Genomic DNA, 285,249 nt, shown 5'->3' with positions numbered 1-285,249 from the left:
ACCTTTTGATACTTGATGAACCTAAATCCATAGCAGGTCTTTTTCTTTTTCTTTTTTAATGTTTGTTGATACAGGCAGCATAGATAAGAAGTAATCTTTCAGATGAATGAAGCAGTAGGTTTGTGGATTTGATAGTATGATAGAACTATGCTCTGTTAGATCATTAGTATTTGTTTTACTATCCTGTTGAAATCCTCATTTGTTGCGGTCACCTTTATCAGTAATGAACTTAATTTCACTTGTGTGAAGAGAGGGGAGGGGGGTTGGGTTTGCATTGGTTTAAATTTGATGCCTTGTACAGGTTAGGAGTCTTGGCTGAAGGTTTTTGGTTCATCATTGGGTGAAACATCATGATTTCAACAGTCAAAATGTTGGGATAATGATGGCCAGTTGAAAATTGCTAAGAAGTGTTCCTACTACTTAAGTTTTGGGACTCTGTAATGCTGCTATTTGCCAATAACAAAGGTTTTCATAGCTTTCATGTTGTAGGAGATTGAGATATAATTCTGAGTGATTAAAGTAGTGTTCAAATATTGTTTAGAGATAGAAAATATCCTTACTTTTTTTAAGAATTTGATGAACCAAACAGGACCAAGACATATGGTTTCTTATACATTTTGGAGAGGGTAATCAGGCTGAAGATTGGTTACAAACAGAGGTTCTTTCATTAAGTGAACCCAGATACAGGTTCAGAACCTCGCAAGAGAATTGCTGGAGATAATTAGAGATGGTATAAGCAGTATGACTACCTTAGGAAGGTGGGACCAATCTCATAATGAACCTATTAGATCAATACTAGACGACCTCTACAAGTGCTCTCAGCTTCTCTCATGCAAATTGACCATAATTCAGTACATATCAGACCAACTGAGAGCAATACGGAGATGGAAGGGCAGCAAGAGAAAACACTGACCATAATAAAGACAAAAGTTTGCAGCTGATAAGGTAAGCATCATCAACTGAACATAGGTCTAAAATTACCCCTTGATCATACGTGTATCAAAGAAAAAATTCTGAATGCTATATTGAAAAGAACTGGAAAATTGAATTTGAGAAGATTGCTGTGATCATACCTTCGGGAGATGAAAGGAACCACTCCAAATGTAAGACCACATGCAGCTTGGACGAACAATGAGAACACAATCATCACTATGATGGATGCATTCAAAGATCCTACTCGTCCCAGGATAATGCAGAGTACACCTCCCAAGGTCTGCACCACCCATAAGGTCCACAGCCTGCCCCTCATCCCAAACCTCTTTGCCATTGCATCTGAGATAAACCCTCCTGCTGGTCGAGAAATCAAATTTGCTAATCCAAAACTTGCAGCAATAATTCCTGCAGTGTGGAGTTTGAGATTAAATCTGTCATAAAAATACTCTGCAATTATGTTGTCCACTGTCAGCTCTACTCCAAAACAATATCCATAAGTCAATGCCAATATCCATGCCCTGTAATTTGTAACCCCATGGTAGAAAACCTGTGAAAATTTATCTTTTGGTCTGTCACCAGATTTATTCAGTCTCTTGAAGTTACCATCTGGTGTGTCTTGACCAAATAACAAAACAGCAAAAGCTGATAAGGTTTGGAATAGAGCTGGAATGAAGAATGCTATTCTCCAGGCTGAGAATTTGACCGCACCCATGTTACGGATGAGGGAAAAAACAAGTGGCATGATCAGCTGTGTTGCCCCACCTCCGAGGTTGCCCCATCCACCTGCAAAACCATTTGCAGCCCCAACCACTGGAGCAGAAAACATTGAACTCATCCAGAATTGAGTTGAAACGAAAGTGGCAAGGGAGAAGCCTGTGAAAAAGCGTACAAGAAGGAAGGAGATAGGCGATGAGATATAGGAAGTAAAGTAAACAGCTGGTGCAGTGAGGAGGATGAGTGAGGCGGAGGCAAGACGGGGTCCAAATAGGTCACAGGCACTCCCCATGGCAATCCTGGCAAAGACTGCACCAGAAACTGATGCAATCCCTGCATTGCCAATATCTGTTGCTGTAAGATTGAGGTTGTCCCGTATGACAGGGATGAGAGGAGGAGCTGCAAAGCTGGAGACAAAACAAGCAAAGAAGGAGATCCAAGACAAGTGAAATGCCCTCATGTGTGGTGCCGCCACTGAGAATAAGCGAAATTCAGTGGCCTTGTGTTCAGAGTCCACCGGAAGAGCGAATTTTGGATGCTGAGGTTCTGGTTCAGAAATTTCCATGTTCATGTTTCTGAATTGAATCGAAGAAGAAGAATCTTGGAGATGCTAAGAGTCGTCTCTAAGCACCAAAGGAAGGCAGGCTTTCTTCTTTTCTAGGAAAAGGGAATGGAACCTAAAAGCTATCTTTAGCTAACCTTATATAAGGCAAAAGTCTCTCACCATAGCTTCTCGTGAATGATAATTTTGTATCTTTCTTTTTCTAGCAAACTGAAATTATTGTCAAGAAGTGGCAGAATACCAAGGTTTGGGCCATTTTTGTGTAACGGATTATAAATATACTGGAGATAAAAACTAGCAACCTTTGGGAGGATTTGACCTTCATTTAGCTTTTGTTTCAAAGCTGAGAATTTTAGGGTCGTGCGGGCAGCGGCTCTTGGTGGATGAGAAGGGGAAAAGTTGGAAAACAACTCTACATTTTCGCCGAGTCACATTGCTTGGCAGTGAATTCTGATGGAAAAAGAATAGAAGGATATGATTTCAAAGGTATCTAAGCGAGTAGTTGGGAGGTGAGTATCCCTGAAGTTGAATTTTAAATTTTGGGAGGAGACTTATTTGATGTACAGAAAGAAAGAAATGTGGAGAAGTTGCATTAACATTGACTTCGGAATTTGGAGAGCACACCCAGAATCCAAGGGAGGTACATCTGGACTTGGTAAAAGATTCTTTTTTGAATTTTCTGTCAGATATCAAGTAAAATACAAATCTGTCCATATCATTTCACAATTGTATAATGTTCTGAACAAAAATGGGGAAATAATGAGCAGTACATTACAAAGCGTACTGTCATTGATGAGGAACCTATTGTTTTATGATATGGTTAAACAGGATCCATTATTTTGTCATAATGCATCATCAAATGTTTTTAATGTGGACGCTTTCAATTGTAAAATCACACCTCCTAGAAGCACTGTTAGCACATTTGATGTAGACAATTTCGGTAGTATATTCAATCCACCGAGATTTTTTAATAGATGCTTTTTGTAATAAAATCAGTCCTCTGTGAAGCATGTTTTTAATGGCAGGATTGCTCATCTAAATTTCGAGGTATTGTTATGAATTTTTTAAACTTTGTTTAAGGTAAGAGTAGCATGAAAAAGGAGAAAAATAGATATTTAGTTTTACATTTTCTTGTTTTTTAAATACAGAATTTAAGATTGCAATTCTTTGGATAAAATAGAAATCATTTTATAATTTCGCCTTTATTTGGATGTGGGAAAGCCGTCGAGCAGAAAGCCACAAGGGAAAGGTGAAATTGAGCAAATGAAAAAAAAAGTCTCGGGTGAGAAAAAAGGACGGAATAAGAAAAGGGCACTCTGGTCATTTGAACCTTCATCCATTTTCTACGGGCTGGTGACACGTTGAATATTGATTATAAAAATAATTTCCATGATTCTGACAGGTAATGAATCTTCTCTCTCTACATGCACACCCATTTTCGTCTTCCTGTAGTGTGGATAAACCTAACTTCTCGCTGCGATCTTGCTAATAGACCGAAGATCTCGAAGATGGGTCTCACACAATTTAAATTATGAAATAGAAAATTGTTTAGTATTTTCAAAAATATTTCCTAGAATATTTGATGAAGTATTAAAAAAAATTATTTTCATCATGAAATAAACAAACTTTACTGTCGTTTTACTTTCGTTTGTTTAGTGGATCTTCCCAGCTGGATTCAATCCCTCATAACTTCAAAAACATGTGCCAAGGTCAAGACCTTCAAATTGGACTTTTGGGGCTTTAAGAAATGACAAAGCTTCAATTATTGACTTAGTCTTGAAAAGTAGCCCACCTCATTGGAAACTTTATGTTATTCGTCAATTCAAGCCAAAACCCAATAGAGAAATGTCACTCTTTTGGAAAATTCAGACTAGGGAGTACCAAAAATCTGGCCCTTGGGTATCACTAACAGACCTTACGGCTTGCGGTAAAAATTAAAAAATAAAATAAAATAAATCTATATTCATTCTTGTCCGCAAATTCGTGAATTTAACGCAAAATTCCGAGGCTGGATTGAAGTCGCACGCTTTCAGCTTTCCTTCGTAAACCACACAAACTCTGAAAGGCTATCTATGTAACAGACTGAGACTTGAAAGCAACTTGTGAAGCCTGAGAGGTCGGAATGAATGCTAGTTTGGAAGTATGCTAAAAGGCCATTTAACTTGCCTTTGTCACCTACTTCTCTGAGTCTCAAAGTCAATGGTTTCTAATTAATGGATTATCTGTCATAAAAGCCACCCTGTTAATGCCTTCCTCACAAGGTTTCCGTCAAAGCTACTCCTCATTTGCATAGCCAACATTCTTGGGTTGCATTTTAATATTCTCCTCAAGGGTCATGCTATAAAGACGGGACCCTGCTCTCTATATAAGAGAGGAAATTATTAAATAAACATTCACCACCACTCAAGTATATTCTACTGAATTTTTTAATTTTAGCTTAAATGCAAATATTTGTATTCACGTAATATAAATATAATACTTGATGATGGTGTCTAAGAATATGTAATACAGCCATCAATGCATAACATCAATGTTGATGAGATATGCCGCGACCAAAAGTAAACCTACGACTTCGGGATTACGATGGAATGATTGAACTCTGGATAAGCTTCCAATGCTCATTTCATTCACAATCGTGGAAAACTTCAGCGTTGTACTTCATTTTTTAAGTCCGGGGTCATCGTCCGCCCATTTCTACGAGAGGAGCTCCAAAAATATGGATCTGATTGCTCATTCAATTCAACTTCATATCTGGAGGTCACGTCAGGCAAAGAGGATAACCCTTTTTTATAAATCGAGTTTGGGGCCGTTGTAGGTCTTTAAAAAAATATTATCAGTATGATTTTGAATTTTTTAAAAAATGCCCATTCTAATCTGTCTTGCACGTCAGTTGAGGTAAAGTTTTATTATTAAAATAAGGGAAAGTTATGTTTATATGCTTCCATATGAAAAATATATGGTTTTTGAAACTCATATAACTCAAATATGGGTTTTGTCTAGTAATAAAAAAATTATTATAGATTTCATGCATTATTTACTGTTCACATTTTAATTTCCGAAATTACCCTCGAAATATTATTATTATTATTTTTTGCTTTTTTTTTTTTTTTTTTCCTCCCTGAGTTTTAGTATCTGCCGCCGCCGCCGCTCCCCCGTTCATTTTCCGGGAACCATGCAAACCAAAAAAATTGCTTTTTTTTTTTGGCTCCCGTGTTTTCTGGATCTCCCCCCGCATTCTTTTTCACCCTCGTTTGATTTCCGAGAAAATCCATACAAAAACCCCCAAGGAAAACCAAAAAAATTGCATTTTTTTTCTCCATGAGTTCTCTGGATTTGTCGTCGCCGCCTGCTCCCGTGTTTTCAACTGTCGCCGCCGCCGCCGCCGCCGCCGCCCCCCCCCCCCCCCCCCCCCGCATTCGTTTTCCGGGAACCATGCAAACAAAAAAAATTGCTTTTTTTTTTTGCTCCCGTGTTTTCAACTGCCGCCGCCCCCACCCTCCGCCCCCTGGCATTCGTTTTCCGGGATGGTTGCAAACCAAAAAAATTGCTTTTTTTTTTGCTCCCGTGTTTTCTGGATCTGCCGCCGCCGTCCCCCACCCCCCCTGCAATCGTTTTCTGCCGCCGCCCCGCCCCACCCCCCGTTCGTTCTCCGGGAAAATTCATCCTCGTTTGCTTTCCGAGAAAATTCATGCAAAACCCCCAGGGAAAACCAAAAAAATTGTTTTTTTTTGCTCCCCGTGTTTTTTGGATCTGCTGTGCGCCCCCAAGAGAAAAAAAAAAAAATTTCCGGTAGAGAGACCCTTAACCCCTAAGAGAAAGAAAAAAAAATTTCCGGCAGGAGACTTTAAGGGTAATTTCGGAAATTAAAATATAAACAGTAAATAATGCATGAATCCAATAATATTTTTCTTATTACCAACCAAAACCCATATTTCAGTTATATGGGTTTCCAAAACCATATATTTTTCGTATGGAAGACTGTAAACACAACTTTCCCTTAAAATAATATAAGAATAACTCACATTTATGGTTTATTGACATAACTTGAGAAAATCCCAGTCATGGACTGTTGTTTTTGAAATAACTCCGTTGCTCAGCGGGTTTATAAAATGAAGTATAAACTTTATCCACATAATCATCTTTGAACCTGAAGGACATTAGATACGAAATTATTTGAGGGTATGGGATAAGTTAAAATTCTTTAAAGAAAATATTGAAGATTTTGTTCCATCATTTTTTGGGTACGGAGATGCATTTTCTATATTTTTTGTAGTTTTTTTTAGAGGTCTAGAGAGAGTCTCTTGAGAAGAAAAAGACTCCTCTTTTATAGTCACTTTTCTTTATGAAAGAACATGAAGGGGTGATTTTTGTAATAGGTCAGCAGGTTTTGTTGACTTTTGGGCATACGAGGACAAGGGTAATTAGACTCCGTCTTTCTAAGCACATATTAGTGGTTCAAGTATATTAGAAGTTGTCTTCTTTTTATGATACTAGTTTTGGGATAATGTGATTTTGTGTATTTTCAAGTTCCTCGTTTGAGAGGTGGTGTATTAAAGATACGACGATTTTTTGTACCTCCAAGTTCAATAAGAAAAAAATGTTATTTTGATCAAAAACTCTATAAATCAAAAAATCATCTAGACATGAAATGTTTCAAATCAAATTAAAAGCCAATTGAAATCTAACTTCACTTTGAGCTTGAGCAGAGTCCTTAAGCAAAATCAAGGACTTCAACGGCAAGTCTACTTCTAAAATAACTCAAAACAGTAAAATCAGGGGATCTCCATCAAGCACCAAAATAGGGAAAAAAAAATAAAAAATTGAAACCACAGAACTCCAGCAATTGAGAAGATACTGCAACTTCAATACAAGCTATGCCAGGTTTACCACTCTCTGTATTTCTATTAAGTTCACTAAGATGGGATCCATCTCATGTAACCCGTAGGAAAGTATTTTGGGATATTGATTAAAAGAGTTGAGATATGATCCCATTTTACAAAAATGGTTGTCGCATTTTTCAGAATAAGAATAATTGTTTTGAACAAAAATATCTTTCATCGAACTTTTACTCATTTCATATCAAAATATTCTTTATCACACAAGTATTTTGATCCAATTAAGGTTATATTTACAACTTCAAACACCTATGGTGAGAGTTAAAGAGCAAATAGCCATTAAGTAAGAGGTTTCTTTTTTAGGGAGATCAAATTTGAATTTGAGCTAAGTTCAGGGCTACTTCCTAAGAGGTCTTTTTATTTTTATTTTTTCACAAGTCATGTATGGTTTTAAAGCTTGAGAGGTCAAGAATATGAAGCTTCAAATGAGGCATGAACTGAAGCTAAAACAAGAGAGATTGACTATTTGAAAACTTCTATGCAATATGGATGAAGTTGAGTTTGAAATTTAGAACTCTAGATTTCGAACTCAACTTCCCCCGAATGTGAAACAAGTCTTTCCAAGCTTTGAAACCTCACTCTATAGGCCTTCTAGGTACTAACCAAGCCTAAGAAGAATAAACCCAAGATTCAAGAATTTTATCATTGTTATATCAAGAAATCTTCCAGCTAATTTTATAAGATCCAAATATGCTAACACAAAGGTAGAGAATTGAGAGTAGTAAGAAAATGTAATATATTGATTTAGTTTAATTATGTTTTCATGTTTGAATTAGTAGGAATGAATCTCCTGAGTTAATACCCTTATATAAAGTATAGATAATTCTTACAAATACACTAATAATTTTTTGAAAGATCTTCGTCACTTGCTAACTTAATCTAATCTTATTATTAAGGAATCTAAGGGTTGTACGATAAATATGAGATTTCAATTAGATAGAATTAAAAATCAAATTAATTATCATATTTAATTGATTAAAGAGATCTCGATATCAAGTAGACTTTGATCTTAAATCCTAAATTATATAATACTCTCTCTCATAATGGATTCGACATTGGATTAATGTCGATTATAAAATTCAAAATTCTTTAGAACCTTTTCTTTTCTTTTGTTTATTTTATTAAATATTTTAAAAAATATTTATTTACTTCTCTATCCTATGTATTTCATATTAGAGTTTCATCGATATAAGCAAATAATTAATCTTTCTAACTTAAAACAACTTAACACATTAGTATGTAGGGTATGGGGTATTTAGACTTGAACATTTTAATTTATAGCCATTTGACAACTTCCATATTCAAGAAGCCTTCAGTTTGGGGCCAGTTCTTAGCCTCATATTAGCATACCCCTCATCAGGTATCCCTTGAACTGAGCAAAGTCTAGAAACATAAAGCAAACTAAATATAAACAAATTACAATTAATAACATAACAATAGACACAAGCTTTTTTTAAAACTTAATACAAAAATAACACACAATACATCAAAAGTTAAAAAGAAGCCAAATAAAAACCATGAAAAAAAAAACTTATACCAACTAACAAATCCATAAAATAATAGGGGAAAATGTAGAAAATTAAAATAAAAATATTACATAATTTATAATAAAAATATATGTAAAAGAAAAAGAAAGTGAAAGTTAAAATATATTAGTGCAATTGGATGGTTTATTTATAATAATTTAATCGAAACATCCTTTATGTATAATATAATCAATAAAGTTTGAAGGAAAAGTGAAAACATAAAAATAAAAATAAATAAATAAATAAAAATTAAGAAAATGGAAAGGAAAAAGAAAAAGAAAAAGTAAAAAATAATAATAAAAAATTAAAATTAATAAATTATTTTTATATAGTATTTCAAACTCATTTCATTTATTTAATCAATGTAAAAATTAAATAATTTAAAAATATATAAATATTTTATTAATTTTAATTATATTTTATTTTTTTATTTTTTATAATAGAATAAAATATGAAAAAATTATTTTCTTTAATTATTTTTTTCTTTTTTTTTTTAGTAATTTCGAATAACCAGCCTATATATAATTATTGTTGTAAATACATATGAAAGGTATTAAGTTGTTAAAAATTGCGGGTGGACCTCTTGCCCAACCTTAACACATTGAAATTCATTTGCCATTTGACCAAGGTAATCGCCTAAGAATGGATTGGGTCAGTTGAGTAGAAAAATAGTAAACTAAAAATCATGGCCAAGGCCATTGCTACGGCCTAGAATGAAGGCGAACCTCATAGAACAAGTGAACAACCCATGTTCACCAGTAGTTAGAGAGGCGGTTAATTCTTTAACAACATTTGCATAAATCACAAACATCTCTACCGTAAAAGCGAGATCCCCTTCACTGGAGAAACCCAGAGAACCAAAAAGAAAAAAAAAAATCAAAGAAAGAAAAAGAGATTGAAAAGGAAATTCCCAAGTACTGGCCATGGCTTCCAAGCACTACTTCATTTTCTCACTGGTATTTCTGACAACCGCCACCTTCCTCCTAGCCGGAAAATGCAGTGCCCAAGACCCTGTCTCCATGACCAGCGCCGCCTTGTCCAGCCTTTGCTCAGACGCAGATTTCTCACAACTATGCGAGGAAATAACAAAGGGAGCATCGGATCCAAAGAGTGCTACTCAGATGGCCATCCGAGCACTCATCCTCCGGGCATCCAACGCCAAGGCGTTGGCCGTGAAGCTGGGCTCCAGTGCCACGGGCTTGCGAAAGTCAAACTTCGACATCTGCGTGGAGGTTTACGACGACGCGGTCGAGAACCTTCAGACCTCCTTGGCCAACATCCAGAGTGGAGACAAAGGCGCCCTTAAAAGCAACCTCTCGGCAGTTTTGACTGACATTGTCACATGTGACGATGCTTTCGCGGAAAGTGCCGACGATCCACAAGGTCTAGGCCAGACTAACAAGGTCATGAGTAAGCTAGGAAGCAACTGTCTGGCTTTAGCGGATGAGGTCCACTTCTAAGAGGACCCCTCAATACATTTCTCTCGTTTAAAAATGCTACGTTGCTTCCTCCATTGGGATGCATGCTTTTATAAGATTTTCTTTTAACCTTTCTATCTTCTCCTCATTATTTACTACATTTCTCGACGGTTTTTTTTTTTAAAAAAAAAAAACTCTTAAAATTTAAGATAAATAAGATAAAATTTCCTTTGAAACTGATAAATTAAAAAAGAAACAATTTTTTAAATGACTTAAGTCTTAAAGTAACTTAAACTTAAGTCCAAAAAAAAAAAAAGATCTAATTCTATCAAGTACTATTTATACTTGAATTAAATTAACATCCATTTACATTTAAAGCTAAACAAGAATAAAATAAAATAAGCAAACTTTACCTAAATGTTATTTCATAAATTGTCAAATATGGGGATAAATTAATGTTTTCGCTTCGATTATATTTATTTATGAAAGGGTCTTATTTTAATTGTGTTTTCTTTCAATGAAAAAAAAAGGTCCAAACTATTCTAATTTGTTTTAATTTGAGTAATCCTTATTTTTATCACTAGCTTAATTTGATTACTTTTTTTATACATTCTGAAGACGTTTCTGATCATCAAAAGAAAAATGTCAACTTTTTTTGCTAATCTCTTGTCATCTAGAAAATGATTAAACAAACATAAAAAATATTATTTTTGTGTACCCACCTCACCATTAATGGGAAGAATTTGGAATAAAGTTAATAAGTTTAAAAAGTTTTTAAAAACCGAGATAGGTTTAGAAGTTACTTGGTGCCTCCCTGCCTCATTCCAATTATATATAAATTTAAATAAAAATTATTTTAATTGATTTTTTTATTTTTCAACTTTTTTTTTTCACATAAATAAAATATTGTTTTTCATAAAATAAATTACAAATATTTTAATATTTTTTTATTTATAAATCATATTTATTTTTAAACAAATTTAAATTTTAAAAATAAAAAAAAATGAAAAATAAAATTAAATGGGAACAAAGGCTATGCGAGTATGGGAATTTCTTATACTTGACGTGCCGCACACCTAAATATATATATTTTTTTGGATGATGATAAAAATAGATTTAAATAAATGATATGTATTGAGATAGAGGTAACTCATCCCAAATTCACCCGTTATCATCTACGTTGAGAGGTCAAAGATATTTCTTTTACCTCAATTAACAAATTACAAAAATAACTATTCTTCTTTTGTGTTGCAGCCTGAAATTTTGTTTTAATTTCTACCTTTTCCCTCTTAAATCGGCAGTACAATAGATTCATAAACGTAGAAAATCAATTCAGATTTGGGGTTCATTGGATGGATTAACAATGGCTTCGCCCATCGAAGCCGGTGATGAATTGGTGGGCTGGGTTCAGGGGGTGAAAGAGTGGTGGAGCTGAGTTCGGGCGTGGGCTGGTGGATTAGGGGTCAAATACATCTCAACCGGGCCCAACTCTGTGCTCCCTGTGCAGCCCAGTTACAAGTTTCTCGGCTCATTCTTATCATGGTATAAATCCTTACTCTAAATAAAATCAAGAAAATGCGAACCATGCAAATCCGTTGAGGAGGGAGGACCACCTGTCCATGGAATATCTTTTGAATTCCGTGCTAATAATGCATTTGATATTTTTTTTTGGATTTCAATAATAACAATGTAAATATTGTCAGACTTTCCTATGTTACAATAACTAATTTTTTAACAATAATATCAGATTTTTTTCCCAGTGCACTTCTTACTAAGACCAAAAAAAGAAAAGAAAAAAGCTCAAAAATATCTAGATAGGGGACAAACGGAATCACAAACAAAAAAAGGAGAAAGAATGGAGTCAGACTGACTCCATTTTAAATAAATTTTATTTTTTATTTTAAAATAAAAAGCTTTTATATAAAAATAAAAAGTTTTGTACAAAAGGTATAGATTTATGGTATGTCTTAAATATTAAATTTAAAATTTGAATCAATGCCTTAATTTTTTCAAATAGATTTTGAAATATTATTTTTTTATTTACATCTCTGTATTATGTCTTATAAAAAATTATTATTATTTTTAAAATTTAAAAATAGCAAGGTTCTCCGCTCTCCTGGACTGTCTACATGCGGTTAGGCAGATCAGTCCAAATAAAATCAACCTAACACTCTGACGATGGACGGCTCAGATTAATCATGTATCGTCCAGTTAGAAGAATCCAGACCAGATCTCAAACATATAAAATCAATTTAAATCACATCTCCCAGGTTAGTTTTCTAAGGAAAAAGTAAGCAAATCACGAGCCTCCCGTCTTTGGCAAAAGCCGTAAGAGGATTGCTTGGGAAGGTGGGCAAGTGTCTTCCGTCTTCCCCGATTTTGTTGGATTTTTTAGCAGAGTACACGTCAGTTTAAAAAAATAATTCCTAAATTATTGGAAAAAATAATTTCAAATTTATACGTAATTTTGTTCGAGAAAAATATTTTTTTTATTATATAAAAAAGTCATTTTTTTCAAAATACTTCAAAAAAAAAAAAAAAAAAAAAAGTAAAAAATCGTCTTTTAAAAAAATGATTTTATAAAAAAAATTATAAAAAAAGTGAAAAAACCGTCCCTTAAAAGACAACTTAAAAAAAAATGTAACAAAAATAGGGAATTTACTATAAAAAAAAATTAAAAATGAGAAATCGTCTTTTTAAAAAACGACTTTTACAAAAACAAAACCAAAAAGTGATAAATTGTCTCTTGAAGAAAAAATTTTCTAAAAGAAAATTTCAAAAATTCATTTTTTCATTCCCTAAAAATAAAAATAATTATGAAATAATATAATTATTATATATATATATATATATATATATATATATATATATATATATATATATATATATATATATATATATTATAAAATTAATTAATTTTATTTATTAAATTTAATATATAAAAATAATTATAATTATTAAGAGGTTTATCAACAATAATATTTATAAAATATAAATTATGTTTAACATTTCATATTTAAAAATTTTATATTAAATTAAATATTGAATTAAAAAATATTTTTTTCTTAACCTTCAATTTTTTCTTTAAATTAATTCTATTAATTTAATATCATATTGTTTTTTATTTATAAGATAAATAATTATTTATCTATTATTTTTTGTTTCTTTCATTTTAAAATTAAAAAAAATATATATTATTAATTTTATGTGAAAAATGAGTTTATAAAAAAAAACTATTATTAATTTATTAAATAATTATATGATTTTTTTTATTTTTATCTTAGGAGGAAATCGATTTCTCACTTTTTTTTTTTTTTTTTGAGAAAATTTCTTACTTTTTGGACAAGGGGATTTCTCACATTTTTTTTTTTTTTATGATTTCCCATTATACATATTTAAATAGTGATGATTTCCCAATTTTTCACTTTTTTAAGACATATTTCTTTTTTTCTTTTTTTCCTATTTTTTAGAAAATCGTTCTTTCAAAAGATTTATTTTATATTTTTCTTTCAAAAAATGATTTTAAAAAAAATAATTTTTTTTTTCTACTTGTCCAAAACTTCGATAAATTTGAAATTATTTTTCTTATTATGATTTAAAATTATTTTTTCAAACTACCATATTCTTGTAAAAAAAAAATCCTGATTTTGCTTCCAATTTGCAGAACCACAAACCACAAACGACTTTGTATACATCTATTAATCAAGTCATTCCTTGTTTTTTTTTTAAGCTCCCGAGCCTTTTCGTAAGGCTTTTGATTTTGAAAGATGCCTTTCGTCATCAATACCCTTTGTGGAGCAAGCATATCTCATACCGACACTCTAGAATATAATAATGGATGATACATATAAATATGATATCATCTGGAAGTTTCAATTAAAATAATCTATCTTATCTTGGATCCGTCCACACGGTGCCTGAAGCATTTTTCTTGATAGAAATATGAATCAAGTCAAGACTTTTATGTTAGTTTCATTCTAAAGTAATAATTAGTATGAAAATTTTACATCTAAATTTTACTGACAAATTATAGAAAAAATAGATAAAAACAAAAACCTATTTTAGTTATGTTCAAAAATTTCTTGATTATTTTGTTCATTTATTTTCATAAAATTAAGGTACTTCAATTTGTTTGAAGATAAAAATTATCTATATATATATATATTTTAAATGAATTTAATTATATCTTATAAAGGAAATTTGATTTGAACATTGTGATAATATCCCATGTTGAAAAGATTAAAAATATATATAAAGGAGAAATTAACTTTTGCTATAAGGTGAAAAAAAAAAATCATTTTTTTCTTTCATTAAGACAAAATATAAAAATTGGTAGTTCAAAAATCATATGTAAAGATGTTAAGTTTTGAATTTTTTTAGTGGTTCAAACTATGTCAGTATTTTAAATTGATGGTAAATAATTAAAATACCTCCTATGACGAATTATACAATTTTTTAATCATTTTATTAATATATATATTTTGTTCATGATTTTAAAAACCAAACTGAATCGTCCAATTTAATAATTGGATGGTCATTGTTCCAATTTGATTTAGTACTTTGAACTGTCTAGACTTTGGACCAACCTCAAATCATAGAATTGACGATCGAACTAGTGAACCAGCCAATTCTCTTTGAATCGAACAATTCAAAAGCTATTTTTTTTTAATTATTTTTTTCCATCAAAAAATGATGTAATTTTGATTCAATATAAAACCCCTTATTCCCCGTAGCCTTAATCTCTTGCTCTACCACCGCTGCCCCTTGCTGTTGCTGCTTTCCATCTAGCCTCCAGTTGCAGCATTGCCAAAGCTGATGCCACTGACTGAGGGGGGCATCGATGCCGCGGGCTGATGAGGATGTCTACACTTGTTGACAGCTCTCCAGTCTCCCAAAATGAGTTGCATTGTTGTAATTTGCAAAGTTCCAATTCAATATTAAATTTAAATATTTATTATTCATTAGTTATGTTTGGTTCGGAAAATATTAAGGAAAGAAAAAAAATGTAAAGAAAAATGATTTTTTCATGTTTGGTTGTCCTTAAAAAAATATAAAAGAAAATCAAATAAAATTAAAATTAATTAAAAATTTATGTATTTTAAAATTATTAATCTTTATATTAATGAGTTAAAATAAATAAAATGAGTTTGAAGTAAAAAATAAAAATAATTTATCAACTTTTAATCAATTTTTTATTTTCTTTCACTTTTTCTTTTCTTCTATTTTTTCTTTATATTTTCTTTCCCTTGCATTTTTCTTCAAATTTTATGAGAACCAAACATGCCAATGAATCGGATAAATTTTGTTATTTTTATTTTTATTATTTTTATTTTTTTAATAACATATAAAATATATATTTATAATGTTATTGATTTATTTAATAATTTGATTAATGAATCATAAATTAATAATTTTTTTTACTTTAATCAATTATCTGATTTTAAAAATATTAATTTTATTTAATTTACAAAATAATCTTACTTCGACTCAAACACTTGGATGAGTCTTAAACAGGGTTTCACTTTACCTCATTATACTGACTTCTCAACAAAGCAACGAAGAAAGAGTGACCGACCACAGTTACCAACACTATTAGAAGGGTACCGACAACTCAAAATCATAATCGCATCGCGCCCGCCTATTCGTCTCTCGGATCTACCATCACCCTCCCATGAATGTCAAATAATCTTTAAAATAATTTAAAATGTGGGAATGACGGTGGTCACAACTCAGAAGGCTTTGCTTTTCTGTTCGGGAGTGAAATTTCGTTATCAAAGTGAATCACAAGCGAAGTCCTCCACTCTTTTTCACTAACAAATGATTGGTGCCCACACACCCATCCAAAAATAAAATCTCTCATAAATAATAAAATTATAAAAATCGCGGAATTTTGAAAAATCTAAAGAAAAAACATCAAAGGAGAAAAAGAAGAGTCTGGATATTTCTCAACGATGTATGGCATTTAGCCACCACCATTTCAAAAATCAAGGAACCCGGTGTTCACGGACCCCACGTCCCACGCCCTTCCACGCCATTTCGCACGTGACAAGCTCGTCTTTTCTGGCTGCACGAAACGTGGCAATGTCACGGATCAACACGTATTGCGACGATCGGAGATAAAACGACCTCACACGTACGTAGTTAAGTTCCTTATTTCCGCCAAACCAGTGCAGAACATCCGATTACTGCTTCAGTCTCGGAGCTTCTTTTCTTTGCCTCTACACTCACTCAATTCTAAGCTTCCAATCGAAGGTAGTTTCCATTCACTCAATTCTTAGCCTCCAATCGAAGGCAGTTTCTCTTATTTCATTGATTATTTCTCTTCAATTCTGGGATCAGTTCTCGCAACAATTCACCACAGATTCTAACGCTGTTGAGATCCTTGGGATGATTGACCGGAAATTTTGATTATAATCTCAATAGTGCTATTTTCAATTTTGTTTGGTTGCTGAGAAAATCCAGGAAAAGCACAAAAAGGAAAACAAGATTTGTTATTGTTTTTGCTTATTGAAAATGAATATTTATTTTTGGGTTTGGTTCAGATTTTTGAGGAGTGAATTGATCGAGGAACATGAGCAATACGATCGGCCATAACTTACTTCACAAGAGTTTGCTCCGGCACACTCTTCTAGAACATCAAAGCAAAATAAGCTGTTCTGGAGTTTCAGGCAACGCACTGTTTCAAGCTCAGTCCCCGACGCAGATTAAAAAGTCGCCGATATCCACCAAATTCCGAGGGAACCGTTTGAATCTGAGGAAAACGAAGTTACCAATGGGAACACATCACTTGGTTTCAGTTATTCCTCGAGCTGTATTGACCACGGATACTACTTCTGAGGTAATTATAACTTTGGTAGTGTAAAACTTATCAATGATTAATTCTTTGCATTTTAGGTGTTATAGCCGAATAATTATTTCTTGTTTAATTTTTATCTGTGATTAAGAAGAATATCTGACTATCGAAGAAATAAATAATTTTAATTTTACTATTGGTTCGAGTCTTGGAGACGAAACCAGGATAGAATTGAGTTCATCTTTATGATGATAATGTTGGCTAGTTATATATTACTGAAAATTTTCCATATTTTAGGCGTATCGCGTTTATATATTTGACCTATTTCATGGATAGAGCAATCATTTCCCAGGAAATTGAAGAAGCTTACAATTGTCATTGATGGAGTGCCCATATTTTTTAGCTTCAAGAACGACATTCATTTGGATTTTCCACTGGACTTGCACCATCTAATTTTCTGAAGCACCAAGTGGAGTTATAAAATTTGAAAATACTCATAGGTCTAGGAAAGATATTCCATGTGTGTATAGTTTGTATACATGACACAATTTTTATGTTGTCCACCATGTTATCCACTAAGGCTCCAGTTGAATATCCATTTGGACGTCAAGATAACTTCAGCAGTTTCCTTTAATTCCTCCCATTTTTTAAGGGATCTAAATGGAGCCCAGCTACCCAGGCTTATTTCCTGAAAGGCAAAAAAATTACCCCATCTTGAACAGACTCCTAAAGTGCTTTCTTACACAGAAAGTCTTCATGGATGATGCCATCCCATTTGCTGACATTCAGAATTGCTGTATGCAACCTGATTGTCTGCTAAGCTTTTTCTAAGAAGGTGATCTTTATATTACTTGCTTGGGATTTGTGACACCATTAGGTGAGAGTTTAAAGAGTTAACTCTTCACCCCATTACGGGAAATGCTCATTGCTATTGGCTACAATGAGCCCATCACTCTGCCATTAAAGCTTCATCTCACCGGTCAGCTTCTGCTCTCTTCTATACAGGTTTTTCCTGTTCAACTATTTGTTCTCCCACATAGAAACATCACTATCTGGTAATTGAATACTGCATGAGTTGTTGTTCTTTTGAGGAAATTGAGAAAAAAAAAAATATTAATGATTTTAGTTTGTGCATTCTTCTTGCAACATGCTGAAGTTTGTCATTTGCACCTCCATTTTTTGAAATTCATGAACGTGGTAAACAATCATAATGGTTTAAAGGCATTAAAAAATTCATCAGGTGGGAAAACCTAAATCCCTTTCAGGACATAGGTTGTTTTAGTTGAAAGCAGCTGTCATTTGCTACAAACAACTCATATTCTGGATGTTCATGCTGGACTCTTTCACTTGAGCTCTTGGTTATGTTTATTGTACCTCGCTCAATGTTGCCTCCCGTCGCTGAATTCAATTTTGTATTAATGTTGGCCTAGAAGTTTAGTGGTAGCTTTCTTGCTTGAATTTTCTTTTTATATTTCCACTTTTTCAGTGTGCAATAGCGATCCCCTAAAAGCAGTACTTTTAAGCTTTTTGAAATTAAGGCTTCTATTTTGATAACTAATCTTGTCTCTGTATGTTATTACTTTAGGTTTCCTGAATGACCAAATTCTCTTGACAAATAAGTACTGTCTATTTTATCCCTCACTGTTTTCTGTAGTCTCTGGAAGCAAGTTTTACTCCTTGCTTTTTTGTATATCTGCAAACAAGGTTTGCTTCTATGCTGTGAACTAGGCATCAACTGAATAATTATTAATATCCTGCACAAAATGGAACATGAGATCATATCGACATGACTTGATATTTGAACAATTTGTCCAAGTGTATCTGTGCACATAAAATATATATAACTTATTGGTTTGGCTGTGTATTTATTTTCACTGATTTTTTCCTTTGTAGCAGCTTGCAGGAAAATTCTGCCTTGATGAAAATATCGAATTGCAGGTATATATAACTTATGAATTAGGTTTTCATAGCTAACTCTAGCTATTTGATATAGGACTTGTTCTGAGTTTGGCTGACTAGATGTATTTACATCTCATTTTAAATAAAATATTCTAACTAACAGAAGCTATACTTATTAAACTGAGCAGGTTGATGTTAGTGTTCCCACTCCAGGCTCTATGGTACAAGTACATATTCAAGTCACCAATTGTAGTAACTCTCTGCTTCTTCATTGGGGTGCGATTCGTGACACCAAAGGGTAAACTTTTGTGTAGATATAGTGATTCCTATTAATCTCAAGTATATATATTTTTTAAATGTTGAATTTCATTTTTTCGTTGCCCCCCTCCTTCCTTTCTCGGAGTACTAATTTCAAATTTTTCTAAAAAATGCAATGTGATATACCATTTTTCTTTCTGTATACTTCTTTCAGAAAATGGGTGCTTCCTTCTCATAGCCCAGATGGCACCAAAGTATATAAGAACAAAGCTCTTAGAACTCCTTTTGTCAAAGTAAGTTCCCAATAACAATAAAAAGTCATTTTGTAGGTCTCCCATTTGATTGAGTATTTGCAGGACCCTTTTTTGATCAAATCTGATAAATTATCATCTGTTTACTTATTTTATTGTTTTACCTCTAGTCTGGCTCCAAGTCCATCCTGAAAATAGAGGTCGATGATCCTGCAATACAAGCTATAGAGTTTCTGATAGTTGATGAAACCCAGAACAAATGGTGAGTTTCCATTAGCTTCATCATTTCTAGATCTGTTACTTCATTGTAATTTGTTTTATATGAGTCCACTTCGTTTTTTCCTTTCTTTTTAATTTTTTTTTTAATTTTTATATTGATAGGTTTAAAAATAATGGCGAGAACTTTTCTGTTAAGTTACCTGTGAAAGGAAAGATGATTCCAAATGCTTCAGTCCCTGAAGAACTTGTACAGATTCAAGCATATTTGAGGTGGGAAAGAAAGGGCAAGCAGATGTATACCCCAGAGCAAGAGAAGGCAAGTTATTATTTGTCCTTAATTCCACTTATCAACAAACAATGCATGAACATTGTGTCCAATATATTCAATGCTTTCCTCCTTTTTTGTCTTTTCTCCTTTTTTATTTTTGGTCAAGGTTTCTCATTCTCTCCATGCAGTTTCCCTTTGTCCCCATTGCTCACTGCTTACAGACAGGTTTCCCTGGTTTTGGTTTGTGTTTTTTGTCTTAATTTCTATTTCTGCTTAGATAAAAACAAAATATACCATAACAACCAAAAAAACAAACAAACAAAAACATATGCTTAACTTTTTCTAACAACCGAGAGGCATGGTATTCCTCGGCTAGCATCCAGACTGCCTTAGTTAACTACATCCCTCAGGGTTAAACATCCAGAAAGTCACGCAGTTCCATCGAACTATCAACCAAGATATAAGTTTCCTCTCCCAGTGCATGAAGGAAAAGGGGAAGTCATAAAGCTGCTTTCGCTCCTCTATCCTCCTCGTCTAGAAGCCACATTTAATCCTCTAGCCTATCTGTCCTTGCTTCCTCTAACCCTGCCCGCTATCCCAACTACAAAGAGAAAGAAGACGGCTACCCTCTAATTAGTTATTATCTGTCCGGATATAAAGTAGCTACATCCAGCTCATAGAGGATGCAATGACTCTAAAACTATGCCTTTCCTTCCATTGAATGTGCATTTTAATTGTAGGACACTTAATAGTCATCTAAATTATGCATTCTATAAACAAATGCATCTGCAGCTCTAACACCCTGTTTGTATTGGCTTTTGAGAAGCCAAAAATTTGTTTTTTTTTTTTATTAGCTCAATAAGAGCTTCTATACATGTTTGGGTAATTTTAATAAATGAGCTTTTGTCTTTAAAATAGCCTAATATGGAAGTTAGGAAGAGGTTTCTTGTAGAACCACTTTTTCTGGCTTATGGCAGAAATAGCTTCATGTTTAACAAAATTTTACAATACCTATATTGCCTCTTTAGAATTATGGTTTTGGCTTCAGTTTTGGCTTCGAATTAAAGCAAAAAACAAAAAGCAATCCTGAACAAACCCTAAATCTACCATATTACAATAATGCTAGTTGGTTTCCAGATCTTTCTGCTAATGATCCATGAAATGTATCCTCTTGGTTAGATCACCTGTAAAGTAATAGTGTGGAAGAGTGGGATATTATTATTGTGGATCAGAATAGAATTATAGACACTGCTTTTACATTTGTCACAATTTTAAAAAACTGCTCATTCCTTCTTAAGTTCTGGGACTCTTAGGCCTGTCATTGCTTCAGTGGCTTCAATGGGAATCTGTATAAAAACTGAAATGCCAGTGATGTTTCCAGAAAAATGGATTTGACTAACAGGCTTTGTTTGCTAGTATTTTGTGTGTGGAACTGGAATCCAATGATACTTAATCAGTTTACTTTCTGGGTTGTGAACTTTGTCAGGAATGTTCATACTTAATATGTAAATGCTATCACAAGTCTGGCTTATACGATAGAAAGAAAGTGTTGAGCAATCTTTTTTAGTTATTATAATGAAAGAAGTTTGATGGCTTGGTTGTTGAAACTTACAAAGTTTACAATTGGAATGCATTAAAAATGAACAAAATAACAAGATAAAGGTATATGGAATAGAATCTTGAAGTTTTACTTGTTCTTTCTTTAAAAGTGTAAAACTCTTTGTTTATGGGTGGTCCTTATGCTTTATATACAGTTAATAACTAAGCAAGTTCCACAAACACTACATGAGTTCACAAAGGCCATTCAAGAAGAAAGAATCTTCTCTCTTTCATTTTCTTTTATGAAAATAAAGAAAAAATAGGAAAATGTATATATATAAATTTAAGTCTTGAATACTTATCTTCCCTAATTCATTAAATTTTTTAATAATATCACTGTGCTTTTTTTTGGTGAAAATGAGATTATTAGTAGAACTTTCTTTCTGGAAGAAGATCTTCAATATTCCCAGGGAGAAAAATAGTTGGATTTTGATGATATCATGGTGTTAGCCTCATCCTTATTGCTGTACCTGTCCTCTTCCTTATGAAATGATGGAGATAGTAGGTACATGGGTAATTTTGAAATTTGCCTCAACCCAAAATGATGGGGATTTGTAAAATCAAGCTAATATCGTTTGCTGAAAACACTTCTTTAATACATTCGCTGAAATTTTCCTCAAAGGTTGATATAGGATGGTAACTTGCAAATTGCTTGTTTGTAGTTTATAATCTCCAATAATTGTCCTATGATGAAACTTTTAGCACAATGATTTAAGGTTATATTTTGAGTTCAATGGACCAATTATTTGGGTTTTTGTGCTTTTCCTCTACTCAATATTTATTCTTACTTTCAATAGGAGGAATATGAAGCAGCTCGAACTGAGCTAGTGGAGGAAATAGCCAGGGGTACTTCCATAGAGGACATGCGAACAAGGCTAACAAACGAATCTGCTAAAAGTGAAATAAAGGAGCAACCACGTTCTGAAACCAAGAGCAAGATACCTGATGAACTTGTACAGGTACAAGCTTATATACGGTGGGAGAAAGCTGGGAAACCCAACTATACCCCAGATCAACAGTTGGTAAGTTTAAAATCTTCTTTAGGCTTGTGGTAATTTTAAGTCTTTTCAGTATAATTGGACACCAATAATGACTTATTTACTCCTTAATATGATTAAGAAGGTGTTTGCCAATCATTGCTTGTGGTTAATCTTGATTAAAATGATCTTTCCGAACAGGGAGAATTTGAAGAAGCAAGAAAAGACCTGCAAACTGAATTGGAGAAGGGCTTGTCTCTTGATGAGATACGGAAGAAGATGATCAAGGGAGAAATACAAGTTAAGGTTTCAAAACAACAGAAAAGTAGAAGGTATTTCGGTGTTGCAAGGATTCAGCGCAAAAAGAGGGATTTAATGCAGCTTCTCCACAGACATGTGACTGAATGGACAGAGGAAAAAACTCCGATTCCAATTAAAAAAACAGAGCTGACAGCAGTTGAGCAGTTTGCTAAGTTGAAGGAAGAACAAGATAGTGGTTCTGTTCTGAACAAAAAAATCTACAAAATTTCTGACAAGGAACTTCTGGTGAGAAACTGATGTGCTATTTATGTTTTTCTCCTCATTCTCTTCTCCATCAGCAGAAAATTTTACTTGCATTCTAATATATCTATTGGTTTAAAATGTTAAGGTACTTGTAACTAAGCCTGCTGGTAAGACCAAGGTGTATTTTGCTACAGATTCCAAGGAACCCCTTACCCTTCATTGGGCTGTGTCTAAAAAAGCTGGAGAGTGGTTGGTAAGATTCTGAAAATATAGACATGGACTGATGGTGAATGTTTGAATTGATGACATTGTTTGTTTTTCCATACCAGTTATGGTTATTCTTTTTGTGTATCAGTTATGTAAAACGATTGGAAAATTTGCAGGCACCGCCTCCAAGTGTACTGCCTCTGGATTCAATTCCTCTAAATGGAGCAGTGCAAACACAATTTGTGAATAGCTCTTCTGCTGATCCTGCTTATGAGGTATGCCAAGAAATTTCATGTGATCCTGTATGCCTTATGCATTTAACTTAACTTTATCTGAGAATTAATGTGAGATTGGATGTTCTTAGAGTACTTCACATATTCTCAATTCAATTTTCAGGTCCAAACCTTAAAAATAGAGATTGAAGAGGACAGTTTTGTGGGGATGCCATTTGTCCTTTTGTCTCAAGGAAATTGGATAAAGAATGGAGGATCAGACTTTTACATTGAATTCAGAGTTGAACCTAAGCAGGTCAAAAAGGTTGCTCTCTGTTGTAATCCCAATAAACATTTCTTCTTATCAATCTATCTTGGTGTTTCTTTATTTACTTCATCCTACATCAACCTTCTAGAATCAATGACTATATTTTTTTCCCACAAAAGGATGCTGGTGATGGCAAAGGGACAGCCAAGGCTTTGTTGGGTAAAATAGCAGAAAAGGAGAGTGAAGCACAGAAGTCCTTTATGCACCGGTCAGTAATTCCTCAGGATGTTAATGAATTGTCAAGCACTTTACAGAAAGGAAACCTTTTGCTCCATTTTCACCAGTATTTTAATTTAATATTCTGTGCTGGCACACTAATAAGATTGTTTTTAGATGGCTTTGAAGGATCTTAAGAGAACTTATGGTTTTGAGTGATGCCACAGCTTCAAGAAAGTGTGGGTTTTTTGATTGATATAGGTTCACATTCTGACAGCATGTGATATGAAGACTTATCCCTCTGTGTAGAGGATTTCATTCTAAAAGCTAGTTGAATTCTTTATTATAAATGTATAATATTGGTGTTGCCTCTCCATTAGCTGATTATTTATTTCTGAAGCATTGCAGTTCTTGAGTTAGGCTTAATGGTAATCCATATGGCATGTTTCTGTAATGATCAAAAGCACAAAACTGATAGTGTATATGGAAGTGGAAGTGAAGAAAATTGTACTCTAATTGGTTGATTCCTTTTGCTCTAGCTTCTTCATCAATCTATCATAATATACATGTTATCCCATTACCAGAAAACATGCTTTACCTTGTCCTTGTTGGAGATGCAATGGAATTGCAATAATTGTTTACCATTCCACACTAGGACCATTGAATCTCATCACAATATAATTAGGAGTTATCAGATATTTAACTTGAATTATGATAGATTAGAGTAGAGAAATATTCCTCATTAGTAAATTTTCCCAAAGCTGTGATATTAAACGTGCAAGCTTTCTATTAATATAGTGAATAACACCTGCCATATGATGAACGCCTACTCTTTCTTCACTACCAACTGCCATGCAATGAACACCTACTCTTTCATCTAATTGTTGGTTTTATTAGCTATCATGTGAACTTTTGAGATTTTTGGTTAGCTCATTGTCTTAAAAGTACTACAATGTTATCAAAGGCAATCGCTTGGGTTGCCTGGGCCATCAAGCCAGGCGAGGTAGATAAAAGTCACCTCTTGAAGACCCAGGTAAGGTGGCTTCAAAGAGGCAATGCCTAGACAATCGCCTTTGACCATGAGTTAAGATTAAACATACTTAGATTATAATTTCATTCAATCTAACATTGGATTAAACAAAGTATAAGATAAAATATTATGTTATCAATTATAGAGATAATAAGATGGAGGGCTATCAATCTAATCTTGATGGAAGTGATGACAATTTTAATTTCAATGATGACTAATGATGATGATGTCTAAAGCTTCTCTAGAATGTTCAATCTCTTATTTTGTTTTTTATTTTGCTTTTTAGATGATTGAAAAATTAAAATATGCATTTATATAGGATGAATATCTTTAAACAATATGATGTTTCTTATGATATGGGGTGTAATATTTAACAGTTTGAATAATTATTACTATTTTGTTAATTTTATTAGACATCATGAGCGATGAAAAATTAATAGTGTTGATTGTCGAAGACAACACTTATATTGGTTGAGTATCGAATAGGTAAATATATGTATATTTTTTATCGCTTTGTTTTTCACCTTTTGCCTTAGGCTAAAAAGAGTCTTATCGCCTTGACATCACCTTTTGCTTTTGACAACGCTGACTAAGTCATATTTTCTTTTTGCAGATTCAATATTGCAGCAGACTTGATGGATCAAGCCATTAGTACTGGTAAATTGGGTCTTGCTGGCATTGTGGTGTGGATGAGATTTATGGCTACCAGGCAGCTTGTATGGAATAAAAACTACAACGTAAAACCACGGTACAACTCTGATAGAATAATTGACTCTAGCATTTGAAGGGCCAAATTTTCTTTTGGGCTCCTGCCACCAACAGATTTCTAGTACCTCTCACCAAACTGACTCTCATTAAACTGGCCTGTTAATTAGCTTTAGATTTTATTCTAACATTTTTTACATGCAAATCCTATGCTGCAAATGTACATTCAACTAATTTTGTTTTCTTCTTTTTGTGAACAAATTCCAAGCTCATGCATGCGTGTATCATTCTCTAAAAATGCCTATCTGCTGTATTCATGCAGTGAAATCAGTAAAGCTCAGGATAGGCTTACAGACCTGCTCCAGAACAGTTACAAAACCCATCCACAGTATAGGGAACTTCTGCGAATGATAATGTCTACTGTTGGTCGTGGAGGTGAAGGGGATGTTGGACAGCGAATTCGAGATGAAATCCTGGTTCTCCAGGTGGAAATTGAACTTTTTTTTATTATTATTTTTTATTTTTTATTTCCTTTTGCATGCTCTATTTTATCTTTCTGTGCATGTGAATGAATATTGGAATTGTCTATTGTCATTTGTTTATTCCAGCGAAACAATGATTGCAAGGGTGCAATGATGGAGGAATGGCATCAGAAGCTACATAATAACACTAGTCCTGATGATGTTATAATCTGTCAGGTATTGAGGTTGTTAATTTAGATGGTCATTTTTACTAGTTTCTATTATTAGAACTTGTCTCTCACAATTAGTGTTCTTGCAGGCATTAATTGATTATATTAAGTGTGACTTTGACATCAGTGCTTACTGGAAAACCCTGAATGAAAATGGAATAACAAAGGAACGCCTTCTAAGTTATGATCGTGGCATCCATTCTGAACCAAATTTCAGAAAAGATCAGAAGGATGGTCTTTTGCGTGATTTAGGAAAATACATGAGAACTTTGAAGGTTGGCTTCATAAACCTATCTTGCCAGAGCTTCATTTTTATTCAGTTTTGATATGTTTCACATGAAAGCTGCACCATGTAATAATCGAGTCATCCTGGAGTTCTTGAAGTGTTGCACATAACATTTTACATATGCAAGGATTCATGCATTTGATTCTTATAGGACATAAAGGGTAATCATTGAATGTGGTCTTATGACATGATTTGAGTAAGACTTTTGAGTGTGAGAGAGAACCTAAAGATAAATACACTTGTATTCAATCATGATTGAAGCAGAAGACATTTCCCCTTTATGAAAGGGAATTAATCATGATTGAATTGGAAGATATTCTCCTTGTCTATGAGGAGAAGTTAAAAATTTTGGATGTTTAGTTTGTTCTCTTTTCATGCTTGTCATGTTGATTCAAAGCCCCATTGCTCAACTTAAAAATTTTAGTGCCATATATGACAATTCAAGAGAATTATGATTTATATGCAGGCGGTTCATTCAGGTGCAGATCTTGAGTCTGCTATCTCAAATTGCATGGGCTACAGATCTGAGGTAATATCTGGAAGTGGGTGGAGTTGTTTTAACAGCATGTTTCCTTAGCATTTGATATAACTTTCAATTTTCTTCAGGGTCAAGGATTCATGGTTGGGGTGAAAATAAATCCTATACCAGGATTGCCATCTGGATTTCCAGTAATATTCTCAACACCACTCTTTTATCATAGTTACTTGCTTGTACCAGTTTTACAAAAATATGTCTTGACATGTCAAACAGGAATTGCTTCAATTTGTTCTAGAACATGTCGAAGATAAGAATGTAGAACCCCTTCTTGAGGTATGTGAAATTTTGTAGACAATTATTTTTTCGTATGCATTGCCTTTTGTTATTTATTTATTAATTTATTTTTGTGAATGCAGGGTTTACTTGAGGCTCGTCAAGAGCTCCAGCCATTACTTAATAAATCTCATGATCGTATGAAGGATCTTTTATTCTTGGACATTGCTCTTGATTCTACTGTTAGAACAGCCATTGAAAGGGGATACGAGGAACTGAATAATGCTGGAGCAGAGGTATATCTAATTTTCTGCATCTTCATTTTCTTTTATTAATATCTTTCTATTCTCTTTCCTTGACTGACTGGTCTCTGAGTTATCTCTATGTTTATGAGTGGTTTTGGTTCCAAAATTTCCATTACTGTTGATTGATCCCTGGTCTTTTATATTTTGCAGAAAATTATGTACTTCATCACTCTGGTTCTTGAAAATCTTGTGCTCTCATCAGATGATAATGAGGATCTTATCTATTGCCTGAAGGTAAATAGTAGTTCATCAAAATTATTTTAATTGCTTGTTCATTGTTCATAAAATATACTAATTCTTATTTCTTGAGAACCTGGTATGACAAGTTCAATGCATATGGCTTTCAGAACAAGACAAACCCTTGACAACAGTTTAGCATCTGTTTCAAATTATTTCAAGTAACTTTTTGGGTAAAGCAACATTGTTTGGAAGCCTTTGGCAAAAAAGTTGAGGGATTTTTTCCCCATTCATGTTTAATTATTATATGATGGTATTAGATTCCAATGTGCTATTGATTGAAAGTGCCATCCACTGCTATAGACAAATGAAATAAAATGTACCTCAACCACTTTTCGATTTTCTCTACATCTAGAAGATAGATGGTTTGCGGGCCTTTAAACACACCTAATTGTGCTAAATGGGGAGAAGAATGGTAAAAACATGGTTGTATGGAATGTCTGTAAGTCACATTTCTTTCTATACCTTCTCACCATGTTGTAAATCACATTCCTTCTAATACCTTCTCACCACCTTTACCTTATGCACTTACTACTGCAAATGTTCTACCTTTTGCAGTTCCTTGAAGAATGTATCAAGTAATTCAAGTACAATAATTTTGCAGTCCCTTTAATATACTTTCTTCTAGATCACGATGTTGATTCATATGTAAATCAGGGTGATGCAGCTTTTATCTTAAAGAGCAATGAGAAAAATAAAAATAACTGGAGCAATGGCATACAAAAGGAACCCTATATAAAAATTTCAATGTGAAGTGATATGGTGACAACTGTCTCTTTCATTTCATAATCAAAAGATCACCTGTCCAACTCTTCACCTCTCAACTCAATAAAGCCTTAAATCCCAACCATACACAAATTATGGGTGGAAACTATATACTGTTTTGCATCTTAACTGGATTGACATGCTCATATCTCGCTGCTTGCTCCTGAATTAAAGTTGATTTATTAAATCTTTTGAGGTTAAATTTGATCTATAATTATTTTGCTACTGTGCTCTCAGTTGTTTCTGTTAGATGGTTTCTATAATCAGAGTCATTACTTGATTCATCTTTTATGGAAGAAATGGAATAGGGGGAAAATCTGGTCCTTCAGTATTTTTCCATTGTTGTCATATTTTTGTAACTTACCCATATCATGGTTTGATTACCTTTTCTTTCATTGCTTGTGAAGGGATGGAATCATGCCCTGGGCATGTCAAAAAGCAGAGATGGTCACTGGGCATTATATGCAAAATCTGTCCTTGACAGGACACGCCTCGCCCTTACAAGCAAGGCAGAGGAATACCATCAAGTTTTGCAACCATCAGCAGAGTACCTTGGATCACTGCTTGGAGTGGACCAATGGGCTGTAAGTTAATTGGTTTAATCATTTTCTCTTAAAAAACAAGAGTAGCATTATGTATAGAAATAGGAATTTATGAGTACGTTGTAATAATCTTAATATCGTTTAGCATTATATACCATTTTACTTAGGAAATTATAACCACTTCATGCAGGTGAATATATTTACTGAAGAAATTATTCGTGCTGGATCAGCAGCATCTTTATCCTCTCTGCTTAATCGACTTGATCCAGTTCTTAGGAAGACTGCTAACCTGGGAAGGTTGATTTTCAGTGGCCCCAACTTTATCTTGTTGAAATCTCAAAAAAGTTAGAAGTGTTCATTTGAATATTAAAAAACAGATTATGATGCAACTTTGGATACTGACTAGATTTATACAATGAAGCGTGTTATGTGATGAATACCATTCTAATTCGACTTTGGCTGGCCTGGAACAGTTGGCAGGTTATCAGTCCAGTTGAAGCTGTTGGACGTGTCGTTGTTGTAGGAGAGTTGCTTACTGTTCAGAATAAATCTTATGGGCAGCCAACAATTTTGGTGGTAAAAACTGTAAAAGGAGAGGAAGAAATTCCAGATGGTGCTGTTGCTGTGCTGACACCTGACATGCCAGATGTTCTATCTCATGTTTCTGTCCGAGCAAGAAATGGCAAAGTAATAATCTATGGCATTGAGACTATATTGTGCATGTAATTTTTCTTGGTGGTTGTTTGTTGAAAAGAATGACTGGCCATTGGCAGGTTTGCTTTGCCACATGCTTTGATCCCAAGATTCTGGCTGATCTCCAAGCAAATGAAGGGAAGTTACTGCACCTAAAACCTACATCTGCAGATATAGTTTATAGGTAAATCTAACCTTTTAGATAAATGTCATATACCATGTTCCATGATGTGAATAACGAAGTGACATTTCAAGTGTTATTCTTTTTGTGATAAATTCAGTTCTCTCATATTCATTGTTCTTTATGAAATTCATCTATATGGATAAGTTGCATGAACTAAAAGCATTGAAATTCACCTTTTGCTTTCCCTCTTTTTTTTTTTCATATCTAATCTCAGTGCAGTAAAGGAGGGTGAATTAACAGACTCAATTTCAACTAAGTCAAAAGACAATGATTCGTTGCCATCTGTTAGTTTGGTCAGAAAGCAGTTTGGTGGTAGATATGCCATATCCTCTGAGGAATTTACCAGTGAAATGGTTAGACTTGTAAAATTAACAGTTCGTTTATGTATGAGGAGGATTTTTTTTCCTTATATAGCATTGATGGAGGTGATTTTAATTTTCTTAGGTTGGAGCTAAATCCCGAAATATCTCATATCTGAAAGGAAAAGTGCCATTGTGGGTCCAGATTCCTACATCAGTTGCTCTCCCATTTGGAGTCTTTGAGAAAGTTCTTTCAGATGGTTTGAATAAGGTTTTTCCTGCGTTACATCTTCCTTTTGTTTTCAAGCACCCATCTAGAGTATTCAGCTGCATTTGGTTAGAATCTCTTCATTCAAAACCTTATAATGTTTGCATAATTAGTAAAATAAGGATAATTTTTGTTTTATCCAGTCAAACACTAGGTATATTTTACATTGACATCAAATTCTGACAAATTGGTTTCTTAGGGATTTATAGTTGCCAATGGTAATGGATACACGATGGAGAGGCCTTTATAGTTTGAAATATGGAGGTGGGAGAATTCTGTGAGCCCAAATTTTTGCATGTGCTGGTCATGACACCTGTGAGATATATTAGGCTTCAAAAGATTGAACAGAAAAATCAACCAAATAGCCCATGGCCTCTGTGTAAGATGCATCTCCATTAGCTAGTGATAATTAAGAATGTCTTAAGCTCAGCCCAGTGTTTCATAAGCATGTTTCAGTGTATAATATTTTAACATTGCCATAGGAAGCATTATGAAGGAGGAGGTTTCCTGGAAGTGAACTCAGTTATTCTTCAGACAAATTCTGATGGAATATTTCCATGACCAGCATGACCAAAATGCAATTCCATTGTTGAAGTTCATTATTTTCAAAATCTAATTACGATGACTTTTCTGGAGCAACATTTTCTTCTGTGATATTTGCACCAATATCTTGAGAGAAAAAGGAAAAACTTCTATGTACTGGCATAATCTGATTGAGTCCTCTCTCTCTCTCTCTCTCTCTCTCTCTCTCTCTCTTTTTCATTTAATTGCAGGAAGTGTCTGAAAAGTTGCGGAGCTTGAAAGGAGGGTTAGGTAAAGGGAACTTTGCTGTCCTCACTGAGATTCGTAAGACAGTTTTACAGCTTTCAGCACCATCTCAGCTGGTATGTCCTTCAGATGATTGGACTGCAGATTTATTCTGTCATATTAGCTTCAGATAATATATTGTAAAGAGTACATTTTTCTTACCATGCTTTTTCTTACAATTAGACATAAAACAGTTATGATTTAGGCAATATATTCTCCAAAGTTTTCAATCTGTGCTTGTAGCTTTGCTGTTGACCTGACATTCTTTCTCATGTCCCCTAATTTCTATGGACAATCATGCTTTAGGGGTAGATGGGAGTGAAAATTGCTCTAAAGGGGTTGAACTTTGCATAAATAGTGTAAAAGTGTATAGGAAGTTATGAAATTGCTCTAGAGGACTTAAGGTTAATTTATCATCCGTAAATATCCAAAATACCCTTAAGAGCCTTTTTTTTTTAAAAAAAGGTGGCAATAAAGTACTCATAATAATTAATATATTAAGATTTCAAGAAAAATTAAAAAAATAATAAATAAAATCTTTTTTCAAAATCTATTTAATAGTCATATGGTTTGTTTTTTTTTCAATTTACAACTATTATCTTAAGTTTTTTATTAATTTAACATTCAATTATTATTATTTTTTATTTTTTATTTTTAAAATTAATTAAATAGCAATTACATAAGACATGTTTATTTTAATTTATTATATAAGACATGTTTATATTAATTTATTTTTCATTAATTTAACTTGCTTATTGTTTTTATTTTTTATTTTGAAATTTAATTAAATAACAACTCTATAAAACGTATTTATCTTAATTTATTTTTTAGTAATTTAACGTTCGAATTATTATTATTTTTTATTTTGAAAATTTGAATTTCTTTTTTGAAATTTAATTAAATAATAACTGTATAAGACATCTATAAATTTGTAAACTATGGATTTATATATATATATATATATTCATCTTCTTTGTTTGTTTCCATACAAAATTACTAGAAAAATTATTTACACACATACATAAATATCAAATATAATTTTTATTTTTATTCCTTTTTTTTTTTACATATGTTCACACATATACAAAACATTTAATACTAAATGTATAAAACATTTTCACATTTTTATTAACATCCATAGAATCACGCAAATATATTTACAACAGGCAGACTTATACAACCATGTACAACTAATACAAACACCTTATACATTTAGTACAAGTGTCTTGTACATATGTGAAAATATAAAAAAAAAAAAATTATTTGACATTTGTGCATGTTTAAACAATGTTTCCAATGATATAAAAAACAAACAAAGAATATAAAGAAAAATACCTAATATATTCACAATAGGCAGACTTGTACAAGCCTTGTACACCTAGTATGAATGCCTTGTACATTTAGTACAAGTTCCTTGGACATGTGCGAAAATATTAAAAAAAAATATATATATATTTGACATTTACTCGAGTAAATAATATTTGCAATGGTTTGATATCAAAGACAAACTATGAGAATCAAGAAAAACATATAAATAGAGAAGTGTGAATGATAAAGGAGATTTTTTATCCAAAAATTTTCATGGACTGAAACAATTATGCAAACTTCAATCCCTTTAGAGCTATTTTGAGGCCCATCTGCCCTTGAAGTGTAATCGACCCAATTTCTATAGGACCCCTTTGTTTACTATAGAATCAGCTAGATATCCCACCCAAAGCTGATCTCTGGTTCTGAATGTTGTCTTGGCACTATGCTCTTGAGACCTAGCTCAAGTGGCAAGGGGGTGGAGTGAGAATGTGGGGTATTCCCGATTTGACTTCCAACAAGGATAAAAGGGGGAAAAAGGGGGGTTGCCTATCAAAAAAGAAAAAGTTTAATTCAATAGTGTGAACTGGATATTACATGATAGGCATTGCTTTCATCAGATGAGTAACTGCAGGGACCTCTAGGCTGAATCATGAAGTTGATCTTAAGCTCATACCTCACAGGCAAGAGTTCTTTTCAGGTGCAAGAGCTGAAAGATAAGATGAAAAGTTCTGGAATGCCTTGGCCTGGTGATGAAGGTGAACAGCGCTGGGAACAAGCTTGGATGGCTATAAAGAAGGTAAGTTTTATCCTGCATTATGAAACAACAAATGATGGTGTTTGGTAAATAAAGTTGATGACAAGACAACTTAATCTCTTAATTGAAGTCATTAAGCACATCACGTATGTTTGGTAAAATATCCTAATGTTGTAACTTAAAGTTAAAAATGACTTAGTCAAAATAAGTAACTTATTCCTTCCCCTGTTTCTCTCTCAAAGCCTCATTATTGAATATCAGTGAGGGTAAAAATGTGAATTTAATAGTCCCCCTTAATGCATAAAGGAAAAATTAAGTAATAAATTTTAAGTTGATAACTTGAGTAAAATTCAACTTAAAATCAATTTAAGTCATCAAGTATTAGGTTTTAAGTTTTACTAAACACCACCCTAGTGTTTGACGGCTTAGATTGGAAGTAATGTTTTACTTCTAAGAATAGAAGTAATGTCTTGTTTTCTCCCAGATATTTTTTTTCAGGACTCTGTAATCTATATCTCCTCCTCTATGGATGTTGAGAAGAAGTGGATTTGTCCTTGTATATTCTGGAGCCTAAAGAACTGCTTTCTTTATATGCATGCATTTATGCACAATAATTTGCAGATTACTGTATTGGATTTAACTTCTTAGTGGTTTTCAATTAAGTGTCTGTAATATGTTGCTTGCTTGTAACTGCAGCTTACAATCTTTCCTTAAAGCTACCCTGATATTATTTAAATTTCCATCCTCATTACTTACTCCCATCAAACAATTCTGACATTTTGATGTATGCCATTGATCTGTTCTTTTCAGGTCTGGGCTTCAAAGTGGAATGAAAGAGCATACTTTAGCACCAGAAAAGTGAAATTGGATCATGATTATCTGTGCATGGCTGTCCTGGTTCAAGAAATAATAAATGCTGATTATGCATTTGTCATCCACACAACTAATCCATCCTCAGGAGACTCATCAGAGATATATGCTGAGGTACTGCACTAATTTTTTAGTTTTGTTCTATTGGATACCAAGAATATTTAGGCCTCCATTCTGGCATAGGTGGTGAGGGGACTCGGAGAAACTCTAGTTGGAGCTTATCCAGGTCGTGCTTTGAGTTTTATCTGCAAGAAGAATGATCTCAACTCTCCTCAGGTGAGTAGTTCATCTGATGTGATCTCATGAGGGGGTGTTATGTTTGAAATGCTCATGATGGATCTGAATCTAATTTCTGGTTCTGTTGAAAATTACTAGTGGCTGCTTATTTTGGTAACTTTCAAAGCTAATTGGGAAAACAAAGTTTCACTGGTTATCAAAATTATTGTAATCTATGCTGTAATTCCTAAGTAGCATTCAGATAATGTGAATTGATCATTGAAAAATCTAGCATTGTCTGTGCTCACAACTTGGGTTACTTCCAGGTGTTGGGTTACCCAAGCAAGCCCATTGGCCTCTTTATAACACGATCTATTATCTTCCGATCTGACTCTAATGGTGAAGATCTAGAAGGTTATGCTGGTGCAGGCCTTTACGATAGGTAAACTCCTTTATAGCTTTACTGCTATTCTGATGCAATAAAATCGTCATAGATGGATGGAATCTTATTTATCATTGGCTATTCATTGTTTCTTGAAAGGTGGACTACAACTTCCTAGTTATCTGGTCTAGAACCTTTGATGATAATGTGAACTGTCCATTAACCCAATTATTTGCACTGTCCAAACACTGAGGTGCTAAAACCTAGCTGATTCTTGGTCTGGTTGGTTGAAATCTCTATTCATTTTATCTCAATAAAATCACTAGTCAAGATGACTCAGAAATTGGTCAGGTTTTAGTCTTTGATGGCAAGCTTCCGTCCAGTAATCTGTAGGTAGAATGTACTGTATTGCCATCCCTTTGTGTCCATTGCTGCCTCTATGGCATATGCAGTCAACCATTTTCAGTCACATGGAAAATTTGGCTGTGTTTGCATTTCTGTCTCAAATGCTTTAAACTGATAAAATTTTACTTTTTCCTTGGGCAGTGTGCCAATGGATAAAGAGGAAAAAGTCGTGCTTGATTATTCGTCTGATCCATTGATGATTGATGGCAACTTTCGGCAGTCGATCCTCTCTAGCATTGCTCGTGCAGGAAATGCAATTGAAGAGTTGTATGGGTCACCTCAAGATATTGAAGGTGTGGTTAGAGACGGGAAAATTTATGTTGTCCAAACAAGACCGCAGATGTGATCCTGATTCTTTTTTGTATCCTCGTAAAGGGACGAGCTATTTAAATGATAGTAGGAGGGAAAAAAAAAATCGGGGGAAACCTGTAGAGAAATAAAGTGGGTGCAAGAAGCTTCACACGGAAGTTTGTCAATAGGCCATCTTGTACAATACAAACATAAAATTTTATTTCTATCTCATAAGGCATTATACTATTGCCTTTGTTGTGAGAATTTTCACGTCCCTGCCTCGAAATGAATGACCTACTCCGACTTTGTTTATGGCAATGAACACCAAGTCCACCATAAATGCTGGTGAAAGGTTAAATCAACATATGCCCTGCTAGTTTTCTGCCAATTACAGATAGTCCTTTTTATGCAGGAGAGTGAGATTTTGCTAATGATCTTGGGTATATTAAGTCGAGTTTCTACCATTTATCAGGAATTGTGGCAAAATATTCCATCTGGAACAATTGCTGTTGCTCTACAATTCTAGAATAATGCTTCTTTGGAATGCCACAGCCTTGGAATAATGGTTTCCTTGTAACAATTTTGGAACATTGGCTCACTATTCTAGAATAATGTTGTTGCTGCTTTGAAAGGTTATTGCACGAGATCTTTACTGGATATTAGATGTTAATCGAAACAAGGAATTACTCAGGCGTGACTGATAGAAGAATAACCCAATTGTAATATACGTCCCAATGATACCAGAAGAATTCCAACCCATTGCATTGATTGGAATTCTTATGATCGTCTAAATTGGACCAAAGAAGGGTGTTATGATTGACAATAAAAAGATAAAAAAAATACGATTATGTAACTAGTTAGGTTGATGTGTTATAATATTCCCCCTGCCCCCCTCTTTTTTTAAATCCTTGATTTATAATGATGTCAGTGCATCCTTGACTTTTTTTTTTTTTTATCTAATCTAAACCTTAACAAGGTTAAGTTTTTGAAAACCCAAACAACTTGTAAAAATGGATTAAAGTTTGGAAAATTTTAAATCTTTAATTGGATTTTTTTTTTCTTCATAAAACTTTAACATTCATGGATACAACCTTTATCTTATTCTTTCTATGACCAGAACATTTAAAGGCGATGCATCCTTTTCTCTAAGATTATATTATTTGATGTATTTGATTTTAAACGAGAGTCTCTTGTTTCTCTTTGTTTATTGATATATATATATTTTCTCTTTTTTAGGGTCTGATTCACAATTGTTTTTAAAAACAATTTTTTGTTTTCTAGAACAAAAAAAATGGGAAAACACATTTAATTACCAAAAAATTATTTTTTATTTTCTGTTAACAAGGTGTTTTCAAATAATGTTTTTTTTTTTAATTGTTTTCACTTTTCTTTTTTGAGAATTGTTTTAAAAATAAGTATACAAACATATAGAATAATTAAAAATAAAATACTAAATATAAAAATTATTTTTCACACGTTAAAAATATTTTAACTTCTCACATACACTTTTGTTTTACAAAACATCCTAGAACAGTTTTTAAAAACTATTATCAAAAACTGTTTTTAAGAATTATTTTCAAAAATAGTTATCAAACGAAACCTTAAATTTTCTTTAGAACAAACTTTCTAAATTTCTTTACAAACCTAGAGATTTTAATATTAGTAAAAATAAGTTTAATTATATTATTAAATTCTAATTTTTCTTTCATAGAGACTTTCAAGACCGATCTCTTAGGTTTCTTTAAAGGATATTTCAAAGGTTTGAAGGAATATTATCAATTAATCAATTTAAAGAGAGTCGACGTCTTTACTTTTCTTTATGATAGTAAAATTAGGTTTAAATCTCTCATGAAGATATTTCAAAATCTTTCCAAATATTTTGAAGTTAGGAATCATCTCATCTAGTTTGAAATTATGGTTCGTTGTCACTTAGTTCAACATAAAATTCAATTATCCTCATTTATTTTGATGCTTTGAAATACCTAATAACAAACATTTGAATATTATATAACTTCATATTAGAAGTGCTCTCATGTGTAATTAATGATTACCTTAAGTTTCTTTAATGTATTTACATGTTCTATCCAACGAAAATTGTTAGCACTTGCACCATGAGAGGCTTTATGTCTGCTCGTTTACCTTCATTATAAATTTCAAATTACTTTTATTTAGTCTGATTTTCTCAACATACTCCCGAATTGAAATTTCTTTCTTGAAACTAAAAGCTACCTAAAATAGAAGTTCAATAGGTAGATGGGTAGATCCATAAACTTTAGTATGTTCTTTATAATTATTTTATTAATCTTTTTAATTCCAATTTTCCAAGTTGATGAATATATAAATCTAAGCAATTTCATGAATCCACAAAGATAGGGACACTAGATGTATGTGGGACCCACCTATGACAACCTTCATAGGTCTAAAACTATGGGTATATTGGATCAAATAAATAATCCATTAAATTTGAAAAATAAGTATACAAATTTATTTGAATAGACTCACCTTTTACCAAAGGAATTACTTTGACCGCACCTATACTTTACTTTCATGTCTTCAATACAATACCTTTAATAGACCAACTCAACACTAGTTAGTATTCAAGCTTCCTAATCACTTTCCTTGACCCATTTCGAAGACCTAATGCATGTTTAATATGCCAACATTCTACCATATAATATCTAAACTATGTACTTTCCTCAATTCTACATTAAATTAAATTTGCACCATAGTTCCTAAGTCAAATATATAAATATAAATCAAGAGCAGCGTTACGCCAAATATCTAATCTGCTGTGCATATTAAGACTGCGAGCCACATACCAATAGACTCCTATGACCAAGGAAATTCCCCTCTTTCTTGAATTCATACGGGCATGTTTACATTAAATTACATTATTTCTGCTTCGTCATATTCCTTGATATTTCGAAATACCACACAACAGTCAAATTAATCAATATTTCCCTCCATAGGATGGACATCCTTCTGCTGTTAAACCAGAAATATTCAACCAAACTTCATTTACACGGCCAGTGGGATGATATGAAGCATTGTACTGGGCTATTGTGTAGGAATTCTTCTCTTCTAGAACTGCTGATTTTCCAAACAAGTAATCATCCAAACTGGTCTCAAGAGCTTTTATTTCTTTGCTGATGGTGTCGTCCTTGGCGAACCCTGGAAACACTCTGACTGCTACACAGTGGCTTCTCCATTTGTCAAACTGCAAGTTCAGCTCAGGATAGGGCTGTGGAGGAGATTCCTCATACTTTGGAGAAAGAAAGAACCTCACAGTATATTCAGACCCAAGTGCTGATGGGGTGACGCTTGTTAAAACAGGAGCAGTAATGGCAAACTGGGAAGAGTTAAGGTTAGCACCATGAATGTATTTATACAACCTGAGACCAATAACACAGCAAATGATGAGAGAAGAGAGTGATAAAAGCAACACACATATTATCCACATGGTTAAAGGCCAATCACTTAGATTGATTGTTGAAAATTGAGACACCATCCTTGTCATCAACATTACTGTTTTGATGTACCTCCATTTGCTTCTGTGCTTTTGGGTCTTTATAACTATTACTTACGCCCTCTATAATCGGGTCAGTTAAGAATTCGAGAATGACAAATAACAGGGAAAAAAAACAGAGATAATTAGCATGCATGTCCCTGTGCAAGCTCCAAACTTCAAATCAATCTAAGCTTTGCTTATCCTATGCCAGTACAAACGCTAATATCAGCAAATCAATGTTAGCAAAAAAATGCCGACTTTCCAAAAATCAAGATTTTAGTTCCATGTTAAAGATTAGTCTTAAGTTATCCACTGTTATTGTTCCGATGCTTGGCTCAGGACTTATATTGGGTGCTGATGAAGGGGTTTCTGGTTCAACTTCACTTGAAAGAAAGTACCGTCAGGTGGGTATAAGTATAACTTCTCTCCATGGGTCAGTTGTTTCTTCTACAGTTTATCAGGAAACAAATGAAGGCGCAGAAAAGAAAAAATGAAACCTGTGAAAGGCGTCTTTCGTGGACTTGTTGAAAGAGGTGCCATGGACGGTAGCAGACATCCAAGAGGACTGTCTGTAGAGTCTAATCTGGAAATCAGATTGTGAGTGTACAACTGTGTACTGTGGAGAGTCGATGGCGTGACCTGAAACCACCAGAAAGCTTAGGTAAGCTATCAATACCAACAAAACCTTCACCATCTTCACCTTTTGTTCTGCTGTTTTTTTCGTAAAACAGCACGACTGCTTAAATAGTGAGGCTCAGAAGACTGAAGACCATTCCACCATTCAGAAAAGTCACTTTTCTCCCGCTGTTTATCGCCCACATATTTCATTATCAGTGCTTGGCGCACACATGGCTTTCGCTTTCACCGGATACTGATTGTCCAGACCTCATGGCCACCTTTTTCGGTTTAATATTTAAAATAATAGATTTGAGATCCGTCAGATGACGGGATTCTTTTCAACCTTAAACCAATTTCAGGTTTTCAATTAGATAATGTAATTTAAAAGAAAAATAAAATAATAGTATTGATCGAATCAAAATCAGTGAATGGTTTTGAAATAGATATCGTTGTCGCTCACTGTTTTAGGCTGTTGGCTTTGGGCGTCACGTTCAAATTAAGGCGAGGGTTGGCCCAAGAAATGGGGCACCTGAAGAGGCACACTAAAGGTGTTCCAAATGATGATGTATATATGGTAGGAGTAGGTTAGATCGCAAAATAAATTAAATAACTATCAAAATCATGTTTTTGGAGCCAATTAACATTATCGGCTTCATTTGAAGTTAAATAAAGCAAATATTAAAGTATGTTTAATAATAATTTTAAGAAATATTTTTAAAATTAATTTTTTTATCTTTTAAGTATCATAAAAAATAAAAATATTTTTTAAAATAATTATCAAATCGTGCTTTTAGAGTATGTTTAATAATAATTATAAAAAAATGTTTTTAGTTTTTTTTTAATACTTAAATAATAAATAAAAATTTAGTATTAAAAAGTTAAAAACGTTTTTTTAAAATCACTAACAAATGAGTTCTTATTAATTTTATTATTAAAATCATTATTAATGATACTGGTTTTAGAAAAAAATTTAAACTAACTTAAAGCCACCATCAAAAAAGGGTAAAAAACAAGAAATATATATATAATACCCTTAAAACCAAAATTACCACTCTTAAGTTTTTCACATAAAAATAAAATAAAATGATTGTGGTGTTGATTTTAGAGTAGTTTTGATGTTATCTTAAACCCGATGGTTCTAATATTGGTTTTAATTTTTTTTAAATAAATTAATTTCATTCACATCTCTCAAAATTTTGATTAATTATATATAATTTTTATAAATTTGAAATTTTATCATGCACCTCATTTATTTTAAATGTGAGAAATAAATAAATAAATAATTTAATGAAAATTTAAATTTATTGAAGTTATATGTATTTATTCAAAATAAGGAGAGTTAAATGAAATTAATTTTTTTTAAATCAATTTAAATTCAACATCACCAATGTTAGTTTTGTAATATATAAAAAAATAAAAAATAAAACAACTCCTGTCCACATGACAACTTTGACGATTATTGACAATAATTTTGTTATTCAACCTATTCCTATCATATATTTAAAAATAAAAATAAAAATTTGAGCGTTAGAAAACAAATTATCTTGACAAGACATCTCCCCGAAGAAAAAAAAATATAAAAAAGGGAAAATTAAGAGGCCGCTGCCAAATGGTGCACGGTGGACGGGTTCAGTATTAGGTTGACCGAATTCCCCTGTCAAACCATGGGTTGATAAGAGGCAGACAGAGGGATTTGAGTTTTGATTTTCGTGAATTAATCAAATATGTCAGTGGGTTTAGTTCCGTTACTTCTGCCGTCCAACACCAGCCGAAAACATTGTCCTTTGTGTATAAAATTGAACACATCCAGATTCCAGGCAGGTTACTGATTTTTCTTCCGCTGGCCCACCATCGCAGACAATCTGAATGGCAATTCTTTCAGCAACCAAGTAGCAATAAAATACTTGGGAATCCGTTACTTATTTTAAAACTCACTTCTACCATGAAATTTAAAGAAACATAAGATATTTAACAAAAAATTTTAATTTTTTTTTTAAAAAAAAACATTTAATAAATGATTAAAAAATATGTAAAAAAAAAAAAAAAAAACTTCAAATACAAATACTCTTAACCTATTATGAACTGGTCTCTTGCCAGAGACAAATGACTTCTACAGGTTACAGGTTGGAAATCAGGGCATTAACAAAGTTAAAAGCTAAAAAGTTTCTGGTATGCACTAATTTAAATTATCATGGATCAGTGGATGATAATGGCCAGATCAAAAGGTGAAGAGCCAAAACTTCAAAAGCTATCATACCCTTCTTTTGAAGCTTCGAATCGAATCGTTATTTGGCCCACCTGAACCCACATGTCAACATGGCCAGAGTTTGAGTCAACACAGAAACTTCCTCAGTGCCTTTTCAACGACCGGAATATCCTTGCAACTTGTAAGTGAAGCAGCAATATGCACCCTTTTATGAATCAAACAAATACCAAATCATTAAAGTTCCCCGGAAAATATCCGATTGAAATTCAGCAAAGCAACAGAGAAACCCCTCGTGATGGTCAGTAATCCATGCGCAGGCGCGCACTAAAATTGTGATTGCTCAAGTGGCCACTTTCTCTTTAACCTACAGGTTCACAACCTTAAGCTTCTTATCCTTCATGAAAAGTGCCCCACTCAACTGGTGTATGAGCAGCTCCCTCGTACGTGACATACTTGGGTAACTTCTTCCCATATGTGAGAAATTACCCCCAGTAGCCACAGCCTAGCAGACAGAAGTCGCTTGGAATCCATCACAAAAATTCAAACCCACAGAAGGCTTGAGCTCACTCAGTAAGCGTTTCATGTACCTGCTCATCAAACCCACATAACATGTGAGGAGACCAGGAAGGGAAAAAGAAGAAAAGGGTTGTCAAATCCCTTGTGACAGAGCCAACAACAATGTCAGATGCATCAAACATAATGTAATTAATCAGACATCAGCTACATTTCAACTGAAAATGAACCAGTTTCTAAAGAAAATGAGGAACTTCATGACCTGTGAGCAGAGTGTGTCAAAACAAACAATTTGTTCTTTTTTTTAACACCTGAGAACAGAATCAAGAAACATCTCCAAAACTAAACATGCAACATCATAGCAAGATTCATTGGTATAACTTAATCTTATTGGAAGAAGCAGAAAATATTGGTAAGTTATTTTCTCTTCCATTACTTTCTGAGAAAAAAGTTTTATTTTCAACACAATAATGTGGAAAAATCTTCACTCATTATTTGTTTTTCCTACCAATCAGGTGGAGAATCAAAGTCATAGGCACACCAGATGAGAAGCTCATGTATTACAAGTTCCAATGAAACAAGATGACTAAATCAGCCTCTTGGGAAGTTTTCATGTTGCACCCCTCGTAAACTTTTGCTTATAAAAAAAGAACCTTTGGCATCTCGTAACTTTGAAAAAAGAAATAGGCAGTGTAAGGGAAGGAGCATTACACCAAGGAATCAACAACACCAAAACTTTGTTATAAATTAACCCTTGTCCTTATTAGGAGCAGGATGCTCATAAGGTTCAGATTGCAAATCTGCAGGGAATTGAACCACATGCCACAACATGGGTTAAGTCTCTGAGCATTGAAATGCCTCCTAAACAGTCAACATCTTGAACAGGTGGTAACTTTGTAAATTGCATGACCAAAACATAATACAACAAGACCAATCCCATCTTTTGGGAATTTTATCAAGTATGATCCAGCTAGGTTGACATTGATTTACAACATTCACTCAACTATTATTAGCCCTCTTGATGCCAAATGCCCAGAGGCTAGTTGGTTGCTGATTGGTGGATAGGAAAAACTGCCCATAGGTTATGCAGCTTAAACTAAAGCAATCAATGAAAAAATTTAGTCAACTTCGTATCATGGTTCAACCAAACCATATAGCAAAGATGTAATAACTCAAAACACGGAGAAGGCCATTATAGCCATTTAAATTTAAAGAGAACTTGCTTCTACTAATAAATTGTAAATATCTGTCTTTCTGATCATTTAAATTAGTAGTATTGTTCAAGTGAAGAGACTAGTGGGTGTTTTGGTCTTTTGCAGCCAAAACTGCCTTATTTTAAATAAGTCTTGTGAAAATTCTAGATGTAGTTCCCCTTTTTTCTTTACATTCTTCCTTCCCTTTTTTAAAAAAACTAAATAAATAGATATGTGAAATCCCTAATTACCCTCTTCTTCTTTGTTCAACCTACCCACACCTGAAAAAACCCTAATCCTCCTCGTACTTCTTCCCTTTTCTCTCTTCCACCTCCTTGCACACCCTCATTTTCTTTCCATCTTCCTCATCTCACCTTTATCCATATTCCCTCTCCACTTCAAATAATAATAATAATAAAGATGAGCCAGCCATGTGCTCCAGTTTTTTGTTCTTGTGTGTGGGTTTTTTTATTTTTTATTTAGTTTTGTGCAGAGGGCTAGTTTTTTGCAGTGGGTGGATTTGAGGTAGTATATGAATTTCATATACTTATTTAAATAAATAAATATATATATATATATATATATATATATATATATAAGAGTATAAAAAGAAGAAGGGGGGGTGTGCAGACCTCCCCACTCTTAAAAAAATATATATATATAGAACTCCCCTCCCCTCAGTCTTATTAAAGTGAAGGGGTCAGAGGGCATTTTGGTCCTTTGCAGCCAAAATTCCCACTAATAGTTTATTTAGCAAAATTTGATACCATCCTCAACTGTCTGTAAACAGTTGTAGAATGGGAGGAGGATATGAAAGGAAAGGAAAATAATTTGCTTTTGAAAATCAACTTCAAAAGGGAGATTCTTCACACCCTATTCCAAATTGTGCTGGGAGTGTAAGGTAAGCTTGGATTCTATGGTTTTAAAATTCTGAAATCCTCTTCCATGTTTTTGAAAAGTTCAGATATCCAAGTTGGGAGCCTTACTTTAGTTTGGAAGGCCTTAATTATGGCTCCCAAAAGCCCTTTCTCTGAACCCAAAACCCACTCACATAAAAGGGGGTCTGCACAAACCTCCTTGTTGCTGCCTTTCTCACTTCTGAGCTGAGATTGTTGGAGACCTTTCTCAAGTTTGACAAAAACAAGAGTCCTACATCCATCTTTGGCCTGCTCATTAGAGTGCTTTCCAAATCTGGTCTTCAACTTAGCAGCTCTGGGTCGACCCAACAAAAACCCTTTTGCAAGCCCTTTAGAAGGTTGGTCTGTCATGCACGGGCCTCCTTTGACCTGGAGGGCCTCGAGAGCAGATGACCAGACTCTTTAGCGCATGAGCTCCTCACCTTTATCTTCCAAAAATGGCCAAATAACCTCATCTAGGTGCATGAGGGCATAGTTCCCACTGTAGCCTGGTTGATGCTGCAGCCACCATGCCCAGAGAGCACAGTCACCATAGTGCATGTGCAGGGAGGCTTGACTCCTCAAGTGACACCTATAAACCCCCTTCTACATGACTCTCTTCTTCCCTTCCCACTCTCCCACCTGTGCGTGAAATGCCCTCACCATCATCCCAACCTCTGGAATTTTGCATCTGTCCTTGGAGACCACTATCGACAACCATGATGTAAACTCCCACCATAGCTGGATTTCAAAGACATCCACCCCTACCATTAGATGCAACTTTCTTGGAACCTTCTCCCCGTTTGATTTCACAAGAATCCTAGCCCACTGGAGAAGCCGCCTCTGCCTCGTCTCCTCATCTACTGCTATAAAACCTCTGCATGCGTCCCCGAGCCTCATGAAGAACTCTTTTCCCCACAAATACAATGGTAACCATAACAGTCTCACCCAAATCTCATACTTCAAGCTATATTAGCCTAGTCACTAGCCTGTACAACATCATAGCTAAAATATTATCTAGGTGTGTATGTAATGAGTGCTTCATGAAACCATTCATTATTCCCAAGGAGCTTTTGTTGAGTGGAGGCAAATTCTAGATGTTGTCTCGATAGCCAATGCAATGGTAGATGCGAAAAGATGTATAGGAGAGGATGGAGTAGTCTACAAGATTGATTTTGGAAAGGCCTACAATCATGTGGATTAGGGGTTTTTGGATCATGCACTAGAAATGAAGGGTAGCATAAGATGGAGATCTTGGATGAGGGGTTGTTTGTCTTCAACAAATTTTGTGGGTCCTAGTAAATGGAAGTGCCAAAGGATGGTTTAAAGCAACTAGAGGATTAGAACAAAGTGATTCTCTTTCCTCATTCCTTTTCACTATTACAACCGACGTTTTAAGTAGGATGTTGCTGAGAGCGAATAAGAGTAGTTTATTGGAAGGTTTCTTAGTGGGTAGGTGTAGGTCTAAAGTGTCTCATTTGCATTTTGCAAATGACACCATCTTTCTTTCTAGAGCTTGTATGGAGGATTTGTAAAATCTCAAGTTATTCTTGTTGGTTTTGGGGCATATTTCATGTTATAAGATCAATTTACATAAGAGCACTCTCTTAGGTATCAACATGAATCAAAATGAAATCTCTAGTATGGCTTCAATGCTTGAATCCAAAGTCTCTAATTAGTTTTTCTACTTGGGTCCTTCATTAGGGGTGTGGATATGAAAGCATGCGCTTTTTAAGATTCCAGTGATGACAGGATTTTGTGGAGATTAGATGGATGTGAAAATGCTTTTTGGTCATTAGGTGGAAGAATTACTCTAATACAATCCCATTTGTCTCACGATACTTTTATAGAGATTGGGATTATCAAATATGTCATCTTTAAACCGCTTGCCACTAGAGTGGATAAAGACTTCACTTTATCCATTTTAGCTTATTCAAGAAGATCTTTGATATGCTTACTTTATGAAATAATCTTGCCTGGATCTGTATAAATCACTTCTATTCCCCAAAAATAATGGAGTTTACTAAGATCCTTTAGAGCAAAAGATGCATTCAATTACTTGATTACCTCTTAGATCTATGAAAAAGAACTCCCAATAATGATCACATCATCTATATAAACAAGTTCAAAAGTTAAGTCTCCACCCACAAATTTTGTAAACAAAGAAGTGTTTGCTCAAGAGGACTTAAAGCCTAAATTAGTCAACACTTTTCAAACCATGCTCTTGGGGCTTGCTTTAAGCCATACAAAGCTTTACATGGTTTGCAAACTAGATGAGAACTACTTTGACTGATAAATCCTAGGGGTTCCTCCATGAAGATTTCCTCCTTTAACACCATTGAGAAAGGGATTATTAATTTTTTTTTTCTAGGTAAATATTTGTCCCCATTAGGACTTAAACCTAGAATCGCCCATAAACTCTCCTCATCCCTTTACCACTTGAGTCAGGTCTCAAGGGCATCATTAAAATTTAGTTGCCTTATTTCCAATTTTTGAACAACAAGTAATGGAAAGTATAAGTCTTATAATTGTTGGCTTGATTAGAGAACTAAGATACAGTAAAATCAAATCCTGGAACTTGGTGAAAGCCTTTTGCCACCAACCTTGCTTTATATCTCTTAATTGAACCATTTGGATTTCATTTCACCTCAAATACCCATTTGCATCCCAAAATTTTGCAATTTTTTGAAGGTGCAACAAGTGACAAGTGTGATTTGAACACAACGCTTGATATTCCTCATCTATTGCAGTTTTCCACTCTTTCGTGGAAAGAGTGTCTTGTGGAGTGTGAGGTTCTCTGACAGTAATTTTGGATTCCTTTGCTTTTTGTTCACAAATAGACTTTGGAGACCAAGTTTTTCCATAAAAATGGCTAATGCACAAAGTAGAAGAAACTTGTTGACCAAAGAGAGAGTTAATGGTGCTATTTTGATAGAGGATGACGAGATTAAGGACAAGGTGCATAGAGCTTATCATTTTCTTCTTTCTAAGATGGGATATTGGAGACCGAGCATAAAAGGCTTGTGTTTTGAAGTGTTACGGAGTGATTGTTCCAAGAGCTTAGAGGAGCCTTTTTCAGAAGAGGAAGTTTTCAATGCTTTCTCTCAATCTTATTGAGGATAAGGCTTCAAGGCCAACTAATTTTACTATAGCTTTTTAGCAGTTTTGTTTACACTTCATCAAGTTTGGGATCATTGGTTTTAAGGAGTTTTCCACTCAAGACACTTTCTAGAGAAGTTTAAACACCACTTTCTTAGTGTTGATCCCAAAAAAAGGTGGAACAAAAGATTTGAAAGACTTCAGACTTATTAATCTTGTAGGGGGATTGTACAAGTTGCTAGGTAAAGTGTTAGCAAACAGACTTAAGAAAGTAGTGAGAAAGATGGTTTCAAATTATTAACATGCTTTTATAGAAGGCAAATGGATTTTGGATGCAATTTTATTGCTAGTGAAGCCATTGACTCATGATTAAATAGCAACATTTCTCGGCTTATTCTAAAGATGGATATTGCAAAAGCTTATGATCATGTCAATTAGGGCTTCTTAATGACGACCATGACTAAAATAGGGTTTGGACAAAGGTGGATAAGTTCGATAAAATTGTGTATTTTCACGGTAAGCTTTTTTTGTTCTCATTAGTGGAAATCCGTTTGGTTTCTTTCAAAGTTCTAAAGGTTTGAGGCAGAGTAATTGACTACCAATCTTTGTTGTCCTAAATACTAAGTCAAAATTACATAACAACTCTAGTAAAGAAAAACCAAAGATGGGGTTACTACGACTTTTATAATATTCCAGGTATCATCCTCAAGGATTGGCCTATGGAAGTTATCTAACTGGGTTTAAGAGATTGCTTGTTATATGATCCTGTAAATTAAGAATGTATAAAATTGATTCAATCAGATTTGGGTTTGCTAAAATGAACCTAATTAAATTACAGAATAATTATTGATTTCTAAATCAATTAATTTAGGATTAAGGGTTCCAAAATCTAACTTTGGGTATAAGATCCTAGGCGAAACAACAAGATCTATTTTAATTAATCTTTAGGTATTCAAAATGCATAGTCCAATGAGATTAACCTAAGTTCTATCACTAAGAATTACATCTGTATCCTGACTTTTAATATTTTATTCCATTCTGAATTACCTATTAGATGAATGGATATGAAATATGGGTTTAGGCCTAGGATTTAGGCCTTTACCACTTTGTATAGGTTTGTCTTTAGGTAAATAACAATGTCAAAACCTCAGATACCCAAGAATTCCTAGTATCAAGAAATGGAAAATTGTACCATCCTTCAATTCAAACTAACTTTAGAGGGTATTTTAATCTTGATATTATTGCCTTAACCCTTCATTTAATCTAATCTATTGTTTTCCTTGGCTCTAATCCTATGTTTTGATGTTTCACACCCCAATATGGCTTTTTAGCCTCTCATGGGTAGGTTTTCATATACACAAACCATAAAAGAATAAAAAAGAACCATTCTTGAATTCAAAAATTAAAAGCAATATTTTATTTAATAGTATAAAGGAGAAAAGAAAAAAAAAAAAAAAACATTCAACGACTTCCTCTCTCTCAAGAATCATCAAGAATTCCCTTCATTCTTTTTTTTTAAAGAAACCTAAAATTGGAGTTTTTGTAGTCAAAGTAAAAACTAACATGTAGCATACTCCTATTGGCCACTTATCAAGTCTTCTAATTTATTTCATGTCCTTGTTCGTCATCCCAAGAAAGATCATTTCAAGACTCGAAATGATCTAAAAAGACTTTTTATGGGGAGGTGGCGCTCAAGAGAAAATACATCATTTGGTTAATTGGAACTTAGTTCTCTTGGGAAAAAAGGATAGGGTCCTCAAGATTTGCAACCTTTCTGTCTTAAACAAGGCATTGCTGGTAAGTGGAATTAGAGATTTACTATAGGAAAAGAATCCTTATGAAAACAAATCATAATAGGGAAGTTGGAGAGGAGAAAGGGGCATGGTGTTTGAGAAAGGTGAGAAATCGATATGGAGTGGAGTGGAGGTGTGTGGAGAGCCATAAAAATGAAATGGAAGGGTATAAAGAGCAGGTCTCACTTTTTAGTTGGGAATGGGAGAAGGGTTAAATACTAGAAGAACTTGCGATACAAGGATCAAACATTGGTTGGAAGAAGCCTTCTCAAACTTATGTTCCTTTTCTTCTAACAAAGATGGATGGGTGGCAAAGCAAGGAAGCAAGTTAGTGAAAGGGGTGGTTGGAGCTCCCATTTTTTTAAAAGGCAATTTAATGATTGAGAGCTTGATGAAGTGGATTTTCCTTTCCAAAATTAAAATTGTTGGCAACTAAAAGGGAATTGGAAGCAAATTGAGTTGGAATGAAACCAAGAGTAGCAATAGTGAAAGTCAATTTCTTTGCCTGGGAAGCATCTTGGGGTAGAATTCTAACTCTTGATCAGCTCAAAAAGAGGCATTCGACTCTCCCGAATAGGAGTTATTTATGCAAAGGTGTGAAGGAGACAATAGACCACTTGCTTCTATATTATTCCAAAGTGAGAATGGTGTGATACTTGATTTATTCTCTTTTTGGAGTGGAGTGTGTGATGCATTCTTCATTAGAAGGAGCTTATTGGGTTACCCTTGTGCTTGTTGTGGGCTCTTTGGAAAGCAAGGAATAGAAAAGGTTTAGACGATGTTGAGCAATCTTACTAAGCAATCAAATCCAATTTTATGTATACATTTGTGATTTAAGCTAGGGTGTATGTAGATAGGGATGGCAACGAGGCAGGTTTTTTCAAGTACCCGCCCTGCCCCGCCCCTAATGGGACGGGGTTTAAATTTAATAAATAGGTTTGGGACGGGTATGAGATTTTTTTCTAAACCCTGGGCAGGTTCGGGTATTGCCCCATCCCGCCCCGCCCCGCCCCGTTTACAGGAAATTAATTTTAATTCAATGAGCTTAAATTCCACCCAAGAATCCCTCTTCCCAAACCCAGAAACCCCACCATTTTTCCTTCACGAAAGCTCTCAAAACTCCACCCAATCAGATCTGTCCAAGAACAATTTGATCACCAGCCTCTTACTCGGTCAACACCCAGATGGGAAAACATGCTTTCCACTGCAGCAAGCTTGTACCCTCTCTATGTCACTGCTGGAGGGGTTGTTGCATGTGTGAAGCCATCTGTTTTCGCTTGGTTTGTGGCAAGAAACCTAGCTTCTTATAGCTTATCACTTGGGTTAATCATGTTGTCCATGGGTATCACATTGAAGCTCAGGGACTTCTTTAATTTATTGATCCAGAGGCCTTTTTCTGTGAGTTTTTTATGGTTGGAGTTTTTGGGTGTTTTGGTATTTGATTGTTTTTGAGACATGGTGCTTTGGAGTTGCATTACAATCTGGGATTGTTTTGTGGGATTTGAGAAATGGCTATGATTGCATTTTTGGATGTTTGGCAGCCCAATGTTCTCTTTTTTTGTTTTTAATTAAAAAAAAAAAAAAGCTAAATGGGATAGGGATGGGAATTGTTTTTAATAAACGGGGCAGGGTTGGGATGGGGACGACCCGTCCCGAACCCGCCCCGTTGCCATTCCTATATGTAGAGGACCACACAACGTCTATGTTAGATTTTATAAATTGGTTGAGCTTAAAGTAAAAGGTTTTTTTTAAACCTTTTCACCTATATTGGGAGTTTTTTATATACTTCATGTATAATATGCTCCATCTCCACTTGTAATATATGTTCTCTTTTGCATGTAAAAAGAAAAAGACTTTAGGCTTGTATATTCAATGTTTTGACCTTGTAATCATTGGGTGAACATTGGTTCCATTATGAGATTGTAAAGAAACTGAAACAACTAATGGGAGAGATTCTAATGTTTCTTTGTTAGGACTCTACTCAAGTTACATGCTTGCATCATGACTACTGACAATATAATCTGAAGGTTGCGAGTTAGGATTTCTAATGAAAGACTAAGGAGATGAGTAATAATTGATGGTATAATGATAGGCTAGAGGGTCCTTTGACTATGAGTAGCTTTATTTTGTGTTTGAGCCAATATAGTGTTGGGCTTTGTGGACCCTAATTTTGTTTGATCCGGTTTGACGACCCGACCCGAATAATATTGTATGGCTTTTTAATGGGAGATTTATTGAGGCTTGTTGGGCCCGTTTAGCCCATTGTGGAACCACCTTTTGTAATTAGGGTTTTTTAGTGTAGTGTGGTTGTCGTGTTCTATATAGAGAGAAAATATTGTAACCGTTGTGGTTGTACTCTGTATTTTTCCCTGATAATAGTGATATCCCTGCAACTCCGTGCCGAACCACGTAAATACTGTCTTGTGCGTGTGATTGTTTTTCTTTGGCGTGTGTTTTCTCTATTTTTGTTTCTAACAGGTTTGGAATTCGGTTTAATTCCCTACATATAGCATATGGAAAAACAAATTCATCAAAAATAACATTTTGAACTACATAAAGGTGCCCATTAGAGGCAAGACATTTGAAACCTTTATGATGATCAAAGTACCTAAAGAAGTTACCTGGAGTACTTTGTTACTCAAGTTTATGTGTATTATAAGGTCGAGGATGGGAATAAAACCTATAACCAAAAACTCTCAGAGAGTGATAATTAGGTTTTTGTTTAAATAAAACCTTAAAAGGTGAATGTTGATGTGGGTGCCAAGTAGGCATTCTGTTTATAAGGTATATTGTAATAAGGAATGAAAAATCCTAGAATTTTACTAGAAGACTTGCTTGGGCTGGTAAGGTGAGTCCCATTTCCACTATATGCCTATGTTTGCTCTTCACAGCTCCATTTTGCTCATGCATGTGAGGACATGAATTCCAAAGTAAAATACCACTAGATTGAAGAAATGAATTAAAAGTTTTAAACTCTCCCCACAATATATTTGAAGCATTTTAATCGAGTGCCTAAATTATAGTTCAACCTTGATAAAATAGAAAGAGCTTCAAATTTTGTCTTTAGTAGATAAATTCATGTATAATGACTAAAACTATCCACAAAGCTTATGTAATATCTATAGTTTGTGGATGAGAGACAAAGAGCAAGACCCCAAACGCCAGCATGAACAAGTTCCAATGGTTTTGTATATGTAGTTATTCATGATTTGAAAGGAAGCTTGTGGCTTTTGCCTAGTAGAGAAGTTGTACAAACAAATTGTTCTTTATTCTTAGAAAAAGATATATTACAGCTATCAAGGACACTCTTTACAACTTGTAAGGAGGAGGGTTGCCCCAACCATCTATGCCACAAGTTAGTTGTGGAAGGAGATTGAGAATCACTTACTAGAGCAAAAACGATAGGTGCTAAATTATTGTGGTAGTTACTTAGAGTATGCACATTAGTGCTTACAGCTTTAGACACAATGATATTTTTAATCTTCATGGATAAAACTACTTCATAAAATCTTGAATAGAATTCTTTAGGCTTCTTATATCTAGGAGGCTTGATATTGAAAGCATAAAGTCCACCTTCAAGGTTGCCTTGCAACAAAATTGATCTTGTTACTTGATGCCTTACAAAGAAAACACTTGGATGAAACTCAAAAAACACGTTGTTGTCTTTACCAAACTTAGAAGCACTGATTAGATTTCTAATGATATGAGGAATATGCAAAAGATTCTGTGGACCCGCATTTTTCACGTGCATCCCCACTCATCGGCGAGACTCATTTTTATTGGTGAAAAATTAGTTTCGGAAAAGTTGGAGTCGCCACTTATTTTATTTTATTTTAAAAGGGAAAATAAAATAAGAAAGAAAACCCTAAAAAAGTGACTCCATAGTTTTTGAAAAAACATGTCTTTGAAAAACCCGAGTCTAGATCCGGGGATTAGGTTACCTATTGGGAAGGTACCTCTAAAAGGTAGCATCCCTCTAAACCCTACAAAGGTCTCTACTGACTAAGTTGAGGGAAATGAGACAATTAATTGGTTGATTATAGATACCTAGGTAGGCTAAGGTGATTTCAATACTGGCATACAAAAAAAAAAAAAAAAATCAAATCACAATTGCAAAGGAAAGTTTGGATGTGTACCTGGACTACTTCTCAAGCGCTATCATAAAACATTAAAGTTAGTATAGAAATATAGTACACAACATGTATTTTATCCAAGCAAATCTAACATACATCTAAGCACCCAAGGATATAATCAGACATAGATATGGCTCATAACAACATGCATGTTCATAAAATTCCGAAAAGCAAGTGATAGAGAGAGTACTTGGATAACATGCATAATTTATAAGATTCTTCCAAAAATGCTAGAGTGGTTAGGACAAGCATAAATTATATAACATATTCATTATATCTAATATACAGTACCAAAGCCAAAATTGAGACAAGATAAGTCAAATGACCCCAAAAATAAATAACAAATTCAGGCAAAATACAAGATCATCAGCATACAGTTAGTAAAGAGAGCATCAAAAAACAATTTCTAAAAAAATATCTCGGAGTGGAATTGATGGGGGAAAACCTTTTAAAGTTTATTCAAGGAAGAAAGTGAAGACCTAAGTAAACTTTAAGTATGATTAATATTAATTAGAATTGAATTGGGATTGGTATTTGTTGGAGTTTAATTAGGATTAGCTAGTTGAGTTATAATATAATTAGAATTTGAGTCATGATAGGTTATTAGAGTCCTAGTAGACTTTGAATTTCTTAGAGAAACCTATAAATAGGCTAATCAATGTAAATCAAAGGAATGAATTTGATAAATAGTATTATACTTTCTTTCATTGCAAGGTTGCAACCCTCAATGGTGAGACTCCATTGATTTTCTTCTAGGTGAGACTCCTAGAAGGCCTTAGTAAGACTTTAAGGTTTTCCATCTTTTCTTCATTGTTTCTTCTTTCTCTCTATTTCTTATCTTATAATTTTTCTCTACCATAAAATTTATTCCTTGTTCCTCTCCTTACACCCTAAAAATAAAACCTTAGCCCACCACCTACCCTTGAGTGTAGGCAACCATCCTAGGGTTGTCCTACATCAGGAATTTAATCACAAAAAATTTCAAGAAACAACTCCTACACATCTAGAACAAGGTAGCAAAAGCCAAACACTCATTCGAATGACAAATTGTAGCAAAGACACCCAAAAGTTCCAGAAGGTCTAAATTAGGTAAAAAATAGTGACATGCATAAATGAATATTTTTTAAAAATAATAAGTGATCACATAAAATCATACAAAAAATCACACACATAGTTCAAAGTGTATATCACATAACAAATGAATCCAGGGTCGAATAGTATTCCAAAATATTTTTAGAACACTCAAGGCTAATTAGATGTCCAGAATCCAGCATATCTCTCTCAAAAAAGCATATTTTTTAATAGTTTATGTATCTAAGATCAATTTCAAGAAGGCTAGAATTAAGGAAAAATATCAAATCAAATTTAAAACGTCCTCTGTTATTTTATTTTTGCAAAAAGATCTCGTGTCTAGAATTGGATGAAAACAGAGCCCCCTAAAGACTCATTTATATCTTCTATTCCGGAATTGTTTTTTAACTCAAACGAAACTTTAAATTTAAGTTCAAGAAGTGAAGAAAGTCATACAAGTTTTGAAATTTTTTTAAAAATATTCTAAAGTTGCTAAAACGAATTTTGAAACTAAAGGGTCAATGGTTAAGTGAAAACTGGCAGCAAGGAAAAAAAGTTTTGAATTTTTTTTTTTTTTTGTGTGGGGGTTCCATCAATTTTTTGTTCATGCAATGTAATCAAATTCCCTACTGTTATACCCCTCTGAGTATCTAAACTTGGAGAAAGGCAATGTCACTGTAGATGGTGCTGAATCATCTTCGGTTTTTAATCAGTATCAATTCCAATCGAAACCATGCGATCTACTCGTGTAGTGCTTTCAAAATCATTTTCCGGCTCTCCTCTGCAAACTGTTGTTTGACTATGGTATTGCCGCTTATGTCCTAGAACCATCTGCATAGGCAACAATAAAGTTTGATGCAGTTCCAGTGTACAGGTGGCCGATTCGTCTCTAGTTTCTCACACACCGTCGCCAACTTTTAGACAATGAATGAATGACAGCAAATGCATTTCATGATGCTTTGTACATCTGGACTATCAAAGGATGACAAATTGGGGGTTCAGAATTGATAAAACTTGATGGAACCCCCACATAAAAAAAAAAATTTCAAAAACATTTTTCCTTGCTGTCAGTTTTCACTCAACCACTGACCGTTTAGTTTTAAAATTCGTTATAGCAACTTTACAATATTTGTAAAAAATTTCCAAAACTTATATGACTTTCCTCACTTCTTGAACTTAAATTTAAAGTTTCGTTTGAGTTAGAAAGCAATTCTGGAATAGAAGATATGAATGAGTCTTTAGGGGGGCTCTGTTTTCACCCAGTTCTAGACACCTGAAATCCTTTTGCAAAAATAAAATAACAGATGACTTTTTAAATTTGATTTGATATTTTTCCTTAATTCTAGGCTTCTTGAAATTGATCTTAGACACATAAACTATTAAAAAATATGCTTCTTTGAGGGAGATATGATTTTTCAATGCCGTACCTACTGCACATACCAAATTATGGACATCTGATTAGCTTGAGTGTTTTAAAAATATTTTTGAGTACTATCCGGCCTTGGATTCATTTTTTATGTGATATAGACACTTTAAACTATGTGTGTGATTTTTTGTATGATTTCATGTGATCATTTATTATTTTTTTAAAATTCGTTCATGCATGTCACTTTTTCTTATCTAATCTGGACTTTGTAGAACCTTTAGGTGTCTTTGCTGCTATCTGTCCTTTGAATGAGTGTTTGGCTTTCAATATGTTGATCTAGATGCGTAAGAGTTGTTTCCTGAAATTTTTTGTAATTAAATTCCACTCTAAGCTATTTTTTAGAAATTGTTTTTTGATGCTCCCTTTTCTAATTGCATGCTAATGATCTTGTACATTGTTTGAATTGGTTATTTATTTTTTGAGTCATCGACTTACCTTGGCTCAATTTTGGCTTTGGTACTGTATATTAGACATAATGAATATGTTATATAATTTATACTTGTCCTCACCACTCTATCATTTTTGGAAGAATCTTATAAATCATGCATGCTATCCAAGTACGCTCTCTATCACTTATTTTTCGAAATTTTATAAACATGTATGTTGTTGTGAGTCTTATTTATGCTTGATGTGATCTTTAGGTGTTTAGATGTATGCTTGATTTGGTTGGATAAAACACATGTTGTGTGCTATATTTCTATACTAACTTTGATTATTATGATAGCACTTGAGAGGCAGTCCAAGTACGCATCCTAATCTTCCTTTGCGATTGTGATTTGATTTCTCTTTTTTAGGCATGCTAGTTTTGAAATCACCTTAACCTACCTAGGTATCTATAATCAACTAATTAATTGTCACGTTCCCCTCAACTTAGTCAGTAAAGACCTTTGTAGGGCTTAGATGGGTGCTACCTCTTAGAGGTAGCTTCCTAATAGGTAACCTAATCCCCGAAGCTAAACTCGGGTTTTTCAAAGACACATTTTTCCAAAAACTATGGAGTCACTTCTTTAAGGTTTTCTTTCTTGTTTTATTTTCCTTTTTAAAATAAAATAAAATAAGTGGCAACTCCGACTTTTCCAAAACTAATTTTTCACCAATAAAAGTGAGTCTCGCCGATTGAGTGAGGACGCAAGTGAAAAATGCGGGTCCACAGATTCTTTAGATGCAAGACATGTTGCGAAGAAAGAAAGGAAGTTTCTCTTATACGAGATATGTTCAAACCTTTACCATTACCCATGTACATCTTTTTTGAACCATCGTATTCAAATTTGATAGTCAAGTTGTTCAAATCTAGTGTGTAGTGACTTGTTGCTCTAGAGTCTGGAAACTAATGTGGATCTACCATAGTTTTAGGTGTTGCCAACATTGTAGTCATCCGATTATTGCTGAGGTTTTGAAAGCTTTAATCAAATCAATAGTAGCATTGGACAACAATATCTCCTATCGTGTTGCAAAGTTAACACTAAGGCTTAGTGTTGCCATGGAATTTTCAACATTTTTTCCCTTCCTCTTTGAGAATGTGACTGGAAATCTTGTCAATGGCTGACAAAAACATTACTAGCTTGGCTATTATTACTATATTATTTACTATGGTAAAGTCTCCTTCCTTGAGATGGATTCATCATATAATTCAAATTGTTTGTGGCAATATTAACAATCATAGAAGTAGTATCAATTAAAATGTTGTGTTTTCAAGTCTTTTATCGTGTGCCAGCAACAATGCAACAATGTCTTGCGTACAACAAAGCTCAAATCCTAAGCTTATAGAAGCAATAAATGAATCATATTCTGAGCCTAATCCAACAAGGACATGTAAAATTTGATCTTCTAGAGAGATAACATGTCATGCAGAAGCTAATGCATCGGTGATGCTCTTTATTTTGAGGAGGTATTCTATCATTATGGATCCTCCCTTCCTTGTTGTTTGCAGTTGTATCTTGTATTGCATAATACAAGCTTTAGACTATGAAACAAATAACTACTCAAGATTTTTCCAAATTTCAAATGAAGGGTTTGATCAAACCATTTGAGGGAGGAGTGCTTCCCTCATGGAGGATAGAAGCCAGCAAACCAAGAGTTGGTCTTATTGCTGCCAAACAAGATATGCATCATTGATTTTGCCAAATTCTCTATCACTATCCTTGAGAAATTCTGGAGGAGCTAAGTCCTTTTTGAAGATGAATTGTGGCAATCCATGTCCTTTGCATGCAGCTAAGACTTGTTGACGCTATTGCAGAAAGTTGTTTTCATCTAGCTTCACTGCAAGTGGATGACTGAATGTTCCAAAGAATTGGACTCCATGTGCAGAAGGAAGGTTAGAGAAGGAAGAGGAAGAAGAGAATTCAGACATTTTTTTCTAGCTGTGATACCAAGCCAGAAAACTGATAGGGAAAGGAAACTATAAAGAACTGTGAAAATTAAATTAGCTAAAGCTTTGTTTCTTATTCTCTGGATTCATGTTTACATAGAGTTATTTTTATGCCTAACAGAAGGAATAACAAACTAACAAACTCAGTTATTTTACAACTGAATTCATATTAACTAATTGGTAATACACTAAAGCGACTTATATAGTTGTTAACAACTAAAAGCCTACAAAGGCCTAAAACTAATTGAATATTTAAAGGCTTAATCCCCAGGCCCCCAACAGCCTTGAGGATATAGTTTCCAGATTCCAAGCCTCAAAAAGGTGAAGCTTAAGCCTCAATTAAATTGTAGTAAGGCTATAGCCTCAAGGCTAATTTACAGTGCCTCACCTTGAGGCAATGCTCAACACGTAAGCCTCAATAGCATTTATAAACACTGATTATATCAAATAGATAATTTGTAATTTAGGGTCCACTAACACCATTTTTATAAGAAAAAAATAGTACTATGGCACACTAATTTTGAGACATATAAACAGACAGGAAACAATCATGAGAGATAGAAGCAACACCAGATCACACAAACATGAAAAAGAAGTAGGGTCATCTTTAGAAAGACTAACAATGTATCTTCTCACGGGAGTGTCAAGAAAAACAAATGTGCTAACGACAATGCTATGCAAGAAAGTGGAATCATCGCCGTATGCAAATGTACTTCCAAATACAATGTCCAGATAATGTGTCATTGTTGCTAAAATCATGACAATATAAGTGGGTTGCCAAAGAAAGGCAAAGGGAATGGATGTTGCACCATGTCTTTGTATGGCTCTCTAGCACAACTAAGTCACCGCCAAGGGCCTAAGGCACTTCAATGGTGTGCATCAGGATTTCCAGGTTTGTCCTCGAGCATGCTTATTGTCTGTAGCTAACGCTCTTAGGCCAATTGAAAGACAACTTCCCCAATTTCACAATCCCCACAATTTTGCACCAGTGTTCCTCCTATACATCAACACTTTGCCATCCAAATTAAATCAAGCATATAACCAAAAACATATTCCACATTGCTTATAAAAAATTTTGGATGCTGAGAAAATGCAGGAAAATAAAAGAAACCAAAATTCTGAATCTCAGAATTTCCTTTGTTTGTAACCCGAGAAAACATAGATCTCCAGTAAACCGAGCATAAAGCCACAAAACCAGCATTCAATATACGATTTTCAAGTTCTTAATTAGTTTCTTTCCTCATTTTCTAGGAAATTAAAGACGGGAAGGAAGGCAAGACAAGGATGATGTTAAATTACCTTAGAGTTAGGGTTTTGGTATGCACCTGGTTTAATGGAGAGAGAGTCGAGAAGAGAAGCGACATTTTTCCAAAGAGAAGCCGAATCGGAAGTCGAGAAGCTTCTGATTCCAAGGGATCTCTCAAACGATTGCATCTTTTCTATCTTTTGCTTCTCGATCTGCTCAGACTGCTCCCTGCAGCGGGTTCTTAGTCAAGTTTCAAATTTGCCAAGACTGGGGACCGTTGGAAGGTAAAGCCCCATGTTTGGGTTCAAGTGTTTTTCTCGCTTGTCTCGTGTGTAAGAACTAATCCCTATCCGGATTGCAGATAAATCGAATTTGCAGGTCTAGTCCACAATCCAATTTTTTAAAAATTAACCCATAGAATTTCTAAAGGCTAAAGCATAAGACGCATGCAGGCAATAGGGCCATGATTAAAAGCCCAAATGGACTTCTATGAGAAGCAATGCTAATGCTTCAACTCGATTTTAAAACAAAAAGAAAAAATAGCAATTTATTATTCTCTAAAAACATATTATTATTTAATTTTTCTTTTCTAATACAAAAATAACAAATTTGTAGTTATTTTTGGAGTATTGAAACTAAAAAATTAAACTTGATTTAAAAAATGTTTTTAAAAATAATTTTTATTTGTCAAAACATTTGAAAAAAAAAAAACAATTTTGGGAATTTGTTATGAAATTATAATAGTTTTTGTTATAACAAATTTTAAGTGTTTTCTACTCTTTTTTGCATAAGCTTCTCTCTACAAAATTTCGCATTGTATATAGATAAGTAATCATTAATAATTATAAGCCCAAAATCTATTTTTCATATTTGAATCTTCAAGCAGAAATTCATTCCTAAAAATAATTTAACACTATTTTTAACTACTATTTTCAAATATTTGTTGATAATTATTCAAATTGTTGGAAAGTGTTACAAATTTTTAATTAGTATAATTTTTAAAAATATATATATTATATACAAAATTACCTATATTATTATAATATTAAATTTCATTATAGAATGAGAAAGTTATTACAAATATTTTAGATGGAAATAAGTTTATAAATATTATATGAAATATATAGAAATATGTGGAAAAATGGAGAGATTCATCAGGGTTCATAGTTTAAAGTATAGATATAAGAAGTAGGAAACACAGTTTTTTATCTGTGAATATGGATATATTTGATTAAATCATATTAAAAACTTCATATATCATATGTGAATTGTATTTTTGAATTAACATTATTTGGAGTAAAGTTTTATTATTAGTAAAATAAAAGTAAATATGCTCAATTTTTTTTCACTTATATTATTAATATTTTTCTAAGGGAAAGGTCTTTTTAATAAAATTAGTAAAGTTAATACTAAACTTACAAAAAAGTTTTAGGTTTTTTTAGGAAGTCAATCCAAAGAAAAATTATATATTATAAAAAAAAATTAGACTTCATCATTTTTTACTTGAGTTTTTTTTTTTTTTTGAAAATATGAATTTTTTAATTTTCACAACTCCTAAATAAAAAAAGTGAAAAAAAATTTCTTTTAATTTTATACAAATTATTGAAAAAAAAACTTTTTTCTCTTTGTTCTTCCCAAATTCATGCAACTCTTTTTCTTCAAACTTGTCACTTAATAATACTAATTTAAATCAAAATTAATTTAAAATAGTAAATTAAAAGAAATAATTTTTTCTAACTTCAAAATCCTTTGGCGCCATTATAAATCATTTGGTGGGAAAATGGGAAAATGCAGCATGGTGCTGGACTGAAGTTGATAGACAAATTTGGGCCCAGAATGAAAAGAAAAAAAGAAAAAAAAGAGGGACTATGAAAATTATATCGGCCCATAGTGCACTGGACCGCCACATTAGAAGCTTGAAATAAGATCCATAAGGTACCATTGGGATTGTGAGACATGACCACTCATATGGTCATATTGCCCTTTTATAATGTGGTGTGAGACGGTGTCACTTGGCACCATCACAGGCCCCCACTTCTTCTTTTTTAAATGACAAATTTGGTTCTTCGTTTGGAAATCACATGAGACGTGGCTAATGAAAATAAAGATTCCAACTGAATTTTAATTAAGTTTAAATTTGAAAAAGAAGTAAGCATGTTTGTCAACCACTGTAATAGAAATGGATGAGTGGTAGGAGAGCATGGTGGGAATGTTAGTGGGGGAGTGACTAATAACCTACAGAATGGACATAAAAGGGAGATTCGCATGTGGAAGCCACAAGACTTCCAAGATACAAGGCGCCCATTGCAGTTTCAGGGGGGTTGCGAAATTTGATGATGATATGGGTTGACATTGGCCATATGGGTTGTTTCAGTTGTCCAAGTCAATCCCACTTCTCCTCCAAGTCAATCCTAGTGCCTTCTCCACTCATTCTGTTCTTGAGTGTCAATTTAACTCCACATCAATTTTGTTTTCTCTTCTTCTCTTTCTCCTTCATTCCCCCACTTCCACTTTAGCTCTAGCTCTGAAATTATGAAAATGGTATGCCTTTTTGTTCACTGCTACTCCATGCCCTTGCAACCAAACACAACTCCATGAGATCCAATTGAAATACCTAGGATATGAAATTATTCATAATTAATTCTGTAATAAAGTTGTATTTCAGGGGGGATCCATCCAAGAATTAGCAAATTTTGAAATGTATCTTCTTCTCCTCTTATCTTTTTTTTTATTTTAAACGTGGCAAAAGCATATTAGAGAGTTGATGGGTATGATAAGATGGCATGTACGTGCAGGGCTAATGGGTTGATAAACTGCATGATTTACCATCATGTGTCCACCCCAAGGCAAGCAAATTGAAGAGTTGGCTTTCACATTGTGTACTAGTCATGGGGCAACATCATAATGATGCACATGGTGATGCATCGGGGGATGGCCCATATGGGATGATGCCTCAAGCATGCCACACCCCACACACACCAAAAGAAGAAAGTGGGTAGAGAAACATTCTTTTCCTCAACAAGTCCCCTCCCCCCACTCTTGTAAATCATGGGTTTAGGCAAATCTCCCCACTTTGGGACGTGGGGGCTGGTCAAACGACATCTTTCCACGGCCATGTCCCCTTGGAAAACCTTTAGGCATTCACTTCAATTCTCATTTGCCTAACAAAGCTGGCCAGGCCTCTTAGAGACACAATCATTGCTTAACATCACTATTCCATGCTCAGAAGCCTTTAATCTCTTCTTTTCCCCTCTTTTTAAGAGCCTTTTCTATTTTAATATCATACGCACAGATAGAGAGAGAGAGGGTACTATCAAATTAATAAACCATATTTTGTGGACTGGAGAAAGACCGAGAGAGAGAATCTGGCTAGCTATTCCCATTCTCATTCTTATTGGAGTCGTGTACAAATTTGTGAAGGATTCGTTCATTCATTCCTTCCTTCCTGATAACTGGGTAGTCCCAGCACTGGTTGTGAACCCACCATCTCAACTCAAAACTACTACCATTCTTTCTCATGATTCTATTCTCTTCTTTTTATGTGGGGTTTTTTTAAGTGGAATGCTCTTTACTATTATTCTACTTTTTAACTATTATTCCAAAGTGATATGCTTGGATGTCGTTCTCTAACCCATATAATACAATCTAAAGGGTATCTTTGATACAATAGCCTGTTCATTCATTTCCCTTTTTTTTTTACACTTTATTCTGTGTTTGTTTCTGTCTACAAATACTATTCCACTCTCAAGTAAATAGTTGAAAAGATTCCAAAATTTCCATTTTAAATCTTCTTAAATACGAAGCTTCTCTCCATTGATGTTTATGACATTGCTTGTGGACACACTATCTATGTGGGATCAGATAGTTATGCTAAAGTTAATGAAGGGTCCTTTAGGCTTTGAATTTAAGCCCACCAGAAAGGCTGGCCACAGTTAGAATTCAAGTCAATAAATTACAACTATGTCATCATTACGATGAATTGGTGGTCGCTTATTTCCTTAGGAAGGCTTTGAAAATCCATGCCCCCACTAAATATGGTGTTGAACCTCATGCTCTCTTTCACATTCTTTGTTGCTCATTCCTTTCAAAGTTTCCAAGGAAATGATCCTCTGAAAAAGCTTATCTTTGGTTCTTGTTGTGGGGCTTTGGGTCTTAATCAAGTTGTCTAGGATCAAAGAGCTGTAGTCAACTGGTTTTGGAGACCAATGGGAGAAATGGAGAATGGTCAATTGGCTCTCAACTACTTTTCCTTTTGGGGGATTTAGCCAGGACCCATCCGGGCTATGAATGACTGAGTCAGTATGTTATTGGATAGGTCGGTCCGCCGACAAAACCCAAAAAAAAGAAAAAAAAATTAATTTGGGTTATGAAGGAGCCATAATGTGTTGAGTTCACATTGAAGTGATGATCTCAAAGAAAAATCTATTGAAGTGACCATACCATTTTCATTCAACTCATCTTCTAGAGTCAATGCAAAAAAGGGCAACTTTGGCCCTCAGTCTGAATTGTCCATCCATTAACATACACCCAATACTTTAACACTCTTTCTGTTTCCTTTTCCTTTATATGCCTCACTTTCATCTTATTGCCTTAAACTCAGGAAGACTTTTTTTTTTTAAAATACTTGCTAGGAAATAATTTCTTTTAGTCAGAATATGCGGTATAATTTATTATACCCCTTTTAAAAAGATAATACTACATACATCCCCTTTAATATACCAAGGGAAGAATGCATAGCACATCATCCTTTTTTTTTTTTTTAAATAATAATAATTAATTTTTTTAAATAAAAAAAAAAAGGGAAAGGAAGGGAAGTGGGGGGAAGAATACATAGTACATTATTGAATGGATTCTAGAAGTAATCCCGAAAAAGCATTTACTTTAAAGGAAAAAAAAAAGGTGCATATAACAGTGGTCAAAAGCGCACTAGTTGCTCCCATTTTTTGACTTGTGAATTTAAGAGATTAAAATTTAAGATTTAAATTTTCAGTTGTCTTCTGAATTTAATTTTGACATGTATAATAATTTCAGTTTTGATCCTAAAATTAATACTTATTTATAGTAACAATAATATTATTACAAATGGCAATTCCTAACTTATTCATTTATATTGTATTTTTATCTAACCTCTTTATGTCAATTTCATCTTTTTATATATTGTTTTATCTTTTATACTTTAATCCCATTTGTTTTGCATTTTTTTTTTTGCAAAAACAAAGATGTTTTGCAAGTTATTTTTAAAAATAAAAATAAAAATGTTTGGATAGGTATTTTAAAAATAATGTTTCTATTTTGATTTTGTAAAAACAATACAAATTCAATTTATGTTATATTAATTAAATTAATTAAAAATAATTTTTAATTACAAATAAATTAAAGAATAATTAGTAAAACATGAATAGTAATATTATAATAAAATCATAAATTATATTTCTATAAAAAAAATACTATTTGGTATAGATTAAAAATTTATAGATATTAACATCTTAATAAGACAAAATTAATTTTTTAAAAAAAGAATAATAATAATATTTTATTAAAAATGAATAATGAATAAAATTTATTTTTTAATATATAAATAAGGCAAGTTTTTCATTACATGCATACATTTAATACTCAATTATTAACATAGTATTCTAGAATGCTTTAACTTAATCTACAATTTATTAAAAAAAATTAAAATTATTAATCTCTGTCTTCCTTGATTTGGAATCTATATAACTAGTCATTACATGCATACATTTAATACTCAATTATTAACATAGTATTCTAGAGTGCTTTAACTTAATCTACAATTTATTTAAAAATTTAAAATTATTAATCTCGTCCTTGATTTAGAATCTATTTACCTAGTGAAAAAAATTCAAAAAAAATATAATCGTATGTATAGAAGAAATAGTAAAGTCATGACTCATTATATGTAAATTTTAATTTATTATTTTTTGTAGTGATTACATTTATTTTTTATTTTTCAAATTATTTTTAAAAATTATTAAATTTATTAATAAATTCAATATAAATGTGGTGTTTGTTTGTTTTGCTTAATTCTAAATAAAACTTAAAATTAAATAATGTTTAATAATGTTAAGTATTAAATTGATTAGTTTTTTAATATTTTATTTATATTGAGTATTAATAAATAAATAAAAACCAACACATTACTTTTAGTATTAAAAAAAAGTCAAATATTTTGATTTTTTATATTCAATAAAAATTTAAGAAATAAGTAATAAATTAACAAAAAAAAATATTAAATTTGAAAACAAGTTGTTTTCATCAAAAAGTTAAAAAAACAAACAATACCAAAGTGTCACTTGGTTCAAAGTTCATTTATCTAATGATAGAATTTATAAAAATATAATTATGTATAGAAAAGAAATAATATAATTATTATGAACTAATTTTTATCTATAAATTTCTAATATTAATGTGTTCATATTATTGAAGTTTCAAATTATTTTTTGAAAATGATTAAACTCATTAATGAATCTAGTGCATTGAGTCTTACTTGATTTAGAGGTTATTTGCTTAGTGAAATTTTTTTGAAAAAAATGTAATATATAGAAAAAAAGAAACTAGCAAAATTATTCAAAATAAATTTTGGTCTCACTTATTGAATTCCTTGACTTTTTAGAACTAATTAAATGGATTTTTGAGTTTCAAATTATTTATAAAAATTAATAATTTTTTGTATCAAGTATAGTCTGACTTAAATTTTGTTTGCTTAATGAAAATTTTTTCCAGCAATTTAAAAGAAATTCATATTTAAAGATTTTTTTAATGTTAATATTGGGTTGTGGAGAGAAAAAACTAATGATATTATATTTAATTTAATTTTTTTTTAAAAAAATTATTTTTATTTTTTACTTTTTAAAAAACAGATGAAAACAACTTCAACCTACTCCGTAAAAAACTTTTCCATTTCACTTTGTTTTTAAAAACTCTTACACATATGTACAAAATTATTTGCTCTTTTGAAAGGCTAAAAGATGATGAAAATCAAGAAAAAGAAATGACAAAAATATGCATTCCACAGGTATAAGATTAAGAAAATTAAAATCAGAAATAGATGATAATTGAAGGGGCTGGATTAAGAGATCGAAAAGGCAATATGAATTTCAACAGCACACGCATGGGCTGGCCACTCAATGCGCAGGAGTTTTGGTTATAGCTTTTATTTGGAGCTAATCATATGGTCTTCTACTTATAAACCTATAGCTTTTGCTTTTCGAATATTTGCATGTTATGCCTCCCCTTCATAAAGCAAGAATGGCTTGGCTTTAGCAGCCTTTCAACCCCATCAGTTAACAGAGGAATATTAGCATGGTTTACTTGTTTCCACAATAATAAACAAAAGACATTTATTAGCAAGACACTGGTTGTTATTAAACCCTTCTGCACACCCATAATAATCAGTGCGGCCATGCCCTGGTGGTCTCCACCTACCAGGAGACCAAACTCTGAGCATGGCAGCTTGTGTTGATGTGGGGTATCCTGGGCGCTCACTTTACTTACAACTAGACGCTGCAAGGAGCCACTTTCAAGGTCTTAGACTAAGACCAGTTTGTTTCCGTGCATTTAAAGACCTTGCGCTGAAAGGCATACTCTTACCATATTCGTGTTATCTTTCAAAATTGTTCTCCAAACAGATTCTTTTGCAAATATATTTAATTTTATAACCAAAGTAAAAATGATAGAAATAATTCATATATTCATATACTCTTATTCTCATAGGCATGGTGTCTTGAGGCAATTGAATTGGGAGCGACAGCATGTGGGCCAAATTTCCTGGAAGCTTTCCAAATTATTTGCTGCAAGATGTGGGTGGGGGCGAGGGTGAGGGTGAGGGGAAATAGGGGTTGGCCTTTCACAAGTGGCAGAAAACAAGTAAAATATAGACGTAATATTAAAAAAAACAAAAGGGGCTGCCGGGGAAGTAGCTAGCATCATTGCCAGAGCCCTAAAAAGACAGGTAAGGAATACCAGGAAAGGCAGAGGCCCAGACTTAGCGCTCTCGCAGGTCCACGTTATGCATGACTAATTCAATAATTTAAAATTTTAGTACTAAAATACCTAATTCAGATGATGAAATAAAATATTGAAGGCATCGTACCCAAGAATTGGGAAGGGGCCAAAAAATAAATAAATAAATAAAAAGAAGAGTGAAATTCGTGCAAATTCAGTGACATCACTTGCCTTTGAACCTGACATCATGGCTTCAAACCATGGGCTTTTGTTTGGGACAATCTGTAACCATTTGATGTCATTTTGCCTCTGCTATGTAAGGACTCATGCAAAGCCCTGCTTTTGGAATGTTGGTCCATGATAGAATTCAGAGCTGTGACGAGCCACAGTATAGAAGTTACATCTCCAGGCGCACACCACGATTTTTCATTTTTCTATATTTTTTATAAATAACTCATTATAGTGCTTTAATTTCGATCATTTTTTGTGTTTACATAATTATTTTTTAAAAAATAAAACTATTTTTTAAAACAATTTCCAAAAATGATCTTAACAGCTCAATTCTAATTTTGTTTGTTAATTATTAGTTAATCAATCTCACACCTTTTAGCTTGAAAACCGAATTTGCTAAACTCAAATGCACTTTTTGATTAGATTTGTTTGATAGACCCAATGGAAAACACGAGGAGAGGAAGGCATTGAAAATGAAAAGGGGAAGAGCAAATGAAGAAGAAAAAATAAAATAAAACGGGTTGGTGGCCTAAATATAAGTTAGAAACAGAGTGTTAAGAGGGAAAAACATGCATGGGCGTGTGAAGATGCATGCAGTGGAGATAAGCAGGTGCGCGTGACAACTCCAGCAGGCCCAACACAATAAGAAAATAGCTTAATTCCACGAAAACGACAGCTTAAAAAGGTTTGGTACAGGGTTAAAGTTCCAGTTAGTCAGAATGCTTAGGGTGTTTGATAGTCTTGGTTTGCTATTTGTATGTAAGGCTATCAATGGATGTGCCCCACCGGATAGAAAAGCTTCCAGCAATCCACTACCCCACTACTGTAATATCGGAAACAGCCCATCATTTTTTGGATGATATATCCAATTCAAATCCGGAAAATTTAAGTGAGCAAAAGCAATTTTAGAGAAATCTAAGTGGGTTAGCTTTGGTTTGTTAAATAAAATAGAGGTAAAATGAAAGATGAAACAGAAGAGCTGACACAAGGAACATCTAGGGAAGTGAGAAAGGGAACACCCAAAGAAAAGAACTTTGGAAACCCAGAATCGAGTGTAATTCCTATCTGTCCTCAGAACCAAAGTAAAGAATAACAGAAATCAGTACCATTTTGCCCTATAAAATTAGCACAAAAGCTAAAGTTTTCAGTCCATGTATTGGAGACTGGAAACACCCTCTCTCTCCCAAACCTCTCTTTCTCTCTCCCAAACCTTCTTTTATTTTTCCAAGTTTTAAAATTGGGCATGATTTGATCACTACCCAGTATTTATTTCTCCGCACCCACATGGGTAAAACTCTAAAAGAACCAGCCCATTCGCCTGTTTTTTAATCAGCTCGTGCCTGGGAACTCAAGGTGTCAGAAGATAAAACCAAGGTTTTAGAAGCTATCTCTGTGTGTGTGTGAGAGAGAGAGAGGGAGAGAGAGAAAGAGATAGAAAGAAAAATAGAAGGAAGGTGTTTGTTATTTTGAGGCTTTGAAGCTTTGGAAATGGTGAGAGAGTGAATTGGGTTTCTTAGAATGGTTGTTTTGTGTTGGATGGATTTGGTGGGAGATATGGCTCCATGGACAAAGACTAGGAATAAATGGTATTATTTTGATCACAGAAGAAGACAACACCAATGTACACAGCCACAAACAGGTTTAGCAGAAGAAACAACACAAACAATTTCCTCAAACATGGCTTCTAGCTACTGCAAGATCTTCCCAATCATTCCCATTTTTGTATCTTTTCTTCTTGTTGCTTCCTCCGTCTGTCCAGTCCATTCCTCCGAAACCGACCGCCCAGCCAATCAAACATTCCGGCCTGGGGAGGAGTTAGAGAAGTTGAAGATAATAAGAGACCATCTCCTGAAGATCAATAAGCCTGCCGTCAAGACAATTCAGGTACTTTCCTTGCTCTACAATGATGCTTTTCCTTTTCTACAAGCTTTCTGTTTCATCTTCCTCTGTTTTTGCTTTGGGTTTTTTCCGCTGTTCGTTAATGTTTCTTTCTCTTTCTATTGCTTAGAGTCCTGATGGTGATCTGATTGATTGTGTTCTATCTCATCTGCAACCAGCTTTTGATCATCCACAATTAGAAGGACAGAAACCATTGGTAATTCAGTTTTTCTTCCCGACCAATTTTGATTATTTTATTTTTCTTTAGGTTTTGGAATTCTCATTTTAGAGCTGTACATGGGAATTCGAGCAGCAAGTGTTCATTTCTGTCTTGATTGCAGGATCCACCGGAGAGACCGAAAGGCCATAACCCAACAGGTGCAGTATCAGAAGATTTTCAGCTATGGAGTTTTTCTGGTGAGTCGTGTCCAGAAGGGACAATTCCAATCCGAAGAACAACTGAAGAAGATGTTTTAAGAGCGAGCTCTATTGGAAGATTTGGAAGAAAAGTAAGGCGACATGTTAGAAGAGACTCCTCCAGCAATGGCCATGAGGTTAGTGTTTGAAAAAAACTAGAGAAAACATAGGAAAACCCAGAAAATTTTTCCTAGAGAACTCAGAAATTTAACCAAACATCCCAGAAGCAACCGACTAAAGAAAATGGAATATAAGTTTTGATAATTGTCTGTTCTTAAGCATACCAATGAAAGAAGGATTGAGCAAAGAAAGAACTGGTTCTCATCTTTTTTATGCATGTGTTTTGAATTTGAAAATGAATCCAGTTTGATTGCTACTATCCTTGAATTTCTCATTTTCCAAGTCTGATACTCCTATTCAATCAAAATTAACTAAAATTCCCGGTCTTTCATGAACTGTCAAAATCTCATGGGCAACAAACTCTATCTTTCATCATTCAAAACCAATTTCCTTTGCACAAAAATTAAGGAAATATAGAAACTAAAATATCATGGCTCAGAGTATCACCAAGAAAAATTTATGTTCTTGTCCTTCTTGAACAAAATAGGAAATTTTAGTAGCTGGGTGTTCTTTACTTCATTCATTAAATACACATCACAGTCCTGTTTATAGTAATTGCAGACTTTCATGGTTTCTCTGCTTGGAGCAGCTTCACTCATTTCAAAAAAAGAGAGAAGAAGAAAAAAAAAAATCATTAAATTCAGAGGCTTCCCATATGAAACTATATGAGATCGGAAAATAAAAATCACCAGGCATCAGAATTTAATTGTATAGCTGTGTGTTCCTAGATGTCTGAATTATTGTCATGTCACATATTAATTGTCTTCTTTCTTTTTCTTTGAACGTTTGTGTCACAGCATGCAGTTGGGTATGTGACTGGAGATCAGTACTATGGAGCAAAGGCCAGCATAAATGTGTGGGCACCCCGGGTGGCTAATCAATATGAATTCAGCTTATCACAAATGTGGGTCATCTCCGGTTCATTCGGCGATGATCTCAACACCATTGAAGCTGGCTGGCAGGCATGTTCTTGCTCTTCTGATATTGATTTTTCTCCTAGAAAGGAAAGCTTACTCGAGTTATTTCAATTTTGAACTTGAACTGGAGAATACATGAGAAACCCTCCACAAGCCCTACCTCTACGCCAAGCCTTAAGCTTTACCATTGTTAGTATCAGCTGGACAGTGGGTACCATGAGTTCCAATTATACCTCATGATAAAAGAAAAAGAAAAAAGTAGCCATAAAATTTTACCTTTTCCTTCCAAATGGATTCCATGGAATTATTTTAGTAGATGAGCTTTATGCTGAAGCTTGCCAGTTTGCGAAACCAAGTGAAATTCTAGCATCATAATGTCAATACCATGACTTCTCTGGAAAGGCTTTTAATTTAGATTGCTTTGTCAAAACACATCAAGATGGATATTTATTTTTCTCATTAAGAGCAGTTATTACAGCTCAACCACCTCTTGATTTCATTGAATTTTTGTATTGTAGCCATAGATGCCAATTCATTTATTTTTCTGCAGGTTAGTCCAGAACTCTATGGGGACAACTATCCTAGGTTCTTTACTTACTGGACTGTAAGTGGAATCATTTTTTAGCTTCTTTTCTTTCCCTTCCTTTCCCTTCATTTCAGGAAAATAAGATTGATTTTATTAATATATACAGACTGATGCATATCAAGCCACTGGATGCTACAATCTGCTATGCTCAGGCTTTGTTCAGACCAACAATAGGATTGCAATTGGGGCTGCCATCTCTCCAACCTCGTCATACAAAGGTGGACAATTCGATATCAGCCTACTGGTCTGGAAGGTACTTCAAATTTTTTTGCCCTCTTCGTTTTTTATCAGCTTACTGTGTTCGATAGAGCAATTTTATCATGCACTGATTTTTTCTTTCTTTCTTTCTTTTGACCATTGTATGAATTATTACGTAGTAATGGTTTTTATGATATAAAGATTTATGTGAAAAAGAAATGCTTAAGAAATTAAGTTATTTTGTGGACGAATTTTCCGGGAAAGAAAGGAAGAAAGGAGTGAAGTAGAAAATACGGTTTTTGTTGTATTAACATGATGGAAGTATGGACAGTTTTTACCGTTATTTGGTAAAGTTTTGTTGGCACGGCTTGAGAAACAAGAGTGGGGAGTCACACTCATTAGTCATTACTCATACATCACTAAACCCCCTTTACGCATGGATTTTATTGTAATCCAAGCAACACGACCATCAATTTCCGGGTCCCACCTACATCCTAGACGTGGACAAAAAATTTTGACGGTCGCTGGTAACACAGGACCATCCGATGCTTAATACGGTTCATCAAGCAAGTAAAATATTCACCCCAAAGTCATCGAATCGGACGGCCGGGGCGGGCCCTCCACACATATTTAGATGCACCACTAGCACAGTGAAGTTCTAAGTTCTAAAGGGAGGCGATCCATGTTTAGACTAACATGCGCCACCTCGGAACATTACACGCGTGCACTGATACTCTCATAGAATAACCATATCAACCCTCTCATGCTTTCTTTTGTGCTGTGCAAGATTCTCTCTTCCTTTGCAAGCAAAAGCGTTCCTGACTCCCTTTACCTTTTTCCAACCTTTAATTATACGCGAAAATTTCCGATTTCTTTTGTTATAATTTTTGCAAACGTAATCCTAAAATTCAATTTCTGTCGGGTCGTAGGATCCGAAGCATGGGAATTGGTGGCTGGAATTCGGGTCGGGCGTGCTGGTGGGTTACTGGCCGTCGTTCTTGTTCACACACCTGAGAAATCATGCGAGCATGGTGCAATACGGAGGAGAAGTAGTGAATACAAGGCCATCAGGCTTCCACACATCAACGCAAATGGGAAGTGGGCATTTCGCCGGAGAGGGTTTCGGAAAAGCCTCTTATTTCCGGAACTTGCAGGTCGTGGATTGGGATAATAGCTTGATCCCATTATCTAATCTCCGAGTCTTGGCCGACCATCCGAATTGCTACGACATCCAAGGAGGGATTAACAATGTGTGGGGGAATTATTTTTACTACGGAGGTCCCGGAAGAAACGTGAGATGTCCCTAAAGGGATCAAGGATCAAGAATCAAGAATCAAGATTCAAACCAAGGTACATGGGCGGAAAGCTTTCTTTTTGTAAGTTTTTTTTTTTCTTGGGGTGATTTGGGTTTCCTCTCGAGATCGATTCTTCGAGCTTGGGCTATTCTTATATTTATTTTTGTTTCTTAATCAATTTTTTTTTTCCTTTTTAAAATCTAACAGGTGATCCATTAATTATACCACCTTTAGGGAGTTGTGTAAATTTGGGACAAAAAAAAAGAAAAAAAAGAAATAGTGAATATAGTATGGTTTGTGATTTTGAATTGGGCCTTGGTCTCGATGTATGGTTTGGGGGTCAATTTTATTAGCAAGGAAATGGAGAGGGCATTGAATTGGGGGACCACACCCCCTACAATCACAAAAACATATACCTCTAACCACTGTCTTAATTAAAAGTCGCATCAACTCTAAAATTGAATGCCCTGCCTCGAGCACACCCATATATGTCCTGTTCAATACCAAAAGTCTTAGTCTTTCTTTCCAGCTGGAGCTAGCGGGAAAAATGGTGGATACTTGTCTTCATAATTTTATATTCTGCAACACTTTGGGCACTAGTCTACAAATAGACTTGTCTGTCTTAAGTGTTTTTCTGGACTTAATTACTTAAGTATTTTTAGATTGAGTCAGTGGGGCATGGCATGGATACAAAATATATCTACTAAAGTGGGAGTAATCCTATAAGAAATTAAGACGAAATGAATCTGACTTCAAGGTCTGAACCCCAAAAAGTAATCAGGAGTAATATAATAAAGCACTGATGCCACCTTCCATCGTATCTTTTTCTTGGAGTCCACGGTATCCCTTAAATTCAAATATGCAATTTCAAACTAAGATTTAATGTTTTGTATTCCCGAATCCCAACAGCTTAATACAACTAAGACTGATTATAACAAGTCTTTACCCGTCTTATCATTTTCATCTCAAGTCTTTTGAAGCTTCTTCTGGAAAATCAACGGGCATGGTCACCCAAGAGGATTGTTTTTTCCACAAGGCCATTCTGCCACTAAAGTAATCTAATCCATGGTGTAAACTGTGTCATATTCACAAACCTTGATGTTTATGGAAATAAGAGGCATTCTAAGGTTATTTGCTTGTTTGCTTGTTTTTTTAAAATTATTTTTAAGTTAAACAAAAAAAAAAAATTGGAAGGGAAAGAAAGATATTTTATTATTATTATTATTATTATTTAAAAAAAATATTTGGCAAATTATTTCAAAATGACATTTTGAAGAGAGAAAAAAAAAAATTATTTGCATAAATAAATTTTAGTTGTTTTTTCTTTAATTTTATATAAAAAAATCTTAATTCAATTTATATAATATTAATTAAATTTAATTCAAATCTTATTAAAAAGAAAAAACTGTTTTATGATTAAAATAATTTTGAATAAAATAGAAAATAAATTTTTTATTAAAATATAATACTATTTTAATATATATAATATAAAATATGGATATTAACATCTTTGTAAAAATATAATTTGATTTTTTTATTAAAAATGAATGATAATAATTTTAAAATAACAATGACTAATAATATTTTATTTAAAATAAAATTTTAAATTATTTTTAAAAACTACTAGATATATTAATAAATCTAAAACATTAAATACAAGTTAATTTTGAGTTCATTTCTTTAATGAAAAAATTCATAAAATTATAATTATGTATAGAAGATAAACAAGAGTCTAATTATGGATTAGTTTTAGTACCTAAATTTCTAATAGTAATTGAGCTAAATAAAGTAAAAAATAATATCATTCTGAATTAGTTTTAGTATAAAAATATTAAGTGGTAATTGATTTGAGGGTCATATTATTTTTTTAAATTAATAGACTTGTTAACAAAGTGAACATAAGTTTTACTTAATTTTTGAGTAAAAATATTAGCAAAAATATAATTCTATGCATAAGAAAAACAACAACGATATTTTGGATTTTATTGAGTTTGGTGACTTTGTAATATTAATTAAATAAAAAATAATTATTATACATATAAGAGAAATTGATAAAATCATTCTAGACGAATTTTGATCATTACGTTTTAGTAATAATCCAACCAAATAATTGAATCAATTTTTATATATTTAAATTATTTTTAAAAATTAATAAATCTAAGATATTTAAAATCCATCTACTCGATGAGAAGTTTAAAGAAGTTAGAAAAATTTTAGAAAAACGCGTAAGATTCAAAGAGAGATCATATTGGTTGATGGGTAGGACATAAAAATTATATTATCACTTTTTAATTTTTTTTTTTAAATTTCTTCATGCCCTTTTATAGGTAACAACAATTTCTGCTTACTCTTTAAAATTGATTTTACGCTTCATTTTTTTGCTTCAAAAAATTGTTTTACGGTCAAACAGTGCTATGAATTTTTTAAAAACATGTGTTTTTTTTTTTTAAATCAAAATTTATTTTTAATTCACACTGCCAAACTAGATCCTAAATCCTCTCATGGGCATTGTACGTCTCAACATATGAAAACTGGCACTGCGCTAGCATCCAAAAATAACGAAGAAATGTGATCATCATTTTCATACTAATCTTCGCACTAACAAAAGCGATGGAAGCAGTTATCATCCAGTATCATTACCAACAGTAACTGATCTAGAATACCAGCTGAACATGACAAAAAGTAGCCATCACAAAGATCACAATTGGCTTTGCTGATAAACTAGAATATGACATACATGGAAATCTGCCTCCTTTGGAAATAAATGAAACTTAAAGATGAATACTCCAAGGGACCAGCCCCAACCACTACCACAACATCTCAAGAATCATTCGTTGAAATTGGGAAAATGATGACCTGAATTTACATATCATAAACAATGAAGATACCAATACCCCACCAAGAAATTTTGGATGGCAACATGGTATAACAGTTCTCTCATGTCATGAGCCCACAATAATTAGTCCATGACAACCCTGGCCAAGAGTATATCAAGCAATTACCTGTTTCCTATAATAGAAAAAGACTGCTTTTATTCTGCAAGACAAATTTCAAACAGCCGACCGTTGAACACGGTTTCACACTGAGACAATAACTTGGACGGCAAGGTGGTCCTTTAGTCAATGTGGGCAGACAAGCTTGTGCCTCTTTGCTTGAACTGCAAGCGAAAGAATGGCTAGGAAATGGATGAAGAGAGTGTTAGTAACAGTGGGTTGGCAAAAGATTTCTAGTGTCTGATGAAAATATTTGATGGATCCTAGTGGCTGGTCCTGCTTCCTCTTAATTGAATCCAACCACCATAACAAATAGGGACTGACAATGATGCCCATTCCCGACATGTAGCAGGCTGATAAGTTGACACGTGGTTGGGCATTTAACTTACAGCTTGCTGCTACAATCATGGGGGCGTGGGCCTTCCTACATATTTCACTGGATGATGTGTTATTGTCATAGTATCTTATACCATTGGCTGCAAGCATGCAATTGAACTGCAGGAGTACGATTGATCACAGTTTGACATAAGGGAATACTATGACAAGGCAATTCTTAAATTGGATTGCACATGTATGATGTATCCTTCTATTGTTAGGAGGAGGTTGGCAGTCAGGCTAAGCCTATCACCTTGACCACGTGTAGAAAGGAGGTTGGGTTGTCACATTAAAGCCCAAAGAAAATGAATGCATTTTATTGAGGAAGTTTTTTCAAAAATCAACATATGAATCAGAGTTGAAGGAAAGTTAATTAACAATTAACTTTTGAATCGAAGTGGAAGCAGCAAATAGTTAGATTTCAGATGAAAGCATCATTGTATCACTTCCTAACCAAAATCCTAGTGTCTAAACTTCATCTAGACTGAAGAAATTGCTCCTAGTATTCAAATCAAATGATACCAAGAATCAGACACTCGGACCAGATTTTTCACAAATTGTGAAAGAATAAAAAAATAATAGAGTATGCTACATTCTAATTTCCTAAATAATTTGAGAGAAGGAAGAAAATGTAGGCACAAATTTGGAAATATTTCCTCATTTCGTGGTTCTGGAATTTGAAACCATGGGTCTCACATTACTTACATAGCATCAACACAATATCTGCAGAAACCATATCACCAGGTCTCGGCTGCAGGATTAGACAGTCTGTATTCAAGTATAGGGTCCACCTAACGTCTCACTGCATTAACTATTTTGCTCCCCTGCCAGGCAAAGTGGGAGAAATTCCTAAGAATGGATCAGATGATTAAATGTGATAGAACAATAGCCAGTGCCGCCCTTGCAAATTGAGGGAGAAATGCACATTCTTTTGATTCATTGAGAGCATACTTCTAGCTTGTGGATCATAATTTTTTCTCTGTTTGTAGGGTTTCAGGTTCAGCCTTGCACGAATAAGGCTATGATGCCTTTTGATGGTGTGATGGTTTGTAAAAATGAATCACATTTATTTGTGTTTGACAATGTGGAAAGAGAGAAACAAAAGAATTTTCAAGAGAGTGCAAGCAATCAGAGTTGGGATAGTGGCTTAAGAGAAGCAAATTCAACTACCATTTTAGATTTTGTAGATAGTTTTGTTGCAGCTTTTCTTATCTTCTTTGGTGTTGTGCTTTGTATGCTCCCTACGTATTGCGTTGCCCCACTCTTTTATTAGGTGTTTCGTCAATGGTATTTTTTATTTGCCTAGCTAATAATAATAATTTTAGTTTAGGCTTCTCTTGTTTTCTTTGGTGGTGTGCTTTGTATGCTCCTTATATGTATTGTGTTGCACCCACTCATCGATGGTGTGCTTTTGTATGCTCTTGATATATTGTGTTGCCTCCATTCTTTTATTAGGTGTTTTACTTTGTGGTATTTTTTATTTGCCTAAATAATAATAGTGGAAAGGAAAGAACTATCATGTTCTCCTGCCAAGATCATGCTGAAGGTCCTAGCTAGCCCCTAAACCAACTTAGCTCACTCAATGGCCACCAAAGATGTGATCATGTGGTAACTTAGTCCAGTTACTAAACCAACTTAGTTCACTCAGTGGCCGCCAAAGATGTGATAGGTTGGTAAAGGAGTGTAGTAACTTAGCTCAATAACACAGAAATTTCTTTAGGCTCAGAGTGCTCAAGAGTATAGGAAGAGCTAGATTTGGTGGACCAAAGATCAAAACAAACCACTGAAACTACCTTCTGGGAAGAGATACCATACGTTTAGGATTAGGTCACTCAGTTGTGGTTTTGAGATTTTGAGAGCTTTTCCGATAAAATATATCCAAAAAGTGGTAGCTGTAAAAGTAATTTGACATGTATAGCTGTTGAAAAACTATTTCTAAATTTATGACAATTTGTTAAGCACTAAGTAGGAAGTCATCTATTCTAGAAACAACTTCAGTGTAATTTCAACTGTCATATTTTTAAAATTACTATTAGAAAATGTTGTATTTGGTAAAAAAATTAGAGCTGAAAAACTATCTCTAAAAAATTTTAAACCTAATCATCCAATGAACTTCATCTACTCCTTGTTCAATTTCCATTCCAAGAAATCCTCCTTTTTCTGATAGGCCAATTGTCATTCCAAGAAATCAACTTTACTGCTCCTACACCCAACATATCTACATGAACAAATGAGTTATAACTTCAATTGTTTTTTTCCCTGGAAGATTAGAAATGTTAAACCACGCCCCCACCCCACCCCACCCCTTCTCTCCCTTTTAAAACCCTATTCTATCTTAATAGTTTGAACCTTGAACCTCTCATCATGAGGTCAACTGAGAAGCTACGGCAGTTTATCTAATAAAAAACAGGCCACTAAATCAGTGGGACACTTATTTTTTGATAGGAAACAGAGGAGTGAATCAACAGGACACACATATTATGGATCTACTACATTATTGGTCTCATTTTTTTCTTTTTTTATCATAAACAAACATTTATTTATATGAATAAAAATTGCAAATGAAGGATGATGGATCCTGCCCAAAATATACAAACTCTGATCAAAAGAAAAGGAGAAACCTTCTCCAAAATACAGGAAGTATACGTCATTTAATTACCACTTAGGAGTTGACCAAAATGGACCCAATGCAATGTTCCTCCCTTTGCAGTCTTAACCCATACTACATTATCAGTTTTCAAAGATAACTAATAGAAAGAAGGGGCAATTTTATTACCAAAATAGAATATCAAGAAAATAACATTCAAAATTATCTCAGCAGGATCAAAATTCTGAGAATAAATTAACAGATGAACAGAACTTACTCCACAGACACCTCTTCAAGCAACTTCTTACAGGAATCACTAACCTCCACATTCTCCATCTTCAGTCGCCGGCGCAGCACAGGACTTGTCCTTCCAGCTGCAGCATAAATTCTGATCAATGATTCAAACACCTCAACCCCTAGATCCTCCACAGCGCTCTTCAGAATCTCAAGAAAACCTTCTGCACCATCAACATCCTTTTCTTGCTCAAAATGCTGCATAAAAACTCCAATAATCTCAGTTGATGGGACCCACTTTTGGCCATCTCCTCTACCAGTTGAAATCGCATTAGCAACACAATCAACAGCCTGTTTCATTTCCCTGTTCTTCAAATGATAAGCAAGGAATATCTCCCAGGTCTTAGCATTAGGCTTGGCCCCTCTCCTGCGGGCATGCTCTTTGAGCTCTTCAGCTTTCTCTAGCAAACCTTCTTTAGCATAAGCTCCTATTAGGGCATTTGCCACCCTGATATCATAAAACGAACACCCAGAGTCCCATTCCCGGAAACATTTCTCAGCACCTGGTAAATCTTTCAAATTAACCAAGACCTGAATCATATTAAGATAGCTCACATTTGCCGTTTTAGGAAAAGCCAGCCTTAAAGAACGCCATACCCGATAAACTTCAAGCAGATTCCCAATTCTGCCATACAATGTGATTAGAAATTGGAAAGCAGTAAGGTCTCGGCATGCATTTCTCTTCTCCAACTCCTTAAGAGCCTTTTCCGCTTTTTCAAATACACCAGCATCAACATAAATTGAAGCTAAGTTGCTATAAGTTGTCCAATCACTGGCCACTCGACCATCCCTCTTCATCTCCTCAATTACCCTCTCAACACCAGAAATATCATTAACAGCAGCAAGGGCCCTCATCCAAATATTGTATGTGTAAGAATCTGGCATGATATCCAAACTCTTCATTTCTTGAATGATAGTTGGAATCTTTTCAGGCTGGCCAATTTTTGTGTAGAGGGTCATCAGGCTATTATATGGCATAGAGCTTAGGCCCAACTTCAGCTCCTTCATCCTTTCCATGAGAGCTTCTGCTTTTTCAGTCAATAATTCTTTGCAGTAACAATTGAGAAGAGCACCATAAGTAAGATGGTTCTTTGATGTTTCAGGAAGATCAATGAAGTAATTTTCTGCGGCAGCAACTCCTCGAGTTTTGGTAATCAAATCAAGATATATAGCTTGATCACTGATTGTCATGTTCATGCCCCTTTTAGCCATCGTTTCTGAGAGCTGTACATCAACAAAATAAGTAATCTACAACTTGCAGGTATGTATTAGAACAGAACAATAAGTCTGATTGCAAGAAACATCAGAGAAGAGCCAACAAATAGCACTGATCAGCAGCAGAACTTTGTTATTAAACCAGAAGCCAAAAAGTCGTGATAGATAAAGCAAGTGAAAATTCATTCCTGAGTCGGTACTGTCGTTGTTAGATAACTGAATTCCAGGGGGGAAATTATGGAAACTAACTTTAGGGTTAGTTTTTTTTTTTTTTTTTGCTTGGGAGGCATTTTGAGGGAAAATTATGACGTTAGAGTTACCAAAGAGGAGAGGTTGGACTATAGCTAACCAGTGTTGAGGAGTTGGCCAATCATATAATGTGTAGCTTGTAGTCTTTGGTACTTATTACTCTAGCTCTTTAATGTGTTATGGTGTTGCATTGCATGTTGAAAGATGTTTTGTCACGGTGGCACGGGACTTTTTTAGGGAAAAAGCAAAGAAAGGCCCAGAAGTTACTCTGATTATGTTTGATCTAGACTATTTGGCAAAAAGGAAAATGAAGAACTTTTTAAGGCTTAAAGCAATTGATTCAATTGTTAAAAGATTCTTTTATTTGGACATCCTTCCCTCAATGTTCTAGTATATAACACCGGTTGGCCAATGTTCACCCCTTTTCATAAGTTAGTTACTTAGTTCAAATTCAATACAATTTACCAAATAGCCTCCCAAGCCAAAAGGCCCACTTCTGAGAAGGCATTGAAACCACACTTTTTCTTAGCAAGAATGACTCTCCTACGATGATATCAAGGATCAAAAGAAGGATTTAATTGGAAACCTCTAATCCTTAGCACAATTCCATGCCAACTTGTCCTCATAAGGCACAACCTCTATGGCAAGTGGTTCTCTTATCCTTTATATGGTTTTTATTATTGGAGAGGAATGCTAGGATATTTGAGGGTAGATGGAGCTCTATGGACATCATTTGGGATTTGATTTACTTTTTCTCTTCCCTCATTTGCGAAGCCTTTCACAAATATTCCTTTGTATATTTTAATGTAAGATTGAAATAGCACTTACTACTTAAAGAGGTCAAAGAAGAAAGTTATGATTGATTAGTCACCCCTTTCTATAGGTTTGGTGGAGTTAAAACTTTGACAAATGTTCTTTGAATAATCATGGATAGCTAGGTATTAGAGGCTCGATAAGAAATCATTCAAACACAGTATTGAAAGCTTACTCCAAACTAGTAGGAGCGGGATCAATTATTGAGCAAAGATATTAGTGTTATTAGAGGTTTTTCCATAGGCCAAAACTTTGTGTCTGTCCAATCTAACTGTAGAGGAAGATTCTACTATTGTAATATCTTGGATGTCTAATAAGAAGAGAGACTCATGGAAGTTTGATATTTGAATACACAAAATCACAGTGAGCTAGGATGATCCTTCTCTTGGGTTCTTCATTCAACTAATCAAGTTAAAAACAAGTAAGCCAAACAAGGAGCAAAGCAGTTGGTTTCCTTTGTTGGAGATTTTCTTTCCCCTTGAATGTATAAACCTTCCCTACTATGAGGTCATTATTTTATTTTCCTTGTGTTAATGGTCATCTAGTTTTTTTTGTTTTTTTTTTTTTTTTTTTTTTTTTTTTTTGTGGAGTAGGATGCTTGTTTACATCAATCATATTGCTTGTCCTACTTGTATTTATTATTTAATGAAGATAGTTATTTACAATAAATACAAAAAAGTCACAACCCCCTAAGCACCACTAACCCTTAATGAAGATATTTATTTACAATAAATACAAAAAAGTCATAACCCCCTAAGCACCACTAACCCTTAAGTAACCTCAAGGAAAGACTTTTTTTTTTATAAGCAAAAGAGCAATATAGATTAAGGAGCCAAAAAGAGGTTACGCCAAGTACACAAGAAGTATACAAGTGCACTTCAAAGCAAGAAACAAGAAATCCCTCTCCTTAATAACAACCTAACCAATTGATAAAATCAATTATAGAGAAGGACTCTTGCACTAGACCCCTTTTAACTCTTGATTTGAAAGCTTAACATTTTCAAAAGCCCTTCTATTCCTCTCTTTCCAAATAGTCCAAAATAAACAAAGAGGAGCAACATTCCATGCTTCTTTCTCCTCTTTCCTTAAGTAGGCTTAAGGAAAGACTTAAAGCCTATTAACTCTCCATCATGAAAGTTCCTCCAAAAATGAGGTTTCCAATGGTCACCTCCACCAAACTCCTCTCACTTTAAGCAACCAAAGCTTCCTTAGTCTCAAGGATAACAAAATGATAGGGGCAGAGGCACTCAACAAGAAGTCCCCACAACAAAACTTATATGAAAACCAAGTTTGCTAACCATCATCCACAATAATCTAGTTCTTGTATGGAAACTTAACCATGCTCCCCATATTTTTGACAAACCCACTCCACACCTCTCCTTTCCCTCCTAAGAGCATCAAACCTCAACCTCTTCTTTGAACTGTCCAAGAATAACACATTTCTATAATCTATCCCACTTCATTGCAAATTAATACCATTTATTAAGACCTTGATTAAAGACCCTAGTTTTTGTCCTAAGATTTTTCAAATTTTTAATTAAATTCTTTATGTTGTGATTGGTGTGTATATTTATTTTTCGGTCAGGATACATTATTTAATTAATGTAAAAAAAATATATATATATGGAGGATTCTCATTTAAAGGGACAAAAAAATGAAAATTTAAATAGGAAACTTGAAAAACTATAGTTTTAAAAGGCTTAAGGTGCATCAAGGCGCAAAGTCCTCCTGAAGCCTAAGGAGCAAGGCGCACCTAAGGCGCGGGCTTTCATGAAGTGAGGTGCATCCTATTTTACATATATATTTTTATATAATATAATCAAGTGCCTGAAAATTTTCCTCTATTTTTCCCCTTCTTCTCTTCTTCACACTATTCAGGAGGTTAGGGCATTTTTTTTTTGTGTTTCACAAGTCCAAAAAGAGCATATATTAGGTTCTAGAAGAAGAACAGGTGAAAACGACATCGTTTTCTGCCTTTTTAAAATAATAATAATAATAATAAGGCTCCAAAACGACGTCGTTTTGGTCTCAAGAAATTAAAAAAAAAAAAAACAAAACCCTCCTCGTTCTCCCTCTACTACTCTACAACTCATCGCCGAAAGGTGAAAAGATGACTAGAAAAAGAAGAAGAAGAAGAAGAAGACAAAGGATAGAGGCGCACCTATTGGGGGCGTCACACCTAGCCGGAGGCGAGTGCCTTGTGCGCCTAATCAGCACCTCCATGAAGGGGTGGTGCTAGAGGGTGGCATTGCACCTCCTGGAGCCTAGGCGCGTCTTTCATAACTATGTGAAAAAACTACAAATAATTAAAAATGGTGTTATTATCATAGACATGAAGACTTTTTTTATTGGAAAATTATAGAGATGGAGACTTTTAAAGACTGTCTAGTGCATTCAAGCACACGGGATGATTAAATGAGGAAGTAGTAGAAATATGTCTAAGGTAAGTTTGGGTTTCCTAAAATGATAAAGGATAGATTAGTATTTGAAGCCTATCGAGTGGCATAAGAATGAGTTACTCTAAAACATTCCTTTTAGTTGCCACCACTCAATTTAAAAGTGGTTTACAAAGAGAAAGAGGAAGAAAATGAGAGAAAGTTCAAGGAGAGACCATTCAATATTTTGGAACTCCTCCTTAGGTAAGAAATTTCCTCTTTATATCTCTTTCCTTACATCTTTGTCTATTTTGTTGTTGAATTCATGGAACATATGTACTGAAAGTTGAATTACCTTTACATAAATAATTGAATTAAATCTGGTTTATGAAAACCTACTTTTTGTTTCTAGAAGACTTCTCTACTTTCCTACTGGTTTCCAAGTTGTTTGAGTGATGAGAATTTATACGAAAATGTTTTCTAGGTTACATGTGGGAATTTAGCATGAGTTTAATGCCACTAACATTAAAGAGCACAAAAACTAAGCTCTTTAACTTTCAGTAACATAAATGCTAATTTCATGGGTTCGAGATGATGAACCATAGTGGAAATCTCAAATTTAGATTAAATGTGAGAAAGCGGGTTTATAAAAGGGTTTTATGCTATTAAATCATACTTAACAAAAACAAGGGATTTAATCTCAAGATGAAATGCAAAAGAGGTAGCAATTTGTTGTTTGGATTGTTTGGATGCTGGGGAAATTGGGTAAAGACTATTAAGAGAATGGAAAATGATTCCAATTCTCTCAAATGCAAGAAGTACTAAGAATACCTTGTAAAAATCATAGGATTAATTTAGGATAACCGATTCAAACAACAAATTTGCTAAGAAGAGTTTTGAAGGTTTTTTAGAAGGAGAAAAAAAGGGACAAATTTGAGTGTCTTTGGTTGCTGGGCAAACCAACAAACAGCATGTGTTTTCATGGTTTGGAGCTGGCCAGTTCTCCTCTATGGGCAGGAAAATTTGAAGCCAGTCAGTTGGCCCATAAGGGGATCAATCAGTCCTGGGGAATTTAGGTAGATTGATCAGCCAATGCCATTTTTTGCTACTGGGCTTGATTTTTTTTTTTTTTTTTATTTGTTAAAGGTTCATTAAACTAGTAATTGAGTAAAGAATGTTGTCAAACTTAGTTGAAGAAATCTTTCAATTTTATTACAAATAAAGCTTGAGAAATCATATTTTTTAGTATGGTTGAATCCATCTTCGTAAGGCAAAAACCATAGTTTTGTCTTTTAGATGTTCTTTGGAAATGATAATATTGTACACAATTTTCATAGCATTTGGCAAAGCTAAGTCATTGGGTTTTCAATTAAGAAATTTTTCGGTTATGGTAAGGTTCGGCTAGTGATGTGTAGCCTAAATTTTGGGAAGGGTAAAATAACTATTTCATTGTACCTAAGTTATATTACATACCTTTATTCTATTAGGACAGGATTCTAATTAACGGGACTACAATTGTGGAGAATTTTGTTTAGTCATTGATCAAGCAAGAGAGTAACTTTATATTCTTCAAGATTTTTCCACATAATTTATAAACATCCCTTTTTTTGTGTGTTAGGTTCTTAAAGCAAACAAGAGGATTTTATTAGGGTATAGCAATAGTTTTGTGAAAAAAGAAATGCAAAAAGTTGTGGATGCTCATTTCTTCATGCTTATTCAGGTGTGTATGGAAAGAGGTGAAGGGAAGAGCTTTTGAAGGTCTCAAGAAATCAGAGTTCGCCTTCAAAGACAATGTATTTTGGTCAAGGGGATATAAAAGACAGAATACTTTCTCCCTTTTTTGGGAAGCAGGGAGGGAATGCAATGGTTGTTTAATTATAGGGTTCGCTGAGTTCTGGCCTTCTGTAGTTTTGTCCTTCTTTTTGTCTTCTTCTTCTTTTTTTTTCTTTTTCTTATGGATTCTCATAGTTTTTTCTACTGCAACCAAAATCTAGAAATCATGGAAAATATGGAAAGAAAACACAACTTTCTATCACAAAATCATTCATCCAAACAACACTTTATAGGATATTCAACATAATTTGCATTTATTTCTCATGAGACAAGAATTAAATATATATGTATATATATATAGATATATATCAATCAAACAAATTCCTCTTTCCAACATTGCCCCAGCATAAAAATTATCTGCGGAACACAGCCAACAGATATTACTGGTGAATTTCTTCCTACTATTTCAAAAAATTTCATGGTGTTGGGATCTCCATCCTTTCCAGAAATCTCATCAAATTCGAAAGGGTCTGTCAGGCATAGGCAATGCAAGAACCAATGGTCATGTGGCAGAATAAATGAGACTTTAGAAAAATGAAATTTCTTATTTTCAATATAAAAGAAGCTGTACAAGAAGCCCCATGTCCATGACCGTGAGTTTGGGGAGGGCGAGAGGTTCCTGCGCATTCTTATGTATCCCAACTCATAAAGATATCTATCACAGTCAATATATACACCTCTCACTGGGATTATCATTTTCATGTGATCATTGGTGCCACATTTTGGAATTCCATTTCAACGGAAATTGAAAATTCTGATTCTACAGTGGAATCGTTTTTGTGGTTATGGTGCATATCGAATTCAAACTCAATTCCATAAGATCAAAGACTGGCCCTAGTTCTTAAAAATGGCCTTTTCCGAATCAGAACAGAAACGTAAATCTGCTGAAAAACAAACAGAAAATAAACCCGATTTATAAACTCAAACCCTACGGTACTCAAACGGAAATCAGAGCACATATGGATACAGGTTAGCGTAAGAGGCATACCTTAAGTGCAGGATAGAAGCGCTTGCGGTCGCGAAGCTTCTTGACAGTGTCACCGACCTCCCATTTGAAGACTCGCTTGTAGCTCTTGAGGAAATGATTCAACTGTTGTCGTACGCTCACTTCAGAGCTACCATCTTTAAACAGTCTATCGTAAAGGGCTTCTTCCAAGTGCTTCTTCGAGCGCTTCGCAATGTTCTTGGTACGACTCAACTGTGGCATCGCCATTTTGAGCCGCTAGGTTTAGGGTTTCTGTTTCGGAGCTGTTGCTGTGGAGTTCACAGTGTCGAAAATCAAATGATCAAAATGGTAGGAAAAGATTAGCTCCAAGCCTGCAGCTGCAGACCATGGTTCTGGGCTAACTAATTGGACCTTAATTGATTTGGGCTTGGTCAAGGTGAACAAAAAGGGCTTAGGCTTTCCCCCAAATTGGATTGGGTTCGCGTGGGCTTACTAGAAGTAATCGTGTGCTCAAATTGGGCTTGGCCCGCTTGACTGGAAAACTGAGGGCCTCAATGTGATTATTTCTGAACAGAAAGGGCAGGGGCACCATTCGATAGTAAACTTTACAAGGTTTTTTATTAAGACTCGGATTTGTTAGAAAATTACATCAAGATCGTCGGACTAAGAGTACGTTTCATAATATTTCTCTTCCAAGTATTTTTATAGTAAGCATTTATTCTAAAAGCGCTTTTCAAAGAATCACTTATCCAATATTTACTATAAATGATTTTTTAATTTTTAAAATTTTTTTTAATTTTATTAAATATCTAATTTTTAAAAAATAAAAATACTTTTTAAAAACATTGTGAAATGGATTTTTTTCTTTAAAGACAAAAATAATAATAATTTTTATATGAAATACAATAGGTCTTAAAACCGATAATGATTTTCAAAAAATAATTAAAAAATGAAGTTAAAAATTTTAAATTTTAAAAAAAAAATATTTAAAATAACATTATATATATGCTATTTTTAAAAATAAAAAAACAACTCACATCCATAACTTCTACGTTGGCATGAAAGCTGCACAGGTGTCATGCTTATTAATGTAGGAAAAACCAGTTGACGAGGGCAAGATGGTAACATTGATCAATTTAGAAAAAGAAAAATGCTTATTGTGAGAAAAGCACTAAACCGGCTTCTTTAAAACATGAACAGTGTTTTTGAATTATGGTTTTTGATGGGAGATGGCCATGATAATATGGACACCCAACTCCAAGCCCCCAACACCCATCCCTTTCAGCCATCACAACAGAGGCGTTGCCCATCTGCGTTGTGCCAGCTACCAACATTTCTCACCTATCATCCGTATAGTGCTTATGAGCCGCCCGCTGCAATCAATGCTTTCTTTCATTGCGAGTAAGAGAACTATGTAAACGTGTAATACCTAGAAAATGTGGATGAAGGAGGATCTTGAAAAAGTTGCTTTCATGGGAATATATTTGAGGGAAAATAATTCCGTCTCCAAGACTACCCTTTAAGCAGTTGAGCTTAAGGTGGGTTGTCAAGTTGATAAGTACACTTAATTTTAATTTTACCTAATTCAAATATTGTTTCTAAAATTAAATACTTTTCAAGAATGATTTAGTAATTTTTGGAGGATAAACTACGGTCATCCCTGATGTCCTCAAGTAGTAGTCATTAATAGCTCAACTACTAACATAAATGAAAGTCAAATCTACCCAACAACATATCATTAAGAGACGTGTGGATTCTTCTTGCTTTTGTCAATTTGTTTTAATTAACATTTGACACCCACTTTCATTTTTTTCACGCCTGTTTCTTATGATTTACACGATACCGCAAATCATCACATGGATTGTGAACAACTCATGGAAGTGGACTCATATTCTATGCCAAATAATCCTATCGTGGATTCAAAAATAAGGTCGGAGTTTGTCCAGGATGGTTGCCTTCCAGGTTGAGGGTATCATGTCCTCCACTCATTTGTTCAATTCCCACGTTTGCCCTTTTCTTTGGAGGATTCTGGTGAGGCTGTCATTGAAGCTCTTGTCCCCTGGATAAAATAATGGTTATTCCCTTTGTGGCCCCGACAAAACTTACTCTTTTGCCTTCTTAGCAACTTTTGACTTTTTAGCTGTATTTTTTTTTAGAATTATGCAAAGATGCACTCAAAAAAAAAAAAAAATCAAATAACTTGATGATAATTCCAAGATTGTCATCCACTTTTCTCTTTGATAACTTGCCCTTAAACTTCTCAAAAATCAAAACTCGTCGTAATTATTTTGAAAAATATTAAAAATAAAATTTTGATATATAGCAACCACCCGATCATATGATTTTTCTTTTTCTTATTACGATTGTCAATTTTTTTTAAGTTTGACATGTGATCCACGTTATTTTTATTTTCTTTTTTCGTTTTAGTTTTTGACCTTTTTTTAATATGCTACTTACATATTTTATGAAATCTTTTTAATTTCTTTTTTTTTCACTTTCTCATCTTTTTATTTTAATTATTTTGAACATTTAGAATGTAGAATAATAATAATAAATAATTAATGAGAAAATTTTAATATAAAAATAAATACATAATTAACAATTTTTACTTTTTACTTATGGATCTTACTTAACTATGGTTTCTAATTAAAAAAATATTAAAACTTGGTTGTAATTGTAATATTTTTCTTTGTTATAAATTTTAATATAGAAAATAAAATTTATTTTTTATAAAAAATTGTATTTAATAATTTATATTAATTTTATTAAAAATTAAAAATTTTACATGTTAAATTTTTTCATAAATTGACACAACTATTAGAGAAGAAGGTAACACCGAAAAAAGTAATACTAAAATTTAATAAAAATACCATTAAAAGAAAAGTGTTACACATCAATGTTACTTTTTTTAAGGAGTGGTGCCTCTTTTTCAAAGAGTCGTGTCTATTGGTGCGTAAAATTTTTAATTTCTAAATCAAATTAATAAAAAATATTAAATATAATTTTTTTATAAAAAGTATTTTATTTTTTATTTTATATATTAAAATTTTTAACAAAGAAAAATATTAGAACTACAATTAAGTTTTTATTTATTTTTAATTAAAAATTATTAAACATTTTAACTAAAAAAAAAAGTTAAAACTAGGGTGATGTTATAAGCACAAAAAGTTAAAACCATACTCATCTGATTTTTTAAAAAAAATAAAAATTTAAATACAACAATAAAATAATATGATGATAAAATAAGATTATAAGATAAATAAATATTTTTTAATAGGAATATAAAAAATCTTATATCTTAAACTCTAAATTTGTTCATTTTATATATATATATATATATATATATATATATATATATATATATATATATATATATATATATATTATTAAATTTGTTATTCTTATTTATTTATTATATATTATTATTTTATGTTTGAAAATATTTATAAATAAATAAAATCAATACATATGACAAAAAGTTGTGAAAAAAATTGAAATTTTAAAAATTTGATGAACCCAATACAATAAAAAGAAAAGAAAGGTGAAGAGATTATAAAGGAGAAACAAAAAAAAAAAGGGATAATTATGTGTTATGATTGATTGTGTTAATTTTATTTTTCTTTTTAAAGATAACAAAGTTAAAAAAGGAAAAAAAAAATTCACGATGGTTGGCCGTAAAAAGAGAGGAAGCTCAGGAGTAATCTCGACATGTTTATGATTAAAAACGTGATATGTATTTTAGTTAGATTATGTAAAAGAATATTAAATATAAAAAAATTCAAATCTAATCATTACTTGCCACCTAATAATAATAATAAAAAAAGTAAAAATGGTGTGGGCTGGCAATTTGCTATGTGACGAATACAGGCCTCTGGTTACTGACACGTGGAACTCATACATGAAGGTTTAAGTTTCAAGGAAAAAGGCCTTCAAATCGGACCGTGGAAAACGGCCCTTTTGGAATTTGAACGACTAACGTGTCAAAGCTTTGAACAACAATAACGCCCACAAGTTAAATTAATGAAGGATCACAAAAAGACAATAAAGCCAAAAAATACCAAAGATTTGGAGAAATTTTATAATACATTCAAAAAGAAAACGCATGTGCAGCACACTGCCGATCCGCCATAATGCAGTTCGTGAGCCCCACAGCCCTCAGAGGAGGTGAGGAACACGCTCCATGTGTTGTGAAGCATGAAAATACAAAACGTAATTGAACGGTCGGTGGGTGGCCAACGCTGATTGTACAAATTTGAAATTTGTACGCTTGAGGGATTTCATTTGGATTTGGTCACATTCTTTTTAAAGGTGAAGTAGAGTGTTTTTTTACCCTAATTTTAAGAAGTTGTTGTAACATTTGTAATATTTGATTAAAAATATTAGAAATATTTTTTATAATTATTATCAAATACACTCTTAAAAAATTTTATAAGACCATTTTCACCCTTAACCGTTTCTTTTTAAAATTTTCTTAATCCCTAATAGTTGGTATTATGCTAATTGTCCAATGTTAATTAAACCAAAATTCTCTTAGATTTAAAATACATATTGTTGATGTGTTATTTTGTAAATTTTAGGTCGGACATAGATGGCTCGTGACATAGGAGCTGCATTTGGCACAAATGGGTGTAAAGAGTGGCATGCTTTAGAATTTAATATTATATGTTTAAAGCCACTCTCTATTATTATGAAGTTAGGTTCATTTTGTCTTCCATATTTAATGCTTGAAAAGGTACACGATCACTTTCTTATCTTATATCACTTCACTATTGCATTTAGACATGAATGCTAATCCTTTGATGCATCTCCAAATGGACCCAATGTCCATCAAACATCAATGCGAGCTACTTTGTCATACGGATGTTATTGTAGGGTTTTTCTTAATTTACCTTAATAAACATGATATAATATATATACCTAAAAGAGATGATTTTTTTTTTTTTTTATCTCCCTTGTAAGAATTGGTATGTATTTTCTCTTGAAAATATTATCTTTCGACATAATATCTTAATGCTAATATACTAGATTGAATTAAGAGCAAGCTTTGAGAGGTTGAAAATAAACTTGGCACATCTTAGTGATGGAATTGGTGTTCTCATTATCAAGTATTTTGATACTAGTTTGAAGATGTTGTTCCTTAGAGTTAGAGATTCGTTAAAATAAAATTGATATTACCAAGTGCTTCAGTGGCCGAAATTCGAGGTTTGTTGAAGTGAAATTAAGATGTATAAAGCTTATTTTGGCCAAAATGAAAGGGAAGAAACTTTTATGTGTTTGTGATATGTGACATCTTCATGACTTCATCATTTTTTAAAAATTAATGTCGGTGTTACTATTTTAAATTAACTTTATTTAAATTTTATATGTTGATTGACTTAAGTTTTATTTTGATACAGACCTTAATGTAACTTGGACGCTAACATGATTTGGGTTTTAGTATGACTTGTACCTGTAAAAGATGACTAATTATATTAAAGAAATCAAGCAAAGAGAGTGGGGGAGAGGTTGGGTATATTCAATTTTTTTCAAAACAATCAACAATGACAAGAAAACAATAAGAAATGAAGATCAAAACAAATAGAATAAAAGTAATAGAAAGAAAAAAAATGCAAACTCTTTTATAGTGGTTTGACAATTTGACTTTATCCATTCTTCTTAAGTTTCTAATTAAGTGAAAGTTCCACTATTTTCAAAATTTTTGTAGGAAAAGTCTTCAAACTTCTTACAATTGGGGACTACCTTAACAAACTCTTCAAATGTTCAACTTATTGGAAAACTTCTTTCTTACAAAGAGTAGATAATAAAAAAAATTTTAAAAAAACCTAACCTAGTAATAAGTTAAGCTCCCAATACAAGTGAAAGTTATGATGAATTTGAGGGTGTACATAACGATTCGTAAGTAAGAAATCAATGCACTTTAAAAAAGACATGAATGAGAAAAAATGTTTTTTCCAATTCAATGTAGTTGTTTTCTTATTAATAAATGTTCTAAAACACTTCAATTTATAAGTTTCTAATACGAGAATCCCAAAAGTCATAAAAAGCCCTTAGCCAATCAAGCAATCGGTTTGATAGTATTCACTAGACGTTATATATTTAATGCTCTACAGGTAATTGTTGAAGCTCAAAGCCTCAACCATTGAGGCAACTAGGTTGACCGAATCTTGATCTATCGAGCCCAATTGATTCAACTAGTTCTTGACTTTCTATACTAGTTGCACTTAGAAGCGTCTAAATGGTTTGACTTGAGTTTGGAGCCTCCAACAACTTGGGTATATCTTCTTAAAATCTTTTATGATAGTAATTTTTTTTTTAAGATAGGTTTAGAAAGACTTTAGCTCAAGATTGTAATCGTAAACGATAATCTATCAATTTCTTTGATAAAAATGATTGTTTTAAGGTAAAGACATTATGAAAAGTAAATCTTTAAGTGCATAAAAAATAATTTAGACTTAATTACATTGATAAATACCATTTTATAGTATATCCAAAGTTATTTAAAGTCTTCAAGAGTTCCAAATCTTTATGGTAATGATATTTTTTCCATAATTGTTAGAACTTTATTTAAATTTTCATAAATAAATTTTAAAAATTTAACTTGATTTAAACTAATAATACATTGACTTTGTTTTGTAATTGTCCAAATTTGATTAAGAGAACCCTTAAATAGATTGTACCATGATATAACTTAAGCCTTATGTGACTTAAATATGATTTAGTTTTGAGATGACTTAGGTCTTGATGTGACATTGATCTTGATGTAATTTGAGCTCTAATTTGACTTAAACAATGTCCTCGAAGAGGTTGAGTAGCCTGATTAGATTTTGATGTTGATTACGAGCTTGAGTAGCTTGATTAAATTTTGATATTTTAATGTTTGAAAATTGAGATTCTAAATATTAGAAGAAACTTAGAAAATATCCTTTAAAGATTTTATTTATCTTAGGAATCATCTTCTATTTCTCTTCTAACTTCTAACTTGTTTTGCCACCTACCTACTTTGAGAGCATTAAAAATGAATCCTATTTGTAACAATTGAAAATGCCATATTTAGATAGTAGGGTAATTTTCTAATTCTTTGAAAATATTACTCAATTAAAATTAATATTAGGAATATTATATTACATAATCTAGAAGCATTTGCATATTATTCTTTAATTAGAAATAATATTTATTTCTTAACAAAACTTAATAATTACTTTTTAATTTTTAATTTTACCATTTATTTAAAAAATTATATTTTAATATTTTAACATTTATTTATTTTTATTTAAATGAAAAACTTAGTCATCTTTTTTTTTTTTTGGTGAGATCTATCTTATACATGACATTATTTTATTGATAAAAACTTTATATTATGTGATAACTTTTAATTCATGTCAAGTTATCCATCTTTAATTAACTTAAGTTGAGCATATGATAAATTATAAGACATTGCATTTTGCCATTCTAATTTCTAACATGCTCTCTCAAATCCATTTTAACAATGTGTAGAGACTAGAGAGTTTGTGTTTTTACATTTGTTTTTGTTAAGAAAAACCATAACACGGGCAAAGGGCAAGCCACGTCATCACTTATTGGACTTTTTACTTAGAAAAAAGAAATTAAATTAAAAATCATAAACAATTGATCAATCTTTGCGGGTCCATGGAGGTCGCGTTGACACACCCTTGAAGGGCGCGTGAGTGACAGCATTAAACAATATGATTGCGAAAAAACCGATAATATAGATAAGGCGCAAAAGTTGAAGGTAATTGAAGGGGGAACTTTCCAGCGCTGATCCAGCGCAGTGGACCTGGGAAGAACCGCCTAGAATATAATTCTGGGTCAAAAATCTTCATTTTATTGCCATTTTCGTGAATCATCGCCGTTCTGGAGGCGGTTCTGAATTGTCCAGGACGAAAAAAACACACAAACAAAAATAGGTTTGTCCATTGAGTGGGTCCCATGTAAACCATACATGTTGTGGGAATGGCTTTCTTCTGGACACGTGGCACCAACCCCACCAGCGTTTTTCTCTTCTTTTTGGGAAAACAAAGAACGAATGAACGGAACACTGCACCGTTGATTGGTTGTGACTTTGGAGTTATGAGGTGGGAAATGAGAAAATTGTGGGAAACAATTTTGAAAGCTTGAAGCGAAGGCCAGGAAAGAGGAGGAGGAGTAAAGGGTCTCAGAGATCAGCCCAACCCTTCTACTGTTCGTTGATAGAAGGGTTTTGTTGGGGGTTTTGATTTTGGCTGAAGGTTTGTTTCTTTCTCTGTTGCGGAGGAGCCTTCTTTCCCTGTTTTCTTTGAATTTTTTGAGGAGCGAGGAAAAAAGAAGGTTCCCATCTCAAGGGTGTTTCTTTTTCTTTTCTTTTCGCTGGGGGATTTTGAGAGGATGATCAGATTATGGATACTAGCGCTGCAGATGTCGGAGCTGTTTGTGAGCTCTGTGGTGCATTTAGTATATGGGTTTTACATATTCAGCACAGCTGTGGCTTTTGATCTTTCCCAGGCTTTGAATGATTGTTTTAAGCCTAATGTGAATATTGAGGTGAAGGAGGACGAGTCCAGAGGGGGAAGCCCCAGTGTCGATGGTCTTCCTCCCATTGTTCTGGTTCATGGAATCTTTGGATTTGGCAAAGGGGTGCGTTGTTATTTTCCCTTTTTGTGAATAGGGTTTTGAATTGTTATTCATTTAAAACATTCTTTCTGCATTTTGATTGTATTCCTCATTTCTCTAATGGGGTTTTCCTTTTCTATTGGTTGTAGAGATTGGGAGGCTTGTCCTATTTCGCCGGGGCGGAGAAGAAGGATGAGAGGGTTCTCGTTCCTGATTTGGGGTCCTTAACCAGCATATATGATAGGTTAGTGTTGGAGGCCTAAAAGCTATAACTCTGGTTCATGCCTTGCTTCCCATTTGTATTGTTTCCTCTGGTTCTGAATATATTTGGGCAAGTATTAAGGGGTTTAGGTTTCAGGGCACGTGAATTGTTCTATTATTTGAAAGGTGGGCAAGTGGATTATGGCGAAGAACACAGCAAGGCTTGTGGGCACTCCCAGTTTGGTCGTATTTACGAACAAGGTTTAACGAAACGCCCTCCTTTTACTTTGTTCCACCTGCATTTTGTTTCACTTACGTGTTTGATTTGATAACGTTAGTTTTTTTAGAGTAGGTCCTAGTTTACTTGTCTTTGTTTGGTGTAGTGTTTTTTTTTTGAAAAAACTTTCTTTGGTGTAACTGGGATGCAGGGAATTACCCTGAGTGGGACGAGGATCACCCCATTCACTTTGTTGGGCACTCAGCTGGAGCACAGGTTGTCCGTGTGTTGCAGCAAATGCTTGCTGATAAGGTGAGTACATTTCTGTGTATGGAATCAATAAAGAAGTATATCTGTAAATGTTCATAACTATATTTTCATAATAATTTCAGGCATTCAAGGGGTATGAGAACTCTTCTGAGAACTGGGTGTTAAGTATAACATCCTTATCAGGGGCCTTCAATGGGACTACAAGAACCTATTTAGATGGAATGCAGTGAGTTTGCTTTAAACTTAAGTTACATTTTTGCAAGGGATTTTTTATCTTAATCGGTATCAGCCAATTTCATGAAATACTCCAGCTCCGAGATAAGTTCAGACTTGAGTGGCAACATGATAATTAATTAAAGTAGTTTCATGGTAGATGCTTGCTGCCAAGTTTTATGTGAAATTCTTGAAAACTTTGTTGTTATCTTTGTCTTCTCAATCTTGCCCCTTTCTCTTCTTAATTGGGTGTGTTGTTCTTATATCAAATTAATCAGAATCCTAAGTTTTTAACTGTCTTTCCACTTTGCTCCAGGCCAGAAGATGGGAGATGCTTGAAGCCTATATGTCTGCTTCAGCTTTGTCGCTTGGGAGTAATAGTATATGATTGGTTTGACATTCCATGGCTAAAGGCCTATTACAATTTTGGGTTTGATCACTTCAACCTGTCCTGGAAAAAAATTGGTGTTTGGGGTCTTGTTGACTGCCTCTTGGGGAATACCGGTCCATTTGTCTCAGGAGATTGGATCCTCCCAGATCTTACAATACAGGGGTCCATACGACTCAACTACCATCTGAATACCTTCCCTAATACATTCTATTTCAGCTATGCTACCAAGCGAACTCGGAAGATCATGGGTGTGACAGTTCCTTCTAGCATACTTGGAATCCACCCTATGCTTTTTATCAGAGTCTTGCAGATGAGCCAATGGCGTCATCCTCCAGATGTCCCACCTCCTTACAAAGGCTACAGGTCTGTCTTCCTTGGTTGATTATGGTCTTTTCATTTAGTCTTAAAATCTCCTATTAGCTTTTCTCCAATGTACTCGAGATTTAATTTTGATAAGCTCCCGAAAACTTATATCCTGGTTCATTTCCAAAATTTTGGCATCGAGCTTTTGACATTTCCCTGTATGAAGTTTCAAAAAGCTTGGAAACCCACCATTTATAAATCTCTAGTATTTACAAAATTTGACATTTTCCTGTGGATAATATTTGATCAAAGTTTAGGGAATTCATATTAATTTTGACCAGTACTGTTATTGATGTTGAAGCTGGAGTTGGATAATGCAATGGCTCATGCATTGACTGAATGTATGTACAGGGATGAGGATTGGCAGGACAATGACGGAGCACTGAACACCATCTCCATGACACATCCCCGTATCCCAATTGAACACCCAAGCCATTTTGTCGTAAATGATTCAGAGTGCCAACCCTTGCAACCAGGCATCTGGTTTGTTAAACTCCCTAGTTCTTGACTATCATTATTGTTTTCCATGTGAATTAATGTGATTCTTCCAACATAATCAAACAATTCCAAATAGAAGAGCGAAGTAGAAAGTTAAAATAGTCAAATTACAGAATAATAGGCCTTACCACTCATTTAAGCTCTTTGTTTGAGTGCAGGTACTACAAGATTGTGGAAGCTGATCACGTACTTTTCATTGTGAATAGGGAGCGGGCAGGAGTTCAATTTGACTTGATATATGACAGTATTTTCGAGCGCTGCAGAAAGCATGTATTTAGGAAGACTCCCCCAACTCTACCTGACCAATCAGTTCCCAACCAATAGTTTAGTATTACTGACATAAAACCACAGCTAGATGAGCGAACAAAAGAAAAAGAAAGAAAAAAAATGGGAAAAAAAACAGAAAAAAAATATATATATTGCCTCAACACACCTTTTCTTTCTTTCCTTCCTGGCTTTACATAAATGTTAATTTCTCTTTGTTTTCCCCATTTTTTTCCTGTATCAACATGTCTTAGTTTGTAACTTCATTGCAGACAATGCAGGCTCAACTTACACATCTTCTAGTCTTCACATAATTAGATCATATGTCAGAAATCCTCAACATTACTGTTTCTTTTTGAGCCATTTGTATTGAAGTGTTTCCAAGGTTTTCAGCTTTCCTCTCAAAACAAGTTAAACTGGCAGCTAATTCAAAGCAAAGTAGCCATGGAAATGAACCAACAAGGCATGTGTGCCTACGGTGTACACATTGGGGATTGAAATTGAGCATATTCTTGGGTGATCCATGGCCCCAATTAGACTCTAGTGTGGCCTCGATTAGCCACATTCTTTGTGAAGTTATCTGTATTAACACATTGTCATACAACATAAACTTGTTTTTGGAAACTATTTTAAGAAAGCATCTGACCTTCAACTTTATCTCGAAGGAGCTTTTAAATTCAAAGGTTAGATTTCCAGTATGAGATGGTTAGAGGGCCATGTTTATTAGTGCGCTTTGTAACTTGTAAGCAATGAACTAAAGTGGGCCGAGACCGATCTTAAATTTGAAACCAAACCTAAGTTTGGGGTGCGTGTGAGGATTCACTTAGCCACTTAGCCACTTAGCTTGGCCCAACGCTTTTACACCACCATAATTTGAGCCACTCAAGGCCCAACCACAAACTTGTACCTTAAAATGGGCTAGGCTACTAATGATAATCTCACTTCTAAAATTTACTCAATCTTCTCTTCTTAATGTCAAAGCCATCAAGAGATTCAAGACCACAATCTAAATGAAGGCAAAGTCTAGTTTTAAAAATAATGAATTTACGTTCAAAGATCAGGTTAGGATCAGTTGTGAAGCCTCTCTGGGTCATTGTCCAATGATCATTATTAAATACAATGGAATTGTATATTACTTTTTCAATTTCTTTTTTTTTTTAAAATTAGTATGTTTACATAAAATAATTTTTTTTAAGAATAAAAAATATAAAATTAAAAAAATGGGAACTCTTCCCAATTGCTCATTTTCTCTTGAGCATGATGAGTGAGAATATTTGATCTAATTATCAGGCACTAACCTCAAATCTGGGTGCAGTTGTTATGCAATCTTCTTTTAATTGATGGGATTAAATAGGAAATTCAATTTTCTATAAATATTTTCACAAAAATAAAATTTAGTAGATCCTAAAACTTTGACTGATTTTATCAATTGGATATTAATTATTCCAATTTAACAAGGAAGAGGAGGAGAAAAAGTCCAGGTCCATTTTTACCACAATCCTTGGGATGGGGGAGGGTATAAGAATTTTCACCCAATCCCATCCGATTTATTTTTAAATTTTAATTTTTTTTAAATGTTTCTTATATTAAAAATAAATAAATAAATAAATATTATAATATTTATAATTTATTTTAATAAGAAATAGTTTTTAATCTTATACGTATTTAAAAAAATTAAATTAAATTAATTTTTTTTATTAATTCTCAAATTTTAAAATAATTTGTTAAATTTACTTCTACTCTATTTATTATTTTTCCAAACCCGACCCCTCGAACCCGCTCTATTACCATTCCAACTTTCACAACTCTTCACGCGAATATGGGAATGACCAAATATTTTTGTGTTGGGGAATTGACATGTACTTATAATTTATAAGCCTACGCACTTATTTAATTGATTCCTTATCTTAATCAAAATTTCAAGTTCAGTAACAGTGAAGGGCACAATCATCATAAAAAACAGAGGATCCACCGCCGCCGGTGTTGCCGCAATGCATGTTGCATTTATAACATGAACCAAACTTCAAACCATAAATATTGGTAGACCCATGGAAATTGGTACATCCTAATTCCTAAGTGGATATGTGAATGCACATTCCAGAGGAAGCACGGGGTCACGTGTTTTTTCACCTGTTGCCCACATGCATCATCACTGCCAGCACATGGACTTCACGCCTCAACGCTGAACGCTCCCACCATGTCTCTCTCTCTCTTTCTTTCTTTTTCTACAACACAAATCATGTGTTCCCAGCCCAACGGCCAAAATTATTATACCTTTAATTTAAATTCTCATATTTAAATTATTAACTTTTGACATTGCACCAGTTAAAAGGTCCTGGTTTTTCATTTGGGGCTATTATGGACTTTTTCAATTTAAATTTCTAAATTTACCTTTGAAATTCCAATAGATAAAAAAAATGTGAAAATGAAATGGAAATTGAAAAATAATAAGGCCGATATTTAAGAAAAACAACAGCATATGAAAATCTTTAAAATTTAAAACTCAAATACAAGGAAAATTTGTGAGAGAATATAAGAAAAAGAAAATAAGAAGGAAAAGGATAAGGGAAAAAAAAGGAAAAAATAACAAATATATTTAAAGTCAATAAGGGTTTGTTTAGTAACTAGTTTTTTTAAAAAGAATTCTAAAAAATTATTTTTAAAAGTGATGTTTTATAAAATAAAAATCTATTTGAAAATATAAAATATTTTAAACTTATTTTTAATATTTTTAAATATATTTTAAAAATATTTTTTATATCTAATGTTTTATATTTAATCATTCTACATGCTTATATAATTAATTTTTAAAATAGGCCTAAAAAAACAAGTGAAAATAGTAAAAAATAACTAAAATGTATTATTTGAAAATATTATGTTTTTTGTTTTTTAAGAATAAAAAATAGAAAATAATTTTTAGTTATCAAATGTGTTTTTCTAATTTTTTTTGTTCTGGAGAACAGAAAATTGTTCTCGAAAATAGTTGTCAAATATACCCTAAATTGTTTTTATATACTATTTTGAACTCATTTTACTTATTTTAATTGTGCGATATAAAAATTAAATAATTTAAAAATGTATAAGTTTCTAATAATTTTTAATTATATTTGATTTTCTTTAGTATTTTTCATAATATAACAAAATATGATAAAATCATTTTTCTTGATTTTCTTTTCTTTTCTTAGTACTTTTCAAGAACCAAATATAACTTAAATGAAAAATAAAATTGCAAGTAAATTTAGTAGTTATTTAAATTAAAAGGAAATTAAATTAAAAGTGAAAGAGTAAAAAAGAAAATAATTAAAGAATTTAGAACAAAATTCATTAATCACAAGGGTTCATTTTAATTCAGTAGATGTGTTTTAAAATCAATTAAGCTTAGATAGTGAGACTTTGTTTATCGGACCATAAATGATATTTGTCTAGTTCCACAATCTTACGGGATGCGACAAGAATCAGAGTAGATAAATTTGATAAGGGAGTGAGTCAAGTAGTTCTTAAGGGCTATTAGACATCGTACCAACCTACTCTTTTCTACGTAAATATTGTTTATTTTGGACCTAACAAGTTTTCACAGTTTTCAAGTACGTTTACATAATTAAGAAAAATTCATATAAGAAATTTTTTTCATACAAATTGGATTGACAAAGACCTACATTATGATTGAGGGTTAGCTTTAATACCATTTTTATAGCAATTCACTCCTAATTGTGTTAATAAAACAATAAATATGTTTTAAGACAATTTTATGAATGAAATCTAATAATAGTATAGAAGTATACTTTTTTGTATCTATAAAAAATACATCACAAATCAAATGGTGTCACATGCATATTTTTGGGCCTCATTGATTGTATTCTAGTTTCATTTACTTATACTTTTGTGCTTTGGTTTCAGTCACTTGTATCCTTATTCTATAACCTACATCTAACCATACATATGCAATGGTCCAATAGTTACCACAATATTTTGAACATTTTTCTTTGTGGACATGCATTTATGGTTTAGTTATTGTGTTTTAATTTATTTTTTGAGCATTTTCCTTCTTGTGCATTAATATGTTTGATAAAACTTAATACTTATTATTTAATGATTTATGTTGATTTTTAAGTTAAATTGTTCTTAAGTTATCAACTTAAAATTTAGGGAGAATTATATTTTGGGGGTAGATGGACCCCCAAATTAACAAAATGTCCATGTAACTTTTCAAATTGAGCCCAAGACCCAATGAAAGTATGAAAATTGAGTTAAAAGATATCATCCTTCAGTATTTCCAAAAATGCCATTTGTTGATTTTGAAAAAAAAAATTAATATTTTTGAAAAATACTTTTATTTAATTTAATATTTTTGATTTAATTTAATATTTTTAAAAAATACTTTTATGTAATTTAATATTTTTTTTAAATACTTTTATTTAATTTAATATTTTTTAAAAATAAATTTATTTAATTTAATATTTTTAAAAATAAATTTATTAATTTAATATTTAAAAAAATATTTAATTTAATATTTTTTAAATACTTTAATTTACTTTTATATTTTTGAAAAAAAAATTTAATTTAATATTTTTGAAAACTACTTTTATTTAATTTAGTATTTTTGAAAAAAAAATTATTTAACTTAATTTTATAAAATATTTTATATGTGTTCTTAAAGGGTATATTTGTCTGTTACTATTTCATATCCTTCAACTCAATTTGAAGAGTTATATGGACCTTTTGTTAATTTGGGGGCCCATCTACCCCCAAAAGATAATTCTTCCTAAAATTTATTACTTATTTTTTTCCTATAAGTATTAAGATTATTTGATAAAGTTAATTTAATTTTAAATCATCAAATTGATATATTTACCTTTATTAATTTGACTAGTACTCATTCTTATTGATTTTAACTCATATTTATTTTTATTAATTTTAAACAATAAATTTACTTGTAAAATATACATAAAATATTATAAATATATAAAAAAAACTATAAGATATTTTATTATAAAAAATGAGTCATGAATGTGGAATCATAATTTTAAATTATATTCTCACTGGTATGGATAAAAAAGGCAAAAATAATTTAGGATTAACAATTAAATTAGGGGTGTCCGGTAAAACTTAATACTAATTACTTAATGACTTAAAATGACTTTAAGTTAAATTATATTTAAGTTGTTGATTTATAATTTATTACTTAATTCTTATTTTAAGTATTAAAATTGTCTGATAAAATTAACTTATAAATTATTCTAAATTATCAAATTGATATATTTATTCTTATATATTATAACTAGGACAATGGAGATCTTAGAGTAGTAAAGAAGATTGTGGAGGTAACTATGACAAATGAGAGTAAAAAGATAAAATGAAGATGTAGATTTAAGAATAAGTAAATTATTTTTACTTATTACTTAAAGTTGTTTTTTATTTTAAGTCATACCATTAAATTATTTGACCAAACATACTTTATTTACTTAATGACTTAAATTTAATTATTAAGTCACTTTAAGTTATTAAGTTGGTTTATCAAATACCCACTAACTATTTTAAGTTAATATTTAAAGTCATTTTATAATATTAAATTATTTTATCAAATATATCTAATCTATTTAACGACTTAAATTAAATTATTAAGTATTATAAAGCTTGAAGATTATTAAGTATTATAAAGATTGAAGGATGGGTCATCCTTTGCTCATAGTATCTTCAATATTTCATTAATATTTGTTTCTTATAGAAAGTTAGATTGGATAAGGAAAATATTAGCGTACTATTTGATTGGAATCTAGAAGATTTATTAAATACTATTTCAACAACCCCATCATTAATTGTTCTATAGCTATAAAATTAGATGCTAAGATAAAATGCTAGGTTTGCCCATCCTTAGTAATATGATGTGATTGATTTTGAAAAATGTCTGTTAATAATAGAGACTAAGTACCTTCTAAACTTCAACTTTAAATAATTGAATAATTTCGTTAGCAATTGTTTATTAAATCTTGTTATTAGGATTACCACTTGAGTTGGTTGATCAAGTTGATGATTAATTTTAATTCAACTCAAATTAAGAAATAATCAATCCGAACCTAACCCACTTCTAATCTAAAATACTAAAAACAAAATCCAATCTTATTTTTTTAAGTTCAAGTTGAGTTTAGGTTGATTGAGTTAGATTCGGATTAGTCGGGTTGATTGGATTACATAGTCCAAAATTCACCTATAAAATATTTATTTTTTTTCTATTTATTTATATGAAAATTTAAATAATAAATAAGAAAAAATTTTAAGATGATGATAAAAAAGTGAAAATAATTCTATATATCTTAAAAAAAGGAAAAAGTATATCATATAACATGATTTGATATTTTTTTTCTTGAAAGTCTAAAAAAAAAATTATTATTATATTGGATAATATACATTATAAATATTATAAAAATAAATTAAGTCCTATTAGATTCAAGTTATCTGAATTTTGATTTGAGCTTAATCCAAATTGAGTTGGAGTTCAAAAAAACCTAATTTAAGTCAAATTCGAGTATTGAAAATGATTGTTTAAGTCTTTTCAAATGTCGAATTGGGTTCGAATGAAGTCTAACCAACTTGCTCAAATTACACCCCTACCTTTTATTGTATTTTGTTTTATAATAAGATTATACTTCGAAATGACAAAATGTTTAGCTTCTTGTAGTTGTGTGAGAAAAAAGAAAGAAAAATCAAGTGCGGCACTAATGAAAGGAATTTCATGGAAACAATTAACATTTTGCTTGGATAAATAAATAAGAATAAGTAAGTAATTTTATGGAGTGAAACAATTTATTTAGATCTAATAATTTTAGTGAACATAAAAATAAAAATAAATTAAAATGGTAGTTTATATTAGGGTTTAGTTTGGATCTATTTTTTAAAATAATTTTCTATTTTTCAGAACAAAAAAATAAATACAAAAAATACATTTGATAACCAAAAACTATTTTTGGTTTTATGTCATTAAGAGTATAAAATATAGTGTTTTTAAAAAACATCTTTTAATTATTTTTTATTGTTATCTAAGAAATAATTGTACAAACATGTAGAATGATAAAAAAATAAAACACTGCATATAAAAATAAAACATATTTAAAAATATTTAAAATAAGCTAAAAACATTTTAAATTTCTAAATAGAATTTTGTTATTCAAAAATTAGAGAACAAAAACTATTTTTCAAAATTATTTTTGAAAATAATTATCAAATATGTCTTTACTTCCTACCAAGCTATACTAGTCTTACTATATCTATTTTCTTTTTCTTTTTAATAAATTTTACAATTAAGAAATATGACATTTAAAAATATAATTTTAATAAAAACTAAACTCCTAATAAAACTAATCTTTCAAATCAAAAGCAAACGAATAAAATAATTTAAATATACTAAAAAATTATTATCTTAATTTAACAATAACTCCTCTTATATTGTTATTAGTAAAAACTTTATTTTTTAATTTAAGTAAAAAATTAATTTATATTTAATAAAAAATTTATAATACAAATGTTACTCTTTACAAAATACTATAGTTTATTTTAAATGTCCATTAAAAATTATGTTTTATAATTTTATATTTCTCAGTTGAAGGAAATTCTGTTTAAGAGAAAATGAAAAAATATATATTATGATTTAAGATATTTTAAATCATATAACTAATAAAAAAAAAGGGATAATTACGATTTAGGGTTAGTTAAAGCAAAAAATGGATCTAAATCCACATATTTAACATAATTGATGCTAACAATATGAAAAATAAAAGATAAAAATAGCCTCGAAGGAATTGCGGAAAAGTGAACGTGCTTATGGGTCCCATCCATTTTATTTTGACTTTTATATATTTTTTCCACTTTTCTTTATACCTTTTGATCTCCAAGTATCACATTTATTTCACCTTTTTAATTTCTTGTCTAAAAATATTTTAATATTTTTTCATTTCTCTTTTCATTTCTTTTTTTTTTTTTAATACCATGATGAGCTCTTAATACTTGATTTATTAAATTTTCTTAAAAAAAGTTCAAATGAAAAAATGCTCCACCTATTTGACAATTAATATTTTAGGTTTTATATTTTCCTCATATAGATTAAATTTAGATTATATCCATAATGATTTATGTCTGGATATGTCAAAATTTTTACCATGACAGTCCCAATCTCTTTTAAGAAATTTATTTATATGGGATTTTTTTTTTTAATAAAAAAAAGGGAAAAACATCTTTCAATTCTGATGGGTCTTCACTTATCACCATATTTCACCTCTCCAAGAGATGAGTCCATGGAAATCCTGAAACCCATGATTAAGAGTGGGAATGGGAATTAATTAATTAAAAGAAAGAAACAAAATAAAGGATATTATACATTTAATATTGGATTTTATAGTGAATTTGAAATCTAAACATGGTAAAAGAAATCCAACTGAATAGTCAAATGGAATCTGTTGTGATCTAGGAGAGGATTCTCTCTGCCATATAAAGAGGCCAACTGTGGAGGGGGGGAGAGAACTGATAAGAGCGTAGAAGACTTGTACACAGCCCACACTCACACCAAACTCAAAACAGAGAAACAGAGAAGATGGCGACCATGACCGTGAAGATGCCTAGAGAAGAGCCGGCGGTGTCTTACGCTAGCAGATATTCATTGCCAGCTGAGCCTAAAGACAACGACACAAACTCCAATCTCTGCTCCGGTCCTGTTATCCTTCTCTCACAGTAACTTTCTCGTCTCTCTCCCCTCCACATTCTCATCTTTCTCTCTGTTTCTTTCTACAAGATTAAGTTTTGTCTAGATTTATGATTTGAAGCTACCGGAACAGTGTTTGGGTTGAAGTGGTGCAATATTGATGAATGATACAGGATTAAAATATTTACCGTAGTGGGCCTGCTGTTTCAACGGACTAAATTCAATATAGCGTTAATAATTGCCAGAAGTTGTCCTTACAAACAACATTAAAGACTCTACTGCCCAATTTAATATGGTATAACTGACCATTGGATTTGAAACAGTGGAGATCCAACGGGGTTCAAGCCTTTCTGGCGAAGCGTGGGCGACAAATGTAAGGTGACGATCGATAGCTGTGATTTTATGAGCTACCTGACCGATACTGGAACAGTGTGTTGGTTTCTGGAGAAGGAACTGGAGGAGGCAATCAGGCAATTACATCGTACGGTTGGGAATGCAGTAACGGACGATCGGCATATCTTGGTGGGGACAGGTTCGACCCAGCTCTATCACGCCGCGCTCTACGCTCTCACCTCTCCCGGGGGGCCTGAGCCCGTGAATGTGGTGTCTGCGGTTCCATACTATTCGGTGAGAGCCACACCCCTCCACACACCCTATTGTTTTAGTTTGACTTAAAATATGGATCATGAATTCAGCGACCAAATCAACCAAACAATGCAACAACTGTATTAGTATGTACTGTTTAGCGACCTGGTCGTGTCTCTTACCGAGGCCGCCTTGATTTAGCAAGGAAACAAGGAACAAATTCATAACCATGTGTTTGGGCTGCCAAAGTAGCATGGTAACATGGGCATGTATGATTTGATATCTTAAGGTTGGTCAACCTTGGATTTCCCTGCCTCTTTCAACCTTATTTTTGTCTTGAGTAGGCTAATTATAAGTCAACAGGTTTACTATAGAGATATTAAGAATAACTATTTTTTTTAAAAATAAATTATTCAAATATGAAGTGATATTTTGTAAGGATTTTCTTGTGTTCTTTTATCCAAGTAGATAGAATCTTGAGCATATATAAAGATTTGCGAGATTCGTTGCATCTACCTAGCTTATATGTTAAACAAAATAAAATTATGTATTCATCAACTCGATTTTGATGCCAAAGCCTTTGATTAATCCTTTTGGAATCCCAACTAAAAACAGGAGTTTCTTGTCTGGGATGAAGTAAAAGAAATCACATAAGTTGTCTTCCCTTTCGATTCTCTTTACATGGTTAGATTTGGAATATGTGTTGCAGTCATACCCAGAAGAGACGAACTTCTTGTGTTCAGCTCTGTACAAATGGGCTGGTGATGCATACACATTTGATAAGAAAGAACCTTACATAGAGCTGGTCACCATGCCCAACAATCCAGATGGTCAAGTTCGAGGCCCCATGGTGAACCGAAATGACGGCAAGCTCATTCATGATCTTGCCTATTATTGGCCACAATATACACCTATTACTGCTCAGGCCGACTATGATATTATGCTGTTTACATTTTCCAAAAGTATGGGACATGCAGGATCTCGAATTGGGTAAGTATTTCTAATTGAAGGAATTTGTTTTTTTAAATATGTTCCTTAATATGACCATGACCTGCTTTGTTAGCTTACTGTCATCTCCCAACAAACTTGTTTGCTTTTACAGTCAAGATCATGGAAGTGGAAAAGATAAAACTTCATATTTTTGTACCTTGTCCAATGTTCTCTTTCCAGCAAAATTGGAAAAATATCTTTTAGCAAGAAAAAGATGGAAAATGTAAAAGGCCGCCCTTTCAGCACTTCTTTAAGTAACTGTGTTGGTAGGGAGAGTGAATGATCAAGACCTCAAAGAAGAGCAAATGACAACCATTACATCAAACTTTTAACAAGTCTTTTCCATGTTTTTTTTTTCCTTTCCAAGGTGGGCTGTGGTGAAGGATAAGGACGTGGCTATAAAGATGACTAAATACATTGAGCTTAACTCAATTGGTGTATCGAGAGAATCTCAGCATCGTGCTGCTAAAATTCTCGGCGCGGTATCTGATAGCAGCCAATGCATTGGGGCCAACTTCTTCCAATATGGCAAAAGCCTCATGGCTGAAAGATGGACAAAAATCAGAGAGGTTATCAGTCGTAGCAGACTCTTCAGCCTGCCAAAGTATATGGAAGAGTATTGCCAATTCAGCGGTGAAGAAACTGAACCACATCCTGGTAATGCACTTTATAATTTAATAAAATGTACACAACTAGGTATTCCCCAAAAGGCCTACAATAAGCATATTCTAATAACTTGTCTTTTTTCCCCCCTCTGAACAGCCTTTGCATGGTTGAAGTGCAACAATGACATTGAGGACTTGGAGATTTTTCTTAGAAGATATAAGATTATGGGGAGAGGTGGGAGCCTATTTGGTTCTGATCCAAAGCATGTTAGAGTCAGTATGCTGGGCGATGAAGAGACATTCAACCTCTTCTTAGAGAGGTTATCGTCTATTCAGGATACCATTACTAATAGTAATGGTAATGGAATTAAATTTGATGAATTGGAGAGGAAGCAGATAAGATGAATGCACTATTTTTTTTTTGAAAGCTTTTGAAGCCAGAGGTTAAATAAAATTGAGAGTAGCTGCAATATAATATCTAGATCCATCTAGTGGTTTGTATAATTGGTTCGATGAACAGTTTTGTTTCCCTGATGTAAACCCATTTGGATCAGGCCTTACATCATCATAAGACTTCTTTTCCTTCTTCTCCTTCTTATGTTTTTCTTAAAGCTAGTATCATTTAATTATCCAAAGATTATAAAATGTCCTCTTTGATTGCAGTCAGAGATTCCAAAATGGCTACTTTGTCTTACTAAATACCCTTTCTCATCGGCCATAAAGTGAGCCAATCTTGGGAGGAGAGTCACGCAAAATGTAACAAGAAAACAAAGCTCCTGAAATATATGGGATTGGCACAGATAATCTAACAAACTTCTATTGATACATAGTAGACAGTTTAACAAGATTGGCACTTAGATCAATTACAATGAACCAAGCAAAACACATAATATCTTACATAGAACTAAGTACCTAGCATTGCAGTATTGCATATATAACTCAACAAGCCATTGATATAGTATTCTACATAACTACCATTTATATGTTTTTCAAAATCATTACTCTTACTACAGAGCAATTCAATCATAAACTGCCTCTTTGAGCTGATGTATGGGATCGCATTGCCTAAGCCCCTTCTCATTGATGAGTCTGCATAATGTTCAAATGCCACAATAATTTATGTAATTGGATAAGGACCATAGAAACAAATCAAAAAGTGATTATAATATAATCAAATTTGTGGATGTCAGTTTTGTATGGAGTAATTGGATGCTTGGTTAGTTATGGCTAGTTTAATAATCTTCTCTATGGTTTATCTGGTTCTATTATCTGTATAACTAATTTTTATCTGCATAAGATATGATATGGCTCAACAAGCAATCAAGCAATCAATCAATCTAAAACTTAGAAAACATACATAGATACATGTATGTATGTATATATGTATGCTTTTTTCTATGGTAGAGCAGTCCAAGTTGATATATGGAATTGCAGGGCTAGTTCTGGCTAGCTCATCTTGTCCAATATATTGGTCTACTGAGGAAATGTGTATGCTAACCCAGTTGCGAACCTTCAGGAAGTCACTTGTAACTTCAGTTTTGGACACCGGAAACAGAGGTACTTTAAGCTTGGTAAAGCTCCATTTTCAACCTCAGTTCATTCAACTGGGGAGTCACAAGCAAGAGTAAAAGTTTCTAGCTTCTGGAATCCACCTGCTGGACAAAATTCTTCACCAATGTATTTAACATTGTAGGCATGCTATAAATTGAGATGCTTCAATTTGGGAAGAAACTGAAGAACTGGAGTTGGGCTCTCTGATAGATAAGAGATCGATAAATGTAGACTGGTGAGGTTTCCCATTAAGGCAATCCATTTGGGAAATTCAACTAGTCCGCCATGTAAATGAAGCTCGCAAACAAGAGGTGGACGCAAGAATGGTTCTAATGAGGAGAGCAATGCGGTTTTCCTACTATCTTCTTCTCCAAACCACGTTGTCTTCGCTTCAAGAGACTGAGGAAACAAGGTCCACCCTTTTCATGATGGATTCAAAAAGCTCACCACCATGATCATCACAAACCCTCTTAATTCCAAGTATTCGAAGTTGAGTCAAGCTACTCAATTCCCGAGCAATGCCATCCCCAGCATACAGCCCACAGAAAGTGTGGAGGTTCACTAATATCCTTATCCCACTTGGCACTCTGATTTCACCATCATCAAAACTTCTGGACATTTCAATGTGCCTCAACTGTTGCATGTTGAGAACTTCATTCGGTAGTTTCTTTAAGTTTCCGCACATTCTAATATTCAAAGTTTGTAGCTTTTTAAGATTATCAATACTAGCTGGAAGCTCACGTATCTCTGAATTTTCCAATCCCAAATACCGTAGGTGTATCAAATCACCTACTTCATTGGGTAAGTATTCAATCTCACCATTCAAATCCAACACCAGAAAAAATTTCAATCCACCAAACACTGTTCCCAGACTGGCCCAGAAAGGGTTTTTGTGGCCATGAAAAACAGAGATTGGACAATGATGCCATGTAAATCGGTCCTTATCGCCACCAGCGACTGCTAAATGGATAAGTGAATTCACACAAACAGTGGCGAACCCTTGTTCCTCTACCTTACAAATAGAGAATTCCCGATATGGACGGCAGACTTTCACACGACTTGGGTCATCGAAGTCTTGAAGCATTCCCAAGCCATCCAGTTGCTTAATAATATTTTCTGCTGTATCTTCCATGGTATCCTCTGCTTTAGCTTGTATTAGGCCCTTGGCCAACAAAAGCCAAACTACTTGTCGTTTCTTCATTAGATATCTTCCCTTGCCATACACACAAACGCAGTCCAAGCAGCATATGAAGTAATTGGGAAGGTTTCTATAATTTAATTCAGAGGTTGTTAAAGGAGAATCCTCACCTTTCTCAGCGATTGAAGTGAGTTGTCTCTCTTCCTCTCCACCCACTTGTATACACGATGAATTGGGGTTATTGGGTTGAGATTTTCTCCTCAAAATTTAAGCAATGAGCGGGGAACTATCCTTTGATTTGCAAGTGAAAGTTTAAGAATGACATAATTGGATGCGGATAACATCAACCAACTTTGAACAAAGTTTCATTTGTTGCTTCTGGCAGAGCTTAGATGTGAAAAGGAGAATGGCATGCAAAGATCATTTCCTTCCTTCTTAGCGTCACCAAATAATGTTAGAGGGTTGGCCACAGAGCTCGCATTGCGAGTCAACACCATGCTCTTTCCTTTTTATTTTTATTTTATTTTATTTTATTTATTTTTTATTTTTTTTATATGGTGGCATATTTGGGAAGACCAAAAATATTTAATTAATGCAATTCTAAGGGAAAATTTTAATTTCAGATACTTTTTAAATGGTATCAACTTTGTTATTTCTAAAATAGGATTGATTTCACCCGAAAGTTGTTTTAATGAAATTCAAATGGATGAAGATTAAATTTTTAATATTTCACACTTTTAACTATTTAAGTTGACTTTAAATTAAATTGTTTTTAAATTATTAACTTAAAAATTATTACTCACTTTTTTATTTTAAGCATTAAGGATACTTGGTGGAGTAACTTTAAAAATAATAATAATAATTGAAAATTAATAATTTTTTATAATAATCTTTTTAAAAAATCTGAAAAATACGATTCCATAAAAAATAAAAAAATCATTATAAAGTAATTTTTTACCTTAAATTTTTTATATTTATTAGGTCACTATGGGTTTAAAATTATTTTCAAAAATGACTAAAACTGTTAACCAATCTAACACAATAGTTTTTTGCTTACTTTGAAGTCTATTTATGCCTAGTGAAAAAATTCATAAATTCATGATCATATAGACAAAATTAGTAAAGTCACTCAAAATGAATTTAGTTATGTAACTTTCTAGTGTTAATTTGACCATTTTATGAATCAATTTTTTAGTTTCAAATTATTTTTAAAAGTTTATAAATTGTTTCTATCAAGTGTAGCTTGGTATAGAATCTATTTACTTAATAAAAAAATGGAAAAGTTAAAAGAAATTTATAAAAACCCATATAATTCAAAGAAAAATCATATTTTAAGATTTTTTGTAATGGTATTGGTGGGTGGAGAGAGAATGAAACAAGAAAAATATCATGTCTTACTTTATTTGCTTTTTTTTTTTTAATTTTCTTTTTAAATGAAAAAAAAACAATTCTCAAAAGATGGTTTTTTATAAATGAAAATAAAAAATTATTTTAATCTATACGTAGTTGAGAGATTTTTTAAAATGAAAATAAAAAATATATATTCTAAATTATGTATACAAGTCAGATTTATTTATTTTACCATTACTCTTTACTATTAAAATGGAAATAACTAATCGTATACCGACAAATTCATGATTATTTAAGAAGAAATAGGAATGAAACAAGATAGCCATTCACATTCCATAGCAGTGTACCAATCATGGCCTTCCGGAAATGACGGTTACCAGATTGAACGAGATTGGTAGCATAGGTTCCCAGCTGACTTGCATGCTTATGGCTATTCGAAAAATCGCACCTTCGGTATGTGTTTGATTTTGTAGTGCTCTATACCTCTTTCAGGATCTAATCTTCGGGCATGATCCCCATGGAAAGGAAAAAGAATGAGTTTTTGTAGTGTAGTCACATACTGCAATCCTTCCGGAAGAATCATCAACCTAGAGCAGGAGTGGAAGTGCAGGTATTTCAGGCTGGGCAGAGCCCCCTTTTCAATCTCAGTCCACTCTACTAGGTTGTATGAAGCGATGACAAGCACCTCTAACTTTGGAAACCCACCTGCCGGGCAGAATTCTTTCCCAATTTGTTTAGCATTGTAGGCTTTCCATAGAGTAAGATGCTTCAAATTGGGGAGAAACTGAAGCACTGCATTGGGGTTCTCAAATAGATGGGAGAAGCCTAATCTTAGTTTAGTAAGATTTTCGGTTGAACTAAGCCAGTCAGGTAAACTAACTAGACGGCCTTCTAATTGGAGTTTTCTGAGGAATGGTGGTGGTGAAAATGGCTCCGAAGTGTCCAGAAGATCTTCATCAAAAATTAAGCTAACAGTTAAAGTTAAGGACAAAAGGCCGCTCATCTTCATGATAGAGGTAGACAGTTCACCTACGTCATAATCATTCAACACCCCAAGTTCCCTGAGCTGGGTTAAGCAACCTAACTCTCTCGAAATGCTGCCACGAGCATAAACTCCTTTGACACTCTGAAGGTTTTTCAATCTCCCAATACCTATTGGTAAATCGCATCGGCTCATTAAGAGGTGCCTCAACTGTAGACAATTCAATAACCCATCTGACAGTGACGATATCGAACAGGATCTAGTATCCAATGTTTGTAAGCTACAAAGATTACTCAGGAAGCTCCCTGGACTTCTTTAGCTATGTTTGGTTCTCAAAAAATTTAAGAAAAAATAGGAAAAATATAAGGAAAGGAAAAATGAAGGAAAATAAAAAATGGATTAAAAAATGATAAGTTATTTTTATTTTTTACTCCAAACTCATTTTATTTATTTTAACTTATTAATATAAAGATTAAATAATTTTAAAATACATAAATTTTTAATTAGTTTTGATTTTCTTTTATATTTTTCATATGACAACCAAAGAAAAAATTATTTTTCTTTACATTTTTTTTCTTTCCTTAGTATTTTTCGGAACCAAACATAACCTAGGTGTATTGGATCTCCGACTTCACCTGGTAACTTCACCATATTCCTCATCCATTCTAAGTGAAGCACCCTCAAATACTTGAGTCCGTAGAATGTAAATTTCGGGTGTTCCCAGTATCTTATCCCAACAACAAACAGTGAACGAATTGGAAGATCGTTCAAGTTTGGTATTGCATCATTCCAACAGTTGTGGATGGAGACATGACGAGCAGTGGCGGGGATAATAGGTTCTGAATGTGAACAGGCAATGATGAAGTTTTCTTCCATCATTTCATCGACTAAAAATCGGCGAAGTGGATATGGAACTTTGAATTCAATTCTGCAGTCCAGTTCTGTTTCAAGCAAACCAAGGCTAACTAGTTTCTCAATATACTCTTCAGCTACATCCTCCAGAATTTCTCCTGATTTCGCTTGTATGATACCTTCAGCCATCCAGATCCGTGTCAACGTTCCTTTGCTTAGCCCACATTTCGCAGGAAAGACACAACAGTACATCAAGCAGGACCTAAGGTAATACGGTAAACTCATATACTCGGACACCAGTAAGGCTAAAGATTGATCACCTGGATCAACGAAGCTAGAAGAGCTCTCTCCATGGCCCCCTCCTGCTGAAGAAGCGGATGTATCGCACTGCGGCTTTCGATCCAAGATTTGGGTGAGGCGTACTTGGATACTCTCCAAATCACTCCCACAACGGATGATCAAGAGAGCCTTTTCAGACTCATCTGAAACATTTGCCCCAGTAATGAACTGATCCACGAGATCTTCCACATCGTAGATGGTGTCCCTTAGCTCCCGGATCCATTGCCGAACAGACTCATTTCCATATTTGCTTCGATCCAGAGTTTGAATGAAACATCCGCTTTCATCGAGTTTGCTTTTCAGCTGCAGGATTTGTCCACTCAGGCCTGAAAAGTTTTCGGTCTCTTTGGATAACAAGTAATCCAGTCTCTGTGCCAAGAATTTCACTAAAGCTTCTGCCCCCATTTTCTGCCTGAAGATACGGCGTGCTCCCCCTAAAGAGATGTAGAAGATACAGGGGAGACTTGAACCACGGAAAATCTTCCTTTTATTTATTTAGAATTATTGGCCTTACACACAATTTTTTTCCCCTTTAGTCAAGGCATTAAATAAGACGGGTTGACTATGACAAGGAGGAAAGAAAAGTTTTTAAGTCACACAATGTATCCAACCCTCCCTAGAATGAGACAGACTTGCGTCTTTTATATGAATTTAAGGTTTTGGATGGAGCTTATATTTTAGTTAAGAAAGCAAATTATTTTGCTTATGTTTGGTTTTCTCTAAAATTTTACCCAAAAAAAAAAAAAAATAGAAGAGGAAGAAAATAGAGATGAAAAATACAAGAAAATAAAAAATTAAAAAAACATATTAAAGTTAATAAAATGTTTTTATATACTTTTTAAAACTTACTTAACTTATTTTTCTCTTTTACATAAATATTAAATAATTTTAAAATTTATAAGTTTTTAACTCATTTTAATTCTATTTAATTTTTTTTATATTATTTATAATAAATTAAACATTAAGCACATGACAATTGTGGAGCTTGGTGTTTAGTTATGTTGTGGGGTTTAGGAACGACATGGTTTTGACATACGATTGCAATTGCCCAAAACCTCAATTAGTTTTTATTCAATCATGTAATGCAAATTGGCTAGGCTCTCCTTGAGACCATTTGAAGTCAATCTCTGGACTACATGCAACATGAGTAGCAACTATAAATAAAAGATGGCCTACAACATTACCAAGTGTTTGCTATATGGTTTGTAGATGAGCTATTTGTTTTGTAAGCATACTTACACTCCTTACCACTAATGGGCTCATGTAAAGTCTTGGTGTCCATAGTTTAACAAGGTGAAAGCTATCAGCTTTTCAAAACTACCTCTACAATTTTTGAGTTACAGATCCTCCTATTGTGTATTTAACTGATATCAAGTTTCACTTAAAGAACTATTATGGTCATAGTTTACATGAATACATCACCTTAAAATTACCAAAGGGGACACTCTATCTCAATCACATGAGATGTCATGGTGCCTCTATTGAGATATCATAGTGTTTTTATTGATAACACATATTGCTATCGACTTCCATTAACAGTGACTCAATCAATACATGAAAAATATATGATCAACTTATAATATCATATATAGGTCAAATCCATTGCTAACTTTAGTACAAGTTTAATATTCTTTCAAGGTTAAGAGACAACACAATGAAGTAGCTTAATGAAATTATAACTACTTGATAACCTTAAGTCATAACTCACCTTGGATCTTGTCCCATGTATAACCATACATACTAATGCGTTCATCATGAAAAACTTATCTTGATAACCAAAACCAGTCATCCTTTCAATTAGAAGGTTGTATACTACAACCTCTAATAGATCGCCCAAGCTCATGAATCGACTATAAACAAGTCATCTACTTGCAAAGAATTTATAATTTGGATCTTCTGTGTAATAGTTAATGCACTCAAGTCACATTGAATACAAAATATATAAGTCAAAATACTTATAAGATATAATGCATGGAAATAAGATAAGTAAAAGTGAATTGAAACTTTATCAATAAATAATAAAATCCAAAAGTTTATTATATCATATCATACTTTTAAAAGTTTTATTCTAACAAGATATCCATCATCTCAATATCTTAGATACAAGGAAGAGTCATTGGGTGGAAGACTAATGCATTTGTGAGATCTTCTACAACTTTCGGGATTTTTTTACATCAATAAGAATTGATCTAGAAACATTTAGATCTTCAAAAGTACATCTAAACCTTTAGATCTATATCCTATTTTATATATGCTTGTTTACTGACATTGTTAGGATCTAAAATAGCCCTAGGAAGATTTCATGCAGCTAAGATCCAGCGCTAAGGAATGTTTTCAACGTATTAGATTCAAGGAGTCATTAGGTGAAGATTACTCCATTTGTGAGATCTTCCTTGACTTTAGGGTTTTTTACACTATCTCTAGAAATATCTAAATCTAAGAAAGCACATCCAAACCTTCAAATCTAAATCCTATAAAAGTTTTTATATATTTGTTTGCTTTCATTGCAAGGATCTAAAGGGTCCTAGGAGATTGCATGCAATTGAGATTCAAGGTTAAGGAAAAGAGTAATTCCGGATTCCCTATAAAGGACACCTTTGCCAATTGATTGATACTCTTCCGTGAGCTTGCACCAATGTTAGCGGTAGTTGCCTTAACACACCATCTCCAACAATCGAGTTAGCAATAGAAGAATCAATAAGTTAAAAGAGTAGGAAAAGATCCCCACTTTGAATGGCCTCACGAGTGACTGAGTGAGGGCATACATGTGTTTTCTAATTAACCATAGTCATGAGAGGCATAACCATGGTTACGTGTCATACCATGTGCATTTTCTGATTAGCCATGGCAATGGGAGATATAACCATGGTTAAGACTCAAGTGTCATACCATGTGCATTGGCAAACGCTAGGTGCATCAGGTTTGTTGCCATCACTGGGTTTTGCTTGTCTAGATGAGGAACATAGTTAGGAATATTAACTTCGCAACTGATCGACTAGCCACTTTATCCCGTCTTTAGGACACTTGAATCTTCTGGAATCCTTATGTCGGTGCAGGGATTGGATGAGGATAGGCTCCTTCAATATGGTCGTACAAAAAACTAAAAAAAAACATTGCATGTTCAAAAACATGGTAAGCTTTTCAAATTTTTATAATTATCACAACGTAAAATGAACAAGAGTTAAAAACGGGGCTATCGTCTCTAAAAAATCAATAATGCTACCTCTAATCCCTTATACCGGGTATTTTATTCCACGTGTCCTGTTCAAATTGATCAAGAAAACTCAGATTCGAGAGTACATAAGCAAACTCCCCGTGTTTTTTGGAAGACGTAATCGTTTAGAGCTTCGTATCCTTCAGAACACAGAACTATAAGATCTGCACTGAAGTCATGCTACAATGAGGACAAACTATTTGTTACTCCTTCAGGGTCCCACATATGGCTAATACGGTTAAAGACGAAATAAAGGGGGTGAACTGAATGGTGATAGAACATGTTAGTAAAGATGTGCAACAACACATCAGGTAAGGCTCGAGCTATTTTCAATTTTTTATAAAGTTCAAACAAAAGAAAATACAAAGAGAAAAATAGAGGGCAGGATAACAAAACTGTTCACACCAAATGCACATCCCCATTCCTAAAACTAACAAATATCATGGACATAACATTTTCCTATCAATCATAACGTGTTTGCATCACATTGAATTAAAAAGGAGAAAAGAACAGGGGACCAATTACAGATTCAGTTTTCACCATAAACAAGTAAAAAGTACATAGAAGGTCAAATAAAATAGAACTGAAAATTTTCCACTTATCACTAGTGAGCCGTTCTGGAGAAACATAGTGGCTAATCAAAATCTCACAAACATTTGATTCACAATAAAGGATTTGGAATTTTCACAAAAAAAAAAAATAAAAGTCGTTTCTGGGTGTGACCAACTCTTACAAACCTCTGTTAAGATTAAAACAATCATGATGCAGATACAGGTAAGAAAATTTTGGCAAAAGCAAGACAATGCTCTGGACTGATGATAGTGGGATAATTTGACTTCCCATGAGGCTTCCATGTTTACACCTAAAGCGCAAGTCCTAAATGAACAAAGCCTGTTAACAAAACTTGGTGTAACCGCAAAACACCAAGGGATGCAAGTGGCTTTTAAATAAGTCTTAGTTCATACTCGCCAGCCATAGTTATGTATCTCACCCAAGGCAGAGCCTGATAACCACTTTTCTCAATGATCTTCAGGTAGCGAACCTACAAAACCCCAAATTCAGATGGTTAATAATCAGAAAAAGCAAAAACATAAACAGAAAGTCATTGTATCAATTTACTAAGAGTGTGTTTGGTAGCGATTTTAGGAAGTATTTCTAGCATCTTTAATATTTGAAAGATAAAAATTTTCAAATGTTAGAAAGACTAGAAACACTTCATAAAATCATGATTTTAGCAAAAAACCACGGAATTTGTTATGCAATTTCAACTCAGTACCAGGGAACTATCTCTTCACATTTCCCCTAAACCAGGAGAACCAGATGACAACAGCAGAAGGCTCATTCGATAGGGTACTATATTATTTCCTAAATATATGGCAACCTAAAGAGGGAAAAGGTAGTCCTAATAAAATTGATATTATTTGACATTTATGAGGTCACGAAATACAGGACTGCTGAAACAAGAACCTTTAAAATGGATTGAGAATATGTTAATGTGAAGAATTATCAAGCATTCATGATGTGACCTGCATTCACCAGAGTACAGGAAAAGATTTATCCAAGCTCCTTTTGCTCCAACTGATAAGGTTGTCAATCTCATGCATTCAAAGATAGAAAGTTCCTTTGATGCTCCAAGAATTAGAGGCAACAGAACTAGGAAATTACTTTCAGAAATTTTAAATTTTGAGACTGTAAAAGTTTTTTGATACCTCATTTATATATAACAGTTTTTAAATCTATTACTTCAGTATAAGCGTCTAAGAGTATTTGCATTTTATATGAAAGTTACTACCATTTTCTAATTTTAAAAACAAAAAACAAGAAATGTATCCAAACAAGCACTTAGCAAACTGCTCTACAACTCATAATCGATTGGCCCAATAAAATTGCAAGCAAAACTATATTTCATAGCAACTGTACCAAATGAAAATTTAACCGAACAATTAAAAAAATTTAGCAAACAAAATTTTCAAGCATTGACTAGGCAGAGTGTTACTTCTCAGAGAGAGAGAGAGGACACAGAATATGGTATCAGAAGAATATTATCAAAATGCTCAATTTAACAGAGCAATCAATCATGTGTGCAAGCACATACCTGTATTCCAGAAACAGTAAAATATGGTATCTCAAACTTCACACGTATGGGAGCTTTTCTCTCAGGAGCTCCTTCTTCAGCTGTTATACTGGGAAGACTGAACTCTGCCCTCAACATATACTCCTAAAAGATTTGAATTTCCAAAAAATTAAAAACTAAGTCAATTGCACAGAAAACAAGATAATGAATCCTTCAAAATCAATAGCTATCAACAGAAAAATAACATTAGACAATTTATGGGCAGCAGAAGCAATTTAAACACTAACTTATACTCCTTGCCACCAGGAAAAGACTTTATCTTCCAGAGTAATGCATCATTCTCAGGTGCATATGCAGCAGATCCCATTGACGTTCGAATATTTGGATTGGTAGCATCAGATGGTACAGGCAATTCAATTTCAACATTTGTTGCAGTGCTGCAAAATTAAATCAACTCATGGGTCAATTCATGGGTCAACTCAGGTAATGCTAAGCATTACCCTGACCAAGGGTGCTAGACTAGATAGAGATCAGCAGCCAAGACCTAAAGAAATATACCTACGCTCCTTGAACTGGCTCCGTGCTTTGACCATGATCTCGATACGACTTCTTGAATGCCTTTCAACTTGAGCTTCCACCCATATCAGAGGTTTTACCTAAGAGCAAAAATAATAAACCTTAACACATGACATATGATACACAATGGAAAATCATAGCATTAGAAACCGCACAAGCTGAACCTGAGTACTGAGCCTATATGTCATGAGATCAAAAGATCCATCTGGAGGAATAAAGGATATTGTTCGATCATTCTCAAATCGAGCCAAACGAACACATCTAAAACAAAAATAAGCACATTTAGTTTGAGATCTTGCAGTGAGAATAGAAAGTTTGCAATAAATCAGCCCTTGCATTTTTGCACATGATAATTATCAGAAAAAAAATAAAAATTAATTATCAGCAGCAGATTACAACTACACAAAAAAGTTTGACTACATACTGGTGGAACTTGATGTCATCCAGATCAATGGCTTTTCCTTTTGTTGATCGACCTTGTGCCTCCAACAATACTCTGTCGTTTAGCCCAAGCTTACACTCTGGCATACCACTGCAACAGATAAAGTATGAATACTTTCTAGTTTCCAGGTAGCATGCAGGAGCAAGTATAAAACCCTAAAGGTAAAATGCCAAAAAATAAAAAATAAAAAATAAAAAATAAAATGGAATGGAACCTTCATGCTACAGAGATGCAAGTATAGTTTCTGGGCAAGTATGTATGAGGGTTGGGTTCATCCACCATATTATGGGTTACATAGCAAATTAAGCACAAGCCTCACATAGCACATTAATCACAGGCTTCCACAAGCATCACATAGCACATTAAGCACAGGCTTCCACAACCATCACACAACAAATTGAGCACAAGTTTCCACATGCATGAATGAGAAATAGAGCACATATTTTTTTGCACTCTCTTGCACATCACGTCTTCATAGTTAAAATAAAAGGAACTTCTTCATTGTATCCTACATCAAAACAATCCTACAGTTCCAAAGAAAATGAACTCCTGAAACCAGAGTTTGTCGAATAAAATTGAGAGGCCAACAAACATACAAAGAATAGGTGCAAAATATTTTTATTTGAAATACAAGCATCAGCTAGAACATTAAATGCCTTCAACTAATTTATCTTACCAGCATAAGTAAATTGGAATTTAGCAGATTAAAATTTTGCATTTATTTGGGAATAGTTCAGTTTCTAACTTTCAAAACTAAGAGGGTATTTGGTAAAAATGTAATACTTACTACTTAATGATTTAAATTGACTTTAAATTAAATTATTCTGAAGTTGATGACTTAAAATTTATTACTTGATTTTTACTTTAAGTATTAAAATTGTTTAATAAAGTGAACTTAAAATTTATTCTAAATCATCAAATTAACATATTTACCTTATTAGTTTTAACTAATAGTTATCATCACATTAACTAATACCTTATTATAAAAATGAGTCATGGATGTAGAGTCATGACTGTGAAATATACTCTCATTAGATGTGGGTAAATGAGGCAAAAAAAATTTGAGATTAAGAGTATGTTAACTATTTTGACTTCATACTTAAAGTTGCTTTTAATTTTAAGTTATAATATTAAGTCATTTTACCAAATATGTTTAATCTACTTAATGACTTAAATTAAGTTTTTTTTTTTTTTGATAAATGAGCACAAAATATATTAAAAAAAGGCGGAAGGCTTCAAAGCATACAAGGAGTATACAAAGCAGCCAAAAAGCAAAAAACGCATAAGCAGAACAACCTCACTTGCCCTTAAGGAGCCGCTAACCACTCCAAGAAGCCTAAAAGCGAAGAGGACTCCTCTCCCATATACACCCTAGCCCAACTCCACAAACTACATACAAAAGAATTCTTGAGTGTCTAAATAGCTAAAGAACCCCCTCTAAAAGCTAACCTATTTCTTTCCTTCCAAACCGTCCAAAAAACTACATACAAAATAATTCTTGAGTGTCTGAATAGCTAAAGAACCCCCTCTAAAAGCTAACCTATTTTTTTCCTTCCAAACCGTCCAAAAAATACACAACGGGATGGAATTTCAAATCTTTTTCCTTTTTTTACCCACAAAAGGGCTCCTCCAACAAAATAACACGTCTCTGAGAACACCCACTGAGCCCCAAACAAGGCAAGGACGATCTCCCAAAGGACCCTGACCACTGTACAGTGTAAAAGAATGTGATTTACATTTTCCTCTTCACAGCCACACAAATAACAACGATTAGGGAGCTGCCACTCTCATTTTTTAAGCCTATCCAACGTGAGGATTTTTTCCCAAGTGGCCTCCCACGCAAAGAAAGCAACTTTGGTTGGAACCTTATCCACCCAAATGCTCTTTTTCGGAAAGACGAGGGGATTGGGGGCAGCCAGCAAATTATAAGCCTCCCAAATCCGAAAAATATCAAGACCCCCTCCTTTCCATAACACTGAGTCCTCTTCTGAAGAAATCCTGAAGTCCCTTAGCAACAGAAGCATCTCTTCTATTAAATCCAGCTCCCAATCATTAGAATCTCTAGACAATCTGAGATTCCACCCTCCTTGACCAAGGCTTGAATCCCACACTTCATTGACCATTGCGTTTCTAAAGACCGCCATGGCATAAAGCTGGGGAAAATTTTGGGACAGCGTTGCGTTGCCGCACCAATGGTCAGTCTAGAACTTGACCTTAGTCCCCCTCCCCACCTTGAACTCAATGTTATCCCAACACCAACTTGCCTCCTTCAGGATCTCCTTCCAAACCCCCACTCCAAAAGTACCACGAGCTTCATTAGTTCTCCAACCACATCCCTCTTATCCATACTTCACCCCGATCACCTTCTTCCAAAATAAATCTTTTTCATAGGCAAATCTCCAAATCCACTTACCCAACAAAGCCTTGTTCAATAAAACAATCTTCCGAATGCCAAGACCCCCCTTCTCCTTTTGAGTACACACCACCTCCCAATTGATCAAGTGGATTTTCCTTTCCAGGCTTCCCCCTCCCCAAAGAAAATCTCTTTGTAATTTTTCAAGCCTTTTTACCACTAACTTGGGCATTCGGAAAAGGGACAATTGGTAGATGGAAATGCTGGTCAAAGTACTTTTAATGAGGGTAATTCTCCCGCCCTTAGACAAATAATGTCTTTTCCAAAGAGCTAATCTTCTCCTCATTCTTTCCTCCACCCCATCCCACATAGACAATGCCTTGTGATGGGCTCCAAGGGGCAGCCCCAAATACTTAACAGGAAAATCCCCCACTCTGCACCCTAACTCCACAGCCATTTCCTCAATATCTTCAACCTCCCCAACAGGAATTAATTCACTCTTAGCCAGATTAATCCTAAGACCAGAAGCCGCCTCAAACCACGCCAAAATCCAGCCAAGATGAGTTAGATGCTCCTTCCATGCTTCACAGAAGATGATTGTGTCATCAGCAAAGAGCAAGTGGGACACATTCATCTTCATCCCCCCTTTCCCTCAAAGTCTGCAACCAAAAATGAAGCCCCCCTCAACAGCCCTTCTTATGAGTGCACTCAGCACTTCCATACCCAAAACAAAAAGGTAAGGAGAAATGGGATCTCCTTGACGCAGCCCCTTAGAGCTGGAAAAGAAGCCTGTTGGCACCCCGTTGACAAGAACAGAAAATTTTGCAGTTGAGATGCACCACCAAATCCACTTCATCCAACGAGACCCAAAGCCCATCTTATGCAAAGCCTTCATGAGGAAGTTCCAATTAATACTATCATAGGCTTTTTCAATATCTAGTTTGCAAACCAGCCTTTTCTCTTTCCGCTTCTGCTAATAATCAACCACCTCATTAGCTATGAGAGAGGCGTCCAGAATCAATCTTCCCCTCACAAACGCATTTTGATCCACCGAGACCACCTTACCTAACACCTTCTTCAGCCTATTGGCCAACACTTTGGCCAGAAGCTTGTACAGCCACCCTAAAAGGCTGATGGGCCGAAAATCCCCGAGGTCCTCAGCCCCACCTTTTTTTGGGATGAGGACCAAGAAGGTAGTATTTAGGCTTTTGGCAAAAGATTTCTGGTCATAAAATTCCTTAAACATCTCTACAACCTCCTCCTTCACAAAATCCCAACAAGATTGCCAAAAGGCCACAGTAAGCCCATCCGGGCCTGGAGCCTTGTCTCCGTTCATTTCCATCAGAGCTAAGAAAATTTCTTCCTCAGTAAAGGGCATCTCCAGAGCTTCAGCTTCACTGTGGTTTAGACAAGGTGCAACCCCTCAATGCCAGCTCTCCATCCTGGCTCTTCCAAGAGCTGATGCTGAAAAGCATTCACAATCCCCTTCCTCACCTCCTGCTCCTCGGCCAACTCCACCCCATTGATCTTGATTCTATCCAAAGAGTTGTTTCTCCAATGGGTATTGGTCATCCGGTGGAAAAACCCTGTGTTCTTATCCCCTTCCTTTAGCCACAGCTCCCTTGACAATTGTCTCCAATTGGTTTCTTCCAAAAGTACCCACTTTTTAAAAGTTTCCTTAGCTTCATTTTTCAGCTCCGTTTCTCTTTCTGACAGGCCCCTTTCACATTCCACCCTATCCTAAAAATCAACTTGCTGGAGAGCTGAGCTTTTATTAACTTCCAGCCTACCAAACACATCTCTGTTCCAAACTTTGATTTTCTCCTTCAACACCTTCAGCTTAGCAGCCAGTCTAAAGTTGGCCCTCCCTTTCCTCCCCGCTCCTTGCCACCAATCCCGAAGGAGATCCTTAAAACCATCAACCTTAAGCCACATGTTTTCAAACCTGAACAGGGAGGGTCCCCGACTTAGCCTGCCACCCTTCAACAGAATGGGAAAGTGATCTGAAGTGGGCCTGGGAAGCCTACTTTGGACAACCCCCCTAAACAAGTCAAGCCAGCTTTGGGTCACCAGGAAATGATCCAGTCTAGCCCAGGACTGATTGTTCCTACCCCCGCTCCAAGAGAACACACCCCCTTGCAGAGGAAGATCTAGGAGCTCTAGTTCATCAACCACCTGAGCAAACCTTCTCATTGCACCATTTAAACTACCCTGACTACTCCTTTCCCTTTGGGAGAGGGTGACATTAAAGTCGCCCCCTAAACACCAGGGATCATCCCAAATGCCCCTTATTGCCCCTAGCTCCTCCCACATAGACTCATTAAGTCATATTAAATCATTAAGTTGATTTACCAAACACCTCCTAAGTTTTAATACTTGATGTGATAAAACAAAATCAACAAAAATATGTTTCAACATTAATTAAAGTCTGATTTTGTTTTAGATTGAAAATAATGGTGTAAAAGTTCAGCTTGCAGACACTAGCTTTTCTGAATGCACAGGTCAGGATAGCCCCTTTTTTTACTGGAGAACAAACCACACAAGATAAGTTTCCCTTTGATTCTCAATTTGTTTATGCACATTGGTTTTACATGGTAAATATTAGCTTGTAATTTTGATAGTCAAAATTCATCTCTTTACCCTTGCTAGGCATTGAATAACACTACACAATTTCTACAAGCAGTTGGATAACACACCTCAAATATGTTCTCATCTTCAATGCTCCAACAACATCCGATCTAATTATTTGCCCATTGCTGTTTACAAGTATATTAACACTTTCCACCACATCCAAGAATACCTGACCAACAAAAACCAAAGCTTTATTGTACAGTGGTTTAAAACATGAATATATAACTCATATAAAAATTGACCTACTTCATTCTTCTTGTAACGTATCCCTTCACTGCGCCAAGACACCGCATTTGTTACAGCCATGGGAGGCCTCTGGGAAACTTCCATCCTATAAGCATCAGTCTTGATAAATTCACTCAGAATCTTTGCTTCAGTATACTGAGGGTAACCAAAGTCCATCATCTCATCAAGCAACTCATACTAAGAAAAGCACAAAGCATCAGTATGATTTCATGGAATTTTTCATTAAGCTTTCTTTTACACATAAAACGAATTTATTAAAGGCACCAAATGAGAGACAATCCAAGCATCCAAAAAAAGGAGGATCAAATTGTTTATTACTATCATATAGCATTAATAAAATTCACCAATGAATAAAGTTATATAGAGACCAGTAAAAGGGCAGATTGAGACGTCCTCTTACCACTACCACAAAATTATCCCTAAGTGATTCCTCTTCTAACTCTTCAAAATAATGCTTAAAGACCTGCAACCAAAAAATGGATCAATGTAAGGAATTCAAATCCCTTTTTCAAAGAATTCAAAAAGGTTATAAAATAAAAAATATCAAATCACATAGCCACTGGAGAATAGAAAACATCTCATTTTCAAATTTTGTTGGAATTGATTGTATCCAAAACCACAGTAGCTGAGGTATAAAACTATAATTACCAATAGCGCTTACATCAACAACACGGTGTAGAAAGAGGAGGTGGCTGGCAGCATTGCAGTTCTGCCTTGATGCGGTCATTAGGAAAACATTGTTGTGTTGTATAAACATGTATGTAACACCATTATCATACACAACAGGATCTTGAGACTCTGGATCACCCTGAAGAAAATGATAAGACCAAATCAACCATGAATTTGCACACTTCCAAAAGCTATTCGCTGAGTAAGCTAATATTGTTGATATAACAGAAAAGCATATCAAAGCGAAATTTACCAAGCATATAAAAGTGGGATCAAGAAAGAAAATTCATCTGGAACTGAGATTTACAATAATTTTTGTTCAAACCCAAGCTAAATGAACTCAAATTTTGCTATACGGATTGAATTGGGAACTGAATAAGTAAGAATTAGAAAATTTATTTTCGAAAAGTACAAATCAAGAACCATTAAAATCAAAGAATTATGTCAAAATATGACCTAAATAGTTATGGAAATTGGAAAGAGCTCATGGACATAAAGGAAAACAAAGAACATATGACCTAAATAGGTATGGAAATTGAATCTGATGTTTTACGGTGCATTGTTGGTTGCAATAGTTTTTATTAGGGGAGGTCTTTCGGTCCAAGTGTTCCAAATAATGAAAGCCAAAGATTAAAAGTTTTAAATTATTATCTTTTCCTCCATTTTCTCGACAACCACACATAAATCTCAATAAATCATCAAAACCGATCTATAGATTATCAACAGATAGAATAAATAAATAAATAAACAAAAGATCGTATGAAAAGTAGAGGACCGGACCTCTTTCTCCATGAGCTTGGCGAAGAAGCGCTCGGCTTGAACAGCAGAGACATCGCCCCTGTAATCGCGCCACACCAGAACGCGGCCTTTGATGTCGAGAAGGAATAGTGCCGAGGCGGCCCCCGCCATTGATTTAGGGATTTCTTCGAAGAACTCCGAGATCAGATTGACGAGATCTGGTCAATAAACAGGATCGGATGAGTTAAAATTATGAATTCTAGGGTTTGGCGAGCCATTGAATTGATCGTGTTTGAAGTTGGAGCATTGAGAATGCTGATCAAGGATCCGTGTGCACAATTGAATGAAGTTGTTCGATCTGCGTCCCAAAGTATGAAATGGTTGAAGATTAGAAATGGAGTTCAATTGTCAGTGCCTGCTTCTAATGTGCGCAAATTGCGTAATACGCACTACTCACCAATCGACGGGCTTTATGTAAGAAGGGCTCGTATGGCCCAATAAATAGGGGTGAAACTTAGCTCTGTTGGACAAATTTGAAGGCCTATGGCTCGGGAGGATCGCACAGGCCAGTAAACCATGCGAGCAATCGTGAAAACGTGAAAATAACCTTCTTCTTTTTTTCTAATGTTTTCTAAACGTGAAAATTTCATATTTTCGGAAATATTTTCTAAATTTTGTTAAATTCCTAATTTTTTTTAAAAAAAAAAATTGAATTATAAATATTTCTTAAAGTTACTGTCAAACAAACTTTAAGAAGGTGTTTGAAAAAATTAATATTAATTACTCAACCATGTTAAAACTCAACTTTAGTTAAACTTTTAGTCATAATGCCACTTAATCTGTACCATGAAACTCAACGAGGTTAAATTCTCATTTAGAATGAACACATAAACTTAATTAAGATTAAGGGTTGTTTGATAAAACTTAATACTTATTATTGAATGATTTAAGTTGATTTTAAATTAAATTATATTTAAGTTGTTAATTTAAAATTTATTATTTAATTTTTACTTTAAGTATTAAGATTGTTTGATAAAATTAATTTAAAATCATAAAATTGATATATTTTTCCTTATAAATTATAATTAAGGTAAAAGAGGTCAATAATAATTGAGGGCGTGGTACGGTAAAAGAGATCATGAAGGTAACCAAGACAAATATGGGTAAAAAGTTATAATAAATATGTGAATTTAATAATAAATTAATCATTTTTACTTATTACTTAAAATTATTTTTTACTTTAAGTCATACCATTAAGTTATTTTACCAAACATACTTAATTTACTTAATGACTTAAATTAAGTTATTAAGTTTACTTGGTTAAGAGGAGCCTCTACATATATAGCGCTTACCCCCCATGCAAACACAACGTCCTCATTGTGTCCCATGGGATTGCAGGGCCAAACAGACAAACACCCCTTATGGAGCCAAACAAACCCCCACACCGGGGTCGGGGATCGGCTCTGATACCATTTGTAACGACCCGCACCCAACCATGTAGATATTGTCCGCTTTGGGCCCAAGAAGGCCCTCACGGCTTTAAAACGCGTCTACTTGGTTAAGAGGAGCCTCTACATATATAGTGCTAGGAACTTCCTCCCCTATCCGATGTGGGACATCATTAAGTTGGTTTACGCACTAAATTTTATTTACAAAAAAAATTACTAAAATTCTTATTCACGATATTTATCTTGATTTAATTACAATTAAGTTTTATTTATAAAAAAATTAACTAGGAATAAGCTCATAATTAATTTTCATTTATAAAGAATTAAACCCAATAAAATTCTTAATTAGGATGTTTGCTTAGCATATAAGCTCTCATTTGGACTGTTTTAAATGTGCCCACTCTACCGTTGATATCAATAAGTGGAAATTGAAACTTGTGTAACACAAACTACTTAATAACTTAAACAAAACTAGCTCTTTTGCATACAACCAAAATAGTATATACACTTCAAATGGTGATTGAAAGCTAAAGCAAGTTCATTATACAACTGCCAAAATTTCAAAATAAAATAATTTACACCCGAGAATCACGTCAAGGGTTGGATCATATATGAGACATGAAAAATAAAGATGTGGTGCTTAACAGTGATTCTACTAAAGTCGTGTACATGGTTTTTTAGAATTTTTATAAATGATTTTCGGTATTAAGAAAAAAAAAATTAAAAAATGATTTTTTTTTTCATGTCAATCGGTAGAAAAATATTAAATAAAATCTAATATAATTAAAAATAGTTAAAAAAATTTATTCATTTTTAAATTACCCTAACTTTATATAAAAGAATTAAATGACCAATCAAAATAATTTATTTTTTTATTTTTATTTTTTTTCTTTTATTTTTATTTTCTATTTTGTTCTTTATATTTTCCTTTATTTTTTTTTTCCAACAAAAAATATTGGGGCTATTCATCAAATTAACTTGTTGAAATCCACAAACACTTTACCAAATTAATTGTCTATTAAACATCAAAAAATCATCACGGAACCTATGCCCTCAATACTTTCAAAACAAAGAAAAACTTAGGACATATTTGATTCCGTTTTCAAAAATTATTTTCTGTTATTGAGAATAAAAAACACAAAAAACTTGTTTAGGGAAGAGAGTGTGTTTTTGTTTTTTGTGTTTTTCGTGTTATCAAAAACCACTATTTTGAGAACAATAAAAAGATGTTTTCATTATTTTTTCATTGTTCAAAAAATAAATTATTTTTCATGTTTTTTTTTTTTTTTGTTTTCTTATATGCTTTTTGTATTTTCATAAAGTTGAGTTTTACCCAACCAACACACCCCACCCGCAAACTCTTTTTTTTTTCCTTAAATTATTGAAATTAATATATTTACACATAGTTATAAAGTCATCATTTGTTTAAGAAAATTATAATTAGTGTAAAAATTTCAAAATAGAATCATTTTTTAAAAAATTTAAATGAATTATGCATATAAAAATTATTTATATATTTATAATATCAAATTAATGGAAGAAAACACTTTATTAATTAAAAAAATAAATTTCAAACATGTTTTTTTATTTTATTTATTCTAAAAAACTTTTTTTTTATTCTAAAAACATTTTTTATTAACTCAACCAAATATATATATATTTTTAGAACAAAAACTGTTTTCTAGAATTCAGTTCCCAAACACAATTTTTTTTCTAGAAACACAAAAAACTGTTCTTAAAAACTGTTTTTCAAAGTAGTTTTAAAAAATAGTAATCAAATAGAACCTTGACATGTAGCCAAACAAAAAAAATTGCAAAATTATTTTTGTTTTTGACATAATGAACATGAAAGAACATCTAGAAGAAGCTATAGCATTTACAATTTCGGCTCAACGTGATATTTCAACTCGAGAGGCCCTTAGAGTAGAAAATGATGAAACATTAAAAAATGTCAAAAAGAAAAATAATTGCCATTTGACAACTGTTTTTTAAACTCGAAAAGACTTTGATAGATTTTTATATAATTTTTTTTTGAGAATTTATTATGTTTTCTAATAATATAATTTAATTATTTTCAGTTAATTTTAATTAGTTTTTAATAATTATTTAAAAACAATTAGAGAATTTATATTAAATTATGCATCATTTTCAGATATTCATTCTATCAACATATCTACTTAATAATTTTAATATATCTAATTATTTTATTTATTCCACATACACGACGATATTCTTTTCTAAAAAATATAGTAACTCAAATAATTATATAAATATAGGATAGGATTGGAAATAAAATATTAATTTATTTTAAAAAATAAGGTTAATTTTATTTTCTATTCTTGAAATTTTGATTAAATACATTTAACCCACATAAATTTTAAAAAAATTTCAAATTTTTTTTTCTATTATTGTTATTTTTAATTTTCACTTACTTTTTCTTTTTTTTTTTTTATAAAACTTCAAAATTTATCGGGTCAAAATCTATTTAGCCAAAAACTCCAGGAAACTAATGAATTAACCTTTAAAAAACCCAATTCGCAATATCATTTTTACTAATACAACATTTTACATTCTTAAACTACTCTCCCTTATTCCTTTCCCCTCTTTCTTCTCTCCCCTTTCTCCTCTCTAACCTCACGTCCCAATTGCACCCCTTTTTGTTTTCCTAACCCCACCCCACATTTTAACATTCTTTTTATTTTATTCATCACTTCCTTTTCATCTCTACCCACCCCACCCCCCACCTAAACTTTGTTTTTTTTTTTTCTTTTCATTTCTTTTATTTTTTCACACTCAATGTTTTTCATATTCTTCTTATATTTTAAAACAAAATAATTTCTTTAAATAATAAATTATAAAATGATTTTTTTCACCAAAAATATATTATGTAAAATGATTTTATTATATTCAATGTTTTAATGTGAAATTCATAACTCATTTTTTTAAAATAAAAATTATTATTAAAATTTTAAAATAAACAATATTTAATTGGAATGGTTTTTTTAAAAATATATTTTTTATTGTGTTCAATACGATTTTTTTATAACCCAAGCAAAAATTTTACATATAACTAGAAATTGATTAAGAATATGAGCAATGTAATAATTATTTGTGTATGCAAAGTAAAGACTCATAAAATAAAGTATGTAATCAAGAACCTAAAAAGTAATTTAGTAACTATTATAAACAATAAAAAAAATTCGATTTTTATAATTATTATAAGCAAAAAAATTTAGCCCAACCACCGCCGTCGATGGTCGCCAACTTTCGTCTCTGCTCCAAATCTTAATGGTTGCTGCCGTTGCCGCCTCCTAGGACGTCGAAGCCCCACCTAGGTCACCAATTTATTTATTTATTTATAAATATATATATTTCTTTATAAAAAAAATGAAAGTTATAAATTCTACCTAAAAATTGTCATCAGATGATTGAATTTCGTCATTTATTGTATTTCGTATATGATTCACAGTCTTAATTAACTTGAATTTAAGTTTAATACGTTGAGAGAAGATTAAAGAGAGTTTTTTTATTAAAAAATGTATATATGAAAAAACTACGAGAAAAAAGTGTTACGTAAAAAATACTTGAAAACAATGAAATTCCAAGTTCCCAAATGTTGTAAGTTGCAAGTAAAGAGCTGTTCGCCTGAGGAGGAAGGGAAAAATGCTGGTCTGGCCGACGACTTTCACTTTCAACTTTCGGTTCTTTTGAATCCTCAATTTTCACCGCTTCATCTTCATTCATGAAGCCCTAACCCTAGACCGAGATATCAGTACCGACTCAGACGCAATCACGCAGCTAAAGAAAAATACGAACCTATAGATAGCAGTGATTTCAATGGTGGACCGAGGAAGTATTCTGGGTCATTCATCGTGGACGCATGAAGAATCGGGGTTAAACCACAAAGATCCAGAAGATCACTACGTGGAGACGAGTTCCAAGCTCCACCAACTGTGTACAGTCATACTTTAATTGTGAGGTAACAGTGGCAGTGTGCCAATGAACTACCGAAAACAAGTTTCGAAATTTTATCATATTGCATTGGATAACTGCCACAACTCATTGCCGTTTGAAATTATATTGTTCATTTGTTACTACAATTTGAAGTGGCTTTCCCGCTTTGATGCTGCATTCTTTCTAGTTTAATTTTATTTCCCTGATTATTTGGTGTTTAATATCAAATCCACACTATGGGACTTGCAATTTTATCAAATCGGTGTCAATAGCAGAACAACAATGTCCGTTTGAGAATGCCATTTTAGTGGAGAACATCATTATTCATACTAGACTATGCTTCAAATGTGAGGATGATCATCGAATTTCCTTTTGTGAAGCATATAAGTTGTCTTCTTTGCCAAAAAATTTCAAGTTACTATAGCATGAAAAAGAAAAATGAGGGGGTGAGTTCATTTGCCAAATTCATTCTGTTCAACAAAAAATCCATACATTTTTTTCCTTGATCTTTCTTAGACCACTTTTAAGTCTCTGAACATGAAACTCAATAATTAGCATGATAAGATTTGACAAGATGCGATTTTTAAATGAGAATAATCACACTACTACCTTGTGACTAAGGTTTTGTTTTGCTAACGTTTTTTGGCTCTGAAAAGCTAAAATTGCTTTAGGTTTGGCTTTTCAAAAGCAATTTAAGTACATTTTATCTTCCGCTAAATAGCCCACTGAAAACCTGGCTGTTCCCTCCTAGCGAAGCTTCCCATTCTAGTGCGGACGTCATGATCTGAGTTAGTATCACAACAATTTCTCGCATCTTTGGTCTATCAACTGCCTCTTCACTCAAACACTTCTCAGCAATTTCAGCCATCTGCAAGAGTGGAATTTGTAAAAGACTGAGAAATAGCACATGAGTTCTACAATTTTAGGATGGGATAAAGTCTGCTCTCCTCTTGTGCATGTGGCACATGCTTCAGCACTCTGATGCCATATTTACTCTACTGTCTAGAAATTTGTCATTTGTTTACTATTCTCTATTTTGGGTGAGATTTTTTTTTTTTTTCCGAGAAAAAAAGGTTATGCTGATTGTATTGGTTGATCCACCAAGAGTAGGTTCTGCACCCCTTGACATGGGCTTTTGACTACTTGACACAGGCCTTAGAAGTAACAGTCCCAACCTCCCTAAAAAAAATTCTCTTTGATTCTTGATTGTCCACTGATTTCAATAGCTTACTGCCTACTCTTTTTCCTTTTTTGGAGTTATGAAAGTGCATTGAATCTAACTCAGATGCTGCAATACTGAGTATCTCTACTTGACAGTACTAAAATAGGTTGCCGTGGCCCTGTGTTCTGTTTGACATTGATGCTTGATAGGCTCTAAGCAGTGAGGTTTCAGGCTAAATCTCCCCAGTGGTATGTCCTTCACGTGATGCCCAACCTGGCTAAATATGGATTATACTAGATATAAAAGTCCATTCAACTTAGTTCCCTTATAACCCTTACTATTGGTTTCATTTCCTTTGCTATTAACCTCCTATATATGGAAGGTAGCAGAGCTGTAAATTTACATTTAAATAGATATACTTAATTAAAATCAGGCTGACCTTGTACACATCCTCCAGAGTGTAGCTGCCTCTGAGAGTTCTGTCTATCGCATCTTCCAAAGCAATCTCTGGGTCTTCATTATGGAATATTTCATTAACCTGATCATGTAATGGGAGCATAACTTAGCTAGCTTTTCACTAGCAGGATTGAATTAATGAAATGCATACCCACTATCTGAAAATAACCAATTTTTCCATTTTATAACAAAGCATATAAGAGAAACTGATAATCATCTATATGCATATATCTGTAAACCAACCCTGAATAGAGGACATGGTCTCTCTGGATCTGTGGTTGATTGCTTGTACACCCCTAGAATAATTCGTAGCTTTCTATGATATATTGATATAAATATATATATGTATATGTATAATGTTTGAGGTTAAAACTTGCCCAGGTTGCATAGATGAGGCCAGTAATTGAGTGTGGCTTGTTTAGGTCATTCTTACCCCCATGAAAAATTAGTCAACTTACAACTGTGATTAGAGATCTCATCTTGTTGGGCTCATGATTGTCACGTACAAGTGCACGTTGACCTGTTATCAGCTCTGCTAGAACTACTCCGAATGCAAAAACATCAGTTTTAGAGGTTACCTGTAACTCTTTCACAGATCTTCAAAAAAGATATTTGAGGTCAGAGATGCAGTTGACTAACATTAATTTCATGTCAATTTGGAAAATATTTAATCAACCTCATGGAGTCCTTTACCACTTATAATGAAAATCTGGTCCAGTGGCGTTTGTATTAGAGAAATCAAAAAATAAAAACTTACTCAGGAGGAAGATAGCCTGGTGTTCCTACAAGGCGTGTTGCTATAAAATCTTCTTCATTGGTTCTGCCAACAAGCTTTGCTAATCCAAAATCTGCAACCTATAGAAATAGGTCCTAAGATAGTATTACAAAGTGCAAACTAGTTGCAGGAGTGATAGGATATGAGAATTTGGCTTTTCATCTTCAGTTCAGGAACTGGCTTTTCTTTTCTGGAAATCTTGTTAAGTTCATTTGAAGCTGGAAGATAGGTTGCATTGAGTTAAGTCATAGGTACCTTTGCTCTGAGCGTTTCATCAAGTAGAATGTTGCTTGTTTTTATATCACGGTGCACATATCGTGCTTTTGTGTGGTCATGAATGTACTCAATACCCCTTGCAGCATCCAGTGCAATCTGAGTTCTTGCCGTCCAAGAGAGTGGCTGATTACCTGATTCAACACCTTGTTTTATAAGACCTCACTGATGATATTTTAGCTTAAATTTCTATTCCATATTTGAAGTTTTTTAACACAAAACTACCCTGTTTCTTTTGTAGGCAACTAGGAATTTATTAAAAGGTGCTTAGAAAAGCAAACACTCCTGTTTTGTTCAGTTGAATTAGTTAATGTTAGGCTTGTAAACTTATTTTTTGCAATGAAAAGCGATTGGTTAACTGCTTTGTTTGGCTTTAAACTTATATAAACTTCATCTACATCCATACACTAACTTCACAAAAATCAACAAAAGTTGATTTTGAAGTTGAATTAAATTTTTTTAAAGGCTGTACTTTGTGTTTTAGTTTCAGACTTTCCATGAATTAATTCCACTTCCTTGAATGACCTAAGTTTGAACTAAAGTCGGTTTAATACTGGGGGGAAAATATTTTCTTCTCTCCAAGTGATCCGACCTGCACATTGTCCAACTGCTTTTTCAAAAAAAATTGCTAGGTATGCCAATGTGTCTGGTCAGATGACTTGTTTGGAGGATGTAGCAGTACTTTAAATATCATGGTTTTATGAGGATATAACCTTTCAACGTCATATAGTTTAACAGTAACCTTATTCCTGATGATACTATCACTAGGGTTTGTGGTCATTCATATTTGTTCAATGGTCGTGGTTCAATTAGGTTGTTTAAAAAGAGAAGACTTGGGATCCCACTTTCAGGTTCAATAATTCTTTCATGACTTCCATTCTACCTTTTGAACCACTGAAAACACATCTTATCAACTAAGAGAAATGCAGCTGTAAGTACCTTTTAATAATGGGTCATGAAGATGATCATTGAGTGATCCATTTTGAACATACTCATAAACTAAGTACAGGTGATCGTCTCCACTGGCATACCCCAACAACTCAACCTAAAATGTCATTTAATCAGAAAAATTGCATGAACCTTTCTTCTACATCACATTGGAGCTTAATTATCCAGAGATGATTCCTTACCACATTTCTATGATGTATCTTGCATAAGACCTTAAGCTCTGCAAAGAACTCCTTGGACTTGTTAGATCTCATCTTCTTTATTGCAACCTCCTGATGGTTAATAAGCCGGTTATGATTGTAAATTTTAGCAGAAATAAAAAATTGCTCAGCATAGTTGAGGGGATAGACAAAACTAGAGCATATCCATCTTACCTGCTCTCCTAGTACGCCAAAATATACAGTCCCATATCCGCCCTCTCCAATTTTCCTGGTTTCATCAAAGTTATTTGTAGCATCTTCGATCTCCTCAAGGCTAAATATTACCGGCCTTTCTGATTCGAAACCTGGCACATCTGTACAATGTAACTGCACTCAAGTTAATAACTTCTTATTCATTATGCCTATCTTTCTCTCTCTCTCTCTCCACCCAAAAAAATTGCAATTACTGATGGATTAACAACCAATATGGTGATAGACATGTTTTTTACTTTTTCAAGCTTGGTTTATCTGACCTTCAATGTTCTCTTGCAGATGTTGATTCCTGAAGGAGAATGTTCTGTTGGAATTCAAGCTTTTGGATGCTTTTGGATCTTCCTCACTGTTTTTCTGGGACCTATTTCTCTGGAGGACAATGATAATTAAGGTGCTAATTGAAAGTACTGTCACTGCTGCCAGTATGCTAATGATTATTGCCCATTTGTGCTTCGTTCCTGATAATGAATGAAAAAAACAAGTCAACTTTTCCAAGAAAATATATAGTGATTTCAATGAAATTTCTAGAATATTTGCTTATAAAACTACTTCTAGATGTTGTGTTTTTCTTTTGATAGGTAAAATATGCTTGTATTTCTTGTTGCTTTGCATGTATGCATATTCTTAATAGGCAAGAAATGGACATTCATTGGTTAAAGCAAAAATCTTTTAGGACTTACCCATAATATTAGAGGACATTTCCAGATAGAAATGAATATTCAAACAAATGTTTGCAAAATTAAGCCAGATATTCTTGAAAAAGAACGAAAAAAGAAATAATAGCATGATAGTTAAAAATGGAAACAGGAAACATATAATTTTTCATAAAATTAGAAAGAATCAACATAAAAGTACATGTTAAAATGAAAGTTGATTTTTAGACAAAAAGCAGCCACTTGTAGGTTTTAAAAAGAAAAAAATGAATTGCTGAACAACAATGTATTCATGTGACCTCTTAGTTTTCATTCATGATGTAGTTGAAACTATATTCTATAAGATTGGAACATAAAGCAAAACTGGATTTCTAAAACTACTGTTACATACTTTTTAAAATGAGAATGTTACAAAGGAATTATATCAAAAAATGTAAAGGATATTCAAACACTCACCTTCCTTATCTTTTGAAAGTCCATTCTTTTCCCTAGGTATAAATAACACCCAGCCCACATCTATATACTCTGAATTCTGAATCAGGATTCTGTTCATGCTCTCTATCCCACTGATTTTAGCTGATAGAAGAGTAGCAATATCTGATAATGTATCATCCAGCTGAACTGTGTATGTTACTACAATTTGGGACTTGCGTTCTACACACCCACAAGGAAGATATATGTCAACCTCATGTCCTTCAATAAACTTTGATTCTTCTCCTCCAAAACTCCAAGCTTGCCCACTATAAATCTGACCTGAAACATTTACAAATGTGTCATCCTGTTGCACTGGGTAGGTTGTGTGATAGAAGTATCCATCTATGTCATTGATCTTTTGGCAAGAACAAGGTACTGTTACAAGGTAGTCTTGATTTTTGACATATGTGATTTCAGATCTGTTGACAGAGTAAAAAAAGGCAATTTGTTCTGCTTGGAGACCATTGTTAATATGGTAGAGTGAGGAATTGCAAATCTTGATGCTCTCAGAGCAAGGAAAAGGGTACATGAAGGTTGGTTTGATAGAACTTTCTAAAGCAGAGACGGTAGGAAGCAGATCTGCCAATAGAGGGAGGAGGAGGGGGAAGACAAGGGGTAGGAGATTACAGAGAGCCATGGATGTGATCATGTGGTCTGTCTCTAAGGGAAAGAGTAGAATAAATGAAATTTAGGAGTTTTGAAGGGCGGATTAGTGTTCTTGTCATTACTTGCTTGTGAGTTTTTAAAGTTGCAGGTATAGTTAATTTGTTTTGATGGATTATCAATCATATGGAATTTGCTTGCTTCTCTCATATGTTGGAAGAAAAGGGGCTGAAATTTTGTATCTTTCAATTTAAATTAAAAATAATAATAATAATAATGAAGAAAAGAAAACAGAGCGGAAAATTTTCTATCTTGCCAGTCATCATATTACTTTTGTAACAAACTGACATGTTTCTCACCCAAAAAAAAAAGGAACTATATCTCTCCCAATAACTTGGTATAAGGGTTTTAATTTTGATCCCATGTACAATAAATTTTCTTCTTCGGTAAAGATTTACTGACCTAGATAATTTTTTGTATGTTCACCAAAAGGTGAGTACATCTATTATGGGATCTGAGAGGTCAGATACATGCCCTGTGGTACCAGATTGGCTGCAAAAAATAGAGCATTATTATTATTTCATATGTAGATATTACTTGTAATCAGCTTACTTGGTTTCATGCAATAAAAGGTGACTTTATGTGAGCTGTAGCTTCAACAATGCAATATGGCCTCATATAAAGAGCTCACATAAATTATATGATTCCCAAGCATAAATATTACCATCTAGGGCATAATATATTCATAAGAAGTGGAGATTTTGAGCTGTAAGGTCTTTGTTTCCACCGCCACACAACATAGTTGTCTGCTTGGAATTTCCTTCCTCTTTTAATTAAGTGGTAATTGTCTTTTGTGATCGAACCAGGATATTCTGCTGGGAAATGGGTGTCTCTTATTCTTGTTATTTACTCCATTTTTAATTGGTCACTACGCTCTAGTTTGAATATGCAGCATGTCATGCTTCTCCCACTGCCTGGTGAAGAAGCTTCCATGCCCTGGACATGCGGTGCTTTATTACTTGCTTATTCCCATTATTATTTTTTGGTTGTTTTTTTATTGCTTCAGATATTCCACTTGACTTTTACTAGATCACCAATTTGCAGGCTGCAGCTGATCAACTTACAAGCTGCTAGATCATGGTATGTTTTCTATCAATAATTTGGTGGTTTGAAATTCACAGTAGCATCTTCATGGTTATTTTATAGTTATGATGAATGTCCCAGCAAAAACTTCTCTTTGACATGATGCCATCTTAGATACAGAGAACGTCAAAAACTTTCCTCTTGTAGGTATCTTCCGGCTAACAAAAGATCATATCTTGAGACCTGGACAATCAGTCCAAGGCCAAAAACATGATTCCATGCCGGCCAACTGTTACCTACATCATCTTCTTAGCTCTTTGACCATGCCATATGATAAAACAATTCACTGGGCCCAATTATAAATATTCTGTCGTCTTCCTAGTGCATGTGTTTGACAAATTTACATTTTCAGTAATTCTTAATATACTAGTTTTTGAGTTTTATGAATTACTGCTTTTGGTCATTGCAGGGCTTGGCTAATGTGTTGCTTGTCTTCCTCAAATTACCCTTCGTATTACAAAGGGCATAGAAACTGTTGACAATACCTCCAACCCTGGGGTTTACGTTGGCTGCTGGTTGAGTTACCAAATGCGACGGTGACTGTAAAGTTGGGCCACATGATAATCGCCAAGCACAGATATGGAAGACTTTGTTGGGCTTCTTGAGTAGAATAGAGGGATTACACTCTCAGAAAAATAGTGCGCTCGTATTTCTTAGTAGTATTGCAATATTACATTTTCACTTATTTGTCTGGAGAAGAGAGATTGGATCTAACAAGAGTACTATGCATCTTTGTTTGAGGCTTTGTTTGATTCTGGAAATGAAGAGGAAACAGAGGTGAGAGAGGGGTAACAAAATATAAATTGAAAGTGAGTGTGGAAGACAGAAAAGTGTAGTAATTTCTATGCGAAATATAAAAATTCTTAGGCACTTACATTAAAAAGATAATAATTTTTAAAAATAGTTTAAAAAATTAAGATATTAAAACATTTTTTTTTCTATCTCAACTTAAATTTTTAGAAAGTTATTATTACCCATTATTTTTAAAAACAAAAAATAGTGAGTAAATCCAAACAACATCAATCAAACATTTCTTATCTATTCTTTTTTATATTCCTACTATATATTTTGATTATAGTCAAGCAATAAAAGTCAAAATTATTATTTTTTTCTAACATGATTTTTGAGTTAGAACACAATTTGTTGTTTAAAATAGTTTTATGTTTTTAAAAAAAAAAAGAAAAAGAAAAAAAGAAAACGTGTTTGATAAATAGAAAATGGAATTCAGTTTGTTGTTCTCAAAAAAATATTGTGTTTTTAAAAAGAATCTTTTAATTATTTTTATTTAATTTTCTGAGAATGATTAAAAAATAAAATAACATCCATAAAATTATTTTCAAAACATAAGAAAAAAAAATTAAAAGCATTTTAAGTTTTTAAAAATAATTTAAAAACTATTTTGGAAAATACTTTTCAGGCATGACTTTCTTTTTTTGGGATTGTTGCCGTGCAAGGCCAAAATGTGCTCCTAAATAAATAAATCCGAAGACAATCAATAAGGTTGTTTATATAAATTTCGGAAGATGACATACACCTTATAATCGCTAAGTCCCCGGTACCCATGCAAGCTTGCAAATCCATTAGTTCGTGCTCGATCCGTTTGGGTCAACCCTTTTGAACATACTATTATATAGACTTTGATTAAAATAAAATACCGGGATCATTGAAATGAATTTCTCTTTAATCTCATTTTATCCATTGAATGAGACCACCATCAGAGGGCATGTTTGATTGAAAACTTAGAAGGTTGCTGGAACCGTATTTATTATTTAGCAATGGCTATTTTGAAATTGTGGAAGAGGAAAGCTTGATATCTGGGCCCTCGGTTTGGCATGATGTGACTGCAGAAGGATCAATAAATCAGAACCGTTCAGTAGAAATAATAAGCGTACCCAGTAGAAGTTTGGTTCGTAACCTGTAAAACTGAAATCACGCGTTTTGTACTATTATTTGCTCTTTGGGGGATGATAACTCTAGAATTGGAAAGGCTTATCGTGGTTGCCCGTACGATCCTGAATTAAGTTAATTAACACGCTCCATAGACTCCTTCAACGCCTTGTAAAAGGTGTTTCCCTCTTCAAATACAAAGCGCCACATGGTAAAAAAATAGAAAAAAAGGAAAAAAGGAGGCATCTCTGCCTCGAATCCAAAATCTATGAAACATGGAAGCAGCTGCAACAATAATCACAGTGGTGGTCATCTTGTGCTGGCTCCAATTCTCATCGGTGGAATGCCACTGGAGGTTACGGAATCCACGACAACCCAACCAAACAGAGGCCAGCACACGACCACAGGGGACCCTACTTCAGTGCAACGACAAATTACAGGACAGATTCTACAGGAACACTTGCCCCCAAGCGGAGAACATTATCGCTAAATCTGTTTACGATGCCGTCCTCGTCCAGCCAGGGTTAGCTGCGGGCCTTATTCGCCTTCATTTTCATGACTGCTTCGTCAACGTAAGTTTCTGTTCTTCCAGTCCATTGTAGGAAGCTGATTTCGGAGTGAAAATCTGTGATGTACTTCAGGGACACGTAAAACTTGGGAGGCTGGATATGGAGTACCAAATGCTATGGTCTTCCTGCAAAATCAAAACTTTTTTTTTTTTTCCGATATATGTGTCCTCATTTATAATTTTACACCCACTAGGACAACATGGAATTTTTCAAAGTTTAGTGGTTATGGAAACAGCCGCTTCTATCCAAATTATCCTGAATCATTTTAATATTTGATATCTCGAACAGGGGTGTGATGCCTCCATCCTCTTGGACACAACCCCTTCTGGGGAGCCTGTAGAGAAGACATCACGGGCCAATGTGTTTGCCAGTCAAATCTTTAAATACATTGACCGACTCAAGGCAGATATTGAGCGCGAATGCCCCGGGGTTGTGTCTTGCGCCGACATATTAGCCTATGCAACACGCGAAGCTGTTAAGGAAGAGGGTCTCCCCTATTACCTAGTCCCAGGTGGGCGCCGTGATGGTCTGTCTTCTTCTGCTAGCAACGTAGCTGGTAACATCCCTTCTCCAAACGAGTCCTTAAAAAATATGACACAAATCTTCCTGAGGAAAGGCTTGTCCATAGAAGATATGGTTGTTCTATTTGGTGCACACTCAATTGGCCATACGCACTGCAGAAGCCTCTTCAATAGACTATACAATTACAGCTCAACTCAAGCCCAAGACCCCAGCATGGACTTCGCACACTCTCTCTATCTCAAGGGCCTGTGCCCCAAGGCAGGGCCATTGTTTCAAGAGGTGATAGACAAGGTAATGGTGCCACTTGAACCCATCACACCATCGAGGCTGGATACCCTTTACTACACCCAGCTGTTGAAAGGGGAAGGGGTGCTCCAGACAGATCAGGCGTTGACTAATAATCCCACCACCAATGAGATTGTAAAGAGATTCTCTCAAAATCCATTGGAGTGGGGCGCTAGATTCACTAGTGCCATGATTAACCTTGGAAAGGTGGATGTGCTTACAGGACAAGAAGGGGAGATCAGGAGAAACTGTAGGGCCGTAAATTAATGGGTATGGTTTTGGAATTTGTCGGGGTTTGTGGTTAGGGTTTGAATTTGAAAGGTATGCAACATATCCAATTCTGCGTAAGATGACCGTCATACCATCCAAACAGGGGTATGGACAGAGATGTTCATGACTTCTATTCTTCTTGTTTTGATGTAGTGGAATTGTTCTGAATTAACTATAATGGGAAATGAAGCAAAATTTCAGCAGAAGAAACAGAAGTTTGCTGTCCAAGTAACACCATTGAAAACAGGCTTCCATGGAGAGAGAGCAGGATAACGGTTACAATGAAGATGAACCAGGTTATATATCCAAAAAGCTAAATCAATAAACCAGAGAAAAAAGGCGGGAACTGCTTTAAACGAGTACTCGGAGCCACAGATGATTACAGCATCAAATCATCTCCCATTTCACTGATAACTTTCTCTACTTTAAACAACATATCTGGTGATAAAAGAAAAATAACTTGATACATTAGTACCTCAATTAACAAGATGAATGAAACAAATTTTGTAAAGGCAATTGTGTCCAGTATCCAGATATTAGCAGCTTTGGAATTTGGTGGGACCACATTGGACTTCTGTCTGTCTTAAGCCAAGACACCCCCATTCAAGGGTGAGCTAGGGCCAAACTTCGCTCAAATGCCAAATGATATGAGACCACATACACTCTGAAAAGCCTAACCTGATGGGGATAGAGGTAACCCCATACATAAGGTTCAACCAACATTAGTAAACAGTCAATGTGGAATATCACACTTCTGTCCGTCCTATGTGACTACGTCCTATAAGCTTGCACCCACCTCATCATCTAGTACTAGCTTAGAGGACCAATAAGCTTACATGGATAATTGAAATAGAGAAGTGCACAGCTGTGCCCAGGTCAAGCTATGTAGCATGTGTTTAGCATATAAGGAATGACAAAAAACAGAAAAATGACAAGCCAAGCCTAACATGTTCACAACAAATGATTAAATGCACCAGGAACATAACATACCTTGGAATGAAGAGTCTTCCATGTATCTCTGCAACAAAACAAGTGAAACAAATCAATGGAGCGTTTATACTACAAAGCATTGATTATTCTTATTTGATAATATAGGGTTGCAACAGTGCTACAGCCCATCCTTCTTAATGATAGGCATGAGGCACCATACCGCCTCCAGTGACCTACAATACATATTAGTAAAAATGAAACCCTGGGTTTGTGAGGATACCGCAATTTGGGATTTGAGATCCATTTCCTCAGTTGTAGTTGGTTGTGCTGCAGCTAAATAATTACATTAAGAAAAATGGGTCATGAAAAAGGAATCAGAAAAGATTCTTGTAACTATAACTTGGGCAGTCAATCTACCTTGCGTCTCAGAGCAACAGTTAGTTAATAATGATGTGAAGCTGGGTGGCATGTCCACGAAAGTGCCTTCACAATTATGATTAACTGCAGTTTCCTGAGAACGTGAGTGCTGCTCAACTTCATGGTTCGAGCTGGGGGGCAACAAAGAATAGTGCGAGTGAACAGGAACACTCAATTCCTCACTAATTCTGCAAACAACATCTCTCATTAAGTATTCCTTTGATATTTATTCAACATTTAGATGGAAAAAGATGCACTTAAGGTAATGACAGAACTATTCCACCTATAGGGAGGTATATTAGAAGAAACAAACTCAGATTGTGATGAAACTTCAGTTACAAAGCCACTACTGAGAAGCTCAACGTCCTCCACATCCTTCAAGATATCCTGAGAAAGGAACAAAACATAACACCATTATTGAAAGGCTAAGGGGAACCAGATGATAATCTAGATCTGCAGATCTTATTGACCCGTGATTCGAATCTTTGTGGAACCAATTACACCTTTAAAGCATTTATGAATCTTTCAGTTTCGTAAATTGTTGAAAACCGCAAGGCAAACTTCTGAACCTGAAAACATGTGAAAATATTTCACCAGGGTTGCAGCAATGCAGGAAAATACTCAAATTAGCTACATGACAATTTTATAGCAATTCAAACACTTCAGTCAAGACAGTAACCCCAAAGCAAAGAGAATTTTATGTATGGACACTAGCATACATCCCCTTTCTCTGTTGATATATTTGACAACAAAAAGCAATATATCATACTTAAAACTGAAATTGATGACAACTCCTAAAAACATTGAGCAGCCTACCTGGCTAACACAATCTTTATAGCTCACGAATACAACTCTGCTACCCCTGGCAGGAAATCCAGAGACACACGATACCTGAGGCCAAGAGAAAAGCAGCTTGGAAATGAAGTGCTCTTCCTGCAGCAGATTCAAATACATAACTTAAAAGAGTTTAAAAAACAATCCTCTAGTTTCAAATTGTTGATTCGCTGAATAAGATCGAACAAAAGGAAATGTAGTTTTAGGAACAGACATTTGGCAATATCTGAAAGAACAATCCTACAGAAAAAAAATGCAGTATTGAATATATGCCTCAAGATAGGGAACAAAGACACGGAAAATCTTTATAATTTGCATGCCACATAGGATAAACTGATAGAATGGAATTCACAGAAGATCCACCTTGTAGGATATCTATTAAGTTTCTGGAAGTACACTGGAACATAAAGTGTTACCAAATTTTTTCATGAGAACAAATTAACTGTACTTGTGATATTTTTCAAGAATTGAATTTTCAGGCATTGCGCATATGAACTAAAAAAGCGCCATTGCATCAACATGATAGTTCCGGAAGGTGAAGCAAGCACATCTACTCACCTTGAATTCACAAGCACTGCTGTTGAAATCAGAGGAAAAATATAATGACTCAAAGCATAGCAACAATGTAGAAAAACTACTTCCTAGCAAGTTCCTTAGAAGATATGAGAATAAAAGTACAAATCAAGCCGAAAAAAGGAGAAATATCGCTTCTCTCTCTTCTTTTGCTACCTTTTCCCGGCAACCAAACAGACCACAAACTAAAATTCCTTGGAAAAACGCAGAAAATTTTCAGATCCTACTCCGCACGAATTAGTTTAAAGTAAAAACAGGATTTAGGTTCTGTTCAGTTAGCTTTTTCGAAGCACATTTTGCAGGATGAGAGCAAAAACAGGAGAAGTTTTCTTCTCAAAGAACTTGCAAAATGCAAACAAACAATGCCTAGGAAACTTAAAATAATCAAACAAGAATGAGTGACTGACATGGATCCTTCCTCCGGAACGGACGATCAGGATGGCTTGAGAAGTGGAGTGATCGGTGAGAAGTTGCAGGGAAGCAGAAGAAGAGGAAATCCAGGTACCTCTGCGTAAACTTCTTGTTTTTCTGATGAGGTCAGGGTGAATAGTAGAGGAAGAACAGGTGGAGGAGAGAGCAGGATTGTTAAAGAATCGAGAAAATTGGATCTTCCACTCATCTCTAATGGCGGCCATGGACTTGTCTGAGTGTTCAGTGGCTATTGTCACCAGAGCGCCTGCCATTTTTCTACTTCTTCCTCCCTGCTCCTCCCCTTTTATAGGCTCTTGGGAGTTGGGACCCAGTCCATTTGGGCCGGGCCCGCACAATGCCATATATGATTTTTAATTTTTAATTTTTTAAAGTAATTTATTTGTTTACAACTATAGAATGATTCTGTTCACGATAAACATTACTACGACCATATAAAGTATTTATATTTAAATATTGCAAAAAAAAAAAAGTTATTTAATGGGTGTTTGATAAACCAACTTAATAACTTAATAATTTAATTTAAGTCATCAAATAAATTAAATATGTTTGATAAAATAACTCAATGGTATAATTTAAATTATAAATAACTTTTAAGTGATAACTAAAAATAATTTACTTATTTTTAAATCTACATCTTTATTTTATATTTTTATCCTCATTTGTCTTAATTACTTCCGTTATACCTCTATTATTACTAGATTTCATTTATCTTAATTATAATTTATGAGGGTAAATATATTAATTTGATGATTTAGAATAAATTTTAAGTTAATTTTATTAAACAAGGTAAGAGTTAAATAATAAATTTTAAGGTAATAACTTAAAAAAAAATGTAACTTAAAATCAACTTAAATTATTAAGTAATAAATATTAAGTTTTATCAAACACTCCCTTAATCAATAGAAAATGGGATATGTTTGATGACCATTCTCGATTTTTGTTTTTAAGAAATAAATAAATAAATAATTATGTTTGACATTTAAAAAATAAAAACAAAAAATATGATATTTCTTTTAAATAGTTTTTAGTTATTTTTAATTTTTTAATGATAGTTTTAAAAACAATTATATAAATATAAAAAGTGGTTAGAAATAAAAGTATTGAAAAATATATAAAACATGATAAAAAAATTTTAAATTTATAGACTTTTATTTTATAAGATATCTAAGAATAGTTTTATAATTCATAATTATTTTCTTAGAATAATTCATAATTATTTTAAAAAATACTTTTAATCTTAAATTTCCAACTGACATTTTAGTAAATTATTCTTTTCTAAAGTTTGGTATAAAATTATTCTTTTGGATCTTTAAATAACCAAATCAATTCATTACTAATTTTTTTTATATATATATAAAATATTTTATAAAGTGATAGGACTCTTTCTTAGTATAAGATTTTACCATTTTTAAGTAATAATAAAGAACTTTTTAAAAATGAGGACTAATAATAAGATATTTGAAAATGCTAGTTTGGGGAGGAATAATTTAGGGAGAATCATGTAATCTTCCATCATTTAAAAAAAAAATACATTTTTTAAAATTAGGTTTATTACGCTTTACTCCATAACCTGTAGACCTATAGCGTATTTTGCATATTGTCCTATTGAGTTTAAAATCTAGTAATGTACCTTATATGTTTTATAATTATATCTCATATGCATTTGTTATGTGAGTTTTAGCTGTAATAAGCAAAAGACACGTGTTAAATACATGATATGTCCGAATGAGGTAAAAATCGTCATTTTATTTTAAAACACTAAAACACCAACCCAATCATTTTCCTTCCTTTAATCGTAAACCCAAATTTTAGTTGAAACCTTAAAAGTGTAACATTTTCCAATTTATCAAAATTGAATTAAAACAATCAATTCAAATTATATACTAAAACAAAGCAACCAAAAAGAAAAGAGAAAATTGGAAATGGATACAAAGGAGGCTCCTGCTATTGGAGAAGAGAATCCTTGATTAGAAACTCATAACAAAAAATAAATAAATAAAAAGTTTCACAAGTGTTTCAAGCAATGATTAAAGAAGAAGAAAAAAACCAACAAAGAACCTTGTTTGGCTACTCAAAAACCTTGGGAGAAGAAGCGAAATTAAATTGTAGATCTAGCTCCTTGCAATGATTTATTTCACAAAAGAATTAAAAAAAAAACCGAAATGACAACTTCAATTCCACCAATCAAATGATCAAATTCTTTTGCCCTAAAAGGAATATTTTATTGTACTTCTAGAATGAATGAATTTTGTTTAAAAATAAAAATCCTTGTTTGGTTCCTTAGAAAAAAGGCAAATGTTCCTCTGCCTTCCTAAAAAAAATAAAAGAGAGAATTTCTCAAGAAACAAGCCAAAATAGATAAAGGAAAAATGAGATTAAAAATAAAAAAACAAAACTTGTTTCTCATTGTGCTCATCGGCAATGAATCGGGCAAGGCTTTAAATCTTAAGAGCATTTTGAGATTCATTAGAATCTTGAATTCCATAGACGATGGTCATTCTAAGGGTTTGGCTTCAATTTGGGGATTTAGGAATCTGCGAGATCGGAGGAAGAAGGATGATGAGTTAAGGTTCTAGAGATTTAAAAATAAAATAACAATTTTGCCTATATTTAAATATGTCACGTGTTTAACACATGTGTCTTCAATTTATTATAACTAACGTCATTATATAATAAATGTACGTTACATATAATTATAAAACATGAAGAGTAATTTAAGATTTTAATTTTTGATTTTTAAAAAATATATATTTTAAGGAAAATAATCCTTAAAAGATACACTCAAACTTATAACTACCATCATTTTTTTTATTTTTACTTTAATAATACAAATGAACTATCATTACTATTATTGTTTTTTTCTTTTAAAAAAAATGACTTTAACACGTGGCAAGTACCATATGATTTTTCTTTTTTCTTTTTCCCATCCTTTATAATATCCCTATCTTCTTTTTGTTTTTTTTTTTTAAATATGTTAGCTTGATGAAATATTTTTTAATTTCAATTTTTTATATTTATTGATTTTAATTATTCATGAAGATTTTTAAACATAAAACAATAATATATAATAAATAATTAATGGTAATAAATTTAATATAAAAATAAATACATGATGATAGGACATAAAATTTTTTATACTCCTACTAAATAAAATATTTATTTATTTTATAAATCTTATTATATTGTCATATTATTTTATTATTTATATATTTAAAATCTTAAATTTTCATGCCAAAATTATAGTTGATGATTGTAGTTTTTGCTTTTTGCTTATGAGTTTAATTGACTTAAATCACAATTGAGATTTAGGACATTATTTTTTTTTTTGGCCAAAATGTTTAATATTTTTAATTAAAGAAGATAAAAATTTGGTTATGGTTCCAATATTTTACTTTATTAATTTTTTTAAAAAAAAGTACCACTTTTTCATGAAAAATGTATGATTTTTTATGAAAAAAATAAGTAATATTTAAGTGTGTTAAAAATAACACATTTTCATAGTACTTTTAACGGACTCTAGTATTACTATTTTCATAAAAATTTTGTACATTTTTTCTAAAAGTTATATTTATTAATGTTCATATGTAAAAAATTTGATTTTTAATGAATATAAAAGAAAATTAGCATAAATTATTAAATATAATTTTTATAAAAAATATATTTTATTTTTATTTTACATGAATAAAAAAGTTTAAAATTTTAACAAAGTAAAATGTTAGAACTACAACCAAATTCTTTTATCATTTTAACTAATAAAAAAAAAAGTTAAAAACTCCGTTCAAGTAAGAATCATAAGAAAAATGGTTAAAAATTATGATAATTGATTTTGATTTTCATATGAAAATTTTAATTTTTTTAAAAAATAAAAATAATAAAATAATGTGATAAAATATATTTTTATCTAATAAGATTAATCAAATAAATAAATATTTTTATTTTGTATGAATATATAAAATCTTATATTCTAAACCTCTAAATTTGTGCATGTATTTATTTTTATATTAATTTTTTTCATTAATTATTATTATTATATGTTTAAAGTATCTTTAAATAATTAAAATAAATAGAGTTATTTTGACTTGTCATTTAAAAAAAAAAAAAAAATTAATCGGCTTGAGTAGGAAAGAATGAAGGAAGGGCAATTTTGGACTTTTAAATGATGTTAGTATTTGAGTTTATGTTTATTAGATTATTTTATAAAAGTTGTTAATAATGTACCTCTACATAGTTTATCCAATAATTTAAACATGAAAGTCGTACTACGTACTACGTCCAAATCGTAGAGGATGCGGTTTGGTGGTAGCAACATGAAGGCCTACTACTCATTGGTTGGTCTACCCACCTCAGGCGGTTTCCCAGGTTGGTTGACCCCATTTTAGGACCCAGTCTCAATTCTCAAATGTCCATCGGCCACAAGCATTGCCTGGATCTCAGTCTCAGCACAGGTCTAAAGGACTGCATGAATCATTTCACAAACTTCCACCAATCACACGACGCCACCTCCAATCCACTCGATAGACGAAACGCCGAGTTAACGTTTATTAATCCTCCACAACATGTTCCCCGCCGCAGGAGAGTATTTCCCCTTCTTTAAATAGTAAAAAAAAAAATTTGAAAATTGAAGATTTTATTTTATCTTAGCGTCTATAGGCAGCATTTCGGGATCCTTTGTGTGAATTCTCCAACAGGAACGAAGAGGCAGCGAGCTGAGAGCAGATAAGCATGAGAGCTCTGCTCAGCCCAGAACCACCTTCCATCTCATATCTCACTCCTACTCGCACCACCAAACCTCGTAGTATCTTTCACTGGAAGATCCAAACCTCCCTTCGATTCTCTGCAAGAAATGGCAACTGTTCGATTCGACCGAGAAGTATGTGTTTGAATGTGAAGTCTGCATTGGACTCAGCGACGATCGATCAGCTAGGGCTTCCGGAATCCGAAATCCGAAATCCGTCTGTGTCGCCGTCGTATCGCAGTTGGAAGTTGCCGAAACCGAATCAGACGGTGTTGGATGCTCAAGCTAGGGTTTGTACTGGACCCACTCAGACCAAGCCACTCGGAGAGGAGCAGGCCCTGAAGGTGTTGGATACTATTTTGAGATCAGGTGTGAGTCTTTTTTTTTGTTTGGTTGCTGGGGAAAACGGATGAAAGAACAGACAGGAAAACGAAATATTATGTTGCGTTTCATCTCTTTTATTTTATTTTCCTTTTTCTTCATCTTGCATGCATGGCATCCAACATGGACATCAGAAGTTCCAATTTTCTTCTGAAATTTTCTTTACTCAATAACTTTATGCTTGTTAAAAGAATTTTGGAATCATTTGACTCAGAAATGGAACCTAATTGATCCCAATTTTTTCATGATTACTCTTAAATATAGGGAGCATTATAGGGAAAAACAACTTATTGAGCTTAAATGTGTCCTTGACATGCATTGCTGTTCTCCATCTCAAAGTAACCCTTGAATTTTCTTATGATTATATTTTTCCTGGCTAGTTTGTTGGTTCTTATTTATCTGGACTCATCTTGAATGAGTTGGATTTTGAAATATGTTTCTACCTCAGCAAAATGGTGACCTGATGAAGGCGTTCTATAAGAAATTTGAAATAAATATGTGATTATTAAGGCTTTAAATCACTCCTTCAAACAGTTTCTTATTCCCAAATGCTTGGATTGGGCAGCATGAATGGATTTCAGTTATTCAAAGTTCTTGATCCTTCTTCATGGTATTGGTAATTAAACTAAGATTCCAGAAATGGTTGCTTTGAGATGTCTCAGCCAGCATTCTGACTCATTCATCTTATGTCAAGTAATGGTTCTATTAACATGTCAAGGTGCATTTATGTACTCAGTTCCCATTTCAATTGCTTTGAAGTCCTCAGATTCCCAAGGTATCCCTTCATAATCCTAGTGAAATTTAAGTATACTTTAATAATAACAGTTCTTTATCTCTTCTTGCAAAGGCTTTTTTCCCTTTTATTTTCACCACAAATTTCATGTCCTACTCAATGTGCATTAATTCGCATTGCTGCAAAATTTTAAATCTATTTTCTCTCTCTATCTCAAATTCCATGACCAAATCTCTCTCCAAACCATGTTCCTACAAAAAAACTTGATTGATAAAATTTGAATCAAGTACTAAGTAGTTGTTACAGGAAAATGTATATTTGTTAGGAGTGAAAAGAAAATGTCAAAAGAAGAGCAGGAAATCTCCTTGCAATATAAAGGAAAAGATAAGCCTGAAGATGCAGCAAAACGTGCTGAAAGGAAAATGCTAGATAGAAAAAGCACGCCTCTAAGTACTCAAGGAACAAGATTCCACTTTTGGCTAGGAAATCAATCTTTGGGTCATTCGACTCAGGGTTAGGATTCAATTGCATTTGGAGAAATTTTGCTAAAAAATATCAATAATCAGTTGGTGTATCTCCAAACTCCCTTTGAGGGCTTTGAAAAACCAATCCTAGTTAGTGATTTGTTGTTAATCTTTTCCCATTTCTGCAATGTGGTGAACTTTGCAAATCATGCTTTGGAAAAGAAGGTACAAATTTTTATCGGTTTAGCTGATAACCATTTCACTTGCCAGTCTTGAATCTGGATTCAATCAATTAAGAAACTCAAACAGCTCTCTCTCTCCTCTCTCTCTCTATTTTCAGCTAAAGGAGAACTCAAAGATCAAGAGGAAGTTTCAAAAGCTCAGCTTGGGGCCTTTTTTGCTGGAATGACAATCCGTGCAAATGCCTTTCCTGAAGCAACCCAATGGAGTGATGGGGAGAGGTGTGCCATGAACAAATTCTGGCCCCTCCTAGTTCGGGTGCTTCCACCTGATGTACTCTTTATAGCTGATCCTGAAGGCTCTATTATGGGAATAGGTGGTTCAGCTGGACCCCATTATGTTGGCAATGGACCTTCTGAAATGAGATTGGTTGGTGCTCTTAGGGAAGTTTTGGCAGGAGGTCATCTGGGATATGAGGAGGTCCAAGGCGTTTTAAGAGATGTTCTTCCATTGAAACTAGAAGATAAGAAATCAGCAGGTGTCAGTGAGTCGTTACTTTCAGCATTTTTAATAGGTCAACGTATGAATAGAGAAACAGATCGTGAGCTTAAAGCATACTGTCTTGCATTTGATGATGAACTTGGTAATGTTTTCCAGCCATTTGGCTGTTCATTGTTGTCTTGAGTATGTCAGTATTTCAAATTAATTTATGTAGTTTCTTCTGGTTAAATTATTGATCCACATTTATCAGGTTCTCAGCCGGTTGCTGATGTTAGATCATTGACACATTATGGTGAGCCTTATGATGGAAACACACGTTACTTCAGGAGTACACTGTTTGTTGCTGCAGTTAGATCCTGTTATAGTGAATCTTGCTTGCTTCATGGTGTGGAATGGATGCCACCTAAGGTCAGCCGTCAGATTATTTATTTTTGTGATGTGTGAACCATTTTTTCAGATCTTGAGGAGTAGTGGTTTACACAGGTGCTGATATTGTCAATGAGCATTTCAGCATCCAAGGGAAACTCTATTTGAAAGTGAAATCAACCTATGAAGCATCATGTGATATCATTGTCCTTTTGATTTTTCTTTCCTAACTTGAAAAAGGAAATTTCTGCATAATATCAACATCTACATATGTAGTTATATATTGCCTCATCATATCTCTGTGACTTGGTGAATTTGAAAAGTGGAATTTAAAGTGGTGATCGAGCTTTCTCTCTCCAGAGGCTCCGTTGGCAGGGAGGCATCCACTTGTGTATATTATGTCTGTTCCTTTTGTATTGTTTTCTGTGCTGTCCGAGTATACTCCTTGGGTACATATGTTGCACACCCTCTGGCACTGCTTTCTAAATTTATTATCTATCAAAAAAAAAAAAAAAAAAAGGAGAAAATATATATATGAATGTATGTATGTATGTAGGATATCATGTAGACTTTTTGAATGGCCTTCTTCTATTAGGGGGGTATAACTGAAGAGCAAATGCTGAAGTTCATGGGAGCAAACACACAGTTATCCCCATTGCAGGCAAAAAAACTTCTTGAGGTTTGTGTTGCTCTTTGTATACTCAGCTCCTTCATTCTGCAGCTTCTCATTTATCTTTTATTCTCTGCATTTAAACTTTTGGGACTGTGACTTCAGGATGATGAGGTCGGTTTTGCGTACTTAAGTCAACGTGAAGCTCAACCATCTCTGTATGCAAACCTAATCAGATCTCTTTTTTAACCTTTTCTTGTTTCTGTTATTCATACTGAAAGGAAAACATCTTTCTTTTGCCCTGGGTTGTGCAGGAATTGGTTAATTTGTTCTGGTTCAGGATAAAAGCTAGTAATATAACAAAAGGTCAACAGTAGGATAAGGTTCCCAATGCTCAAAGTTAATATTGCAACATCAACCAATGGATTTATTCTGAACAACTGGGACTTTAACCAAAACTGACTGCATTAATATACAAGTTTTTTTTTTTCTTTCCCAGAGGATCAGGGATCTATATCTTCAATTTGTGTTCTCATCTCAATTATATTTACTTCCTCTCAACACAATAAATCTGACAGAACTCTCTTTTTGCAGACATTCAATAATTGGATTAAGGGAGCACATAAAGAAACGTCCACCTTTGGCCACATCTGAAAAGGTCCAGCAACTTGTTAGGGTGAGCCACATTATTTTTCAATCATAGTGGCGATAGTGGGTATCAATAAGTTGTGCAGATAGTCCTTTCTTCTTCTAATGGATACTATGTTGAATAAAGCTTGAACATCCTACACAAATTCCCAGGATTCAGAAAAAGAATGCGTGCAAATAAATCCTGTTCTGTAATACAAACAGAAGCTTCATCAAGTTAGGATGCACTTGAGTACCTTGTTTTTCACTTTATCCTGCAATTGATTAGGCAATCTTAATTTTGAATAGATTTTTTGGTATCGCCAGTTACATGGATTCTGCATACACTCATTCTAATTCATGATATCCTTATATTATTTTAAGTTCTAAAAGAATCAATCAATCATTTAACTTAATCTAAGACACAGTAAATAAGTGTTATTTTCTCAACAGGCTCAGGGAAGGGAAGCAATAATTGCTGGATTTTTTCATGAAGGATATGAAGAACCACTATTAATGCTCATGAGAAGAAGAGGTGTTCATTCTGGTTTGGTGGTGAAGGTTAACCTCAAATTATATATTGCTTTTGATCTGATATTATATATGTATTTTGTTTTCTAATGGCCTGCATTGAAAGAAAATCTTGTAAAAAAGAAACATAGTCAATTTGCCTCTACATTTTTTCTACTTGGCTGGATTTTAATCTATACAGGACTGAAGCATCTTAAGAAGAATTCAAAGAGGACTATTTTTTAGTCTAATTGTTGCTGTTATTGTAGGGTGAGGAAGGGGCTCTTTCAATGACAACAAAATTGAGATCAGTAAATGCATCAAAAGGACTTCCAGTGAACTACTGTTCGGGGTTCCGCTCTCTGAGTGCCACATCTGCTCTTGAACTTGATGGTTTGCATAATATCTTCTCTTATTCTGCTTGGGTCAGCTTATAATTTGTTATATTAGTGTTTAATTTTCAGTGCTGTAGATATTATGTAGCTTAGATTGTTATGTTCAACCATTGCATCAAATACAATGATTCAGGTTCTTGTGTCATTTTTGTAGTAATAAAGCTGGTATTTTTTTGTATTCTAGGGGTGTCTCGCGAGAATTTCAACATTGTGATTAATGCCAAGGACTATGGTTTTGAACCCACTGATACTCCAAGAACAGATAGATCGGTAAGGTTTTCAGGATCCCTTGTCATTGTTTCATTTTTGTTTTGCTTAGCTCTTTCTCCCAGCTTGCATCTGATCAAAAGTCAGGGATGGGTGCACCCTAATTGCAAATTGTTTGAAATGAAATGATCTGTTCTTTAGTTCTAATCACTTACTTTCCAAAATATATTTCAAATGGGCCTTTGTCCTGAATGCATTTCAAATGGGCCTCAAAAGGAAAAGGACTGGTTCAATAAATGTTGTTTGTAGAATTTGGATCTCTTCCAGTTAACGGGGGTAGACCCTGAATATGGTCTGAACTTGGTTGATGTAGTGGATCAATTCTTGAGGTGAAATTAGAACCATACTTGAAGATCCATAAGAATTTTCATCCTATATAGCCTAGTTATAAGATACTTCTATAGGGCAGATTCAGTTCCTGCATTTCCTACTTCCAGTACTCATTGGAGGCGTCTCAGAAATTTTTAGGGAAACAATTTCTACTACCCTGTGTCTTTGTAACAATGGAGTGAAATTGTAAAGTGTACTATATATTTCTTATTCTTCATATTCTTCTGACATGAAATTTCATTTGGGTTTTCAATGGCCTGCAAAATAATTACATCCCATTTGTTAAGACTGCTTTCCTGCTTCTTCTCTAATGCTGTCACCCAAACCCACATTCTAAGTGGATATTTTGAACTTTTAAGGAGTTTTCACTCTCCAGATCACTATGAATAATGTACTTTCTGTAGATTTTTTTGGCATCTGTATTGGAGCAGGAAATTGACAGGGTTCTGCCACTCTTTTTTCTCTCACCTTTTCCCAACAATTCTAATTGATAAATGATATTTTAGGGTTAAATATGAGAGATTTGCAATTGATAAAAAAAATTTATAACTAAAAGATACTTATGTGTTTTCTATCCAGACATATGTTTGTCATTTCTTTTATTTAATTTTTTTTTACCTTTCATCACCATTTTTTACAGCCATGAGTGGTGTAACTAGTGATAAAATTTTTGCAACTTTAGGTGTCAAGGAATATAGAGTTGGGTTTAGCAGCTCTTCATGGTGAAAAAGGACCAGCATATGATCGAATTGTCTTAAATGCTGGAATAGCAGATCACCTGCTGGGGTGTGATGGTGCAGAGGATATATTCTCAGCCTTGGATAGAGCCAGAGAAGCCATTGACAGTGGTAAGGCCTTAAACAGGCTCTTAAATTACATTAAGATCTCTCATAAAATGAAATAAATTAGACACCCAAATGGTACGTGCTTCCTTTCTCTAATAGAGTGAGTGACTAAAATTACTTGATTATTGTTGGGAAACTTTTAGAAAGAATAACAAAAATTCAAAAGGTGATAAAAAGAGGGAGTGCAGTTTTTGTCCATGTAAATTGTATATTGCAACTAGCCTCATTGTTTTATTTTTGTTTTTATTTTTTATTTTTTTTTCTTTTTAGTTTCCATAGATGTAATGTAAACATCTCTCAAGATTGTAAAATCTGGACATCCATAATTACTTTCTTGTTCTATTACTACTTATCTGTTAGCATGTCTCGTGCCATAATGGTACTTTAGGTTTATCGGCCTTCACACTTGTGAGAAATAATGTGATGCATGTGCTGGGTTTAGTGAGATATTAGATTGGAAAAAACTGGTTGGATTAAGCGATGTGGCTGGTTATGACTTTATTGTCATAGTGGGTATGGATGAATTATCATTGCTTCTTGAAAAAAACAAAAATGAAAAAAGAAAAGGTTAAGTAGGCTTTGATATAAGAGTTGATTGAGACGACATATCTGGGGGACTATTTAGTCATTTGATAAAAGACGAGTGAATGAGCTTCAAGAAGACAACCAAGAAGAATGCTGCCTGTCTTCTCTTTCATGTTATTATGTGCAACCTAACCCTTGCCCTTTGAACTAGTCTGCCTTCTAGATTTGTAATTTTTCTACGGAAGGTGCTTTTCATATGAGATACGGTGGTGTTTGTTTTTTGGCTGAATAGAAAAAGTCAAAATATTTGACTTTTTCTACTCAGTTAAAAGTAATTTGTTGATATCTCCAACATAACTAAACTGAACTTATTGATAACAAGTTCATTTTAATTGTATTGGAGGATGTCAACAGGTTATTTTTAACTGAATAGAAAAAGTCAAATATTTTGATTTTTTGTATTCAGCCAAAAAACAAACACCACTAAGTCTATGGTTCTTTTTTCCTTTTGCTCCTTCCTTTTTTGTTTTTTTGTTTTTTTTGTTTTTAAATTTCGTCACCAACATCTATTTTTATGTAAACCTTTGAGCTTGGTTTTGTGGGTTTTATTTTTAATGATTTGATGAGGATGAGAGTCTTTGTCAGTTTTCAGTCCTAATGCACCAAAACATCTCAGGATAGAATTTGATTCGACCATGATTGAAATTAGAATTTGCATTCATCTAATTTCCTATTTAATTTTTTATTTTAGTTTCTTAATTAATTCTTGGACGATGGTAAGCATTCTGGAGAACTGACAGGCCCAGGGTGGTTAGAGCTTAAAACGACACCACTAAGTGGGACCTGATTTATTCAGTTGGAACCCTTAATTGCAACGTCCCAATAGCCCAGTTAGTCAGGTAGTTGTACTGGAATGCAACCGTCAAGCCATGATGTTCGAGTGTAGTTTTCAGGAAAAAATAAAAGAAAAATGAAAGAGAGAAGGGAAAAAGAAAAACGTTTTGCATGCAATTTTCAATTGAAAGTGATAGTTAGAGTGGCGAATCCCTTTGGATGTCATATTCAACTGGAAACTCTTTTTAAATCTCATATTCATTCAAATGACGATAAAGTTGAGAAATTGGCCTGCCCCGAATCGAAAATTTGGGAGTGGTTGGCTGGAAGACTTTCGGCAAATAAATGAACAATGTTGTGTCGATTTTTGAGACCGTTGGCCATATTTGGACGATTGCCCCTCAAAATCTTGGAAAAATGAGAAGGAACTTGAAACATGGCGGGACAAACTGAGGTCTTTACCAGTAAACCACTCTTCACTTGTATATACACAAAATGTATATATATGGCTTTGTTTATCTTCCCTAAAACTTCTTTAAAAAACAAAATTTTAATTAAAAAATAAATAGATTTTAATTATTTCATCTTCAAATTCTATAAAACCATATGATAACCTAATGAGTTTTTAAATATATTTTATATAGAAATTAAATATAAATGAAGTTCATAAATAAAATTATAAATATAATAAAAAAAATAATCATATGAATATCATCATTTGTTTTATATCCTTAAATACATAAACTATCATTTTTAATATCAAATATGTTTAATGATATATATTGTATTGTCTTATTATAAATGTTATTAAAATAAAAAACAATTTCCATAGTTATCACTTACTTATCCATTGTCTTTTATAGAATTTTTTTTCCAAATTTTTCGTTTGATATTCCTAATATTTCAATAAAATCCAACCAATTTTCCGATAGCTTTGTCTTTGATGAAATCTCAACAAATATTTTTATTCAAACAGTTGTTCCGTCTTTGTAGAGAGTAAAAGACATCACAGTAAATTTAATTTGTCAGCAAAAGACAATTTGAATTTTTATTCTGGTTAAACCAAAGGTTATTATTCTACTGCCCCAAAGGTGCCAAGACTTGTAATGTGTAATTTTTGAATTTTTTCCCTCTTAAGTGCAACTCCCAAGTCTGCTCTAACTTAGAAGACTTTTCTCCATAGTACGGTAATTTTAAAAAGTTATGCTTAAATTATTGTAGTAGAAGAAATTATTATAAATATATGATAGTTTTTGCCACATAGGAAAAAGGAGATAGGAGAGAGGAGAGAGGGTGAACGGATAAATTTTTTTTAAACCAAAATCATCTTTTCAAATTTCAAAAGGCTTCAAATTTCAAAAGGGAAGAGACGAGTTCCATGAATATATATATATATATATATATATATAAAATTCCCAAATTTAAAAAAAAAAAAACAATTCCTCAAGGGAACTCGTCTCTTCAAGAGACGAGTTCCGATCGATTTTTTTTTTTAAAACCCAAATTAAAAAAAAAAAAATTCCTCAAAAAAAAAAAAAACAATTCCTCAAGGTAACTCATCTCTTGAAGAGACGAGTTCCCATGAAAATATATATATATATATATTTTAAATTCCCAAATTAAAAAAAAATAATAATTCCTCAATGGAACTCGTCTCTTCAAGAGACGGGTTCCCATGAAAATATATATATATATATATATATTTTAGGGAGCTCGTCTCTACAAGAGACGAGTTCCCATGAGGGATTTTTTTTATTTTTTATTTATATAATTTGGGATTTTTTTTTTTAAAATATAAAAATATATTTTTTTTCATGGGAACTCGTCTCTTCAGTTTAGGAATGACAACGGGGCGGGTTCGGGACGGGTCGCTCCTATCCCAACCCCGCCCCGTTTAGCAAAACCAATTCCCATCCCCGTCCCATTTAAAAAAAAAAATAAACGGGGCGGGGTGGGTATGGGAAATTCCCATACCGCCCCGCCCCGCCCCGTTTAGGTTTTTTTTTTTTTTTTTTTTTACTTTAAAAAATTTTAATTACATTAAAATAAATATATTTTATAAATAATAAAATTATTATATTTTTTATAACTTATTTTATTAAAAAAATTTATTATTATCTATATATTAAAAATATCAAAATTAAATTTTAAATTAAATTAATTTTAAAATTAAATTAAATTAAATTTTAAAATTAATTTTATATGTAAACGGGGCGGGGCGGGATGGGGCAATACCCGAACCCGGGTTTTAAAAAAAAATCCCAAACTCGTCCCAAACCCGTTTAATAAATTTTAACCCCGTCCCATTAGGGGCGGGGCGGGGCGGGTACCCGAAAAAACCCGCCCCGTTGCCATCCCTACTTCAGTTCCCTTGAGGAAATTTTTTTATTTTTTATAATTTGGGAATTTTTTTTCATGGAACCCGTCTCTTAGAGACGAGTTCCCTCTTGAGGAATTTTATTTTATTTTTTCTTTTTTGGGAATTTTCAAAAGACGAGTTCCCTTGACAAATTGTTTTTTTTTTTTTTTTTTTTTTAATTTGGAATTTTTAAAAATATATATTTTTTTTTTCATGGAACTCGTCTGTTAAAGAGACGAGTTCCTTGAGGATTTTTTTTTTTTTTTTTTTGGGAATTAAAAAAAAATCCATGGGAACTCTCTCTTGAAGAGACGGTTCCCTTGAGGAATTGTTTTTTTTTTTTTTTAATTTGGGAATTTTTTTTTAAAAAAAAACTTTTTTTTTCCATGGGAAATCGTCTCTTGAAAAGACGAGTTCCCTTGAGGAATTGCTTTTTTTTTTTTTCCTTTTTTTTAAAAATTTGTAAAAAGAAAAAATTTTACATGGGAACTCGTCTCTTGAAGAGACGAGTTCCTTGAGGAATTTTTTTTTTTTTTTTTAATTTTAGGAATTTGAAGAGACGAGTTCCCTTAAGGAGTTTTTTTTTTTTTTTTTTTTTTAAAATAATTTGGGAATTTAAAAAAATATATATATTTTATTTTCATAAGAACTCAAGAGACAAGTTCCATTGAGGAATTGTTTTTTTTTTTTTTTTTAATTTGGGAATTTTAAAAAAGAAGAGACGAGTTCCCTTAAGGAATTGTTTTTTTATGAGGAATTTTTTATGGAACTCGTCTCTCTTGAGGAATTTTTTTTTTTTAATTTGAGAATTTTTTTAAATATAAATATATATATATATATATATATTCATGGAACTCGTTGGAATTATTATTATTTTTTTTTAATTTGGGAATTTTTTTATAAAAAATATATATTTTTTTTTCATAGAACTCGTCTATTGAAGAGACGAGTTCCCTTTGAAATTTGATCTGATTTTGGTTTTAAAAAATTTATCCGTTCACCCTATCTCCTATCCCCTCTCTCCTACCCTCTCTCCTCTCTCCTATTTCCTCTCTCCTAGGTGGCAAAAACTACCATATATTTGTAATAACTTCTTCTACTACAATAATTTAAGCATAACTTTTTTAAATTACCGTACTATTGAGAAAAGTCCCTAACTTAGATGGTTACATGACCAAAAGAAAGAAAATGACGATGCTTTTAGGCCACTGTTATATCTGGAGGGTTGCTGCTATGGAACGAGCAAGGCTAAGAACTTCAAAAGGGGGTTTGTTCTTCACTTCCTTCACTGTCAAGGGGCATGAGTCTGTGATCCAGAAGTAGGTCAGCCCATTGGCAGGACACCCTGTATAAAACCAGAGAATAACAACGAAAAGAACAAGGATGAGAATATTTCACCATGGAGCAATTATAAAAGGGAAGAAGCAGGAAGGAAGGCCACACTAGAAAACATATAATAGAGAATCTACGGCATCAATGGTAGCATGCCCCACTAGCCTCCCAGAAATAAATTTGTAAACTATACACAGGGCCTGTTTGGATAGTATTTTGTTTTTGGATTTAGCAGCAGTAGAAGCAGAAGTAACTACTACTGCTGTCTGTTTGAATTGTATGTTTGGGAATTGTAATTTAAAAATGTTTTTATTAAAACTACTAAGGATAATTTTAATTAAAGAAAAATTTCCTTCCCAAGCATGAGTTTCTCTGTTTTTCCAAAAGGAAGGATAAATCATGCAGGGAAGTGTGGGGCTCATTACTCATATTTGAGAATTTAATCCAAACACCTTCAAAAGTTGTGTTTGTGTTTAGGATAAAAAAAAATTCTAAAAATTATGATCAGAAAAATAAGTTTAGCTAGACAGCACCACATGGTGATGGTTATCATTTCCATTTTGATATTTACTTACACCGGATGCACTAATTTACTAATGGAACTGAGATACATGCATACCTCCTTTATCTTCTCCAAAGCGTTGCCATGACCTATTGGGGAAGATCCCATGTGTCACATAGGCACTGATTTTTGCTGCTCCATGGGAGGCCAACACTTTCTGAAAACATGGAGATGATAGGGTAAGTATGATGCCTCAAATTAAAATAACCCATAGAAAAATAAGTCTCCTTTAATTGCATGAGGGTCCGGTTAGATAGTGGTGTTGCAAATAAACTATATTCAGATGCAAAGAAGAAGAATTAGCAAGCAAATTAGATCCATGTATGGACCAAACACAAATTTCAAGTTGAGCAAGTATCACTTCTCTGATCATCCAGACCAATAGAGATAAAAAGCATGATCATATTCCAATATTACTTTTTTAATCAAGCAGATCTCCATGGCACTCCATAATCAATCTTTCTAACAGATGAAGACAAATGAAAGATATAGAGTATTCAAACTTCCACATTTAAAAACACATAATCCTCATAAAAAAATTGAAACTTCATCCCATCCCAAAACCATTTGTATTGTCCTGATGTAGAATGATATAAGTCCAAGAAACAAAGTATACAGAAAGGTCAACACTTGGAGAACAGAATTATTTGCAAGGATTAGCCTACCTGGCATTCAATCAGAGTGCCACCAGATTGTACCAGATCATCAACAATGACAACATGGCGCCCTTTAGGATCTCCTTCCTTGATACGTACAATTCGTTGGTTACCTTCCCGAACTTTTGCACAAACAATCTGAGTATCAAGTGTATGATGAGTTATGAAGGTATAGTATAAAAAAAAAACTTTATCTAGTAAGACTGAAAAACAGACACAGGCATGTCTGCCAAAGAGATGGCGTCACACAGTTGAACACACGGTGTAGATGCTTCTTCACTTTGGGTTTCAAAGACAGGAAGGTGTTATGTAGTTATGAGACTTAAGTTTTCCATACACGTTATTTCATCCAAAATCATTGGAAACAGCATTACAAAATCCCCTTTGGAAGGTCCCTCATAGTACCCCAAGTGACAAAACACAGGTAAGGACCAAACACATCAATCCAACTATATAAATTCTTTCTGTGGTAAGAATAGTCTCCCGAACAATTCATCCAAAATCTAATTATTCTAAGATGCCAAATATTTAAGGCTAGAAACATTGAATCCATGCTGGCTTTCCTAACAATCAAAAACCATCCGTAGAGTAATGCAGTTAAAGCATAAGATATTTGCTTATCAGAAAAAGAAAGAAGAAAAAGGGAGAAATTAAAATAATAAAAAATAAAATAAAATAAATAAAAATAAAAAAACCTAAAGGATGAATATGTTCACCTATATGATCTCCATTTCCATCACTTTGTTCTAAGGTGGTCTTTAAGGAAAAAACCACAGGGAGATGTGCCAACTCAATGATCCAGGAAGTGGGTAAAAGAGATCAAATGTGAGTTAGATATTTAATCCAAACAGCCTTCTTTAGCCAAATAGCAACCAGATTGCTTATATAGGTCAAAACTAGTTTGAAGTGGATAAAATAGCACCATTAAAACACACAGAAATGGACACCTACAAAATGAAGGCTAACTTAAAATAATCTTGTACTTTATGCTAACTGTTTTAATGAAAATGGGTGTTCAAAATGATAATAAGCAGAGTATAGCACCCTTGTCACAAAGAGATAGGAAATTACCGTTGGGAAATGCTGCAGCTGCTTATGAAATCGTTTCCATGCACCATCATCAGGAAAAGCTATGGATATCTGAAAGGGAAAGAGAAAGAAAAGCAGCACAGTCGTCAGAAATGAGAAATGTTAAGTTGTCACTGTTCTTACTGACATCTGATTGTCATAGATGTGCCCAACTCCATAGTAAATTGCCTCTCATGAAATCTAATCTCCATACGAAGCTTGGGTTAATCCTTATTTTTGGTACATTGTACCATAGTTTTAAAAGGCGCACTTCAAGGCACAACCACCCCCTAATTATGGCACCTTGCTTGCCAAGATATGCACCTTATCTTAATTCATATTTGGAATCTTAATTTTTAAATGTTTGGACTTCAAGATATGCACCAAGATATGCACTTCAAGGTGAGCCTCGGCTACTTTACTTTTAAATGTTTGGAATCTTAATTTTTTATTAATTGGGCAGAATTTGGATCATATTTTATAAAATTCATATGCATCCCCGGTCAAGTCTCACTTTACTTAGGCAACGCCTTCTGTTGTGCCTTGCGCCTAAGCTATAAAAGACTTCTACACCTTAGGTGCACCTTGCACCTCTTAAAGCTATGCACTGTACACATTATTAGAACCTCAATTAACCCCTAAACTAAAATGCAAAAATAAAAGAAAACACCTCCATAACCAGTAATTTCACCAAAACACACAAATAAATAAATAAAAATGAAAAAAAAATCATAAAATTAACAGTAATTTGCTAGGTGTAAACTATGGGTCACTGATTTCAATACAGCGATATGATTGAAACTGTCGAATAAGAAAATAAAAACCACATTCAAGCTCTTTCAAGTTTCAAGGATAATGAAATCAGAAAGCACCACATAATGCCAGTTTGCAGTGTCAAAGTTTCTTGTTTACTATCCTAACAGGCCAACATAATTACAGATTCTAAGGACATGTACTTCTTCTCTGCTGCTTATACCAACCTATCTGCTTGTGTAGCCTCACAGAAGAATGCTTGTTTTTGGGTTTTCACAAACAAAGAGCATTCACTGTAGCTCCCAATTACAGAATAAAGCACCATCAAAGATCAAAGGAGAAATCATTAGACAAATATGGAACCAAAAGAATGGATCAACGTCTCACATTGTCAGAATCAGGAAGTTGTTGAAGCCTTGCTTTCAGCAATGGTATCCCACTATCAAAGCATGGAAGAATATTATCACCAAAGTAGAACCTCTCCTAAAATGCAACAAAACAAGGGAACAAAAACAGTCAGAAATTTGCCAAAATCAATGCAGCTGAAACAGAAAAGATCTGCAGAAATATATCACGATTGACAAGCATGAGTAAAAGAATGTTAAAACATCAATATTAGCAATCATTCAGAACCAACCTGCAAGGCATGGATATCAAAAGTTACTAAACTAGTAGGTCCTCCCCTTGAAATTGGTATATTTGACAAGATCCTAGCAAGAGTAAAAGCTGTTGCAATATCTCCCTCCTCCTCCATGCGCTCAGAAGTACCAGTGGGAAAAAAGGGAAGGACTAGTGTGAATGAGGAGATGAACAACTTAGGCAATGCATATATAACAGAGAGCTGCTCAAATATTACTCCTGGGGAACTAAATGAGGCTAGAAATGCTACATGCTGTCCGCGAATCCCTTGAGCATTAGATATGAATAAGTTGGGGAATCCATCTTCAAATGTCCTAACATATTATCCCACAACCATGTCAGGATCAAAAACTAGAACCAACTTCACCTTCATAATTCAGACACAAACAAATCCAAAAAAAATGGGAGAAACCCGGAAAACAGTACTCATTCATTCCTCCACATTTATCCATAGTATACATGTTACAATTGAACAAGAAGAAAAAAAATACCCAAAATAATAAAATATAAAGCGACTATTAGACTCAAATTCCATCAATGTATATAAATAGACCACAAGATGCCAAATGTACATGTGTATATATATATATAAGTATGTATGTATTTATATTTGGCTTATCGGGGCTCTGAAGAAGAATATGAAGTGTGCTTATAGACAAAGCAAAAAACGATTGAAGGAACTTAGTGAATACTAATTGTTCAAGAACCTCTTTTAGGAACCGCAGCGATTGAAAATACACATGTTAATGCTCGCGATCTCTTGTAATGTGGTTTAATTTCAATTGCTAACATACAATTGCGCGAGCATCCTCAACAAGTCGCAATTTCGAGAAAAAAACCTAGATCAAAATTCAAATATGGAAGAAGAGTCTGAACAGCAGCAAGTACGAACCTCCAGGTGATGCTACGAAGTTCAATGGCATCGGACTCGGCGGCGATTCGCTCGGCGAGCGCCTTCGTCTCTGCGCAGTAGAAAAGGCATACCTTCTTAGCATTCCTGGGAGAAGAAGTCAATGTGGCAGTGGAAGCCATTAGAACAGGACGAGGATTTGGAATTGTGGTGGAGTCGAATTCAACGGCCCATTTTTGGGGTTTTCCAAAGCTCGTGAGCTCGCATCGAAATCGAAACTTATCCTTCTTCAAGAACGGAATTAGCGGCAGAGTGAGAGTAGGCTTTAGGGTTTGGATGGGCGCCGAGAAGCTGCAGTGGAGAGGTGGCGCGGGCGACATGTGTTTCACTGCGAGCATCCTGGAGCTCCGGTGGTGGGCTGGACGAGTTTGACATGGGTTTTAAGAATCCACGTTGTAAATGGCGAAGCTAGTAAGATTGTTCCCACTTTTTTTTTTCCCTCTTTAGCCGTTTACTAAATGCGAAACAACGATGTCGTTTTAGTAATTTACCTATTAAAAATTTAAATGGCGAGCTTTTGAACATTAAAAATGGAGACACCTGCGGTTAAACTATATATTGTCACTACAAAGCATGATTGTTTGCTGTAATCTTACTTCCTGAATTTCAGCCCAATGGGTACCAAATTTTGTTTAGTAGACAGGAAAAAAATGGACGAAAACAAAATTAAGGTTAAAATCAATAAACTTTTGTTAAATTTTTTAAAAAAAATTTATTTTTCCCTCTTTTATCTATCCTATTAATTAAAGGGCTAGGAAGATTGATTTCTTGATTTTTCCCATTACTTTATCCCATAAATTTACTAAATTTATAGTCTATCTTCCTACATGGAATGTGCAAATTTTATCCCACTACCATATTTTAAGAATTTATGATTATTATTAAGGTTTAAAATTTAAACTCAAAAAGTAATGAAAGATTTTATAAGTTAAAAGTAGGAAGAAATGGGTAAATTCATTAACTACCTAATTATCAGCCTCTTAATTTGAACAATACGATCTCAAGAGCCTCTTTGGTAGGCACCTTGCACCCATGAGGGCTCAAGGAGTAAGGCAAGGTAGATATCAAGGCTTATAATGGGTCATGAGCGGGTTAGGTGGTGCTGAGAGGGACAACACACATTATAATTGAGAGAAACAACACACATTATGGTTGAGAGGGACAACACGCATTATGGTAATCTATAAAACACAATTCAACATATTGCAGCATGTAGCATGACCCTTCTGGACCAAAATTTAAGTGTTGAATTTTGGAATGTTGGTATTTATTTTTCTTAAAAGAGGAAGCTTTAAAAAGAGTATCCAAGTGGAATTTTTATTTTTTGGATTTTCCATAACTAATGAAAAAATCATCATGTTTCCTCGAGCACCCTTGATGTCTCCTCCAAGTACCTTGGAAATAGGTGGTTTTTTTTTTTTTGTGGGAAAGGGCTGTGCATAACTTAAAGGATGCAACTTGGCTTGAACTTTGACCACCCTAAGGATACATGATGTGAGGCCTCAAATATGGGTTAAGTAGACAAATGAGCCTTTCTAACACCCATACACGAGTATAGTGCCAAGTAGTGGTGTACAATCTATGGCTACAATGATTTGAGGCGCAAGGTGCAATAGTGACTCCCCCTTTAGATGGCTTGGCACAATGGTGCAATGTCTTATGCAAGGAGATGACTTGTCATGAGCACAAGATGATGATTCATTGCCATACTAAAATGAGTTAATTTAGATGAGGTTTGGTGTTGTAGCAAGATAGACTTACTCAAACATGATGGTGCATGGCTAACATGGGACAAGAGTTTGGGGCATGACATGCTAACTCTTGTCACATGTAAGGCATGACAAAGTCTTGCAGAGGGTTATCCCATGGACAACAACACTAATGTGCCAAAGGCACAAGGATATGGCATAATGCATATGTATCATATTGTAGCCTAAGGCACACTAATGCATTAGATCATGGGTTGTCTACAAAGATGAGTATGTATGGGCAAGTTGACTGAGAATTATATAATTGCCAATTTGAATTCAAACATCATGATGTTTGAATTCAAAATAAAGTAGAAGGAAGCATCCTTTAGAAATAAATAGGCTCTCCCATTGTCTAAAAGGATTAGATGGTGTAAAATTGGTGGATTTAAATTCTTCGAGTTAGGCAAAAATCCAAGCATTGGGACACTTGGAGAAAATTTTGCAATCTTTTTTGTATTGAGAAATAAAACAAGTAGGGAAGTCTTTCCCATTTATCTAGTGAGTTGTTTCTGCATTTGTTGGTTAATGATTGTTGAGATAAGACCGAACTTAGTGTCACATTTCACAAAATAATTGTTACAGATTTTGTATGTGATACTAATCCACTAAACTATTTGAAAAAATTGAGAAAATTTCATCAAAATATCTCTTCTCGAGCATAAGGATGATTTACTTTTTATTATGGAAAGAAAACAAGGTAAAAAAAAAAGTTTGGGAAATAATACCTAGTTGTATTTGGTATAAAAAGCATTTTCTACTTATCATTTTTTATTTTCATTTTCTAAAAATAGTTTTCATTTCCTTTTTCTTTAAATGTGTTTGATTAAGATAAGTAAAAACCATTTTTAGAAAATAAAATTTATACTATCGGGTTTGGTTTGAAGTTTATATATATATGTTTGGTTATTTGATTAAAATGATAATTGAAAACCTAATTTTGAAAATCAAATCCTTTATCAATTTTTGGCCACATTTTAATAAAAATGATTTCATTCTTTTTTATTTTTTAATAAAAATAATAATTTCTTTTAAAATGTACATGTAAATACTTTAAATAAATAAATGTATTTACGTTAAAAATGAGTTACTTTTCAAATAAAAATATAGAAGATGTTAAATTCAAGTATCATTTTTATCCGATTAAATCATATATATATATATATATATATATATAAAAGCGAGTCTTGCCATTAACACGATTAAACCCTTAAAACTTTTAGAAAAAGAAATTTCAAAATTATTATTATTATTATTTATAAGGAAGCAACCATCTAAAGTAAACTAGGGCAGCATTTGAAAGTGCTAAAAAGAATTCCACCTGAAAAAGCCTATACACGATTCACAGTCCTTTCCCTCTTTATCAATTACCAAGCTTGCTAATCGATGAAGACGGCATGATATTATCAACATCTCATGAGTCATGACTCAAGAAGTTCCTCCACCAACTTCATGTGCCATATGCAATTTGTTTTGAGAGCTGAACCGCCTTCCTAATGGGTTCACCATTTAGAGTGAATTCATTACTCTTACACATGCTTCAACCCTTCCCTACGAAGCACGATGATTCCGAAATTGAGGTTACCTTTGAAAACTATTCTTAAAAATACTTTTTTTTTAGAATATAAAATGTTCTAGGTAGAATTATTTTTAAAATATACTGTTTTAAAAAATAATTATATAAGTATAGATAATAATTATTAAAAAGAAATTATTATAGATAAAAATTATTTAAAAAATAAATAAATTAACAATATTGTAAATTATTAAATAGACTTGTATTAAAAAATCTCCGATACAAGGATATGCTTTGTCAACTCGTCATCAGCTTTGAGTTTATCCAATGCTATTTGGTAAGGCATTGGGCCTTGAGTTAAGAGTCTAAGACATAGTTAGTGATGTGAGGAATGTGCCTTGGTTCGTGTATAATTTATTTGATCCATGTCAGACATCCTTTTGAATTTGCTTCCCTTCCCATTTTTTTAATTAAGATCTATATCCTTTCCACTTGTTTTTTAATTTCCAAGTTTATCAGTTACAGAAATGATAGAGATGAGGTGGCTGTATCATCATCTTATTGCTTCACACCTGTCATGCCAAATTTTATAAATATTTAGGCCAAATGTATTAGCACCAGGGTCAAAGCGCATAAGATCAAGATTAATGTTAAATTCAAATTTAAAAATTGACTATTAAAAAATGACGTGACGTAATTAATCACATTTCCCGATAGATACCTCTTCAATCGGCACCTATTTTTCTATGGTAAGGGTCTGTCTTATCCTTATGAAGGTGGATTTGTTTTTATGAATAAATAAAAGAAAGCGCAACGCACCTACATCTGGTTAGTCCCTAACACAGCCCAAGTTGGGCCTGAACCCTCTAGTATAAAAATGTGGCAAGAATATAGCACAAATGCACGTGAGAACGCGAGAGAGAGAGTGAGAGCCAAAGAACCAAACAATCTCTTCCGAAGAGCCAGCAATTCTCAACCGCTTAACCCCCAGAAGGAGATACGTGTGAAAGGGAGAGGACGAGCCAGAAGTCTCATTATCTACCAAGAGCCCGTCGTTTGAAGCTGCACCACACCTCTGTATCAGCTTTATCCCCTTATATTTATTCTGCCATTCCCCTATTAATCCATCTACAAATTTTCAGTGGCTGTGGTGTTGCTCAGTCAATGCCTCATAACTTCTATTCATAATACGACAAAGGGGCTATAGTGTTTTAGGCAGACTTATACTCTTACTTTGCTTCCTGGCCATTCTGCACAGCACTTGGGCTTCCACTCCAACGGCCACACCCCGTCTCACCGCCAACCCAACATCAAAGGTAGTTGCTATTTTGACAGTAAATGAAATATAGATTGGGCAGATGATAAATCCGATCAAATTGGGTTAAGGTTCTGTTGAATGGGTATTGTTTTCTTTTATCACTGTTTATGGAATTTGTGTTGAAATTCTATTTTTTGTTCTCTGATTCGTGGAATTCTGTCGTGCTTCTTGATGGGTTTTGTTTTCTGGGACTGATGTTTCGATTAGAGGGTGTAGACTTGTTTCAAGTTTGATTTGACTGGATATTGGTGTTTTTGTGCCTTAATTTCCAGTAATTTTCATTGAATTTGCGCTGTGTTAAAATGTGTTCATGCACTGGTTGGAGTCTTTTGCCTCTGTTTACAATTTTTTTCTGAGTTTGATGGTGTATCGACTTTGATGAGTTCTACTGGTTTTCAGTGTCCTTTTGATGATCCCTGCCATTTGTATGGTGAACTGTGAGAAAGATCTTTCAGTGATTTTCTCTACTTATAAATGGCTTCATATCACATTATTAATTCGTGGCGATTGATTTTTGATACTCCTTGCTTGGAAAGTATTGGTTGGACAATTTGAATCTAGAGATTTTGGGATATCCAAATGGGTCAATCTTTAAGATGATAAAGACCATTGTAGCCATGCCCATATTTCGATTATTTACTTTCAAATGTTCATAGATGTAGACATAATTTTCAATGGAGATACTTTTTCTTCATAATTTTTGTTCTACCTTTTTATCAATGTAGTGACATTTGTCTGAAAATTCCCAACTTAGTAGCAGAGTTAGTTCAAGAGGCTGCTGCGTATTTGAGTGCCGCCAATAAGACAACAGCTGATCCATCATGTCGCATAAGGGACTAGACTATGAGACACTGAATGAAAACGTGAAGAAGGTTCAATATGCTGTTAGGGGCGAGTTGTATCTTCGTGCTTCTGAGCTTCAGAAGGAAGGGAAAAAGGTAACATAATTCTGTTGCCTGTTTGAGGACTTAGTATCCATTCACATGTTTCCAGTTATAACCCTTTTCTCGATGCTGGAAATTCCTAACTTTAGAACTTGCACATGGTTTTGGGACATTGGCAGGAACACCCATTCTGAACTTTGATCATTAACTTTCTTTCAATTATGCAATGAACCAGATGTTTATTATAGCTTGTAATGAGTTTATAGTGGAGCAGCTACCTTACTAGATCTTTGCTTTCCACTTGCATAGGTATATTTGTATTGATTGGTAACCTTTTTCCCATGCAACTGGATGTGAAACCTCCCCATCCCTAGCCCAACCCTTTGCTGTCAGAGCATTTTGGGTGACATCTCTATCGCACTTGCAGTTTGTTACCTGATATTTTTTGCTTTTCACCCTTTACGATTATTAACACATGGGATTGGATTGCTATTTAACAAGTTCAATATTCTTTAAGTGATCCAAAGGCAAACTATTTCTTTCCTTTTATGATGCACACATTTATTGAGAGTCACATTTTTCTTTTAGACTTTTAAGAAGTGAAGGACTTCCTAGCAAGATTTGACACTTAGGTGGTGTTTGTTTTTTTACTTAATTCTAAATAGAACTTTAATGCTTAATAGTGTTAAATATTAAGTTGTTTGTTTTTGTAGTATTTTATTTCTATTAAGTATTAATAAGTAAAAAAAACCAATATGTTATTTTTTCTATTTAGAAAAAGCTACATATTTTGGCTTTTTCTATTTAGTAAAAAGTTTATAATAAGTCATGAAAAAGTAGAAAAACAAATAACCTAAATTCTAAAACTAAATTGCTTTCAGTAAAAAGCCAAAAAAACAAACACCACCTTAGTCTATCATGAGGATATTGCTTATATCAAATGTGAAAATTGGTTTTATTCCTCCATCAAACTCAATTAAAATATCTTTGTCCGGTCCCAAACAACATGTCTATTAAACGTTGGATTGATTTCATTCACCTTCCCTAATGCTTTGGTTAAATGCACCTGACCCCATTGATTTAAAATTTCATCAAATACCACCTCTTTCTTTTTCATTTGTTTTTTACTCACCTCCCATCTCACTCAAAATAAGTGAGGTATTTGATAAAATTTCAAATCTATGGAAACTAGTTGTATTTAGCCAAATCCTGAGGGGAGGTGATTGAAATTAACCCTGTGGGTATTTGATCAAGATCCAGTTTGTTTTAATACTACTTGCGTATATTTATTTTATAACCTCCCAAAAAATAATAGAATTGGGTAATTTTAAAGTACTTTATATCGGGCAACATATTTGCAAGTGTTGTATTCGTCCAAAAATCTGGGATTAATAGATTGCTATTTATGTATGGTATTTTAGACCATTTAGAACATCAAGAGGGCATTGGATTTTGCATTCTTTTTGAGGTTAAATGAATCAAAATAATTTAATTTTTCATATTTGATATTGTTTTGATTATTTTCTAATTACCTGTCTACAGATTATTTTCACAAACGTGGGCAACCCTCATGCTCTAGGACAGAAACCACTGACTTTTCCTCGCCAGGTCCACAACAACTGTATTTCTATTTTTTTCTGTTTTTCTACTTTAGGAGCTACTCTTATCTACATTGCCAAGTTTATTAACCTGAATTCTTTGGGTTGCATGTGTAAGGCTCACTATGAGTTGGTCTTGAACCATGAAAATGCTTGTTGCAGGTGGTTGCTCTATGCCAAGCTCCATTTCTATTAGATGATCCTAATGTAGGACTCGTATTCCCAGCAGATGCAATTGCAAGAGCTAAACACTACCTTTCATTGACTTCGGGTGGTCTAGGTAACCTATTTGACTTCTTTTATGCAATACTCCTATGGAAAAGGATTAACTACACTCAGCTTTTGAGGAGTTATAATTTCCTTGTATTCTACATGTGTTCCTCCCTCTCTCTGTCTCTATCTCTCACTCTCTCTTGTGATTTTTTATTTTGGACTGTTGGGACATTTAACCAACTAAATAACAGTGCCTTATTCCATATATTCAGGTCTCCTTACCATGTCAATTTGTTAGAGAGGATAACTTGAGTTAAAACATGAATTTGAACCATCATTTTTCTACTAATTCTATATCCTCATTGGCCTCTGTCTTCCTCTAAAGGAGCTTTTTAAGTGGTGGCTACTGAATATCTCTGCTCACACCATAAATCTTATCTAAATATATCAAAACCATGGTATGATCTACACTTCATTGCATCTTATCTTTTCAACTTTTTCTCTTATTCTTGTTGACATCATTACCTCACCTTCACCTATCATGTGGACATGCAAGCACTAAATTCCCCACATTCTTTGCTTTAATAATTGATACAATTGATTTAGAAGTTATTGGATAAAGTTTCCATTTATTTTATTGAAAATTAGAGGCTCTGTCAACAGACTATGAACTGAACAGTTTGTTTTTTCTTTATAAAATGATCAGGTGCTTATAGTGACTCTCGAGGTCTTCCTGGAATAAGGAAGGAAGTGGCAGAGTTCATTGGGAGGCGTGATGGGTATCCAAGGTGATAATGCTAAATATCCTTAACTTTCAATTGATTGGTCTAAACATTGGTTCTAAAGTTCTAAATTGAAAGCGGTTATTGCTCTTTGACCAATAACAGTGATCCAGAGCTCATATTTCTCACGGATGGTGCCAGCAAAGGAGTAATGCAGATTTTGAATACAATTATCCGTGGTGAAAGGGATGGGGTAATGGCCTTTTCTAAGTTGGATTTGCAAGCATGATTCTCCAACAAGTTTCTTCTTCGTCATTTCCTTTTCTTTTTTCTCTTATCTCTGGTTACACCAAGGGTGCTTGTGTTCCAAAGCCATTCCCATATATCTATTGACTATTACCTGTGTATTGCAAGATTTTGGTTCCTGTCCCACAATATCCGCTTTACTCAGCTGCAATATCTCTCTATGGTGGTTCTCTTGTTCCATATTATCTGGAAGAGACAGCAAACTGGGGTCTTGATGTAAATAACCTTCACTCGTCAGTTGCAGCAGCTCGCTCCAAAGGAATAACTGTAAGTATGCTTTTCTTTTTTCTCTGAAGTGAAAGAATGTTGAGAAACTTGCCTAATAACATGAATGGATGAACAAGAGGGAGGTGAGCTTAATTGAATTCAATAAGCCAGTGAAATACAAAAATTTGCCTTTTCTTGGTGCTGACAATCTAGAAAAAGCTAAGTTCTCTTGGCCAGTTTTATGGGATGCGTATTCTCCAAAATTCATTTTTTATCTTGTGATGTTGTTCTCTTCCTCTCTGCTAAGATATGACTGTATCTAGTTTTCTTTGGGTCTTTGTATTCATTGGCTGAACTGCTTACTGTCATTTTTGGAAATTCTTTTTATCACCTAGTCAATATCTTATATAGTCAAATGTGATCAGGTCCGAGCAATGGTGATTATAAACCCTGGAAATCCTACTGGTCAGTGTCTTAGTGAAGCCAATTTAAAAGAAATATTGCACTTCTGTTACCAAGAAAACTTAGTCTTGCTTGGAGATGAAGTTTACCAACAGAATATTTACCAGGATGAGCGCCCTTTTATCAGTGCTAGAAAGGTATGGTGCTGTTATGAAATTAACTATTCCTGGGTCTTTACCTGGAGACTATCTTGAATTTATACCGTATTTTCCTCCAACCCTGAAAGGTTTTGATGGACATGGGCCCACCCATAAGCAAGGAGCTCCAGCTTGTTTCTTTCCACACAGTCTCTAAAGGATATTGGGGTGAATGTGGACAGCGTGGTGGATACTTTGAGATGACCAACATTCCTCCACAGGTTTGCCTTTCTATAATTGTTAAAAAAATTTCTTGTATTTGTGTTGCAAGTCGTGCATTTTGAGCAAATACCAGAGTTCAACAAAATGGTATAATTATTGATACATATTTCCTATTCATGTTCTGACAATCAGATAAAAATTAAATTTACATGGCACTATATGAGAACAAAAATTATATACATATGTAATAGAAATTAAAGAAAGAATAAAAAAAATGTTAGAATTATCTTACGTTTTCAAAGTGAACTAATTTATTTTCATGATAAAGCAGTCTTCTTATTGTTGGAAAATGAAATTCAAGCACAATTGAAATTCCTTCTATTTAAACAGTGTTTAAACAATTGGTGCTAATTTGTATCATCAAATGATGTTGCAGACTGTTGATGAGATTTATAAGGTTGCATCAATATCACTCAGTCCAAATGTCCCTGGGCAGATATTTGTAAGTTGGAGTCTAATATTTTATTTTGTGGCATTCTGTTCATTGAACTGGATACTCTCATTTCCTCTGTTCACACCATTATTTCTGAGATATGTTTTCATATTTTCTTCTTTCCTTTTACAGTTAGGTGTCATGGTCAATCCACCTACACCTGGAGATATTTCATATCTGCAATTTATGAGAGAGAGGTATATATGCTCATGGAAGATTCATATCTCTATCATGTCATTGCCTGTACTCCCATAAAATAAACCCATACAAACTGAGGAAGTCTTTCTGCTCTTTTAATGACACTTTCATGGGATTAGTCCTTTCTAAGATAGAAACAAGTGGTAACAAGCATTTTAGAATCATCGAGGAGTATTCTGAAATATAAGAAAACAGTTCACAAGAATTTTTTATTTATTTATTAAATAGCAACATATTCACTTTTTCATTGAAATAATTCCAATCCTATGAGTTGATTCTGGACCTTTTTGTTTTCTAACTGAATGCTTAGAAGTGTAGGATGGTTTAGATGTTGGGATGTTGATATCCTGAGTTGCACACCCTGAAATGGCTTTTCTTGAGTGGTGAATGATAGTGTGTTATGAATTATGAAACCTGCAGCAAAGGTATCCTTGAGTCACTGAGGAGAAGGGCACAGATAATGACTGATGGATTCAACAGTTGCAGAAATGTAGTTTGTAATTTCACAGAAGGTAAAAAATTGCTCTTCCAAAGATTACATTTTATTTTCATGCAATTTGTGAGATGCTTTTTCAATATTTAAAAGTTGGTTGATTAATGAGAAAAATGGTTTCAGGGGCCATGTATTCATTCCCTCAAATAAGATTGCCACCAAAAGCTATTGAGGCTGCCAAAAAGGCTGGTAAAGTCGCTGATGTTTTCTACTGCCTCAAGCTCTTGGAAGCCACTGGAATTTCCACTGTCCCTGGTTCAGGATTTGGACAGAAAGAAGGGTAATTTTTTCCCTCGTTTCTTCCATTGTAATTTCAACAACTGTCTTCTCATTCCTTTCACAATGCTGCTTCTACTTGCGTGAAACCTTTCATGTTACTGATAGGTGCTCGTACCACAAAACTCATACAGAAATTGGTTTTAACCACCATCTATCCTAAAGTAAAAACTGATATCGTATGGGTAGTGAGAACCCGATGAAGTTCTAAAGGGTGCTTTTATGTTTAATGGAGAGAAAAAAGAGGGAACTTTATAATTGTGTATTTTTCAACAACTTACTATAACCTTTTTGTGTCTAGGGTCTTCCACTTAAGGACAACCATCTTGCCAGCTGAGGAAGACATGCCTGCAATTATGGAAAGCTTCAAGAAGTTCAATGATGAGTTCATGGAACAATATGAAGACCATAGAGGCTATTCAAGGATGTAAGGAGGATGCTTCAAATTTAGTGACTTGTAACTATATTCTTTGGCATAGCAAGCCATTTAACATATGATCCTTAAACTTGTGTCCTCTCTATATACTTGGCTTATAGACTTCTACTCTTGAAGATTTAACCACTACTCTGTCCATATCATCTTTCTATATTTGGTTGTCTATGATTCACATCATCATTGAACCACTTCAATATGCTAGAGAGGTAACTGCACCCTTAACTTGAGCCATTTGCCTGACCAAATGCTAGGCCAGAAATTAAATAGGTTGAATAACCCTGCATATTTTATCGCTTTCAGATAAGCAAAATCCATCTGCGTTTAGTGTCTCATCTCGAAAGGAGGGTTGTGGTTGGCGAAATGCCGTAGTAAAATCTTATTATGTCCTGATGTAAAAACTAACAACTGATTGTTGGCATAGGCTTTAGTACTCTTCATTGTCTCTACTACAGAATGATCTCTCCTGATACCTGTTAGAAATGTAGGGTTCGTCTGGTAACGTTTTCCAAAACAATTTTTTTTTTTTATAGCAGTAGCTCTTTTTCTTTTTATTTTGTTGTGATGCCCTCCAGACGGGAGGGAGAGACCTCTTGAATTTCTTGCTGAACCTGATCCGAATAAGACGCTTCCGCCTACATAGGAACGATGAAAGACCTCTTCAATCTCTTGCTGTTGCTGACCCTGATCCAGTGCTGAAGAAGATGCTTCCGTGCTCCGACGTCAAGTGCAGGAATTGAGAGTCTCAGTCCGTGTTCGACGCCTGCTTGACCAGCTCAAAAGGAGGCAGCTGGAGTGTGTATATGGGCTTTCAATTAGAGTTGGGCTAAAAAATAGTTCTGTCATGATCTCTAAAATAAAAATCTGCTTAAGAGCTTATGTTTTCAACTCATTTTTGGAAATAAATTCTACATGTAGGGTTTTATTTTAACTTATTATTCGCATTTTTGCCATTATTTTTAAACCCATCATCAGAAATCAAGTGAATAATTAAAAACAAAAACAATTAAAATATATTCTTCTGACATGCGTTGTTTTCTATTTTGTTGCTTGAACATGTTCTAAAAAATCGAAAAGCACGCTTGTAGTTTCCCCAAAGTGTTCCCGGAGATCCAAATTCTGAACTTGCTGCCCTTGGAGGTGGGTCTCATGACTCACGAGTTGTATTGAAGGCAACCCCATACTGTGAACAGGGGAATAATGGATGCTTGTTTCTGTATAGGGAGTCTAGTCCTGCTGGATGCTGGGTGGCTGGTCATCTCCTGTCAGTTCGATGTATTACAGAACCAATTTTGTCCAACTCTCTCTATCTGACATACTGGACTGATCACCGAATCTTGAGATCTTGGTTCCCAGTCTGGTGTGACTTGTGAGTTTCAATGCCCATCCAAAAACAACGGCACGGAAGGTGAAGTGAAAGGCTAACCATAAGGCCATTTTGGAAACAACCTCCACCCACCATGGGACCAACAGGCCTGTAAGGCTGTAACAACAATAGCAATCAGCTGAAGGCATCGAATTCTTTATTCTCTCAATCTCAGAAAAGAAAGAGAGGGGAAAAAATAAGCAAAAAACAAAAGAAGAAGAAAAAGAAAATAAAGTAAGGATTCCTCGAGGAATAAGAAACATGGAAAAGAGGCTTTTGGACGCAGAACGATTCCTTCGATAGTCTGTCACGGGCTTGTGCACTGTAGAGAACTCCGCCAGAGTGCTACAACGGTCCGCCGTGGAGCGCTGTTCAGGCGAATCCGGCCTAGTCGGGGAACCGGTTTTCTAGGTTTGAATCTGGCCATAGCCTATGTTGGAGGGCGCTACGTCATGAGTGTATCATTATTCCACAGACCAATTTGAAAATTATCACATCCATCAAGGACAAAGTCGGAAATCAAGGAAAGAAAATTCCAAGATGGGGAAGGAGAACCGTTGATGTTCCCCATACCAAAATATTTTTTTGGCGCCAAAGTGGAAGTCAATCTCCGAGTGGTGCCCGCGGTCAGCAATTTTCACGGGCACTTTGAAGTTTGGAGTTAGATATCTCTCTCTCCCACACTCTTTAGGCTTTTAAGCATATATTTGCTTAGGTCACGGGTTTCCTCGGGTTCCCTATCTCTACGTCCCTTCATTGGTGGCCTATAACAAAACAATATTCAAGGTCACTCTTCCTCATTTAAAGCCCTTTTGACACCTTTCTCATGTCGCTTCCACCCCCAACCCCTTCTTCCCCACTCTAAAGAAACAAACCACCTTTTCATCTTCTCCACCCTTTTCTCTTTTTCTCACTCCCAACATTTTCCTACTGGTTTCTCACGATTCTCTACTGATTTCTTATACAAAGCCTACCTCCTACCCTTCTTTTATTATTGTTGACTTGGTGAGATAAGATTTGTTCTGTGTGATCCGGAGATGGGGTTGTTCGCCGAGAAGCTTCAAGTGGATGGTGGCTTGGAATCGGAGAACAAGAAGTGGGTTATCTCCGGGATACAGTTACGAGCTCCTTTGAAGCCCGTATATACAAGCCCTGTAGGGAAAGAGCGGGACGAAGAAGGAGAAGAGTGTTCGACGCCGACATATGAAGAAGCCAGAATTCCGACAACACTAACATGCCCTCCCGCTCCGAGGAAGAGGAAGCCTTCTTCTAGGTGCAATTACAATGGTGTTAGGGAGTTCTTCACTCCTCCAGACTTAGAAACTGTGTTTATACGCCATGTTGAGAGGGCTACTAGCTAGCTGATCAGTTGGGAGATGATTCCACAATCTATAATATGTTTTGTTCCTTTCTTTTTTTTTTTCTTTGCCCTTTTTCTCTCTTTGTCTCTTTCATGTTCTTTGTAGTGGATAGCAGAGTTAGCAGTTTATGTATAGCCTTTACAAATTAATAAATAAAATGACAGTCTAGCTTTGTTATGAGTTGTTCAGTCTTTTACATGTTCTTCTCATCTCTGTTAAAGTGATCATCTTGGTCTGGCAAAACAAAACATAAAGAGTTCCCTTTCCACTGCATGGCTTGTGTGTGAGAATCTGCGTTTGAATGGAAAGGAGATCGGATTATTACTGAGCGGCACTTCCCTTTATCCCCTTAACCCTCCCCCTAATCTCAATCAGAAAGCTATCAAGATAGGTATGTTCCTCACTGAAGCTAAACATGATGATGGGCAAAGTTTTTTCCTTTTTTCCCTTTTTGTTTTTGCTTTTTCATCTCATCTTCTTCGTTGTTCTATCTTCTTCTCTTCTTTTCTTTTTCTTTTTCTTTTTCTTTTACCGGTCTCACTTGCATAATGTTTCAACTGTTCATGCACACGAATGCACATGCAAGTCAATTTCAAAGCAAGGCAATTTTCAGGGTTGAGAAGCTGCACGGATGCTCCATAGCTGATTGACTGAGACTCAAAATCCGCATAACCCTAGCCCCCAGCCCCACTCAACCTTTTATCATTCTACCATTATCCCTTTTCTTTATTTTCGATGCGCCCCCACAGAAATGACTCCCACCCACCTCGGACTCTTATGATAGTGGGTTGGGAAGGTTCTCACTAATGCTTTTCAGCGATGGCGTATACTAAATGACAAACCACATATGGTGGGGGGGTTGGATTAGAATCCTATGTGAGTTGAATGGACCTTATTATAACTCTCAAAATCAAAGTCTTTTACTCCAATGAATCGCAAAGTCATAGGCATAGATAAAGCCCCCCGCGATTAGTTTATCAAAAAAGTGAAAATTAAAATAATGACATTCCATTTGTTTACAAATCAAGATTTAATGAGCATGATCATCATGATGCAGAGCACTCGTTTTTTATAGGATAGGGAGCAAGGGAAGCTCACCTAATCAGGGTTGCTTTTCGTGGAATAAACAACAACTCCTCCTCGGGATCGGAGCTGCCGTGAATGGGCGGCTCTGCGGCACCTATGACAAAGGTTATGTATTGCATGATGGGACTTGATTAGCAGGATACTGGGTGTGGTTGAAAATTTGAAATGGATAACTTGTGGAAGTCACTCTCCTTTAGTTTCGAACTTACAAGTTACAACCGACTGACCAAGAACCACATGTATATGCTTGCTTACCTCCGTACATTTTTATGCATATCCCCCTTCAAGGTTTGTTTATTGTTTCTCATCGCAATTATTGGCTAACGACAGTGGAACAAAGAACATAAATGGGATGAATCAGGCAACAGCATGTCATGGTATATATCAAATTTGGATCATTAGGCGATTTTTTATACCCAAAAACTGGAATGCATTGCGGTTGTGATGCGCAAGATGCCGAAGCATTGTGGTGGGTTGAAACAGCTGTTTGATAAACAAAGATAATGCACCAATTAGTAGGACCATAGAATAGTGAACAGTGAGATTCCGATTCCCTTTGAAAGGGAGTGAAGGATGAGACACATTCAGAGAGCATGCGTGAAATTTTGTGCAATTAATGCTAGACCCACCTGAGTGGAATCCGTCTTGAGAGGAATTTATGAGACTCACAATCGGTTAGTATTTACATCTCTGCCGGTGCATATTTAATTTCTTTAACGGAAGCGGGGAAATCTCATGTGGGGCAACTGATCAGAGGAAGGGACCCTGTCCCGGAAAGACGACAGACAATGTGGCGCAGTGGTGGTGTATTTAATTGAATGGGGTCAGTCAATGTTCGAGATCGGTTAGACCGAGGAAACACGGCTCTGTTGTCCTCTTCGAACAACTTGGGGCAAGTCCTTGTGGCCAACTTTTGGTGGTTGGTCGTTATGGGACCATACCCACACTGGTAGAACTAGGGATTTGGAATGAGACAATAGGAAGGGGAAGCTCATACGTCTCCAGGATTGAACCACTTCGGTCAAATCTAGTGGGTTGGTTCCAGCGACTTCTCACTGCTGACCAAATATCACAAGGCATTTACTGGCCAATCAAAATCGAAATTTATGATTGCCTCAAGAGTTTCAATTTGTTTGACTGAAAGCTCGTTAATGCACGCTTTGGTCAGGGATATGAATGTCATAGTGGGGCTCCTCTTGTGCAATGTGCGGTCCCAACCTTCCTGTTTTGGTGGGTGCCGTTGGGATCATCGACTTTTTTCATTCATTAGTTTTCGCAGATAAAGAAATATAATAGAAATTAATTCCTATTTAAGTTCCATTGAATGAGATCAATGTTTTGATAAGAGTCCATATGTTTATTAACCGATCCCACCGAGCAAAAACAAGTCTCATTCAAATGGGTGTTGGAACCATAAATTGAACATACATTATCAATCAAAAAGCACAACAAAATTACACCCTAACTTTTTACAGATCAAAATTGGTAGTGAAGGTTATTGATGGTTTTTGGTCCTGCGCTCTGAAGATACCTTAAATGAGACGCCTTGAAAGTCTGCCAATTTGAGTTTGATGCAGCTTGTGCATAAGCACTTAGTAGAATGGCCATTTCCCTGTGATGTATTTATGTTGTCTAATGCTCGCCTGCCTGGGACACTGCCGAGTCAGAACCGCAAACGGAGAGTCCCATATCAAACTTAGCTCGCCCTATGAATGGTGATAATCTAGATAGTCCCCTAAAAATTCCTTCTTTCTTTATTATTATTTTTTTAAAAAAAATAACAGTACCGGGATCTCCAACTTGGATTCTACCGACGTCCCCTGCATTTAAAACCCAAACAAAGCTTTAACCTAGACCCAAAATTTGAGCTGGAATTTGGTTTGGGCCAGACGCGTCGTGATGGTTTAAGTTTGAACGTGCTTGGCCAAGCTCTGACCGTTCAACCTGATTTGCTGTATGAAATCAGAGGTGAAGAAACAAGCCACCTCGCCTATCACACGTACCCAAAAAAATTCCCAAGCCCATACACGCAGAAGCTTGTTAATGGTGTAAATAAGGCAGAGGAATCCTATGCACGAGGATATGGACGTGAAAGGAATCCTATGCCTCAGAAGAAGACCATGTGCGGGGGTAGGAGGCACTTCAATTCTTCTATAACGACTTTACTCGCTTTGGCTTGGAACGGTGCTCTATTTGTCAAATTATTTTTTTGACAAGAGACGAGCCAGAAGAATCTCCAATTTTATGAAAATTTTGCAGACCACGTCATTGTGATGCACCAACGCGGAAACACTATGTCAGGATGACCCCATTCTATGAAGTATGAACATACTACACACACAAATTTCCTGAATAAATTGTATTTTTATTAATTTAAAGATGGATATAGGTATAATCTTTATTTATCCTTCATTTAAAAAAATTTTAATTATTAATTGAAAGTCTTGAAAAGATTTGATATTACCTTTGATTTAGCTCATGATTTGAAGTACATTTCGATATTATTTAAAGCTTAACTTGATTTTGAAAGAGTCAGGATGTGACTTGACCCTGATGTGACTTGAGCATTGACTTTACTTGAAGCACAGTTTAATTTAAGCCTTGATACAACTTGGATTATGTTTAGATGGTTTTCTAATTTCTTAAAAATATTTTTTTAATTAAAATTCATATTTATAGCATATGATAATTTTTAATTGATCATAACTTCAATTAATTATGAAGATTTAATTGTTTATTCATTATTAAATTAATTTAATTATATGATAAATTATTAAAAATTAAATTTTGCTTTTCTACCCATCGCATGACATGATGTTTTCATAAACATCTTTTTTTGCAACTGAATTAGAAAAAACATAACTAATTTCATAGGAGAATTCTTCATAAAAATGGGTCTTTAAATCTTTTATTTTTTGGTGAAGTTTTCAAAATATGATTCAGTAAATATGTGAACTTATTAAAATATATTTTATAGGATAAAATATATTCCAAAATTTTAGATTTTATTTTAAATTTTGAACTGTCTAAGACCTTCAGGTTAAAAATTAGTATTGGGCCAGACTTCCAAGGTTTGGTAGCTCGACCCTAAAATGGTTTGGGGCTGGACCGTGTCCCAATGGAATTCGTGCTCAATACCATTTTCACAAATCTAGACTGAGCCCATTGATATGGACTTGGAAATGTTGGTGCTAGAAGGGAGATGGATCAAGCCCAATCCAAATCAATCTGACTTATATTACAAAATATTTTAAAAAAATATAACTATTTTTTTTTTTTCAATTTTAAAGATAAAATACATTTTATTTCATCATTTAAAATTACATGGAGAAGTGTTTTCTAAAAATACAATCCATGGACTTGTTATTGAGATTTATACATTCAATTTGGAGTGTGTTTGATAATGATTTCAAAAAATATTTTTAATATTTTTAACACTTGAATAATTATAATTTTTAAGTATTAAAAAGGTTAGAAGTGTTTTTTTAAATTACTGTCAAATGGGTTTTTAATGGAAAAATACTCGATGAACTTATAATGTGATCTATACCTTACTCTTTTACATTTAAAACTCAATACTTTGCCCTATAAATTTATAAAAGAGTGACTTTATCCTCAAATTAGTTAAAAAGTTAACAAACAAGTTATTGAGTAAAGATACAAGGTTGAAATATAAAGAAAATCACTTATTGTTCGAATTTCAAATTCTTATACTTCCTAGCTACTAATAAAAATAATGAATAATTACACAAATATTTATAAAAAATAAAAATTAAAAATAGTAACGACTCTATTTTCAAGGCATTTGAGAAATTTCACTTCAAATATGTTAATTCAAAGTTATTTAAACCACTGTTTCAACTTATATATGAAAAATAATATATTTTCTAATTCTGTGGAGGGTTGGTTGTAGGATGCAAATTTTTTAGTTTCTAATAAGATCAGGGGGCAAAATCTTAATTTTTGAATATATAAGGGTAAAGTGTAAAATATGAAAAATAAAAAAAAATTATTTAACTTTTTTTAAAAAAACATTATTTACAATTTATATTAATGTATATAATCGAACTAATTTTATATTTTTTAAATAATGTTAAAATAAAAATATTAAATTTAATTATATTATATGTCCTTTCATTTTTACAAATAATTGAAAATAATATTTTATTTTTCTTTGATTGAAATTTTCATATTTGTTTTTTTTAAATTGTTTTATTAAATCGGTTTCATTATAATAATATTAGAAAATACCTTTTTTTATTTATATTAATTATGTTTATCTACAACTATAAATAATAATTATTTTTCCCAAAAGAAACCCTAATAGCCAATCAAAAGTCGGAAACAAAAATTAAAAAGGGCTAGTTCTGGAAGTTGAGAGCTTTGTAACTTGTAGCAAAGTTGGAGCGTGGAATCTACATCACTCTTGTTGAACGAAGCAAGAAAAGACTATAATGTCCTTTTTGTAGTTGAACTTGGGCCGGTCCATACATCCAAGGCCAAGATAAGCCCAATCCAGAGATACTTGGACCAGATTTATAAGAAGGTTCTTGAACTGGGATCACGCTGGAAATCCAAGTATTGGTTGGGTTTGGGCCGGCAAATGTCCAAACCTAAAAGTGGGCCGCTATACCAACGAGACGATGACGCAGCCATTTAAAGATGATTGGAAGTTTGAAATCACCTTGCAAGATCAAAGATGACGCTGCATCAACCGGCGGACTGAGGTGGTCGTACATCCCAGTGCGAAATGTGAATGAAGAGACTTCAGCGACTCCCTCCTATTCTGGGCGAAAGGTCTAGGACATCAAACTGTACCTCTTTGTCTCTCTCTCTTGGGGCTTGGAGGTAGGTCATACCAGGTAGATGAAGCAAAGAACATGGCCCGTGAAATCGGAAGGCTCTCGTTTCACCGCCCTCCGTCTATACAGCGGCAGCGGAAAAAAGGAGGAAACCCGCCTCCGTTCCAAAAGGTACAGCTCCATTACAATTCCTTTCAGATCATCAAGGGAGGAAACCGATTTCTCCAAGCTGCCAGACGATATTCTGCAGAAAATCGCTGCCACTTTCACGCTGCCAGACCTCCAAACGGCGTCGTTGGTATGCAGATCATGGAGGGATTCGCTTCGCCCGCTGAGAGAGGCCATGTTGCTCTTGAAATGGGGGAAGCGCTTCAAACACGGCCATGGCGGGGTTCGACCTAACATTCAAAAGGCTCTCGACTCTTTCTTAAAAGGTGCAGGTCGGGGCTCAACCCTGGCTATGGTCGATGCCGGTCTTATTTATTGGGAAATGGGGAAGAAGGAGGAGTCTATAGCCTTGTATCGCAAAGCCGCAGAGCTAGGCGACCCCACCGCTCAGTGCAATTTGGGCATCTCTTACTTGCACTGTAATTACTAACTCTATTTTATCCATTATTTTCGAGGTTCATGTGCTGTGGTAGTCTTAGAAACTAAAAAAATGTTGATCCTTATTTATTATTTAAGTCGTTTCTTTGTTTGGGGTGCGTGGGATAGGGCTATCAGCCGGTTTGTTTTATGTTTGTAGGAACATTGCAATTTAGTATCTCATATTCTTTTGATGGAATTCTGTACGAGTTTTGATCATCTTGTGCGAGTGTGATTTGCAATTCAGCATCCCATTGTCTTTGGAAGAAGTTTCACAGGACTCTTGATTTTTTTTTTGGATGCAAGTTGGAGTCTATTGATATTCAATTTGGGGTGTATGTTTAATGAGTATATAGTGAATAGGGTGTGATTTCAAGTTTGCATGCTTGGTGTGGGGTAGCTTTTACTTTGTATCTTCATTTTGTGGTGAGGAGTTTTAAGTTTTGCTGATGAAGAAATAGGGTTACAGTTGGAGTACTTGGAACAAAAGAACGTTCCCAGTTGAATGATAAATTGGTGTCCAGACTGAGGGGTTATCATTTAGGATTTAATTGGAGTTGGGTTTTGTAATGGGGGAAGTTCTAGTTGGCCATGAAAGTTGTTCAGGTTGCCTGTAAGTATGTTCAGGCTGGAAATGAAGGTTGCATTCACTTCTGTCTTTTTTATTTTTAAAAAATATGATAGATAAACTAGGAAGTCTGAGGGTTTTATGCATTTATTATCAAACATGTTTTTCTCTCATGCCTATATTAAGTGGTGCTTCTTTGGTCCCTTTTGGATACTGATTTTCTTCAATATATGTTATAACACCAATGTAAAAGTTTGGATACCCAAATAGAAAGTAAATGATGACTATGCTAACAAGTGGGATAGGTTTTGAATGAAAATTTTATATAACAGAAAATGGACTTTGATTAATATTCCTATAGAAGAAGAAGGGTTTTATGTTTTTGGAATTTTACTAAACTTGGAGAGGGAACCCTTATTACCTTTTAGCTTCATGGATGATACATTGACTGCAGCATGACTAGTTGGTGAGTTGTGTACACAATGCCTTCTCAATGATAGTTTGTTCAATTTAATATATTTTGGTGCTTCTGATCTTGGTAGCCAGAGCTTGAGAGTTCTTCAATAATGATTTCAATAATCATAAACCTTATTTGTTTCCTTACCGTCTTGTCTTCTATTTATGGTCATATATCTAGCTGAACCACCAAAACGAGAGGAAGCTGCAAAGTGGTTATATCTATCTTCCAATGCTGGCTATGTCCGTGCTCAATACCAACTTGCTCTTTGTCTGCATCGAGGTCGTGGGATGGATCGCAACCTGCCTGAGGCTGTATGTAGCTTTTCCCTTGTCCATTAGTTTCATTACTGAGTTATATGTTTACTTCTTTTTAGCTTCCTTTGGATGCAATTATGGAATTTATTACCTTAAATCTTTTGATAATAATGGAGGTACTTTTCATTATAGATTTTTGATAATAACCCATTAATGCTACCTATCGTAACATGTGATCTGTTTGAATATGTGATTTTTGCACTGGTTTTATTTATTTATTTTAATAGGAAAAAACAACATTAGAATATATTAAAAAAAGCTCCTAATAAAAAGAGGGGACACAACCGATGTACACATGATGTACACAAGTAGAGCTTAAAAAATCAGACTTTCACCCCATTAGACTAATCAAACTCTCACACTAAAAAAAAAGGAAAAAAAAAAAAAAGAAAGAAGAATAAGAAACCATTTTCTTGCAAGAAACACATCTTTTGGTTCCTTGCAAGAACACTTCAATCCTTCAAACATTCTTCTATTATGTTTTTTCTAATTGATCTAAACAATTCATGAGAGAATTAGCCTCCAAACAACTTTCTGCTGATCCAACAAGCCATGCTAAGAAGAGCGCCTCTGAAAGCTGGGGTTTGGTTGGGTTGGGAGCATTCAAGACATGTTGGATAATGAGAACATTAGAGTCCACAAACCAAAAATTCATTTGCAATGAATGAGGGTGTGGATTGCGGATTTAAGGTCTTTATGGCAAATCATAGCATGACCAAACTCCATCTTCTCTTCATGAATTGGTCCAGAGTCAGATTTTTCTCCCATGCTGCTTTTCATGCTACAAACTCTAGAGTTCTAAATTTGCTTAGCAGGGAAAGTGGAAGTTTCATTTGAAGCTAGAGATGGGCAGCAGGATTTGATGGAAAATGATTCTTTTCTAGCAATCTTCCAGACCAGCTTATCCTCCTAGTCACTATAGACAGAAAGGGTTGAAAAGCTCAACAGGGAATCAACAACCTCAGTCAACTTTCAGTCTAAAAGGTTTTTTCTAAATCTCGGTTTGAGGTAGTTCCCATCCCAAAATCTGCCACCCAAGCATCCTTATGGACCATTAAATCAAAAAGCCTTGGAAATCTATTCTTTAAGGAAACCTCACCATACCAATGGTCATGATAAAACATGACTCTCTAAGGCCATTTCCAATGAAAAATCTTGTTTCAAGGAAAAATTAGCTCCACACTTCCTTATCATTTTTTTTATAAGCTTGAGCCATAAATGTCCCTTCCTTTATGAAAGCACCTTTCCCTCCTCCATTTCCTCATATTTCTCCACTATCACCTTTCTCCAAAAGCTTTCTTGCTCAATACCAAATCTTCTTAGCCACTTACGTAATAACACTTTCTCTGGTCCTTTTCAACCTGATCTGCACTACATGGCTACTACAAATTTGATAGGTAATTTTATCAGTAGAATGGTGAATGGTGTCTGACTTTCAATGGACAAAGAATTAAGAAGTGGGATCCAGTCTCTTTCTAAGGATCCCCAAGTAAGGGGACCATTTCTTGAGGGATTTTTTTTTTTTTTTGAAACCATTGATGATATGGTTGGGGGTTTGGTTTTCTTGGTGAAGCCTTATTTTAACTCCATGTGTATGGTGGCTTTAAAACAGTTCCCAAAGAAAATGGTTTGGTGCACGTGTGCTGCCTCGAGGGAAGTGTTTTTTTTTTTTTGGTGGGGGGGTTGATGTGGGGAAACATTTATACCTAGACAACCTGATGAAGAGGTACTGATCATTAGTGAATGAATGTACTCTTCACAAGTCTAGTAACGAATCAGCAAACCATGTTTTAATTCGCTGCAATAAACCTTGGCTACTAGGCGACCTGTTATTGACAATTTCTGGAATGCACTGGGTCTTTCGAGAATTCGTTATGGAGCTTTTTATCGGATGAAAAGTTCACACTACAGGTAAGCAGCAGGAACGTATGATGAATAATTCCCCTCTGTTTTGGTACATTTGGAAAGTGCCCTTTATCAAATCTTTTATAAAGTAATAGACACCACTAGGGATGTTGAATTGCATATCATTGTTTTTTTATTGATAGTTTAAATTTGGGATAGGTGGCTTTGTATTGTTGTTTTCTATGTAGGAAACAACTTAAGACTTCCATTAGCAGAATACATAAATAAGGAGAGGGAGGGTCTCCTTGTTTTAAGCCTTTTGCAACTCTGGAAAAAAACTGTTGTGTGTACCATTTTCTTGCATAAATAGGTGACTTTTTTGAGTTTATTTGCCAAAATCATCATCAACAGCTTGTATAATTTGCTAATCAAATTGATGGATCTAAAATCTTTGATATCACACTGCCTTTCTTAGGAATCAACACAAGGAGTGCACCACTCAAACTCTTTTTAAAATTACAACAAGAATATTACTTATGCAAAATATACAGGGCGTTTGATCAAACAACACCCCAACACTTTTGCCAAAAAACCAAGGTAAAACCATTTGGACTTGAGCTTTGTCTTAACCCAACTCATTGAGTGCATTCCCTCCTCAATGAAGGGCCTTTCCAATCATCCATTGTCCTCTTCCCCCAATTGCTCAAGGACCCTACCCTCAATGCCAATCCTCCCCCTTGGCTAAAAAAAATTGCAGAAGAAGAAAAAAAAGACAAAAAAAGAAAAAGAAAAAGAAGCACAATGTTTTAAAAATTGGACCAATCATTGAATTGGAAAAATTACCAGTTCATAGTTTAATGGTTAGATTGGTGGTTGAACTGTAATCGAAATAATGACGTCATAAATATTAATTAATATTTTATTAAAATTAAAATTAATTTTAATAAATTAAAAATATATATGTAATTAAAGTTTTTAATAATATTTCATTTTTTATATTTAATATGTTAAATTAAATGATAAAGATATATATAGATGTATTAATACATTAAATTTTATTAAATAGAATGTGTATAATATTTAATTATGAAGATATATTTAAGATGAAAAGAAAATTATGATATTTAATTTTATCTACAATATGTATTTTATTATTTTAAAATTTTAAAATTTATCATGTTAATTAATTTATATTATTTTCATGCTTGTCATTAATAATTATTATAAAAATAAATGTGCATGTAAATATATATATTGGTTGAATGATAAAAATTTGAAAAGAGCGTTAATAAATAAAACTTACTAACATTTTTATCAAAACAGTTCAATAGCTTGAATGATCAATTGCCTGTTTTCTAACTTAAAGGTTCATGGCTCAAGTCCCCACCATGCAAAGTTTCTTTTCTTATCTTGTAACCGATCTCACATTAGTAGATGATAAACTACATGTGTTGTATAAATTGCATAAGTTTTGAAGGAGTAGGTTCATCATTGTTTTGGTCAAACAAAAGTTAACCAGTTCACAAGAAATCGAGCGGTTCATCCAACTTGGTGGTCCGACCATCGGTTTGAATAGTTTGATGCCGGTCTAACCCATGAATGGTTTATTTCTGTCAATAGGACTGGTTTGGTTCAGATTTTAAAACATTGAGAAGACCGTTTTGGCCCTATTCAACTTAGTCTCATCAAGATTCAAGACATCACAATCTCTCAATCCTCATCTTTACAATCCCTTTACTTATCAGGAAAAAAAAAAAAATCTCTCAATCCTCATCTTACCAACCTCCTTTTTATATCCCCTCTACATGAGACATGTTAATCATAAGTTGAGATATGTGATATACATATCCCATATATTATAAATTTGTGCTTCTAAAAAAAAAAAAAAAAGAGGAGGGGGGGTGGTGTACTCAGGCCGAAAGAGGGAGGCATGGTGTAGGGCTTTGGAAAGCTATCAGAAAGGAGTGGATGGGTATGTATAGCAGTTCAGCCTTCCGAGTGGGCAATGGTCGGAGGGTGAGATTCTGGAAGGATAAGTGGTGTGGAGATGAGCCTCTCTACGAATCCTTCCCCTCTCTTTTTGCCATTTCTCAGGCGAAAGACGCGTGGGTGTCGGAAGTGTGGAACCAAGATGGAGTAGGGGATGGGTGGACCCCTTTGTTCTCAAGGGCGCTGAATGATTGGGAAATTGAGATGATGGAACAGTTTATGCTTAAAATCCAAGCCTTTAGGGTGCAAAGGGAGAACGAGGATAAGATGGTTTGGACAGCATCTAAAAGTGGTGTCTTTTCAGTCAAGTCGCTCTACTCTATTTTGGAGCCTGGAGGTTCAGCTATGTTCCCATATGTTGGTATCTGGAGAGCAAGTGTGCCGCCAAAGGTAGCCTTTTTCTCATGGGAAGCATCCTGGGGCAAAATCTTAACTCTAGACCAACTTCAGAGGAGGGGTTTTTCTTTGGCAAATACGTGCTTTCTTTGTCTTGCTGAAGAAGAAACAGTGGATCATCTTTTACTCCATTGTGTTATGACGAGGACATTGTGGAATCTTCTTTTTTCTCTCTTTGGGGTGGAGTGGGTTCTCTCTGGTACAGTTAAGGAAACTCTCCTGGGGTGGCATGGAGCTTTTGTGGGGAAAATCCGTAAAAAGGCGTGGCAAATGGCCCCCTTATGTATATTTTGGACAGTTTGGAAGGAAAGAAATTCGTTGGCTTTTGGGAATGAGGTGTTGTCAATCCAAAGGTTGAAACATTCTTTTGTAAGTAATCTGTGGTCATGGGCGAGGATGTTTATAGTTTTGAGCCCGCGGTCTTTGGTTAGCTTTATTGAGTGGCTAGGTTTTTGTTATAGGTAGGGGTTCGGGCTCGCTTCCTTGGTTTTGAGTCGAGGGGCTGCTTTAGTATACTCTTTGTATACCTAGAGGACACTAGTTTGGTGTATCCTCTTTCATTTTAATATACTTCTCTTTACTTATCAAAAAAAAATATATTATAAATTTGTGCTTCTCATCAATTTTTTTTCTTCATTTTTTAATATAACATGTTTTGCAAAACAAAAATTTTTGATTTAAAATTAAATTTGTAGTTTAAAAAAAGAACTAAAAAAAATGCATAAAATATATTGTATAATAATCTAATATATGTATTATTTAAAATATACATTTTTTTTATATATTGGATAACATAATATAATTTTTTATGTATAAATTTTAAATATTTAAGTCATGAATATTATTAACAAATAAATAAAAAATTACTTACTAAAGTTTAAATTGTAGAACAATTTTTAAATAATACTAAACTTGAGAGAGATTTCATATATATATTTTTTTAATAGCAAATATTGAAATGCAATATAATTTTTATTTTAAAAAAATATTGAATATTAAAATACAATAGGTTTTCCATTCTATTTTTTCTTTCTACAAACAAAAAATAAGCATGTCATAATATATCCCATTGGATATAATATCTAAGGATATCATGTACTACTAAAAATGATGTGCTAAAATATAGTTATGACTTCGACGTATGTGGTCTTTTATTAGTGTTTTAGTGTTAAGTATAGTTATGACTTTTTCGGTCAATCTGTCTATTCATCAAATAAATAGCAGTTCTATATATCGATATGTATTGTCTTGGACCATCAATAATGATTTTTCTTTAAAGTTTGGCTACTTGATTGATCCACTTATTTCTATTATGTCAATATTAATCACTATGGTTGGAATTATGATTCTTATTTATAGTGGCAATTATATGTCTCATGATCAAGGATATTTGAGATTTTTTGCTTATATGAGTTTTTTCAATGCTTCCATGTTGGGATTGGTTACTAGTTCTAATTTGATACAAATTTATATTTTTGGGAATTAGTTATCATATCCTACCTAGTGGGATATGATATCCTATCCTATCTTTTACAGCCAACCATAGTCAAAGGGTTTCGAGAATGGGAATATGAAATGTGGGGGGACAAACACCAAACCCTGCTCTCCTTTTGTAGATGCCATACATCTTGTCCTTTACCTCTCCTCACCTAGACAGGTAGCTTGATTCCCCAACTTTCTTACCAGATTCTCCCTTTTCCATGCATGAATCCGATGCACCTTCTATATATAGCCCACTACACCTCCCTCTGCAATTGTTTTACCTTTCATCATCACTGCATTATGGGGATGAGCCCCTCAAGGTGTTTTCAATTAAAGAAAGAAAAGGAATACAAGAAAAGGAAGAAAAAGAAAATTTTCTTGGTTTAGGTTCTTTAGAGTCACAATTAGTAAGTTTCAGTATTTGAGTCTCATTTAGAATTTGGAAACTCTTTTTTTTTTTTAAATTCTTCTTAAAAGAAGTTTCTATATTTTTAAACTCTTTATTTTTTAAAAGTCTCTTTTTCTAGGAACTTCTATTTATGTGTTTTTTTAGCATCTGGAAGGACTCTTATTACAAGAAGTTTTTTAACTCTAAAATGATAGCTTATATCATAGTGAGAATTTAAGGCTTTTCTATCTTTTCTTCTTTCTCTTTTTTCTCATTTTTATTTTCTTTTTCTTGCTGCCATAATCTTAATTCCTAATTTCTCTCCTTAATCCTCAAAGAGTGAAGTTGTAGACCATCTGGTTTCATTGTAGATAACCACCTTAGGTTGTCCTCTATTACTACATCTCTTGGAGACACATTTTCTCAGCACAATGTAATGGAATAAAGACCATGCTATGACTTTCACTTTACCTGGAAACTCTCTTCAGTTTTTTACTAAAATTCTTGCCCACTGAAATCATGCTGATATGCAATATCCTCAACCACCAAGATGAAGCTTCCACAAGCATCACCTACTTTCTTAAATAACTTCTTCCCCCACAAGTGAATAGGCATCCTCAAGAGGTGTGCCTAAGATTCTACAAGGTGGGAGTCCCAGTGAAAGCCACTGGCTGCTGGCACCCATTTGTGTAAGGGGAAGACTTTCTGCTGAAAAAGCTTACTGCCTTCAAAATCCAATTCACTGCCTTTGTGGAAGAGCACTCAAAAAGGACAAAGGAATTACTTGGACCTGCCACCTTTGCACCATCTTCCTCCATTCCCAATGGTCATGCTTCTGCTTCTAAGAAGTCCGGCAGAGGATTCCCTGCTGCTTTCCAACACCTCATCAGGCAACATTTCACCTCATTAACTTTCTCGATGTCATCCTTCTTCGTCTCTGTGCTGCACTGAGTCCTCAAACCTAGCCAGTTGCCTCCTCACATTTCTGCAAGACTTGCGCTTTCAGAAATCCATGCAGAAGATTTCCCCACCTTTGAGGAGAGAAGCTCAAAGGTGGGAATGGTGCTGGAAGAGGCTGATCTAAGAACACACATGAGTTCCTGATTTTGGGAGCAATAGCATCCTAAATCAGCAAATCAAACCCCTCTGGGAAAAATCAAGTAAAATCTCCATGCATCCTCTGAAAAAACAGAACAGAGTTAGTACCTCTCTGCTTGGTTTTGCCTTATTTCAGCCCTTATCCACCCCCAGTATCTTCTAACCCCTTGGAAAGCAGCTCCTTCTCTTTCCACTTACAGCAACTATCTGGAGAGTTCAGCCACCAAACTAAGCCTTTTTTGCTCATCAAACAAGAATAACCCTTCCCCCTTTCTGTAATCCTTACTTCAACTTTACCCTTCATCTCACCAGTAGAAAACTCAAAAAAAATTTGGCATCTACAAGTGATGGCTCATCTATGAATGATATGTGAAGATTGGCTACTTTGATGAACTGCCAAAGAAAAGAAGATTTGATGAACGCAGTTCTATGCACAGGATTTACATCACTGAATCTCTGTTCAGACTGCTATTCTTGATGGCAAATTAACAATTTTTTTCTTCTTCTTGTTTTTATCTGGAAGAAAATGCAATTCTTTTCCTTTATTCACATACTGTATTAAGAATTTATCGTCTGATAATTTTTCTTGTTTCTGTAACAGGCTAGATGGTATCTGAAAGCTGCAGAAGGTGGGTATGTGCGTGCTATGTATAATGTGTCACTATGCTACTCGTATGGTGAAGGTTTGGTGCATAGTCATCGGCAAGCGAGGAGATGGATGAAGCGAGCTGCTGATCGAGGCCACAGTAAAGCCCAGTTTGAGCATGGACTTGGTCTTTTTTCTGTACATAACCTATATACACCACTTTAGCCTTTTCCATGATTTATATATAGAGGTTAATACACTATATGTAACAGGAAAAAAACACATGGTTCTAATTCTTATAACTCACTCGGATTAGGGCTCACTGAAAAATAAAAAGTTGAAAAGAATGTGCTTGTAAACACATTAATATATTAAAAAAGAATGGAATAAAAGTCATTTCGTCGGTGGGCCTATTAACAACCTTGAACCATGTAGTAATGTTCTAGGTTTATGCTACTTGGCATAAGCTATTTATGAAGCTTATAAGACTTGAAGAGAAAAACTGAAAATGTTAATACTAAAACTAATTATTTGTTGTACTATCTTGTTATGGGTTCCACATAAAATAAGTCTAAAAAAACTAGGGGGTTTTTAGGCTGGTATTGGATGCTTGTATGATCAGAGGACCATGCTGGCTAGAGTGTTTGATCTCCCTGCTAATTGGAAAACTTATATTAAATGTTCAGTTAAGTTTGAAGTCTGGACTCTGATGGGTGCTGATGATACCATTTGGGCAGGAAGGGGAGATGATGAAAGCTGTAGTCTACCTGGAACTTGCCACCCGAGCTGGCGAAACTGCAGCAGCTCATGTCAAGAATGTAATTCTCCAGCAACTGTCAGTGACTTCTCGTGATCGGGCTATGCTTCTTGCAGACAATTGGCGTGCTTTGCCTACATCTCACTAAATTTGCTTCAAACCATGGTCTGTATATCTTTCCATTTTCTTATCATGGTTTGGGCTGTCTTTTTTCAGTTTTCTTCTGTGTGATGAGTGGTGATAGTTGATATTGCATTATGTATATAATAGAACTGATCCCTTGGGCTGTTTTCTGGTTCCTTTGCTCCTGTGTCTCTAATTGTCTATTCTCATTTCATGGACTCTGGGTAATTTTCAGTGCTAACTAGAAAAGCTGTGTAGTATATAACCTCTTTTGCATCTTGAGTTGGCTTTTAAATCGCTAACTTCTAAATAGTCCTAGATTTCTTCCTGGGATTGCCTCATGAGCCATTAGAGACACTGTTGATTCTGCAGTTCTCAGACCAAAGTAGCTTTTCTCAATTTTAAGCGGGGGATCTGATGGATCCACAGCCTGTACATCCCATGCCTGGAATCAAGAAATGACTTGCAAACATAGGAGTTGTTTGATCAATGCATTGCCCCAGCAGACCAGAGGTGTTATCCTCCTCTACTGTTAAAACTTAACTACTGGTTTATTTAATTGATTGTCCACGAATTGCTCCGAAGATAGGACCCCGACACAGGTAATAAAAACTGCTTACTGATCATATGACTGATTCCCCCCGCTTGGATTAGGAAATGATGCAGAAATAAAGCTGGTTGTATGACATTCTATTGAATTTCTTTATTCGAATTCCTAAAACTAGCTTTTTGAAACTCTCTTTCAATTTCTTTTGAACAGATTCACATCCTACGACCATTGCCCTTTACGAATGTCTCCCATTCTTTTAAGCAGTTGTATATCCTACAAGAGAAGCCCTTTAATAATGTCTCCCAGCATTTATGACAAATGGAAAAGAGCTAGTTGTACAACATGCTCTTGAACTTCTTTACTCAAATTCCAAAAATTAGCTGTTGAGACTTCTTTTTCTGCTTCTAAACAGATGTACACCCTATTAGAATTGTTTTCCACCAATGTATCCCAGCATTCATCATGAATTTCCTGTTCTAAGGTCTCCTCATTCCATCTATCAGTCTTCATTGCTAGTGCCAATAGATTTGAGCATTTTCCTTGATAGTTCACAATTTTTTTAAACAGATGTACATCCTACATGAAATGGCCTTTATCATGTCTTGCTGCATTTACTATGAATTTCCTGTTCTAAGGTCTCTTCATTCCATTTATCACTTGTTGTCAGTGCCAACAAAATTGAATATTTTCTCAGATATTTTGAGAGACAAAGAACTTCATTAGTCTCTAATTCCTCCCCCAATTTGAAAAACTATTGTAAGGGTTTGTTTGAGGTTTTCACCTATTCATATAAAGGGTCAGGGTATGGTTGGTCTCTTCCAACCTGTTTATAAATAGGTTGACTTTCATCCTCCCAAACCCAACAGGCTGTTTTACCATGTTCCCCTTTTATAAATTATGTAATGCTTGTAGCATTTCATTTTTATTAGTCATTCTTTCAATTTGACATAATTATATCAATGTTGTATTTATAGACCATTATAAATAGTTTTATATTACTGAAATAGTTTTTTTTTTTTAATGGAATATTTGTTTTTCATTTAAAACTATGAAAAAGAAAAGCTAGAGTAAATGTGTTAGGTGCGTCGGGTTAGATTCATGGCTGTGAAGTTTGAACGGGTATGATGACCTGGATATGTGGGACAGCAGAAACTGGATAAGTATAGCCTTCCCCACTTCTCTACTAATGCTACGGCGGGCTCTGAGTTTGGATGTACTTGAAGTATTTTGGAAAAAAGGGGAACCATATCTATCTGATGGCAGAACATCCTTCTACCATCCCTTTTCTGATTGTAGTTGCAAATCCTGGTTTTCAATGGAACCATAAATGCATTTTGGTGTACATTTTCAATTTGTTTCAGTGAATGTAAAATATGAAACTGTCCATGATGGGCTTTTTTTTTTTCTTTTCTTTCTTTCCCCGTCGATATGATGTATAATTGGCTCTGATGAGTTACTAGGTCACACTAACTTCTTATTTTGGATCATTTATTCCGTTCTTGAGCTAAGTTGGCTGATTTTTCCTTAATTGGATTAATTCATTCAAGTTTGGATTTTAGTGGAGTGGCCAGACATCATGATCAGGTTGTTGAAATCATCCTCTTTCTTTCTTGTTTTAATCGTAGTTTTTCTAGTTGACAACCAGGTAGAAGGTAACGTTAGGGTGTCAAGGCGCTCCAATGACCCAAAATATTTTATTTTGGGGCCTTAGAAGGGAATAGAGTGGGTTCAATGTCTCTCTCTCTAGTATGCAAGAACGCATTGGAATCAATTGAAAAATAGGTAGTGGGGTTCCACTAAGTGACTTATTAGCGAGTAGTATAAGCGGGAACCTGATAAACGGTCGCTTCGTGTTCCCCAACTGCTGAGGATCTGGCTTGATTCTTGGCTTTTATTTTCTGGCTTTTCTGGAAAGCCTGGAAAATTCCCAGGCTTGAAGGTTTCTTTTCTCCAAAACTCCGTTGGTTTTATATGAAACCTGAGTTGGAATTCAACTTTAAAGTTATGTGGAGGCTTCGAATAATACGGAAGACAACGATTTTACGTTGTGGGCGAAATGCGTTTCCGGAAAAGAAGGTAGTAAGATATGAAAGAAATGTTGGATGTTCTCCATGTCCAGCCATTCATCACTGGGTACAAATCCAGAGCAAGCACAATCCGCATGACCCATGAATGACATTGTGTAACTGATGATGGATCCATTTGGGTTTGGGTTATAGCTGTCACCATTTAAACTTGATTAATACAACAATAAAAATAAATTAAGTTGTATACCTGAATTTCAGGAAACCGCTTTTACCTTAAAAGGTTGCCTAAAATTCTCCCCTTTTGAAACTAGTTTCATCTTTCAACTCATTATTGCAAGTGGGCAATGATAGCATTTAAGGATTCTACCTATCTATATCTATATGTAATGTAATCAGCGTCATGGTCCATCCACACGCCTATTCATATCAGCTGGACTGACTGTAATGTTAGTATGTTACTTGAGGAAGTTCAAAAAGGAGAGAGAAACAAGGGAAAAATCAATCTCCGTGGTGCTCACGCAATCGATTTTAGTCCAATGTCATGGTTCAATATTGGTAGGGGGATAAAAAAAATAAAAAAAATTGGTAGGGGAAATATTGGAAATCTCCACACTTGAAGGGCTATTAAACGTAATCCATTTTTGTGTAGTATTGTAGGCATGGTCTACAAAATAGAAAGAAACATAAATGTACAAAAATAAGGAGTAATTTTGTATGATGTATTCCTGAAAGAAAAGAACACAAAAAAGAGTCAAAAGCCAACTAGAGTGAGTAGGATTTGCAAGGGAAGCAGCTAAAAAGGAGAAAGTGTGAGTGGACAATAATGGAAAAGAAAAATATTCCAGAGAATATGTGTTTTAATTCAATGATGTTTGTAGAAAAATAGATGATAAGAATGATAGGAGGATGATTAAAAGACCCAACTGGGAAGTTGGAACCACGATAGATGTTTGACTGGGCTTTGACGTTAAACCAAAACTGCAGCCAACCACCTTCCCCAATTCCGAGAGTCCGTTTACCATCTTCATTAACTTCATTTTCAAACCACGAATTCTTGGATCCATGATGGAAACCGGAGAGAAGCTAATCGAAGAACAACTATCCGGTGCGATCCAGTTGGTGGAGCGAGTTCGGGCGGCGGAGAGGGACGCCCACTCGTACAAGTTCGAGTGCTCCGAGGTGTGGAAGCAAGCCGGTTGTATCGGCGCAATGGTCCGGTCGGTTATCCGAATCGTCACCTCGACTCCGTTTCTCTACGAGCGCCCAATTCGGTGTGTGGTGGCGGCGGTGTGTAGTACTCTGGAGCGCGCCTTGGCACTGGTTCGCAAGTGTAAGCATCGGAGTGTTCTTCGCCGAGTCGTCACCATCATAAACGCGGCTGATTTTCGTAAAGTGTTTAGCCTGCTGGAAGCCTCTGTGGGGGACATGAAATGGCTTCTCAGCGTTGTGGACGCCGACGGAGGTAATGGGGTTGGTGGTATTGGTGTTTCTATTGCCCCAATTGCAAGTAATGATCCGATTCTTTCTTGGGTTTGGTCCTATATCGCCTCCGTTCAAATGGGGCAATTGCCATATCGAATTGAGGCCGCCAACTACCTGGTTTCCATAGCACAGGATAATGATCGGAACAAGAGGATTATAGCGCAAGAAGGCGGCGTCCCTCCGCTCTTGAAGCTCATGAAGGAGAGCGCATCACCAGACGCACAAATTGCGGCTACAACAGCTCTTCTTCATTTAGCTGATGTTCAAGAGAGGGTTAGATTGATTGCTGATGAACTGGGGGTTCCGATTATAGTGCATGTTCTTCGTAATTCGCCCATGAGGGTTCAGACAGTGGTGGCCAATTTGGTAGCCAGGATGGCGGAGCTTGACCCCTTTTCTCAGGAGGAGTTTGCCAGGGAGCATGTGGTTAGGCCGCTGGTGACATTGTTGTCTTTCGAGATAGTTATGAATGAAAATGATCCAAAGATGAGTATTCATTCTCTTGTTCAGATTAACAAAGAAGTGGGTGAAAGCTCAACAGTTAACGCCAAACTTCATTTGAATTCATGTTCTTCGATGTATGGGGAAGGTAGTGGTAGAGGTGGGCGTCATAACAAAGACAGGGAGAATGAGAAGCCTGAAGTGAAGATCAACTTGAAAACAAGCTGTGCAGAGGCTTTACGGATGCTTGCAAGAGGGAATGTGTCCAATAGCAAAAGGATAACAGAGACAAAGGGGCTGCTTTGTTTAGCCAAACTCATTGAGAAGGAAAAGGGAGATTTACAATTCAACTGCTTGATGACTATAATGGAGATAACTGCCATAGCTGAGTATAATGCTGAACTTAGACGGGCAGTCTTCAAGATCAATTCTCCTGCTGCAAAAGCCGTTGTCAATCAACTTGTGAGGTTGATTGAAGAGGTCGACAGTACATTATTGCAAATTCCTACCATAAGAGCTCTTGGTTCACTGGCTCGAACCTTCAGTGCAAGGGAGACTCATGTCATCCGTGCCCTAGTGGCACGACTTAGCCATTGGAACCATGATGTTGCAATGGAAGCTGCCATTGCCCTAGGGAAGTTTGCTTGTCAGGAAAACTACCTTAATGCTGAGCATTCAGACTCAATTATCAAGTTTGGTGGTGTTACACCTCTGATGAAACTAATGAGAGTAAATGAACAAACTCGGCTGCATGGACTGATCCTCCTCTGCCATCTTGCAATACATTCTGGCAATAGTGAGAGTTTGGAACAAGCAAGAGTGTTGACCATTCTTGAAGGGGTGCAACATACCATGATGGCCCAACATCCTGATTTAAGAGAGTTGGTTTTACAAGCAACATTCTTCCTCAGGATGTACCACAATGGTGTCCTTGGTGAAGGGCAGCCTTATGTGCCATGAATGTTATTTCAGTAGACTACTGGATCTATGTTTTTATGAGGACATAGATGTGTTGTTCTCTGCTTGAACCATGTTAGTACATTTTGACCGAGAGAAAAACAGGGCTATTAGAAATGCATAGTTGTTCAAAAAAGAAAAGTAATAGGTGCTGTTCTTTGCTTGAACCAAGTTGATATAGTTTGATCTTGAAAAAACAGCTACACAAATGTATAGTTGCTCAAAAAGGAAAAGTTATAGTTCATCCAATTAGGAAGTCTTCTAGTAAAGTAGTGATACATATTCTGATTAGATGGTTATCAACCTTGTTACCTGAACACACTGTGCTGGATTCATTATTGTAAATATAACTGGGATATCAATTCATTTTTCTGACTCTGTTGTTTTAACTTTTATTTTCACGTTTCTACTTGCTTTCAATGGATGTCTTCTCTTATTTTGTTTTAACCAATCTCTTTTGTTTATAGGTGGTCCTGCAATTGGAGTCAATCACATAATGCACTACATATATTCTTAAAATAGTGCAGAATGGCGCAGTCATAGAGTTGTCACTTTTTGGCATGCACTCAACTTATCCTTTAATATTGTTCCATAAAATTAAACTGGTTCTACTGAAGCATTAGGGTAAAAATTGTTCCAAAATCAGCTGATTCTCTCCTAATTGCCACATGCATGTTCTGGTGCTATTCTGAAGCAAAAGCAGCTTGGTTCAGTGTTTATTTCATGATTGCCTTGTGTTTTCCTTTTTCTTTTTCTTTTTTTTTGTGCTATATTTGCTTTCAACAGCTTTCTACAACAGGATCTTATTTCCCCAGTGAGCATTGGGGTGGACTCCTCAGAACTGATGAAAAAATTGGTCAACCAGGATTCAGAGACTCGCAGCATTTTCAGCTTCGTTTGATTATTGGAGGTAAACAAGTCAAACTGAAATTTGTAGGAGGACTTGGTCTTGTTTGCTTGAAGATATACTCTTAATTGTTGTGGTGTATCTGACTTCTGGCTTGGTCGCTTAAAAGATAGAATGGCTGTCCTGTTGATAATTGGAGTTCTACTGACAACTATTTACATTTTGCATGTTTCTGGAATAAAAGCATTAGATCTCTTCCAAAGGGACAAGTACAATGGTTTGGGAGATTGAGGAGCTCTTCTCAGAAATGTGCCACTTAAGTCCAAATTATTGTTAGGCTTCTTAGATTCTATGACTGAAACCCCATTTGTTTAGTAGGAAAGGGGACAGAATACCTCTATTTCACTAATTTCTTGATAATATTTATATATCCTACTATTTAATAAAACATAACAAAATTTAAAACCGATGTTTGTTTTATTAGCAATTTTTGGGTTTGGAAATTATTGGCTTATGTTGACATACCATGGAAGCCATTGTGTTTGCTTGTCCTTGTGGTTTTCTTCCTAACAAAGGGTATATCCCTTTCATCCCCTTAGGATTGCCAATAGACCCTTCCTACTTCCCACTAGGATTACTATAATTTTCTCTTTCTTTGTATTACAACGGAATGAGTCCACTGTCTCCACATCCTGCATTGTTCTCATCTGGGGCGTCAAGTCTGAAAAACCACCTCTATTTTAATCTTCTGAAGATCTGGCCAACTCCAACACATGTCTACCTTTCTAGTTTTGTTCAACATTATTTAATTGTGAGCTATGACACTTACTACATTCTGAAACTGCAGTGGAAATGGAATTGGTACGTCTTTCCGTGGGCTAGCCTTAGAATTTACTCAAAATAATTTTCATTACTCGGGGTCTAATACTAGTTCAGTTATTTGTGATTGATAGACCAGGGTATGCCTTCTAGATCTTTCACTTGAAACGTATTTTACTTTCATGCTTTGCTTCTTTTCCTTGTGTCTTGGTAAACAGCCAGTGAATATTAGTGGGATAAATATACTTAGAAAAATTTTAAGGTATCGAATCATACTTACCGAACATATATTTTGGACGGTTAAAAGTGTACGATGAAATATAGAATGTTGAATAAAAATATAAATAATGAGGTAAAAAAAATATATACATATAAAAAAATGTATATGTGATATGACGGGATTAATTATGATTTGATTAATTTAGGTGCATTTATTTTTTTGGTAGGTATCGATTGAAAGTATGATTGGACCCATATATTTATTTGCTTAATAGGAGTTTGTGTCATTGGAGGGAACTTTTCTCTGGGCAACAATCGAACGTAAACGTCGCATGGGCCGGGTCTCCAGTGTAGTCAAATTCAATCCATTTAATATACTTTGAGCAGCGTAGTGGCTCAACTGGTGCTACCTGGCAAAGTGTAGATCACAAAAATAGGTGTTCTTCGTGCGGCTACCAAAAGAATTAATTCAAATTCAAAGCAGAAATGATAAATACGGGGGAAACTAAACTTGCGGTTTCTGCCACCATTCCATCGTTGAAAATGAACAAAAAAACACATAAAGGTAATAAAATAATTCATTTAAATTCAAAGGGGAAATAATGAATACAAGAAAAGCCAAACCTCTAGTTTCTGCCACCATTCCACTAGCAGTTCATTGCAACTAAATATCATTAGCGGACACATCTTTTCTCACGTTCCTCACTTTGAAAATCAAATGGAATTCTTTCAACCACCAATGCTATCATAAATAAATGTTTGATTGCGACTTTATAGATCGGATAATTCACTGTCATAATAATAATAATAATAATAAAACCTTAAGGGGTAATTCAGTTGGTTCGGCCTTGAATTTGTTCTTCAATGGTCACCAATTTGAATCTTCTCAAGACCATTAAAGATTTACCCGATCATTAACTTTTGGGATTAATCGAGGTACGTGTAAATTGACCTGGATATCCACAATTATCAAAATAATAATTATCATTATTATTTTAGACAACATCAAAATTTTAATCTTTCATGTGGGACTATACATTTGATTTTGAATAAAAGATGGTGTTATGATTAAACACCAAATAACAGACCTTTGATAGCCCATTACACAACCTACGTCTTTAAAGATTTTTCTGTTACTGTTTTTACTGTTTTTATAATAATTGTTTCTCATTTTGCGGTTGTAGTGTGAAAAGATTAAGATGAGTTCCAAAAAGGAAAATATTATTCAGGGAAAAACAGTAAACCTATGAAATATCTGATGTTGTTTCATTTTTTCCACTTCAATAAATCCAAATAACGTAGGACTGACGTAAGTTGTTTCAGGGAGATTGGTCACCACAATATTTGAAAATAATCTAATATTCAGCTCTAAAGGGTTTAAATTTGGATGTTGATCTGGGAAGACAAACCCAATGCCAAATAAATCTTGCTCATGTTCATAAAATACAGCTTGTCATTGTGCCACACATTTTTGCCACTAGATTCCAAGTTGGAAGTTGCAAAGATTCGCACCCAACCGTATAAATAGTCTGTTTTAAGTTTAAGGGGCTTTTATGGTTTTAAAACGTGTCTTAGGATTAAGAGAAACTTTTACATATATAATACCAAGAACTTTTGTCATGTCCCACATCGGATAAGAGATAAATTGTTTTGCGCTATATATGTAGAGACTTTTCTTAATCCTATAGATACGTTTTTAAGCCATGAGAACCCCTTAAGCTTAGACTGAACAATATCTATATGGTTGATTGTAAATATAAATTTCTCTTTCTCTTAATCATGTAAATGTGTTTTAAAACCATACCAACTGAATTTAGATTCTTTTAACAATAAACATTACCAAAACCTTGCTTTTATTTAGCAAGATAACCATGCAACAAAACCACCAAAATAGCCTTTTTTTAATTAGGAGACCGTGCTGCGGAAGATCAGACCCTGACAAACAAACTAATAGTCTCATGATTATGCAAACAGGCAATTCGATACTTGAAAATCGTATGGCATGACGTTTTGGGCCAATGGCTTGATTATTTGGCTACTGTCAAGACATCAAATGAAGCCGGATAAATTATTTTGGCCTCCCCAAAACAATAGAAACACACTGAATAAGGTAGGATCCAACCCTGCTTAACATCCTTTCAGAGCTTTGCTAGTAATCCATTCTGAATAGGTTTCCCCGTCACCCCATTGTCCTTTAGGTCCAGATCACATGTGCTGGGAGGGACATCCACCGCTGGTGAGCAGTTAAAGAACCCATGAGGCTGTGCCACAAACAGCAACGAATAATTGTTATTGATCTATAATTTCTTCAAAATTCACAATAACATAAATACCCATATTGTTATTATGTACAGCTGCTTCCTATGACAAACAGGACCATAAATATCCCCCAACTCTGTTTTTTTTATTATTTTTGACTTCCCTATTTAGCTCCTGTCTCAATTAGCAAAAACTCTTAGGAGCATGGAAAGGCTATTATGTTCAAACACTTGACTCAGATGAAGAATTGGATTACAGCATCAAAAAAATTTATGTTAAATGATGTATGAAAGTACCATGAGCCTAAAACCAATGTGCTCCACTGGCATGACAGGCCAGTCTTCCAGGCGAGGAATGTGTGTCACTCCAAATACATACCTGCGATCATTCAGCAACATTATCAGACATCACCCTAATCTAAATTCACAAAATCATATCAAAAATAGAAAATAAAGAAATATTTTTTTATTTCATTATCTAAGGAATCTTCATTTTTCCTCCACAATGTCCAACTCATCAGTACAAGTGTTTTTCATTTCACTTCATCACTGCCACCAACAAAAAAAAAAACAACCCTATTTCTTACTGTTTGTTGTGGCGGACAACAAATTTCATCACTAGCACTCTTCTAATATGAAACTTTGTATCATTTTAAGTGGAAAATCTTTCTTAAAAATGGACTGTTGCTTCCATCACTCTCTTCATGATCAACAATCCTAGATGTTGCATGGAAACTTCCAAATGAGTGGAGTACCCATGTTAGCCATGGGCCATACCCCAACACTATAATGCTACAATGGTCCAAAATTTTCTTTTTTTATTTCCACTGCATTGGTTGAGCTCTAGTGTGAAGAAGGAATGTTCATACCACCTACATATAGTTTCTAAGTGAATAACACTACAAAGCTGAAAGCTCAATAAGCCATTCTTCTACATATAATTTTTTTTTTGATGGGTATGATTCACAAAATATAGAATAATTAGTTCCATGAACTTCTATAAATTATCTTCATAATATTCTGTAAATATACTACCAATTCCTTGAATCCTAATTCTTTTGACATTGCCAAATATGATACTCCATCAATCCATGTTAAATTAGAATGCAGCCTGCCTGCCTCCCTCTATTGCAATTATTACCTTATCACAACCCAGGCAAATAATAGCTACATTTTAAAATGAAATAGATGAGGCATAAGAGATTCTCAACAAAAATCAACATTATTCTATGGCATATATGCACAAAGAAAGTAACATTACTGGAACAGGTGAAACTGTGAAAACCATATAAATCTATCTAAGAAAGTGTCCATTCTAATGATCTACATGGCAGCTACTAAGATTTTGAAAGTCTAAGCCTATGATATCAATTGTTTCATGTATAATTTACAGTAACATGTACATCACATACAAAAGCCCATACATAATATAAATTTATATAGCTAAAAGAAAAATGGTCTCATGTACAAACATCGGCAAATAACTTCCAGCACAAATGAAAAATTCACACACCACAGTTCCACCCATAGAACCAGCAATCCCATCATTTATTTTAGATAAAAAGAAAGGGAGAAAAAACTAACCAAAGAACTATGTCTGTTTCTTCCAACGATCTATTCTGGTTAACCCAAGTAGCCAATCCCTCCCCCACACGTGGATTTTGATTAGGAAACTCTCCTCCTGGATACATCTCATCACGTGCATAAGGTGTGACCCAAAGATTATGCTTCAAGAAAGCAGCTCTTCTCAAAAATTTTGCCTCAGAACCAGCTAATGGTAAACAATTTGAACCGGGTACCAGCTTGTAACCTGTTAGCTGCCCAGTCCTGTTGACAGTTCTTGTGTTTCTGATCTGAATGATTAAACATCATACATGAACAAGAAGTTAATTTAATGACTTCAAATGTACAAAGAATGGATATTCCATCCACCTTAAACACCCAATCAGGAAACAGAAAAACCAGACAGAAGAAAAAAGAGAAGGGGTTAAGAGACAAATATTCCAGGAATCAGGTAAAGCGTAAACCATGTCACAACCAAGACCAATCAATATCCGAATGGAACGGATGCGAACTTCTCCCAGAATGGTTTCCGGTGTGAAATCAAATTAGGTGTGTGTCATGTATATATATACATATATGAAATTCAAAGGAGAAATATAAATATTGATAGGATTTGATTCACTTCAAACCGTCCATTTTTTGAAAGGCTGAGCAATCATGCCTTTGTTTCCATAAAAAAATATGCATGATAAGATATATGAAACCCTTTAAGTTGGATTGAAACAGTAATTGGAGACTGAGTTTCAACATGTGAATTTTGGTCATGAGTAAGATTATTAATTTCAACATGTAAAAGTAAAACTAAGTCTCTGAAAAGTTGACAAATAAGCATAAGTGTCATTGATGCAGGATTTATTCACAAATAACACGACAAGGAAGATTGAAATTCTGAGAGTTAAGACAAAACATCAAAAGTGCATTGATCCAGGATCTCTCCAACCCAGCACTCTAGCTATTTAAAAACCTAATAAAAGGAACTGAAAAGACTAATAAAAATCTATTCACTACTGCTACAGCAACATGAACAGCATTGAGAAAATAAGTCACATGTCAATAATATGGACTACCTAGGTTATTACAAGTTAACCCAACAATAGAATCCATTACAAAAATTTCACTATAACAAAAATCTTAAATAAACTATTTGCCGCTTTCTTGTAGTTGTGCTCTGTGTTCAGTGGGAAAAGGAAGCAACCCTCAAATTATTAAAACTCTCTAGTGTATATTAATTTTGGCCCTACAAAAGATTTACAAGATACAGTTTAAATTGGATGGAGGAAATGGAAAAAAGGAAGAAAAATTAAGGGGGAAATTAGGAGGGAGGGAAAGGGAAATTCAGAAGAAAATGAAACAAATGTCTTCCAAGTCTATGACTCTAAGAAGAAAATGTCTCCTATAAATAGATGTCTCCAACAAGTCTACAACTTTAACAAAGAAGAGAACTAGAAATCTCTTGTAATTCTAAAAATAAAATAGAATATCAGTGGGAGGAAGAAAAAGATGGGAAAAAAGGGTTAGAGTCTAATGGTGATTATCTCATGTAAAGATCCCAAAATATAACTTTGATAGATGATAATATATAGTCTTTTATCATATATTTTGAATAATTACATATATGGTGAAGATACTTATTATTTTCCTTCTTAACACTATTATTCAGAGAGCCAACTTCCCAGTTTCTCTCTTATTAATATTACTATCATTAAGCCAAGAGGCCTACTCTTTTTCTACGTGTGAAGAAGTAATTAACCCTATATCATGATCATAACTAATCTTATGACAAAAACAAAATGGTAATTCACAAGTCTATCTCACAATTAGCTGCTTCTGCCTGAATCATTATAATCCATTTATTAAGTTCCATGTTTTTATGAAAGCAATCACCTTACCTATCAAAAAAATAAAATGAAAGCAATCACCTCAATTTCTCCCTTCTTTTCCAGAACTATTTGCTTATTTTAAATATTAAAAAAAAAAAAAAACCAATTTTATCTAATGCATAATAGAAAAAATAATCATAATCAAACTGACAAAAATGTCATTTTCCCACTCCACTTCCCCATACTTCTCAGGTTCTCTCTTCCCACATCCTTGAACTTTTTGCATCTGGATATGTTATCATTTTATACTATTGACATTAAAAAAAATAGAAATTAGAAATAAAAATATTAATTATAAATTTGTTATCTTACTCTTCACTCATCTAACTAGTTTGCGCATGCTTCCCATGTAAATACTAAGTATGAATGTCTATATCTATCTATTTATCTATCCATCTATCTATATATATGTATGTGTGCTTTTCCTGTTTGCAATTTTGGATATATATTAAATTTCAGATTTTTTAAATAGCTTTTGCACTATTAGTTTGGGCCCTTCAAGTGAAAATTATTGGTTCTATCCTTGCTTGCATCAGTCATTTTAAATATGAAACTGCAAGCAAGGGTTAATACAATCAATTTATAGAACATTCAGTATAGACTCAGAGAGGCGATATTCAGAAAATTTTTCTGAGTCATACAACTACCGTGGCATGCTAATATAGAAAACAATATGGAAAGAAGCAGTGGATCCTCTTTCTTTTTTGCAGTATTTTTTCATCTTCAAAATACATCTTATTTCATAATAGACTATTGATATATATGACACTAATTTGAATAAATATAACCTAACATATAATTCAGTATCATGCTCTGTAACCTCCAAGAAACCCAAACAAAACTGCATAACTACTACCCTTATTCTGCCTCATCTTCAGTGTGCCACTTACAATGGCAAATACCAAAACATATTTTATCTGAACATTTCAAAACATGTAGAGAACACAGGTTAAACACAACAAATATGTGCACAGGTATGGGATTAAACAGATTGTTATATTTCATTCTAAATGGGATACCCTTGTTAAAAATGCTACTTTACAGAATAAGACAAGACATAGACCATGTTTGCTTGTCAGTTAAATATGCCTTCAGAGGAGTGGGAGTGGTTGGGGTTGGGAGGGGAGAGAGAATGGAAAGAAAAAATTCTATAAGATATGGAAACTTACAATCCAGTGTCGGGCAGATAAAGGATTGCAATCACGCATTGCTTGCATTTCAGACCTAAGCAGTTTCTCTTCAGCATAGAATGCATTGTTATGAACATTATTCTTCCCTGGTTCTTCAACTTTAACATTGACCTCAACAACCTATAGAAAAAATGCTCAAATCATCATCAATGTGAACGTATATGGTCATATTTTCTTTAAGTGAATAATGATATCAATATTGAATAAAAGAAAAAAGATGTAAAAGGGAAATTTGCACCAAATGGAGCACTGTGAGGTCAGTAAAACATCAACCAAAACAAAGCCTAAGTTCCATAAATCAGCAACATCAACACAATTTCTGTGCTTTCCATCTTTTAGCAGAAACCACTAATCTTTTTGTGGATCTGAGAACCCACTTGAATAAAAAGTCAACATGAAATGAAAGCTCCAAAACAATGTGGATAACAGGGGCTAACCTCCAAGGACTGCAAAGTTTACCTACAATCCACAGCATCACAGGAGTTTCTCCCCATTGACAATTTATGGAAAGTATTATGTTCTCAAGTCGAAAGAGAACTTTAAGTCAAATCAACATCTTGGAGAATCATAAAACACTTCAAATGACATTCAAACGCAATAGGCATGGGATGCATCAGGAACCCCATCTGTGATCAATTTTACCCTCCAAACACAACGAACAGCCTATAACATATGTTCAACTAAAAAAGGCATGCATATTAAGGTTTTGACATATTTATGGCTTCTGTCACAGAGAGTTGACATTCCAATTCTTGGATTTTGATGTGAAAAATTCTCTGTTGCATTGTAGGTGGCATTTGAGGGATAGGGAGGCCCAAAAATGTTGAAATGTCAACTTGGGATAGATCATTGGATTCCATTAATTCTAAATGTTTGTACACATGATGATAGAGAGTACAAACATCATGTTGAAAAGAGTACCAGCAATTCCATTGTCTACATTAGAGAGAACAAAGGAAGGAAACTTAAAACTATGGATTTCTCCATAAAATTTGGAAGAATATATTGTTCTGATTGCATTGAGATATCTGTTGTCAGGATTATTCTCTTAAGATTTTTTCTTAATTGGTAACAGTTGATTGTAAATGAGATTCTTCTGATATTGGTGGTTATATTCTATATTTTTTATGTCATTTTTCATAAGCATCTATGAGTTGGTTTCTCTCCTCCCAGTAGATGCAGGCACATTACCAGAAAATTCATATTATCCTGGTGTGAATTGTGTTTATATTTATTTATTGGATTTTGTAGAAAGATCATTCTCTTTAGTGTTTTTTATGGTTGACAAAGAAATGAATGATAAGTTTGGAAGAAATAAAAAAAATTCTGGGGACAAGAAAAAATGTGACACCCGTTCTCGGTGTAGTCATTGCAATAAATTTGGGCATGCAAAAGATCAGTGTTGGATCCATTACCCTCTTCTAAGACTGCAGTTTGATAAATACAATGTTAGCACACCGGATATTTCAATCTGAATTGCTCAACTTGTCTAACTTCTTCAATAGCTTATTAAGTTTGATACTTTATTCTTTGACTCTTCTCTACTCAAGTTGCAGACAAATTTTCATGTCTTTCTATCCAAACTTCTTAATCATGATACTTAGGTTGTCAATTTGGGTGCCAAAAACCATATGACAAATAATCTATATTGTTTATTAGATTTTACATCAAAATCCAGCAAACAATTTCTCTCTAGTAAATGGCGCTTCTGTTCTTCTCCATAGTCATGGTACAATTAATTTCTTTGGCAATTACTCCAGTTCAAAAGTTCCCTATATTCTATTTTCACTACTCAACTCTTATCCATTGGAAAAATCACTAAGATAGTTTATGTCATTTTTTCTCCCACCTCTAGAATATTGGGAAAAAAATGTCGAAGTCAATTATCTCATGATTTCCTTATGCTCAATTCTATTCTCCTGCACACCCACCCCCCGTGGAAATAGGCAACACCGCCAAACCAAGTAAAATCCTTGTTATTCTTTTTTTTTTTATCAGAAACGAAGAATAATATATTAATATAAGAATAGATACAGGAGAGATAAAAGAAACAAAAGAAAGAGAAAAAACCAAGGGAAGGATGAGAGGTCCTTCCTACACAAATTAAACAAAGGAGAAAACTCCTAACAATAGAACTCTAAAAACAAAGAGAAACCCCATCAATCTTCAAACTTTTGAAACGCAAACCGCAATCCAGTTGAGTTGTAGAACATTTAGAGGAACTCCTCTAAAAGCTTCAGTACAAGAAGCCCATAGAGAAGGATAAAACCAAATCAAATCCCATACCATCTCTTCCGTTCTCCCTTTATCCTCAAAGATCCTATTGTCTCTCTCTTGCCACACCATCCAAATCAAAGTAAGGCAAGCAATTTGCCAAAGTGTTTTGCCTCCTAATGAGTTCCCCAAGCCTTTAAAAGTAATAATCAACATGTCCTCAATACTTCTTGGAGGGACCCAAACCAACCCTACTAGATTGAACAACCTATGCCAGAGTCCAATGGTAACGGGACAATGAAGAAAAAGGTGGTCAATTGACTCTCCATTTCCTCTGCAAAGAATGCACCATCGAGGACAGAGGACTTTGTAGGGTCTTCTCAATTGCAACTTGTCATTGGTGTTTACCTTCCCATGTGCTACTAACCAAGCGAGGGCCTTAACCTTTGAAGGGACTTTTGAACTCTATAAGAACTTGGCCGGAAGGAACAATATAGGATTTGAGACTTTTGACAAGGCCAAGAAAAAACATTTCACTGAAAACAATCCTGACGAAGACAAAGACCACACTCTTGAATCTGATGAAGAAGGAGAGAAAAGCACAGAACTAAGGGAGGACATTAATTTCTGAAGGAGATCAATTTCTGAATCTGTTAGATTGCGACGAAAGTTAAAATTCCAAGACAGTGGAAAGGAATTGCCAAGGACATTTAAGACAGTGAGGTTTTTCACAGAAATAACTCTGTAAAGATCAGCAAATTGAGAACACAAAGTTTGGTTACCCCACCAAATCCTTGTTATTCTTGTGTAGATTATTTTCATATTTATTTTTTTTACAATCTACAATTATGGTAGTAGTATTGGTTCTATTAGCAACTGTACTAAGATGCTTTTAGTTTCCCCATCATGCATGTCACCTCACTAGTTTGTGATTTGACACTTAGGAAACAACACTAATCGATAAAAAGGATATAGAGCTAGCAAACAATGACTACAGAAATGGAGATTCATCCTTACAAGATAAAATCAAGTCTGAAGGAGGAAAAACAAAAACATACTCTTTATAGGCATAAAGATTAAACCTCAATCAAGCAAAGAAGCTTCATGGCAGAAAAATTGGTAAGAAGTAAACAAATTAAATTAATAACAAGTATGCAATCAGTCAGTGATGAAGAAATGAAAATGTATACTTTAATAGAAAAAAATACCTCATTTAATATTAGACATTGGAAATTTATGAATATTGGAAATCTTACAAAGGAACAATACCAAAGTCATAAAAAAGGAAAGATCCTCAAAACTCTTATAAATTTACCTGATTGAATGTCTCCCCAGGCTTACAATCAACAGCCATGTCCATACGAGCTACAAAGAAGTGCTGATGGACTGGTGCATATAATCCAGGTGCAATAGTTGTACCATATTTTCGGATTTCCCCTGGTTGCAGGGCTCCTAAGCTGAGAATTCCTGTGAGTTTAACCTCAGCTTCAATTTGTCCATCCTGTATCAAGATACAATTAAGGCATTATTGAAGTTTTTAAGTAGCATACCTCAACAGAAAAAGGAAAAAGTAAATAAAAATTCAAAATAGCACCAAAATTAGCAAACAACTTCAAAGAGAAGCAGGAAATACGCTTAAAAACAGCCTGATGTTACCATCAAGCTGGCTACTGAATCTTGTTATAGCACTAAGCAACCATTGTAATTTGTAAAATTTTCTATAAGAAGAAAGTGATAGCTTTGACATGAGAATAATTTATCTTGCCAATCCGCACAAGAGAAGAAAAATTAAATCCTGAAACAAAATAAGGGAAATTTAACTTGCCTGATAAAAATGCCAGAAGAATCCGTACTCATAGTTTGCAACAGTGCATACAAAAGACACTGTTAGCCTTCTAGAACGACGAACCTCTGCTAGACCTGTTCTCCAATCTTGATGCTTCCATAACATTCCATGATCCTCTTCATGCAAGCAAACACAATTTTCAATTGTTTCGATACCACCAGTGAAATTTGTAAAATGTGCGTCAAAGTACTTGATATATCCTAAGCAATCACAGCCCTGCACCACACAGACATGACCAAAAAAAAAATAAAATCATTATGATTAGCCTGATGTAACTAATATATAACAATAACAATAGTAATACAAAGAAAATCAGCATAAGAGTAAGCACTCTAACCTTCTTAAGAGAATGTGCATTTTTACCCAGCCCATCTTCACCAGCATCAAATGCATTCTTTCTATAATGGGGATCATTTGGATCCCCATAAGGAACCACCATCTCAACGAAACTTAACCTATGGGCCACAGATCTTCGACCTCGACTACCATCAATATATGCAACAGAATAAATAACCAAACCCTCTCTGGGGGTGAAACCAATACGAAAATTCCACTGCCAATGAGGAATAAAAATAAAAATAGATGATAAGCAATATAGCAGGTTGAACTTAGATTTTCCAGTAACCTACTTTCCCAAAAAGGTAATCACCTTCTGCCATTCAACAAAGTACCCATTAACACGAAAGCTAGGTCCTTCAGGTTGAATGATTTGCAAGGGTTTCACATCACTTCGATCAACACCTCCACGTGTCTCACCAGGAGTGTAATTTCTTAGTGGATCAGCTGGAGGTAGGGGAACGAGTTTACGGTCTTCAAACTCAACCACCACCATATTTTGCATATCAACAAGAACATATATACCTTCAACTGGACGAGCATAACCATTTTCCATTGGACAATCACTCTCGGTTCGACAAAAGATAAGTGGTTTCGCAAGTCTACGGCTAGGAGCATCAGCATCACTGTGATATCCAACACACCTGTAAAAGAAGCACATACACCAATGTGTAAAAGGAGTTTGCCACATATATTGAGCTTTTTCTCCCAGGATATGCATGTGAAAGAATCTGACAGGGTAACTAACCAGGGATCTACCATCACAAGATCCATATCCTCAATACCCCTTTTCTTCATTGCCTCCCGAAATGGAGGAAAATCCTTTACAACAGCTTCACATTCAGCATATTCTACAGCATCCTATCATTGCAAAGTCAAGGAAGGAAATGGATGTTAAACAAAAGCATATAGAACTTATTAACTAGGAACTAGAAGTGCTTGTAAGGAAGGGAATAAGAAGATAAGGAATCCTATTCAAGAATTGCAGAAAGAATGATAAAAAAAATTAATCAAAATATTATCTTTTAAAATAAACAGTTAAAAATAAACATATCTTATGCCCTGCTGGTTGTTGAGTAGATGTTGGGATAACCCTCTATGTAAGGAGTTCCTTTTGTGTGTGAATGTGTCTCTTGTCTGTATTCATGCATACATGTTTATGTGTCAACCTAGTTCAAATCTATCCTTTTGAAAATTAAATCATATGAATCAACTAACTTTTTTTTTTTTTCAAAAAAAAAAAGAAAAAAAAGGAAAAGAAAAAACTAGCTTTTGATTCAAAATAAGAGCTCCATATCCAAATCCAATTAAATCAAACAGGAAATCTGACACCAGAACTTTGACTCATTAAATCAAAGTCAATAATATAATCAATTGGCTTTTGAATAATTCTAAAATCTCACAGTGACCAAATAAAAGTTTCAAAATAACGAAAAACGAAAAGAGTACTATACCATAGGAGGCTGGACATCAGCAACAACTTTGGATGAAATGACCTTGCCCCTGTGGTGGCCACCTCGAGTTGCTGCATGCACTTCTGAAAGTTCAACAATCCATATGCTTGTCTCATTTGACCTTTTGTTGTAAACGACAAGTCTAGCTTGCCTTGGAGGAAGCTTACTAGGAATTACTGGTCCACCTTTTGTTCTGGGGAGCAATGATGGCTGGAAAGGAGGGAAGAAATATGCATCTGCCAGTGCAACAACATGTTTTTCTGGTTCCACCAGAACCACTTCAACAAACCGCATGCTGTCTCTGACCTAAAAAAATGAGAATCCATTTTACTCTTTCCATGAGCAAATACAAGAATGAGAACAAACCCTATATCAACATTGCAAATAAATTCTTCATTAAATTACAATGCAAAACTAATTCAGTTCAAACATGCGTTTACAGTAGTAAACAACCTCAGGGGTTGCTCCAGCTGCTCTGACAGTTGCCACTGCCACTGAGATTTCAGCAGCGGATAAAGGGTCCAAAGGGTGGCTGGTCTGAGCTCTCAACATGATTGGAATCCCTACACAAGCAAAGAAACAAAATAAATAAGCCATATGACATTGATGCCATTCGACCTATAAACACTTGAGTGCTTAGAGTAGTAGCAATTTAACAATGAAGTTTGGAATTTTGCGTTACATTTCTCCATCTGTCAGGAACTGGATTGGGAAGACAAGAGCTAAGTCGTACTTAGCATCCTCAGAAGCTAGTGAGTAATAAATGAATAAGGAAATGGGAAAAGATACATTTTAGAAGAAATCATGAAATGAATAAGAAAGAATATGAACAAGTAAACACAAATCAGAAGGGAAAAAGATATTTCTGATAGCTCTTTTAAACAGCTTCAAAAAGGTAAAGAGAGGAATTTTTTTCTGATTGTGAGTAGTTCACTGATAGCTAAATAGCCCAGAGGTAGAAAAACTTACCTGTATAAACATTAAATGAGAGCATTATCTCAATCAAGATAGTAATTTATGTTTATATGAAAACGTCAAGAAAAAAGCAATTTATCTGATAACAATTAACCTCTGTTTGGATGTTGGAAAGAACAAGGGAAAGGGAAGGAAAATCATGAAAATTACTTAAAGAAATGGATTCCTTGCTCAGGCTGTTGTCAACATTTCCCTTCCTTTCCTTTCCTTTGCCTTTTTATTTCCCTGATCCAGATTGAGCATGAAGTTAAAAGCAATGAGAACATTTGTAATTCTCAATACCAAGCAGTTTACATGATTGCCTGCTAGAACTTAATAAATAATAGACTTGAAAGAAGCAGGCAAATGGAAATTCAGATAACAATGGTCAATTAATCAAATTAGGCAGTGCAGGAAAGAATTTCAATAAAATTAACACCAGATAACAACAAATCAATATACTCTTAATTTCTGACTCCACAGCAAGAACTTGTTCTAAAAGCTAATTGCTTCACATACAGAAAATGAATTGTACACATATTAGGGGGAACATGCAAAGTAACACAATTATGCTCATGAACTAGAAATTAGTGAAACAGCTGGCGATCTACAACATATTTTTTTATTTTTCAAGGAAAATCTAAAGTGTAGAAATGTACAAACACACAAAATACACAATGGTCAGATTCAAACAAACAACAGATTTAAAGACAGAAAAGCTACCAAAGAGAAAGAAATTAACAAATCTCAGTTCAGTTATGCTAAAGTATTGGAAAAAGAATAAATATGAAGGTTTCGTCATAGATTCTCTACTATTTGCCACCAGAAATAAACAAAGTTAGAGATCAATCATAGCAGTAACAGTCTGATTACTCTGACTAATGTTTTTCATTTGCTTGGATACCAAAACAACAATAATTATGTAAAACCTGAGAAAGCAAAAGCCTCCACTTGACTCGTACAACTAAATCGTTTGATGGAGCTCAGTTTCATCAATTGTCTTGGAAACCAAAAGAAGGAAAAAGGACAACACAACACAATTTAGTTGTCCATTCCTTGCTCCCGGTTTCCTCAGCAACCAAACAGAGAACAAACACAATCTTCATCCAAAATCAAGATTGAAAGCAAAAATATTCATATATACCTTTGGTAGCAGTAGGATTAGCAGCGGGTTGAGGGAGTGAGTCAACCGAACGAATCAGCGTCGCCACGGTCGCTCTCTTGCTGATCTGATCCTCAGAGGGAGCAGAACCGGCGACGCTCCAGTCCTGCAAGACGTTGGAAGCCTTCCGAACCGGAGCTGGCTTGGCGTCCTCAATGCAACAAGTCGTCGCCTTTTCCGTAGCTGCGGCCATTGTAGAGGGTTAGCAAGCTCACCGAATCCACTGCAGCAATTCTCACTGTAGCAACAATCTTCTGACATACAGCAAATTCTCACAAACCCCACACTTCCACACTCGCCACACCACTCTCTCTCTATCCCCCACTCTTTCTCGCACTTTCTCTCACTCTACTCTCCCAAGATGAAGTTAAATATAACTGCTGGACAGGGCTAGGGTTTGTTAGGATTGAATTGAAATTGATCGACTGAAAAAATAAAGGTGAAAAATCGCAGTCGGAAGTGGTGGAGTCTATAGACGGGAAGGACGGTATCCACGTGCATTTTCGCCTACCAAAACCATGATCTTGTGAGTCAAGGCCACACCAGACCTTATCGCGCGGGTCTAATGAGGACAAATGGGATACGGTGTCTTGCGGATATAGGAGCGTCTGCCTGTCAGAAATGTTCGATGAGTGATCAATTATAATTTATGATATTCGCCTCTCAATTATTATGCATCTACTTCACCGTGGCCTTCTACCATGTCGGTGCCCCACATTTATACATTCGCCTTGGTTTGCAATTTTTCCTTTTCAATTTTTTATTCCACAGCACTTAATTAATTTATTTTTAATTTTTTAATAAAAATATCTTTAAAAAAAAATTATATGTAAATAATCCAAATGTTTAAGAATATTTATGTTAAAAATGAGTTATATATATATATATATATATATTTTTTTTTTATGCATGGGTTCTTATATCTTTACCGTAATTGTCAGTTCTTTAGACCCTTTAACCAATGATGGAAGTAAAGGTCATATGTTTAGGTGTTATACCCATAAGGAATTTAGGAGAAAATTGGGCGATGATTTTTTGTGGTGTGAAAGTAGTCTTGTGGGTGATAGGTGAATTAGAATAACCCATTAGTTTTTATTTATTTGCAGTAGTTGTAAATCTTTTAGACTCTTGACTCGGATGATGGAACTAAAGTTGTCATGGGTAGACCTTACATCGATAGAGACTTTAGGAGAAAATTTGGTAGTGATTTTTTGTGGTGTGGAAGTAGTCTTGTGGAGGTGATATGCGGATTATAAGGGCATGATACGTGGATTAAAAAGGGGTGAACCACCTTTGATTCGGTAAGATGTCTGAGGCGTATTTCTGCCTTTGTAGAAACTATTATTTTTTTTTGGATGAAAATGACTTGAATTGATTAGTTTGTTTATAGTGGGTGGTTGGTGGACTTGAATAAAGCAAGTAGGTGGTTTTCTTATCTTATGGCTAGCAAACAGCCAACGCACCAGTTAAAACATGCAGCTTGTCCAAGTTGTCTTCACTGTTTCGTTTCGGACTCATTCATTTGTCTGTTCACAAGCGTTGCCTTTCCGTTTCATGGAGGAACTTGATACTACTTAAAAAATCTTATTTGGGGGTGGGTGTGACTGGACATGGGTTGTTCCGTGTCTGAGTTGGCCTCCTTATCACAATGTGAAGTAAATGTTGTTATTAATCTTCGGCTTTTCGGGGTCATTTCGGGTTTATTTCGTCGGAAAGCGTAGAAAATTCATAGTCTCGTTTTTATTTCTTAAAGGATATTATTTTTCAAAATATAAAGCTCATTTATGATGTTCAAAGTGTACCAAATTTTAAAGAATAATTTTTATCTATAAATTTTTTGTAGTAATTAGTTGAGTATTTGAGTTTCAAATTATTTTTAATAATTAGTAGACTCGTTAATGAATTTAAAGTATTGAGTCTTGTTTGATTTGGAATTTATATGTCTAATGAAAAAAAATAAGAAAAACATAATTCTATATAAAAGAAAAACAATATAATTATTTTGAACTAATTTTTATCACATTGAACTAGTTTTTGTTTATAAATTTTTAGTACTAATAGTCACTATTTGGGTTTCAAATTATTTTTAAAAAGTATTAAACTCGTTAATAAATTCAATGCACTAAGTCCCATTTATTTAGTGAAAAAAATGAAGAAAATATACTTCCATGCAAAACAAAATAGTTATTTTTAACCAATTTTTATACATAAATTTTTTATATTATTTTTAAAAAAAATTATTAGGTTGATAAATGAAATTAATGCATTAAATTTTACTTGATTAAGAATTTATTTTCTTAGTAAAAAAAATTTACAAAAGTACAATTATATGCAAAGATGAAACTAATCATTTTACAAATTGTTGTATAGCCATTCATTTCCTTAGTAAAAACAAGAGTTGTGTTGGGCTTTTGTAGCGAATATTTCCAAAAGTTCACCTACAATAGTGGGAAATATTTGTCTTTAGTGGCACGGATTAACAAATTGCTCCTAAATTTCTTATTTCATTTTACAAATCAAACACGTATTCGGTATTTTTCAACAAAGTCAATAGAAGAACGTGAAAGAGAAGTTCAATATGAATAGTATGACAAGCTGGCTCAAGGAGGAAAAACCAAACAAATATTGACTTTGAGCAAGAACATGAAAAATATACAACAACACAAATATTGACTTTGAGCAATAACATAGAAAATATGCAACAAAACAAATATAACGAGAACATGAAAAATATGGCAACAATGTGATGGGTATACAAAATTGTTATGATTTTTGGATCTATAATTTGGTTTGAATTTTTAATATACTTGAATTGACTAAGGGATATTTGGTGAACTTAATATTTATAACTTAATCAATTAAGTTAATTTAAATTAAATTATAGTTAAATTATTGACTTAAAATTTATTATTTAATTATTACTTGAAATACTAAGATTGTTTAATAAAATTAACTTAAAACTTATTTTAAACCATCAAATTAATATATTTGTCATCATAAATTATAATTAGGATAGAGACGATGGAGTAAAAGTGGAGGTTATTATTTAAAGTTATTTTTTAATTTTAAGTCATATTATTAAGTTATTTTATTAAATATATTTAATTTATTTAATGACTTAAATTAAGTTATTAAGTAATTTGAAGTTATTAAATTGGTTTAGCAAACACCCACTAAATTATTTATTACATTTTTAAAAATTTAATCATAGCATTTGTTCTATAAAGTTATTAATTTGTCATAATTTAACATTATTGTAAAAAATAATAAAAAATTATATTAATTTAAGAAAAATAAAAGAAAGAAAAATCCTTTAGAGTATTAAAATTAGGTGAATAGAAGTTCAATGTTAAGAGTTATGCACTTTTACAGCTTTAAGATATGAATGGTTTAAAATTAGATACTTTGAAATTTTCTTTAATTAATAATTAGATTATAAAATTAATAAATCTTGTGCATTTTTAAGATGAACATAATTTGATATTACTTAAATTTAGGGATGGAAAATAGTGAACCAAAACTTGAAAAAAAAAATGGAAAATTTAAACTAGACAATGAGACCATTTCCAGATCCAACAAAAAAATCTTACCCAAATAATGCTTACTTATGTTTAGAAAATCTTATAATAACTATTTTTTGGTTAAATTAGTTTAGCAAAAGAAACTTATAATAGTGGCAATTTTACTCCTAACACTGTATTTAGAATAACATAAAGAAAGAGCTCAGAGATATGAAGCGAAGAAGAGATGCAGAGTACCTGTTTGAGAGAAAACCGGAGAGATGAAAACTAAAATTGAGCAATAATCCAGTACCACTAATAAGTGTTTTGTCTCTTATATACAGAATAACTAATTATCCCTTAACTACTTAAACAATTCTACTTGACACATAAGTTATTTATTTATTAATTTATTTCCTAAAATATTTAAAGAAAAAGTTTCTTAATAATTTTATCATTGAATATACTAGCAAAATATGTTGAGAAAAAGTTGTTAGCCATTTATCATTGTTTTACTATCAAAACATTTTTTAAAAATGATTTTGAATAATTTATTTATTAAGTCAAAGAAAGAACAAAGGTTATTTATCATTTTATCATCAAAGTATTTTTTTTTTTTTTAAAAAAAAAAACCTTAGTGACTGATTTTATCATTTATTAAAAATACAAATAAATAAATAAAACATAAAGCAAAAAATAGATGAAATCGAATATACAAACATCAAATCTAATTGAACAGTTGTCGTTCTAGCAGTGTTGTAGCTCCTTCTTGCCTGACTCTTCAGATGCTTGCTTGTAATTCACCAAAATAACTCTCCCAAAGAAATCAACCAACTTCTCTCTCAAAAATGCATACAGAACCTTAAATACGGAGAAAATACTACAACTCCTAGAGAGATTAAACCTTAAACCCCAGAGAAAGGAAGAGAGAGGGGGTGGTTAAAGAGAGATCTTCCCTTTAATTTTTTCTTTTTCTTCCTTTTATAGTTCTTCTCACACAAGCATGTCAATCATGTGATGTGGTAGTTTGGCAATTGTTTTTCTTTTGTTGCCTTTGATCACTAATTGATCCTCCCGGTGTATGCTACGTATTCACCATCTTTCCTCCATTCTCAGCCCCTTGAAAGTGCCTCAGTGCAATCCCAAAACAAGAGCAAACCCAAAATTATATAAAAGTTTTAACAAGCCCAAATCAATCCATGATCCATATTAAATCAAGCCCAAAAGAAATAAAGCCCACAGTTCAATTCCAAATGAAATATAAAAACAAATGTTAAACACAAAGTCCAAATCAAACATTAAATAATTAAAGCCAAAAGTCGACATGAATTACTAGAGCTCGAAAATCAAATTACTAAAGCCTAAGAAAATATTAAAGTCCACCTCCAAAGCTGAAAGTCCACATTAGATAAACTGATGCCCAAATAAAATTGAAATCATCAAAACCCAAAGCCCAAATATCAAAACTAAAGTTCAAAGCCTAAATTAAAAAAAAAAAAAAAAAAAAAGTCCAAGATCCAATTAAATTAAATACGTGTGCACAAGCCCAACTCAAAGCACCTCGAAGCACTTAGGTCAAGTTAGGGTGGATTGTATAGGTCAAGTGAGTTTGATTCTTTCCTAATCAAGCATGATATTAGGTAAACACCTTAAAGCACTTCGATCTGATTGAGGTGAAGAGTATATGTTATTAGGATAAAGCCCTTAAAAGTAATATATGTTGTAACAAAGTTGGATTTGACTTTCCACTTGCTATCTGCCTTTGCATTGATTTAACTTGAGTATTCAAACTCATATCACTTATATTGTATATGACTTAGTGTGCGTTTGATAGTGATTGTGAGAAATGTTTTTAATTTTTATAACCCTTGAAAATATTTATTTTTCAAGTATTAAAAATACTAGAAAGACTTCTCAAAATTACTATCAAACACATTCTTAAGTGTATTAGAAATTACACAGAAGATACAAACATGAATTCCTTATAAGATGATAAGTAATTCACAATTGGTTCATAGATTTGGATAATCCAGTAGAAGTTGTAGTGCATTACATCATAATTGGATGAATATCTTGTTTTAACAGTTGGGTTGAGTTTCCAATAGTCAGTACAGTAGTGTGTATGGTTACACATTAAACAAGACCTACGGTAAATCGTGATGTAAGATTATTAGATCATTATGATTCACCAAACTATTTTATTGCATAAACTCTCAACTTTTAGAGAATATTGAGTTTATACTAAAATCAATAGGAGACTTTGAACTATGAGTAAAACCTTAATATGGTCATATATCCTTATAGATTAGGTTACTATTGATGAAAGTTGGTGACAACAATTATTCTCAATAAAGGCAATATAATATCATAGTTCATTTATTCTCAATAAAGGAATGAGAAAAAGAAAAAGTGAGAATTCAAAGAAAATAGTGGGGTTTGGTGTTTTGAATTCAAATATTCACTAAAAGGAAGAAAGTGAGATAAAGAAATGAAGAAATAGGGATTTGGGAAGGTCATGAGGACGTATAATCTTTAAAAAAAAATGAGAAAAAACATGGAAAACAAAAACTTAGAATTTACATGCATTGTCATGGTGCAGACTTTTCCTTTTCTAGCTAGCACAAAGGTGTGAAACCTTGTGCACTAAGGCACTTGATGGGCCATCAATGTGATGTCATGGCTAGTTGCCACTCTAAGAAGGGGCCTTAGACATAGCATGTTGTTGCACCAACAAAGATGCCTCAAATGTGCGGTTCATGCTTTGCACATGGGTGTGTGTGAAAATGACTAGCCATGAGAGTAATGTTATGACTCGTTGTTGCAACCAGGAACTAGACAAAGGTAGACATGGTGGTGAATGACTGACATTAGCAAGACAAGTTAGGGCCTTGTAATAGGTTGGCCCATGACTTGGATATCAAACCCATTATGTTATGGCCACCTTAACATGACACATGGGTGGACACGAATTCCTGGGTTGAAGTGCATTAATGCATCAGAGATGGGCTCAGCATACTGACATGGCTAAGGCAAGACGTTGATGCAAGTTGATTAGCACACATAAGGTGTTTAATGTGGGCTTGACATATATGCATTAGGGGCTAAAGACCAAATTAGCATGAGTCGACTTGCAATAATAGGTCGGACATGATCATTGATTGATTGGATAAGAAAAAGGTCTGTTTGATTGAGTTGCAAGGATTGGTTACATAGCATCCATTGAGAAGAGGCATTTTGATTGGCAAACTTTGGTTTAATATAAAAGGAGCATCAAATAGACTTGTGGGTTGTGTGAAGCGTGAATATACACCTTTAGCTAGAAAGGTGTGTTCAAATAGGTGGCTATGGTAGTTGCACAACCACTACCCCCAAGCTGTTGCTGCTTGAATTCAAAATTCAAAGGCATGGTAGCAAGATATAAAAGCCTCCTACACTATAAAGAGACAAGAAGACAGTAATTAGATTATAATTCTCTTGTGGAGGTTGGGTTCTCTAACTTAGATGAAATTGTAGAAGTGTTGAGGCACTTAGAAAAAGTTTGGTAATCTTATAATTGTTGAGTAATACAAGTTGGAAAAGTTCTTATATTTGGTTAGTTGTCTTATTTATGTTGCTTTTGTTGTGGCTTTTTGTTTAAGGTTGACTAAGGTTGTGTCTTCGCTTTGCATACTTAACAAAAATTTGTAGCTAATTTGCTGGATGTGATACTTACTTGTACTTGTTTTTTAACAATGCTTAAATATGGATTGAAAATGTAATTTATATGTATTTATTGTCACCCACATGTAGAGTCTCAAATTTAATAATATTGCTTTTTACATAGATTGTATAATATGTTCCATACAAATGGTTTATACATGCCTATGCATGCACAAATTTCCATTGTTCTTGAAAATTTAAACAACAATATATATATATATATATATATAGCGATAAAATTCAGATGTATAAATTTATTTTAAAATAGCTACTACTACTTTGTGGTGAATCCTTTGATTCGACTTCTATCCAAAAGAAAAAAGCATTAGGTGTGATTGGAGCCTAAATTGGCTTGTTCTCAAGTGATTATATTGAATGTGATTGTGGAATCTTAGATTTATAATGGTTTGGATGGACTATTACTTCCTCCAAGGTCCTTGCATTGAAGGAGGACACTTTTTTTTTATTTATATTTTTTATAAATGCAATGATGACTTGCTTTCGTCTATAAAATTAATTTGCATGATTTAGATGATTTGATTTTCTAATTTTTGATCATTTGCTCCTCAATTGATGAAGTCTTCCAATAAAAGGACATATGTCATATTCTCTTTTAATTTTGATTTGATTTTCTTTTTGTACTGTGTAAAACTTATTTTTTTTCGTCTTGCAAAATTTTCCCATGCATTATTGGACACAAAACACATAATGCTTGAGGTGTTAGTTGTCACATGTATCTTGTTGTCAAGCTCCAATGACTTGATTTCTAGGTGAAATAAGCCATCGAAGTTTGGTGTCTGGACATGTGTCTTGTACTTATTCCTCACCCACACAATTTTAAAATACAGATATTTGTATATATTCTTCATGTGTGATGCATTTCACAATTACCATAAGGATATGTACAATAATAATAATCTTAAAAATTATTACACATAAGGAATCGTACAATAATATGACTATGGACCATATGATTTTGATATAAGACATTTGTGCTTACTTTTGGCATCCAGTGCATTTCACAATTGGCATGAGGATCTCTACAATAATAATATTTCCAACAATTTTCATCAAAACAAAGAGTCTGTTTAAAAATTATTTTTAAAAATAGTTTTCTATAAATTATTTTTTTCATTTAAAAAATTATATTTGACAAATTTGTTATTAAAAAGGTATTTTGAGATTTTTTGTTATAAAAATATATTAATTCTTTACAATTAATTTAAGATATTTACAAAAACTAAGTTTAGAATTTAATTTTTTAAGTAGAATTTTATTATTGAGAATAAATGAAAATAATTTTTAAGAATTATCCTAAAAAAAAAAATTGTTTTAAAAAATATTGTTAAATAAGCACAAAAATCATGAGAAGCCAATTGAGCAAGTTGCGTGGGGACAACTGTTGGCGTGAGCTCTCAGTGATTGGAAAAATTATAAGCCAGATTTGTTAGAATCCTATCTGTTAAGGGTCAACCATTATAATCGGCATAATTTGTGTATAGCCTAATTTAGCTTCTAATTTTTTCTCTTTGTATTGGTATATAACCATACTCATCTTTGTACAGAAATATATGAAAGAATATATGAGGAATTTTTGACATGGTATCAGAGCATAATCCTAGGACTTGCTCTACAACCAAACCTAACCCTAAACACTGATTTGCAGCCATGGTGAACCCAAATGATGTGGTACAAACTGGCGGCAACTCCACATATTCTATCCTAGAAGATTTGGCGGCAAGAATGACTGAAGTCTTGACCAAAAATCAAACTCAAACCCACTTACCGACCTATGATACTTTCCCTGCACAAATCGGCATTAAGTTGGATGGCACCAACTATGGCCTCTGGTCCCAAGTTGTTGAGATGTATATCTCAAGCAAAAACAAATTGGGATATATCAATGGTGATTTCCTACAACCCGGACCTACAGATCCGACTTTCCGACGATGGCGAACTGAGAATGCAATTGTCAAAGGGTGGCTAATCAATTCTATGGACCCGACCTTGATCAGTAATTTCATTTGCTTCCCAACTGCAAAATGGTATGGGATTCTGTTGCTACTACTTACTTTGATGGAACTAATACTTCACAAGTATATAATCTAAAAAGGCGGGTGACTAAAATGAGACAAGTCGGATGATCCATTGAAAAATATTACAATGATCTTCAAGGCTTGTGGAGAGAAATTGATTTTTGGCGTCCTAACCCAATGAATTGTGCCATTGATATACAAAAATATAATACAATCCTACAAGAAGACAGAGTCTATATCTTTCTTGATGGATTGGATGATTGGTTGGACAAGATTCGAAGTGATGTGCTACAGATACGACCTTTTCCTACCATAGAACAGGCCTATGCTCATGTTCGACGAGAGGAGATCCGGCAGGCCGTGATGCTCACAAGTACAGACACAATTGGAGTTGTTATGGCATCAAAAGGAGTCAAGATAGGACAATAACAACCACCATTTCTGCAGTTATCCAAAAATGGCTCTACAGGTGCTGGAAAACTAAATACCAATGCCAGAGCCAAGACCCAATCAGAAGGAGGAGGTTATACTCATTGTGGGAGCATGAAACATACCTGTGAAACCTATTTCAAGTTACATGGGTACCCAGACTGGTGGAATGAGTACAAGGCCCGAAAAAATCGTGATGTTACCTCTAATGAAGGGCTTGGTCGGGCTGCCCTGGTAATTACAACACCTCAGTTATCGTTTACCTCACAAATAGAGTCTTCGAGTGATGAAACTCATCTCAATGATCAAGGTAACTATGGTTATGCTCTACTAAGTTCTATCCAGAATGGTGACAATGGCTGGATAATTGACTCCGGGGCCACGGATCATATGACATTCAATTCAGATGATTTTATTGAAGTTACCCAACCAAGGCGAACTGATATTGCGAATGCTAATGGGGTTACATATCCAGTTACAAGGGCTAGAATTGTTGCCATATCACCATCTCTTTCTTTATCTAATACTTTATTAGTTCCATCCCTCTCAAATAAATTGATGTCTGTAGGACAAGTTACTGAGGAACTAAATTGTGTTACACTAATGTATCCTACATTTTGTTTTCTTTAGGATATTCTCACCAAGGGGATCATTGGGCGTGGTACTAAGAAGGGGGGGTTATATTATATGGATGACTTCAACTCTGGTCAGGCTCATCATATGCACCACGCAAGCATTAATGAGAGACATATTTGGCTATGGCATCGACGCTTGGGGCATCCGTCATTTAGCTATATGAAATACTTGTTTCCAGATTTATTTTCCAAGTCACCTGACTCTGACTTTAAATGTGATACTTGCATTCTAGCCAAAAGTCACCGTGTTTCTTATTCCACAAGTTTGAATAAAAGTGATATTCCTTTTACTTTAATTCATTAATATGTTTGGGGAGCCTCTCCAATTACCACATCTTCTGGCATTTGCTGGTTTGTGATATTTATCGATGATTGTACTCGTATGACTTGGCTATATCTGTTGAAACATAAGGATGATGTGTTTAGTGTGTTTCAATCTTTTCATACAATGATTCAAACTCAATTTTCAACTAAAATTCAGATCCTTCACTCTGACAATGGTGGTGAATATGTCAATAAGAAATTTCAGGATTACTTTGTGACCTATGGCCTCCTTCACGAAACGTCATGTGCTCAAACACCCCAACAAATGGGGTTGCCGAAAGGAAGAATCGACTTATCCTAAAAACAACCCGTGCTCTCTTGCTTGGGGCACATGTGCTGAGTAGATATTGGGATGATGCTATTGCCATGACAGTATATCTATTAAATTGTATGCCTTCAAAAGTGCTGCAGTTCAAGACATCATTGCAGGTTCTTTTTGAACATATTTCCTTGCCTACTGTCTTGCTACTTCCACCACGAATCTTTGGTTGTGTTGCTTTCGTCCATCTCCATAAAAATCAACGAACCAAGCTTGATCCATGTGCTGTTCGGTGTATCTTTGTGGGGTATGCTACACACCAAAAGGGATATCGTTGCTACCACCCTGCCACTAAGCGCACCTACGTCACTATGGATGTGACTTTCTTAGAATCAGAAACTTTCTTCTTTTCATCGGTATCCACTTCATCTCTTCAGGGGGAGATACGAGATGAATAGCTGAATTGGTGGACTTGGCAACGCTTTGAAGACAACCCGGTACAGATGAGTGATGGTAATGAGGCAGTGGCTAGTGAAGAAAGGAGAGATAATCATGATATCATTCAAGAAGCTGCATCTGAGTCATCTGAACCTGAAAATGAAGAACCCCACTCCTCAGTACCCGAAGCCCCTTCTCTTGAGAATACTCCTGAGGTAAGATCTCTCATCACACCTATTAATGACTTGGATAATTCTATTGGTTATACTTTACATTTCAGACACAATTGTGGCAAGCCTTCACATCGGTATTCTCCAGATTTTGAGGAAAGAAGATTAATATACCCGATTGCTAATTATGTGTCTACTCAGGGATTACCAAAACCACTCAAGGAGTTTGTGCATAGGTTGTCCTTATACCATGTTCCCAGCACAGTACAAGAAGCCTTATCAAATCGACAGAAATGGAAGCTCTAGAGAAGAGTAAGACATGGGCTCTTGTTCCATTACCGAAAGGAAAGAAGACCGTGGGGTGTAGATGGGTTTTCTCCATTAAACACAAGGCAGATGGATCCATTGAATGGTACAAGGCAAGGCTTGTGGCAAAGGGATATACACAAAAATATGGCATAGACTACCAAGAAACCTTCTCACCTGTGGCAAAGCTGAAAACGGTCAGAGTCTTATTATCTCTTACAGCAAATTTGAACTGGTCGTTACATCAGTTTGACGTAAAGAATGCATTTCTTCATGGTGATTTAAAGGAGGAAGTTTACATGGATATTCCACCAGGATACATGACATCTTTAAAGACTGAGGTCGTGTGTAAGTTACAAAATGCACTGTACGGACTAAAACAATCACCCCGTGCATGGTTTGGTCGGTTTAACTTAGCTATGAGAAAGTATGGTTTTACCCAAAGCAATTCAGATCATACTCTATTCTTGAAACACCGACTAGGAAAGGTAACAATTCTAATTATATATGTAGATGACATGATCATTACATGAGATAACATCGAAGAAATCTCTAGACTTCAAGGACAATTGGCAACTGAATTTGAAATGAAGAACCTTGGAGGACTCAAATATTTTTTGGGAATTGAGGTAACCAGATCAAAGCAAGGTATATTTCTTTCTCAAAGGAAATATGTGTTAGATCTATTGTCTGAAGTGGGACTACTAGACTGTAAACTAGCTAAGACCCCAATTGTTCAGAATCATAAACTTGGAGAGTATTCAGATCATGTGCCAACAAATAAAGAGAGATATAAAATATTAGTGGGTAAGCTAATTTATTTATCTCATACTCGCCCAGATATAGCCTATGTTGTAAGCATAGTGAGTCAATTTATGCATTGTCCTAGTGAAGATCATATGGATGCAGTAATTCGGATTCTTCGCTACCTAAAGTCCTCTCCTGGAAAAGGGCTTATGTTCTAAAAAAATAATCATCTAAACATTGAGGGTTATACAGATGGAGATTGGGTAGGAAATATCTTTGACAGGAAATCCACATCAGGCTACTTTACTTTCGTAGGAGGAAATCTTGTTACATGGAGAAGCAAGAAGCAAAAAGTGGTAGCATTGTCTAGTGTTGAAGCTGAGTTCAGAGGAATGGTCAAGGGCATCTGTGAACTCATTTGGCTTAAAAGGTTGCTAACTAAGATTGGCTTTGCTCCTAGTTTCGAAATGGACCTATTTTGTGACAACAAAGCAGCCATTGATATTGCTCATAATACAGTCCAACATGACCGTACTACACATGTGGAAGTAGATAAAAATTTCATCAAATAGAATCTCGAGGAAAAGATAATTCGATTTCCATTTGTTCGGTCTGAAGATCAATTGGCAAACATTCTTACAAAGGCTATTTCCGGCAAAGTCTTCTACAGCTCACTTGACAAGTTGCACATGAAAGATATATATGCATAAACTTGAGGGGGAGTGTTGGCGTAAGATGTCAATGATTGGAAAAATTATAGGCCAGATTTGTTAGAATCTCATCTGTTAAGGGTCAACTATTATAATAGGCATGATTTGTGTATAGTCTAATTTAGCTTCTAATTTTTTCTCTTTGTATTGGTATATAACCATACTCATCTCTGTACAGAAATATATGAAAGAATATATGAGGAATTTTTTACAACAACTAGACAACTCACACCTGATTTTGATAGATCTATCAACTGCATGTGAACCAATAGAATTTTAATGGCGGATAATGTTTTTGGGCAATGGAGGTATCATCATATTATTATTTTTCAAGTAATTTTCTTGAATTTCCCCTTCAAATTGTGGTAGTTCACCGCAATTCTTTGTACTTACGTAGTTGGAAAATTTGGTTAAGCCTTGGTAGTTGAACGCATTTCTTGTTTTTATCTGGGTGGAGCCGGATGTTGGTAGGGGTGCGACTTTACGATCCTTCACTTAACCACTTTTTGCGTCATTTTAGAAAATTTGAAAATTGGAAAATTCGCTCAAAAAGTCTACCATATGTGCCCATGAAAGTAGTGAATTTGTAAGGATGCCTATCCACAAAAGCAAATATTTCTAAATTTGACATTGACATTGGAGAATTATCTAGTCAAATATGAGACAAATTAATAGTAATTGTTGGATCAATAGATAGTGGTGGTTATGCATCTTCGGGCAGGCGCTGGCAGCAAGGCTTAAGCCGGGCAAAAAGAGTACATGAAGGCCGTGGAAACACAAATTTTAAGGACCCAAGTTTCAGTCTCTGTGTACCATGGAAAATAGTGAGCAGCCACTGCTCTCTACCAGAGATGAGGACCAAACCCCAGGGCAACCCCACAATCCAATACTAGCAAACACTTCTCTATTTTCATCCCACAATGCCAATTACGGAAACGATATTGATCCGATTAACGGAGTTGGGGATTTCTTCAGAGAGTTCTTTGTGGAATCAAAGAAGCTCTGGCGTCTTGCTGGCCCGGCCATTTTCTCATCTCTGTGCCGTTACTCCCTTGGCGCGGTCACTCAAGTCTTTGCCGGCCACCTTAGTGCTCTAGACCTGGCTGCCTTCGCTATCGAGAACTCAGTAATTGGTGGTTTCTCTTCTGGCATACTGGTAGTACTTGCAGCCGAATCTCTTCTCAATTTAACGCTGTTGAATTATTTATTTTTCACACGAAGTATTTGCTGAATATTATGTATTATTATATTCCAAAAATGGATAAAATTGTTTGGAATTAATGAACTTAAAATCAAACAGTTTGGCATGGGGAGTGCGCTGGAGACGCTGTGTGGTCAAGCCTTCGGTGCTCGACGGCCAGATATGCTGGGAATCTACTTGCAGAGGTCATGGGTTATCCTTATTACAACATCCTTACTACTACTGAGCTTCCTCTACATCTTTGCGGGGCAAATACTGAAACTTATAGGTCAGACAGAGGCGATCTCAAAAGCAGCAGGGATTTTTGCGCGGTGGATGATTCCGCAGCTGTTTGCTTATGCAACGTACTTTCCTATAATTAAGTTCCTGCAGTCTCAGAGGAAGATAATGATGATGGCATGGATATCGTTTGTGGCTCTAATTCTCCACACACTGTTTAGTTGGCTGTTGATGCTGAAGCTGGGGTGGGGTCTGGTGGGCGCAGCAGTGGTGCTCAACGCTTCCTGGTGGTTCATAGTTGTGGCTCTGTTGCTGTATGTTCTTAGTGGAAGCTGCGGTCAGGCATGGTCTGGGTTCTCCTGGAAGGCCTTTCAGAATCTTTGGGCATTTGTAAGATTATCCCTCGCATCCGGGGTAATGCTCTGGTGAGATTTCTATACACTTCACACCAGTTTTACTCTTTATTTACTTAACAAGCACATCCGCCTCTCTCTCTTAGACATATTATATTATAAAATAATTTATAATGCAATTTAATAATAAATATATATTTATAAAATTTATATTTTTTTTATAGATACAAAGGATATAATTATAAAATATGACAATTATATATATATATATATTAATTTTTACGTCACCTATATTTTATGTTAAAATATTCATCGATATATCTCGAAATACAAATATATTTGTAATTATCGATATTTTCATTTTTATGCATAACCTTAATTTTTAAATAAAATAATGAAAAACATTGAATTTTGAAAAACACATACTTAAATATAAAAAAATATTTGTAGTTTACCTTTATCTTACATAATTATTCTTTAATCTTTTGAAATACAGCATTATAATTGATACTTAAATCATCACAAAAAGGAAAGAGAAAAAAAAGTGTTGATTTTCTTAATAACGTAATCTAATCTGTCTCTTCATATGCTGCTTTGTATGCAATTTAATCAATTCTTTTGCTTTTAAATGCAGTTTAGAAGTGTGGTATTTCATGGCACTAACTCTTTTTGCCGGGTATTTAAAGAATGCAGAAGTCTCTGTGGATGCTTTGTCCATATGGTGAGCTCTCTTAAACCCTAAGCTGCTCATAAATAATTGTTTCCATTATTTGATTAGCAGAATTTTGGGCAGATTATTTCATAGGATTATTTTTCCTACAGGACAATATTAGAAAGTCTAGGGCAGTTCAAAATTTTATTTTTATGGGGTCAAGTCCATATCAATATTGTGCCGTACGTCCACACCTCCCACGTGCTGAAAACAGTGTCTTTTGACCGTTTCCTCTTTACGATCACCAAATGGTCAAGTTGGCGCCCATCTACATCTGCACAGCGCTGCAAAGGAACCACCAGTCCCACCCACCTTTGGGTCTACGTTGATTTTATTTTTTCCAACTTTTACCAAATATCAGCCACATATTATTTTCTTCTAACAATTCCAATTCCGCTTCCATTTAAGCAACATTTAGATGGATCTAACTAGATATGATTTAAGATAATATAAGAGATGAGATAATTAGTCAATCAAACTTCTTAGTTTCAAATTGTCATACAGATTGCAGGGTCAACAAACTTTAAAATAATTGATAGACAGAATTTACATAAAATTTATTATTACAAATAGAATTTAAAATGCGTATAATATTTTTAATATTTTAATGATAACAAATTTTAAGTGATAAAATATTAAAAACACTTTTTAAAATAATTATCAAACGGATTTTTAATTAATATATTACTTGTGATTTTGTTTATTGAAAAATTACAGCTTGAGCGTATTGAGCTGGACAACAATGGTAGCTCTTGGATGCAATGCAGCCATAAGGTTTGTTGCAGAGCCAGAAACACACCTTCGCCTTATATTTGGAAAGGAAAAAAGGAAAAGGTATCCTAACAGCATATTTGAATTATGTATGTGAATGCAGCGTAAGGGTGTCAAATGAACTAGGGGCAGGTCACCCGAGAACTGCAAAATTTGCAATACTGGTTGTCGTGATATCTTCATTCTTTATATCTCTCGTCCTCTCACTCATTCTAGTTTTGGGGAGAAGGCAGTACCCAGCCTTGTTTTCCAGCAATCCTGAGGTGAAGCAGCAAGTATATGCGCTCACGCCTTTGCTTGCTGTTTGCATTGTAATCAACAACGTTCAGCCTGTTCTCTCCGGTATTTTGTCCATTTTGCCATAGTGGTTGCTTTTGTTTATTTCTGCTTTTTTTTTTTTTTAAATATGAATTTATATTTGTTTCCATTTCTTTTTTGCTTTGAACTTTTACTTGAATATTAATAGAGGCAAGGCAATATATATATTGATCATAGGATGTTCCTATCTGATTATGTAGGGGTGGCAATCGGAGCAGGATGGCAAGCTTTTGTAGCGTATGTGAATATTGGATGCTACTATGTGTTTGGGGTGCCTTTGGGTCTAATATTGGGTTATGTTCTCCACTTCGGTGTCAAGGTAACCCACTCCCTTAGTCCCTTGACATGCCTAAAATCTTGAAAAGTAGTTTTTAAAAATAGTTTTAGGATGTTTTTTAAGAATTTTTAAGTTCGTTTAAACTTCCGAAGCTTATTATTGTTGATAATTTTCAGGGAATCTGGTGTGGAATGCTGTCAGGGACTGTGGTACAAACTTGTATCCTGTTTGGAATGATTTACAGAACCAACTGGAATAGAGAGGTAACTTGCACAGTACATCCAAGCCTCAATCTTTTGGAAGTTTGTAAGACAGCAGTATTTTCATGCACATGCAAATTGGTCATCCTGATATGGAATTAAATGCAGGTTTCCATGGTTGGAGACAGAATAAGAAAATGGGGAGGGGGTGCAGCTTCCACAGAGAATGATGTTGAGAAATGAATAGACTGCTTGGAAGCCACGTTGAGAATTCTAAAATTCCTGAGAACAATGTTGTCATCAACATTTCAAGGATCCAAAAACCAATTAATCCATATATTCTCTTGTCCAATTTTCAAATACTCTCTTCCAATTTGAGTTGTGTTTTTGTAATCTAGGTTTTTAGTGATCCGATTGTATTCCATATTAACATTGGTAGTTTATTTGTGAAAAAGAACGGATCAACTCCGATGTCATTTGATCTTATAGATATTGTACACTTATTTTGGGTTCAATGGGTATTTACGGTTTTAAAACTTGTCTACAAAATTTTAAAAATAAAAAATTATGCATGTACTTAGATGCCCTTAGAAATTAAACTTCAAAACTCAAGGGTCAGAGAATCAAGGGTGGATGCCTACAATCCCTGTCAATAATAAAATTAAAATCTTCACTTACTATTTGAAAAAAAAAAAAGTTGTATAATTCCAAAATAGGTTGCCCATTTTGGAATGTTTACAAGCTGGTCCCAAAAGTACCAAAATGAGGCAGGGCAAAACAAAACAAAAATACAAAGAGGGCTTATCAAAGTGATGGATATTCAAATAAGAGCAAGCCCATTAGTCTCTCTCTGTAATGGATGTTTACGTTTTACGTGCTGGTGCCTTATCTAGTGGGTCCTGATTCCTGAAGTATACTTGACATATTATAGATCAATATACTGGACCCAGGCCTGGCTTATAGATGCATGGACGAAGATCAGCCTACCAGCACGCTTAGATTAGGCTAGGCTCGGGCCCTAGTTTTCAATCCTCCCTTATTTAACACCCAGCGGCTGAATCCAACTGCTGTCGTGATTCTAAGATCATATGCACCTTATGTTTGTTTTATTCTTAGTAAAGTTTTGGATTTAAGGGTATATTTGGTAACGAAAAGTGAGAACGGACATCTAGTTCATTTTTCATTTATTTCTATATTTGGACATCTTAGGTACGTTGATTTTTGCAAGTTATTTTAAAAACACTTCTCAAAAAATAAAAAAGACGAACAACTATTTTTTTGGATAAATTGTTTTTAAAAATACTTTTTATTTTGATTTTGCAAAGAATAAATTGCAAATTTAATTTATATAATATAAAATAAATTTAATTCAAATCTCCTTAAAAATAAAAATAATATTGTAATTAAAAATAAATCATTTTTAATAAAAATATGAATAGTAATATTTCAATAAAATGATAAATTATTTTTTTTATAAATATTATAAAAATATGGATATTAACATCTTATAAAAGCCTAATTGCTTTATTTAAAATAAATAAATAAATAATAAGAATTTAAAATCAATAACTGCTAATATTATTTCTAAAAATTATTAAACTTATTACTTTATTTTTAAAAATTATTTTTCAATAACAACAATCAAACAATGGTATTAATTTTTAAAATACTGTTGTTTTAAAATGCTCTAATAGGTTTTTATTATTTAGCAAAAAGAAATATTAGTTAAATACTTTATTTTTAGGTTTCATTATTTATATTTAGATCAGAATATTCAATAATTTGAATCTTTTATTGAATAAAAACTAACCTTAGCATTTTTCCCTTAATATTAGTTATCTTGATATTGCTTTGCAAGAGAAGTTCACCCACTAGAAAACAAAAGAATATATAAGAAATGATACTAATAACTTATGGGTCATGACCCAACTTCTCTTCAATGTTGTCCCTATTACGTCCCAGTTGTGTATGCCACACATGTCTCTCTTGCTTATCAAAGGGTACATCAATTGGGCTTCAGTCGACAAAGACTAAGCAAGATAATTGTTAACCATAAAGCTTTCCAACTTGAAGGACACGGAGAGAAGAAAGAGGTAGTGGGCCAATCGCAGGCATACCAAATGTACAAAGTTGGACGAGTTAAGCAAGACTGACAAATTGAGATACCAGATGAAGCGTAAAGATCTAACACTCTAGATATGTGACAATGACCATTGTGAGAGAGCTTACCCTTAATATTTTTCATTATCACAAAGAAAAATCCCAACTTCTTTTTGGCTAATCATATCCTCTCATATAATTGGTTTTTCAAAGAGAGCAATAATTTAATTTACTATTCCAAAATGTGTCTATACCACCAAAAAAATTTACCCATATTTAATCATACAAAAGAATCTAAACATGTAAAGAATACACCTTTTAGTATATGAAAATAATAATTAATATCTACCTTTTAACCGAGAAGAATTAGAATCATTTCTTTCTAGCCAACTAATAACAACAATCATAAAGTTACCACACCTAAAAAAGGTAAAAATATTGATTTTTATGAAAATATTGATAGTTGTATTATATATATATTGAAAAATATGGATGAAATTTTTTACAAAAAATGTCGGTAACATGAATTTGATCAAAACTCATAAAAATATTAAAAAAAAACTTAAAAAACAAAAATAATATATATAATTTTATTAAATTCAACAATAATTTGTAAAACTTGAAAATATATTTTATATTGAGATATTTTTTAGAATTATTTATTTTCTATATTAGATTTATTATTTTTCTTTTTAGGAGTAAGGGTAAATTAATCCTTTTCATTTTTATTTAACCTATTTAAACTCTATTTTTGTCTTTCTATTCTTTACAATGTTATAATGAGAAACTCTAGACATATTATGGTAACGGGGATGAAAGCTAAGAAAAATAAATACATAAAAGGAAAACTTGGTCTATCTTACAATTGTATGTCCAAACATTGCTTATGTTATTCATATTGTTAGTTAGTTTGTTATTTCTCCTACTCTAGTTCATTGGGTTGTTATTCTTCATATTATGTAATATATTTAGGACACTCTATTTCAAATTTTTTTACTTCCATCTACTTCTACATTGAAGTTACATACATTTTTTAATGTTGACCGAAGTAGTGATCCTAAAGATTACAAGTCTATCACTGAATTTAAAAATTTTCTTCATATTGCCTACCTCCTTATTGAAACTACATGTATCATTGAACTATAAAAAATAGACTATTATTTCTCGATCTTTTATAAAAACTGAGTATCGTATTATAACATCTACCACAATACCAAACATCGAACTTAAGAGCATAAGTGTGAGTTTGGTTGGCTACAACCATTAGACCAACGCTTTATCTTTGCTATACTTGCACATGCAAGTTTATACATTTATAAATCTATGGATAAATTATCAATATTTTTAAATAAAAAAATTATTCCAAATTAATTATATTATAATTTTAAATTTAGTGTGTTTTAAAATTCTATACATTATTACAAAATGTCACAAAATATACTATACATATATTGTTTTTTTTAAAAAAAAAAAAAAATTGAATATGAATATTACTTTTTATTTATCATTTCTTATAATTTTTTCTAATATTTTTATGAATTTTGTTTAATTTTCAACCTCCAATATTTTGTGTCAAAATATCCGTGAAATCAAGTTATCGATATACCCATAAAAATCGATATTTTAATTTTTACTTACAACTACATTATAAGTTCATGAGAATATTAAAGTCATTTATTTTTAATAATAAAGGTAAATTAATATTTTTTTTTATTTAACCTATTTAAACACTGGTTGCATGGTACTTATTTTTCAATGTGTTAGAATAAGAAACTTTAAATTTTCTTCTCTCTTTCTATGATTCTTTGAATCTCACACTATCTAATTCTTTGTTGGAATGTATTCAAAATGTAAAAAGTAGTAATTATATGTTTATAATTTTATTTATATATAAAAGACAATATATAAATTTTTCCAGAAATAATTAATAAGGGCCGAGCTGGGCTTATGGTTTCAAGCCCTACTTTGCAGTCTCCCCACGGGAGAATGGGGTGAGAGTCCTATCCCAAATCCCCATAAAATGGGGAAAAAACTGTCGGCTCCGAACTGGGTCTGTTTTCTGTATGGCTAACCGCCATTCTAAAGAAAGCCAAAAGCAGAGAAGATGGGAGGACTGGTAGCTCCTAAAAGCAGAGAAGATGTAACAGCAACTCTTACAGGAACCACGAAATTCATTTGTCAAACCAATCTTCTGCCAACGTTAATGGCTCAGACCCTGTCTTTTAGCATTAATGATGCTCCTAATGCATGCACCCACATGCTGCTCGTAAATGTTTCCTTCACTCATAAAATAAAAAAATAAAAGAATAAATAATAACATATGAGTCCAAATATTTTTAAATATATATATATATTTTTCCCATTGAAGCTTCACCCTTAACCCACTCAACTTGCAATGTAATTGATGCATATTCATGGAAACCCATTTGTCATCTCTCAATTATGAGCCTGTCCATTTTATCGGTTTTGAAAATTTTCCTTCAAGCCGGGGTAGCTGGGCACGAGTCCCACGATCCCGCTAGTCCCATCTAACCATTCTACTACAATGGAGACTGTAGAGTCTGCAGGCTGAAACTGCCGCAACAGTTCCATTATTAATTGCCAAATATATGAGCTTTGCAACCAGGGACTTCTTCCCATAAAGTTTTCCCACTCAAGTAGCGTCTCGATTTATTGCTACAAAACTTAATTATATTTCTATGCGGAGAGCAGCGAATTGTATTGAAAAAATTACTTATATTCCCATTTGAAAGTCTCAAAACATCGATTATACTTTATTTTATGCGGTGATTTCATATTCTTAAGTCCCCCGTCTCTCCTAGGCCCAAGCTGCAGGAACTGTAAATCACTGAGGCTCATCCTCTCATATGGGTTGGGTTTTTTTAACTTCTACACCAAATTGAAAAAAAAATAAAATAAATCCTTAAAAAGAGGTGGTAGTAGAATTATTAAGAAATCTATGACAATTGTGCCATATTAAAAATTGTATTTTCATTTAAGTCTTATATTGAAAAAAAACAATTGAATTTTTACTAAAATATCTTTTGAAAAATCAACTAAGAGGTGATTTTCATAAATTTCATTCACATTGGTGAAAAAATAATTGAATTTTTAATAAAAGTATCTTTTGAAAAATCACCTTCCAATAAAAAAATAAAAAAATTGTAGTTCATTTTCTACCCATTTTTATCACATTGGAAGTTTTCTACCAGTTTTTCCATGATAATGAGACAACTTTTACAATTTTCATTTCACTCATATATTGAAAAAAAAATTGAATTTTTATTAAAAATTATCTTTTAAAAAAACACTTTCCATGAAAAGTAAATTTTGTCAATATTCTAAGCATGGTTTTAAAAATTGGATTAGACTGGTCTGTCACAGTTTTGGCCCAGTTAATTGAGCCGAAAATAGGTTGAACTGAAATCAGACCGGTTGAACCAACAGTCCAACTTATGAATTGATCGGTCCCATTTGAACCAGATGGTTCAATTAATTATTTTTATTTTTTTTATAGTATCAAAACAATGCCATTTTGGAGCCTATAAAAACACCTTCATCCCTCCTCCATTTGCACCAAAGGTGAAGAAGCTGTCGTCCTCAACGTGTCGCAACACCGACGCTAGCTCCCACCGATGGTCTTCTCAGCCATTACACCGATGTAATCATCCCCCCGCTGCAAAGCCCCTTCCCGGTGCCCCAAACCCCTGGCCCCCTCAAACCCGTTGCAACCATCCCTCCCCCCTCTTCTTCCACCCCCGCTGCAAAGGCCCCTCCTAGTGCCGCAAACCTGCCCTCCTTGACGGTTAAAGCACCCCTTGGAAAAACCCAACTGTGTGCACTGTGCGCCTTCATAATTTTAATGACTTTTATTATTATTATTATTATGATATTATGTTTAATATTCCATTTTTATAATTTTTTTCTTTTTTTGTTTATTTATTAGTCTTCACATCAACATTACAATGTTTTTATATGGATTGTGAGCTCAAATTGATAAAGTAAAAAATGTCTTTTATATGGATGGTATGAGATATGATTTAATGTCTTTTATATGGGTTTACATAGATGGTATGAAATATGATTTAATGGTAAAATTAAAAACATTATAATTTTAAATAAATTTTTTATTTTAAAATAAGTTTTTTATTTAAAAATAAATATTAAAATTTTAAATTTTAAATTTTAAATTAAAATTATGATTTTAATTTTAATTTATAATTTGAAATTAATTTTCTAATTTTTAAATAATATATAAATTATTATTTTTATTTTTATAATTATTTTAAATTTTAATAATTTATAAATTGTATATTTATGACGTCACCGGTTCAACCGTGATTTGACCGTCGGTTCGACCAATGAACTGTATTCTGAAAACATTGATTCTAAGTTAGTTTCTTGAAAAGACAACTTTTACGATTTTCATTTTTAGTTTAGTCATATAATAAAATAAAAAATTGAATTTTTATTAAAAGTGTTTTTTGAAAAACCCCTTCAATCTTTTATAAAAAATATTTTTGTTCCATTAAAAGTTATCTTTCGAATAAATAACTTTCATCATTTTCATTTAAATCATACATTAAAATAAATAAATTAAATTTTTATTAGAGGTATGTTTTGAAAAAACACTTTCCATAAAAAAAAAAATGTTTTTATCATATTTAAAATTGTCTCTTGAAGAAATAACTTTCACAAATTTTATTTTAATTGTAAATTTAAATATAAAAAGTTAAAATTTTGTTATAAGGTGGCTTCTAGGTTTTATAAAAATTAATTTTTGCCTCATTTATTTATTTTTTTTTTTTTCTAAAAAGGACCTTCCAAAGCAGTGTAATAACTTTTCAACCATGATCTCTGTCACATTGGCGCAAATTGCCGGTAATATTTTTCAATGTACTTTATTTTAAAAAATTATTTTTATAAGGACCGTACTTCTATCAAAATCCCTTGCGGGTTTGGTTTGTATCTTCTATTTTGATGGTAAAGACATTAATTGGATATAAAAGAATCAGCGTTTTGTGACTGAGAGGTCTTGACCATTGGGCTCATTCAGTTGTTGTGCACTTGTGCGTAGTCCATTGACTCTTACCTTAAAATTAAATTTGCTCTTGCTCTTGCTCATTGAAGCATGCCGGTAAACGCAGTACTCTGGATGGTGGAGTGTATAAATATCAGACAATGACCAAGATTATACGATAGAAAGTTTTCCCTCTAGAGGTTCACCATGGATAGTGGTGAACGACCACTTCTCTCTACGGGAGATCAGGAGGGCCCAACCCCAGAGCAAGGAACCAATTACGACAATGACATTGACCCCATTAACGGAGTTGAGGATTTCGTCAAGAAATTCTTGATTGAATCAAAGAAGCTCTGGCGTCTTGCCGGCCCAACCATCTTGTTATATCTATGCCAGTACTCCCTTGGCGCCATTACTCAGGTCTTTGCCGGCCAGGTTGGTGTCTTGGACCTTGCTGCCTTCGCGTACGAGAACTTGGTCATTGCAGGGTTCTCCTCCGGCATACTGGTACTATCTACAAATGTTGTGTCTATTTCAATAGTTGATTAATCCTTTCTGAAATCCGTTGTTATTTTATGCCTGATTCCAACAGTATGGCATGGGGAGTGCGGTGGAGACTCTTTGTGGCCAAGCTTTTGGAGCCGGGAGGGTGGATATGCTTGGAGTGTACCTGCAGAGATCGTGGATTATCCTTCTTGCCACATCCCTAGTCCTGTGTTTCCTTTACATCTTTGCAGAGCAACTGCTGAAATTCCTGGGTGAGTCCGATGAGATAGCGAAGGCAGCAGGGGACTTTGCGCCGTGGATGCTTCCCCAGCTCTTTGCTTACGCCTTGAACTATCCCATCTCCAAGTTCCTGCAGTCTCAGAGGAAGATGATGGTCATGTGTTACATATCAGCTGTGGCTCTAATACTCCACACAGTGTTTAGCTGGTTGTTGATGCTGAAGCTGGGTTGGGGTCTGGTGGGTGCAGCCGTGGTGCTCAATGTATCCTGGTGGTTCATTGTTGTGGCTCAGCTCCTGTATATTCTGAGTGGAAGCTGTGGCCGTGCGTGGTCTGGCCTCTCTTGGGAGGCCTTTCACAATCTATGGGAATTTCTCAAGTTATCCATTACATCCGCCGTAATGCTCAGGTGGGATTTCTAAACATCATCTCAAATTTGAAGGAATTTTTAATTAATAATTTTTTATACTTTAAAAAATATATTTTTTCTGTTTTTATCCGTATTTAAATTAAAAACTTTCTGCAGTTTAGAAGTGTGGTATTTGGCGATATTGATTATCTTCGCGGGGTACGTAAAAACGAACGAAGAAGTTTCTGTGGATGCGATGTCCGTATGGTAAGTTCATTTCAAATCTCTATGAAATATTATATGTTCACTAAGAACAATTAAATGCTAGCTAGAGCCCTTCAACCACAATGGAGACCTTCATCTATGGCTGTAATTGCAGTCCATTTAATATAGCGTCACGGGGTTGTTGGTCATAGATTTGTGGCCATGAATGATCATTTCTCAGTGTCATACAGTACACTGTCTACTGCTGGTCAGCATCATTTATTTCCCGTATTTTCGTTTTCAAATAAATAGTTCCAAGTTTTGGTAAATTATCAATTGTTGTCCAGTGCCTGCAGACAATAAGATGTTGACCTTGTAGACGCTTAACCACCCACTTAGCCATCAGGCCACAGGCCGGAAAACAATTCCCACCTGAGTTTCAGCAAATCTTTTACTTTAATGAAATTGTTTTTTCCAGATTTCTTCCAAGTCCCACCCTCACTTTGAAAACAATTGGCAACAAAGTTTTGTTTGGTTTTTCTTAATTTGTTGGTATGAAACTTTTGGCCACCATATGTTATATTTAAGATCTACCTTAATTTCTCATGTGTTCTATAAGCTATGCTGAGTCAAAATCATTTGCTGACTGATAGTTATGGATGAGAAAGATATCACTTAGGAAGTAGAAACCTCTCCCTGAACCATTAGACACCTGCAGGTTGACAAGACGGGGCTAATAGATGATTCAGCACGAAGGATAAACTAGCCATAAATTTTGAAAATTTGATTTGTTGCATTAAGAGATGACTCTATTGTCAACTTAATAGTATCACTAGAATGATTGATTGATAGTGTTATACTTCTTTCTTGCTTTGTGCTAACCACAGCATGAACATATTGGCCTGGGCATTGATGGTTTTTCTTGGCTTCAACGCTGGTATAAGGTCTGTTGCAGAAAACACAATTACTCTATCCATTTTTGTATATATGTATTGAAGGGAAAATAATTCTGACCAGAATTTGAGATATGTGCAGCGTACGGGTGTCAAATGAACTGGGGGCAAGTCATCCAAGAAGCACAAAATTTTCAATAGTAGTTGCTATAATAACATCATTATCTACTGCTTTCGTCCTCGCACTCATTCCGATCATCTTCGCAAAGCAGTATCCTTCCTGGTTTTCAACAGATGCCCTAGTGAAAGAGCTTGTTTATAAGCTCACGCCTTTGCTAGCCATCAGCGTTGTCAACAATGTTCAACCTGTTCTATCCGGTATTTATTTATTTTCCCTTCAGACTTGTCCTTATTTCTACTATTCTTGTAGCTGTCTTATATAACACTCTTAATTCATAGATTAATATTGAAGCTATCAACAAAGGGATTTTTCTGCATCAAAATCATTTTGTCTGTTTCAATTTTTTTGCTTTAAAGTTTTTATTTCTGAGATAGAGGCAAGGCAAAAGACTGACCAGTGGTGATTATATTTATGTAGGGGTGGCTGTTGGAGCAGGATGGCAAACGTTGGTAGCTTATGTGAATATTGGGTGCAACTACATATTTGGGATTCCTTTAGGTCTAGTACTGGGTTTGAAGCTCGGCTTAGGTGTTGAGGTATGTTAAGAAAACTCACTCTCTCTTGATGCATGTGCCCTAGAAGGGGATTTCTATTTCAAATTTTCAATAGAAATACATAACTTATGGTTGTTGATCATATTCAGGGAATTTGGAGTGGAATGCTGTCAGGGACAATGATACAAACTTGTATCCTCTTTATAATTATTTACAGAACCGACTGGAACAAAGAGGTAACATCCCTCACCTTTTTGAAGTAGTCTCATGCATACACTAAGTGGTTGAGATGATATACATGGTGTCAAATGCAGGCCTCCGTGTCAGGAGACAGAATAAGAAAATGGGGAGGGGACACAGCTTCCGCAGAGAATGATGTCGAGAAATGATGAAGTGATGTATCCATGAAGTATCACACAAGTGAGCTGAAAAGCAACTTAATTATCTCATCAACAATTCAGGGCCAGTGCCTCCAAACCCCTCTTTCCTATATCTTTTTTAGTAATCCAGTTACATATGGAGCATTAAAAAAAAAAAAAAAACAAGAAAGGCCCTTTCATATGATCTGAATTTCTGCATTTGCAATTGCGAAAAGGGATTTTTGGTTAGATGGGAGATTTGAGCTCTTCAACAACAAAAATTGAGATTGGAGAACTTGTGCCAAATACTTGAATCACCCATAGAAATTCAATTGCTACAGAGTACATCAACAGATGAATGCTCTCTTGAGTGTGCACTGATGGGTCCGATGCTTAATTCCTTGCTCCGGAACTGATGACACTGCGTAATACAAACATAATGTCCAGGTTTAATATGTTCGTCTGTTTGTTGAAATCGAATATTATGAGTTTTCACTATTGAACTTTAAAATAAAATCCACGACATGAGAAAGAAAACATGTATGGATCAAGAAAATCCAACTTGCACTGCAAAACAATTGCAATAATGAGTTGAAGAAAATTTTGACTTGCAAATGAGTCAGGAGACTATATATCAAATACAATTAAGTGACATTTAGGGTGTCTCTCAATTGATCTCGAAAAATGTGATGTTAAATGACATAAAGATGTAAAATTTTAAATTTTAAATGAGAGAATTTTTTTAATTAAAAATTTAAATTGTTGAAGATCTCAAATTTAAGAAATTTGGAAAAATGTTCTTCTAAAAATATTTTGAAAAAGATACTAGATTCTCTAAATATATTTCCAAAAATCTTGTCATATAAAAACTCCTTTAACTCTAGCACACTTCCAATTTAAACAAATATTTATTTTGGAAACTCATTCTCAAGAAAATTTAGTTTCCATAAGAAAATCGAAAACCCACTTTTTAATTATTTTCTCTAAATTTGAATATATTTTCAAAAATTGTCTCATATATCAAATATGCATAAATAAGGAAAATATAACAAAATATGAAAATAAAAATAAAAATGAAAATAAAACATGGCCTTAGGATCTTGCTGCATATTTGGTGAGCCTAAATATTGAATTTTTCAGAAATCCAAATACACAAAAAATTACCTCTAACAAATTACGGGGTAGCAAAATTACAAAAACCCTAAAATATCCCTAAAATCGATCCTAAATCGCTCTGGTTGTCACCACAACCCCAACTATGAGAACCATCAAAACTCTTCTTTGATCACTTTCCCATAAAAAAATCTTGTTTTTTTCCCATTGAGAATTCACTATGAATGCTTTGTGGTCGATTAGAGTGCCTTATGCCTCTCATAGGTTATATAGATTAATCAAAACAAAAACTTTTACAATGTAATGAAAAGTCCTCTACTGCTTCAAATTGAAGCATGCAACCAATCTCTGAAAAACTAGATTTTTACATTCCAACAAAAATTCTATACCCCTATAGAAAGTACAACCCATCCCGAGAACAAGAAAGCAAACATATTCCAAATCCATAACAAAAGAATGGAGTTAGTGAGTTTCTATTCAAGTTTTTCAACTGGATTTTTTGCATTCAAGTTTTTCTCTTAAGTTGGTGAGTTTGTCATCATGACTAAAAGGATGGAGTTGGAAGAGTCAATAGAAATAGTGACAATGCCGTGAATTGCTTTGGAAGCATGGCATGAGATATTGGTGTAGACCCGCTACTAGACTCATTACAGAGTAGAGCCAAACTTAGAGTTTAAGGCTTTTTCTAGGGTATGGTACCACTTGCTCAACCATGGTTTTCTACTTTGTCCTCAACAAAGCTAATAAGACGATTGGGTCCTTAGGAGAAGTCAATTCAAAATTTGTGGCTTGATTAGGGAAAAATGTAGTTTGAGTTTGTTGTTAGTAAGTTCCTTTTGCCTTACTTCAAATTATGGAACCATAACTTTTCTTCAACTCTAGAGATATTTTTCAGTTATAAATAGATATAATATGGAGAGATTGTTCCACAAGACGTGTAAGAAATTTGTACACACAAATTATCTTAAAGAAAATTAGTTGTCAAATGAAAATTTAATTAATTTAAGAAATGAGGTGCAATCTTATATAATCATCTAATCCTTCTAAGAAGGTACTTGAGTTGAGCTTTGACTTGGTTTAGACCTTAGCATGTCTTGAGTTGGAGCTTGAACTTTAGACTCATGTTTAATAAGGGCATAATATTTGATCTCAAATTGAAGACACCTCAAACTTTATCTTCGAATCTTCTAACTTGACTCTCGAATCTTCAAATTTGTTCATTTGTTCTTTGAATCCTCAAACTAGGTTTTTGAATCTTGAAATTTGTTCTTTGAATCTTGGAGTTTGATCTTTAAATCTTTGAAGGGTTTTAAGAACTTTTTAAAATCATGAGTCAAGTTTTTCTCAAATCTTTTCAAGTGTGGAATTCTTCCTTTGTCGATATGATTTTGCTAAAGAATAATTTTTTTTTATTTAACTTGAAAACAACTTGTTATCCATAAGAATTTTGTTATTTAACTTGAAAATAACTTGTTTTCGTCTTGCGTAATATTTTATTGGGATCTTAGTGGATGCATATCATTTTCTACACCTGATGGTCAATAAATGGTTGATATGCAATTGAATTGTGAAGAGTTATAAAGCACTAAAATCCATATTAATATTTATCCTTATGTCACATTTTCTTGTATGTTCTTCATATCAAATTTAGGGTTCACATGCAAAGAAAGATTTTACATGCACATTGTCAAAATAATAAAAACACATGTTATTTTTCTCCTTTCCAATCTATTTATCTTTTAAGTAAAGAGTGAAGTGTTTGGGAGAATATATAAACTTTTAAATAATGTTTATTGTGTAATATTCCTTATATTTTTATCTTGAATCATTCGAGTGATGCATGAGACCGGTATATTTTAAAACATCATTTTCGTTTAACATTCCTACCAAACAAGTTAAACCACTTTGAAAATTCGATGAAACAATATGAGGTGTGATGACCGGTAGGTTTCGACAAAACTAAATAAAGAAAAAAAGTATGTAGTCAGTATTCCTAAAACAAAAAAAACAAAACTAGAATATTTTATTTAATAATTATTTATTTGATTTATATTAAGATATATGTTTATTATTTTAAACATTAGGTAATGGTGTAGGGTAGAAGATTAATATATTGTACTTGAAAATGTAGACCTTATGAGATGGTCTTTTGTTTTTTTATTATTTTTTTCTTTAGAGTTTTTTATTCATTTTATTGATTGTATCATTAGTTTGTGGCTAATATTGAATTGATTAAGTTAATGAATATTATAAAAATATTTTTATGATTTATATTCAAACACTAAATAATTCATCATAAAAATATTAATAATAAAATTATTATTTTATTAAACACTTGGTTGTTGTTGTTGTTCTTGTTATAAATTTTTTTGTGGGATCTATAATTATTATTATTATTATAAAAATTTTTGTAGGATTTATAGTAGTAGCGAAGGGATTGGGTCAATATATATGTGATGCGTATATGTATAAGTTTTAGGATGATAACTATACTTCTACCATAATCACTCGCAACTCTCACATCTTGTATCAAAATTTTAATATAGTGAATTTTTTTTTCTTTTATTTGTGATTTTTTTTGTTTAAAATTTTCTACGTAAATTTATGTATTTTTATTCGGTTTGTATTTTCTTCTATTTCTTATTCTCGTTATTTTATAACAATTATTATTATTATTATTATTATTTTAAGATGCACTTTCAAACTATTAGTACAGAACAAATCTAATCATCGAATTAAGAATCACTCCCAAACTAGTCCTAGATGTCAAATAATTTGACTATATCTTTTTGGGGATTACTCGATGCATGAATCAAAAGAAAGTTAAAGACCTTAGAGCTAGCTTTCTTGTCTGGAAAGCCTAAACAATAAAACCTAATGAAATTAATTAGCAGTTTTATTAGATGATTTTCTTGTCTATATATTCAACTACACCGACGCCAACTTGTAGATGTTTTTATACCCATACATAAAAGTGAAACATGAAAAGTCAAAAGTGAAGCACTTAAATATAAAGCAATTATCCTATCATTGACGAGTTGCGCATGCCAATTTGGACATATGTATAAATGTATGCATGCCTAACACCTTGATGGGGACGACAATTTTGTCTCTTTACTATGGCAGTACTATGAACTGCATGTTAAAACTATTTGATTCAGAATTCCACGGCCCTAAGAATCGACTTTACAGAAGAGAAAGTCGGTGGGATGAAACCACCGTTTACGTTTGGTGTATCTGTCATTTTCTGTGCCGCAGTCATATCTACCATTCAACTGTACTTTTTAAATCCAAGTTCCAGATTTTCAGCTGACCCACCAAATATAAACATAGTATGGACACGTAGTTTCCCAATTCTTTGCAGTACTTCCAAGGAAGACAGCCAAATTAATAATAGGAAATACTGGTCAAGACTCAAGGGGTCGTCCATATGGAATATTTTTATCTAAATGTTGGATTACTACTTGTCTTAAGTTAATGGGGATGATTAGATGTGCCTCCTTCGTCAGTGAAGGATCTTTATGCAGCAGATATTCATATATATATCCAACACCAGGTGAGTGACAAGTTAGTTGCATCAAATATAATCTTTGTTAATGAATAGATTCCTATGTTGGAGAGAGAAACTCTGATGACCCAATCTTAGAAGGTAGCCCTTGGTAATTAGCATCTTTTCCGTTTGTTTAGATGACTCCCACGCGGGAGAAATGGGATGGTTGCTTTGGTGATCTAATAATAGGGTAATGGTTTTTAAACGACCATCTTCTTAATTCTTTTCTGTTTAAAGTAAAGAGATCTTCTTCTCTATCATAGACCGGGATAGCTCTAGAATAATGGTTGCAATGAGTGGTTTAAAATAATTGCGATCATGTTATCAGATACACATTTTCTTTGTGGCTTTCTACATCTTCTTCCTTTTTGTCGGGACACACAAATTTTCAAACAAAATGGAGTCAAGAAAGTGGACTAACTACAGAACTAGGTACTTTTCCACCACATGGTTTGGCTTGCACGGCATCACCCGGGAGTAGCTAGAACTATATGCTCTCAATGTGTTCGGCTGGATAATGGAATCATAGGAAGTCTTTAACGCTTTTGTCCAGACAGACGCAGCCAGTCAAATGACTCAAATTTGATAAACTCAAGCATTTTCTTGGAAGCACATCAATCACCCCATATGTATTTATTTTTCCCGCAATGGTAGTGGTGCCTGCAAGCAATATATGGATGGAGAGTTGTTCGATCCTGTTTAATAATAAGGATGATGGTACATTCAATCCACTCTTTTGGATAGGCATTCAATCAAGTCGTCTGTGTTAAACTTGAACCCTTTCTCATCATAATCGGAGGTAGGTCCAATCATATGAAAGTACTGTTATATGAAGGATTGAAAGTTTTGTTTAAATAGATACAAAATATAAATATTTTTTATTTTATTATAAATATCTATGTCATCCCATTCCTCTGAGAAAGGCTGTTTGCAGCACTAAATGCTTCCATTCCAGAGTGGGTAAATCCTCCGTAGCACGCCTCCTAGTCAAGCGGACTTTGTACTGAAAGTTCCATTAATGGCTTACTGAAGTACGGTGGTGCTGCATTTCCCCAGCGTACAGATTCCAATCAGCCGCCCAAAATTATTAGGCTGAAATTCTGCTCAAGGTCCCCTCCCCACCATGGAGAATGATGAGCAACCACTTCTCTCTACAACACATGATCAGGAGCAAACTCAGAATCCAAGACCAGCAAAAACTGGTTTTTTTTCATTCCTGGCTGCCAATTATGACGACGACATGGATCCTATTAACGGAGTTGGAGATTTCTTCAGAGAGTTCCGTGTTGAATCAAAGAAACTCTGGCATATTGCCGGGCCAGCCATCTTCACATATCTATGCCGCTACTCCCTCGGCGCAATTACTCAAGTCTTTGTGGGCCACATTGGAGCCCTGCAACTTGCTGCCTTTGCAGTTGAGAACTCCGTCATTTCCATGTTCTCCTTGGGCACCATGGTACTACGCATCTCATCTTGTTATCTTTTCACTTAATTAAAATCTACCAATTTAGATGATGAAATGAATTCAAACAGCTTGGCATGGGGAGCGCCCTGGAGACACTTTGTGGGCAAGCGTTTGGAGCAGGGCAACTGGATATGCTAGGGGTGTACATGCAGAGATCATGGATTATCCTTGTTACCACAGCCTTACCCCTAAGTTTGATCTACATCTTTGCAGAGAAAATCTTGAAACTAATAGGTGAGACAGAGGAGATTTCCAAGGCAGCAGGTGTTTTCGCACTGTGGATGCTTCCCCAGCTCTTCTCTTATGCTCTGAGCTTTCCCATAAGCAAGTTCCTGCAGTCCCAAAGGAAGATGTTGGTGTTGAGCTTGACAGCGGGTGTGACACTAGTTCTTCACACATTTTTTAGCTGGCTCCTCATCATGAAGTTGGGATGGGGTCTGGTGGGTGCAGCCGTGGTGCTGAATGTATCTAGTTGGTTACCGGTTGCGGCGAACTTCTCATATATTTTGAGTGGAAGCTGTGGCCAAGCATGGTCTGGCTTCTCCTCGAAGGCCTTTCAAAATCTCTGGGCATTCGTTAAGTTATCCCTTGCTTCAGCTGTCATGCTCTGGTCAAATTTCTAACCCCGGACTACTCTAATCTCGCTTCTATGTTCTATTGAAAGTAGCTAAAGTACACAAAAATTCTTCCTTCAATTCCTTGCTTTTTTACATCAATGTCAAACTGTTCAAGAGTAGTAGATCATTCACTGGCTCTTTTTTTCTATATTCAATTCTGGGATTTCTAACCTTTCTATCTTTTTAAAACCTCTGCAGTTTGGAAGTGTGGTACTTCATGGTATTAATCCTCTTTGCCGGGTACCTAAAAAATGCTGAAGTTTCTGTGGATGCCTTGTCCATATGGTTAGTTCTCTTACCAAATTTTATGTAAGATTACATATATTGACATTGATATATGCCATTTGACCGCTGAACAATATTCTAAAGCAGAGCTGCTCAACTGCATCATCTTTCATTTAGAAAAAAGGAAAATATCAAATGAAAAATAAAAAGACATCAAACTTTATTTCTTCTATTGATTAACAATGTTTTAATCACTCAATTATAACCCATTACATGTGAACCATGCTTTAATGATTTCAATATAAACCATTACATGTGACATTACAAGAATGTACAAACCTTTACTTCAACCTCCAATTAAATACTGGAATGACAACACCAATTAACTCCCTAATGAAACCAAGCCTAAGACAGGACCCGAATTTTGATTTTTTTCATGAACTATTGAACTTGCAGTATGACTATATTGGGCTGGGCAGTAATGCTATCTATTGGATTCAATGCAGCTGTAAGGTTTGTTGCAGATCAAACATAAGTTTGTCTTTGCCCAGATATTTACAAGAGAAAAAATTTAAAGAGAAAAAGAAAAAGAAACTTATGATAATGTCAATTTGAACATATGTGCAGCGTAAGGGTGTCAAATGAATTAGGGGCAAGTCACCCAAGAACTGCAAAATTTTCAGTAGCAGTCGCCGCTATAACTTCATTTCTCATCTCTGTCGTCCTCTCACTCATTCTAATTGCTGCTCGAAGACAGTACCCGGACTTGTTTTCCAGCAATGCAGAAATCAAAAAGCTCGTTTACAGCCTCACTCCGTTGCTGGCTGTCTGCATTGTTATTAACAATATTCAACCTGTTCTTTCGGGTATTTATTCTTTTCTTTTTTTCTCCAATGTCGCCCATGAAATATTATGTTCATATCCTTTTACATTGCTCAGAAAGAGGCAAGGCAATTACTGACCATTGGGTGAGCATATTGCTTTAGGGGTTGCTGTTGGAGCAGGATGGCAAGCTTTTATTGCTTATGTGAACATTGGGTGCTACTATGTAATTGGGGTCCCCATGGGCCTCCTATTGGGTTTCAAGCTCGACTTGGGCGTCAAGGTGATTCACTCTCTGTTTGTGTGCCTAGAAGGGGATTGAAATTCTACTTCGAAAACAACAGCCATTTTTGTTTCTCCTAGACTTATGTGGTTGGAGGGATGTATGAGCATGTCTCTGTGGTAATAGCTGATAGTCGTTGATTATTTTCAGGGAATATGGTGCGGGATGCTGTCAGGGACAGTTATACAAACTTGCATCCTGTTTGGGATGATATATAGAACCAACTGGAATACTGAGGTAATATCTGCATACATTATTTTTCATTCATACAGAGACTAGTGCTCATCATAATCTGGTGGTACATACAGGCTTCAATGGCTGAAGAACGAATAAGAAAATGGGGAGGAGCTGAAACTGCAAAAGAGAATCATTCAGAGAATTGAATAGAGTTCAAGAATGCACGAAAGCAAGTGGGATTTCTTCTGCGAAAATGCAGACACAAGTAACACAGAAAAGCAATATACTCAGCCACAGTTCTCTACCTCAATGGTCTAACTTCTCCAAGGACCAAAAACGGTCAACTGATAGCAACTAGAATAGTGGCCCAGTTTTTCTTCCTCGACTTTAATACTAGGCCCGAGTTAGAAGTTAGAAAGTAGAAATGTCCAGCAAGTTGACCTAGGAAAATTAAACGGTCATCTTCTACTGGCATTTGTGTTTTAAGTCTAGTTTTTAGAGCGATCTAGTCTTATCATAAAGATTCCTTATCTCTACATTTGAGCACATGAATTAAAAAGCAAAGAAAAAAGCAAATGGAATTTTCAAATGGAAGAGTGGTGTTACCGGTTTGCATGGTCCCTACCATACAACTCAGTGATTCGAAAATTGACATTAAGAGCTATGTACTCTTCAAGGTTGTATTTCCCAACCTTGTGCTCCCTCTGTTAGTTCTTTAAATGACCATCTTCTTAGTTCCACTTCATGCCACTAAATAAATAAATTGAAGAAGCATTTGGGGTGAGATAATATTCTTTTTGGAATACATTAGTTCCCTATAAGCTTCTAAAAAAGAAATTAAATTTGCTGTTGACTAAATTGGAAAACTGAATTGTCTTTGGGTTATAGGATGTTGGCTAGCCATAGATATCAGGTCTTATTTAGTTGCTCTATTTGATCTAACTATTCATGTTTATTCATTTAGTCATGAATCGCCATTGTTGAATATTTTGCACATAAAATTTAGAATAATGGTTGTAATGGGTGGTTTAAAAAGGTTGTGATCATCTTATTAGCCTATCAGGTGCATATTTTCTTTGGGTTTTCGGCATCTTTCTTCCGTTTTGTCTGGACACAGAATTTTCCATACATCATGGATTAAGAAATGACTTGTAATTATAACATGAATAAATTGAACACAATTTAGTCAACAAAATGGACTATCTACCAAACTTAGTGTAGTTTTTCTACTTTAGTGTTTGATTTGAGTGGCATTAATTATGACGACTTCCATGTCCGAAAACATCTTATCGTCCAAACCCGGGGGTTGGTCCTGTTGTTAGAGCATCTAATCTCAGTGTGCTTGGCTGGAAAAATGAACTCGTTGACTGTCTTCAGTACTCCTAACACTATCGTCCGATCAGAGGCAACCATCCAAGTTTGGTAAACTTATTGTCACTGCATTTTCATGGAAGCACATCAGTCACCCCACACGTATTTGTTTCCTGGAATCATGTGCTTGCACCGTTGCAGGTACGTGGACATCGAGGGGTCAAGGGCCAAGAGTTGTTCTATTCAAAAATCATCTTAACCCTTCGGCTATGGTGCCTGCAATAAACATATAGATGCAGAGTTACGCGGGTTGAAGGAGAAAGGAACCCATTCTGATTCCATTGAAACAGTTTTTCTTTGCCATTTGACCGCTGCACAATATTCTAATGCAGAACTGCTCAACTGCATCACATGAGCAGTGGGGGAAGATCATGATAATCATCTTTCATTTAGAAAAAGAAAAATATCAAATGAAAAATAAAAAGACACCAAACTTTTTTTCTTTTATTAATCGAGTGTTTTACCCACACAATTATAACCCATTACATGTGAACCATGCTTTAATGATTCTAATATAATCCATTGCACGTGACATTACAAGAATGTAGAAAACTTTATTTTAACATCCAATTAAAAGGTTCGTATATGAGTTTTTAATATGGTTCGACCAATAATACATACTTTCACATGTAAAGTAGAGCATTTCATTATATAGTAGAGCATAGGCGTATTAAAAAAATAAATACAACTATTAAATCCTTTTCTATCTCTATTTTGAACCATAAATTATTTTGTTCCACCATAGGTTTCTCACATTGTCTCCTATCTATACCCTAATAAGCCATATTGCTCCACCGGAAGTATTTCACTCTTTCTCACATCTCTGCTCACTGTCATAAGTTTTTCCTCTCATCATATATAGAATATTTATATAAATATTTTCACTAGTTTCCTTATCTGGTAAGGAATATTATAAAGTGGAAAAATATTTATATAATATTTCTTTTACAAAGAAAAGTATATTCCAAATAGGAATTTCTGTACCTCCACCACTATTAAACTTACGGAATATAGGGGTAATGCTATCTATCGGATTCATTGCAGCCAGTTGTAACGCTTGTTGCATAAACATAAGTTTGTCTTTTCCCAGATATTTACAAAAGAAATTTTAAAAGAGAAAAAAAAAAGCGATATTGTCAATTTGAACATATGTGCAGCGTAAGGGTGTTAAATGAATTGCAAGTCACTCGGGAACTGCAAAATTTTCATTTCTAATCTCTCATCCTTGCATTCATTCTAATTGTGGCTTGGAGACATTAACTGGACTTGTTTTCCAGAAATATTGCAGAAATCAAAGATTTTGTATACAGCCTCACTCCGTTGCTGGCTGTCTGCATTGTTATTAACCATATTAAACCTGTTCTTTCAGGTATTAATTCAATTTTTTCCACTGCCTATTTGTCCTATATGTTCATCTCATTTTACTTGGCTCAGAAAGAGGCAAGGCAACCACTGAGCATATTGATTCAGGGGTTGCTGTTGGAGGCTTGGAGCAGGATGGCAAACTTTTATGGCTTATGTGAACATTGGTTGTTAATACGTGATTGGGGGTTCCTATGGGCCTCAAACGTGAGTTAAAAGGCAAAGAAAAAGGAAATGGAATTTGCGAATGGGAGAGTGGTGCTGCAGGTTTGGAATCAAGCTTGTTATTTAGGTAGTGGTTTAGCCAAATTCAGTGCAAAATTATCTCTTAAAGATTCTACCATCAATGTCTGAGTCATCGAGATTCGTAGATGTATGCGGATCAAGATTGCCTCAAATCCTTAGTAACAAGCTGAAACCTTCACTGCGTATTTGAGAAGAAGGTTATTGTATGTAGTCCAACAATCACTAGGTTATGACCGCATTGCATTGTCCTCTCCAAAGCCCGAAAAAGGGATTTTGAAAAAAGAAAAAAATACTGCAGCTTTAGAAAATACTTTTTTAAAATATAATAATTCAGAAAAAAAAATTCAAATTTATAATATTTTCAACAAATTCAATTCAAAGTTGTTTTTTAAAAAAACAACTTGAATTGAATTTTGAAGTTATTTAAACTCAAATTATCTCTTTAAAAGATAAATTCGAATTTGATATCATAGAAAATATAGCAGATTTGAAAATACTTCTAAAACGGTCATATTTTAATAAATATATTAAAATTAAAATAAATAAATAAAGTCATTTGTCTCAAAATCCTCCTAAAAGAGAACCCAAGCTTGATTGTAATTAAGGATTAAAATATCGAGTTTAGGTGGACTTCAATATGATATATATATATATATATATATATATATATATATATATATATATATATATATATATATATGACAAAAATATTAAGGTACCGATATTTCAATAATTTGTTGGAAATTTCACCAATTTTTTGGCATTTATCGGCATTTTACCAATTTTCCATATTTTGGGGTGGTCAAAGCAGGAGAGGGAATGGTGGTTAGCCTAAAGGTTCACCATGTAGTTGAGCCAACCACTAAGCAAGCTTACCCCTTATTATGTATATTGCACCAAATATATATAGACTAAAACTTATCGTATAAACATAATATTAAATGAATATTTTAATAAACAATTAAATTAATTATAATTATTTTATAACTAAATGAAAAAATTTCATTTAATGATATTAATTAAATATTAAAAATTATACATATATTATCATTTATTTTATATTATTTAATATAATTGAATTAAATATATTATAGTTTTAATATTAAATATATTTTAAAATTAGACATTTTATAATAAAAAATCACAATATTATTATCAAATAATATTTGATATGATTTAATAATAAATGTAAACTTATGAAATTTATGTTTTTTATCGACACATATAATATTATTATCAAATATAATAAATTATATCATACATATATCAATTTCAATTTATTGAACAAAATAATTTTAAAATATCTATTACACTTTTAATTTCATTTTTAAGAGTTTTTTCTTACATTTTTATAGTTCTTATCAATTTTAGGTCAATTAATATACACTGATATATCCATAAAATCGAAATACCGATATATCCGTAGTTACCGATATTTTCATCTCTGGTTGTAATGAGGTTTTGACTCACTATTTAAACTAGGTCCAAGTTGAAATTCCCATTGCCCGTGGCTGCCCCACACTAAACCACATATTTTTGTAGAAACGATTGATTGGTTTCGTTCAGAAATTCAAACTCTAAACTAATAACAAAAATAGATTTGGATAGAAATCCATCTCTTAGCCAGGATGAACGGCTGGTGCATGAGTGGTGACGAGTAGCTGGAAATGCATGTGCAAAGGGTGGAGAGCGTTTATTTCATTTCAATCTTAGACCAACTTAACTAAAAATCAAATCAAATGAAATCCTGAAATTTGTTTAATTCCTCTGAAACATTCCACCGAACCCTCACTGGCAATGCAGCTAGAAAACGTTGTGAAGGCGGGAGAAGGCAAAAGAATATGGAAAGGAAAAAAGATGTCTGCTTTTTCTATCTGATGCATGCATGTGAGGAGTGTTGGCCCAACTTTTCTTTCCTTAAGATTAGGTAGAGCAGACTGAAAATGTTCCAGAATGCAGTAAACTCTTTATCATTGTGTGCGTTACAAGTGTACTCCTTTTGGTTTAATTGAATCGTAAGGGAGGTCCAATGTCCAAAGTAACCAAAATTTTTAGGCGACCTAATTTAAAAGCAGGTGCCAGGAATGTGTAAGATATGATGAACTGCTGACCAACTCTTTCAAAAGAAGACGTGTGACTTTATAACAGAGTAATTTGTGGTGTTATTAAATCAATTGAAAAAAAAAGGTGAATAAGCCCAAAATATTTTCACATAAAATGTTGGCATTCTGTCCTTTTATTTGCAAACGATCACGTAGTGTCGTTTTCCTTCTATAAGAGCTTGATGAGATTTTCCTTTGGCATGACCGAGATGCATTTTTTATCCACATGAGAAACAATCAACTTTGAGGAACCTTTTGAATCGACAAAGGAGGAAAAGATAAAAACAAAGTGATCGAAGATGACTAGGTGGGGCTTGATTCTTTATGGGCGCATACCCCCTTATCACAACTAAGATATCATATTCATCGGTCCTCATGATGCATGGGGTTTATCCACTCAATATTACAGGGGACTCCCCTCCACGTGTCTCTTTTCCAACCCAGATACTTTGACCTGCTAGCATAAGTACCCAACCCGTCCAAATCATTCCGTTCGAACCATGATCAGTTCCGTCCGGCACCAGGCATAAGAAGGTCATTTTCCCGATTGGGCTACAAGGGGGTCGAACCCTCCAAACGGATAGGACTGTCCAATCAAGTCTTCAAAACCCATAAGCATACGTGATCATTCACACCTGACATGCAAACAGCCGATGAAATCTCTTCTAATCCTCAAGTTCATGTCAATTAATTGTTGCACATAACTTCAGGCCATCAACGGGCTGAAGGAACGACTACACAGTCTAAGCTCTTGGCACGTCAACTGGTGGCACCTACCAGCCACCCAAAATTGTGATGATTGTCCAACCGCCTACAGAACAATCATCATTACAAAGAAAGTCAAAGTGTCTAGTCAATACTGCAATGACACTCTCTTCAGCACTATAAAAACCCTCTAATAAAGCACAATCAAGGTACGCGCGCACATACACCTATCTACTCTCTCTCACTAAGCAGTTTGAGTTATTCTTGTCTGACTTAAGTTTCAGAGAGGTATGTCTGGATTACCCGTTCAAACATCCTTTTATACAAGAAAAGAGTTCACCCAGTCTCATTCCTGTTAGGCAGATTCTCTAAGAAGCACAAAAAAAGGAGGAAGGTCGTCTAACTTCCATTAAGCTAGATGAATCTTACTCCAGTTGACTCAAAACCAACAAATATGAGGCAGGATGTCACAATCTACCTCTATGACTAGATCACTCAAAAAGTCGGACTAACTTCAATGCCATATGTAATGGTCTATTCATTTTTATAAAGATAATGTTCACTCTCCCTTCAATGGTTTCACTATATTATAGAGTGTATACAAAATTAAATGAATCCACGATATGGGATTTCATAGAAAAAAAATAAGGCAAGATGTGGCGAGCGGCCGACATAGTTTGTCTTCGTTATTTCCATCAGGGTTGGCCGGATATTCGTGGACCCTTTAGGTCCCTTTCAATTTTCAGGCAGTGGGCTCTACTCCCCCTCTCTTACCTAAGCAGTGACTTTATACTTAAAACCATTGTCAACTACCGTTCTGGGACTACGACTTGCAAGTGAGACACCTTTGGGAGACAGGTTGACTGGTGGTTTTGACGACAAAACTTGTTGAGACGTGAGATTCCTGAAGAGCCTAAATTGAAAGGAAACATCAACTATTATACACGAGGATTTGACTATTTCCTTTGACAACATCCAACATGCACCAATCAGAACAGAGCCGTCTGGGGCTTGAAACCCTGGTAAGGGAATGAATCCTGTCAGTCTCCCTTCTTGCTTTATTCATGTCACCAAATTTTATTTGTAAATGTTATATTAAATTTTGCCTTACGCAACCAATGATGTCATTACTGAACTTGTGTTGTGTTTCTACATTAGATTTAAAAATAAAAAATCAGGCTATCATTTCGAGGAGGAACGTAGCTAGCTACCACTAACTTTAACCCTTTGTTTTGTCACAGTCATATCTACCATTCAAAAAGATGCATCTGAATCTATGTTCAAAATTTTCGGCCCAACTCTACAAATATTGGGATTTCTTTATAGAACGTACGAAGAGGACAGCCAAATTGATGATAATTAAAGAAAGAAAATATAAGATTCTTATATGTAAATATCACTTTCAAGTTCTTTTTTCAAGGTAGAAATGATTGAATGAGCTAGCCAGCCCACCGTTTAGTCAGCTTCAGCGTATGTCCGAAACAAAAATGCAGGTGGAATACCAGGAGAATGCGTCCATATGCAACAAACTCTATGGACAAACGATAAGGCTAGTTTTCTAATGCAATTATGATTGTAGGAAACGAAAAGAGTTATAGGGAAAGAGCCATCATGCAATTCCGATCCAATTGACTCCAAAGAAGATTGGAACCAAAAGAGGGTCTTTCTTGGTGGTAACTGATAAGCACAGGGAGCTTTAGACCCCATATGTGCTGTCAGGATCCTAATCGCAGTAGTAGTACAGGCGAGCAGTTGTCTGAAAGATCCATAAAGCAAAAAAATGTCAGTAGGCCAATTGAGAAAAAGTGATCCATCTTCCCCAACCAGATGATAACAAAAGTAAAGTACATTAGGTATGACTGGTGGACGAGGGAAAAAGCCAATGTGATCCGCAGCCCAAGGCATGACAAGTTCTTGTGCTAAAATTATCATTTAAGCTTGTCGATTAGTAAGTCCTATGAAAAACATCATGCATGAGTTAGTATTTGTTTAAAGTCCACACCTAAAAATAGTTTTGCTTTTTGGAGGATTCCTATTGTGACATGGAAGAAGTTAATGGCATGATTAAGGTGGTCCAGTAATTATTTAATTTCTGAGGCATTCGAACAAAAGTGGATGCAAGTGATTACGTTCTTTTTCCTTTATCTCCTTTCTTGGGGACAAGAAAAATCATGTGAAATCTGCAGATTTGTCAAGCCTTGATCACACATCAGCCGGCATTATTGAAACCTTCTCCCCAATTCTATTCTTTCTTCTATAAAAGACCGGCTTCTTTTCTTCTTCCTTTTTTTCGCCCACTTTTAAGTACAATTTCAGATACAGTCTCCAACTAGCATGTAAATCACTTGCAGACTCCAAAAAACAATGTTCCTCTCGTGCCTAACCATGGAAATAGAAATAAGGACCACATAATTATTTCTCCTTTATAATTTCATGGCTTTAAGACTTTCAGCTTTCCAAGGCCTTTAGTTTCTATCATGGGCATCTGCAGTTCAGCCACTGATCAGTACAATTGATTACCCGTTCAGTCAAGATTCAGCCATCCAATTTATTATGTGGCTAAAACCTTTCTGCCTCGGAATTGCATTGATTTCCATGGAAACACATGATCCCACCGCCATAACTGTTCTAACTAATGTGCCTGTCTATGGGAAGGGCGAAGCATAGGATCAAGAGTTGTGCTCGGTTGAAAAATCTTCTCCAACCTTAGTAACCGGAAACCAGTGAAACATATTAAATTCCCACCTAACAGTAAACCCATGGTGGAAGTTGAACTGAAATTCCAACTTGGTTTCTTTGCGTCGTTGCTTCTTGTACTATAGTTTATCTCTTACCCTGGAATTTTTTTTCCTTGATATTTGAAAAAGGATTTGAATAGAATCGAGTACCTGTCTAATTACCTTGAGGGATGGATGTGATTCTTCGCTCTGGATTTACCTGCAGACTCCCAGATTCTGTATCATTAGTTGACCTAAGAGGGGTTATTTATTTCCATAGCAGTGATGTGTACTTGGGGTCACATGGGAATTAATACTCAATTATTTTGCCCTTTCAGCAGTCCCATTTCACATGAGAGCCTCTGCGGCCTTGGAGCGTATGGCACGATTGGTTTACATCAACTTTTCACTTTGGCTACAGTAGAAGAAAAATAAAAAATTAATTAAAACCTAATAAATTATTTTTATTTCTTATTTTAAACTATTTTATTTATTTTAACTCATCAATCTAAAAATTAAATAATTTTAAAATATATAAATTATTAACTAGTTTTAATTATATTTTATTTTCTTTAGAATTTTTTATATGATAACTAAATATGAAAAAAAAAATCATTTTTATTTTTTTTTCTAGTATTTTTTTGGGAACCATTATTTAAACATTTTATTTGTAGGTAAAGTTAAAACCTATAGTAAGAATAAGTTGTAGAAGTTGTAGAGAAGTGTTAGAATAAAAGTTTCATTAACCATGCTATTTACTAGAAGTCACACATTTTGTATTATTAAACAACTTACAAACATGGATGCCAATTGAGATATGAAAAGAAATTAAAAATATAAGGAATCTATCTACTTTTCAATTGTAGAAGATGATATCTTGCTTCATCCTCTTAGAAAGGAATGATTTATCCTTTGGCCTTCTTTATTTATCTTTATTTTATTAATTATAATATAGTTTGTGATTCAATATGTGAAGAGCTATCTTTGTTCTCATTATTATTCATTATAATTTTATTATTGTAGGCCTAATGGAAAAATTATTTCTTTCATTCTCTTTAATTTACTTTGAAATTAGACATATTTACACTATTATCAATTCAAAAAGTAGATTCATTATGTTCAATCTAAAATTGACTAATAGAAGCTTTGATAAAATCTTTGTTTAAAAATTGACTAACAAATAACTTACAAATACTAAAAAGAAATATGGGCTAATACAAAGATATAATGCAAGTCGATTCAAAGTTCCTCTAACTTCAAATATGATAAGAATTAAAGCAATCCAAGAAGACAATCAATTATAAGGAGATTATGAAGTTTTTAACTAAAAGAATGAAGTGTTACTTAAGGAATCATACTCGAGATTACACATTTGTAAGTACTTGCATATATATTAAAGGCAACATATCATTCCACTAAAGGAGAAGTGATACGATAACCACAATGAGTAAACTAGGTTTATTAACTATATCATGGCAGGTCTACTAACTATGACTACATTGAGATTCCAAAAGGTCTTATGCTTTATCCAAATTCCTGATCAAGCAAACACTAGATTACTTATAAATAAGAATTATAGCTTAAAAGCGTATGTGATGGAATGGCATGTGTTCCCCCTTAGAAAAACTCAATGAAAAAGCCAATTATAACTACTTGTGACACCTTGAACTCGGAGGCTAATAGCTTCATGGTCATTTCACATATAAAACTCTAAAGGTCAACATATAAATGTCATTAACTAACAATTCGATTAAAGAAAAATCTGCAAATCACAATTGAAATTGAATCTTAAGTCAATAATCCTAAATAATTAATTTATAGTAGTTTCTAACATAAACACCCTTTCTATCTCGAGCTCTTCTCACCGATCTCACTTGTACCTAAAAAGGAAAATAATAAAAAAGAATGAGTCTAATAGTTTATTAAGAAAAAATAATTCAATAAGAAGGATAAGGTATAGTACAAAATCTAGAGATATCATTTTTTTTCTTTATGAAAGTTAATTAACAAGTAAGCTTTTTTATTTCAATAATTAAATTCATTTTGTTTGAACAATCAAGCATTTTCAATTTAAAAATAAAACCAACTAATATATTTTGTAAACTCGATTCATATTCAAAAAAATTTCATAAACAAACATTTTTACTTTGATCCACTCATAATAACACGTGTCTAAATACTGGGGCTTGAACTACGCAAGTAGTCTCAATTGCTCCTCTTACTAGTGGATGGAACAATTTCTAATTAATGATATACCAAAAGTTAATAACATCATTGCCCCCACCAAGGACAACGAACGTCAACAACTTAACCTTTATTGACTAAGGTGATTAATAACTAAAGTTTTAAGACAGTAATAAATTAAAAAAAAAAAATCACTTGTAAAACAATAAGTAAGTCATAAGATATTTTCAACTTATCTTATAATCGGACGAACAAATCAAAACATATTTTAGAAAAAATATTATTTGATTCACTTTAGAGAATTCAAACATTTTGTTACTCTAAAAGCAAATGAAAATAGATAGGAAATTAATATGAAAAATGACAGAAAAATCTTATATAATTTCTATAGGGGTCAAAAAGTTTTCTTAACAAAAAGAAAAAAGATGAAAGATTACCATATACAAAACCTTTCCTTCTAGTGCATCTGTTTTTCTTGAGGCTTTCATTAGATTTTCCTTATATATACCTATTTTTAAATTTTCAATTCAGAGATATTATGTATTTCTTTGTTTTGTTTTTTTAAAAAAAAAAATAAATAAAGAGAGAAGTGAGTTACTTTTGTTCCTCACCAGACAAAATTTTAATATATCCTTCTTTTTATAATTTAGAGGAAGAAAAAAGTCGATTCCAAGAGTAAGAAAAAAGAAAATTTTAATATATCATTTTTTCTATAATTTAAAGGTATGAATTAATTCTTTTAAAAATTTGAATGACTTCTTTGAAATAAGGGTTAATAGTTTAGTAAGTTATTTATTGTAATAAATCCAATAAAAAAATGGTTAGGTAGACAAATAAGCCTATTTGTTTATGGTTGGATATTAATTTTTTTTCATATTTAAATAGAAAATTAAAATTTAAAATAAATAAATTTTGAATTTAATGTTTTTTATTATATTTTTTAATAACAAAATTAAATAAAAGAAATTAAGAACAATTTTTTTATCTTACTATTGTGAAAATCCAATGAGGCCATGAAAATATGGCACTGCAAGTGTCTTAATTACCTTGAATAAATCCTTATTTAATAGGAAGGGTCCATAAGTCCATTTACTCGGATCATAAAATTAGAAAATATTTTTTTTCAATTTGGGAAAAAGAGAGTAATATTTCTCATTTATAGAAAATACCATTTAATCATTAATTACCTTAATTACATAATCTGCCAATTAATTCTAAACCTTCTAAAAATGCATTGAGGCTTAAAAAAGTACAAGTACAACTCACGTCTGACTCCAAATTAGACCCAAAATGAATAATGTAGTAAATAAGAAGCCTTAGTGATATTTAGAGTGAAGGTCAAACATTGGTAGCATTAATTTTCAGACAAGAGGAATCAACATCAATTTAGAAAAACGTGGCAAACCGTGATTGGGTGTTAGAAGGTGGTGTCACAATTGCCGATAATGACGGCAACACGGAAGTGGGAGGGTGGACTATATGAAGGGCATGCAGTCGGCGAGGCAATAAGACCCACATTTTTCTGAGTCCCTCAACATCATGGAAAATGGTAAGCAGCCACTTCTCTCCGCTAGACAAGAGGATGAAACTCCAAATCGAACGGCAGCCAACTCGTTGCTAGCGACCTTCAACGCCGATGAAAGTGACATCGGTCCCATCAACGGGGTCCGTGATTTCTACAAGGAGTTCATCGTCGAATCGAAGAAGCTCTGGTACCTGGCCGGCCCTGCCATCTTCACATCCTTATGCCAGTACTCCCTCGGCGCCATCACTCAAGTCTTCGCCGGTCATGTCGGAACCTTAGAGCTCGCCGCCGTCTCCGTCGAGAACTCCGTCATCGCCGGGTTCTCCTTCGGCGTCATGGTACAACGTTAATTTCTGAGTCCCCTTTTCCATTTTGGATATTCTCTGATTTAAAAATGAAGATACGAAATTGATTGGGTACAGCTGGGAATGGGGAGTGCGCTGGAGACGCTATGCGGGCAAGCGTTCGGAGCAGGACAGCTGGATATGCTGGGGGTGTACATGCAGAGATCTTGGGTTATCCTTACATCGACGGCCGTGCTCCTGAGTTTCCTGTACATCTTCTCCGCACGGTTGCTAAAACTAATCGGTCAGACGGAGGCGATCTCGAAAGAAGCAGGGATGTTTGCAGTGTGGATGCTTCCTCAGCTGTTCGCTTACGCCGTGAATTTTCCGCTGGCCAAGTTCCTGCAGGCTCAGAGCAAGATCATGGTGATGGCGGTTATAGCGGCGGTGGTGCTAGTGCTGCACACCGTGTTTAGCTGGCTGTTGATGCTAAAGCTACAGTGGGGTCTAGTGGGTGCAGCGGTGGTGCTTAACGCCTCATGGGTTTTAATCGACGTGGCTCAGCTCTTATACATTTTCAGTGGGACATGTGGCCGTGCATGGACTGGGTTTTCCTGGAAGGCTTTTCAGAGTCTATGGGGATTCGTGAGGTTATCTCTCGCTTCCGCCGTCATGCTATGGTGAGTTCTCTACCCTTCCACGCTCCCTTTTCTTCGCCCTACATTTTAGATAGCTTCCTTTTTATTTTTTTAAGTGGTAAGTTTTATAATATTATAAATTTTTTATTAAATATAAAAAACTATTTCCATAGTGAAAATAGAGCTATTGCCTAATTTTATTAAACATAAAAACTCCTATTACATTTAATTCAAATAAAACCTTTGTAAAATATTTATTTTTTCCATTTTCCTTAGTCAAGTTAACAGACAAGGAATATATATTTTGGATCAAAAATTACCTTTTGTGAATAAAATATGATAAATTACAATAAATGAGAACAAAACCCCTTTTCTAGCATACTACATAGAGAACCTTAATGCCTCGATTCTGATAGTCATTTATTTTGATTCGATCTTACAATATTTAAAACCATGCAGTTTAGAAGTGTGGTACTTCATGGCATTAATTTTGTTTGCTGGATACCTGAAGAACGCAGAAATCTCGGTGGATGCTTTGTCCATTTGGTGAGCTCTCCTTTCACATTTAGAAATATTATCATTTTAATTACGGTATTTATTATTTAATCAAACCGGTGACCTAATAAATAAAAGACAAATACGACTTCGTATACAATTGGGATAGGTCGAGTGCGTACGTATAGGATGGACGTATACCGTTTAGGGATGTCACTCTGCCACATGGGTCCTGATTCTGCTGCTGGCCGTTCACAGTTTCAGAACAGGACAATTTTATTATTTCACGCACCTCCACGTGCCATTTGAAATTTTCAAACTGCTCGATTATGCCATGTCACACAGTTTTTAAAAATTAATGATATGTTTAATTCAGGAAATTTGTAAAAAGGGAAAAAAATTAAAAGAAAGTAAATCAGTCTAATAATTTTAAATTCATTTTTTATTTTTCTCCATTGTTTCTTTATTTTGTATTTTTTTAATTTTATTTTTAAATAAGAAAAATGATTTTTTTCATATTTAATTTATCATTAATAATGGAAAATCAAATCAAATATAATTGAAATGAATTTAAAATTTATGTATTTTTAAGTTATTTAATATTTATATAAAATAAATTTTAAAAATAAAATAATAATAATAATTTATTAATTTTACTTTTTTTTTTTATTCTCTCTATTGAATAATGGGTAAAAGAGAGAATCTATGCCACTGGATGATAGTAGCAGAAACAGACAGCTGGAGAGCTGGTATCCTTTGAATAGCAAAGTCAAGAATGTGGTCCTGGATTTTGATCGGTTAAGATAGAAATAAAGCACCATCATCGTTGATCCACAAATTCTTATGAGGCCTCGTCAACCAAGAAAGGGATGACAAGACTAAGAGGTAGGTTGAGGTCGTGGTCCACAATCTCATTCCCTAAGTTCAAGATTGAAGAAGCATGATCATTTATACATCCATGAATTCACTTGGTTCTTGTTTGTCATTATCACTAATTAATGGTTATTATGATTAATAAAATCATCAGTTGCTGAATGTTTTATCTTACCAAATACGAACTTACAGTATGAACATATTGGGCTGGACAGTGATGGTGGCACTAGGATGCAACGCCGCTATAAGGTTTGTTGCAGAAACAGCTTTACCAGTGTGTATTTACTATTTGCAAAATAAACAAGACAAAATCCTTACAAAGCCTATTTGATATGTACAGTGTAAGGGTGTCAAATGAACTGGGGGCAACACATCCAAGAACAGCAAAATTCGCAGTAGTGGTGGTGGTGATAACTTCATTTTTAATCGGTCTTGTCCTCTCGGCCATACTAATCATCTTCCGGAAGCAGTATCCCGCCTTGTTTTCAGACAGTGAAGAAGTGGAAGAGCTCGTTGATGAGCTCACACCCTTGTTAGCCTTCTGCATTGTCATCAACAATGTTCAGCCCGTTCTCTCTGGTATTTACTCTTTCTTTCTTGTTTTGTTGCTATTTGCCGTGGTCCGATTAACGGGACAGTCTGATCATGGAGTGATTTTACTTGTACAGGGGTGGCCATTGGAGCAGGATGGCAAGCTTTTGTTGCTTGGGTGAACGTTGCATGCTACTACCTATTTGGGGTTCCTCTGGGTCTCGTACTGGGCTACAAGGTCGGCCTGGGTGTCAAGGTAACTTGCACTATGTTAATCCCCGTGGAAGGGAAAGTTCTTTTCATATAATTTACTAATCATGGATCAGCAGTAAAAAGGTTTTCATGTCTCTGGCCATGTAGTTTTGATGCATTTATGAATTTCAGGGGATCTGGTGTGGGATGCTTTCAGGGACGGTTGTCCAAACATGTGTACTCTTCGGGATGGTTTATAGAACCAACTGGAATAAAGAGGTAACCACCACACAGCATACACAAGCATTGGTGCTCATACTCATCCATGGCCAAATTTCACTTTCACTCTCAGTTTATCACTTCTACTTCCAAAGATGGATTTACTAGAGCTTTAATCTGATGGTAAATGCAGGCTTCAATTGCTGGAGACAGAATAAAAAAATGGGGAGGGAATGAAGCTGGCAGAGAGAATGATGTGGAGGGATGAACTACCAGGAAATCAAGCAGGAAGGGAGTCATTTATCAGCAAATTGTTTAATCACAACTCAAATTTGTATGAATAACATTGCTGGCGATACAGTTCTCAACGCGAAACGATTCTCATCCATATTTTTGCAGGAATATAACAAGTTTTTGTCAGATTAGTCTAAAACAATGCTCTTTTGAAAGCTCTATTTTTCCCTCTGTTTTGTGATTCAATTTACAAATCTACTTTTACTCCAACTGAAATTACAAAATTGAATTTAGAAGCTACAACTTGAATTCAAATTTAGAAAGATTTAAAAGTGACATAGAAATTGTGGCTTTAATTTCAATTTAGAAGTTGCATTTAGAAACTCCAACATTAGTTCAAATTGTGAGTGTTTATCTCTCCATTTTTTATTTTTTCAAATTTTAATGGGCAAGATGGTTGAATTGTTAAGTTATTTTTAAGGTAACCTATATTATTAGGACTTGTTTTTAAATAAAAACAAAATATTACAAGTACAATAAATTTCAGAAATAACAATAATAATAATAATAATAATAAAGCCATAGAAATATTTAATTTTTTGACAAATTAAAGTTATATCATATTTTATATTCATTAAAACAAAGAATAATTCAATAATTATATTTTATATTTTTTTAAAGTATTTATAATATGTATGGTAAGATATAATATCTTAATAAAAGATAAAAATTTATAATTCTAATGTTTATCTAAAAATGACAATTTCTAAACTTTAAAAAAAAAAAAAAATTAAATAATTTTTTGTTTAAAAAATAAAATAAAACCAAGAAGATGAGTGCATTCAAGGATAAAAATATTAGAAAATAAGTGCATTCAATGATTAAACTACTGGAAATAATGTAAATATGAGTAATTGGAGTTGAAATATTGAAAACTTCAAACAAAAGTTTTGATAAAAAAATATCAATAAAATGAAAGTTGATCGAAATCCATTAAAGTATTAAGAAAAACTCTAAAAAATAATAAAATAATATATATATATATATATATATATAAAGGTGGGAATCTTTGCATAGAAAGCAACTTGAGATTAAACTTTTATGATTGATTAGCATAGAAAAAAAAATACATGATGCTACATGTGCAAAATTGAGGATATATAAAGGTGGGAATCTTTGCATAGAAAGCAACTTGAGATCAAACCTTTACTATTGATTAGGTTTGAAAAAGAGTACATGCTACATGTGCAAAATTGAGGAAGAATGGATCGGTCATTTTCTTCTTCATTATCCTAAAGTTGGTATCCTATGCCAACTTATTTTCTCTCTTTTAAGCATAAAAGAAATCTATTGAATTGGCACAAATCTTTTATAAAAAAAAAAAGGGAAATTTTTTTTGGTAAGTCATCTTATTAAAGCTAAAATATGTGTTATAATGACATATATGTGATATGAACTATGCAATATAAAGGTTTATATCACTCAAATTAACTTGAATTGATGTTAAAACCTTAGTTTTATGCTAATATCTAAATTTAATTTTGAAAGAAAAGAGAGGAAAAAAATATAAATAAAAACCCCATCTTCAATTAATGGGCATGAGACATGAGAGGCAAAGTTGATGCAAATGATTGGAGATGATGAAATTATTGGAAGATGAGTTAAAGCAAAAATCTAGTAGAGAATCAAAATTGGTAAAGCTATAGAAAATCAATTTTGAATTTGTATTGAATTTTTGGTAGCTTCTTGTGGGAGTTAAGAGGCAAGCCATACATCACTTCAAAATCACAATTTCTAATGATTCCCCCAATTTGAATTTTGCAATTTCTAATGATTCTTCAATCTGAAATGAGCCCCAACCATTTAAAAATCACAATTTTTATTCTTTTTAATATTTTTTATGTAATTTTTTAGAGTAAGTGTCCAATAGAAATAAAAACTTTGGATCAAATTGGTTGGAAGGTCAAATAACCATTTGATGAAATCGTATAGTTGTAATATATATATATATATATATATATCCGTTGCAAACCCTTCAGAGCCAATGGATCACCAAGATTCAATTCTAGCTCTGAGATCTTCAATATTCCATTGGTGCACTTTAAAACACATGGCGCAAACCAAAGCCAGATCTCAACTTCAAAATCTAGTCCTTGGATCTTTAATGTTAATGTCAGAGAGCATGGAAAAAAGGTCCAAAAAACCATCAATTAATTGGTGATTTTTCTCTAATATCTTGCTATATATTGTCAGATTCAATCAATGCTGTTACCGATTTTTCTCTCTCTAATCCTTGGATCTTTAATGTTAATGTCGGAGAGCATGGGCAAAAGGTCCAAAAAACCATCAATTAATGGGTGATTTTTCTCTAATATCGTGCTATATATTGTCAGATTCAATCAATGCTGTTACCGATATTTCTCTCTACCAATTTCTTGGCAGTAGATTTCTCCCATGCTTTTTGTATTGATAGTTCGCAGTCCGTAAAATAGAAAAAATTAAAAATTAAAATTTCAAGATATTTCGTCGAAATTATCGCTGTGCTGGTGAACGTCGAATCGCCGATGTGGAACGCACAAGAACAATCTTGAGCAAAAATATAAAATGCATTTAATAACACAAACAAGTTCATACAAAAAATAGAAAGGGTAACTTGAGATATTTCTGATCATGGTTATTTTATGGGAATTATTTTTTATTTTGGGCCTTTGGTCACGTTAATTACTCTCCGAAATGGGCACTATAGCATGTTATCATGTAAAGCCGGGGAACATACAAGACTGCGAATGCAATCACATTGGGAACAAAATTAGTGTTGCATCCGACTCCCAGCTGCACAGGAAAACGACACTAGACGGCAATAAGGAGGCACAACTTTCCAACACTTTGGGCAAGCCTACATCAGGGGAAAATCATTATCTTCAATTAAGCCTCTACACAACACAAAAACTAAAAGCTCCAGCTGTAAAGCGTTGAAGCTATCACTGAATTGGTGTCACAGACTACTTTTTGGGCCAAAAAGAGATGAATATTATGCAAACGCAGATGGCCATAAGTAAGCAAATCTCCAAATCAAAAGCATCACTTCATCAATTTCCCAAAAAAAGTCTCCATTCAACAAACTCCATCATCTATCATTTCAATAGATGAAAATCTATTGTTAATTAGCCCTAAATTCCAGTCAAGATGTCATCACATTTCTGCATCACGAATCCGATTGTTTCTAGCATAATCTCCCTATTAAAAAATAAAAATAAAATAAAAAACCATTATTTTTAACACTGGGGCCAAGATCACCAACTTCTTCTCACTTTCCATACCTTAAGCCACTGAAACCACACAACTACAATCAAGATTCAACATTGTATCCAATGAAAGAAAAAAAAAAAAGCATTGACGGAAACTCTCCACATACAGATTTGACATGTCAACCAGTTTAGACATTATTACTCCAACTTTTCCAACCAGCTTTTCCAAGAGTCTCTGCTAGTTGAACCACATCCAGTAGACTCCTGTTCCACTCATCCCCTCTGTCTTCTGTTTGATCGGGATAATATCACCTAGGTACTTAACTTGGAATGGATGGCGGAGCGTAGGTGGCAAGCAGTTATATGGATGTGCAGCATTACCCGTTTAATGCTTCTCCAGCTCTTGCAAGAATTGCACGGGAGTCATCCTCAAAGGGACTTCCCAAATGGCCGTATTGGAGAATTCTACCATACTCCATCTGGCTATTGTTGTTGATCCTGCAAAGCCTACCCAAAGATTCAGGCCGGATTGTAGAAAGTGGGCAACACATTTTAGTATTTCTATAAGAAGCTCTACAGCACCCACGAGTCCCAGTAGCAAGTCATTGACAAATCATGCATAACAAATCCTCAAGTGATGGGTTTTTGGGGGGGCTTATAGGCCAAGCATCTGTAACCTAATAACCTAGCTCTATCAGCAGGCTTATTCTTTTGCTATACTTAATAAGGTCTCTCATGGCCCAATTCTTATTACAGCATTCCCTACAATAGAATTCAGCCTTTGGGGAAGGCAATGCAAAGGAGGCTTGAGGGCTTGTAAAGGAAGGTGGCAAGGGCCAACAAAGAGGGGAAAACAAAAGGCGTTTTTTGATCCCCCTGACCTGAGGGGTACTTGTGTGGTGTGTGTGTGTGGGGGGGGGGAAGTATGCCACAATGAAACAAGGGAATGAAAGGCCGCTTTGCATTGGAAACCCCCAAAACCCACAATGATGGGTCTATTGTCTTGGGGAGCCTTAAAGCTTGCTTCTTCTCCAGAGTTTTCTTGCGATTTGCCCTTAATAGGACTGATCTAATTTTCCAAATAATCAGAATTTTGTACTTTCATTGAATCCTCCCTATCTCCTAATCGAGCTTGTGTAGGTAGATGTTGCTTGGTAGGGGCCAATGGTAGCACATTGTGTGCGACAGAGTAAGGACCCTTCTCACCTCCTACAAGTCATCCGATGGAAAAGACTATATGAATGGAGTAAAAGAACTGGGGATCATCAATCTCTTCCTTAAAGATTAGGATGAGTTAATGTCAACCGATGGTGTGAAAATGCTTCAGTCGAATTCCAATAACCTGCAAGATGTTCCCCACTGTTATTTGATCCATCTTAGGGCCGAGTGGCAGCCTCAACCCGAGTGGAAGTGCACTGTGTTTGGAAACTCAGGATCATAAATGGATTAGGGTACCATTCTGATCTCCTCTTTCATGATCCTTTCTATAGGCAAAACCACTATGAGCGATCTAAACTTCAACCCTTATTTCTGTCTTCATATTATAAAGGAGAGCGAAGCCCATTTTTTGTTCCCTCTATTGATAGATCAAGGGCCCTCCCACCATTGTTATAAAACTGATAGGGTTTCCCTCAGCTCAGTCTTTTTGGTTCTTGAGAATGGTCACCATCTCTCCCAAGACCAAAATGATTATCCTTGCCCAAAGGATCTACATCCATCCCTGAATGTCATCAGGTACTTCCTTGCCACTCTTGTAACCGTCACCTATAATCCACACAGGTGTCTTCACCCCCCTAAGTGGACAAGAAAGAAAGGATTTCTCAGAGCAACCCCCCAAGTTCCAGACCCAAGAGTCAACTTTCCCATATGAGCATTTGGTACATGTATCAATCCATGGAAGAGTGAAAGGGTCACCACTACTGAGGATCTCCCCACTAATCTTGGATAGGTCATCCGAGGGTTCACCACGATTCATTGTTGTGTTTACACACTAGGTTAAAATTTCAAAACCTTAATTTATGAAATTATAAACTAACGAATGTAGTTAATAAACTGATAATTATAAAATTATCAAGACCACGGCACCACCGCCCTCCTTAATCTTCTTCTATATTGGAAATGACCTTTCTCCTTGACCACAATTGGCTACGACTATTGCAAGACTCCCTTGCCAAAAACCTTGAAATAACCTAATAGCCAGAAACATATTTACAAATGCTTGTTACAGTAACAGCTCCATCTACATGGATAATTTTCAGGGACCTGGTGTGAAATGCCATCAAGGACAGTATACAAACAAATGTGCTCTCCGGGATGGTTTTATAAAACCAACTAGAATAAAGCAGTAACCACCACATGGCATATACAAGCAGTGGTTCCCATAATAATCATCCACAGAAAATTCTAGTATCACATGGGGACATTTCACTTCCACCATCAACCTAAGGACTCAAACCAAAATACAACTCAGATTTTTTTCAAAAATCACATATACTTCCAAAGATGGAATTACTAGAGGCTTAATCTGATGATATATGCAGGCTTCAATTGCTGAAGACAGAATAAGAAAAGGAAGGGGATATGGATGCCAGAGAGAATCATATCAAGGGAGAAATTACCAGGAAATCATTTATCAGCAACAATTTTAATCGCAACTCAAACTTTTATGCCACCAATACAGTTCTTACTGTGAAATAGATTCTTATCGATATTTTTTCAGGGATGGACTAATTCCAGATAAGCAGTTTTTGGAGAGATTAGCCTATTCTAGTTAAAAGGTGCCAGCCACAGTATCTCAAGTTACTAGCTCATCAGATAAAATTAAGTATTTTATATGTCAATTTCATTTAAAGGCCCAACTGAAACATGAGTTCCATTTTCCAGATGCATGACCTTTACTCGAAGAAAGGAAACAAAATAAGCCGTACAGTAAACAAAGGTATTAGATTTCACCAATAGCATTAGTAGGCACCTCTGGAAAGATTTATTTCCTAGAGAGAAGCTCTAGGAAGAACATATCAACGAGAACAAAACTCTCCAGCTAAAAGGGCAGCAAATCACCAAATCAATAGCAACATTGCTCAAAACGCAAATTCAATTTCCAAAAGAATAGTCCACATTCAACCAAACCCATCATCTATAATTTCAATAGATGAAAATTATTGTTAATTAGCCCTAAATTCCAGTCAAGATGTTCTCAGATCAAATTGCAATATCATTAGTTCATTTTCCATATCTTAAGCCACTGAAACCACAATACCATAATCAAGATTTAATATTGTATCCAACGCATAAAAAAAAAAAACAAAAAAGGACATTAACAGAAAGTCTCTGCATACAGATTCAACAGAAATGCCAACCTGTTCAGATATGAAATCATTCAAATTTCAAAAACCCTGATTTCTAAAATTATAAACTATGGAATGTAGCCAAACCTAGGCGGTGAGGACCACGGCACCACCAGCCTCCTTAATCTTCTTCTCGGCGACCTTGGAAATGAGCTTGGCTTTGACCACAATCGGCTGCGACTCTGGCAAGAATCCCTTGCCTAAAACCTTGACATAACCGAACTGGGTGACATCGATCATTGGTGCATTTTCGGGAGAGGCTTTGGCCTTGACTTCTTGAGGAATTAGGGACCAGAGCTTGTCGACGTTGACGATGGGGCAGAAAAACTTGTTGCGAAGCTTGTGGAAGTAACGCATACCAACCTTTCCGAAGTACCCTGGATGGTACTTGTCGAAGAGGATACGGTGGTGGTGCATGCCTCCGGCGTTACCGCGACCGCCAGGATGTTTCCGGTGCTTGCCGATACGTCCGTGGCCGGCGCTGACGTGGCCGCGCTTCTTTCGGTGCTTCTTGAAACGGGTAGTCATGTCTCTGCTCTCTCCCTCTCGCGGCGGCAGTAGGGTTAGGGTTTGCGGGATTTATAGCTGTTTTGCGCTCTAGGTTTTGATGATCTCCTGGTGAATTAATGGGCTTTAAGGTTTCGGGCCAAATTGGGCTCACAGTAGCTCGTGGGCTCGTATTAAAAAGTTTTATATTCACCCGAATTATATAAAAAAGGGAGAATTGTGTTTTGGGCACTGGGTCCAAAAATTAAGATCTGATCTATATATCTTACATAATTAAACCCAACACCCAAAGAAAATTTGAAAATTGAGAAGAATGATATTGTTCTTCATTAATCCCTAAAATACCCTTAACCCTTACATAGGCACATAGTGAGTGTAAATTTCAATTTTTTTGTTTTTTTTTCCTTTTTTTATTTCCTATTAAGTATTATTCATTTCTAACTTTTCTTTTTCTTTTTCTTCTAATCTATATTTCTATTTTATGTCAAATAAAAAACAATAATATTTTTCTTTTTCATTTTTTCATTTTTAAAGATATTGAATTCTTTTACTCTTATTATAAGTAAGGATAAAACCCTAGCCCACCTACCCTTAAGTGTAGGCAACCATCCTATTTTTGGCATGAAGGCATATGTAATTGAGGAGTGGAGCAACATATGCAAACATGGTTGAAGGCTACAACATTTTTATGCAGCCATTGGTGAACATACCAAGGCTAAATGAAGAGGAAGATTGACGACGTACTAGTATCTTCCAAACTCGTGTTGCTTGTCAAGGGAGACTATATACTTTGATTATTGATGGAGGTAGTTGTTCCAATATAGCTTCAGAGGAGCTTGTTGAGAAGCTTAATCTAAAGACAGAAGATCATCCAAATCCCTATCAAATAGCATGGGTAAATGACACATCTATTTTGGTGAGTTCTCGTTGTCTAATGACGTTTAATTTCAGTAATAATTTTGAGTTATCAACATGGTGTAATGTTTTGCCGATGAAAGTTGTCCATATTATGCTTGGAAGACCATGGCTTTTTGATGAAAGGGTCCAACATGATGGATATGAGAACACTTACACACTTGTGCGCAATGGACGTAAGAAGATCCTTCGTCCAATGAAGGAAATTCCACCACATAAGCAACTAGAGGAAAAATTAGCACCCTTGAAACTAGAAGAGCCATAAAAAAATTCTTACTAAAAAGCAAGTCAAAATTACTAGAAAATAGAAAGAAATCATCAATGATGAATCTAGAAAGTAAGAGGTGATGAAACTAATCATAGATCAACCAATAGAAGAGCTCAAAGAAGTTGAAGAAGAATCAATGTTTGACTTCCCAAGGCCAAACATTATCGTAAGTGGTGGCAAACATGAAGAATCTGCTGAAATTTCTTTTGAATGTAGGGAATTCAAGAATCTTATTCTTCCACAAAACAATTTACAAGAAGAGTGTGAAAAAAAACTTTCCACAAGCTTGTTGAAGACACATAATTATTTCAAGAATTATCAACTTGTTGTACAACATCAAAAAGTTTTTCGAAATCCAGTATTTGTCTTGCATAAAATTGAACAAGTTCAAGAGATCTTAAGATCCTATCTTACCATGGGAAAGAGACGACAAAGAAAGGAAGGGTGGAAGGCATTGCTCGGAATTTCAATTGATCGTGGAAAATCACTAAAACTCAAGGTCGAGTTTTTTCAAGTCAGGGGGAATTGATGAGGATGAATCTTCAAGATATATATCAAGAAATGGAATTAGTATTAGTCCTAATTAAAGTAGGATTAATATTACTCGGAATTAAATTAGGATTAATATTTGTTGGAATCAAATTAGAATTAGCTAGTTGAGTTATAATATAATTAGAATTTGAGTCATGATAGGTTATTAGAGTCCTAATAAACTTTGCATGTTATAATTAGAATTAAAATCATAATAGGTTATTAGAGTCCTAGTAGACTTTAGATTTCTTAGAGAATCGTATAGGCTAATCAATGTAAATCAAAGAAATGAATTTGGTGAATAATATTATACTTTCTTTCATTGTAAGGTTGCAACCCTCAATGGTGAGACTCCTAGAAGGCCTTAGTGAGACTCTAAGGCTATGTTTGGTTCCTGGAAAATGCTAAGGAAAGGAAAAAAAAATATAGAAGAAAGTGGTTTTCTTTAGTTTGAATGGCATGGAAAATATGATGGAAAAAAAATATAAAGGAAAATATTAAAGAAAATAGTGTAATATTTTCCCTATTTTTTTCCTTAAAAAATAATAAGGAAAATAAGAGAAAAAAAGAAGGGAAAGAGGGAGGGGATTTTATCGGGCTCTTGTTCACCAAGGCTTCACCTCTAACTTCCTCTTCATCGGTGGCTATGGCTTCTCACAGTCGTCAACTCTTTCAACGGTCACCACTATCACTCCGATCACCGTCCAATGCGAAAACCTACCCTTTCAAGCATCCGAGTTCCCATGGATGAAGTGCGTTCTTCAAATCAAGTTCCCATGGATGAAATGAATTCTTCAAATCCAGTGAATGTATTCAGATCCATGTCTTCAGATCAGGTATGAATTGAACCAATCCACCTCATCCTGTGAAAACCCGGAACCCAAGGTAATCGTTCTCTCTTAGGTACTTTGTTTGGGTTTCTAGGTTGCTTTCGCTTTTCCCGTTTCTTAAATTTTGCCATAATTTTTCTAAACTTTCTTGGTTTGTTGCTTTCTGGATTTGATCTGATTTTTACCCTTGATGTTTTGTTATTGTTTATTGGCTGATGATTTTTTCATCATTTGGTTGGGAGAATGAGTTTGCAGTTGTATATTGCATATATGTATGTTGTTGTTGCCTCTGAGTGCTTGGTTATTTTTTTGTATCATTGTTGGTGGCATCAATTTTTGGAAGGTTTAACATTGGATTGTTAGAAATATCAGTTTCTACTCTCCTGATTAGAAATGTTACCAGCTTGTTGTTTCTTGAGTTTTCTAATTTACAAATTGAATTTCAAATTCTGGACTTTTTCTTTCATTGATTTCTCTGATTATCTACGTTTTTGCAGCTATCGAACAGAGCACAGAGTTTAGTTTGATTACCTCAATTGCTTAAGGTGATATGTTTTGTATAGATAACATCATGGGGTTGTGGAGTGGCACTCTGTATAGTTCGCTAATTTCAATGGTTGGCTGTTGTTAGAAGTTGTGTAAACCAACTTAAGGATAAGCAAATTTGCAACTACTTTTACCTTAGTTTTGATACTTGTTTTTACATTTTTATCTAGTCATTTTTGCTCATGTATCTCTACATTAATCATAGGATATATGTATGAATTCTGCATGTTTCATTGCAGATAAATGAGTGGTTATTCAGAGGGCAGTGCACTATAATGGCAGCCTCCATATCATCTTAGCTCATTCAAAACATTGAGCAATTTATTATAACATCCTTTCTAGTGCAGGATTACCAACTAGAGATAAGAGTTCTTGATACTGATATATGTAGCACAACTCTGATAGGAGTTGTTCTAAAGAGACCTTCTTCTTGTTTTTGGAGAAGGAGAATATGGTGTCATTGATATACTTTATACTGCTACCAGGAGAAAGAATTGTGAGGTTTTTAGGCTTGTTTTTTATTTTGTAGTCTCCCCAAGGTTCTCCACCGACAAAGGTGGAGAGATGGATGAGCAAATTAGGGAGATCTCTTCTGTTTTTAAGTGGGAGATGATAAATAGAGTTGTTCATGCTACTGCTAGAGGGGGAAATTTGGAGATTTTGAAGGAGCTCCTTAATGAGTTTTGGCCGAATGTAAGATAAAAATAAAAAGTTACTATTTTTTATTTTTACAAATAAAAAATATTTTATATTGTATCTTTTTATTTTTACAAATTTAGATTTAGAAAATCCTTTTTAATTTTGAATTTAAATTTTATATAGTAGTTTTTTATTTTTACATTATATGAACATATTTTATTTCTAAATTTTGATTTCGAAAATCCTTTTGAATTTTTTTAAGAGCTTTTTATTAGCTATAAATGTTCACTTGAAAATAAAAAATAGTTATTACTCATATATTTTATTTGTATTGCATGAGGAAAATTTTATACATAAATCTTATAATTATTAATAAAAAAAAAATAATAGTAGAGACTTTTTATAAGCAATGTTTTATATCGAAAAATTCACGTTTTTCAACAGTTTTTTTATTGGATTAATTTATTTTATTATTCAACAAATTGATAATCATCTAAGACAATTGTAGATTTTATTTTCCTTTCATTTTTCCTTGACTTTTTTTTTGTGATTAATCAAACAAAAGAAAATGAATTCTTTTTTTTTTTCCTTGAATTTTCCATGGATAACCAAACAAGGGAAAAAAATTATATTCCTTCCCTTATCTTTTTCTTTCCTTCCATTTTTCCTCCAAATTTTCTTTATCTCGCATTTTCCGGGAACCAAACATGACCTAAGGTTTTTCATCTTTTTTTCATTATTTCTTCTTTCTTTCTATTTCTTATCTTTTAATTTTCTCTACCATAAAATTTATTCCTTTTTCATCCAAATATTTTTTATCCTTTTGTATTTATATTTTAGTTTAATTTTCATTTTTTATTTTAAATTTATATTACCCTTTCATTTATACTTTTCTCTTATTTTTAATTATTTTTTATATTTTCTACATTAACCATATTTTAAAATTGACTATCACTTCACTCTTATTATATATATATATATATATCCTTTTAGCTTTTTAATTTTTAATGTTTTTATTTTAAAATTTTTTAAAAGATAAATTTATTGAAAAAAATAACTAAGATATGAAGTTTTAATATTATATTAATAATTTTTCTTATCTAGATAGACTAATGCAAAGTATTTTTACTCACAATAAGAAAATTGTCAATACAATTTTTTAGTGAAACTTTAGAAATTAAATTTCAAATAAAATATATTATATAAAATTTTATCTAAAAATTATTGAAAGTGGTATTTAATTTTTTTTATTGACTTTCAAACTTATCTAATTTTTTACTTGAAAGGTAATAGGACATGTTTACAAAAAAAAAAAAAATTAGTTTTTCATTTTTTAAATAAATGAGTATAAATATATTAAAATAATTAAAGATAATTTTAGTAAAAAAATTTGATAAATATGATTATAATTTTAAATATAGATTCATTTGGATAAAATATCACAAAAAAAATAGTGGAAAAAAAACATTGCTAAAATTACAAAAACAAAATATGCAATTACAAAATTTTGATGATGAAATTTAAAAATAAAATTAGAAACAATTCTTGAGTGAGAGAATTTGAGTGCGGAAAAATCATTGAGGGAAAAAAAATGGGAAAGTTTTTCAAAACCACTTGAAATCCTTAACAAAAAGTAGTCTTGTACACCCTTGTACAATTAGTAAATTTGTCTTGTTATCCTTGTATAATAACTCAAATTTCATATATTATCTCATGAATATCTGACAATAAGTCGGTTAACCATGTTTACATTAGTTTTGTTTTAAAAAAGAAAAAAAATTGTTGTATAATTTTGTTTTACAATCATCATAAGTGAGATACCTATTCAAATGACCATATACAAGTTAGATAAAGTGCATGAGATGAATGTATGTTTAACCAATGTGTATAAGGAATGTCATCTATCCTCAGTTAGGGGAAATAAACAAACATATTTTTCAAAATCACTTAAAATCCTTTACAAATAATAGTCTTGTACACCCTTATACAGTGACTCAAAATCCATATACCTCTTATAGATCAGTTAGAAAATACCAAAGTTATTTATTTATTTCATTTTATTTTTGGAATTAAAGAAAAAAATAATTAAAAAAATTATTTAACCATAAAAAATATTAATATAAGATATGTTAAAAAATATAAATAACCCCAAATTTATTTACTTATTTCATTTTATTTATTTAAATTAGAAATTAATTTATTTTAATAGATCAAAATGTGCACAATTAATCTATTACTTTGTTAATTATGGATATATTAAAATTTTCTATTAGACAAAAAATAAATAAATAAAATAAAATTAAAAAGAGTAATAAATATATATAATTTAGCTATTTAATTATTTTTCATGTAAAAGATAGTCACACAAAAAACACATAATTGACCAATTCCTTTGTTTAATTGTAAACATACTATATATATATATATTTTTTTTTATTAAAATCACTAATGGAAAAAAAATAAAAATGTATTCAATGAATAAAATTTAATTCTTTTTATTATTTTTATATAAAAAATAGTACTAAACAAAGTTTTCAATTTTTATTTTTAAAAAATAGTTTTCATTTTTTAATTAAATGTTTTTTCAAAAAGAAAATATAAAAAATATAAATCATATTACCATTTTTTCAGAAAGTATTTTTAAAAATAGTTTTTGAACATAATTTTTCTTTTTTTATAATTTAAAATAGAAAATAATGTTGATTTTCAATTATTTATATAAAAAATTTTAAAAACAATGAAAAAGCCAAATTGTTAAAATAGAATTATTAT

General features: G+C 33.9%; 25 protein-coding genes, 2 long non-coding RNA genes and 1 pseudogene across 45 annotated transcripts in view; 16 read left to right on the top strand and 12 right to left on the bottom strand.

Moving 5' to 3' along the window:
• Positions 1-52, top strand: part of LOC117918982 — an 11,076-nt gene extending 11,024 nt beyond the window's left edge. The window contains exon 2 of the long non-coding RNA XR_004651980.1: positions 1-52. This exon is cut by the window's left edge and continues 237 nt beyond it. This is a non-coding gene — a long non-coding RNA (uncharacterized LOC117918982).
• The window catches only part of LOC117918973 (high affinity nitrate transporter 2.5), a 4,080-nt gene extending 1,273 nt beyond the window's left edge, over positions 1-2,807 (bottom strand). The window contains exon 1 of the mRNA XM_034835975.1: positions 1,074-2,807. Within this exon, the coding sequence (XP_034691866.1) occupies positions 1,074-2,218 (1,145 nt within the window). The 5' untranslated portion in view covers positions 2,219-2,807. The remainder of the gene's footprint in view (positions 1-1,073) is intronic.
• A 6,663-nt stretch (positions 2,808-9,470) lies between these two features.
• On the top strand, positions 9,471-10,177 carry LOC117924299 (pectinesterase inhibitor-like). Its single transcript, XM_034842905.1, has one exon. The coding sequence runs from the start codon at positions 9,554-9,556 to the stop codon at positions 10,088-10,090; it is 537 nt and encodes a 178-aa protein (XP_034698796.1). The 5' UTR covers positions 9,471-9,553; the 3' UTR covers positions 10,091-10,177.
• A 6,012-nt stretch (positions 10,178-16,189) lies between these two features.
• On the top strand, positions 16,190-35,939 carry LOC117923100 (alpha-glucan water dikinase, chloroplastic). 2 transcript variants are annotated; one of them, XM_034841355.1, is made up of 34 exons: positions 16,190-16,300; positions 16,591-16,886; positions 18,738-18,779; positions 18,929-19,038; positions 19,213-19,291; positions 19,420-19,511; positions 19,631-19,784; positions 22,133-22,357; positions 22,514-22,858; positions 22,962-23,069; positions 23,200-23,298; positions 23,420-23,560; positions 23,683-23,771; positions 25,363-25,497; positions 25,777-25,939; positions 26,063-26,152; positions 26,235-26,420; positions 26,898-26,960; positions 27,038-27,100; positions 27,183-27,242; positions 27,326-27,478; positions 27,638-27,721; positions 28,897-29,073; positions 29,222-29,328; positions 29,505-29,718; positions 29,805-29,908; positions 30,123-30,261; positions 30,353-30,478; positions 31,249-31,359; positions 33,288-33,386; positions 34,155-34,328; positions 34,398-34,490; positions 34,757-34,872; positions 35,359-35,939. In XM_034841355.1, the coding sequence occupies exons 2-34, from the start codon at positions 16,620-16,622 to the stop codon at positions 35,561-35,563; spliced, it is 4,413 nt and encodes a 1,470-aa protein (XP_034697246.1). In that variant the 5' UTR covers positions 16,190-16,300; positions 16,591-16,619; the 3' UTR covers positions 35,564-35,939. The 2 variants fall into 2 exon arrangements, with proteins under 2 accessions (XP_034697246.1, XP_034697240.1); XM_034841349.1 differs by having other exon boundaries at positions 18,735-18,779.
• A 2,401-nt stretch (positions 35,940-38,340) lies between these two features.
• Positions 38,341-39,741, bottom strand: LOC117922635 (heme-binding protein 2-like). The gene is made up of 2 exons (XM_034840814.1): positions 39,514-39,741; positions 38,341-38,900 (listed from the first exon to the last, which is right to left on the bottom strand). The coding sequence occupies exons 1-2, from the start codon at positions 39,708-39,710 to the stop codon at positions 38,459-38,461; spliced, it is 639 nt and encodes a 212-aa protein (XP_034696705.1). The 5' UTR covers positions 39,711-39,741; the 3' UTR covers positions 38,341-38,458.
• A 19,176-nt stretch (positions 39,742-58,917) lies between these two features.
• On the bottom strand, positions 58,918-59,901 carry LOC117931126. Of its 2 annotated transcripts, none has more exons than XR_004653987.1 (2): positions 59,632-59,901; positions 58,918-59,329 (listed from the first exon to the last, which is right to left on the bottom strand). It is a non-coding gene; the product is annotated as an uncharacterized LOC117931126 (long non-coding RNA). The 2 variants fall into 2 exon arrangements; XR_004653991.1 differs by having other exon boundaries at positions 59,658-59,901.
• An 8,917-nt stretch (positions 59,902-68,818) lies between these two features.
• LOC117925410 lies at positions 68,819-73,493 on the top strand. Its single transcript, XM_034844414.1, has 7 exons — positions 68,819-69,658; positions 69,783-69,869; positions 69,994-70,206; positions 70,987-71,151; positions 71,657-71,710; positions 71,799-71,945; positions 72,820-73,493. Exons 1-7 carry the CDS (start codon positions 69,293-69,295, stop codon positions 73,195-73,197), a joined length of 1,410 nt encoding a protein of 469 aa, XP_034700305.1. The 5' UTR covers positions 68,819-69,292; the 3' UTR covers positions 73,198-73,493.
• Positions 73,494-79,158: 5,665 nt separating this feature from the next.
• On the bottom strand, positions 79,159-87,202 carry LOC117925574 (pentatricopeptide repeat-containing protein At1g60770). Its single transcript, XM_034844626.1, has 2 exons — positions 86,908-87,202; positions 79,159-80,658 (listed from the first exon to the last, which is right to left on the bottom strand). Exons 1-2 carry the CDS (start codon positions 87,130-87,132, stop codon positions 79,414-79,416), a joined length of 1,470 nt encoding a protein of 489 aa, XP_034700517.1. The 5' UTR covers positions 87,133-87,202; the 3' UTR covers positions 79,159-79,413.
• A 7,482-nt stretch (positions 87,203-94,684) lies between these two features.
• Positions 94,685-98,522, top strand: LOC117925154 (lipase-like). Of its 2 annotated transcripts, XM_034844057.1 has the most exons (8): positions 94,690-95,496; positions 95,622-95,716; positions 95,831-95,934; positions 96,102-96,202; positions 96,283-96,386; positions 96,690-97,127; positions 97,479-97,610; positions 97,784-98,522. In XM_034844057.1, the coding sequence occupies exons 1-8, from the start codon at positions 95,248-95,250 to the stop codon at positions 97,947-97,949; spliced, it is 1,389 nt and encodes a 462-aa protein (XP_034699948.1). In that variant the 5' UTR covers positions 94,690-95,247; the 3' UTR covers positions 97,950-98,522. The 2 variants fall into 2 exon arrangements, with proteins under 2 accessions (XP_034699957.1, XP_034699948.1); XM_034844066.1 differs by lacking the exon at positions 97,784-98,522 and having other exon boundaries at positions 94,685-95,496; positions 97,429-97,518.
• A 7,860-nt stretch (positions 98,523-106,382) lies between these two features.
• Positions 106,383-109,343, top strand: LOC117912625 (L-tryptophan--pyruvate aminotransferase 1). Its single transcript, XM_034827303.1, has 5 exons — positions 106,383-106,607; positions 106,902-107,205; positions 107,873-108,153; positions 108,521-108,810; positions 108,916-109,343. Exons 1-5 carry the CDS (start codon positions 106,471-106,473, stop codon positions 109,161-109,163), a joined length of 1,260 nt encoding a protein of 419 aa, XP_034683194.1. The 5' UTR covers positions 106,383-106,470; the 3' UTR covers positions 109,164-109,343.
• Positions 109,344-110,270: 927 nt separating this feature from the next.
• On the bottom strand, positions 110,271-111,441 carry LOC117915156 (annotated as a pseudogene).
• Positions 111,442-113,227: 1,786 nt separating this feature from the next.
• On the bottom strand, positions 113,228-115,375 carry LOC117915146 (disease resistance protein Pik-2-like). Its single transcript, XM_034830726.1, has 2 exons — positions 114,415-115,375; positions 113,228-113,949 (listed from the first exon to the last, which is right to left on the bottom strand). Exons 1-2 carry the CDS (start codon positions 115,373-115,375, stop codon positions 113,228-113,230), a joined length of 1,683 nt encoding a protein of 560 aa, XP_034686617.1.
• A 3,323-nt stretch (positions 115,376-118,698) lies between these two features.
• Positions 118,699-128,373, bottom strand: LOC117919038 (AP-1 complex subunit mu-2). The gene is made up of 11 exons (XM_034836084.1): positions 127,956-128,373; positions 127,168-127,314; positions 126,907-126,969; positions 126,507-126,683; positions 126,326-126,429; positions 121,259-121,366; positions 120,999-121,095; positions 120,817-120,914; positions 120,554-120,695; positions 120,280-120,402; positions 118,699-119,226 (listed from the first exon to the last, which is right to left on the bottom strand). Exons 1-11 carry the CDS (start codon positions 128,082-128,084, stop codon positions 119,128-119,130), a joined length of 1,287 nt encoding a protein of 428 aa, XP_034691975.1. The 5' UTR covers positions 128,085-128,373; the 3' UTR covers positions 118,699-119,127.
• Positions 128,374-133,949: 5,576 nt separating this feature from the next.
• On the bottom strand, positions 133,950-139,106 carry LOC117915138 (lysM domain receptor-like kinase 3). The gene is made up of 10 exons (XM_034830720.1): positions 138,452-139,106; positions 137,603-137,800; positions 137,304-137,443; positions 137,112-137,201; positions 136,921-137,026; positions 135,964-136,115; positions 135,691-135,788; positions 135,392-135,530; positions 134,917-135,015; positions 133,950-134,183 (listed from the first exon to the last, which is right to left on the bottom strand). The coding sequence occupies exons 1-10, from the start codon at positions 139,104-139,106 to the stop codon at positions 134,019-134,021; spliced, it is 1,842 nt and encodes a 613-aa protein (XP_034686611.1). The 3' UTR covers positions 133,950-134,018.
• Positions 139,107-142,360: 3,254 nt separating this feature from the next.
• Positions 142,361-143,766, top strand: LOC117912395 (peroxidase 5-like). Its single transcript, XM_034826966.1, has 2 exons — positions 142,361-142,674; positions 142,960-143,766. Exons 1-2 carry the CDS (start codon positions 142,378-142,380, stop codon positions 143,743-143,745), a joined length of 1,083 nt encoding a protein of 360 aa, XP_034682857.1. The 5' UTR covers positions 142,361-142,377; the 3' UTR covers positions 143,746-143,766.
• A 48-nt stretch (positions 143,767-143,814) lies between these two features.
• Positions 143,815-147,171, bottom strand: LOC117912406 (protein POOR HOMOLOGOUS SYNAPSIS 1). 3 transcript variants are annotated; one of them, XM_034826978.1, is made up of 8 exons: positions 146,910-147,171; positions 145,912-146,028; positions 145,599-145,664; positions 145,379-145,482; positions 145,096-145,283; positions 144,959-145,011; positions 144,739-144,766; positions 143,815-143,920 (listed from the first exon to the last, which is right to left on the bottom strand). In XM_034826978.1, exons 1-8 carry the CDS (start codon positions 147,135-147,137, stop codon positions 143,835-143,837), a joined length of 870 nt encoding a protein of 289 aa, XP_034682869.1. In that variant the 5' UTR covers positions 147,138-147,171; the 3' UTR covers positions 143,815-143,834. The 3 variants fall into 3 exon arrangements, with proteins under 3 accessions (XP_034682869.1, XP_034682884.1, XP_034682876.1); XM_034826993.1 differs by having other exon boundaries at positions 145,912-145,986; XM_034826985.1 differs by lacking the exon at positions 143,815-143,920 and adding an exon at positions 143,924-144,186.
• A 4,241-nt stretch (positions 147,172-151,412) lies between these two features.
• Positions 151,413-158,240, top strand: LOC117919161 (anthranilate phosphoribosyltransferase). Its single transcript, XM_034836270.1, has 10 exons — positions 151,413-152,038; positions 153,588-154,070; positions 154,179-154,336; positions 154,890-154,973; positions 155,070-155,122; positions 155,499-155,580; positions 155,985-156,092; positions 156,311-156,434; positions 156,621-156,706; positions 157,716-158,240. Exons 1-10 carry the CDS (start codon positions 151,657-151,659, stop codon positions 157,935-157,937), a joined length of 1,782 nt encoding a protein of 593 aa, XP_034692161.1. The 5' UTR covers positions 151,413-151,656; the 3' UTR covers positions 157,938-158,240.
• Positions 158,241-160,366: 2,126 nt separating this feature from the next.
• Positions 160,367-167,906, bottom strand: LOC117927919 (ribose-phosphate pyrophosphokinase 4-like). Its single transcript, XM_034847682.1, has 8 exons — positions 167,499-167,906; positions 166,605-166,920; positions 166,355-166,450; positions 165,218-165,286; positions 164,156-164,284; positions 163,548-163,647; positions 162,750-162,941; positions 160,367-160,394 (listed from the first exon to the last, which is right to left on the bottom strand). The coding sequence occupies exons 1-7, from the start codon at positions 167,852-167,854 to the stop codon at positions 162,808-162,810; spliced, it is 1,200 nt and encodes a 399-aa protein (XP_034703573.1). The 5' UTR covers positions 167,855-167,906; the 3' UTR covers positions 160,367-160,394; positions 162,750-162,807.
• A 3,800-nt stretch (positions 167,907-171,706) lies between these two features.
• On the top strand, positions 171,707-178,850 carry LOC117913055 (glutamate--glyoxylate aminotransferase 2). 5 transcript variants are annotated; one of them, XM_034827971.1, is made up of 14 exons: positions 171,707-172,096; positions 172,859-173,036; positions 174,525-174,590; positions 174,743-174,860; positions 175,500-175,581; positions 175,681-175,768; positions 175,930-176,088; positions 176,454-176,627; positions 176,717-176,848; positions 177,226-177,291; positions 177,415-177,479; positions 177,901-177,992; positions 178,097-178,253; positions 178,551-178,850. In XM_034827971.1, exons 2-14 carry the CDS (start codon positions 172,920-172,922, stop codon positions 178,678-178,680), a joined length of 1,446 nt encoding a protein of 481 aa, XP_034683862.1. In that variant the 5' UTR covers positions 171,707-172,096; positions 172,859-172,919; the 3' UTR covers positions 178,681-178,850. The 5 variants fall into 5 exon arrangements, with proteins under 5 accessions (XP_034683862.1, XP_034683853.1, XP_034683844.1 ...); XM_034827962.1 differs by having other exon boundaries at positions 172,856-173,036; XM_034827953.1 differs by having other exon boundaries at positions 172,853-173,036.
• Positions 178,851-179,742: 892 nt separating this feature from the next.
• LOC117913079 (cyclin-dependent protein kinase inhibitor SMR6-like) lies at positions 179,743-181,589 on the top strand. The gene has a single exon (XM_034827990.1). The coding sequence runs from the start codon at positions 181,086-181,088 to the stop codon at positions 181,407-181,409; it is 324 nt and encodes a 107-aa protein (XP_034683881.1). The 5' UTR covers positions 179,743-181,085; the 3' UTR covers positions 181,410-181,589.
• Positions 181,590-187,176: 5,587 nt separating this feature from the next.
• On the top strand, positions 187,177-204,454 carry LOC117915851 (F-box protein At1g70590). Of its 8 annotated transcripts, none has more exons than XM_034831594.1 (5): positions 187,178-187,884; positions 189,088-189,221; positions 197,024-197,206; positions 197,746-197,930; positions 204,132-204,454. In XM_034831594.1, the coding sequence occupies exons 1-4, from the start codon at positions 187,362-187,364 to the stop codon at positions 197,911-197,913; spliced, it is 1,008 nt and encodes a 335-aa protein (XP_034687485.1). In that variant the 5' UTR covers positions 187,178-187,361; the 3' UTR covers positions 197,914-197,930; positions 204,132-204,454. The 8 variants fall into 8 exon arrangements, with proteins under 8 accessions (XP_034687523.1, XP_034687485.1, XP_034687494.1 ...); XM_034831603.1 differs by lacking the exon at positions 204,132-204,454 and adding an exon at positions 203,813-204,067; XM_034831625.1 differs by lacking the exon at positions 204,132-204,454 and adding an exon at positions 199,519-199,996.
• LOC117915843 lies at positions 201,063-203,720 on the top strand. The gene has a single exon (XM_034831566.1). It carries the CDS (start codon positions 201,528-201,530, stop codon positions 203,346-203,348), a length of 1,821 nt encoding a protein of 606 aa, XP_034687457.1. The 5' UTR covers positions 201,063-201,527; the 3' UTR covers positions 203,349-203,720.
• Positions 204,455-207,102: 2,648 nt separating the features above from the next.
• On the bottom strand, positions 207,103-220,669 carry LOC117914243 (copper methylamine oxidase-like). 3 transcript variants are annotated; one of them, XM_034829504.1, is made up of 13 exons: positions 220,070-220,157; positions 219,097-219,171; positions 218,425-218,534; positions 217,972-218,277; positions 217,266-217,378; positions 216,831-217,161; positions 216,519-216,734; positions 216,161-216,397; positions 215,651-215,836; positions 212,101-212,241; positions 209,073-209,341; positions 207,786-207,867; positions 207,103-207,491 (listed from the first exon to the last, which is right to left on the bottom strand). In XM_034829504.1, exons 3-13 carry the CDS (start codon positions 218,521-218,523, stop codon positions 207,369-207,371), a joined length of 2,103 nt encoding a protein of 700 aa, XP_034685395.1. In that variant the 5' UTR covers positions 218,524-218,534; positions 219,097-219,171; positions 220,070-220,157; the 3' UTR covers positions 207,103-207,368. The 3 variants fall into 3 exon arrangements, with proteins under 3 accessions (XP_034685395.1, XP_034685380.1, XP_034685387.1); XM_034829489.1 differs by lacking the exon at positions 219,097-219,171 and having other exon boundaries at positions 220,070-220,669; XM_034829496.1 differs by lacking the exons at positions 219,097-219,171; positions 220,070-220,157 and adding an exon at positions 218,654-218,749.
• Positions 220,670-234,050: 13,381 nt separating this feature from the next.
• LOC117911759 (protein DETOXIFICATION 29-like) lies at positions 234,051-237,927 on the top strand. Its single transcript, XM_034826187.1, has 8 exons — positions 234,051-234,496; positions 234,641-235,185; positions 235,748-235,834; positions 236,543-236,599; positions 236,700-236,938; positions 237,115-237,233; positions 237,368-237,454; positions 237,560-237,927. The coding sequence occupies exons 1-8, from the start codon at positions 234,155-234,157 to the stop codon at positions 237,632-237,634; spliced, it is 1,551 nt and encodes a 516-aa protein (XP_034682078.1). The 5' UTR covers positions 234,051-234,154; the 3' UTR covers positions 237,635-237,927.
• A 6,636-nt stretch (positions 237,928-244,563) lies between these two features.
• Positions 244,564-248,212, top strand: LOC117910822 (protein DETOXIFICATION 30-like). The gene is made up of 8 exons (XM_034824992.1): positions 244,564-245,018; positions 245,104-245,645; positions 245,763-245,852; positions 246,677-246,733; positions 246,825-247,060; positions 247,281-247,399; positions 247,507-247,593; positions 247,672-248,212. The coding sequence occupies exons 1-8, from the start codon at positions 244,719-244,721 to the stop codon at positions 247,744-247,746; spliced, it is 1,506 nt and encodes a 501-aa protein (XP_034680883.1). The 5' UTR covers positions 244,564-244,718; the 3' UTR covers positions 247,747-248,212.
• Positions 248,213-252,925: 4,713 nt separating this feature from the next.
• LOC117911751 (protein DETOXIFICATION 29-like) lies at positions 252,926-256,721 on the top strand. Its single transcript, XM_034826175.1, has 9 exons — positions 252,926-253,178; positions 253,314-253,835; positions 253,913-254,454; positions 254,660-254,746; positions 255,143-255,199; positions 255,314-255,552; positions 255,673-255,791; positions 255,942-256,028; positions 256,100-256,721. The coding sequence occupies exons 2-9, from the start codon at positions 253,503-253,505 to the stop codon at positions 256,172-256,174; spliced, it is 1,539 nt and encodes a 512-aa protein (XP_034682066.1). The 5' UTR covers positions 252,926-253,178; positions 253,314-253,502; the 3' UTR covers positions 256,175-256,721.
• Positions 256,722-268,163: 11,442 nt separating this feature from the next.
• On the top strand, positions 268,164-271,877 carry LOC117922680 (protein DETOXIFICATION 29). The gene is made up of 8 exons (XM_034840859.1): positions 268,164-268,518; positions 268,603-269,144; positions 269,562-269,648; positions 270,663-270,719; positions 270,811-271,049; positions 271,139-271,257; positions 271,386-271,472; positions 271,606-271,877. Exons 1-8 carry the CDS (start codon positions 268,195-268,197, stop codon positions 271,678-271,680), a joined length of 1,530 nt encoding a protein of 509 aa, XP_034696750.1. The 5' UTR covers positions 268,164-268,194; the 3' UTR covers positions 271,681-271,877.
• A 6,210-nt stretch (positions 271,878-278,087) lies between these two features.
• LOC117925462 (60S ribosomal protein L27a-3) lies at positions 278,088-278,803 on the bottom strand. Its single transcript, XM_034844477.1, has one exon. It carries the CDS (start codon positions 278,767-278,769, stop codon positions 278,329-278,331), a length of 441 nt encoding a protein of 146 aa, XP_034700368.1. The 5' UTR covers positions 278,770-278,803; the 3' UTR covers positions 278,088-278,328.
• Positions 278,804-285,249: the final 6,446 nt, after the last annotated feature.

The sequence above is a fragment of the Vitis riparia genome, chromosome 1, assembly GCF_004353265.1.
Source record: "Vitis riparia cultivar Riparia Gloire de Montpellier isolate 1030 chromosome 1, EGFV_Vit.rip_1.0, whole genome shotgun sequence".
NCBI classification, from domain to species: Eukaryota; Viridiplantae; Streptophyta; class Magnoliopsida; order Vitales; family Vitaceae; genus Vitis; species Vitis riparia.
The sequence above is the reverse complement of the archived record's forward strand: the minus strand, read 5'-3'. Positions and strand labels throughout refer to the sequence as shown.

What these genes read in the sequence shown, in the direction of transcription:
- LOC117924299 (XM_034842905.1), top strand. Translation starts at nt 9,554, where the DNA reads ATGGCTTCCAAGCACTACTTCATTTTCTCACTGGTATTTCTGACAACC.
- LOC117923100 (XM_034841349.1), top strand. Translation starts at nt 16,620, where the DNA reads ATGAGCAATACGATCGGCCATAACTTACTTCACAAGAGTTTGCTCCGG. An exon ending in AAAAAGCTGGAGAGTGGTTG is followed by an intron (nt 23,070 to 23,199) that starts GTAAGATTCTGA and finishes GAAAATTTGCAG; the next exon opens with GCACCGCCTCCAAGTGTACT. An exon ending in TCCGAGCAAGAAATGGCAAA is followed by an intron (nt 29,719 to 29,804) that starts GTAATAATCTAT and finishes GGCCATTGGCAG; the next exon opens with GTTTGCTTTGCCACATGCTT.
- LOC117922635 (XM_034840814.1), bottom strand. Translation starts at nt 39,710, where the DNA reads ATGGTGAAGGTTTTGTTGGTATTGATAGCTTACCTAAGCTTTCTGGTG. An exon ending in ACGAAAGACGCCTTTCACAG is followed by an intron (nt 38,901 to 39,513) that starts GTTTCATTTTTT and finishes TATTGGTCTCAG; the next exon opens with GTTGTATAAATACATTCATG.
- LOC117925410 (XM_034844414.1), top strand. Translation starts at nt 69,293, where the DNA reads ATGGTTGTTTTGTGTTGGATGGATTTGGTGGGAGATATGGCTCCATGG. An exon ending in CCATTGAAGCTGGCTGGCAG is followed by an intron (nt 71,152 to 71,656) that starts GCATGTTCTTGC and finishes ATTTTTCTGCAG; the next exon opens with GTTAGTCCAGAACTCTATGG. An exon ending in GGTTCTTTACTTACTGGACT is followed by an intron (nt 71,711 to 71,798) that starts GTAAGTGGAATC and finishes TAATATATACAG; the next exon opens with ACTGATGCATATCAAGCCAC.
- LOC117925574 (XM_034844626.1), bottom strand. Translation starts at nt 87,132, where the DNA reads ATGGCGATGCCACAGTTGAGTCGTACCAAGAACATTGCGAAGCGCTCG. An exon ending in GCTTCTATCCTGCACTTAAG is followed by an intron (nt 80,659 to 86,907) that starts GTATGCCTCTTA and finishes GTTGATGTACAG; the next exon opens with CTCTCAGAAACGATGGCTAA.
- LOC117925154 (XM_034844057.1), top strand. Translation starts at nt 95,248, where the DNA reads ATGATCAGATTATGGATACTAGCGCTGCAGATGTCGGAGCTGTTTGTG. An exon ending in CCTCCTTACAAAGGCTACAG is followed by an intron (nt 97,128 to 97,478) that starts GTCTGTCTTCCT and finishes ATGTATGTACAG; the next exon opens with GGATGAGGATTGGCAGGACA. An exon ending in CCCTTGCAACCAGGCATCTG is followed by an intron (nt 97,611 to 97,783) that starts GTTTGTTAAACT and finishes GTTTGAGTGCAG; the next exon opens with GTACTACAAGATTGTGGAAG.
- LOC117912625 (XM_034827303.1), top strand. Translation starts at nt 106,471, where the DNA reads ATGGCGACCATGACCGTGAAGATGCCTAGAGAAGAGCCGGCGGTGTCT. An exon ending in CCTGTTATCCTTCTCTCACA is followed by an intron (nt 106,608 to 106,901) that starts GTAACTTTCTCG and finishes GATTTGAAACAG; the next exon opens with TGGAGATCCAACGGGGTTCA. An exon ending in CTGCGGTTCCATACTATTCG is followed by an intron (nt 107,206 to 107,872) that starts GTGAGAGCCACA and finishes TATGTGTTGCAG; the next exon opens with TCATACCCAGAAGAGACGAA.
- LOC117915146 (XM_034830726.1), bottom strand. Translation starts at nt 115,375, where the DNA reads ATGGGGGCAGAAGCTTTAGTGAAATTCTTGGCACAGAGACTGGATTAC. An exon ending in GAATATGGTGAAGTTACCAG is followed by an intron (nt 113,950 to 114,414) that starts GTGAAGTCGGAG and finishes ATTTACCAATAG; the next exon opens with GTATTGGGAGATTGAAAAAC.
- LOC117919038 (XM_034836084.1), bottom strand. Translation starts at nt 128,084, where the DNA reads ATGGCGGGGGCCGCCTCGGCACTATTCCTTCTCGACATCAAAGGCCGC. An exon ending in GGGATAATTTTGTGGTAGTG is followed by an intron (nt 126,684 to 126,906) that starts GTAAGAGGACGT and finishes TGCTTTTCTTAG; the next exon opens with TATGAGTTGCTTGATGAGAT. An exon ending in TACGTTACAAGAAGAATGAA is followed by an intron (nt 126,430 to 126,506) that starts GTAGGTCAATTT and finishes TTTGTTGGTCAG; the next exon opens with GTATTCTTGGATGTGGTGGA.
- LOC117915138 (XM_034830720.1), bottom strand. Translation starts at nt 139,106, where the DNA reads ATGGCTCTCTGTAATCTCCTACCCCTTGTCTTCCCCCTCCTCCTCCCT. An exon ending in TCTGCAAGAGAACATTGAAG is followed by an intron (nt 137,444 to 137,602) that starts GTCAGATAAACC and finishes TACATTGTACAG; the next exon opens with ATGTGCCAGGTTTCGAATCA. An exon ending in TTGGCGTACTAGGAGAGCAG is followed by an intron (nt 137,202 to 137,303) that starts GTAAGATGGATA and finishes ATTAACCATCAG; the next exon opens with GAGGTTGCAATAAAGAAGAT.
- LOC117912395 (XM_034826966.1), top strand. Translation starts at nt 142,378, where the DNA reads ATGGAAGCAGCTGCAACAATAATCACAGTGGTGGTCATCTTGTGCTGG. An exon ending in TTCATGACTGCTTCGTCAAC is followed by an intron (nt 142,675 to 142,959) that starts GTAAGTTTCTGT and finishes TATCTCGAACAG; the next exon opens with GGGTGTGATGCCTCCATCCT.
- LOC117912406 (XM_034826978.1), bottom strand. Translation starts at nt 147,137, where the DNA reads ATGGCCGCCATTAGAGATGAGTGGAAGATCCAATTTTCTCGATTCTTT. An exon ending in ATCTCAAATCCCAAATTGCG is followed by an intron (nt 144,767 to 144,958) that starts GTATCCTCACAA and finishes GTTTTGTTGCAG; the next exon opens with AGATACATGGAAGACTCTTC. An exon ending in GGAAGACTCTTCATTCCAAG is followed by an intron (nt 143,921 to 144,738) that starts GTATGTTATGTT and finishes TTCCCATTATAG; the next exon opens with TTAATTCAGAACAATTCCAC.
- LOC117919161 (XM_034836270.1), top strand. Translation starts at nt 151,657, where the DNA reads ATGAGAGCTCTGCTCAGCCCAGAACCACCTTCCATCTCATATCTCACT. An exon ending in ATCTGCTCTTGAACTTGATG is followed by an intron (nt 156,435 to 156,620) that starts GTTTGCATAATA and finishes TTTGTATTCTAG; the next exon opens with GGGTGTCTCGCGAGAATTTC. An exon ending in CTCCAAGAACAGATAGATCG is followed by an intron (nt 156,707 to 157,715) that starts GTAAGGTTTTCA and finishes TTGCAACTTTAG; the next exon opens with GTGTCAAGGAATATAGAGTT.
- LOC117927919 (XM_034847682.1), bottom strand. Translation starts at nt 167,854, where the DNA reads ATGCTCGCAGTGAAACACATGTCGCCCGCGCCACCTCTCCACTGCAGC. An exon ending in AGCTGCAGCATTTCCCAACG is followed by an intron (nt 164,285 to 165,217) that starts GTAATTTCCTAT and finishes CTTGATACTCAG; the next exon opens with ATTGTTTGTGCAAAAGTTCG. An exon ending in CTTTGGAGAAGATAAAGGAG is followed by an intron (nt 162,942 to 163,547) that starts GTATGCATGTAT and finishes GGTTTTATACAG; the next exon opens with GGTGTCCTGCCAATGGGCTG.
- LOC117913055 (XM_034827971.1), top strand. Translation starts at nt 172,920, where the DNA reads ATGTCGCATAAGGGACTAGACTATGAGACACTGAATGAAAACGTGAAG. An exon ending in CTTTTATCAGTGCTAGAAAG is followed by an intron (nt 176,628 to 176,716) that starts GTATGGTGCTGT and finishes CAACCCTGAAAG; the next exon opens with GTTTTGATGGACATGGGCCC. An exon ending in CTGCAATTTATGAGAGAGAG is followed by an intron (nt 177,480 to 177,900) that starts GTATATATGCTC and finishes TGAAACCTGCAG; the next exon opens with CAAAGGTATCCTTGAGTCAC.
- LOC117913079 (XM_034827990.1), top strand. Translation starts at nt 181,086, where the DNA reads ATGGGGTTGTTCGCCGAGAAGCTTCAAGTGGATGGTGGCTTGGAATCG.
- LOC117915851 (XM_034831594.1), top strand. Translation starts at nt 187,362, where the DNA reads ATGAAGCAAAGAACATGGCCCGTGAAATCGGAAGGCTCTCGTTTCACC. An exon ending in GGGCATCTCTTACTTGCACT is followed by an intron (nt 187,885 to 189,087) that starts GTAATTACTAAC and finishes TCATATATCTAG; the next exon opens with CTGAACCACCAAAACGAGAG. An exon ending in ATCGCAACCTGCCTGAGGCT is followed by an intron (nt 189,222 to 197,023) that starts GTATGTAGCTTT and finishes TTTCTGTAACAG; the next exon opens with GCTAGATGGTATCTGAAAGC.
- LOC117915843 (XM_034831566.1), top strand. Translation starts at nt 201,528, where the DNA reads ATGATGGAAACCGGAGAGAAGCTAATCGAAGAACAACTATCCGGTGCG.
- LOC117914243 (XM_034829489.1), bottom strand. Translation starts at nt 220,280, where the DNA reads ATGGCCGCAGCTACGGAAAAGGCGACGACTTGTTGCATTGAGGACGCC. An exon ending in ACTTTGTTGAATGGCAGAAG is followed by an intron (nt 216,735 to 216,830) that starts GTGATTACCTTT and finishes CCTCATTGGCAG; the next exon opens with TGGAATTTTCGTATTGGTTT. An exon ending in CTGGGGAGACATTCAATCAG is followed by an intron (nt 212,242 to 215,650) that starts GTAAATTTATAA and finishes TTTTTTCTATAG; the next exon opens with GTTGTTGAGGTCAATGTTAA.
- LOC117911759 (XM_034826187.1), top strand. Translation starts at nt 234,155, where the DNA reads ATGGAAAATAGTGAGCAGCCACTGCTCTCTACCAGAGATGAGGACCAA. An exon ending in GTGGATGCTTTGTCCATATG is followed by an intron (nt 235,835 to 236,542) that starts GTGAGCTCTCTT and finishes GAAAAATTACAG; the next exon opens with CTTGAGCGTATTGAGCTGGA. An exon ending in GGATGCAATGCAGCCATAAG is followed by an intron (nt 236,600 to 236,699) that starts GTTTGTTGCAGA and finishes ATGTGAATGCAG; the next exon opens with CGTAAGGGTGTCAAATGAAC.
- LOC117910822 (XM_034824992.1), top strand. Translation starts at nt 244,719, where the DNA reads ATGGATAGTGGTGAACGACCACTTCTCTCTACGGGAGATCAGGAGGGC. An exon ending in GGTTCTCCTCCGGCATACTG is followed by an intron (nt 245,019 to 245,103) that starts GTACTATCTACA and finishes TGATTCCAACAG; the next exon opens with TATGGCATGGGGAGTGCGGT. An exon ending in AGCTCGGCTTAGGTGTTGAG is followed by an intron (nt 247,400 to 247,506) that starts GTATGTTAAGAA and finishes GATCATATTCAG; the next exon opens with GGAATTTGGAGTGGAATGCT.
- LOC117911751 (XM_034826175.1), top strand. Translation starts at nt 253,503, where the DNA reads ATGGAGAATGATGAGCAACCACTTCTCTCTACAACACATGATCAGGAG. An exon ending in TGTTCTCCTTGGGCACCATG is followed by an intron (nt 253,836 to 253,912) that starts GTACTACGCATC and finishes GAATTCAAACAG; the next exon opens with CTTGGCATGGGGAGCGCCCT. An exon ending in GCTTCAGCTGTCATGCTCTG is followed by an intron (nt 254,455 to 254,659) that starts GTCAAATTTCTA and finishes AAACCTCTGCAG; the next exon opens with TTTGGAAGTGTGGTACTTCA.
- LOC117922680 (XM_034840859.1), top strand. Translation starts at nt 268,195, where the DNA reads ATGGAAAATGGTAAGCAGCCACTTCTCTCCGCTAGACAAGAGGATGAA. An exon ending in TGTTCAGCCCGTTCTCTCTG is followed by an intron (nt 271,050 to 271,138) that starts GTATTTACTCTT and finishes TTACTTGTACAG; the next exon opens with GGGTGGCCATTGGAGCAGGA. An exon ending in GAACCAACTGGAATAAAGAG is followed by an intron (nt 271,473 to 271,605) that starts GTAACCACCACA and finishes TGGTAAATGCAG; the next exon opens with GCTTCAATTGCTGGAGACAG.
- LOC117925462 (XM_034844477.1), bottom strand. Translation starts at nt 278,769, where the DNA reads ATGACTACCCGTTTCAAGAAGCACCGAAAGAAGCGCGGCCACGTCAGC.